General features: G+C 41.7%; 3 protein-coding genes and 1 pseudogene across 4 annotated transcripts; 1 reads left to right on the top strand and 3 right to left on the bottom strand.

The window, feature by feature from the left end:
* The first annotated feature begins 15,516 nt into the window (after positions 1-15,516).
* On the top strand, positions 15,517-60,073 carry HS6ST1 (heparan sulfate 6-O-sulfotransferase 1). Its single transcript, XM_047722758.1, has 2 exons — positions 15,517-16,350; positions 56,555-60,073. Exons 1-2 carry the CDS (start codon positions 15,824-15,826, stop codon positions 57,261-57,263), a joined length of 1,236 nt encoding a protein of 411 aa, XP_047578714.1. The 5' UTR covers positions 15,517-15,823; the 3' UTR covers positions 57,264-60,073.
* Positions 60,074-93,551: 33,478 nt separating this feature from the next.
* LOC125096089 (protein NDRG3-like) lies at positions 93,552-96,265 on the bottom strand. The gene is given in 2 exon segments (XM_047722757.1): positions 93,552-96,168; positions 96,238-96,265. A coding segment is annotated over 1 exon segment (1,128 nt). The 5' UTR covers positions 96,084-96,168; positions 96,238-96,265; the 3' UTR covers positions 93,552-94,955.
* A 30,551-nt stretch (positions 96,266-126,816) lies between these two features.
* UGGT1 (UDP-glucose glycoprotein glucosyltransferase 1) lies at positions 126,817-248,571 on the bottom strand. Of its 2 annotated transcripts, XM_047722755.1 has the most exons (41): positions 248,352-248,571; positions 242,722-242,857; positions 238,082-238,164; positions 234,853-234,983; positions 222,127-222,239; positions 218,843-219,017; positions 217,386-217,482; positions 216,140-216,218; positions 213,691-213,791; positions 212,843-212,942; positions 211,644-211,704; positions 206,589-206,680; positions 204,582-204,732; positions 202,531-202,650; positions 200,746-200,831; positions 196,215-196,350; positions 194,068-194,199; positions 187,343-187,507; positions 176,068-176,188; positions 173,103-173,201; positions 172,189-172,212; positions 171,576-171,670; positions 170,313-170,519; positions 169,419-169,550; positions 168,489-168,619; positions 166,240-166,335; positions 162,191-162,293; positions 161,132-161,211; positions 159,665-159,854; positions 156,077-156,235; positions 155,412-155,497; positions 152,594-152,678; positions 150,995-151,083; positions 150,312-150,416; positions 147,869-147,953; positions 147,071-147,253; positions 145,096-145,256; positions 143,546-143,660; positions 131,012-131,128; positions 130,353-130,521; positions 126,817-128,530 (listed from the first exon to the last, which is right to left on the bottom strand). In XM_047722755.1, the coding sequence occupies exons 1-41, from the start codon at positions 248,407-248,409 to the stop codon at positions 128,505-128,507; spliced, it is 4,674 nt and encodes a 1,557-aa protein (XP_047578711.1). In that variant the 5' UTR covers positions 248,410-248,571; the 3' UTR covers positions 126,817-128,504. The 2 variants fall into 2 exon arrangements, with proteins under 2 accessions (XP_047578711.1, XP_047578712.1); XM_047722756.1 differs by lacking the exon at positions 172,189-172,212.
* LOC125096510 (uncharacterized) lies at positions 135,167-135,337 on the bottom strand (annotated as a pseudogene).
* Positions 248,572-288,358: the final 39,787 nt, after the last annotated feature.

Genomic DNA, 288,358 nt, shown 5'->3' with positions numbered 1-288,358 from the left:
TGTTCTGTCCCACACATCCATTTGTCCATGTTCATGTTTCCATCTTGATTACTGTAGATTTATTGCAGTCTTAAAATCAGGTAGTACACCTCCTCCATTTTGCTCTTTTTCTAGAAAATGTTCTGGCTGTTCTATATTTTTTACTTTTCCACATAAATTTTAGAATCAGCTTTCTTCAAAAAGACTCCTGAAATTTTGTTTGGGATTGTGTTGAATCTACAAGCCAATTTGGAGAAAATCGACATTTTCTCAATACTGTGAACTCCAATCCATAAACATTGTATATCTCCCCATTAACTCGACTCTTATTTTATTTCTCTTAACAATGCTTGTGCAATTTCAGTATGGAAGTCTTGCTCATCTTTAATGTTATTTTTTAAAGTATTTTTAATATCATTTATGTAGGGTTTTGCATACCTCCTTTATAAGACTGGAGATACTCCCTTCTATTTCTGGATGAATTTTTTTTTTAATCATGAATATGTGTTGAATTTTATCAAATGCTTTTTCTGCACTTATTGAGATAATGAGATTTTTTTTCTCCTTGGTTTAGTTTTCTTTATTCCCTGCCTTATGGTGGTAAATTTCATTTTGGAATAGTAGATGAACTTTTCATCTCTGGGATAAATCCCACTTTGTATTATATATTATTCTGTGTGTTCTATGTACTACTGAATTCAACTGCTAATATTTTGTTAAGAAATTTTGCACATGTGGCTAGGAGGGTTATTAATCCCTAACTAGTTTATAATTTTCTTGTCACATTTTAGAATCAGGGCTGTGAGCTGGCCTCATAAAATGAGTTAAAAAGTATTCCCTCCTCCTCTGTTTTCTCAAAGAGTTTTGTCAAATTGGTATTAGTTCTTACTTAAATGTGTGATATATTTCCTGGAGAAGCCATTGGGCCTGGAGTTTTCTTTGTAGAAAGGCTTTTAATTGTAGGTTCAATATCTTTGATAGACATAGGGTGGTTTAGACTTTCTATTCTTGTGTGAGTTTTAGGAATTTGCAACTTTCAAGGAATTTTTCTATTTCATCTAAGTTTTGAGTTTACTGGCATGGGCTCATAATATCCCTCATTATCACTTTAATGTCTGTATGACCTGGAGTGGAAAGGTTTTTTTATTTTTGTGTTTGTTTTTATTGCAAGATTTATGTTTTTCCACTGTCATCTGCCCTCCATTGAAAAGTCAGAGTAAATTCTTTTCATTCCTTGTTCCTCTGTATAGAATGTCTTTCTTTCTCCTATTAAGGTTTAATTTTTTTTTAGATTTTATTTATTTATTTGTGAGAGACAGAGAGAGAGAGAGAACATGAGTGGTGGTGGGGAGAGGGAGAAGCAGGTTCCCCACTGAACAGGGATCCCAATGTGGGGTTTGATCCCAGGACCCTGGGATCAGGACCTGAGTTGAAGGCAGATGCTTAACCAACTGAGCTGCTAAGGCATCCCATTAAGGTTTAATCTTTATCTTGGGTTTCAGAAGCTTTCCTATGACATGTCAAAGTACGGCTTTATTTGTGTTTACACTGCTTGAGATTCATTGAGATTCTTTCATCACTGGGTTGATGACTTTCATCAATGTTGTTAAATTCTCTACTATCTATGCTAAATATTTCTTCTTCAATTTCTAGCATCTCTCCTTCTGATGCTCCACTTACATTTATACAAGTCTTGGATACTCTCTTCTGTTTTTTTTTATATTCCTTTCTCTTTGTATTTCAGTTTGAAGATTTTCTCTTAACCTTTTAACCTTAATCCTCAAGTTCACTGATTATTTTATTACTGTTCATAAGCTCAGCCAATAAATCTTGCACTTTTGATAAAGTAGCTTTTATTTCTAGAATTTCCATTTGGTTCTTCAATATTGTTCCAATACCTCTGTTGAAATTCCCCCTATATGTGCACAAACTGTCTATCTTTCCTGGTAGATATTTTATTAGATGTATCATAGCTATATTAAAATCCCTTTCTGATAATTCCAACATCTGGGCCATCTCTGGGTCTGTTTCTATTGATTGCTTCTTCTCTTGACTATGCATTGTTTCTCTGTATGCATCACCAGTTTTTTTGGTTTTTTTTGTTTGTTTGTTTTTGTTTTTTTTTTTTTTGCTTTGGTTTGGTTTGGATTTTGGTATACTAGACTTTGTAAAACAATCATTGAGATCAACATTAGTGATATTTACTTCCCAGTAAAGGAACTTCCCCTGCTGCCAGGTCACTATTGTGGAGGGTGGAGCTATAGTGGGGCTTCAGTGCAGCTTTAGTTGGTAAAAGGGTGCAGACTGCTATGATTGGATTTCTCAGGGTTCTAATCCACTCTGTCAGACCAAGTGATATTCTGTTTTTATCCCATATATTTGTCTTCTATTTTCTATTCATTGTTCTTTTCTGTTTCTATGTATCTGGCTATTTCCTTCTTACTCCTATTTAAAATGTTTCTCCCCACTTCCCTGCTGCACCAGGGATGGAAGTAGTTATAGGCTTCTTCCACTTTCTGAAACTTTTAAGAAACATTTAAGTTTCTTTATAACCTTAGTTCTCCAGTAGGTTCCTTTAAACTATAATTTTGTTCTGATCAACTTGTTCTCACTGTTAAGATGAATTACTCAAGAAAAATTATGGAGAAAATTGACACATACTTTTTTTAAATTATCTCTGACTCATATAGCACAATAATATAGATTCTAGATGGATTTAAAATTTAAATACTGAAAAGATATAATGAAAGTGCCAAAAGAATTTATTTAAGATGACTTTCATATATTCCAGTGGTGTGGAAAGATGATCTAAACACAATACCAAGATAAGAAAACATAAAGCAAAATGGATGGATTTGACTAAATAAGAAATTAGAACTTATATATAACAAAAAATCTGAATCAAGAGATAAAGGAAAATCTGTGAGAAATTATTTCTAAGATCTATGATATATAGGAGGTTAATACTATTAATATTTAAAGAACCAATAAAAACAAAATTGATAAAAACCTCAATAAAAAAATAAACTAAGGGGCGCCTGGGTGGCTCAGTGGGTTAAAGCCTCTGCCTTCGGCTCAGGTCATGATCTCAGGGTCCTGGGACCGAGCCCCACATCAGGCTCTCTGCTCAGCAGGGAGACAACTTCCCCCTCTCTCTCTGCCTGCCTCTCTGCCTACTTGTGATCTCTCTGCCTACTTGTGATCTCTCTCTGTGTCAAATAAATAAATAAAATCTTTTTAAAAAAAAAGGAAAAATAAGCTAAGGAAACAAAGGAGTTATTTGCAAAAGAAGAAAATAAATGGAAAAAAAAACCAATTCATTTTAATTAGTAATTGAATACATACAAATTGAAACAAGTGAAATACCATTTTTCTCCTACTGACTTACTATAATTTTAAAATAATATTTGTCCTTCATTCAATAAATATCTGTTCAACATTTTCTACATGCAGGATCTGTATACATCCCTGGGAGTCGGAATCCAGCAATGAATTGACAGTCTCTGCCCTTAGGACATTAAGAGCAACTGTGGGAAAGACAAGATAGTAAGTGTAAGGGAGGAAGAAGATAAAAGAAAGGGAGCTAGGAAATAATGGGGAAGAGGGGATGTCTCTTTTAGATAAGATGAACAGGGAAGGCAATTCTAACCAAATGTTATCTGAGCAGAGACCTAAAGAAAATGAAGGCCATTCGGATGTCTGGGAAAAATTATTTCAGGCAGACAGATCAACAAGTCAAAGGCTCCTGAGAGGAGAACATGCTAGGCATACTCAGGGTATCAATAGGGAAACTGTCCTGTCTGGAACAAGAAGGGGAGTCAGGGACCTATTACTAGAAACTAGTATTCTCATACAGTGCTACCAGACCTATTCATTGGTGAAAGTTTTTGAAGGACAACTTGACAATATTTAACAAAAGATTTGAACCACACATACGCTTTGATTCCAAAATTCAAAATTTCTGAATTTACCCTACTGCAATAATCAGATGAGCGCACAAAGATATACATACACGAATGTTTATCACAGTATTACTTAGAGTATAACCTAAATTTTCAACATTTTGGGTTATTTAAATTATGGCATCTTCACCCAATGAAATTCTGTATAGAGTAATGATACACTCGTCCATTTCTTGACCATGGAATTCTGTATAGAATAATGATATACTTGTCCATTTCTTGACAAGTAAATGTGTTCATAACATGTTTTAAAATGGAAAAAGTAGATAATAGGATGATATGTATTCTGTGATTCCTTTTAACTAAAATGTTTGTTCATATGCATTTATATACATAGGAAAAGATCTGGAAATACAAATATCAGAATATTAGTGATAGTGTCTTCTTGGTGTTGGAGTTGTAATAATTTTTTTAACTGGAAGTTTATATTTCTTAATCCCCTTTACCTATTTACCTATCCCCCCACTCCCCACCTATGCCAACCACCAGTTTGTTCTCTGTATTCATGAGTCTGTTTGTTTGGGGTTTTTTAGATTCCACATGTAAGTGAACCCATATGGTATTTGCCTTTCTCTGCCTGACTTATCTCACTTAGCATAATACCCAATATTCATGTGGCTGCAAATGGCAAGATCTCATTCTTCTTTTTGTGTGAGTAATATCCCATTGTATATTTATAACACTTCTTCATCCACTCACCAGTCAATGGACATTTGGACTGTTTCCATATCTCAGCTATTGTAAATAATGTGGCAATAAACATAAATGCACAAAAAAATAGTGCATATATCCTTTAAAATTAGTGTTTTTATTTTCTTTGGGTAATTACAGTAATGTAGAAGAATCACTATATCATATGGCATTTCTATTTTTAGTTTTTTGAGGAATCTCCATACTGTTTTCCATAGTGGTTGCACCAACTTACATTACCACCAATAGAGCACAAGCATTCCCTTTTCTACACATCCTCACCAACACTTTTTATTTCTTGTCTTTGTGATAGTAGCCATTCTGACAGATGTGAGGTGATATCTCATTATGGTTTGGTTTACATTTCCCTGATGACTAGTGATGTTGAGCATGTTTTTATGTGTCCATTGGCCATCTGTATGTCTGTATGGAATTGCAGTAATTTTTATCCTTTTTATTGAATAACATGCTTAATTTTCTTAGTCACCTTGTATTTACATAACTTAGAAATAATGTTTTTAAAATCAAGAGACCCACCAAAATGAGAACTTTTTATTAAGTTTTTTATTTTAATTTAGTATAGTTGACAGTGTAGTATTAGTTTCGGGTGTATGAGACAGTGATTCAACACTTCCATACTACATGCTGTGCTCATAACAAGTGCGCTCCTTAATCCCCATCAACTATTTCATCCATCTCCTCCAGACACCTCCCCTCTAGTAGCCATCAGTTCTGTTCTTAACTGTTCTTAACTGTTCTCTACAGTTAAGAATCTGTTTCTTGGTTTGTCTCTCTCTGATAAGGGGAAATGTTTTTAAAAGACAAATCTCAGAAAGAAGCAAAGGAAAAGAAGACAAGGTTGAAGACAAGATTCCCTTTGACTGCCATTAAGAAGTTTTTCTTTGTTGGGCACCTGGGTGGCTCAGTCAGTTAAGCATCTGTCTTTGGCTCAGTTCATGATCCCCAAGTCCTGGGATCAAGTCCCACATTGGGCTCTCTGCTCAGGGGGAGTCTCCTTCTCCTTCTGCCCTTCCCTCCATTCTCGTGCTCTCTCTCTCTCATGTGCTCTCAAATAAATAAATAAAATCTTTTTTTTTCCTAAAAGTTTTTCTTTGTCTTTCATTTTCACAAGTTTAATTATGATGTGTCACATAAATTTCTTTGGTATTATCATAATTTGGGTTCACTCAGTTTCTTGAATGTTTAGGTTTATGCATTTTGCCAAATACAGTATGTTTCACCCATTCTTTCTCCAAATACTCTTTCCGTTCTTCTCTCCAGCTGGACTCCAGTGTTACATGACACACACATTGGATCTTTTGTTATCATTCCAAAGGTCGCTGAGGCTTTGATTTTGATTTTGATTTTGTGTTTTTGTTTTTGTTTTCAGTCGATTTTTCTCCCTATGGTTCAGATTGGCTCGATTCTGTTGTCCTGCTGTGAAGTTCATGGATTTCCTATTCTCTGTTACCCCCACTCTTCTATTGAGCCCATTCAATGGGCTTTTTCAAATTTCCATTATTGTATTTTTCAGGTAAGGTTTTTATTATTTCTATTTGCTAAGATTTTCTATTTTTTAAATTTGTTTCAAGAGAATCTGTTATTACTTGTAGAAGCATTTTCATTATCACAACTTTAAAAACCTTGCCAGAGGAGTACATGTTGGGGGGCTAAGTAGGCTAAGCAACCAACCCTTGATTTCAGCTCAGGTCATAATCTCAGGGCCATGAGATCAAGCCCTGCATCAGACTCCGTGTTGAGCATGGAGTCTGCTTGAGATTTTCTCTCTCCCTCTCCCGCTGCCCCTCTCCTCTCCTCTCTGTCAAATAGATAAATCTTAAGAAATAAAAATAAAATAGAATAGAATAAATTAAATAATAAAACCCTTGACAGATAATTCCAACATCTGATTCATCTCTGTGTTGGCATTAATTAATTTTCTTCTCATATTCAAGTGGTAATCTTCCTGGTTCTTGCTATAATGCCTGATTTTCTATTGTATCCTTGACTATTATGTTTGGAGACATAGTGTTCAGTTAAACATTTAATTTTAGCAATCAGTTGCCAGTTTAGGTTCAGCATGCAGGTCCTGGCCTCCTTTTGTGGTCTGTGTTTCCAATGAGAATATAATTTTCAGAACTTACAGCACTATTTTTGTCTGCTTGGTTGGCCTAGTGCTGCTGGGATTCCCGCTGGTCCCTGCTGGTTCTTAAGGGACAGATGAGTTTGCCTCAGGCCCAGCCAACTGATACTTCTTGGTAGTGGAGGGATTCTCCATCCCATAGGGATGAAGGGACTTCCCAGGCTGGGCAGTAGTGGGGGTAGAGTACCCCTTGCTGGTACCACTGTTTCTGGGGCGAGAGGGGAGTGTTAGGCCCAGGAGGGACAGAGGGCTCTTCCCCTAGCCACTTATTATCATCAGACCTCCTGGCTGAGCTTTCTTGCTCACCTATTTTTGACATCACTGCCAGGGGAAGAGTGAACCTGCCAGGCCTCTCTACATTGCTAGCTTGGGGGCTGGGGAACACCAGGCTGGGGTGCCTTCTTCTGTCAGGAGGGTTCATGAGTAGCCCTGCCACAGTCTCAAACCAGCTTGCCTTCCTCCTCCAACTTCCAGAATCCTCCTTTGCTTTTCTCTTGTCCCATTTCCAAGGTCTGTAGCCGTACTCAGCAGGGAGGATCATGGAGAAATGCATCTCTACCACCTTGCCCAGTCAAGAAACAGAGACATTGTTTTTTATTTCTCCATTTGCTCTGGTTGGCCTGAGAGCACCATCCCAATGTGCAACAGACAAAACCTGATTTTGCCATCCAGTTACTCCCTTCCAATCTAATGACTGATAAGCCTTCATTTCTTAGCTTTTGTTTATGAAAAGTTCAAATGTACACAGGAGTAGAGAAAGTAGCACAACTAACCTGCACCTGCCCTTCCCAGCATCTATAGCTAGCAGCCCGTGCCCATCATGCCACATACACACCCCTTCACCTCTAAGGCACTTTTTAAAAGATTTTATTCATTTATTTGAGAGAAAGAGAGAGAGTGAGAACAAAGAAGGGGAGAGGGACAGAGGAAGATGGAGAAACAGATTCTCCACTGAGCAGGGAGCCGGATTCGGGACCCAGTCACAGGACCCTGGGATCATGACCTGAGTCAAAGTCAGACGATTAAATGACTGAGCCACCCAGGCACCTGCCATTAGGGCATTTTAAAGTAAATTCTTTAAGTACCTCAGTTTGTGTCTCTAACTAAGAGTGATCCTCAAACCCTCTCTTCAGACAGCCTCCTCTCTATTTGTATGGCTCAAGTAAACATTTGGTCTTTCAAAATTCAAAATTCTTCAAAAGACCCCAGAACAAGAGGGCAAGTGAGATTCGCAGGCTGCAAGCTAGCGGCTGGGCATGTCAGCCACCGACCAATGTGGGGAGGCTGGTCGAGCCTCCTGGGCAAGCATGGGCAGAGGCCTTGCTGCAGGCCCCATTCCTGGCCATTCCAGGAATAGCCTGCCCCCAGAGGCCCATGGGGAGCCACCCTGCTCAGCCCAGGTCTCAGTCAGTTTCCACATCGCCACTGGAGGCATCAGGATCCTCTAGGGCCTATCTCGGCCACAAAAACCCAAGGCTGCTTAGGAAAAGGAAAAGCCCATGCATCCTCCTGAGCACACAGCCCACCGTATTTTATCCTCCTTGGGCTTCCCCCTGTTGGCAGCCCTGCATAGCAGAATACACCCAGCAGTTCCGGAAGGAATAGGCCCCTGCAGACATCTCTACATTCAAGCATACCCACTCCCATCTTGAAAATGCTAAAAGATAAAAGATTTAGAAAATCCTTGTCTCTCAACAAAGTCTGCCTTTCAAGCCTACTGGCCAGGTGCAAACTCAGAAAGCTTCAATGTGGAATTCTGAAACTAATATTCACTCTTGCAAGCCCAAACGGCCCGAGGCAGAAAGGATAGCGCCAGCAGAAGAGGGAAAAGTCAGGACCAAGAGATGCAAATGAGATGCATGTATTAAAATATTTCAAGAACTGCTGTCCCCGTAAGGCAGCGATGAAGGCTGTGTGAGGGGAACCAGTGTCTTAGGGACACAAGCAGGAGGGTCCCAGGTAGGAACACAGAAGCCCAAACCCGGCCAGACCAAGGAGAGTCAGGCCAGCCTGGAAGAACCAGAGAGAACCTGGTTCTCAGGTCCCCAAGGGCTGAGCAGCCCAGAAGTGGGACAGGCAAGACTCTTGCCAGGCAGGGGACAGTGTAACCTTGGCCAAGCCTCTTATATCTGCTCAGCCTCAGCTTCCCCATCTGTGAAACGGGCGAATGATGCTAAGAGAACCAAATAAATGACAGTGCAGAGGAGACCAGCAGAAGGCCTGGCCCACTGGAGGATCTGCACAGCTGGTATTTAATACACTAATACACTAATACAGTGCTTACCACAGGTCAGCAATATCTTTAGGCCTTTATATATGTCAGCTCACTTGTCCTTACAACCCCAAAAAGTAGGTCCTATTCTTATCCTCCTTTTATGGATGAGGAATTCGAGGCTCAGAGAGGCTAAGTAATTTGCCCTGGACCACACAGCTGGGTAGACAGGGCTGGGGTGTGAACACAGTACCCCTTACTCCTAACAGCCCCCCTTGACTCTGTTTTTATACTTCTGAGGCCAAGATTCTCCTCCTTTGGGCCCCAGCCCAGGTGAGCCTCTAGCGATCAGCCAGCTGGGGGTGGGGGGGGCGAGGGGAGATGGGTCCCAATCCCCAGTGATCCCAAAGCCAAAGCCAGGAGCCACACACCTCCCAGAAGGCCCTCACTCAGTCCCGTGGGGACCAGGACATGGATGGCAGGCGCCACAGTGCAGGCCCTCTTCCCCAGTACCCCTCACCACAGGCGTAGCCTCTCCAGGCCTGGCAGGCCTCAGTGCTGGAGGAAGAGGCCTCTCTTCACCCTCCGTGCATGCCTCCTCTCACGGCTGGTTCTGTGACCTTAGAGAGTGACCTGACCAGAGCCTGGCTGGGCCTGTGTCTAATTCCCACAACAAGCTCCCAATTAAAGGAGAGTGGTAAAAAGAGGGAGAGAGAGAAATGAATGGCAGGAACACAAAGAAAGGTGGTCAGTGCACAGATGGGAGAAAGTGCCATGGCCAGCCAGATTCACAGCAGCTGGTGCCTGGGGACAGAGGGACAGCGCTGTCCAAGGCCCGGTTTCCAGGACAGACAGCCCCCTCCCCACAGTGCCACTGGGGCAGGTGGGCCACCCAAGTGGCCTCTCTGAAACCTGGGCCCTCTCCAGAAAGCTTCCAGTACCCCCTGCTTCTGTGCACAGGCTCAGGGCCCTGACCCCATCAAAGGCCATGTGGCTCTGCCCAGGAAAGCAGCTTCTGTCAGAGAAATCAACTGACTTGTCATGCTAACTTTCATCTATCAGGATGGCAAATCTTTTCTAACCGTCAACATGAATCGCGTTAAAAAAAGCCAAACCAGATAAGGAGAGGGCATGCTGCTATCTTCCAACAAGGGCCGCCCAGGCCAATAGGAAGAACACACAGGGTGAGTTTTGGAGAAGGGGGTGCTGGGGCAGGCCTCCTCAATGACGAGGTGCCCAGCAGAATGCAGGAGACAGAGAAAGAGGCACAGGCTATCCTTCACATAACATAAGGATGAAGCCGCCTGGAGGGTGCTGACTCCCCCCATCTCGGCCTTGCAAGGCATCAGGGCCTCTGCACAGATCTCCTTCACCCCATGTCCTGTCCCACATGGCTGTGGGGAGCGAGGGTGGAGGGCAGAGGCAGCGAGCACCCAGGGTCCTGGTGACTCCCATCAGCCTACACCATTTAACCCTCAAAGGGCCACTAACCCCCGGGGAATATTCCTAGCGGTACATCTTTCTAAAGTGCCCGTACCGCTCTCCCTGGTGGACCCACCACCCCAGCTGGGATGGGCAGAAAACACAGTTGCATAAATCAGGGATGCGGTCCCAGTGGGAGTTGGACCCTACACTGACACACCTCTCACTTCTCACCCCACCCCTCCCTGTGACACAGGCTTTGCCAGCCTTGACTTTGCTCTGGAATTTCTAAAGGTGTTTCCCTCTAAGAGATGTTCAAAGTGTTAGAATGAGGACAATGCCCTCAGGATAACATTATGCCTGTGCACACCTCACCGAGCTGGCAGAACCCACCTCTGCCTGGGTCAGGCATTGCCCTCTCAATAACCTCAATAGCAGGAATCCACCCAAGTAGGAAGGGGGGCCTCCCTGCTCCCTCTGTGATCCAGAGAGGGAGGGAGACCCAGAATAGAGCCTCCACTGCTGGACAAGGAGTCCCACACTAGGCAACAGGCCAAGCACAGCCCTGCATCACCACCCACCGACTGTCAGTCCCTCCTCATACAGGAGGCCTGGCATGAGTGAGCAGCCAGGGTAGACAGTCACCCCAGCCTGGCAGGGCAGGGGCTGTGGAAGGGCCACACCAGGGCCATAGCCAGGTCCCAAATCTCTGCTCTTGGGGGCAGGTGGAAGATCAGGGCTACATTGTTTCCATCTAAATTGCTCAGATTCTCCCTGATCTATGGATACCCCCACCTTCTTCCCAAAATGGTTTCAGGAGGCCTTCAAATCCTGCAGAAGAGAGTTCAAAGTGAGGAAGAGCTGGAAAGAAGGCACCTGCAGGATCCTGCTGGGGCAGCCTGTGCTCCACCTTCCCACCACTGCCCGCTGGCAAACTGGGCCACCCGGCTCAGGACAGCACGGAGAATCAGAGACAGCTTCTCTAGGGCACCCCTCCATGATGCCTGGTCTGCCCAGGCCCTTCTGAAGCTCAAGTGGAGACAGGGGCAGCAGGTCTCCCAATTGCCCTGGTGGCCTCTTCAAGCCTGAGTCCTTCAACTCACAAGACAGCTGCCCTGGAAGACAGGGGCAGTTCTCTGCGTAGGGCTGGGGTAGGGGGAACGGGGTACGTCGCAGAGCCTGAGGTGCTAGCCGGTGGTACTACAGGAGGACGGGCAGCTCGTCATAGGATAGGTCTGCCGTGAGAAGGAGGGGGGCCTCCTCCAGGAGGAGACCTTAGACAGGTGGTAGGACTCTCCAGGAGACCGGGGCAGCGGGTACAGCGTGGGGGGAAAGGCAGGAGGCACCAAGGGGCAAGCGTGGACACCCCAGGAAAAATGGGCTTCCACAGAGAAAGGCGCCCAAGTTAACCCAGAGCGGCCACGAGTCGCCTGGCTCAAAGCCCTGACGCACGCACGCCCCAGATCCCCCTGAATCGGCCACTGGGGTCAGCGCAGGCCTCTAGCGGCCCCACAGCCGGCCCCTCGGGCGTGTCTAATAACAAGCGACACAGTTCGCCGCGATCCAAAGTCCCCTTTAAAAGTTTGTCCCTAGACAAAACCCCTCTCTCCGCCTCGCCGTGGGAATCGGAGCCATCCCCGGAGGAGCCTCTGAGGACAAGCGCGGTTGCCCTCCTCCACCCCTTCGGAAACAACAATGGGCAGACCGGACGAAAGAGAACGAGGGAATCAAGTGTGGAAAATCCCCCAGTCTTGCAATGTCAGCCGCCGGTCGCAGGGCCCGCCAGGGGCCGCTGTGCTGCCCCCGCGCGCCCTTCCACAGGATTGCACGCCCGGGGGGGCGGGGGGAGGAGCGTTGAGGGTTGATCTCCTGGTTCTCAGATTCTAAGGGCGCGTGGCGCGTGGCGCGTAGGGAGGGAAAGCTTGCGTTTCAGTTCCGAGGCTATTTTAGATGAAAAGAAATTTCATTTCATTACCAAAACCGAAATCGTAGCGCGCCTTACACTTTCCCGGAGCAGAAGTAAAATGATTTGTTTTTATTTGATCATCGCATCCTACCACTAGCCGTGTTCTTTCCCTTTTCTTCAACATTAAGTCAGAGATCATACATTAAAGAATTTATGAAGAGGATATTCAGAGAACAAAGATAGTCACAGAGCAGAAGAGCTGCAATTGCTTTTCCCTGAACTCTGAGTATTCAGGGCTGGGCGCTGCCTCCAGCAAACAAATAGCCTTCCTATACCCACATGCAATCTTAGGAGGGTGGGAAAGAAACCTTGGCTACCCACAGGTCAAACAGTGAGAGAATGCAGACAGGAAGGGAAGAGGACCTACTGAAGTCCCCGCTGTGCTGGAACCTCACTTGGATCCACATCTCCCTTTCAATGTGTGTGTTTCTGCCAATTTGTCAGGGATGACACGGAGGACTCAACAACACACACAGAAGGTTGAGAAAACCCCCAGTCGGCAAGGGTTAGCCAGACAGTGTCTGCATTCCATCCTGTTCCCAAATGTCGACTGACTTTTAGGATCAGTGGCTCATCTGACTTGACTTTGAGAAAATCATCTACAGCCTTGGAGTCTCACAGTGCCAGTGCAGCACTTGAATCAAAGGGGAAAATTGAGTAAAATCCTGGAGGCAACTAGAACTTTCTTCCTCCTAAGAGAATTCTAGGAATAAAAGCTTTCCTGCCTAAATAAGTGGTTTCCTATCAGCTGTCCTGGCAAAGTACAAAGCTGGGTTAAACAGCTTCCCTGATGGAAGCACCTGGGCCTCAGTTTCCCCATTGGGACACTGAGATAGTCACAAGATGGGGCCCTAGGCCAAGCACAGATGGGTTCAGTGGCCTTTCAATAAAACTTCAGCTCTCTCTTGAACACTCTGCACCCACATCCCTATCTGGCAGCAGATAGTCACTGGGAGCTGAGGAGTGGCCTCTCATTGCCCCCAATCAGTCTTGGCATCTGGTCTGGGGGAGCTGAGAGGAGTACGGGGTGAATAAGGGCTGGACTCTGAAGCCAGACAGCCCAGGATCAGAATTTTGACTATCATAAGAGTGAGAGGAGCTTGGCCCACCCTGTGGCCTCCATGCTGGGCCCAGATACTCAGGCCTCAAGGGATGAGTGTGACCATGGGCAGGCTTTTGCTCAAGCTTTATCCACCCTGCTGTTGTGGGTCAAGCAGAGGTAGCACCTAGAGAAAGATGGTGACTGGTCACTACCAGTCAGCCATGTGACCTTCTGTTTACCCCTCTGAACCTCAGTTTTCTATTCTGTGAAATGGGCATTATAGTCTACTCCACAGGCTTGCCAATGGGATTGAGTGCCTAGTACTCAGTAGTTCTGGATAAAGAGCATCCTCAGTTATGATTTACTACTTGATAGAGGACTGTCATCTGGGTAAGGCTGCCTAATGGTTTGACCCAGGGTGGCCCTGCCCTCCATGTCTGGGCTGCTGCCTTCAGGCCCATGAAGGGAAACTCCCCAGGCCTCAGACCAAAAAAAAAAAAAAAAAAAAAAAAAAAAAAAAAAGGCGTCAAGTAACTGCAGGCAGAGGCCGGCACCTCCGGGCATAACACTGGGCCAGCCCCCACTCCTGGAAAAAGTGAATCATTGCTGGGGAAGCTGGGCCAAAATGCCCCCCGGCCTCTCCTGGCCAGGGTCAGTTTTAAAGCAGTTTCAGTGTTGGCAGGGGCTTTGGGGCCTGGGGTCACACCTGGACTCCCCACGTCACCCCCAGCAGTTCCATGTCACTCTGTCTTGTGTTCAGGGTGCTGCACAGGCCTGTCAAGAGCTGAAGTTCCTTCAGCCCCTTTGAAAACTAAATGATCCCTTCTTAGTCGGGTTTTGGGGTGTTAATTTTTGTGTTTCCAGTTCTCTGGGTTTGTTTCCAAGAGGGCTTTCTGATGTAGTTTTTTAGTTTATTGAAATATACTTGACACAAGAGGCCTGCATCAACCCTCCCCTCCCATCCCCCCTCCCAGGCATGCTCTCAGGACCAGCACAGAAGGAAGGAAACAGGGGGTGTTGGGAGCATTTGAACCCATCCCAGGTGCTATTCTGGCAGGTCATTTCACCTCTCCATGGAGGTGCCACAGCCTCCGACACAGTCAAGGGCCAGGGCCCTGACTTTGGGATGTGGCGTACCCAAAACCCAGGGGCCAGGTGGGGGGCCTTCTGCTGAGGAGCTGGGCACCTGGCCCAAACTGGAAGGCGTAAGCAAGCACTGCACGACAGGGCCAGGAAGCCCGAGGCACCCACGAGGGCGCCAGCGAAAACAGGCACAGGCCCAGGGCTGCCAGACCCTCTGACTGACATCCCAAAGACCGAATTGGAAAATTTTTTGTGGACTTTCACAATTTGAAATACTGGCTCAACTCTTTATAACTTTTTTCATTAGGTTTATAATAAACCTGGAGGGGAAAAAAAGCACACTAGCTGAAATTCTTTTCAAAGAAGACGACTGCGTGTAGCTGGGCCGAAGACCTCTTCGAGACACCTCATTATCTCTCCAAGGGGAGCTCCCGGTCATTGTCCCAAAGCCATGGGGCAGGGGCATACCGATCGCGGGCGCGCGCCCCGGGCTCTGCGCCCCCAGCCCTCCCTTATCTTCCCGTCGCCCGGGCCCCACTGCCCCCGGGTCCCACCAATCGCAGCCCGGTCCTTTCGCATTTGGAACTCCAGAGCGCCCAGCGTGCAAGGTCAGTGGGTTTCCTCCGGAGAAGCGCGGAAAGGGGTATTCCACCCGCAGCCGGGACTTCCGGGGGAAGGAGGACCCAGGTGCCAGGGGTGCCGGTTGCTGTGCGCCCCGCTCTAGCCCAGAAGGGCCGCCCGCACCCTTGTTCCCTAGTTCCCTAGTCGCTCCCCGAGACTCTCGGGCAGGAAACGGTTCCCAGTCGGCGGCTGCCCTCCTCGGAGCGTTCCGGCCACGGCCACAGACCCGGATCCCAGTGCCCAGCACCAGCCTGAAGCCCCGCGAGCTCCAGGAGGCGGAGCCGAGGATCGGCGCGGGCGACAACGGCAAGAGGCGCCGCGGGGGCGGGCCGGGGGCGGGCCGGGGCGGGGCGGCGGAGGACTGCGGAGACGCGGCGGCGCGCGGGGCGGCGCAGAGCGTTCTCGGCGCTGCGCGGAGCAGAGTGGCGGGCACCGGGCCGCAGGGGGCGCGGGCTGGGGCCGGGGCCGGGGCCTGAGCGGAGCCGGAACCGAGCCCAGGGTCGGGCCCAGGGAGCCGAAGCCGGGGCCGGGCGAAGAGCAGCCATGGCGCCGCGCAGGGCCGGGGCCCGTGCCGTTGCGGGCGGCCTGGGCGCCGAGTAACCGGGCCGGGCCGGAGCGCGGGCGGCGGCGGCGGCGAAGGCAGCTGCGCCCGCGCCCCCGCCCTCCCAGGCCCCGCGCCCCGCGCCGCCGGCGATGGTGACACATGCGGCGGCGGCGCGCCGGCGGCAGGACCATGGTTGAGCGCGCCAGCAAGTTCGTGCTGGTGGTGGCGGGTTCAGCGTGCTTCATGCTCATCCTGTACCAGTACGCGGGCCCGGGGTTGAGCCTGGGCGCGCCCGGCGGCCGCGCGCCGCCTGACGACCTGGACCTCTTCCCCACACCCGATCCGCACTACGAAAAGAAGTACTACTTCCCGGTGCGCGAGCTAGAGCGCTCGCTGCGGTTCGACATGAAGGGCGACGATGTGATTGTCTTCCTGCACATCCAGAAGACCGGTGGCACCACCTTCGGCCGCCACCTCGTGCAGAACGTGCGCCTCGAGGTGCCCTGCGACTGCCGGCCCGGCCAGAAGAAGTGCACCTGCTACCGACCCAACCGCCGCGAGACCTGGCTCTTCTCCCGCTTCTCTACGGGTTGGAGCTGCGGGCTGCACGCCGACTGGACGGAGCTCACCAACTGCGTGCCGGGCGTGCTGGACCGTCGCGACCCCGCCGCGTTGCGCACGCCCAGGTGAGCGCCGGGAGCGACGGGGTCCCAGCTGGCGGCGGCTGCCCCGGAACCGTGCCCCCGCTGGGCTGCCCTGGGCCCGCTCTACCTTCCTTGCTCTCCCTGCCCTCGTCTCCTTTTCTCTTGGGGCCCCCACTCGCCGCAGCCTCTCTGGACCCCCTCCCGACCTGCTGGGCGCCCGGAGCTTTCAGTTCATCTGCTGCGGCCCGTTTTCACCCTGCCCTTTATTTTCACCCTTTCCACCTCCTCGCCTTTCAACTTCTCTCCTCCACCACCCTCGCCCCCCAGGTTGTGCAGTGCCTGAGCTTCCCTCGGGTCACAGCCCATTATCCTGGGGCTGTCACTTGCCTTGTCCCATGGGCCAGTGTAAAAACTGGCCCGCCCCAGCTGTGGGTCCGGCTGGCCTGGTGTCGTCTGGCGGGAAAGTGGGTTCTTTTGCGTGTGTAGTCCACCTGGAATGTTCGCTTACCTTGGCGGCTTACGCACCCGGAGCGGAAGTGAGCGAAGTGAAGTGCCTCTCCCCCTGCACCTGTGAGCAAACACCCCCCCCACCCCCCACCCCCCGCCATCCTGCCTGGAGAGGGCAGGAGAAGAGCTGACAGGGAAAGGGGTGGGCTCTGCCTGCCGGCGTGTGCAGGTAGAACAAAGGCCTGAGTATGACTTGGGGCTGGGGGCAGGGAGGAGGCAGTGCTGCCTGCCCTCACCAGTTGGGCCAGAACCGGTTGCAAGCTCTCTCTGAATGAGGAGCAAAAGCAGACCGACTGCTAGATTGGGGGAGCTGAGTTGGTCAGAGGTAGCCATTCAATCACTTTCCTTGGCTGCCCCCCATTTCTGTGGAGGTTGGAGTTCCAGGCTGACCTGTGGGGGGGCAGCTCTCCTGGGAAGCACTTTGTAACCACAAACCTTCCTAACCACAACCAGAGGGCAGGCTGGGTTTCCAGAGCTTAAAATTTGGACTCTTTATTCCTATTCATATTGGTGCTTTGGGGCCTTCTCCCCATGATATCTGGGCTGGGAAGGGCCAGGAATGAGGTCTTCTTGCCTGTCTTTTGTTTATCTTCTCTATTTGTCTTAGGACTGCACTTACAGACAGGCTGGGGGTGGGGGAGGTTCTGTAAATCGAGTAGGTGTGTTTGTTGGCACTCTTCTGGGTCAAGACGGGGCAGGGTCTCTGGTGTGTTTGGGGGATAAAGGTTGAGGATCTGGCCAGTCCACAGTTAAGCGTGGTCCACGGCATTGCTGTCCTGCTCAGTTCTTCAGTCCTCCTGTGGTCTTCCCATACTGCCAGGAAATTAGGGCGCTGGAGCTAGGGTCAGAGGACATCTTACTTTCTCTTGGCTGCCCCACCCCCTGCCCCCACATGGCAGCTTCGAGCCTGTGAGGTGGTGTTACAGGTCTCTTAATTCTCCACTGGTAACAGATCTACCATCCCAAAGCCTTTAAAGTCTTGCTTCCTGTTTAGCATTTGGTCTACTCTGCATGAGTGCATTTTCCTGATGTAGTGCCCACCTCCCACCCCTTTGCCCCCGTGGTCAGCCACTCTATGCTGTACTGAGCCAGGGTCTGGGATTTGCAGCTGCTGGCCCACCAAGACTGTAGTCCCCCAGAACTGGGCACTAACCAACCCAAATAGGCCCAGGGGGGCACCTCCCTGCCTGCAGGAGTGGGGATGGGAGTAAGTACCATACTGTCTGCCAGAAGGAATTAGCCTGGGAGAATCCCAGAGGGAACAGTGTGCAGAACTTGTTCAGGGGGCTGCCAAGAGCAGGACACTCTTTCTGCGGTCTATCTCCTGAGGCTTTTTCCCTTTGTGTCACCAGAATGAAGGGCCCCTGACCTTCCTTTTCTGGAGTTTGTCCACCAGAGCAAGCGCCCAGCCACCCTTTCAGAGAAGAGTTGGGAGACCAAGTGCAGCAGACAGGGCCCCTCCGTCGCACGACGGAGGCCCAGCACCCGCTCCTCAGGGTGGGCGTGTGTAGCAAGAATAGAAAATGCCTGCCTAGTCAGCCGGATGCCTCTTTCTATGGTGGGCTGCCAGCCCCTCCGCCTGGACGTTGCTGAGCTCAGCAGCATGCAGGCCAGGTGGAGGCAGGGTTTCCAGGGTCCTCAAAAGGCCCTCTCCTGTGCCATGAGGCAGGTGACAGAGCTTCATCTGTGCTGTTCTCCCCCACTCCCTTCATTTCTGTTCCAGAGGCTAGGTAGATTGCTTTTTTGAAGAGCTTTGCTGACAGGCAGGGTCATCTAGGCTTTGTGTGTTTATAAGCCCATCTGACTAAGGTTCACCTGCTGAGTGTTCCTGTAGTCTGGGCCTGGACCAGGGTGCTTTTGAAGATAGGGATACAGTTCTCCCACCTGCCCCAGGGACCCCGCACCACTCTGGACAAGTATTGTCAGTGCCGAGATTCCATGGGATGCCTGGTTTCAGGAGCCCCAGATGTCACCCTCATCCTCCTCCCAGAAGACTATGGCTAGTTCTCCCTCATGGCCCTGTGAGTGCTGGAGTGACCACTTGACTGGGTAACTGAGGAGAGGATGGGCCTGGTTCTGAGAGCCACTCTGACAGGTCCCTGGGGATCTGGGCTTAGGGTGAAGACCTTTCCTTCCTCCCTGGTCCTCAGGGCCAGGCATGTCGCAGGGCATGAACGAATGCTCCCCTGCCATGAGGAGTGCTTCTAGAAACTGCATCAAGCCTCTTCCCAACTCCTGGTGCTAGTGTCTGTGGTACTGGGGGGCCTAGGAGAGGCAGGCCTTGTGACTCAATGGAGTGGGGCTTTCCATGGCTTCAGAACCTCCCCATCACACAGCATCACCCTTGGGGGTTCTAGCTCGGCAGGTGTTGTGGTGATGAACTTCAAGGTGGGGAGATGTACCTTCCTGGAATACAGTTTGCAACTTCTAGCAGTGTTTAGTACTTCCTAAGTTGAAAGAGAGAAAAAGGTGTATGAGCAACGCATCAGTAGGTCCCTGTTTTATGGCCTGTGTCCACTGAGGGGGCTGCCACACCTGCTCACATCAGCCAGTGTACTTGAAAGGCCTCCAAGAAGGACTGACTTTGCAGTAGTGAGGCTGCCCAGAGGCAGCTGGCAAGTGGCTGGCCAGCTGTTGTCAAGGACCACTTCAGTTAGTGTCTGCACCCCATGCTCTGTCTCATTTGGTAGAGTCAGAATGGTTCTCCTGACAGCCAGAATGTCTCTCCTTCTCCTCATCTGCCTAAAGGGGACGGAAGAGGAGACATGGTTGAGGTCTAGCCTGGGTGGCCCTGGAAATTCCTGAAATTGTGTAGGCTTCATCTGGAGCCACCAGGAGCATTTGGGTCCCCAGTATTGCTTCCGGGCCACTTCCATGGGGTGTTGGGCTTAGCCAGACCCTCTCGACAGCAGGGCCCCCCAGGAGCCCTTGGTGGGTTCCCAGCATCTGTGATACTGCTGTGTGGGAGCCCTAGAATCGATGGCTTGTGCCCTCTCAGTGCCCAGCCTCATTTCTGGTCATATACCCTCCACGAGGCTGAGTTCCTCTGTGTTCCAGAAATCTGCCAGTGCTCTCAGCTCAGCCTTTGCTACCTTCTGCCCCAGCATGCTGTCCTCTCCTCCCACTCCTCTGCTGGCTTCTCTCCACCCTTCAGCCTCTGCTTCCCCTTCCTCCAGGAAGACTTCCCTGGCAGCATCCTGTTGCCTTAGATGCCCTTGGCCATCCTGGCATGCCCACAGCATCTGGCACTGGCCAGATGCTGAGTGGGTACTGCCCACGTGTTGGCACCAACTAAAATGTTCTCTTCCTGGCCCCACACCCTCTCCAGGAGCTGTGCCCCTCCATGAGTCCTTTAGTCAATGAGATTTAGAGTCAGCCTTGAGTGCAGTGCTGGTCCCAGAGGGCCTCAGGGGCCCCTCAGTGGGCTCAGCCAGGTTGGGCAGACTTAAGATTCGGGCATTTTTGTAACAGTCCTTTCTGTGGCACTCAACAATTTCCAACTTGCCTTCACAGTTACTCTCTCATACGTGATCATGGGACAAGGCCTGCATTTGCCTACACTGGGGCAGATGTTACCTAGAGCACATGATTGGAACCCATGAATGGGGCCCAGCCACTTAAGGGACCTGGTTGGGTGTCACCATGGCCCGAACCATCCAGGGAAGCTTTGCATGGAGATGAGGGGAATGTGAGGTCAAGGTGTTCAGAATTAGATTTTCATTCATAGTCAAAACAAAACACATCTTTTTTTTAGGCAAATGCATGAGAAGGCAAACTTTCAAATAGCTTACTGACGATTATGTTAAATGGTGCTCTGGCTTGTGAGGTTATCTGTGTAACTCGTGTTTTCTTTAAAGCACTGAGGACTTGCAAGACCAGGGCTTCCTGTCCTTCTAGGCCCCTCACTTATAAAACCTGGAGCCATGCAGAGTGGGCTGGACCACTGTGCTATAGTGGGCTAGCTCTGATCTGCAGACTGTCTGCAGGTCAGAGAGCCTTTCCCAGGGGGCCCAGGTCCTACCCCTGGGGTCTGTGAGGCCCCTCGTCTTTTTCTTTCTCAGTTGGCAGTGTGAGAGATTCAGCTGCTGTACTTGGGGAGTGGCAGGCGGTCAGCGGAGGCCTGGCTTTGTCATCCTTAAGGGACTCTGAGTCTTTTTCTTTCACATCTCATTCTTTTGTTGTTGTTGTTGTTGTAATAATTATGTGATAATTGGGAGGAAAACATAAAAGAGAAAAGAAAACTGTGTTCCTCACACATACTTTTTTTTTATTATAATTGAAACCATAATGTAAATTCCCCATAAATGTTGTTTTTTCTTATTAAAAACTTAATATTTTAGTAGCTGCAGACTACCCACCTCTGGGTGCTTTGTTAGTTCTGCTGTGTTGTTGAACGTGCAGATTTCCCATTTCTGGCTCCTGTAAGTAATGCTGGAGTGAGTGTCCTTGTGTGTAAATGTTTTCCATAGCTCTGATTTCCTTTGTAAGCTCATAGGAGAGGGATTTCTCAGTTGAAAGGTCTGAAGGTTCAAATACTGTCAGTGTTGAGTGTGAAGTTGCTTTTGGGAAAGTCTGCACCTTACCATGTTGCCACATGTGGTATTTGGGTGCCCATTTGGTATTGAACAGTGTTGTGGGTTTGAAAAGAGTTTACTTTCTTAAATCAGCAAAATGTGTCTCTCTGTGGTTTTTATCCAGAAGTCCTGCTTGGTGCATGGACCCTTAGAGGTGGTCTAAACCTCAGGGGATTTGGAAGGAGCCATGCCCAGTCACCCCACATACCTGCTCATCTGCTTTTTGGCTCTGTGCAGAGCCAGGTGCAGCTCTGCCATTTGGGGCTGAAGGAGAGGGGTGCTGGGCTATGGGGGCCCAAATTTGGGGAGGCCAGGGTGCAGAAAGGAGGCTGGCTCTTGTTCCCCAAACACTCAGTGGGTACTTGGGATGGGTCATCTCATTTGGCCTCAACAATGCAGGCATATGACGATTGTCCCAATTTCCCACCTAAGGAAGTCTAGGCCCCGAAAATGTGGGTAACTTGCAGAGTCCCTCAGCCTGGAGAGTCAGGAGCTGACATTGAGATGTCTGTCCCGAAGCCTGTTCGCCCCACCAGCCCTCTGCTGCACCAGCCCCCCATCCCCAGCCAGGAAGACTGTCTGTGGGTGAGAACAATAGCCAACTGTTCAGACAGACCAGCCAGGTTCAGCACATGCAGCTTCCAAGACCCTGGGCAGACACGGGCAATTTCACACGCAGACCTGTGTCGTCGCTTTACTGGAAAACATCTGGTGGCCTTCGCCCAAGTAGCAGTGAGACAAGAATCAGGTACCATCCCCTTGGCTCTGGCAGGGTAGCACGGCGGTGCTGCTGGCAGCCGTCTGTGGGAGTGCACAGGGGCCTCCCTCACAGCCTGGCCAGTGCCCCCCGCTGCCCTCCCATGTGATCTGCTTGTCGCCAGGGGTCCTGAGGGCCTGCAGCCACCAGCCCGCCACCTGGCCCTGGTGGAGGGGTTGTGTGATTCCCGCCAGCACACAATTCAGCTGTGGAGGGTTTGAGAAATGGGGGGATGCTCAGGCTCTCTCCTGAGAAGATGGTTTCTGAGTACTTCTCAGCAATTATTTATAACCACGTGGACCCTTCTTATTGGCAACCCTGCTCTCCTTTTCCTTGAGGCCTATACGTTGGCCTTACTTGCCAGCACTCACAGATGAGGAGATGTGTTTGCAGGCAGGTTTCTGTCTCTCCAGACTCTTGTTCTTGCCTCTTCCAGAACTCCACTGGCTCTTTTTCTTCCTGTTAAGTTTTTGCTCTCTGTTCGGGTTACCAGGGCCCCTGGGGTGAGATGCTATCCCAGCTACAAAGATTCAGACAGAGGCCCAGGTGCTGGTGTCCAGGCCGCCCCTGAATGTAGGCCCATCACTTTCGGGCTGTGGGACCTGTAGTCCAATTTCTGTTTCCCCTGTGAGGCTCCTGAGTGGCTGTGTCCCAAGTCCCTAGCTTGCAGGGCTGGTTATTCTGGAAGTGTGGCGTATACATAGCCACACACCGGATAGTTAGCATGTTGATCCCAGGCTGCCCGCCATGAACACCACCTGTTAGAGGACATCAGGATCGGCTGGGAGGATGGTGGGCATAGGCTGTCCAGCCACTGAAGACCACACACGTGCTGCCCCACCCTGGGCCTGGGGCCTGTTTTCCTTGATGGGGGAGCAGAAACCAGCTGGGGCAGCCCTTCTCTCCCACAGCCACCCGCAGCCCCTGACCAGGCTCTGGCCAGCTCTGGGTGCTAGGAGCTCTGCTTGGGCAGCACAGCCCCTCAGGCCAGCCAGCAGCCCTTCCCTGCAGTGCTATCTGCTTCCACCTCTCTGGAGGCTTCCTCCAGAGCACATGGACCACTCTCAGGCCCCACCCCCACCGCAGCTGCTGGTCCTTCATTCACTTAGCCAACCATCCTGGGGCCTCTTTTCACCAGGGCTGTCTGTGGGGACTGACATCCCAAGTTCCACAGAAGCTCATAGTCCTCTCTTTGTAGACGGGGCTCTGAGGCCCCAGTGAGGACGGAGACAGGTGGGACTCACTTTGGGTTCCTTCCACAGGGTCCAGGCAGCAACTCGGGGCCTCCACAAGGAACCAGAGGAGGAGAGGGGAGCCCCCTAGGCAGCCTATTTCCCCATCTCAAAAATGGGGATATGGAGTTTGTCATTTGGTTCTCCAGAGGAACCAGTGACTTATTGTCCTTCACCTCCTTGACTGCCTAGTCCTTCCAGCCCCAGATTATGTTTGGGTCTTAAAGGAGCCCCTCTCTAACCCTCTAGAATTCTGCGATCCAAGTCGGCCAGGAGTGGGGCCCAGGCCCTGGAGCGAAGGCGGCTGTCAGTGGCTTGCCACAGCCCAGCATGAGGCTTCCTGTGGTGGCGGGGCGGGGGCTTCAGTGAGAGGCAGCCCCCAACAGCTGTGCATCTGGCCCAGCTCCGAGGGCCGCATGTGAGCAGCACAGCTGCCTCCGTGTGTTTACACGAGGAACATTTAAAAGGCCCAAATGCGGGGTAGAGGAGGGGTCACAGCAAATCAATAATTGTCTAGAAAGACAGTAACTAGAGAGATTAAAATCCTGCAGTTAATTATTTATAAAGCTGTGGAGTTGAAGGGGGTCAGTGGCCAGGCAGGAGCAGGGGACCCTGGGTCTCTGGAGACTGCTGCGATGCACCAGGGTGGACACCTGAACATCTGAGCCCTTGAGTCGCACCAGCCTGGGACCCAGGTATGTCTGGAACTCTCTGAGCCTTGTTGTCCTTGCCTGCCTGGGCGTAGCAGGAGGAGTCGGACAAACCAGACCCCAGCAGGTAGCCAGCTCCATAAGCTTCTCACTGCCCACCACAGCTTGGAAGGACAAAGGCCATCCATGGGCAGCCTGGCAGCAAAGAAGCCAGCAGGAGGAAACAGCTCAAAGCCAGTGGGAGAGCAGGAAGAGCAGGTGGGCAGGGTGGACAGCAGAGCAAGGATGGGGGCCCCGGGCTTGCAGCCAGACCAACTGGGTCAAATCCTGGTTCTACCACTCTCGAGCTCTGTGACCTCAGTTTTCCCATCTGTAAAATGGGCATAGTGACAGTGCCTGTCTCAGGGGAGTAGTTGGCATGTGCCTGGTGCTGGAGACTGTTTTACAAGAGGCTACAGTGCATCCCCTCTCTCAGAGGACAGGGAAGGGACCTTCAGGTCCAGGTGGCATTTGGAACCTGTGGTGGTCAGCTTGAGGGCCAGCAGGAGGCTTCCTTACAGCACTCGAAGTCTAGATAGCTAGCTAGGGTCCCATCATGTGGGACATCCACCAAGCATCACTGGCTTTCCAACATGACAACCTGAGATGCGAGACATGCTGTGCTTCAGCCATGGGGGTTTCCTGTTCACCCCGGGTTGTGGCACTGGGGACCCACCAAGGGTCCCATCAAGGGCTTTGCTGTGCTTCCTCCCTGGATATCAAGCAAGCCCTCAGGCTGTGCTCTCCTTCCAACGGGCACTGATGGGTATGCTGTGGCAGGCTCATGTCTTTACTTGGTGGTGGCCGTGACCTGGGGTGCCAGTCCCTCTGTCCTCACTGCAGGCTGAGGGTTTAAAACAGGGGCTCCAAGGCAGCCTACTGTGGCTCCCCTCTGCCCCTTTGGCCCCCCTCACCACTGTCTGTGTTTTGTGGTTGTCAGCACCCTTTTGTATATTTTTCCTGCAGACGTGTATCCCTTAAACAGCACCTAGCACTGTTTATGCACCTTTCAGAACCTGCATCAGACTGTACTTGACCTTGTGCAACTTGCTTTCTTCACTCAGCCTTGTTGTTGAGATTTATCCATGTTGGTCCATGACATGCATATTTAATTCATCGACTGCTGGATTTAACATCAAGTTTGTCTAGACGCATCTCTTTTTTTCCCGTACTTTGTTCCAAGAGCAGACAGGAGGAGTGTTTCACAAACGAGGTGGCAGTAGCCAGGCCTGGCCACCCCTCCTCGCATGTCCCTGGGAGTGGGCTGGAGGGCAGGTGGTCCAGGACGCCATGCCTGAGGTCTGTCCCCCACTCTGTGCCTGATGTGCCCCCACCATGTGGCCTGACAAAAGACATTGTCATCTTTGCCAGGCCAGCAGCTGTGAGATGGACCGCCATGGTCTTAGCGCCTGTCCCTGTGGCGGTTGAGACAAGCATCCTATTACAAGGTTGCTGCCACTTACCTGTTTGTGTCTCTGGGCTGTTTTCTGTCCTGAGGGGTCTCCTAGTACGAAGTTCTATGGGTTCTGTGCTCCCCACTGTCCTTCCATACTGCAAGTCACTGTGAGCATTTGGTTTACTGATTCCTGTGCTGGTGTGGGCCAGGCAAGCCAGCCAGGCCTCTGCCCTCCAGCCCATGGCACCGAGTACACGTGCAGAGGATGGAGGGGTGTGTACCTGCTGACCTTGGAACCCCTGTGGGACCCCCTATCATTGGAGCTCAGCCAGAGGCCTGGAAGACTGAGAAGATGGACAGATGGCTGACTAACCAGCCATCCTTCCTACAGTAGGGATACTCTGAGGGCCTTCCTTGGAAGCCCTCAGCAGCACCCAGGGCAGCCACTGCGTAAGCCGAACCCAGAAAGCCGAACAAGTACGGGGTCCTCCTGCCTCTCGTCTCATACCCATAGATCCTGGTTGTTGGGGTCCCTGTGAGATTGGATTGGGGAAAGATTCCTACAGTCGAAACCAGAGCCTGGAACCACTGCTCTGAAGTCACAAGAGCCTCCTTCCCATCCAGTGAAAACCAAGGCAGGGCTTCCCCAGAGCGAGGCCTAGCTCAGGAGCCAGACACCATTGCCTTGGCCTCCACTCTGGTGCCTGTCCCTGTCTGCTAAGGGCAGTCCCTGCACGGTCGTCCTCTGTGGACGAGGTTCCTACACCCTCCTCTAGTCATCCCCAGGCCTTAGAATGTACCCCAACCACCCTAAGCCCCACATGGCCCCAGCCTCATACGTGAAGCATTTGCTTCTAGACCACATCCCCAGCTGGCCTGGGAGGAGTGGCCCATGCATCATTGTCCATCTGAGAATTAGCTCCTGCCGCCCACAGGGCTCATGAACGAACATGGGCAGTGGGTAAGCATCTCCCTCTGAGTTAGGAGCTTGAGAGCCTCACGTGTAAATATTTTCTTTTCTGGAGCATTGGTGTCCTTGGGAAAAGAGGACCAGCAGACATCAAGTTTGGTGTCTGCATCGCAGCAGCAAGAGGCAGGATGGGGGTGTCGTCTTGGAATAGTCAGGCTGGGTGGCATTCTCTCTGAAATCCTCGTTCCCATTCCCTATGGGGGAAACTTTGCAGCCACAGATAGAGGTCCTCCGGCCGGACTGCAGGTAACGGAGATGGGCTTGTGTGAAGTGGAGTTGCTGTGCCATGTGCACCCTGCTTACGATGTATGTGTGCTGTGCTGGCTGGGGAGCAGGACAAGCAGGTGTCCTCACCTGAAGGGCGCAGGCCAGGAGCAAAGAGTGACTGTACTGATCTGCCACACTCACTCATTGACAGGCTGTGCTTGCTTATGCCTCATTCTCAGGGGCCCCACTTCACAGTTGAGGAAACCATGGCTCAGAGAGCCTGAATAATTTGTCAACTTGGCAGAGATGGGATTTGCACACAGACCTCTGGCTCCAGGGCTTCCTGTTGCCCCCTCCCCAGGGTCCCCACATGCAAAGGGGGAGCCAGGAATCTCCTGGGCACAGGGTTCAAGCCAGCACACTGCCTGCCATGGTGAAGGGTAACAGGGCTGTGTCAATGATGGGCTTTCCCTGGAGCCCAAGATGGTACCATGGGGATCAAAGGCAGGTGGAACAGAGGAAGGGCAGAGCAGATGGCCTCCCAGGGGAATTTGGAGGTTTCTAATGTCCCCTATAAAGAGAGGCCTTGCCCAGGCAGACACAAAGCCAGGGAGTAGTAGGTGAGCCACTGCTGAGCGTGCACCTCCTGCCCAGCTCCCTGCAGCCCTCCAGGGCCCCTCGTCCTAAGGAGGAGTGACCACAGCTCCAGGCACAGGCCCCTTTCACCTCTCCTCTGTTCCCTCATGGCCAGAAGGCAGGCGGGCAAGCAGTTCTGGGCAGCTTGCTCTACTCACACAAGTCCAGACAGAAGGCTGCTTGTCAGCCCACCATCTGAACCCTGGAAGTTCAGGGCCTCCCAAGTCCTCCTTTAACCCATTTGATGCAAACTGTCAGGAAGCCCAGTCATGTAAGGGGAAGTTGTGCCCAGCAGAAAACACCGTTTTTATCAAGTAAAGGTAGTCAGGTTTTAGCCAAGTGGATAAAAGGAGGATGGTGAGATTGATGTAGAGTTGTTCAGAGCAGGAGCAGACCCCTGTGCTTGAGCAGTTGAGTGGAAGGGGAACCCAGCGGGCATCAGGCAGGGCTTCACCCAGAGGCACAGAATGCACACCAGGCCAGCAGGCTCCCAGAATATGAGAGCTTTATTTAGAGGCCCTGGTGCCCTGATACGTTCTTCTGGCTTATGGGCCCTATTTGACCTCATGGAGTCCTCAATTTGCCTGTCAGATGCATAGAAGACCCGAGAAGCAGAAGCCAGCAGCCAGTGCCTTGGGTTCCCTCACATGCCGCCATGTCTGTCTGGAGGACAGGCGCTGTCCGTGAGGCCCAGTCTGAACTGCAGAGTGGTTCTGCATTTGGCAGGGACTCCCCACAGACAAAGAACCCCACCTGGCTGGGGAGATGGGCCTTGCTTGGCGGGGCAAGGTTGAGCAGGATCCTGTCAACCCTTTCACCACCCCCATTCTGTGCATGCTCCCTGGCCTGGGCCCTGCCATCTCTGGTACTGTGTCCATCTGCCCGCCAGGCCAGAGGAGCCTGTGGTAATGCTAGGCATGGAAGTCTGGTCCTATGGCTGCAGACAGGGTTGATTTCACGGCCCTTTCAGTATGCCACAAATGGGATGGCCAGGTTAGGAATGGCACTGCAGCCCAGCCGGTCTCCTGCAGAACAGTGCCCTGTCCATTTGCCATGTGAGCTATTCTGGGTCATTTCCAGAGGAAACCCTCCCTGGGAACATCAGTGGGTTACCAGAGAGGCTAGGGGTGGTGGCCTGCAGACATGTATGGCCTCCCCCAGGCTGCCTCAGCTCTGAGCCCTGGTCAGGCCACACAGCCAGCTGGCGTAGGAGCCTGACCCTTGTGGGCCAGCAGCTGTTGCCTGCTGAGGTAACAGGAAATCCCAGCCTTAGCCAGCCTGGGCTTTGTGTTTGGAGCCTTGTGAGTTGTTTTAATTTCTTCAGCAGGTTTTTCCTGAGCCCTCATCTGTGCAGTCTTGAAAGGGGTACCAACATCAAATTGTGGTCCCCATCTTTCCCCGCCAGGGCTGCCCAGCTGTGTCTGACAGACAGCCCAGATGCAGGAGGTCCCAGGGGTCATGGCAGTAGACACACCCCATGGCTTGCACTGTCTGCTCCCTCCAGTTAACAGGGGCAACATGAGGGCCTTGATTCCCTTGGGTGACGTTCCTGCTGTCCATCTGCCAGGCCAGATATGGGTTTTCTCCAAGTTACGGTCCTTTGACATCTTGCTCTGGCTTAATTTGGATGCACACTGGACCCCCACTCACCCGCTGGGGACTTGGCACTGGTCTGCAGGAACCAGTGGGTGGAGGGGCAGGCACTTTCCAGGTCACTGGTAGGTGGCTCCACTATTCTCCCATTACAGAGGCGGAAGCAGAGGCTCAGAGAGTCCAGGGAACTTGCCGAAGGTCACATGGCTTAGGTAGCAGACTCGGGACTTGAACTCGGGTGTCCTAGAGGCCCATCTGGGACCTAGCCACACCCATGGCTGCAGCTGCTTGGCAGTTGTCATTGTAGAGCCAGTCCTCAGAGAGGGAGAGATGGTCCAGGATGGGCTCAGGTCCTCTCCATAAGGTGCAGCCACTTACTGAGGGTAGACAGTCACAGGAACACACCCAGCCTCCGATGCGGGGGGGGGGGGGGTCAGAGGTCATCCATAGCCTGGTTCATCTCGCAAGCGGCAAAGAGGAAGCTCAAGGCTATGGAAAATTTTGTGGTAGACATGGAAGCCATGTTTTAAATATTTATCATCAGTGTTTTTTCTGGAGTACACAGTCAAGCTGGGGACCTGATCAGGGAGTCATGAGCCCGGGACTGGGCATTCTGCCATTGCTGTGCCCCCATGAGTCCATCTGAGGCAGCAGCACTAGCTGACAGCACAGGACCTGGGTGCAAGCATGCGGTGAGGGGTCAGGAGGGCCGGCAGCCTTCCGTGTTCCCAGCACCCAACAGGTTGCCAGGTGCCACCAGGTGTTCCTCAGGGACACGTTTGGCTTTGTGGCCCTGGCAAGAATGTTTTCTGATTGGGGCTTAACTTTAGCCACAGAGAGGACCCAGTGGGCACCAAGGAGAGCCTAGCCCTCGGCCCTTCCTTGCCCTCAGGCCAGCTGAGCCCCAAGTTCCATAAGTACCAGAGGGTCCCAGGAGGGCCAGGCTCCAGCAGGCAGGCCATCAGGCCTCATACCTGCCCATGTGTCCCTGAGGTCAGGAGAAGCTTATTCATCTCTCTCCTCTGCTCAGATTATACACACAAGTGGCAGCCGCTGGTCTGATGAGCACAGCATCTCCCCTGGGCTCCCAGCCCCCTCCCACCTCATTCCTGCCATGCACGTCACCCAGGAGAAGAGGTGACAGGCAAGCGCTACCACAGCAGGGGCCTTGGCCTTTCTTGGGCCAGCCACATGGCCTGGCCCCTTCTCCAGTTTGAAGACCTTTTTTTGTGGCCGGTACTGCATGGGCCATCCTCTACCTCACAGAGCAGTAGTCTCAGGCTGGGGCTACATTCGTGTGGGCCTGGGGGACAATGGCCACCTCCCCAGGAGGGAGGGAGGCTGACCACAGGCCGCGAAAGGCACCACACTCACACAGCCACACACAGCTGCACACCCACACTCACACACTCCTGGCAGTAGCTCGAGCTATGGAGCCAGCAGTGACTCAGAAATATTCTGGAACAAGAATTCCCTTTTTCCTTACAAGTGGTGGGCACTTTGGGATGTTTCCTCCCATTTGAAATTCCTTCCCGCTAGCCCCCTTTAAGAGCCAAGCAATTTTTCCACTGCGCAGCTGGTCCATCCCTTGTCACGCCCCCTCAGAGCAGGCCAGGACTATAAGGAAGTGTCTTTTCAAGGAAGGTTTGCTGCCATTGCAGAGGGGTGGAGGGGCAGACTGGACCAAGGCAGGCTGCCCCTCAGGTCCCTTGCCCCAGCAGAGAGGTGGGAGGGCTGGGCTGTGCAGGAGGTTCTGTCGAGGGTCAAAGACCACACTCCTCAGACAGCTGGACCTTGGGGATCCCTTCCTCCTTACTGCCCTCCCAGGAGAAGGGGTTCCAGCTAATGACCGTGACAGCCATCCTTGTTTCTTAAGCAGGTGTGATGGGCAGTGTACCGTGTGTGCTCTCTGTGGCTGCCATCACCCCTCCCTCACCACACCTGAGACAACCTGAGTGGTTGTGTCCACGGGCAAGGACCCCAGGCTGGGATGGAGTAAGAGACTGCTGCATTGGTGGGCTGAAGCTGGTGCTGCCTTGGCTGCCTGGGGCTCGTCCCTGGGGTGGCCTCCTGGAGTGACCGTGGGGGCCCCTGGCACTGAGGGGGACTGGGAGCACATATGTGACTGTGGGGCTGAGGACATGGATGACTGCTAGGTAGGAAGCCAGGCTCCAGTCATGGAGCCTACCCTGTGCATCTGCATCAGCCTTTCCTCCTCCTCCCCCTCCCCTCTCAGGTGTTTTGCAGGCTCGCTTGAAGAGATAAATACAAACAGGTAATTGGACAGATAGTTGTGTCTGGAGGCCCAGCTGCCTCTTCCTTCCCCCATTGGAAGAAGAGGACAGGGGTGACTAGGGACAGGCCTGGGGCAGGGACTGTAGACCTCCAGCCACAGTTGCTGCTCAGCTGCTGGACCAGAAGCCCCAGAAACCCCCCACACCACCAGTCCTCAAGGCACATGCCCAATACCCCCACATACAGCCCCCCAGGTAGACACCCCCGCTCCCCCCCCCAAACCAGTAGACCCATATGCACCACCGCACATCAGGTAGACCAGAGGTGCAGGGTCAGGAGAGTCGGCATCTCCAGGACACTATACCTCCTGCACATGGCATGCGGTCATGGGCAAGGCCCTGTAGTGAGGCCAGTGTGGAGAGGGTGAGTGGGCCTACCATCTACGCCAGTGTGTCCCATCCCTACCAGGTTCCAGCAGGGTGGTGGTCTTTGTCCTGGGCAACAGTCTCCACTTTATCAACCCCAGTGTCAGCCCAGGGAGCTAAGGAACTTAGGGGACTGCCAAGGTGGGTTGGGGACCAGGGTCCCAGCTTCCCAACCCAGGAGACTTACTGTGCAATCTTGCATACACCAGCCCCACCCTTGGTGCATGCCTTGAGTGTCTGTGACTCTGTGCAGAAATTTGGGGTTGAAATCTGTTGGGGGTCCCTGGAAAAGTCCCCCATTTTGCATAAGGTGCAGAAGGAGAGAGCCGAATGAGGTTGGTAGAGCGGGACTTAGCTCACCCAGACCAGGGCCTGACATCTCCCGCTGTCTCAGCCTGGGCCTTAAAAGAGAAACCTGATGTTCATTGGATGGATAGAAGGGACCAGTGGTCCCAGCCCCAAGATGTGGGGCAGCCTTCTGCCTGCTGAGGGCTGGTGTTTTTGCTGTTGTAGACCTTTTATCTCTGCCTGGCAGATGGACACTGTTTGCAGGATTAGGAGCCGGTGAGGGGCCATGAGCTGCTTTCCACCACAGCCCCCACCCTGCTGGCCTCTGTCCCACCAACAGCTGGAGTCCCTCAAAACAGGCTGGGCCACCATGAGTCATTTATGTGTCCTTACCTTTTGCTGAGGACCTCGCACAGATTAGGTCTTGATCTTCAGAGACAGAACACTTCTTAAGCCCGACTGTGCTCCTCACCAGTGTGAGACCTCAGGCAAGAGTGACCTGTCTGTGCATCTGTTTTCCTTATCTGTCAAATGGGGCAGGTATGGACAGTGCAGCCTGCTGGAGTGTCTGGAACCCAGAGGAAGGGTCCTGGGTAAGAGGGCTATTCATTCTGTTTACCTTAAGATGACAAGTTTGGGATAAGATTGAATTCACAGTTTTTGTGGTTGGTAGTGACTTCTTAAAGTTTGTTGAGAGCTGGCACAGAGGGCTGGTTCCTGCGGATGGTCCTGCAGCCAAGGGCCAAGCCAGAGCCTCCCGGAGCCTGCTCACTCCTGTCATTCATTCATAGGACAGGGGAGCAGAGCACCACCTCAGGGTTTTTAGGGGTGTGAGGCCCCCTCAACCAGTGGAGTTCGGGTCACCAGCATCACATGTGATAAGAGGTGTGGTATGGGGGCTGGAGAGGGGGCTATGTGCTCCCTTGCCCCCAAAGTGAGGGATGGATACTTGCTGAACCCCTGCTGTGTCCAGTTAAAGAACAGAAACAGGATTCTCAGATCACCCCTGGGTCCTGGGCTGGGTCTGCATGCATTTCTGCCCCATCCAAGGCCACACCTGGTGCTCTGGGTCTTCTCTTTGGTCCTGCAATTCCCCAGGAGAGCCAAGGAAGTACCCCCCCTTCCCAGACATACTCCCGCTGGGGCAGGTTTCACTGAGTGGACTCTCTTTGTCGCCCAGTCACTGAGGGTCCCTTGGGGAGACTGTACCCAGAGAAATGACTTCTCTCCTGAGGAGCCTGCCGTGGTTTTTTTCTTGAGGACTTGCCTGGCCCGGGGCTGGCTGCAGAGCCCCCATCACAAGAGAGCCTTTTTTTTTTAATTGTGTTCATATATGCATAACATAAGATTTACCATTCTAACCATTTTTTTTTAAAGTACACAGTTCAGTGATTTTAAGTCCATTCACATTGTTGTACAACTGTCACCACCATCCATCTCCAGAACTTTTCCATCTTCCCAGCTGAAACTGCCCATGAGACACTAACTTCCTAGTGTCCCCTCCTTCAGCCCCTGGCAACCACCATCTACTCTCTGTGTCTGTGAATTTGATGACTCTATAGACCTCACATAAGCGGATTCTGCAGTATTCGCCTTTTTATGGCTAGCTTACTTCACTTAGCATCACGTCGTTAGGATTTATGCATGCTGAAGCCCGTGTCAGCGCTTCCTTCCTCCAGCTGAGCACCGTGTGACTGTATGCTATGTCACATTGTACTTATTCACGCATTTGCAGACAGACTCAGCCTATCACTATTGTGGATCCTGCTGCTGTGAACACAGGTGCGCATTTCTGTTCAGGTCTCCACTTGCACTTCTTTTGGGTGTATAGCTGAAAGTGGAGTTGCTGGGTTATATGGTAATTTGATGTTTCCTTTCTTGAGGACCCACTGTACTATTTATATTCCCACCAGGAATGCTTCAGAGGTCTACTTCCTCCACCAGAGTGAGTAGGACAGTCCAGAGCACAGTGTGGATAATGCTGGGGTGGGAGTTACTACCTCAGAGAGCCCTGACTTGGAGTCTTGGAGAAGGAGTCAGACAAAGCCAGGGTCAGACTCTGGGCCCCGAAGTTGGGGAAGGCAGAGGCGGAGGACAGCTCTTAGGGTCTGGGCAGGTGCAGAGAGGACTGGGTAGGTCCCCACCCTTGGGAGGTGTGGAGCCTGAACCCACTGGCCACACGGCAGAGCTGAGGAACGGGGGCTGTCCCAGTTGGCTTGTCCCTGCAGTGGTCTCTGTGTGGACCCCACACTGGGCCCAGCCCCACCCCACTGCCACCGCCACCTGAGAGGTCCAACATGGCCAGTTCAGCTTCTCCCTGGCTCAGCATGGCCACAGACCCCTCCTCATGGAGCCCTCGCCTCCAGGTAGCCTCCCACCTCAGAGGATTGATTATTAATTCTCAGTGCCCATGGGCAGCCCTGAAACAGCCATGTCTATACTGAGGTGTATGAGACTCCTTCTTTCACCCATGGCCTAAGGCTGCACACATGTGGGCTCTGGGTGCCAGGCACCGCCGAGGTCCTCTCTGCCTTTCTGTCCCTGTAGACCCTATGCAGGCCAGCCCACAGGAGGCTGGGGGTGCATGCCAAGTTTTCACGGCCTCAGAAACCCCAGATTTTTTAGGGAGCCCTGCACAAGGTCATTTATGGCTCTGGAGGGTCCCGGGTCTTGGACTTGGTGCTTCCCTCCTGGGTGCGGGGGCTTCTGAGGACAGGCAGGATAGTTATGGCCCAGCTGGCGCCACTTGCCAGCCTGCAGCCTTTATGTTGCTCTGTTTCCTGATTCCCACAGAGGTTGGTGTCAGCTCAGGGACAGTACCTCTTTGCCTCTGGGGGTGCCGCTCAGCAAATGAGGCCCTGGATGACAGAGGGGAGACTTCTCAGCTGGCAGGAAGGGTGGAGGCTACCATCCTGTGGCTAGCCTTCTAGACACTATTCGAGCTTTGTGTTTATGCCCCCACTTTGAGAAGTTTTAGAAGTATGTAGGGGTATGTGTTCCCACTGCTGAGTCCCGCCTGGGCCTGGTGAGGCCATCCCTCTTGTGGACTTCACTACAGAGCCCCAGGAGGGCGTACAGTGGGGTCTTCATGCTGCTGTGCAGCGTGGACTGACTCATACCCCATCTCACTAGGCCTTCCTCTCCTGGGTTGCCTGGGTGCCGTGCCTGCCCAGGCCCACACACCCTAAAGCAGTGCCCTCAGCAAGCAGAGGATCCATCCCTAGGTCCCTTGGGGCCCATGGTTTGCTGCTGCTGCTGCTGCTGCTCCTTTAGCAGAGAGAGGCCCCCTCCTCTAGTGGGGGTCAGAGCTGTGGCTTCTGGGAAGTACGGAAGCTGCCCTGCTGATCTCCCCAGCTCTGTGCAAGGAGAATGACTGATAGGTGGGTGATGGCCACCAAAGCAGCCACCACTGCCTGCTTTTGGTCTTGGTTTTATGGAGCAAATGCATGCTGTCTTGTCAGTTTCAGTCCAAGACTCAAAAGCCCCGGCTTTTCTCTGAGTCTTGCTCTGTCCAGGCCCCACGTGGCCCTAGAAACAGTGGGAGATAGGCCAGGCCATATTGTTTGATATGCCCATGGCTGAGAGGTGGGCCAGGGCAGGAGTGTCTGAAGGGAGAGAAAAGGGGAGAAGGAGGTTCAGTGAAACAAGGCTGGGACAAACAGTGCTATTTCACAAGAAGCCGGGTGTGCAGGGGGACACTGGAAGGAGAGGAGAGCAGCTCCGCCAGGACCTGTGAAGACTGACACCACTGGCCTTGCACAGGTGGAGGGACTTGGAGCCACACAAAGGACCCCACACCTGGGCCTGAGCCAGCACCCAGCATGGCCTTGGGAGTTCATCTGCAGCAGGAGTGGGAACGGAGTTGGGAGGGTCAGGCATGGGGCCAGGCAGGTGGGTGTGGGGAACTCAGGGCCAGACAGGAGGAAGATACCTGAGGAGGGATGTCAGTCTGGACTCAGAGCCCTAAGGAGCTCCCCTCCCCTGGAGGCCTGGCAGGCAGAGGGAAACCATTGGCTACAGCTGTGTGGTCCCCCTTGATGTATTAGCCCTTGCTCCCAAGGGGGTGATATGGGGCTGAGTGGGCACCCATGGTACAGGCTGGGACCTTGGTCATGAAAGGGGTGTGTGTCTTCAGGTAACTCCTGGGACCCCTAGAGCCCCTCAGAAGTGGTAAGAGGGCCTGCATTCAGCTGCACGAGGCTCAGCAGCTGGAGGGGTGGCTCTCCCTGGACCCACCCTGAGCTCCCAGCCATGGGCTTTGCCCACTTGGAAGCTGAGGGAGACACACGTGTCCAGGTGGGAACCTTGATGGGAGTATGTGGCTGGGGGGAGGAGATAGTGGGCCCTCCCTCCAGTGCATGGCGACTTTGTGCTGCAGCCTCTTGGTCTTGTCTGTGGGCGTCCTGGGTTATGTGACTTTCCATGGTCAGGGCCCTACAGTGTCCTGCTCACTAGGTCCAGGCTGTGGCCCTCCATCGCCAGCTCCCACACGCTGGCACACTCCGTCTTTGAGCCTGGGTGGGAGGTCCCCATAGTTTGTGTGCTGCCAGCAACAGGGAGGCAGTGTGGGTATCGTGTGGGTGCTGGGGACCTGTCATTACCAGGGAGGAGGAGCACCAGTGACCAGGGATTTTTTGTGAACCCCACTGGGAGATGGCCTGTTTCAGAATCTCCTTTGCACACATTGCACACACCCTCCTGCGTGAGTCAAGCTATCTTTTCCAGCTGGAGCCCGTCAGCTGACAGCACCCCACCTGCCCTCTGAGCCTGCCCTCCACCATGTGCCCACTGAGTCACGGGTCCTCTTCCTTGAACCGCATGCCCTTGCCTTCAGCCCTTGGAGGGCCCTGAATCTTCTTCAGAAGCTGCTCCTTTTGCTTCAGTGTCTCCACCCACATGTTGGGCCCATTCCCTGCAAGGTGGCACAGGCTCAGTGCCCACAGCCAGAACTCTGGCCCTGCTGTGCTGCCACGGTCCTTTCCTGCAGGCATTTCCCTAACCCTGGACCCTCCGTCATCCTTCCCTGTCACCCCCATTACCATGCCCCAGCTCATGGGCACTTTCTGCCTGCTTCTCATGGGAAGCAAGGTCTCTGAGCTCCTGGGCACAGAACACACTTCCCCTCCAGTTCAAGACTTGAGGCCTGGCTCGTTTCTGTGTTCAGGCTGGTATGGGCTCTTTCTTTGTCTGCACAAGGTATGGGTGTCCCTGCCGCATGGGCTGCCAGGTTTCCTCAAATGCCAGGCCAGGACCTTGCCCTAGCCAGTGTCCTACTGGGCTTGGACTCCAAGAAAGGATTGGCAGGTGGGGTGCCTGAGTGGCTCAGTGGGCTAAGTGTCTGACTCTTGATTTTGACTCAGATCATGATCTCAGGGTTATGAGACTGAGCCCCACATCAGGCTCCATGCTTTAGCAGGGAGTCTGCTTGAGATTCTCTTCCTCTTCTTCTGCCCTGCCCCCACAGCCAGCTCTCATGAGTACACGGTCCTCCTCTCCTTCTGTCTCTCTTTCTCTCTCTCAAATAATTTTTAAAGGGGGGTGGGGGAATAGTCAGGGCCTCTGGAAATAATCCCTCTCAGGTCCCTTGTCTCACCCCGTTTACCCAAGCTGGTTCCTGTGCTAGTGCAGGGGTAGGGGGTCTGGCACTGAGGCTTATATGGCTCTGCCCCTGCTCTCCTCTCCTCTCCCCAGCTTCCTCCCCACCTGGCTCCCTCTACCCCAGACAAGGTCTGGCTCCCCCACCCCCACCCAGGAGTGCAGGGGTTATCTTCTGGACCCTCTCCCCCAAAGCTGCCCTGGGATCAAGGAGCTTGGCAGGGGTTCACCGGGTGGGCAGCAGAAGGAATGTGCATTTGGAGGACCCTGAGCGGTGAGAGAGTTGGACAGAGGAAAGGGAGGACCAAGAACCATGTTCAAGGAGATGAGGCTATGGGCCACTGGCTAACAGAGATAGAAGTGTGAGCAGGGCCCAGGCCATTTGTGCTCAGGGCCCTGGGGCAGAGCTGTTAGCACGTGTCCTTCCAGGGATGATCTTCCTGCAGATCTGTCCAGAGGCCTTTCTTGGGGTCCTGCTTGCCACCTGAGCATACCCACACCTCCCACAGATGGAGAAGGCTCCAGCTGATGTAAGGCAGCAAAGCCTGGTGCCGTGAAACAGGGAAACTGAGGCTTGGAGAGGCCCTGGTCCCATCCTGCCTACATGTGGACCCTCCTGATCTGCTTTGCTCCAGGCAAGGCATCGGCCCCTGGAGACCCCCAAGTCATGCAGCCAGGGGTTCCCCCTTGGGGCCAAGGCCAGCCTGCTAAGCTCACTCAGAAGCAGGTGCTCTGGCTGATGCACCTGCTTAGCTCCCCTGGTACCTGGGGCCCTTCCTGTCAGACACCTGGCCCTCAGGAGGCTGGGAGCGGGGAGGATGCCAGCTGATAAGGCCACTGCCTCTTGTCACTCCTCCCCAAACCTCTGGTTTGGTGTGGCCTCCCCAAACCTCCGGACCCTGCAGATCTCTGAGAACAAGCCAGACCTTTTCCTGTTAGGCACTCTGGGTCTCGGGACGAGGGCACTGAATAGCGGAAGTAGGTCTGTCCCACAGCTGGGATTCTGAGGGTGGAGCCCCCAGCCCGGTGCCCACATGTGGATGTTTAACAAAGATGAGATGGACAACAGGCTCCATCTTGCCATTTTATCGTGTGAGGTGAGACACCCCGTATAGAATGGGGCATGGGCGTTTTTACCCCATTCTCTTCTTAGAGGAAATGCATCTGACTCTTCCCTGAGGACTGTGTTGCTTCTAGCTTACTTTGTAAGCTCTATCAGCTTAAGAGAATTCTCATTCTCTTGCTGCTTTACTGAGAGTTTTATCAGGAATAGGTGTTTCATTTTATCAAACGTCTTATACATCCACCACAGTCTGTGATCTATTGGTATGATAAGTCTCATTTATGAATTTTCTCACAGTAACCTATCCTTGAATACCTTGGGTAATGTGACTTGGCCATAGTGAGGTATCTTCCATTTGTTTTGCTGTATAGGATTTGGTAAGATTTTTGTGTGGGTTTTTTTTACACGTGCAATGTGAATAAAAAGGGCTGTAATTTTCCTGTCTTCTCTTGTGTTTGTCTGATTTTGGTGCCGAGGTAATGTTGGCCTCGTAGAACAGGTTGGCGAGGTGGGCACCCTTCTTTCCCAGTGTCTAGAAGTGTTTGCATAAGGTTGGATAATCTGTTGTTTAAAATTTGGTAGAAGTAGCCTGGCATTTTCTTTGTAGGACTTCCCCCCACCACCACCTTTTTATTTTGAAAAATGAACCTACAAAGTAGTGAAGCTTTCAACCTTAACACCAGACACACTGATTGTCACTGCTTTGGCATTTGGGCAGGCTCACCCGTGCATATGAGCTCTTGCTCCACGTACCGGCATGTATCTGTGTATATACTTACTTACACGTACACGTGTAGGTGTACTTACATGTGTGTCTGCTCTTTTTTTTCTTTTTGGCAGAACAATTTCAAAGTAAGCCACAGACATTTCTCAGTACTTGACTACTCGTAGGAGGATTTTTAACTACTGTTTTGATTTTTTTTAAGGTGAAATAGGGTTACTTATGCTTTTTTATATTTGACGGATGGTTTTTCTCTCAGTCTCTTGCATGTTCTCCCGGTGCCCCCACTCACGGTTGGCGAGAACAGGTGAGTCCATTGTGGCTCTTCATGCTCTGGAGTCCTTTCTCTCCTTCCCTCATGGCTGGATCCAGGGGCCCTGGATTGGGTTACCTATTGGCCACACAGCCGCTAAGTGGCAGAGCCTTTGGCAGGTTGAAAGACCACAGACTCGGTACCCTGTGCCTTGTCCAGCTCATCTCAGAGACCCTGTGTCTGGGATTGCTCAGTGGTGTGGATGCCCCTGGTAGCTAGGAGACTTTGGCAGAGGAAGCACTCCTGAGCCTCAGTTTGCCCATCCACAGAGGGGATCTATTGTGGTACCTACCTAGAACTTATAGGAGCAAAGCTAGTGAGTGCCTGCTAGGTCCCACTCCTCACATAAGCATCACCCTCTTTTCTTCCACCTCCATAGAAGCATTTGATGGAGGGCTCCTTGGTTCTAGACAGGTTGGTGTCCCAAGCCCCCAGGATTAAGGGTCACTGCTGAGACGACCACTCTCCCAGCACATGAGCCGGAGGTAGTCACCCTCCCTGGGAGAGCAGAGCTGGGTCACAGGGACCACAGGGGGGAAGAAAGTGGGACACTGCAGTTAATTTGGGTATCGGATGACTCTGTCTAGAGTTGCCATTTAGGCTCAGAATGTCTGTGTCTGGGTAAAGATAGCGTTCCGAGAACACACAAAGCCATCATTCCCCAGCACACTGTGCTTGTGCAGGTGATGGGTGCACATGGAAGAGGGAGTATCTGCCCCCTCCTGTCCATTCAGAGGCTCTATGGGACCAGATGCCAGTTGTGGGATCAGCAAGTTGAGCCTAGAGGGAATCCCAGTGGTCCTCAGCCCAGTTCTGGCCCTCCTGACCCCCTGAAAAGCAGACAGCTGGTAGCCTCATGGCCTTGGAGACATTCTCGTAGCTGCTGGGGAGGCCCCCAGCTTCCCCCGCCTCTGACTCTGCATCTCCTATGAGAAAAAGCAGATGGTATCAAGTATATAAAGGCTTTTAATCTTGCTGTCTTGTTTGTTTCATAATACATGCCTGGTTATGTAAAATAGCAAAAACATGAGAAAAATGAAAAGGAGAAGAAAAAGTAGCCCAGGCCACCAGGCCCTGGGACCAGCCGCCTTTGCTTTTGGCCCATGTTACATTTCTGTCCCAGTTTTCATCTGTGCCCAGTTTAGTGTTTCCCAGAATGGCATCGAGTTGTAGCACGAGCTCTGATGTGGTGCTTTTGCTCATCTTGCACATGTATGCTCCCATGTCACTGCAGAGTCCCCAGAAGAGCTGCGTGTCCCGGTTGCCATGGAGTTGCTGGGCTTGGGTATCAAGCTGTGTGCCCCTGAGCTCGAGTTAAGCCCTGAGCTCTTTGTAGCCTGGCAGGAACCGTGTCCACCAAGCTGTATCGTGCTGCATGGACCGTCCATGCTCGGGCTTAGCTGCAGGATATATCTTGGCACAGAGTCCCAGAAGCTGCTATTGCCTGGTGAATGGCAGGAGCAGGTCCAGCCCACACATGGGCTGCACAGCCTGGCAGGGCCTCACACAGCCTCCTACCTCCCTCATGGGCCCCCACCTTGTCCTCCTTGGGTCCAGGCAGCTGTGGCAGGTCTGCAGGTCCAGACTGTGTGGATGTGGGAGAAAGAGCTCAGCAAAGGTCTGGAAGCCACAGGAGCAAGCTCATGAGCCCACAGCTGGGATTCAAGCTGATGACAAGCAGAGGCCACAGCTCTAGAGGCCAGGTCATGGGCTGAGTCAGCAACCACACGGCCCCACCCAGGGAAGGAGTAGGGCACAGTCACCTTACATTTAACCCGAGGTGAGTGTGTGTGTCCAGGCAAAAGTCTCACCTGCTGGGTGTCAGAATCCAGCAAGGGCCAGGTGGGCAGGCATGAGATAGGAATGGGCAGCCCCTGAGCACCATGAGCAGCCCAGTGGGGTCTGGAGGCCTGGTTGGGGTCACCTGCTGGACAGCCCCCACTCTGCTGGAGCAATGTCCAGGAGCAGCAGGCAGGAGCTTGGTAGAGTCTGAGAGTGAAAGGAGATGTGAGATGGTCCTCACTCCTGGAGCAGAGCAGCACTTATGCTCAGGCGAGAATCCAGGGCTAGGGTTGACCCAGCCATGGTTGGTCGGGGGACAGCAGGCATTCTCCCAGAATGCCATCAGCCAGTCCTTTGCTAATGGGAGAAGCCTTCTCCAGAAAGGACCATGCTTGGGTTGGCGGAGAGCAGTCCTAAGCCTCACCTCACTGGGAGGATGCGGCCCCCAGTGAGACCCTGGGTGGGGTTTCCAGAACCGCAAACAGCTACAGTCTTTCTGGTCACCTGCCAGGAGGAGCCCTTGTGGGCCTGGCATCCCAGCCATCACTGCCCAGCCTCTGGGCACCTCAGTGTCAGTGTTGTCAGGAAAACAGCTCCCCAGCAGGAGGCCTGCTGAAGCTCTCATGCACCCTCGACGTGTACTGTGGCATATAGCCCTGCCCATAGCTGGGAAGTGCATCTCCAGGGAATGCAGCCCTACCCAGACTTCCTTCGAAGGGCACCCCAGCCTGAGGTCCTAGATGTGTCCACTGAGGTGCTCTTACAGGGAAGATGGAGAGTGACTGACACATAGGCTGGAGCCGGGAGGGCCACTCACGGTACCCCAGCCCTGGCTTAGGACCTTCTCCCATCTGTGCCAGCACAGGCATGGCCTCCACAGCACCCCATAGAGCATGCAAACCTGATGGCTAAGTCCCCTCCTGCCCCACGGGTCTCCCAGGGGTTTTGTGAGGGGCCAGTTGGGATCACAAAGGTCAGGGGCCTTGGGGAAAAAAGCTTGGGCTTCCTCAAGCGTAGAGCCCCACTCCCTGGTCAGTTGCCCCAAGGAGGAAGGTGAGGGCATCAGGCTCCAGAAATGCGGTGCTTTTGGGGTCCAGCATGGGCCATGGTACCTGCCCAGCCAGCACCTCAGAGTTTCTGTGCCACGCCAGGGGGCTGAGGTCATCTGCTCTGCTCTCCTAAAACTTGGCTAACCTTGTTTGTAAATGGAATATTTTCATCTGCTACAGATGTTGTCGGTGGAGGAAGATAGGGCCTGTTAGAGGTGTTTCCTAAGCCTAAACTAATCGACTTATTTTTCTTCATGTTTTGTCAACAACTTGGAATTTTTAAAGAGACAGAAGTTTTCTTTTTCCCACTGTTTAATAACGATGTCCTTTCATGGCTAAAATCACGGGCTCCCCTCTGCATTTGTGCTCTGCCCTCCCCCATCCCACCTCCTCTTCCTCTGGAGACTTGTCAGGAATGCTCCTCCTCCAGGTGCTTCAGATATCAGCTCCAATGTCACACCTCAGAGGTCCTGTCAGACGCTGAGCTGGGATTAAGGCACCCACCCTTTCTGCTCCCGGCACTGGCCACTCTTTCACCGCTTCCAGGTACTAAGGAGGGTGGAGCTCTACATGTCCTGTATGCAGCAAGTGCCCCTTTGAAGGAGAAAAGAATAAGACCAAGGAGACTGTGGAGCCCAGGACGGGGTGCTAAGCCCTGAGGCAGAGAGGAGAGGTCACCAAGCTCCGACCTCCTGTACCTGCCTGGGCTCCATGCATCTGCCCAGGACTAGAGGCTCCTCTCCATCAGGGTTGTAATTCTCTTTTACAGACAGCCTTTCACCAGGCCTTTACAGGAGCCTGGGAGGTCCAGGAGGTGAGCCTGAGTAAGGCCCAGAGGGGTCCTCACTCTCCCCAGGCCTCATGGTAGGGGACAGCTGGCAGAGTCTGATCCTGGAGCGGCCCCGTCCATGAGGATGCTTCAGATGCAGAGAGCTCCATCTCTCCCCAGTCTCCCCTTTACATTCCCAGCTCCCGGAAGCCTACCTGGGAGCACACGATGAAGGGGTGGGGGCTCTCAGCTCCTAGTACCACTCCTGTGGGGTGCAGGGCCTTGGTCAGCCTGTGCCAGCAGCAGGCAAGAACTGGCAGCCAGGGTGCCTGTGTGGTAGAGGAGTTAATACATGAACCTGCAGGCAGGGGAGGCCTGGCCAGGGTCCTTCTGCTGTCAGGAGCTTGCTGGAAGGCCCCGTCTTCAGTTTCCATTGGTCTCTAGTCAGATAGCCTCCCTCACCCTGGCCTGCTGGAACCCCCATACAAGAACTCTACTTATAGGTCCTTTCATTCTGGCAACTCCTCCTAACAATAAGGGCCCAGCACCAGGCTGAGGTGTGCAAACCAGCTCCTGGTGCAGGTATGCCCAGCATGAGGAGCCCTACCACCACTCCCCTACACACCCTGCCTGTCTTCAAGACCTTGGATCCCAGAGTCCCTAGAAGTTGGTGGGGGCAAGATCAGAGAGGCCTTTCTGGACACATTTAGGGACTCTACAGGGGCCCTCTTCCTCCTTCGGATGGGGGCTCTTCGGAGCATGGGCTTCTCCCTGGGAGCTAGACTGTGTGATAGCAATGGGAAAGGGTGAGGACTCATGGCAGCCCTGCTCTCATGCCCACTGCTCCCTGCTTCTGCCCTGTGAGAGTCACACCCGCCACCCATGCATCCTGCAGCCCCATAGGAATGGGTCTTCACCCATCTGGTTTCCCAGCAGGGGACACTGTACGGTTAGGTCTCCACCCCAGCTCTGGGCCTGCAGCAGTATCAGCGACCATCTGCCCTCAGGCTGGGGGAGCTGGAGGCCTTGCATGACTGAAGGAGAGCCCATCCAGGAAGCCCTCTCAGGATGCCACAGCAACGTACTGCCCAGGCCAGGCCAAAGTCCAGGGCTTTGGCTCTGTTCCCCGTGACCAACATCCCAGGGAAACGGTATCAGGAGGATGGTCACAGTGTCCATGTGAAGTGTAGCCGCTCTGGAGACGGTGCATCCTAGCAGCTGATCTGGATAGGTTTTTTTCCTTTACGGAGACCACTGTTGACTCTTAATGAGCTCACTGAATGGATTGGAAATTGTGTTCATAGTTCTCTTTAAAAAATATCACAGCTCCTGGCTGTGGTTTGGTGAGTGGTCAGCAGGTGGCTAGTGGCCAGCCTTGCCACAGAGTGACATTTACATGCCTTCTGGGGGCTGGGGGGTGGGGGACAGTTGTCATCAGACACTTACGGTCTGGGTCCAGGTGGGCCTGGCCTCGAGCTCCAGCACCACCACCAGCCAGCTCAGTGGCTAGGTTTGCTATTTAACCTCTGTGGGCCCAGTTTTCTGATCTGTAAAGTGAGAATATTCCTTCCGTGGGATGCCTCTGAGTGTCCAGGATGACCAGGGTAAAGTACTGAGGTTCAACAAATTATTTCAGTCATTACTGAGCTCCTGATCCCCTGGGGCCCACCCCAGACAGGGCTGGCCCCACCCCAGGAGCTTACCCTCTGATCACACCAAGGTCGTTCCACTTTGGCCCTGAATAGGTAGGTTAGGTTCAGAGACCAGAATAGGGTAGCCATTTATTCCCCTCCCTTTGAAAAGGAGCCCAGGGGGTGCCTGGGTGGCTCAGTGGGTTGAGGCCTCTGCCTTCAGCTCGGGTCATGATCCCAGGTCCTGGGATTGAGCCCCGCATCGGGCTCTCTGCTCAGCAGGGAGCCTGCTTCCTCCCCTCTCTCTCTCTGCCTGCCTCTCTGCCTACTTGTGATCTCTCTCTCTCTCTCTCTGTCAAATAAATAAAATCTTTAAAAAAAAAAAAAAAGAAAGAAAAGAAAAGGAGCCCAGTGTAGGTAGGCCCAAGTGGTGGTGCAGCCACAGGAAGCACCAAGAGGCCAGGTTTTGTCAGTCCTGCCATCCAAAGAGTAGGGCTTCTGCCTCATGATCCCAAGTAACTGCTGGTGTTCTGCAGTCACATCCACACTCCAGCCAGCAGGAGAACAGGGGGGAGGACGGCATCTCTACACCCATGCTGATGGCCAGACTTAGTCACACAGCCACACCTGGCTACAGAACAGTTCCTGGGCTTCTTGCTCCTCAGGACTTCCCTGCTGTTTCCTAAGCCTGAGGAGTCATCTGAGGGCCCGCGTAAGTGTTGATCCCTGTAGCCAGACTCCTTCACTAGGTGAGCCAAGGAGGCCCTCCTCACTTTGCTGGAGGTGGGCACTACCGGCCAGTCCAGTGTGCGCCCCCTGCTGGACCGGCACGCCAGGACACGTGCGTGGAAGCCCTGCTGCTCAGTCCCTGCCCAAGCACAATTCAGCCTTCAGGGGCCAAGTGGTCTTGGGCCAGTCTTCTGTGTCTGCATAAGCCACGTCCTCCCCATCCTCTCCAACTCACAGGCCAATGCAGGGGCTCAATCAGACTTCACTCACCCCAGAGCTCATATTCTGGTGTTTCGCCAAGGACAATGTCAGCTGTTGGCTGTACCTGTACTAGGTAGAGGGTCAGGAACTGGCCTGCACTCACATAGCCCCTGATCACAGACCCGGGTATTTAGGGAAGCAGGATGAGTTGACCACAGATGTTCTGTGGACATGTTACCCTAGAAGGGATGGCCTTCCACAGGCATTTTGTACAGTGCATTTGGAGAGGGAGCTCCAGCCTGCCACCACCAGCTCAGCATCTGGTGATCTAGGTCTCCTGAAGTTACCAGGTGGGGGCTGCTCCCACAGTACTGGGTATGGTGCAGGAGGTCAGTCATGGCCAGAGCCCGGTGCTGGTTCCCTCTTGTACTGCCTAGAAATTGGTCCATCTCCTCCTGCCCATCCTCTCACTGCCCATGCCAGCACTGAAAGGGCCTCACCTCTCCCTCGCATTTGGCTCCCTCTCCCTTCGGCCAGCACTGCTCACCAGCCAGCTCTGTTAATGATGCACATGGGGATCCTGGGTCAGAGAGGAAGGGTGACCCAGCTGACAGCCAGCCAGGTGCTCCCCCTGGTGAGCTGCACCTGCAGCCCTCTTCCTGTTACAGCCCCACCTAGGGCAATTGAGGGGAATCAGAGCCAAAAATCAGACTTGCATTTTTGTAAGGTGGTAAAACCTCCATCTGGATTCTGTGCTGGGTCATTTTACTGCACGAGCTACATTCCCCAGAGCTGGCCTAGTGCACATGCAGCCCTTTCCAAGGCCCCCAAGAACAGTAGGACCGGGCTCCTGGGTGCTGTCAGGCATGGGTCCTGGGGCCGCTAGCACCTGGCCTAGAGTTGGCAGCAAGCTGTCCTGATGGGACTCCGCTCAGTAAGCTAACCACAGCAGGTCAGGCCATGGCTCCTGGCTCCGGCCACCCCTGAAGTTTGTCTTTTCCTTCCTGTAATGTAGACCCAGGCCTCGGTGACAGCCCTGGCTGCCCTGGCCTGCTGTGCCCACAGGCCCTGGGGTGAGACAGTAATCAGAGCAACACTTTGGGGAGGCAGGGCTCCTGGCACACCAGCCCCAGCCAGCCCATGAGTGAGGGCTGGAGTACTGTGGTCAGTTCCCACCCACCCAGCAAGTTATCCTGAGCCCTCCCTCTGAATTCCCAGATACTTCTCAGAGTAGATCCTAGCCTCATGGTGTGGCCTCTGTCCCCACGAAGGGGGATTTGTGGACCTGGGAGGCCAAAGTACACAACCGGGGTAGAAGGGGGCATGAGTACCCTACACAGAGCTTCCCTGACCAGTCTGGGACCACCCCCAAGATCACCCTTAGGAGGGAGAAAGGGGCTGGTCCTCCAAGGGCACTTCTTGTGACCCATGGCATCAATTTTCTTCCAGTGACTGTGTATCCAGGAGTAATACAGCGGTATGTCCTTTTTTTTTTTTAAAGACTTTATAATTCCGGCTGTAAATGACAGTGTCCTCACCCACAATTAGGGAGCTGCAGCTCTGTTGGCACTGGTTAGAAAAATCTGCCTTTATTTCAGGGTGTGAGTTAACAGACTGGTGGGTTGGACCCTCTTTCACAGAACCCCTGCCATGGGAGCCCACAGCCCAGGAAGTAGGTGAGCGGCAGTGAGCCTGCCACTCTGAGATGCCAGCCAGCTGGCATGTTGTCATAGAGGATGAACATCACAAACCTGGCCCTTTCATGTCGCTTCTGTGTACCCCAGCGCCCCATACCAAGCAGCAGAGATGTTTCTGTAATCCCCGTTCCTTTATTTCAGTTATTTCAACCGTGTGCACTCATTGTAGACAATGCAGAAATGTATAAAAATGTTAAAAGTAACCCATTTAGGCGAATGGGTGTTCCCCAGACTTTCAGCTTTGCTGTGAGTTTGAAAATGTTTATAATAAAATGCTAGAAAGAATCCGTAACCTCACCATTCTGAGGCAGCCCCTTAATTGTACACCTGCCTGCTGAGTAGCAGTCATGGAGTGCAGCTGGGGGGTTGGTGTGGGCTCTTCCACACATCTTCGCCTCCAAGAGGCTCTGCTTTGACACAGTCTGTAGTGGGCAGCTACGATCTCTTCCCTCCCTGGCTTCCATGTGTCCTGGGTAGCTAATGCGCAGCCAACATTCTGCAATGGCTTTGCCGCATCCCAGCCCTTCTTGTTAGGGCACAGAGCTAAAGCCCCACCGGCCTCTCACCCAGCCACAGGGACCTGTGCGTTCACCCAGCTCTGCCTGAGCCAGTTTCAAAGTCTGGTTTCTGGTCAGAGCCCTGGGCTGCCTGGGGAGGGTCGGGAGTGAGTGGGTTCAGGCATGGGGTTCAGATCAAACCCATACTCTCGGGGCAGAGAAAGGAAGATAAAGCCTCCTCTGGCCACTGGTGTCATCCTTGGGAGGGGCAAGGAGGCAGGGCTTTATTGCCAGCAAAACAGCAAAACTTTATTCCAGTGAAACAGGGCAGGTGTGGGCTCTGGCCTTCGACCATTCACCTCACCCCTGTGAGCCCAGCTGTCACATAACTGATAAAGTGAGCTATACAGAGATGGTTGTGGACTGACTGGCCTGATGCCCACGGGCAGGTGGCAGGAGGGGGAATGGCTTCTGAGGACAGTGAAAAGGTGCCATCACCCTGATCCAAAACCCCAGAGCAGAGCAGGACCTGAGCAGGAGCTGCCTCTCGGCTGTCACCCACTTGCCCCCCACCTCCTCCTCCAGGATGGTACTCAAAGCTCATTTGCTGGATCTTGCAGAATTTTCTGTGTGCTATGTTGTCAACAAAGCAGGGCTTCCAGACCAGGGGTAGAGCTGTCCTATAAAAACTCAGACTTAAAACTTTAGAGTCGGCCACTGCCTGACAGCAGTGTCTGGACCCAGGAACGAGAAACTCTCCTTGCCCACTAGGATCTTACATGATTGTGAGATGCACTAAACTGTGCACACGAAAATGGCAGAGTAGCTAAGTGCACAGAAAGCACTAACCCTAAGTCATCAAACACAAAAATGCATGGTACAGGCAGTAAATCCTGTGGGCTGTCAGGAGTGATTGCAGCCCATGCGGACTAGAATTACTTCACAGCATAAAATTTCTTTGAAGTCCTGCGTTTTATCTTTTGAAATCCATGTGCATGCTGCACTCCATGCCGTTACCCATTTGAGCTGGTTTTCCTGACAGATGAACGAGTCCCTTCTTGGTCTGGCCCTGCCTGCACCTTGAGCCTCCACTGTCCCCCTCCTCAAGTCACTCACCATCTCCAGGAAGCCCCCTGACCCTGCCCCGTTTGGGAGTAGTGCCCCTCCAAGTGCCCTCCACCCTCCCATTTGTCACCTCCCACTGTCCTTGTGGGTCCCACCCCACCCAGCCCAGAGCACTTGGACAGCGAATAACAGAGCCATACCCCGCTTCTAAGCCTGGAATTTGTCCTCTGTGAAAGAGGAGATGGGCCTGCCCCCTGGGCTGTGCCTGGCAGACTGTGAACCTCAGTAACCGTGGCAGCCGTTGCTGGTGTGAGGGACCTGGGGGCATTGCCAGTTTGTGTCCTTTGCTGTGCAGGGCACTGACTGGATGAGTGGCGGTGAGCACCCCCTGTGCTTCAGGCCTCAGAGGAGAAGATGTGGGCAGGGCTTCCTTGTCACCCCTCTAGTTCCAGTATGCGCTCTGTTTGGGGGTGATAGTGCTGTCAGCCCTGCTCCCTCGCCATAGGCAGGAGGGTCTGGGCAACTTCCCGGGCCTGTCCCAGGGCAGAGCAGGCAGTTGTGCTCTACAGAGACCTGTCCTGGAGGTCAGGGTACCATGGCCACCCACTTAGGCCAGCACATGGTTTAGGGCTGTGCCAGAAACTTGCCACCCCAAAAGAGCATAACTTGCCAGCCAAGTCACCAAACAAGGTCCCTGCATTGGGATTGACAGCACTGAAGGGGAGCCCCAAGAGTGGAGCTGACCCTGTTTGTACCCTAAGGCCCTCCTGGTCAGGAAGCCAGCCACCAACTGGATGCTCCAGCTTGGGAGAAGTTGTGGTTCCTTCCTAGAGAGGCCACAGAGCAGCCAGCCCACTGATGCATGGTTAGCTCACAAGCCAGAGGCAGCCCCTACTGGCCTGGAAAACTGGCCGCCCTCACCATCCCCAAAGTTGATGCCCACAGGGTACTCCAGGACCTCCCCCTATCCCCTACTCTCTGTGGCAGTGTTAACAGGTGGGCAGGGTGGGGGGGTGGGAATGCAGGCAGAGGGAGCATGGGAGCAAAGATAGAGGGGACTGGTACACTTTGGGGAACTGAGGCTCCTTCTTTGGCAGAAATGCTATTTCACCTGCAAAGCCAGCAAGGGAGAATCTTGGGTTTGTTTTGTTGAACTTTTTTAAACTGCTATCTTAGCACAGTGTTTTATAAACATACAAAGGAATTTGCATAGCGTTTGCAAGAAACAAAACATAAACCAAGCCCCCACACCCCAGTTGCCTGCCTTAAGAAGGACATAATCAGGGACGCCTGGGTGGCTCAGTTGGTTGGACAACTGCCTTCAGCTCAGGTCATGATCCTGGAGTCCCGGGATCGAGTCCCGCATCGGGCTCCCGGCTCCGCGGGGAGTCCGCTTCTCTCTCTGACCTTCTCCTCGCTCATGCTCTCTCTCACTGTCTCCCTCTCAAATAAATAAAATCTTTAAAAAAAAAAAAAAGAAGGACATAATCACTGCCCTGGAAGCTGCCACAAACTTAGCACCCCCCACCCCAGTACCCCTCCCAGCCCAGCACACACTGAGGCCGACTTCTGCCTTGAATTTTTGTGTGTATCACCTTATCACCTTTTTAAAAAATAATGTCAACCTCTATATGTGCATCATTAAATAGTACTTTCTTTGGCTGTGTTTATATTTGGAAACTATAAACAGTATCATACTCTTAAATTTTTTTAATTTGCCTTTTCTTTGCAACATCTTATTCGTCAGATTGACCAGAGTTGTTGTAAACAGTTCGCCCATTTGTATTGCTGGGCAGTATTCCACTGGAATATACCGCTGGTTCTGTACCCGGGCCACTGTGGCAGAGGTTAGGGGCTGTCGCCAATAGTGCAGCTAGGGACAGTCTTTCCCAGACCTTCCAGCATGCTGCGACAGGGTTTCCCTGAGTCATGTTCCTGTGAGAGGCATATTGGGTCACACATTGGTGTGCCTTCAGCTTCCAGTGAAAACACTCCATAACAGCTGTCCCCAATTCACATTGCATGAGCCAGTGTGGAAGGTAGCATTGCCCTGCTTCTGTTTTGCCTGTCTGGTGGGTATCACATTGGGGCTCAGTGTGCCCTTTTCTCAATGACTAATGAAGGGAAGCATTTTTCCATACACTTTTTGGCCAGTTTCCTCATTGCTACCTTTTTAATATTTTAGTTAAAATAGTCTACATACAGGCTTCAGGACAAATAGTTCCAAGAGGTTTATAGTAAAAACCAACAGATCTGCTTTTCCTTTCCATCCTCCCCAGATTATCACTTGATGCTCTATTTAGTATTCTTCACATACTTACTTCTGTATTTCTAAATAATTTATGGTGCTATTTCTTGATTTACTGATTTAAACATTATCTGTTTGCTTTATGTTTTGGTAGATGAAGATTAAATGTTCCTAAGCTTTTGCTCATCCTTCTCCATAGCCCACCCATACTCCAAGTAGAGTGAAAAGCTCGAGTTTTTATTAAATCAATAGTCACTGTTGACATTATGATGTCTCTAAAAGCATTACTTCCTTTGCTTAATTGAATGCTTTATTTTCTTTTTTATATTACTTCTTGTTTTTTCCTAGAATTAACGTTAGCCCAATTTCTTTTACTTGCTTTGTGTTTCATCTTCATAATTTTTTCCAAGTGAATTTTTTCCCACAAATGTTCCATTACAGCAGGTAATCTGTCCATGCCCCTTTTTCCTGGAACCCCTGCTCCTCTCCTGGGAGACCCAGTGGGGTGTACAATTTGACCTTCTCAATCTCTCTCCTGGGTTGGAGTGCCTGTCTCCCATGCTAAATTTTTTGTTGTTACTGTTTACTATATAAGATACCTAGTCCAATATCTTTCTAAAATAAGATTATAGAAAATTAATATCTCCAGTCTCCTCTCATATTTGCTTGATGGTTTGGTGGTGTCTGACATGTCACTGGTCATTTTCCCTCAGCATTTTGAAGCCATTATTTGTATTATTTGAAGCCACTGATTTGTCGCATATGGTATTGCCACAAAGTGGGTCCCTTTCTGACAACCAGTCCTCTTCATGTATTCTGTTTTTCTGTCCAGGTGCTGTATGGGTCATCTTTCTTTTAATCCTGGGTCTGGTCCCCACATTCACTTGCTGGGCACTTAGGGAGCCATTTCAGTCTAAGTGAATTATATACTCCAATTCTCATTATTTCCTCATCTCCTCCCCTCTGCCTCCATACTTCCCTTTTTCTGGAAACCTTGTCATTTGGCACTTGGACCACCTGAATGGACAGATCCTGCTGGAGAGTGATAGGCAGAAAGCCCCTGTTTGAGAGGGACCCCAGATGTCAGTGCAGGAAGAACTTTGCTCTGGGCAGGGTCTCGATTAGCCTGGTGGCAGCTGTCTGGACACGAGAAGGCAGATTCTGGAGATACCAGTGAGGGTGCACACTGTTGTTTGGCCCCTGACAAACACTCATATGCCTGAGTCATGAGCCCCTTGGCACCTTCACAGAATGTACATCAGGTCACATCTTGGGCAGGAAGCTGCCTGATCTGGGGTGTGGTCAGTCATCTGTTGGGGGCGGGGTCTTCTGCCGCACACTGCACTCTGTCTCTCTTCATTTCTGGACAGGGCCCCCATTCCCTCTTTCACCCAACAATAAACCAGAACATGAACAGCCAGTGTGTCCCATCAGAGAGCAGAGTGAGGGAGATGGGAGCAGGACTCCTGGGCAGAGGACGGCCAGGGTACAGGCCTGTAGCCAGAGTGCCTGCTGTGTCATGGCAGCAGCGAGAGTGAGGACCAGGGTGGACAAGGTGGAGGTGGGTAAGGAGGCTCGCTGAGGAGGCCAGCAGACTCTGGGTATGCGCCCCTGCAGGGGCTCCCACACTGTCCAGATAAGAGCTGGGGAGTGGTCGGGGCTGCTGGCCCCTTGAGCAGATACAGAATCTGCCTGAGCTGTTTTTCTCCACCACAGGCCATGTCTGGGGGGATAGAATGGAGGAAGGGGACACACTGCTCAGAGCATGGCAATGTCATGATGTCACAATCGTGTGGCACAGAGAAGGTGTCACATACTCCATCCTGATGCCCTTCTGAGTTATCCTAGCAGAGGTGAGCCTCTGTTCCTGCCCACCTGGGCCAGCACCCAGGGGTGCAGCAAGGAGAGAAGCGACTCCACTTCACACAGGCATGTGGTCCCCAGGGTGCCATGGGGTCAGCGTGAGCCTGAGGCTCAGGGGAAGTCAGCTTCTCCAGCTTCCCCAGACAGCGCAAACAGGAAGCCCCAAAGACTGGAAGACTCATGTGCATCTTCTGGAACCTCCAGATACACCAGCACCTACTGTACCCTTGGAGACCCCTCAGTGACCCCACCCATGGGGCCCTAAGCCCTCCACCACCCCGGCATCTCTGCTGGAATCAGCCCAGCTATCTCACCAGCCACAGGGCAGCTTGTACCACAGGCTTTGAAGAAGCAGCCTGAACTCGTCCTGCCTCATGACTTACTGTGTGACCCTGGGCAGGTCACACACCCTCTCGGGCTAGGAGCAGAGGAACTTGAAAAGCAGGTAGGCCTGCCTCCGTGGCCAGGATTCCCATCAGCTGTGGCTGTCCAGATGGTAGCTGTAGGTCACTGCATCGCCTTAGCTGTCTGGCCAAAGTCAGTACAACAGGAGAGACTCACAGGCAAGGGCTTCAGAGACGACCACACCTGGTTTCCCCAGGACCTGGAGGCACCAGCGGTGAGAGGACTGATGGCCCTGTTCCCATCACAGGGACCAGTGAGGGTGTAGGAGAAGCTAAGGCTCCACCAAGCCTGTCTCCATGGTAGGATGGAGGCCAGTGCTGACACAGGACCTCAGCCTGAAGACTGGGGGGCACACACTGGGAGGGGTGCCTGTGCTCTGTGCGCACAATGTGTTCTTGCCCTCGGAGGTCACCTTGGGGCCATGTTGAACTCCATCTGGCCTTGGGTGGCACCAAGTAGACAAGCCTCTCTGCAATGGACACCTCAAACTCTTGTCTGTATTCAGGAGGAACTACCAGGCTAGCCCATTTCCATGTGAGTGGTCAGGGCCCCACAGGAGTGGAGGAAGTCCAGGTAACCCTCAGCCTCCACGTGAGGCCTAAGGGCACATGCAGGACCCAACAGGGCAGGCCACGGACACCTGCATTTGGGGCTGCCTCTGTTCATAGGCATGTTTCCAGGTGCGTACCTGTGTGTCTAGGCCTCTTCAGAAGCACTTGACATGGTCAGGATTTATCAGTGTCTTCTACTGCATTTCTAGAAAGTTGACCCTTTAATGAACTGACCTTTCTTGTCCTGGCCACATTTGGGGGCTTTCTCACTGAGCCAGGGTCTGCAGAGGAGAGCCATGCGGGGGGAGGCCACCCACCTCCCCACCCCCGTGCTGAACCCCCTGGGGACCTAAACTCTCAGGCTTGGTGTCCTCCACAAGGGGCTGAGGTGCTGTGTGAGGTGACCTCCCTGAGGCGCCTTCTGTCCTGGCTCCTCAGACTGTTGCAGTCTTGACCCTGGGGAGTCATGTTGGCCCTGCTTAGCACACACACAGGAGCTGGCTTCCTTCCTGCCCACTCCTTCCCCTGAGGGAGGCTCTGGTCAAGGGAGCTGAGAGGTCAGTGTAAAGTTACCGCTGTGACAGAAGCCTGAAGGGGTGTCGTGTCTGCAGCATGAGGATCCCCTGGGAGGTGGCCCTGCCTGAGTTCTGAAGGGTGAGCCAGAGTCAGCTGATGAAGCAGAGAGGGAAGAGAACACAGCTTGTGCCAGGGCCCTGGAGTCTCTCCCCAGGAGCCAGCAAGAGGGTCAAAAGGAGGTCTGCCAGTCACTGAGGGCCTGGGAGGGTGCAGGTGGCCCGTTGCACATCTTCCAAGGGCAGCAAGAGGCAATGAGTGCGTTCCACAGGAGCTGGGGTCAGGTGTGGGACACAGGGCTCCCCGTACTGCAGGAGCTGGAACGTGAGCTGCCTGCAGAGGCCCGAAGCGAGTGGAACAGTCAGGTACGTGAGGGGGCTGGGGCACAGTATGTGGGGAAGGCACTTCAGAGTGAACCAGGGCCTGAGGCAGAGACCACAGAGTGGAACCCAGGCATCAGGGAGGAATTGGCAGTCAGGATCTCTACTCCCTACTGAGAAAGTGGCCCCGACCCCACTGTCCAGGTGCTCTCCACTGCCTTGCCCCCTTGCCCCACTGCCGGGGTGACACAGCCCCAGCCCCTGGAAGCCACAGGGAATGTCAGGTGGCCACCTGCTGCCCTGTCTCCTCAGCAGTCTGCATGGAAGGACCAGTCTTGCCCCCTGCCACCCCTCACCCCCGCCCCAAGCCTTTGACTGGTTTCCCCTCTGCCCAGGCTCTGCTTGGGGGATCCCAAGGCCCCTAAGGAAAGTGCTCCAGCGCTGCCTTCCTGCAGTTTCCTAGATGTTCCTCTCAGCCTGGGGTGGCCTGTAGTGGTACCCTACCACCGTTTGCCAGTCGCCATGCCTGTCCCCCAGGGTCCCCGGGGAGATGTGCAATCAGATCAGCACATTGCCAGCAGCCCTCAAGGAGCTTTGCATCCCTGGGGCTCTCCCAGGGGCGTGAAGGGTAGTAGATTAGTTGGGTGCTCTTGTTGGGCCTCAGTGAGGAGGGGGTGCTGTGGATGTGCTTTCACACTGCTGACCAGGGGTGGAGGGGGGCAGTTTCTTCCTGGAGCTTCCCCAGCCCTGGAGGAGAGGCTTCCAAAAATAACCTCTCTGGCATTGACCCACACCCACCAGGCCTGTCACAGGAACATCTGGCAGGTGCCCCACTGCCCACTGTGTCCTGGTGCCATCAGGCCAGTCATCCTGCTGGGCAGGGACATGAGTCATCTGGGTGCCTGTCATATAGAGAGTAATTTCTGCCATGGTACGGATGCCCCTTGCATACAGCAGGGAGAGTGGCATCTGGAGGGATCCCTGACTTCCTGGAGTGGAAGCAGTTACTGGAAGACAAGATAGTAATTGATGGGTCACCCGGTGGGGGAGCGGGGGTGGTCCCGGATTGGGTGGTCTACTGGCACCCCTCCCCCGCTGGAGCAGGAGGTGGCATGGGCCTCCTGGAGGCCCCAAACAGGCCTGCACGTGCAGCCTGGGACTGTGAGTGACTTCTGCTGAGTGGCCCCTTGAGCAGCACCTAGCTGGCCACTGTGAGAGCTCTTTAAACCACTGGTTCCAGATGGCATTGGCTCTGGGGCCCCGTACTCTGCAACCCCACAGGGCAAAGACAGGGTGTCCTTCCTGAGGAGTGAGCAGACAGGAGGGCACCCTTGGGGTTCAGGAGAAGACCCTGGGCCAGGGTTCAGGAGGCACTGAGGCCTGAGGAACAACACCATGACCGTCATGGCTGGCCAGCACAAGCGTGGCCATGTGCCCTTTGGAGGTTCAGTCACATCTCAGATCCTGGGTTTCTCATTCAGAAGTGGCTGTTAGGAGGACATAATGGTTGGTATGAGAGGTGCCTAGGATCCCCCCAGGATACACCCAAAGCAGTCCGCTTTGGGGATTCCAGCCTCCTCTGTCCTTCATCCCAATGGTCCCCAGGTACTCCACACAGTCCCCCTCTGTGTCCTTACCTTACCGCCTGTCCCCTTCTCATTCCAGGAAGTTCTACTACATCACCCTGCTGAGAGACCCCGTGTCCCGCTACCTGAGCGAGTGGCGGCACGTGCAGCGGGGGGCCACATGGAAGACGTCGCTGCACATGTGTGATGGGCGCACACCCACGCCTGAGGAGCTGCCACCCTGCTACGAGGGCACAGACTGGTCGGGCTGCACGCTGCAGGAGTTCATGGACTGCCCGTACAACCTGGCCAATAACCGCCAGGTGCGCATGCTGGCCGACTTGAGCCTGGTGGGCTGCTACAACCTGTCCTTCATCCCTGAGGGTAAGCGGGCCCAGCTGCTGCTGGAGAGCGCCAAGAAGAACCTGCGGGGCATGGCCTTCTTCGGCCTGACAGAGTTCCAGCGCAAGACGCAGTACCTGTTCGAGCGGACGTTCAACCTCAAGTTCATCCGGCCCTTCATGCAATACAACAGCACGCGGGCAGGTGGCGTGGAGGTGGATGAGGACACCATCCGGCGCATCGAGGAGCTGAACGATCTGGACATGCAGCTCTACGACTACGCCAAGGACCTCTTCCAGCAGCGCTATCAGTACAAGCGGCAGCTGGAGCGCAGGGAGCAGCGCCTCAAGAGCCGAGAGGAGCGTCTGCTGCACCGCGCCAAGGAGGCGCTGCCGCGGGAGGACGCCGAGGAGCCCGGCCGCGTGCCCACTGAGGACTACATGAGCCACATCATCGAGAAGTGGTAGTGGTGGCCAGCCGTGGGGGGTGGCCCCTTGGGGGCGGGGGGCGGGATGGGAAGCCCAAACCAGAGAACCCACGCAGAACTCTGCTGGGAAGAGGGTCCCAGGTGCGCTCACCAGAAGGCAGATGCGTGCTGAGCAAGGATGACGAGTGGGACAGGACGCGGGCGGGGCTAGTTTTCACTGCTCCTCCCAGACCACCGTGTGAGGAGTCAACCAGTGCAACCCTCCAGAAGGGGGCTGTGCTTGAGGGGCGCCCCAGGCAAGGGCTGCCCGCAGGTGGCGTCCGTGTTTTCCCGGCCTCCACTCACTCACAGTGGCCGAAGTTCTGAAGACAAGAAAAAGCAGAGTAGAGACAACACTCACCCTGCCAGGAGCATGTCCTACACCCACTGTGCACCCCTGCTTGCTCTCTCCCCACTGCAGGCCAGCAGCGGCCTGACACCAGCTCCAGATACCCTCCCAAACTCGGGCCACCCAGGCAGTCCCTTGGTCCCTGGGGCCCCTGGGCCAGAGTGAAGCCCGTCCCTGGGCACATAGGCAGCCCCTTGAGGTGTCCTCAGGAATGGAGCTCCTAGCTCACCCATCTTCAGTGGTCAGAGCCCACCTCGCCTAAAGCCGAGAAGACTATAGTCCTTCCCTCCTTGGGAAGCCCACTCTCTCTCTGGCCCAAGGTCAAAACACACAGTCTAGCTTTATGCTTTGGGTCAGGAGATCAAAGCACACCTCTGGAGCCCTTCCCCCCCATTTCCCACAGTCCTCAGGCTGAGGAGGGCTGCAGGGAGATGGGCCCACATGCACTGCCCCCCATTCTGAGGGCAGAGTGCATCCCAGGAGTAGGAAGTCTGTGTCCAAGGATGCTGCCACCTGTGTCCAAGCACCCCCCCCCCCTTGCCTTTGGGGATGGCCACCTAGCCAGACCAGCCAGACAGGAGGAGAATTTCCCCTGCCCCATATACCTTTCCGACCCTCTGAGATACGGTAGACTGTCCCTGGGCCCCGGGATCATACCCACTGTTCCCACAACCCCATGTGCAAAAGTACAATCGAGCCTCCACTGGCTAGAACACAGCAGACTGTACCTGCTGCTCATGAACCATATCTTGGGGTTGTGGTGGTTCTGTATGGCCAGGAGAGGGGCCTCAGACTTTCAGATTCTCAACTAGAGTTGGAAGAAATGCTCTCGGTGGCTTCCTAGTACCCAGATACACAGCCCTTCCCACCCCAGGCTCTCCCTACATTGCCCTTTGCCCACCCCCTGCCCACCAGCAGGTCAGGCCCTGTTCCTGGCAGCCCTACAGTTTGGAGAAGCCATGTTCCATATCCGTTGTAGACCCTTCCTCTGTGCCCTACCCCTCTTGTGCTCCAGGAAGTCAGGCCACTGTCTCCTGTGGGGGTGTTTTTCCCACATGAGGCCCAAAACCTAGATTCTGGGGAGCAGAGTGTGAGTCCCACACCCAAGGTGGTTGAGTGCCCTGTCTCTCCAGGAGAGGACCCACACGTGCCTGCAGGCACAAGGGTGGTGAGGGCCAGGGCTGGCATGTTGGAGGGCGGCAGCCTCACGGGCAGATTCTACCAGGGACCTTCCTCCCTGCCCCATTTTGTCTTCAGCCATCACAGCTGTCCCACCAGAGAGGTGTGGAAGCAAGGAACCTTCTGTAGCACAAGAAATGCTAATGTGTTGTCAAATGAGGTAGCCACCAGGAGGAAGCAGCCTCTGATCTTTGCCTGCCTGCAGTGGGATGGTGACCATACCTCCTGCTTCCTACAACGACCACTTCATCTTGTAGTCCCAGGGCAGTGGTCCGCAGCCTGGAATAGGCACCATGCTCACCCAGCCTGGGACCACTGCCAGAGTGGGTGCATCATGCTGAGCGGACGAGCATCCAGGAGATACAGTGGTTCTCTTGGGGTAGTGAAGGTCAGCATGGGGGATCCATTCTGATACTCATCCTTTGGGCATGCTCCAGGGAGGAGTGTGGGACACGTTCATGAGAACTCGGGGGTCTCGCACAAGCACATCAGGTGCTGGGGGCTTGCTGTGGCCTCCGTCGGGAGGTGGTCATTTTCAGGGCATACATGGAAAGCTCGGCCGTGTTCTGCCCCAGTCCCTGGTTACCTGGCCCTCCTCGAGGTGGGTTTCCTGTGTGTGTAGGCTTGGGTGTAGGATCTGTTCTGTACATACTGGAATGTTTTAACTTATGATCCGTTGTCCCAATTCACACGGAAACACGGGTCTCTCCTTGGTTTCTTTGCTGCATCTGGAAACCGGTCCCATCCGGGGCCAGCACTCAGGCCGAGGTGCCCAGAGACAGCAGCAGCTGCCAGTGCCCCTAGGCCCCTCGGGCCTCCAGTCCAGCACCTCCGCTCAGGCCACCTGCGTGGAGGTGAAGGTTCCTCGTGCCTGCAGCATCTCATCCGATGCTGTCACCTGCTGGGGCTACACAGAAGGGGCGCCCCACCCAGGGGCTCTGCCTAGGGCCACAAGGACAGAGGCAACACGCAGTGAGCAAACAGCCCACTCCCCACACAGACCTGCAACATACCCTCCCGGAGGAGGAACTAGGGACGGCAGAACTGTCCAAGCAATGAGTCTGTGACCTTGTTGGGAACTGGAAGTGTTTAACTTGAACCCAGGAGCGTTTAAAGCTTTATTTATTTATAGCTTCTTATTAAAAAAAAAAAAATGTTGAGAAGAAATCTTTTGGTTATTCATACAAGACAAGTTGGTGATGGAAAGCAAGTCATAATCATCTAATTGTTTTTGTCTAGGTCAAGAATGAATGTTAGCAGATGAAATAAACCCTTGACAAGGAGTGTGGGTGTGCTGTGGTCTGTGGTGATGGCCATCCGCCCAGCGCCGTGTGGCCAGACCTTCTGGGTTTGATTTTCAGAGGGAGCATCTGAGCAGAGGGATGGAGGCAGTGGCAGGGGCCTCCCTCAGGAGCAGGCAGCCCCCGAAGGAGGCATTCACGCATTTTCCCACTTACACAACGCTTTGTGAAAGGCAGATGTCCTCACCCCAAAGCGCAATTTGGTAGTAGTCCACGGCTGCACCTGAAAAGAGGACACCAGCTCAAAGTCAGGCTGAGGAACCAGACACCATGTGCTTCTCAGTGACCTCTTTGTCAACTTTTAATTCGGAAAGATCACAAATGACAAAGCGAAAGAACACCAACCCTGAGCCTAGATTTGCCTCAGTTAACATTCTGTCATTTTTCACTGTCCTGTACTCACACTTGCTCTGTGTACACATGTGCACACATGAGTCCACACAGACACACGTGTCCACACTCTCACATATACTCAGACGCACAGTTTTCTGAAATATTTGAAAATAAGTTGCAATCCTCAGAATACTTCTAACCATAGCAGACTATAGCTCCTAAGAAATGACATTCTGCTATAAAATTCAACCCATTATCATCTCCCCAAATTTAACATAAATTCACTGAAATCAGCTAATGTAATTTCTACAGTTCCCAATTGTCCCAACAATATCCTCAGGCTGGACTGCTGAGCCAAGGGCTGTGCCGCCCCGCTGTTCCCATCTCCTTTCCCCCAGCCCAGTCCCACCCCACACCACCCACTTCTTCCTTTTTTAGCGCCGACATTTTAACATAGACCAGTTGTCTCTTAATAAACATCTGCATAAGTCGGGTTGTTTTCTCATGATCAGATACTGTCAAACATTGGGGCACAAATGCCACATGGGGGAGATTGTTCTGGCCACTAACTGATGGATTTTAGTTCTCTGATGAGACAGGGAGGGCAAGCCCATGCTTAACTTCTGGGACTTGATGCGACTACAGGGCTGATAAAAGCAGCTCCGCTGCCTTTTCTTCAGGGAACTAGATCTGTTCTGCTCAGAGCAGGGAGCTAGCTGTCACTGGATGGTGCTAGGTCCAGGGGCTGGAGTGCACCAACTTTGCATTTCCACGAGGGTCTTGGAAGATCCAGCAGGCTGAGTCAGTTCCCAGTGACTTCACCTACAAGGCTCCAGGAAAGCCATGTTGGAGGTTGTCGTTCAAGGCCTTCCCCCTGCCTCCCAGATTCTGTATCTGGACATTCTTCCTCCATCCTGTCCAAGTAGAGGGAGGGACAAGGGAGAAGGGCAGGGTAGCTGAGGCTTCCTTGGCCCCAGAGAGGAGCCCCTGAGCAGCTGAGGCGTGGAACGGAAACCCAGGAGAAGAGGATCACCGCTGATTCCCACAGCAGTCCCAGGACACAAAGGTGGCCGCTGCCTCGTTGCTAGAAGTGTCCCATGTAGGGGAGAGGGTGAGGGACAGACACAGCTGAGCCTTAAAACCCCAACCTTCAGATCCAAACAGCGTTCTTGACCATCTGAATCTGTGGGGGAGCATCTCTTTAGTAACAGAGTCCTACAAGGGAGGCCTTCCATGTGGAACCCCAGTGTGGAAAGACTTGTGCTGCATGCCATACCCCCGTGCCCCCCACACCCCGTGGCCCCCACACCCTTGCCCCCAGCTTTGGCCTTTTCTGAACACTTCATCTGGAGCCTGCGGCTTGATTTGCCCATCAGGGAACACAGGATGGAAGTGACCTCCATTTCCTAGCGGTGCCACTGCGCTCCAGGACCAGGGTCCTGATGAGAGACAAAGACAGAGTCAGTCCCAAAAATACCTTCCCATGAATACAAGTTTTCATCTTCCTACTTCTGTTTACGTGAGAGGCCCCTTGGGGTGCCTGGGTGGCTCAATCGGTTAAGCATCCGACTTCTGATTTCGGCTCAGGTCATGATCTCAGGGTCGTGGGATCAAGGCCCTAGTGGGGCTCGCTTGGAGCCTGCTTAAGATCCTTTCTGTCCTCCTCTCCTTCTGCCCCTCTCCCTTCACCCCCCTAGCACTGCTTCCTCTCTCACTCTCTGAAAAAAAGAAAGAAAGAAAGAAAGAATACATAAAAATAAAGTTGGGAGACCCCTTTTAAGCCTTCCTGACCCTGAAGCTGGAGAGGCTCCTAGGTCCTGCCCAACCCCTTACCCCCTCCCTGTACACAGCAGTAGCCTCCCCTGTGTGACGCAGCAAGTAGACAGCATCCACCCACTGTCTACCCTGCCCCTCCCTCACTGAGGGCTCCTCTGATCTCTGGATTTGGACCAGCACCCCTCCTCCTCATGGCCAGTGGCCACCCAGCCCCATCCAGCCCACATCTGCTTTCCCTGCTGTCCCCTCTTCACTCCCAACACTCCTACAGGGACCAACAACTGCCACTTCCTGGGGCAGGCCTACTACTAACTTGCTTTCCCTGGATCCTCACTCCAAAAACCTTCTACCAGGCACTTGTCCTCACACGGTGCTCTGTGTGGCTCCAATTCTCTTCCTGGAGAAAAGTAGTCCCTACTCACCCCACCTGGGCATGGTCCCCTTTACAATGGCACAGGAAGGAGTCCGTCCTCCACCCCCCATGCTCCTCCCAGAATACACAGGCTCCCTGGGGGCCAAAGGCCAACACAACACCAAGGGAATGGCAGCCCACAGTCCCCTCCTGGGAGTACACACCTGGTCTCAGGGACCTCCAAGCCTAGGAGGCCTCCAGAGGAAGCCATGTGCATCGATGTCATGGGGACCCTTTGCCCTACATCCCCTTCTGGCTGACCAGCCCACCCCCCACCACAAGCTCTTACCCTAGTGCACTGGGGTGGGCACCCAGCCCTCTTGACAAGACCTAGCTAGAAGTGTTTCACTGCCATGGCCCAGGAGACCCCCTGCTACAAGGAGCTGGTCTTGGCTCTTCTCCCTGCTGTGGCAGCAGAGAAACCTACAGCCTGTTGTCAGATCAGGGTTTGGATTCCAGCTGGACCATTGACCTGCCGTCAGCCCCTCTCCGTGAAATGGGAAGGTTGCTTCCAGAGGAAGAGCCAGACTCAGGCAGGGCACATCTCAGACTGGGCCCTCATCTCCAGCTCCAGCTCTGACCCAGAACAAGCCACTGGGGAGGGTGCAGACTCCTAACTCTTCCCACCACCAGCTTGATCACACTCTCCATGCCACCCTCCATAGATCAAAGCCACAAGGCCCCAGCCTATAGGCACACCTAAGACCTGTTTTCTCCTTTCCCTTTTTTTTCCCCTCAAAGGACTGTGACAATTTTCCAGGTCCCTGCCTACCCACCCCATCCATCCCCACCTGGTCAGCTCCATCTTGTTTACCACTCCTAGAAGTTGGGTGGGTCCCCCAGACTGCCATCTCTCCCTGCCTTTCCAGGTTTCACACCTGCTGGACCTCTCCCTTCCCTCCATTTCCAGCACAGCCCACCCAGTCCTGGGGACTCCTCGGCTGTGGCTCTAGGCTCCAGGCAGGACCCAGTCTCCTAGGCAGGCCCAGGAGAGGAATTTACATGGCACTGCCCAGACGTGCCCCAAAACATGCTCTTTGTAAAGAAACTGTTCACATCCTGACTTCTTCAAGTCTCCATTCCCTCTAATATGGGTTTAATTTTTTTTTTTAATTTGTTCAAGTTGATGGTCTCTACTGGTTAGAAACGGTGTGTTAAGGTTCCCCCTGTCCTCTTCTACTTTCCCTCCTCTCTGGGTGACATCGGGGCCCAGGGGACACTCCTATGCCCCAGGGATGGGGACAGGGTACTCACACAGGTCCTCCCTCCTCCACTGACTCCCCAGCCACCTTGTCAAAAGGGCCATCAGCCTCTGTCCTCACCAGCATCACTGCAGGGTGTCCAGGACAGTGAGGACTCAGGGTCTAAGCTCATGTCGTGGGGGAGGCACAAAGATCCCCCCTGAGAGCCAGTCTGTCCCCTCTGATAATCTGCTGATGAGCCTCCACCTCAGCTCTCCTGGGGCTGCCGCCCCTCTCTCCACCCCCTCCCCATGCTGCAGGGATCCCCACCCTCACAGACAGACACAGGTTTTTAACCTCCCACCAGCCACAGGAGGCCTGCTTTCCATCCACGTTTGCCACACTGCCATTTCTATTCTGCTGCAAGCAGCCCCGTCCTATAACTGCACAGTGCTAAGGTCCCAAACATTCTGGGGATGGTCCCTCTTTCTGCCCCACTCTTGGCCCATCCATGTTGTTTCCAGTGCCTGGCCCTGGCCAAGGCCATGACACAGAGCCCAGAGCCCCATGGTGCCTTCCCCTTCCTCTCCTCCAGAGTCGTCCCCACCCCCAGGGCCCCCAGCAGCTTCCCACCCTCCCTTCTGATGGGCTTGTCCTCACCAGCCCCATCCTCCTGCCCTGCTCTGTAGCTCCTCAGAACCCTGGAGACTTCTCTGTGAAAGGAAGCCTAGGGAAAGAAGCCACTTTTCTTTCTCAAACATAAAGCCAAGCATTCAAGATGCATCCTCTCCAAGACTCGAGGGAGACAGCCTGGAGCCCTGCGGCTGGGGCTTGGCTGTGCTGTTTTGTTCTCCATGGTGCCCGCCCTTCCCCAGGAGCCACGAGGCCCGGATTTAGGGTCCCGGAAGCTCCGGACAGCATTGTTTGTGAGGAGCCCAACATTCTAGCTTAGCAGTTCCACACTGCCATCTCCAGGGAGTGGCAAGCCGAGTGACAAGGCTGCACACACAAGGGCTGCTCTGAGTGACTCTGGCAAAAAGGGCTTCCGGGGGAACAACGCTTCCAGAGTAACAGAGACCTGCCTGCCTCACATTGTTCTTGCCGAGCACATTGAGAGGTGTCACTAGGGAAGTGACCCGGAGTCCCTGCCTGTTTGCAGCTGGCACTTCATGAAGGAAGTGATTTGTCCACTTCAAAGGATTTTAAACTCGGGGCATCACAGGGGAGCCTGCCAGCTGTCCCTTGATACCTGTCCTCCCCTCTTTCCATAGCAATAGAACCTTCATGGATCAATGGGACCACAGCCAGCCAGGGGCTATGCTCCCCAACCCCTCCCAATGAGATGTGGCTACACCACTAAACTCTGGCCAACAGTGTACAAGAGATGACACTTGTAGCTTCAGGACACAGTCCTGAAAGAGGAACAGTGGACCTTTCTTCCTTCCTGACTCATACCTAATTGCTAGAATAAGGGTGTGATGGCTGGAGGTGAAGCAGTCATTTTGGACCATGAGGTAGAAGCCTCATGCTGAGGACGATTGAGCAACAGGATAGGTCCCTGATGATTGTGGAACCACCCTCCCAGCTTTGCCTACTTCAAGACATGTAAGAGAGAAATAAACATGTACCTTGCTTAAGGTGCTGCTTAGAGCTTCTGTCATTCTTAATAAACCTAATCCTAACAACAATGGGCTGCCTGGGATGGCCACTAAAGTTGGTATTTCTGCAAAGGCAACACAGCTGAAGGCTGCAGCCCAAGTGACAACACCTCCATTCCAGCAACTGCTGGGGATGTACTGCTTTAAGACTGTCCACCTGCAACTCTTGGCTTATACACATGCTGGGGGGATGGGGGAGGGCTCTTTCCTGGGTATCCTTTTGTACATTCTGAATTTTGAAAACATGAATAAACTACCTGATCAAAACACAGATGGACGAAGATTAAAACTAAAGCAAAATGGAAGATAAGAGGTAAATTCACGACAGTGATTTTCTCAGAGTTCACAGAACAAGGAGAGGGTGGAAGAATATGGGAACTTCAACTTCATCTAGAACATTTTACATATTTTAGGGTGAAAACAAGTCAGAGGAACAGCAACTGTCATTTCTGGGTACATGAGCGTTTGTCATGTTATGCTTTGTACTTTTCTGTACAGTTTTATGTTTTTCAATATGAAATGATGATGGTAAAAAGCCTGCATGTGAGGCAAAAGCAGACACTCGGACTACCACTCAGTCTCTAGGACCCTGAAACAGGAGGGGACACCTGCCAACAATCTGGGCCAGAGTCTCCCAGGCTGAGATGTAGAGCTCAGGAATGTGGGACTTTGCAAACACCTGTTTCATATCATTTTGCTGATTAATCAGAGAGTAGTCCTGACCACCCCATCCCACCCCCAGCGTAAGCAGGGGATAGCGGCAGAGGGAGAGGGAGAAGCAGACTCCCCACTGAGCAAGGATCCTGATGCAGGACTTGATCCCAGGACCCCCAGATCATGACCTGAGCTGAAGGCAGATGCTCAACTGAGCCACCCAGACCTCCCTACCAAGTCTTGATTTTCCCTTCATTCTTGAAAGATATTTTTGCAGGGTATAGGATTCCAAACAGACAGCTCTTTTCTCTTTGCACTTGAAAAATACTATAACACTTCCTCTGGGCCTCTATAGCTCCTGATGAGAAACTCACTGTCATTCAAACGGTTTCTTTCCCTATACATAATTTTTCTTTCTGGCTACTTTTAAGACTTTTTTTCCCTCTGTCTTTAGTTTTAAAAAATTTTAATGATGATGCCTCTTGGCATCAATTTCCTTGTGCTATCCTCTTGGACATTCACTCAGCTTCTGGAATCTGCAGATTTAGGTCCCTTGACAAATTTGCAAGGTTTTATAGCCATTATTTCTTCAAGTCTTCAGTGTGCCCCGTCTTCTTTCTTCTCTCCTTCCAGGACTCAAATGACATTAAAGTAAGATCCTCTGTTATAGTCCCTTACATCCTGAGCCTCTGTTCTTTTTTTTCCCCACCAGTGTGCTTTTTCTCTCTGTTGTTCAGATTGCATCATTTCTATTGTCTGTCTTCCTGTTCACTGATTCTTTCCTCTGTCTCTTCTATTCTGATACTGAGCCCACCCATTGAGCTCTGTATTTCAGTTATTGTATCTTCAATTCTGAATTTTCCACTTGGTTCTTCTTTATATCTTGTGTTCTTTGTCAAGACTTTGTTTTTTAATGTCTTTCAAGAATGTTCATAACTGTTCACTGGAGCGTTTTTGTCATAGTTGCTTAAAAAATTTTGTCAAGTAATTCTAATATCTCTGTCATCTTGGTGTTGCCATCTACTAATCATCTTTCTTCATGCAGCTTAAGACATGCCTGGTTCTTGGTTTGATGAGTGATTTTTCCAGTGAAAACTGGACATTTTTATATTATAAAATTCTGGACCTTATTTTAACTTTCTGTTTTAGCTGATTTTCATGAACACTGTGCTAGCAGGGAAATAAGGGGTGCTACCTTGTTACTGCCAGGTGTAGGTAGAAATTCAGTTTCCCCATTTGACCTCTCTTAACACCTGATTTGGGGGATCCTCATTACTGACACTCATGGGGGGCTTTTACCAGCCAATGGTGATAAAAGTCCGTACTTGGCCTTAACTGACCCCACTCTAGTAGGGATGTTGGGGCCTTGTTATAGTCTAGCATCCTCATTTGGCCTTTGCCATTAGAGGCAGACTTGGGGGCACAGATTTTCCTGTTGTGTTTGACTGGAGTAAGAGTGGCTAATGCCCGAGTTTTCTGTTTTTCTGGGCTGCTCCTTTACTGCTGGTCTTTTGGCTAAGAGACTTGTTGTCCATGCCCATTGGCCTTTCTGGATTGCTGGCTGTTTCTGACCCAATTCTGGGACACATGAGGCAAAAAGAAAACCTAGGGACTCACTACCTTTTCATTCCTTCAGTCTCAAGATCCCTAGTTGGTCCATCTTCTTTTCTCTGCTTTCAGGGTCTGGATATTATAGATAGAAGGAAGTGATTTGTCCACTTCAAAGGATTTTAAACAGACAGACAATAGGATATGCCTGGGTGCCTCTTGATTTTGGCTCGGGCCTGATCTCAAGGTCATGAGATCAAGCTTGGCATCAGGCTCCCCACTCAGCAGAGAGTCTGCTTGGGATTCTCTCTGTTCCTCTGCCCCAGGACCCTCCTAAACCTACTCATGCATTCTTTCTTTCTCTCTTTCTCTCTCTCCCTCAAATAATCTTTTTTTAAAAGTTTTTATTTATTTGACAGAGAGAGAGAGGAGCACAAGTAGGCAGAGTGGCAGTCAGAGGGAGAGGGAAAAGCAGGATCCTGCTGAGCAGGAAGCCTATGTGGGGCTCAATCCCAGGATCTTGGGATCATGACCTGAGCAGAAGGCAGCAGCTTAACTGACTGAGCCACAGAGGTGCCCCTAAATAAATCTTTTTTTTTAAAGATAGATGATGTAGATAGATAGATGATATAAATCATAGATAGATAGATATTCTATAAATAATATCTCTATCTCTATAAAATATTTAGGGTTTTTAATTCTACTTGGAAGGAGGAATGGGGAAAAGTATGTCTGCTCCATATTTCTGGAAACAGTAGTTTCCTATCCAGAAGTTTTATTTCAGCTAAGCTGTCTTTGGATGTGGTTCTTAATCTAGGAGTGGCATCAACATTTCCTTCAATCAACTTAAGGGAGGATCCGTGCAGATAGACCTCAGGCACAGTCATGGAGAAAGTCAGGGTGAGAACAAAACAGTGACCTTATCAAGCCCTTGCTGCTCCCCTCTGCCAACAAATGCCAACTCAACAGGACACCCACAGCAAGCATCAGCTGGAGCAGCCTGGCTTCTGGCTCTGTCCTCCAGACATGCTGTTTCTGACTCCCCCACCAGAGGGAGGACTGACAGTCCTCACAAGGCCAGCACCATCTGTCTGAGGACCTGACAAGAAGCCAAACCACCACTGTCATTGCCCCTGGTTCTTGTTTCAGCTCCTTTAAGGGACCTGCTCCTTGGAAGGCCACACTGTGAGCTATATGCAGCCAGCTTCTCCTTCGGGAGCTTGGCCTCCCTTCAGGGCTGGGCCACGGTGGGGCTGTAGGGCCTCATCAGACAGGATAGGGTGAGGGGAAGGCACTGAGTCAGGTCGTGGGGTTCTGAGGGCTCATGCCACAGTCTCACCTCTGCTCTCATCCAGATGGGATGCAGATCAGGAAGGAAGGGGCTCTGGGGGTGTGCCCCACTGCCCTCAGGCCATCCTACACATCCTCCTTTCATACTCACAGCTTCCTGGCCTAGTAACCAATGTAGAAATTGGATCTCCAGCTCCTCCACTTAGCAGCTTTGGGGCAAACTCTTATTTCAGTAAGCATGTGTTTCTGCTGTAAAAGGAGGGTCAGATTCGATTTCAGAAGTAAGGAGCCAGCAGCTGCTACTTGCCTGTGACATGGTGTCTATAGCTGGAGACAGAAAGGATAGATGTCGTGGGGTCCCAGGGGCAGAGACTTCCAAGTGCCCTCCTTCATTTCCCCATTCACTTACTGGAGTTTCCTGGGATCACCTCCTGGATCCATTGCTGGTAGTTGAATCACTGATCCAGGTCTGTTTCTGGGGAACACAAACCTTTATACCCTGATTCCAAGGCAGCCGCCAGAAACCCTCTTTCCTTGTTGCTTCTCCCTTGATGGGGCCCCAGCGGTTTGAAGGAGAGGAAAGCCAGCCCATCTCACTCACTTAGCCTGGGGGTCAGGCCTGCAGGGCAGCCAGAAGTCTGGTGCAGCCAACACTTACCTCCAGGTGATCATTTAGAAAGAGCCTGTGCAGCCATTCTGCTCATAGCTGCATTTCAAAAGATGCCTCTCTATCTCAGGTTATTCAGGCCGTATCTCAGGTGGAGGGTAACAGGCGGGGCAAAACAAGCCTGGTTCTGCCTGCTAGAAAAAGCTACTCTCCAGCCAGCCCATCCAGGGCAGAAGTCCCTCATGGAGGGACAAACCACAGTCACAGAGCTTATGCTATGCACGTTTCATGCTAGATCTGGTACATGTTTTATGTGTTATATGCTATGTGTTATGTGCTATGTACGTTACAGGCTGTGCATATGCTGTGCTGGGTGTTACATGCATACATGTTAGGTACAATGTACATTATGTGCTATAAATGTATGCATAGTATGCATCACATGCTATGTATGTTGTATGCTATGTGTATTATATAGGATGCGTGTTATATACTGTGTGTAGCATATAACATGTACCCTCTTATGTGTCGCTTGCTTTACATACTATATGCTCTGTTATACATTGTAATTGTGTATTACACATTGTAATTACACATTGTAATATTATTCACTGTTACATATTATACATGTGTACATGCTATGTGTTATGTGCTATGCATATTTTATACCGGATGTGTTACATGTTATGTATGTTGCGTGCTATACGTTATATGTCATATGTGTTACATGCAACTCTTTGCAGACTCTGGCCAGTTGAGTCCAGTCCCAGGAGGAGATGGTGCTGGCTATGGCAGGATGAGCCTTCTCTAGCTCTGAGCTCCCTCTACTCCCAACTACACCCACCAAGATGTTGCTACAAGATCCCAGGCCAGGCCCAGAGCCTTTGAGCTGTGCTAAAAGCTGGGCCTGATGACAGCATGGCCCACAGCAAAGGACTTTTGTTCTTTTTTATATCTGTGATACATGAACGTTCCATAACGTGTTTATCCACTCTCCTATTGTTGGACATTGGGCTGTCTCAAATTTGTAGCTGTTCATAAGATAGTTGTTATTAAATTGTCTATGTTTTAATTTCTCTTGGGTAAATACTAAAGAGTGGAGTTTCTGGGCCATATAAAAGTATACTTTAACTTTATAACAAATTTGCACTGTTTCGAAGTGTTTGAACTAATTCACCATCACAGGCAGTGGATGTCTGTTTCCCACCCCAGGCAAACTTTGTTCATCAATCTCTTCCATTTTAGTCGTTCTACTTGTTAAATAAGGGCATCTCAGCGGTTTTTAATTTTTATTACCCAGATAACTGATGATGTGAAGTATCCTTTCATATACTATGGCCATCTGGATATCTTCTTTTGTGAAATGTGTCTTTTGCTCATTTTTTAAAATTGGGTTATCTTTTTCTTATTAATTTATAAGACCTCTTTATATATTCTTGATAGAAATCCTTTGTCAGATGTATGTGTTATGAATGTCTTCTCCCAGTCTTTGGCTTGGCTGTTTATTCTCTGGATGAACTCTTTTGATGAAGAGACATTCTCAGTTTTAATTTCTATTAGTATTTTGGGTCTTTTGTCCAAATAAATGTAAGCATGAATGCTATGTAATACTTCCAGGAAGCTTCTTTAAAAGGGATAGGGCATGTTCTTCACCTTCCTTTCTCCTATCCTGCTGCCTGGAGGACATACGTAATGGTTGATGCACCAGCATCCATATTAGACAATGAGGTGGTCTTGGGAATGGAAGCCACATGATAACAGGAGCCTGAGACATCGTAAGGACACCATACTAGCCGTAAAATTGTCTACTTCCAGACTTTTTTTAAATGAGACAAAAATTCACTTCTATCTTGTAAAAGCCTCTATGCCTTAGGATTTTGTTCCTCATAACTGAACTTAATCATAACCGATATATAAAGAAAGATCAATTAGCAGACTCACTTATTATTCTTCTGTTTTCACTGTAGCTTCAAAATTTCTCTAAATCAGCAAGTCTTCATGCTCATCATCCATCACAGTCACATAGTAAGCTCATAAAAGCCCATGATTCAGTGTGGGCCTATCACTTCTCGGCCTTTTGGCTAAGATCATGTGATTCAGTGTGGGCCTGAGTGGGAGGCCCAGGTACCCTATTTTTCAAACAGGATGTAGTTTCCCCAGGGGTGTCTCCATGGGCTGTCAAGGTTGAGAATTGGTGCTTGAAATCCATACTTTATTCTTGGCTTGAAAGTGTAAGCATTATGATCTAGATAGCTGAGCTTTGGCTTCTGGTGAGAAATGGACCAATACTTCACAAGTTATATGAGGTAGAACTGAACCCATAAGTTCTAACATGTACCTTGAAATACAGGCAAAAATTCCCAGCTGGCCAAATGAAGTAGTTTATTTAGAGAGTATATGTAGTGGGGAGTGTTAGGGTCCGTGATCAAAGAACAAGACTGATTAAAGCAAAAATCAAACAAAGCTTTATTTCACGCCAAGCATCAAAAAATCTAACTGACCGGTCAGGGCTGTCTCTTACGAAAAGGTGACGACAAAGACCCCGGCAAGTCCGCTCCCAACGTGGCTGTTCCGGATAAGGCCTTTCTGTAGATGAGGCCACTCTGGACGAGGCCACTCCTCAGGGCTGCTCCCTGGAAAGGCTGCTCACAAAAAGAGGCCACTCTGGAAGAAGCCTCTTTCCTGACGATGCTGCCTCCCACAGGGCTGTTCACCGAGGAAGCCTCTTTCCAGATGAAGCCGCTCCCTGGAATGGCGCAGCTCCAGCGAGGCTGCGACTCAGGGTATCAAGGCCGCTCCTGGCAGTGAGGCCGTTCGCAGCGAGGTTGCTGGCGTCAGGCCGTTCCCTGCTGTATGTCAGCAGGGCTGCTGGCGTCGGGACCGCTGGCGTCAGGACCGCTGGCATCTCGGCTGCTGCTGAAGTGCTGGGACCGCTGGCGTCTGGGACAGCTGGAGTGCTGGGACTGCTGGCGTGCTGGGACCACTGGCGTCTGGGCTGCTGCTGGAGTGCTGGGACCGCTGGCGTCTGGGCTGCTGCTGGAGTGCTGGGACTGCTGGCGTGCTGGGACAGCTGGAGTGCTGGGACCGCTGGCGTCTGGGCTGCTGCTGGAGTGCTGGGACCGCTGGCGTCTGGACTGCTGCTGGAGTGCTAGGACCGCTGGCGTGCTGGGTCAGCTGGCGTCGGGACCGCTGGCGTCTCAGGTGCAATGGCAGGTCCGCTGCAGGTGGCTCTGCTGCTCCCTGCGGCGCCGCTGCTGAAGCCCCGGTGTGGGCGGGGCTGCAGGCATCGGAGCTGCCGGCTGCTCGGTCCGCCGGCAGCTCGTCTAGCTCTGACAAGAGCTGTCACAGTCTCACAGCTCTTACAAGAGCTGTTACAGCTCCTACAGCTCTTAACAGGAGTTGCTACAGCTCCTATAGCTCTTACAAGAGCTGTCACAGCTCTCTTTCTTCTGCTCCCACCTACTCTCCTTCTTTTGCTCCTGCCGACTCTTCTCTCTGCTGCTCCCGCCGCTCCCCTCTCTGCTGCTCCCACCGACTCTTCTCTGCTGCTCTTTCCTTCTTCTTCTTCTTCTGACAGCTCTCCTTCCCCCCCCCCCTCTCGCCAGCCTCACAGACCAACCTTTATGGGGGTCGTTGAGCCCTGCCCCTACACAGGTAGCCAATTGAATCCTAATTCACCCAGTGGATATACCCACGCCACACTGATTGGACGTCTTCACCCGGCCTGCCCCGCCCCTACTTCCGGGGTCCACAAGCTAGTTACTCTGGGAGGGGCAGGCCCTTACAGGGAGCAGTGGAGTACCCAGGTCAGGAACCAGAAGGTCTTGGCTCCCAGAGGAATGACTCTGGGCTGATTATGTGAACCTCAGTTTCCTCCTCTGAACTATGAGTCTGTTAGAAATAATATCTACCTGCTGGATACCCAGATTGTTGGAAGGACAAAATAAGATGGATGGTGGACTTCGAAGGGCCTTGTGTGTTACATACAGGCATGCTCCTGACATCTCTGTGCCGCAGGCAAGGAGGGATTCTGTTCAGCATACTGATGGACCCTGTGCACAGCCGTGCTCCCTTTAGAGCTTTGCGTGGTACCACCAGATCTAGGTCCGTCCCCCCTGGCACCTGGAGCAATGGTCTCTATCATTTTTTAGACTCAGAGAATCAAATGAAAGCTGTTCTCCCTGGAAAATGCAAAAGGCACAGACTTGTGTCCCCACAAATATGTGCACAACCTCAGGGCTCACTGTCACCAGGAAGCCAACTATGAACTTAAAATGAGAACACATGTTCTATCACGTCACCTCCATTCAGGACCAGAGAGAGAGAGTGACCACTCAAGGTGGTGGGACAACCTGTTAACAAGGGTGTGGCAGAAAATACTGAGTGGTGATTCCTCAGAATGGAATTGCTCATGGATACTCTGGGGCAGGTGTCTTCAAGTCTCACCTGTAACAGGAGGCAGCTCTCCACTGTTGGTGTCTGTTATAGACTGAATTATGTGCCCCCCAAATCCATGTGTTGAAACCTTAAATCTCAAGTGACTGTATTTGGAAATAGGCCTTCACAGAGGTAATTAAGTTTAAATGAGGTCATAAGGGTGGGGCCCTAATCCAGTAGGGCTAATGTCCTTGTAGAAAGAGAAGGTGATAGAGCTTGAAGTCCGGAATTGTGATGCCACCAACTTTGGCTTTCTTTTTCAATATTCCTTTGGCTATTCGAGGTCTTTTCTGATTCCATATGAATTTTAGGATTATTTGTTCCATTTCTTTGACAAAAATGGATGGTACTTTGATAGGAATTGCATTAAATGTGTAGATTGCTTTAGGTAGCATAGACATTTTCACAATATTTATTCTTCCAATCCAGGAGCATGGAACATTTTTCCATTTCTTTGTGTCTTCCTCAATTTCTTTCATGAGTACTTTATAGTTTTCTGTGTATAGATTCTTAGTCTCTTTGGTTAGGTTTATTCCTAGGTATCTTATAGTTTTGGGTGCAATTGTAAATGGGATGGACTCCTTAATTTCTCTTTCTTTTGTCTTGTTGTTGGTGTAGAGAAATGCAACTGATTTCTGTGCATTGATTTTATATCCTGACACTTTACTGTACAAGTTCTAGCAGTTTGGGAGTGGAGTCTTTTGGGTTTTCCACATATAGTATCATATCATCTGCAAAGAGTGATAGTTTGACTTCTTCTTGGCCGATTTGGATGCCTTTCATTTCCTTTTGTTGTCTGATTGCTGAGGCTAGGACTTCTAGTACTATGTTGAATAGCAGTGGTGATAACGGACATCCCTGCGTGTTCCTGACCTTAGTGGAAAAGCTTTCAGTTTTTCTCCATTGAGAATGATATTTGCGGTGGGTTTTTCATAGATGGCTTTGATAATATTGAGGTATGTGCCGTCTATCCCTACACTTTGAAGAGTTTTGATCAGGAAGGGATGCTGTACTTTGTCAAATGCTTTTTCAGCATCTATGGAGAGTATCATATGATTCTTGTTCTTTCTTTTATTAATGTGTTGTATCACATTGATTGATTTGCGGATGTTGAACCAACCTTGCAGCCCTGGAATAAATCCCACTTGGTCGTGGTGAATAATCCTTTTAATGTACTGTTGAATCCTATTGGCTAGTATTTTGGTGAGAATTTTTGCATCTGTGTTCATCAAGGATATTGGTCTGTAGTTCTCTTTTTTGATGGGATCTTTGTCTGGTTTTGGGATCAAGGTGATGCTGGCCTCATAAAATTAGTTTGGAAGTTTTCCTTCTATTTCCATTTTTTGGAACAGTTTCAGGAGAATAGGAATTAGTTCTTCTTTAAATGTTTGGTAGAATTCCCCCGGGAAGCCATCTGGCCCTGGGCTTTTGTTTGTTTGGAGATTTTTGATGATCTCCTTACTGGTTATGGGTCTGTTCAGGCTTTCCATTTCTTCCTGGTTCAGTTGTGGTAGTTTATATGTCTCTAGGAATGCATCCATTTCTTCCAGATTGTCAAATTTGTTGGCGTAGAGTTGCTCATTGTATGTTCTTATAATTGTCTGTATTTCTTTGGTGTTCATTGTGATCTCTCCTCTTTCATTCATGATTTTATTTATTTGGGTCCTTTCTCTTTTCTTTTTGATAAGTCTGGCCAGGGGTTTATCAATCTTATTAATTCTTTCAAAGAACCAGCTCCTAGTTTCATTGATTTGTTCTATTGTTTTTTTGGTTTCTATTTCATTGATTTCTGCTCTGATCTTTATGATTTCTCTTCTCCTGCTGGGTTTAGGGTTTCTTTCTTGTTCTTCCTCCAGGTCTTTTAGGTGTAGGGTTAGGTTGTGTACCTGAGACCTTTCTTGTTTCTTGAGAAAGGCTTGTACCGCTATATATTTTCCTCTCAGGACTGCCTTTGTTGTGTCCCACAGATTCTGAACTGTTATCAAGACAGCATGGTACTGGCACAAAAACAGACACATAGATCAATGGAACAGAATAGAGAGCCCAGAAATAGACCCTCAACTCTATGGTCAACTCATCTTCGACAAAGCAGGAAAGAATGTCCAATGGAAAAAAGACAGCCTCTTCAATAAATGGTGTTGGGAAAATTGGACAGCCACATGCAGAAAAATGAAATTGGATCATTTCCTTACACCACACACGAAAATAGACTCAAAATGGATGAAGGATCTCAATGTGAGAAAGGAATCCATCAAAATCCTTGAGGAGAACACAGGCAGCAACCTCTTCGACCTCAGCCGCAGCAACATCTTCCTAGGAACATCACCAAAGGCAAGGGAAGCAAGGGCAAAAATGAACTATTGGGATTTTATCAAGATCAAAAGCTTTTGCACAGCAAAGGAAACAGTGAACAAAACCAAAAGACAACTGACAGAATGGGAGAAGATATTTGCAAATGACATATCAGATAAAGGGCTAGTGTCCAAAATCTATAAAGAACTTAGCAAACTCAACACCCAAAGAACAAATAATCCAATCAAGAAATGAATGGGCAGAGGACATGAACAGACATTTCTGCAAAGAAGACATCCAGATGGCCAACAGACACATGAAAAAGTGCTCCATATCACTCGGCATCAGGGAAATACAAATCAAAACCACAATGAGATATCACCTCACACCAGTCAGAATGGCTAAAATTAACAAGTCAGGAAATGACAGATGCTGGCGAGGATGCGGAACCTCCTACACTGTTGGTGGGAATGCAAGTTGGTGCAACCACTCTGGAAAACAGCATGGAGGTTCCTCAAAATGTTGAAAATAGAACTACCCTATGACCCAGCAATTGCACTGCTGGGTATTTACCCTAAAGATACAAACGTAGTGATCCGAAGGGGCACGTGCACCCGAATGTTTATAGCAGCAATGTCTACAATAGCCAAACTATGGAAAGAACCTAGATGTCCATCAACAGACGAATGGACAAAGAAGATGTGGTATATATACACAATGGAATACTATGCTGCCATCAAAAGAAATGAAATCTTGCCATTTGCGACGACGTGGATGGAACTAGAGGGTATCATGCTTAGCGAAATAAGTCAATCGGAGAAAGACAACTATCATATGATCTCCCTGATATGAGGGAGAGGAGATGCAACATGGGGGGTTGAGGGGGTAGGAGAAGAGTAAATGAAACAAGATGGGATTGGGAGGGAGACAAACCATAAGTGACTCTTAATCTCACAAAACAAACTGAGGGTTGATGGGGGGAGGGGGGTTGGGAGGGGGGGTGGGGTTATGGATATTGGGGAGGGTATGTGCTATGGTGAGTGCTGTGAAGTGTGTAAACCTGGCGATTCGCAGACCTGTACCCCTGGGGATAAAAATATATGTTTATAAAAAATAAAATTAAAAAAAAAAAAGAAAGAAAGAGAAGGTGACACAGGTTGCCTGGGTGGCTTAGTTGGTTAAACATCTGACTCTTCATTTTGGCTCAGGCCATGATCTCAGGGTTCTGAGACTGAGCCCTGCATCGGTCTCTGTGCTGGACGTGGAGCCTGCTTAAGATTCTCTGTCTCTCTCTCCCTCTCTCTCTCTCTCTGCTCCTGCTGCCTCTCCCTATCTCAAACAGAAGAAGAAGACGAGAAAGGGGAGGAGGAAGGAGAGGAGGAGATGACACCAGGGATGTGTGACCACAGAGAAAAGACCAAATGGGAATACAGTCAGAAGGTGGCCATCTACAAACCAAGGAGAGAGGCCTCAGAAGAAACCCTGCCAACACTTGATCTTGGGTTTTCAGCCTCCAGAATGGAAGCAACAAATTTCTGTTGTTTAAGCTGCCTGGTCTGGGTATTTGTTCTGGTGGCCCGAGCAGATTGAGACAGTGCCCACAACAGCCTGGGGTTTGCTCTAGACATTGAGATGCGGCTGGAGCACAGGCAAATGAAGGGTCCACAGAGCTCAGCTTCACTGGCCCAGCAACTTCCAGCACTGCCAGCCCCAAACCATGCCCCTCTTCCCCCACTCCACTCATAACATCTGTTCATCCCCCAAGCCTCTTGGTCCAATTTGGGGACCATCATTTCTTCTCTGGTTTTATTTATTTTTTTTTAAGGTTTTATTTATTTGACAGAGAGAGAGTGAGCACAAGCAGGAGGAGGGGCAGGCAGAGGGAGAAGCAGGCATCCCGCTGAGCAAGGACCCCCCCCCCCCCCATGCAGGGCTCAATCTCAGGATCATGACCTGAGCCGAAGGCGACACTTAACCAAATGAGCCACCCAGGTGTCCCTTCTCTGGTTTTAGAAGGTAGATTCATGGGACACCTGGGTGGCTCAGGGGGTTAAGCCTCTGCCTTAAGTGGGTTAAGCCTCTTACCTCCTCATGACTTCAGTCATGATCTCAGAGTCCTGGGATTGAGCCCCACATCAGGCTCTCTGCTCAGTGGAGAACCTGCTTCCCCCTCTCTCTCTGCCTGCCTCTCTGCCTACTTGTCTTCTCTCTCTCTTTGTCAAATAAATAAATACAATCTTAAAAAAGAAGAAGAAGAAGAACAAGAAGAACAAGAAGAAGAAGGTAGATTTACTTAATAGTTTTCACCCAGAACGAAGTTGTAATCCCTTTGTGGAAATAAGCAAAGACCACCCAAATAACAGACAAAGGTGATTTACTCAGAGTTTGCTACGCAAGGGAGCCCGCCACCATCACACAACTTTTGGCAGAGACTCAAAGCCAGCCAGAGAAGGAAAGATTCATAGCAGAGCAAATGTCAGGTTTCCAGTGCACCCTGGGCGCAAAAGCTAAGTGTTGGATCTAGGTAGTGGGTGTATGGGTGTTAGTTTAACTATTTTTTGCACTTTTCTAACCTTATACACATGAGGACATTTTCAGAAGTTGGGGGAAAATGCTGGATCTGCAGTTTTACTGAAACAGAACACTGACCAAAAGTTGTAGAATGTGAGTCACCAGCTTGAATCTAAAAACCTACAACATTTTTACTTCCGTGTTTACATATTTGTTTTTACAGAGAAGTGCCCAAGGGTCAGGGAACGCCATCTGTGGCCTGTCGAAGTTAGAGAGCCCTCCCATCTCACTCCAGAGGGCCACCCTGCTTCCTGGCCCTTACATATTTCCACGCACTCAACGAAAAACCACAGGCAGCTTCCTGGGAGGCCAGCCCTCAGCGCTCAGGCCTGGACCCGGGGACCCACACACATACTTGGCCTCCCTTTTGGATAGAACTGGCCTCCATGCCTATGAAAGGCACTCACTCCATCTCCAGCCACGGCTGCCCCATCACTCCAAAGTGGTTAACGCAACCTTCACCCCACCCCCACTGCAGAGCTCCTTGACCCCAGGCTCAGGACAGCCACGCAGGGCCAAGGGCTAATGAAGCATCTTGATTGGTGTTTCTCTCTAAGTGAATCATTCAATCAATCAATCTGCATCTAGCTTAAAAGCCCATGTAATCCCTCTCAGCCCCTAGACCAGCACCCTTGTCCCCCAGGTCATGTCACCAGCCTCCTCCCTGGGCTCTGGCTACCCTCTTGGACCCTCCATGTGTCCTCCACACAACAGCCAGAGCAGCTCTGTCGAAACTGAGCCATGCCAGGTGATTTCTCGGCTCAGGACCCTCCAGGGGCTCTCGGAGGAAAAGCAAAGTATTAAGCAGGCCCTCAAGGCCATGTGTCAGCCAACTCTGGCCCAGGGGCCAAATCTGGCCCTCAGCCTGTTTTTGTAAACGCACTTCACTGGAATGCAGCCACACTCTTTCGCTTGCGATTATCTGTGGCTGCTTCCCTGCTACAGGAGTTCACCTGGGGCTGCCCTAGATGTTGCCAGAAAGACACTCAAGTAGTCCCACCAATGAGCCCACTTAGAAAGCAGCCAAAGCCCATAGCCAGCAGCCAGCACCACGCTGCCAGCCCTCTGTGTGCACCACCTCAGAATGTGCATGCTCCATCCACAAGCCCTCAGATGACCTGGGCCCCCACTGACATCAGATACCAAGTGGAAACTTCCCCGCTGAGCCCCTCCGGGGGCCTGACCCCACGGACTCGCTGAGCATAATACATGGTTGCTTTATGCCACTACATTTGCAACAGAACTGCTGTAATCCCATTCCTCCTTCTTCGTATGGTAAACACACCTTCCATTCTGTCAAAACATCTATCTTTCCTTGATAATAAGCATATATATGCATATTAATACAAATGTGTATTTATACATACGTGTACATAGTGGGTTTGGGTTAGTTGGCTTCACAAAATGGGATCTCGTTTCACACATTGTGCATCTTGATTTTCTCACTCAATATCTTCTACAAATCCCTCTGGAATCTTTGGCCCCAGCCTTCCTTCAGTCTCTTTCCTGGCTGCCTAACATTCCAGGCGTAGATGCCTATAATTTGTTCAGCCCTCCCTGGCCGGTAGGCAGTCACTTTGCTCCACTTTGGGGACAGCGGTGCCTTCCTGGTGCACCCAGCTTCATCCATGGCACTCTATTCTGTCACCATAGCTGAACCAGAAGGTCGATGGACTTTTAACTTAACACATGCTGCCTAGCTGCTTTCCAGGTAGCCTGATGTCCACCCTCTGGAAGACTGAGCTTTTTCTCACTGTGGACACTGGGACCCCAAATGTAGAGGGCTGTCATCAGCTACTAGAGTTGGTATTCTCCAGCTCTACACCTAGTCAGCACAGCTCTGTGCAAACCCTCAGACAAATCCACACACCAGGGTTTCTCAGACCCACCCAACCTTCCTCAGCTGATGGACACTGCTAGGTGTAGATAAAAATCACAACCCAGTTCCCCTGTGGAGAAGAAACACTGCCTGTCAGTGCCTGATGGACAAGAAACCTGTGGGCCTCCACATGAGTCTCCTACTCCCCCGCCCCAACCCTGTATCCAGGCCCCCTCGTGTCCTCTTGTGCAGAGGGAACTGCCAACCCACATACACCAGGGGCCATTCAGCTGGAGGGCCACCCTAGTTTTCAGAGGCAGAACCATGTAAACCAGAGGTTCCCAACTGTCTCGTGTCACACAACCCTTGGGGTCTCCAAAACTCTTAACAAGTATGTATATGCTACTAACTTAGTAGCCACTGGAAAGCCAAAGATAGAAGCTGAGACAGAACTACTTTATTTCAGCCGCTCACCCCTTCAACCCCACCTGTCAGCGGAACCAGGAGCCGCCTGCAAGAATCAGGAAAGCTCTCCAAGCAGTGGTAGGTCCGGGCCAGGGTGTCCCCTATCAAGGCAGGAGCCTGGCTTGGGTGATCACTAGCATAGAGCACGGGTCCCAGGGTTCATGCTCCCAGAACCCCATGGGCACATGGGAATGTTCCCAGATGCTGCATGGCCATCACCCCACAGGAAAGCCTGGGCAATGGCACCAGGAGGGCACCACGCAGAGGCAGGAAAGGGACCCCGGTGGTGGGACACAAGCTGGCAGCACTCCTGATGCCACCACTGGGGCCAGGCCCTGATGGATTGCGGGGACAATGTGCAACCCCATCCTGCACCACTTGACACAGAAACTAAGACCAGACTTCGTCCAGCAACAAGCCAGATGCGGTCCAACATGTGGTCCTCCACACACTGGGGCTGAACCAGGGTCTGTCCACAGCCTCTGCAGTCCCAGGAAGCCCTCCAGGGCTCGCTCTTGAACCCAACTGGGGGCACAGTAGATGCTCTGTATAATGACATTTACAAGAACAGACTACACAGAAAGAAGACAGGGGAAGAAGACATAAACAATATTCACACTATTTATTTTTGAAGCGAAACTTTTGAAATTTTGAGACATTTGAAAATATAGGCTATTTATTTTGTTTTCATGCATTTTTCAGATTTTCTAAACTATATAGGTATCATCAGGATAAACTTTTTAAAGCAATGGTTGACTCACAAAGCCCTGAATTCCTCTCCACCTAAGAGGGCTGAAGTCTGAAAAGGGGTATCTCAAACTCAAATGCCTCCAGGTGCCCGGCAAGTTGAGGAAATGAGAGCCGAGGTGGGCATGAGGCAATAGGGAGTGGTAGGGACTGCAGAAAACCAGCTGCGCTGAAAGAAGCAGTTCACTCCCATCTCCAGCTGTTGCCTCGATAATCTTAAAGCATCATAAAAGCTCTGAGGGCAGTCCTATTCTGCAGACAGAAACAGGAGGCAGAACCCAAGACGACACAGCAAGCAGCAGCTGCCAGTGGCCTGGGGGAGGATACAGAATATGCAGGAGCGCGGGGCCCGGGCGCCACCTGCCGGCCGCGAAGGCCCGTCCCACACTGGCCGCGCCAGCCCACGCCACACTGGACGTGGGCCTGAGCAGCAGCCCCGCGCGCGGGAGCCACCGAGAGGGATCCCCAGGGGCCTCCTTTCACCCGCTCAGCACAGTCGCTGCCCAGCCTCGCAGAGGCGTTGCCAGGGGATGCGGGAGCGGTGAAAGCCCTCCAGGGTCTGAAAATCTCCGCCCATCAATCTGGAAAGCAAGCCAGTAAAACTTAAATGGGCACACTCAGCCGAATCTTTACGACCGACCCTCTGGTAGGGGCAAAGATTGCTATTTAGAAATTGTCTTCATTAAAATTAAGAAGTTCTGGTCTTGTAAGGTACCATAAAGAAAATGAAAACAAATGGGGCTGGGGGAAGATACTTGTGCAATACACATACTTGAAAAATGATTTGCACTCAGAACACACACACACATACATATACATATACACATATATGTATGTGTATGTATGTGTACATATATACACATATATACATATGTGTATGTATGTGTAGATACGTGTATATGTATGTGTGTGGGTATATGTATATATAGATAGATAGATATAGATATAGATATAGATATCTCAACCAAAAAGAAAAAACACAACTGAATAGCTTAAAACCTAAACCTTGCTACTTCCTATAAAAAGAGCCAGGAAGGCCAGTAAATGTGGAAGAAAATGTCCAACTTTGTTTTCAAAGAAGCATCCATTAAAACTGATACGCAATTTCCCACTCAATAAATCAGCAAAAATTAAAATCTCTGTCGGTATAGAGTGTTAGGAAAGAGAAAAAAAAAGAACTTTCATATACAGCTAGTGGAAACCTCAAACGGAGCTATCACTGGAACCCCACTTGGCATCTAATAAGGGTGGAAATCTAACAGAGGGGCTCTCCTGTGGCACAGCACACTTGTCCTTCATGTATATGCTCAAGAGAAATGCAAACACAAGTGTACTGGGACCCATGTAAAGAATGTTTGTAATAGAAAAAAAAAAAAACTGAAAACCACCCACATGGTCATTTACTGGAGAGGGAAAGGGTAAGCCAACTGGCATGTTGGTTTACTAGTCCCATGTGGACTAGTAGACAGCAAGGAAAAGAAATGGCTGCACACGCATGCATGAACCCCCAAATCAAATGTCCACATACCTGACACATACGTAGGATTTACATAAAGCTCATTAACATAAAGTTCAAAAAATGGTAAAACTAAATAATGTTAAGACAGTGTTTCTCAACCTATATTTCATTATCACCTTCCAAAGGAGACTTTTTAGAGATTATTTTCTTTAAAATTCTAGCCTCCCATGAAATTTCAGTTCCACAGATACAGGATACATCTGTTCATATATTGTGACTCTTCAGGGCACCACAAATCACTGTGTTATCTAAGTGGTTTTTTTGCCTGTCCCTAACCAGCAACCAGTTTTCACCTCCATGAAATAATATTGCCTCCTTGAAAATGCATGGGTTAAATCATGTGAAATCATCTATATTCAGTTTCACATGGTTTGACTAATACATTGTTTAAAGTACATACACTAAGAGTAGTAAGTCAATCAGAGAAAGACAATTATCATATGATCTCACTCATCTGTGGAATTTAAGAAACAAAACAGAAGATCATAGGGGAAGGGAGGGAAAAATAAAATAAGATGAAATCAGAGAAGGAAGCAAACCATAAGAGAGGCTGAACTCCAGGAAACAAAGAGGGTTTTGCTGGAGGGAGGTGGGGGTTGCTGGGTTAACTGCATAATGGGCATTAAGGAGGGCACATGATGTCTTGAGCACTAGGTGTTATATACAACTGATGAATCACTGAACTCTACCTCTGAAACTAATAATACACTATATGTTAATTGAATTTAAATAAATAAAATTTTAAAAATAAAAATAAATTTAAAAAATAAAGTATATATGCAGGAGGGTAAACTATAAAGAAAAGCAAAGGGTTGATTAAAACAGATTTTAGAAATATGACAACCTCTAGTAGGGAGCAGCGGGGGGGCAGGATCAGGGAGGGGTACACAAGGAGGGGAGGGGTTGCTTCCAAAGTACTTGTAATGTTCTCCTTCTCAACCTAAGTGAGGTAGATATATTGTTTTATTATGAATATTTAGACTGCACAGATGTCTTTTATACACTCTTGTTTAAGACATAGTTCAGCATTTAAAATTTCAGAAGAGTGTAATTCAGATGTGTACTGCAGCACATTTTCTATGTGTTGGTCCATGTTTTTAGGCATATCCAGGTACCACAAATATCTGTTAAACACCCACCCCTTACCAGTTGTGTAATTGTGAGCAAGCTCCTTAACTTGGGTGTCTTGGCTTCCCCATCTGCCAAAATGGGGATAAAAATAGCATCTACCTAAATGGGGTACCAGGAAGCTTAAATGAATTAACCTGTGTAAGGTGCCTGGCACAATGCCTGCCAACTAAGCCGCCACAGTTGAGTCTCAGGAAGATGACTTCCCTGGGGAGTTTGCAGACCTCAGACCTGGGAAATCAGCCAAGGGTAAGCTCAGTGAATTGAGCCAAATTCAGCTGGGGATCACCAACCCCTTTCTAACTAGCAATCACTATGTAGATATATCAGAACCCATCTGAAGTTCAGGGCTGAGGATTATTCTATCAGTCTAAATTTCAACAGCCAACTTGTGAACTTTAGCCCCTGAAATACACCCATTTGTTCATTCTTTCATTCCTTCAACCATCTAGCATTTCCCTCATGACTATTGCTGTGTTAGGCTGGATGAGAAACTGGAAAGAATATTTAGAACCCAAACTTCATTCTCAAGAGGCATGCCTAGCTCTCTGGCTCTGGTTCTTTGGTAAATCCAGTCCCCACCAATATGACAAAAGATGTGCAAGACCCCTACACTATAAACCACAAAACACTGCTGGGATAAATGAAAGAAGACCTGCACAAATGGAGAATAAACTGTGTTCCTGGGTTGGAAGACTCAGTGCTGTTAAAGTGTCAGCTCTCCCCAAATTCATCAAAGATTAATGCATTCTTAATCAAAATCTCAGCAAGCTTTTTGGTAGCAATTGACAAGCTGATTCTAAAATTTTTGTGGTAATGCAAAGGACCTAAAATAGTCAAAATATCTCTGAAAAAGAACTAAAAGAATTTATACTACTTGATTTCAGAAAGCCAAGAAATTGACACTGTGATATGGATATGGAGACAGACACATAGAAAAATGGTACAAAACAGACCCACAAATGTACGGTCAACTAATTATCCACAAAGATGCCAAGGCAGTTCAATGGAAAAAAACATCATCTTTTTCAACAAGTAGCAATATGTAAGAAGAAGAAGGAATAGGAGGGTGGTGGGGAGGAGAGGTGAAGGAAAGGGGAGGGGAAGAGGGGAAAAAAGGGGAGGGAAGGAGAAAGGAAGGATCTCAATATTTACCTCTCACCATATACAAAAATTAACTTGGAACGGATCATAAGTATAAATTTAAGAGCTAGAAATGTATAAAATTTCTAGAAGGAAACAGGAATGTTCATGTTGGTTTTAAAGAGATGTTCACAAACTCTCTGATCTTCCTTCTTTCAAGATGTGGAGTTTAATCTTCTCTCCCCAAATGTGATACAGACTTAATCACTTCTAGCAAACAGAATACGGCGGAAGTGATAGAACATCATTTCCAAGATTAGGCTATTTAAAAGACTACAGTTTCTATCTTGGATTTTTCCCCCTCCCTACCTACCCACTTGCCCATCTCTGTCTCTGTCTCTGTATTCACTCTGGGGAAGCCAGCTGCCATGTCATGAGGTAGCCCTACGGAGAAGTCAGCACTCCTGCTATGAAGAGAGGCCCATGTGGTGGAGAACAGAGGGCCTGCCATCAATCACATGAGTGAGCTGAAAGTAGATATTGTTTTATTTATGTTATATAGATATGTATTTTAAATATCTTTAAGATATATATTTGTCTTTTATATAGATACTTATAGATATATAAAGATATAAAATCTTTAATAGAGATACTTATCTATTTTATATAGATATTTATTTCATCAAGCCTTAGGATGACTGCAGCCCTATGAGAGACTGAGCCAGAACTACCCAGCCAGAGTGGTCTCAAATTCCTGACCCATGTGAAAATAATTAAATGTTTGTTGTTTGAAGCTGCTAAGTTTGGGAGTTATTTATGCAGCAATAAATAACAAAGACAGTAATCCTGGATTTGGCAAAAAAAGCCTTAAATATGACACAAAGAGCATGAATTACAACCAGAAAAAAAAAAAACCATCAATCTGATTTGATAAAAATCAAAAACTTCTGCTCTCTCAAGGAAACTTCCACAGCATTTCTTCCAGTTCCTTCCACTAAGTACAACTAAAACCCTGGATGTAACACAGCTAAGACATCCCTCATAGAAGGGATGTCTCAGTCAAACCCAGACTGCCACAGAGTAGCACAGACTGGATAGCTTAAACAACAGACTTTTATTTCTCACAGTTCTGGAGGCTGGGAAATCCAAGATCAAAGTGTTGTCGGATTCAGTGTCTGCTAAGAGCCCTCTCCTTGAGTTGCAGACGGCTGCCTTCTTGACATATCCCTACATGGTCTTTCCTCAGTGCATGCTTATGAAGAGAAAGAGAGCTCTGGTGTCTCTTCTGAGTTGTACAAGGGTACTAATCCCATCATGGGACCTCCACCCTCAAGACCTCATCTAAACCTAATCACCTCCCAGAAGCCCCGCCTCAAAATACCATCACACTGAGAATTAGAACTTCAGCATGTGAATTTTGAAAAGATACAAACATTCAGTCTGAAACAAAGACTCTGAAAGATGGAAGGCAGATTGGTGATGCAATGGTAGCAGAGAGACCCGTCCAGTCTAGAGACAGCACTTTGCTACCTGTCAACATGCAGTCAGTGAAAAATGCATAGTCCTCCCCCTGCCCAGTAGTAGCTGGTGGCCCCTGCTTTCCTGCCCTCCAAGCATGGCATCAGCAGAGACTGAGTGGACTGTTACCCACCCCCCCACCAAGGGTAGCAGATAGCCTATGGCAGCACAGCAACAACAAATAATCTGGGGCATTTTCTACCCCCTGCCAACTGTTAAACAGCGGGGGCAGTCTGGACTTCCACCCACCACTCAACAGCAGCTGAAGCCTCAGAGATTCCTCCCCTGTGGATAGCATCAGTGGAAAACATGGAGGAAGTTTGGACCTCATAGTGGTAGGCAATGCCCCTCACTCTCCAAACTAGGAAATGGTGGGAGGGTTTTGGAGTGAACAAAACTAGGGAAAGGGATCCCCTAAACCTGTGTAGGATATTTTGGATAGACAGCTGATTGACCCAGGTTTTCAGAGCAGCCTTTGAATAACACACGTAAAAAGTAGACCAGAAAAGCACTGCAAGGACTCGGAAATGAAATTGTCATTGGAACAGTTCACAAAAGTAGGCCAAGACCAGCATACTAACCTAAATAGAATGACTGTTTGCTAAAATAGACTATTTCAGTAGGATCCAGAGTCTCGTAACATAATATCCACAATGTCCAGGATACAATAAAAAGTCACTCATCTTACCAAGAGCCAGGAAAATTACAACTGGAAGGGGAAAAGACAAACAACAAATGCCAACACCAACATGACCCAGATGTTAGAATTATCTGACAAAGATTTTGAAGCAATCATCATAAAAATGCTTCAATAAGCAATTATGAATACTTTTGAAACACATAAAATTAAAAATCTCAGTAAAGAAATAGAAGATATAAAAAGAACCAGAGGGTAGGGGCGCCTAGGTGACTCAGTGGGTTAAGCCGCTGCCTTCGGCTCAGGTCATGATCTCAGAGTCCTGGGATCGAGCCCCGCATCGGGCTCTCTGCTCAGCAGGGAGCCTGCTTCCTCTTCTCTCTGCCTGCCTCTCTGCCTGCTTGTGATCTCTCTGTCAAATAAATAAATAAAATCTTTAAAAAAAAAAAAAAAAAGAACCAGAGGGGAACTATAGAATTAAAGAATTAAATAATCAAAATTAAGAACTCACTGGATGGGCTCAATAATAGACCGGAGATGAGATATGAAAAATTACTGAAGACGGATCAATAGAAATTATTCAATCTAGGGGTGCCTGCATGACTCGGTTAAACAGCCAACTCTTGATTTTGGCTTAGGTCACAATCTCAAGGTCATGAGATCAAGCCCCACATCAGGTTCCACGCTCAGCAGGGACTCTCTCCCTCTCCCTATATCCCTCCCCCTGCTTGTGTTCTCTCCCTCTCTCTCTCTCTCTAAAATAAATAAATAAATCTTTTTTATTTGGTCTGACCAACAAAGAGAAAATAAATGGGAAAAAAATGAACAGAGAGCCTCAAAGACGTATAGGACAATAACAAAAATCTAACATTTGTTTTATTGAAGTCCCAAGAAAAGAAGAGAAAGTGTGGAGCAAAAAACATATATATTTGGAGGCATAGTGGTTAAATATTTCTAATATTTGGTGAAAAGCATAAATCTAATCATCCAAGAAGTTAATAAATCACAAAAAGGGAAAACCTGAATAAATCCACCCAGGACATATCATAATCAAACTTCTGAAAAATAAAGATAAGAAAAAATCCTGAAAGTGGCTAGAAATAAATAATTCATTGCATATAGAAAAACATTTCAAATGACAGCAAATTTCTTATCTGAATCCAAGGAGACCAAAGGAAGTGACACAACATTTTTCAAGTGCTGAAAGAAAAGAACTGTCAATGCCAAACTACATGAAGGTAATATATCCCTTAAAAAGGAGTAAGAAGGGCACCTGGGTGACTCTGTGGGTTAAAGCCTCTGTCTTCAGCTCAGGTCATGATCCCAGGGTCCTGGGATAGAGCCCCTGGGATTGAGCCTCGCATTGGGTCTCTGCTCAGCAGGGAGACTGCTTCCTCCTCTCTCTCTGCCTACTTGTGATCTCTGTCTCTCAAATAAATAAATAAAAATGAGTAAGAATTAAGTCACTCTTAGGCAGAGAAACACTTAGAATTTGTTACCAGTAGATCTACTTCTAAAAACTGGCTAAGGTCAATCTCCAAATAGAAAGGAAATGGTAACAGAAGGAATCTTGGAACATCAAAAACAAAACAAAACAAAAAAAGAAAAAAGAAAGAACAATGAAATGGGTTAAAAAAAATTCAAGTAGGGGTAAATATAATGTTATCCTTCTCCTTATAAATTTTTAAAATTATTTGATAGTTGAAGTAAAAATTATAGCATGATCTGATGTGATGCTCAATATATGTAGAGGAAATACAACAACTATATTTTAAAGGTGAGGAAGGAAAAAGTACAGAAATGGAAGTAAGTTTTCTATACTTTCTTTGCAACCTTAAAATCTCAGTACTAGGGGGGCGCCTGGGTGGCTCAGTGGGTTAAGCCGCTGCCTTCGGCTCAGGTCATGATCCCAGGTCCTGGGTTCGAGCCCCGCATTGGGCTTTCTGCTCGGCAGGAAGCCTGCTTCCTCCTCTCTCTCTCTGCCTGCTTCTCTGCCTACTTGTGATTTCTCTCTGTCAAATAAATAATAAATAAAATCTTTAAAAAAAAAAAATCTCAGTACTAGTAGTCTATGATAAGTTGTGTACATATACGTCAGCCTTGGAGGAAACCACTAAAATAAAAATATAGAGAGACATACTCAAAAAAACTACAGAGAAATCATAACTTAAGTCCCCCAGAATGTTCAAGCAACCCAGAGGCAAGCATGAGAAAAGGAACAGAGAGGAACAGGAAACAGAAGGAACAAACAGAAAAATATAAGAAATACTGAAATTTGGAAACATTGATGATCCCTAAAACTCTAATTTGGATATGTGCATAACAGTCACCACTTTTGAGGCTCCTTACCTGAACTAAGCTTTAAAATGATACTTATATAAGTAAATCAAGGTGGAATCCTAAAAATAAATGCTCAGGTAACCCACAGAAAAGCAAGAAAAGAGTAGCAAAGGAATGAAAAACAAAGGAAACAAACACAAAACAAATAACATGGAAGACTTAAGCCCTAACATAGCAGCAATTACTGCAAACATAAATGGTTTAAACATACCAATTGAAAGACAGACTGGCAAATAAAAAAAAACACAACCCAGGGGCGCCTGGGTGGCTCAGTGGGTTAAGCCGCTGCCTTTGACTCAGGTCATGATCCCAGGGTCCTGGGATCGAGCCCCGCATCGGGCTCTCTGCTCAGCAGGGAACCTGCTTCCTCCTCTCTCTCTGCCTGCCTCTCTGCCTACTTGTGATCTCTCTCTGTCAGATAAATAAATAAAATCTTTAAAAAAAAAAAAAACACAACCCAACTATATGTTACATAAGACACTTATTTCAAAAAAAAAAAAAAAAAAAAGACACTTATTTCAAATTTATCCATAGGTAGGTTGAAAGTTAGTGGATGGAAAAAGATACATCTTGAAAATATTATTTTTTTAAAAAACAGGAGTGGCTACATATTAATATCATGTAGAATAAACTTCAAAGAAAAAAAATGCTAGTGACAAAGAGGAATATTATGAGATAAAAGAGTTGATCCACTGGAAAGATACCATGATCCAAAATATGTGTGCACCAAACAGCAGAGCCACAAAATACATGAAGCTGAAAGAAGTAGACAAATCCACAACCATAGCTGGGGACTCAAGCATCCTGTCTCAGCAATTGATAGAACTAGACAGGAAACTAGTAAAAACATGGAAGAACTGAGCAATAGGATTTAACTGACACTCATATAACACTCAAGCCAACAACAGCAGAATACACATGATTTCCAAGTGTCCATGGAATATTCACCAAGACAGACCACTTCCTGAGTCATAGAGCAAACCGTAACAAATATTTAAAAATTGAAATCATGTAGAGTATATTCCCTGATCATAATGGAATTAAAATAGAAATAAATAACAGGAAAATCTTCAAACACTTGGTAACTAAACTACACAGTTCTAAATCATCCACAAGTCAAAGCAGAAGCCTCAAATGAAATTTAAAAACATAAAAATGAATAAAAATGAAAACACAATGTATCAAAATTGGTGGGTTGCATCTAAAGCATCACTGAGAGGGGAATATTAGAAATGCTTACGTTAGAAAAGAGGAAGTATTCATATCAATAATTTAAGTTCCCACCTCAAGAAACTGGGAAAAGAAGAGCAAATACACCCAAAGCAAGAAGGAAGGAAATAACAAAAATAACAACAAAAATCAATGAAACTGAAAATAGGGGGAAAATAGACAAGATAAAATAAAAAGCAGCATTTGAAAAGATCAATACAATTTATAAATATTGAATAAAATTGATAAAAGGAGAAAGAGAAAAGACACAGTTACCAATATCAGGAATGAAAAGGGAGATATCAATACAGATGCTGCAGCCATTAGAAGCATAAAAAGGGAATATTATGAAAACTACCCACATAAATTCAACAACTTGGAAGAAAGCACCTGTTCCTTAGAGAGTCACAAACTACCTAAATATACCCAGAATGAAATAGATAACCCGAATAAATCCTATGTTTGTTAAAGAAGTTGAATCTATAAATACTTCCAAAAAAGAAATTTCCATGTCCTGATAGTTTCCCTGGAGACATTGGTCAAACATTTAAAGAATTAACACCAGTTCTATACAATACAATCTCTTCCAGAAAAGAGAAGAGAGGGGAACACTTCCAAACTCATTTTATGAGGACCTGAAACCAAAATCAGACAAAGACCATATTTTAGAAGAAGAAAACTATAGACAAGTACCTCCCATGAACTTAAATATAAAATTCCTCAACAAAGTATTAGCAAAGTAAATTGAGCAATATTTAAATATAATTATGCTCCATGCCCAATTTATTCAAGGCATACAAGGCTGGTTCAATACTTGAAAAGTGATCAATATAATCCACAGTGTCAGTAGGTTAAAAAAAGAAAACTTGTAATCATATCAATAGACGTAGAAAAAGAATTTTATAAAATTCAATATCCACTCATAATAAAAACTCTCAGAAAACTAGAAATAAAGAGGAACTTCTTTAACTTCTTTTGTAGAAAAAGAAATCCTACACCTAATATCAATAGTTAGCAGTAAAAGACTGAATATTTTCCCCTTAAGATCAGGAACATGGCTCTCACAAATGTTATGCAACATAGCACTGGAAGTCTTGGCCAGAACAATAAAGCAAGAAATGCAATAAAATATGCACAAATGAGAAAGGAAGAAATAAAACTGTCCTGATTTGCAGACAACATGATTATCTACATTGAAAATCCTAAGGCATCTATTAAAAACAAAGTTCCTGGATTGGGGTGCCTGGGAGGCTCTGTCATTAAGCATCTGCCTTCAGTTCAGGTCGTGAGCCCAGGGTCCTGGATTGGACCCCACATTGGGCTCCCTGCTCAGCAGGAAGCCTGCTTCTCCCTCTCCCTCTCCCACTCCCTCTGCTTGTGTTCCCTCACTCACTGTTTCTCTGTCAAATAAATAAATAAAATCTTTTAAATAGTAAAATAAAATAAAATTATAAAATTCCCAGAATAAGTGAGTTTAGCAAGGTTGCAAGATAAAAGATTAACAAACAAAAAGCAATTGTGTTTCTATGTACCAGCAACAAAAAGTGAAAATATGGGTTAAAAACAAAAAACCATTTACAATCTATTCAAAAGTTAAACATCTAACTATAACATAACAAAACATACATAGAATGTGTAGGCTGGAAATGACAAAACACTGATGATAGACGTCAAAGAAACTTTAAATAAATGAAAAGACATTTTATGTTTGTGGATTGGAACACTCACATATTAAAGATGTCAATTCTCCCCAAATTGATAAACTCCATCTATCAAAATGGGTTAAAGTCTGTGAAAATGCCAGAAAAACTTCTTTGTAGATATAGAGATTGTTTTTAAATTTAAAACCCTATCAAAAAAGAAAAATTAAGAGGAACCACCTAACTGGGGTTAAAACTAACTCATAGCTACAGTAAGCCAAGACTGTGTGCTACTGAAAGGGAGGCAGACAAAAAAAAAAAAAAAGAACAAACAAACAGTGGAACAGAATAGACTACTCCAGAAATCAGGAACCCCAGATAGAGTCACACAAATTCACCCTAGTGATTTTTTACAAGGGTACAAATTAGTTCAATGGAAAAAATATAGGCTTTTCAACAAATAATACCAGGACAATTGCACATCCATTAGCAAAAACGTGAACCTCTACCTAAGTCCCATGCCTTATTAAAAAGTAATTCTAAGTGGACAATGGATTTAAATAAAAAATATAAAACTATTTAAAGTTTTTTTTTTTAACAATGAGACATATACAGCTTTATTTAATAATCTGTAAAAAGTTGTACTCTGGCAGAGTACAGTATTCCCTATCTCGGCTGAAAGCAAACATTATGTCTGAAAAGCCCCCTCCTAAGATCCGGAACTGTGTAACCCTGAGCTTATATCTGATGCCCTCAAGAGCTGGGCCCTTGCTGTGTGGCAGCTGGTTTCATCCTCCTCCCAGCAATACTCTGGCTGGCTGCAGCCCCTCGCACAGCAGTCCGCTAAGCACAACTGTAGCTGCACAGGCTGCCCTTACACACCGGCCCCTTCCCTCTCTTCTTTAAGAATTGTCAAGAATCTTTCTGAGAAATAGGTTCTGTACCAACTTCACTTCGCTTCCACTATGTCAGCTGAAGTCAAGGGTGTGCCTGAGACACATGATATTCCGCTGAGGTCTGTGCCTCTTCGCCCAGCTGGTTCTCACCATCTGCATAATTTTCAGGCCACACCTCTCCTTTTTCAGAGGACTGAAGGGTAGAGAAACACTCTTCATCACAGACCCAGGAGGCACTTCTTGGGGCTATCTTGTAAGTGATATCAGACACTGTGGCGACAGCAGCTCTGCTCTGGCACAGCAGAGGCCTGGTATTTTGTTTTCCATCTTCCTGTGCTAAGAGAGGGCAGTAATGATGCCACACTCACTTCTTAAGAAAAACTCCATGTTGCATCAGAACTTCATCATTCATGGGCTTCTAAAAGAATATGTCCCTCCCTTTTATTTACAGAATAACATATATGAATGCATTTGGACAGGAGGTGACTGGCCACCCTGCCTGCCTCTCTATGTTAACAGGCTCCCTTCTATTGGTCACAGTCAATGTAAACACGATCTTCCACATTTCTCAGAGCTCCTGAAGTCACTGCAAATCGTGTTGACCAATCTGGAACCAAAAGAGAATGCAGTGGCCTGCCCAACCTAGAAACCTGTTCTGTATATTTCCCTTAAAAACACCATTGAAAATGAAAAAGAAAAAAGGTCCCCTTTTTTTGCAGAAGCTCTACAAGAAAGCGTATCTAAAATCACAGAACTATGCACACACAGACACAGACACGCGGGCTCACACACATACATCAGAATCAAAGAATCTTGTCAGATATGTAGTTGGGAAAGCACAAGGAAAGGCTGACAAGAGAAGATATGGAAATTCGATCGGCTAAAGATGCTGGAATGTTACAGTGATGGCAAGGAAGTGGTTCTTGGTACATACAAAAAGGAGGGCGGGCAGGCAGAGAGAATGATAAATCCAGGATACCAGAGACTGTCAGTTGGCCATGCAGGAGTTAAAGATAGATGCCAGTTTGCTGGATGAAATGTTATATTATGGAGTGGTTGTCTGAAGGAGGGTGGACTTGCATGGTCCAGGGGAGGAGTATCTGCTTAGCAGGACACCTCCATGGTCTGGTGTCTGTCCACAACATCAGGGGATTCAGAGGATTCTTGAGTTCCATCTGACTGATTGCTGGTGACAGATCGGCTGAAGGCACTTTCTCCAGAGCCGATGCTACTCGAGGTTGAGTGGGTTCGTGATCGGGCGAGCCGGGTCATGCTGGCAGATGGTATGTAGCCCATTCCCTGCAAAAAGTACTTGAAGGCCTTGGTGAGCTTTCCAGGCTATACTACTTGGGGCAGTCCACCACAGTCTGCCATCTTTAGCAAAGTTGTGTTTATAGGGTTCAGGCGAGAGTTGCATTCAACCACAGCCTCAACTGCAGGTGAACTGTCCCCTATCACCAATAGAGTAGAACACTTTAATGTCTTCGATTTGTTATCGTTTTGGCCCAGCAAGGGTCTTTCAATCTCTAGGTCTCTGCGTCCGTTATAAGAACCCAGGAAGAGCTGTAGGTTTTCTTGATTGATATCTTGGGCAATATGCAGCCTGTAGGTTTGAATCAGGTCCAAGTTGGCCTGCAACTCTTCCTGACCAAAGTGATGAGCCAAAATAATGTCCACAACATTGGTGGTCAAGCCTGAGAGTTTGGAAGCTGCCCAGTCAATCCAGCCTTTAGCACAAGGGTCAACGTTAATGAGCACAAGGCCTTCCACGAGCTCTGGATGATTGAGTGCAAATTTGCTGAGGATGTAAGCTCCAGCTCCGACTCCAATCCCAATGATGCTTTTCAGACTTAAGTGGGTAAGAACAGGAGGCAGCATTTCAGCCAACTCATCCATTGTGGGGTACTGGTACCCTGTTGGGAAAGAGGGTGCACCTTCCTGCTGGCCTGGGGCATCCACGTGACAGACAGCAAAGTGCTGGGTGATCTCTTGCATATCTTCAAAGTTAAAGAATGCATTGAAACAGGATTTATGATTGAGGCCAATGTCATGGTATGTCAGAATAACTGGTCTGTTTCCCTTTGGTAGGCCTCTGATGGTGACATGGACCACACCATGAGTTGTTTCTATGTCATGTTCCTGACAGTCAAAGTCCTGGAAGTTTCGTGTACCAGTCTTATCATTTAGAAGTGGTTTGATCTCTGTGAGTTGAACATCCTGAAGTTCATCCATGAGGACAGATGAGAGCAGAGGATTCTCAAGAATAAATCAGTAACTCTGAGGCGCAAGCAACCGCCAGCAGTGCAGCAGCGGCGGCGGCGGCGGCGGCGGTGGCGGCGGCGGTGGCGGCGGCGGCAGCGGCGGCAGCGGCAGCGGCAGCGGCAGCAGCAGCAGCAGCAGCAGCGACGGCAGCTGTGAGAGGGGCGGGGAAGGCTCTGAAAACTATTTAAAGTTTTTAAGAAGAAACAAAAGACAATATCTTCAGGACATAGAGCTAAGCTAAGTGTCCTAAGACATAAAGCTAAAAGCACAGAGAAAACTGGATAAATTGAACATCAAAATTAACATGTTTGCTCCATGAAATAAGCTAAGAGGATGATATCCACAATGAGCTATCAACACACATCTATTAAAATGGCTAAAATTTTAAATAGTGACAAAACCAAATGCTGAGAATGCAAAGAAAGAATCTCTCATACATTTCTGATGGGAATATAAAATGATACAGTCAGTCCAGAAAACAGTCTGATGGTTTTTCAATGAGCCTAAACATGTGCTTACAAAATAACCTAGTAGTTGCACTGTTGGACATTTAGCCACCCAAAAATGAAAACTTACATTTACACAAGAACCTATACACAAATGCTCACCACCACTTTTTCATAATAGCCCAAACCTGAAAACAATCAAAATTTCCTTCAATGGGTGAATGCTTGAAAAGAAAATCTCCGGTGCATCCACCAGTGAAATAGTATTCAGCAATAAAAAGTAACCATTAATACACACAACGTAGATGGTTCTCAAGGAAATTATCCTTAGTGGGAAAACATCAATATCAAAAGTTTGCATGCTGGGCACCTGAGTGGCTCAGTCAGTTAAACATCTAATTTTGGCTCAGGTCATGATCCTAGGGTCCTGGGATTGAGTCCCACCTCAGGCTTCCTACTTTCAGCGGAGTCTGCTTCTCCCCCGTCCCTTCTCCCCTGACTCCTTTCAATATCTGTCTCTCTCTCTCTCAAATAAATTACTAAAATCTTAAAAAAAAAACAAACAGGTGCATATGGTATGATTCTATATTCTGTATGGCACCATATGACATCTTGGAAATGACGAAACTCTAGAAATGAAGGACAGTTAATGGTTCCTAAAAGACAGGGTCATGGGAAATTTTCACGGTAATGGAACAGTTCCATATCTGATCATAGTGCTACATAAAAATATATATAAGATCTAATTGCATAGAACTACGCACATACACACACAAATGAGTGCATATAAAAACTGCTGAAAATGGAATGAGGTCCATAGTCTAAATAACAGAACTGTATCATGTCAGTTTCCTGAGTTCAATATTGTACTGCAATTACATAACATGGCCCCATTAGTGGAAGGTGGGGGAAGGGTAAATGAGACTCTCCCTACTATTTTTGCAACTTTCTGTGAGTCTATAGTTATTTTCAAATTAAAAGGCTTTTAAAAGCTAAAAAAAGTTAAAAAATGAAAACGCAATCCACACATGAGAACAAAATATCTGCAAAAACCTATATTTGACAAAGGACTTATGTCATTAATCCATAAATTAATCTTAGGACTTAAGAAAAATACAACTAGCCCAATTTAAAAAAGAAAAAGGACAAAATATTTGAACTTGCTGTGTCCTCACATGGCCTATTCTCCTCTTCTTGTAAGGACACCAGTCACACTGTTTAGAGTCCACTCATTTAACCTTAATTACCTCTTTAAGCCCCTATCTCCAAATGCAGTCACATGGCAGGTTAGGGTTTCAACATAACATAACATAACATAACATAGCATAATGGCTACTGTACTTAATGATGTATGAGGGGAAGTGGGCAGGCAGATGTTACTACAGAAGAGCTAAATCCTTAATCACCATGAGTATCAAGAAATAACACTATAGGGGAGGAGTAAGATGGTGGAGGAGGAGGAGACCGAAATATCATCCGGACTCAGGACTCCAGCTAGATAGTTACCAAACCATTCTGAACACCTACAAACTCAACAGGAGATATTAGAGAAGAAGAGCAGCAATTCTAGGAACAGAACCACTTTACAGAAGGTAGACCGTGTGGAGAAATGAACCTGAAGTGATGCAAAGAAAGACCACGAGGGGTAGGGGCTGGCTCCCAGCCAGTGGTAGAGCAGCACAGCACAAAATCAGAACTTTTAGAAGTCTGCTCCAATGAGGGACATTGCTCCAGAGGCTAAGGGGTGGGGGTGGGGGGGGTCCTCACAGGAAGTTTGGTCTCAGGACCTGTGGAGCCACAGAAAGACCAGGGGTGCCTGAGTGCAACAGAGCTCCCAGGTATTGGAGTAGGGAAGCCAGCTGCAGAGACAGAGCCAAGGAGTGTACTCTCAGCTAAGTGTTACCTTAAACTGTGATCTGAGGCACAGTTGGACCACTACTCTTCGAGCAGAGTCCACACAAGTGGCAGATCTGGAGAGACCCCCACCTTCTTCCTTTGGTGTGGGAGTGAGCTGCAGGAATCTGCTGGGTTTGGAAACTCCAAATGGGGCTGTGTGCCAGAGATAGAAATGCTCGGTCACAGGCTAGGTAAGCACAGAGTGCAGCTAGAGATCAGGGAGACAGGAGGACAGGTGGGCAGGAGGGCAGGAGGACAGAAGGACTTTTCTTTGAGGGCACACCAAAGAGTGGGGCCCTCAGCTCTCAGCTCTGATAGGCCAGAGATTGGGAGGCTGCCATCTTCATTCTCTGCCCCCAAACCTGAAAGGAAAGTGTTCAGGGAACAAAAGCTCCCAAGAGCAAACCCGAGCAGATTACTTAGACTGGCCCCTGGCAAGGGTGGTGCAATTCCACCTCGGGCAAACACACTTGAGAATCACTGCAACAGACCCCTCCCCCAGAAGACAAGAAAGAACATTCAGCCAAGACCAAGTTCAATAATCAGTGAGAACTGCAGAACTCCAAAGCTAGGGGAAAGCAATACATAGAATTCATGGCTTTTTTCCCATGATATTTTAGTCTTTCAAAAATAGATTTTTTTAATTTTATTTTTTCTTATGCTATTTTTTTTTAAGATTTTATTTATTTATTTGACAGAGATCACAAGTAGACGGAGAGGAAGGCAGAGAGAGAGAGAGGGGGAAGCAGGCTTCTCGCTGAGCAGAGAGCCCGATGCGGGACTCGATCCCAGGACCCTGAGATCATGACCCGAGCTGAAGGCAGCGGCTTAACCCACTGAGCCACCCAGGCACCCCTCTTATGCTATTTTTTAATGTTTCCTCTTTCCTCTTTCAACTTTTTTTTAAACTAGTTTATCTTATCAATTCCTTTTTATTTCTTTAAAGATTTTATTTATTTATTTGACAGACAGAGATCACAAATAGGCGGAGAGGCAGGCAAGGAGAGGGGGGAAGCAGGTGCCCTGCTGAGCAGAGAGCCCAATGTGGGGCTCAATCCCAGAACCCTGAGATCATGACCTGAGCTAAAGGCAGAGACTTTAACCCACTGAGCCACCCAGGCACCCCTTATCAACAGCTTTTTAAAAATCTTTTTAAATTTTCATTGTTATAGTCATATGTTAACCCTCCATTGTATTTAACCTTATTTTTTGCATACATGTAGGTATTTTTTACTTTTAAAATTTTGAGATACAATTTCTTCTAATAGAACAAAATATACCCTAAATCTAGCACGTGGCTTTGTTCTTGTCTCCAGCCTAATCACATTCTTTACTTTTTTTTTTCTTTTTTCAACATCTTCTTATCTTATCAATTCCATTTTTAGAATCTTTTTTAACTTTCATCTTTACAGTCATATTTCATCCCTTCATTGTGTTTACCCTTATTTTTGTATATATATGTGTGTTTCTTTCTTTAAAATTTTGGGAGGTAGTTTCTTCTAACAGAATAAAATATATCCAGAATCAAGTGTGTGGCTCTTTTCTATTCACCAGTATATATATATATATATATATATATATATATATATATATATAGTTTGCTTGTTTGTTTCTTTTTTCCCCCTTTCTTCTCCCCCCAGTTTTGGGTCTCTTCTGATTTTGTTAGTGTATATTTTTCTGGGTTTGTTTCTACCCTTTTAGTATTTTGCTTGCTCATTCACCTATTTTCATCTGGATAAAATGACAAGATGGAAAAACTCACCACAAAAAAAAAAAAAAAAAAAAAAAAAAAAAAAAAAAAAAAAAAAGGACAAGAGGCAGTACTGATGGCCAGGGACCTAATCAATACGGACACTGGTAATATGTCAGATCTAGAGTTCAGAATGATGATTATCAAAGTGCTGGCTGGGCTTGAAAAAGGCATGGAGGATATTAGAGAATCCCTTTCTGGAGAAATAAAAGAACTAAAATCTAATCAAGTTGAAATAAAAAAAAGCTATTAATGAGGTGCGATCAAAAATGGAGGCTCTTACTGCTAGAATAAATGAGGCAGAAGAGAGAATTAGTGATATATAAGACCAAATGATGGAGAATAAAGAAGCTAAGCAAAAGAAAGACAAAAAATTACTGGACCATGAGGGGAGAATTCGAGAGATAAATGATACCATAAGACAAAATAATATTAGAATAATTGAAATTGCAGAAGAAGAAGAAAGAAAGAGGGGGGCAGAAGGTATATTGGAGCAAATTGTGGTACAGAATATCCCTAATTTGGCGAGGGGAACAAGAATCAAAATCCAGGAGGCACAGAGAATGCCCTCCTTAAAATCAATAAAAATTGGTCCATATCCTATCATCTATAGTAAAGCTTACAAGTCTTAATGACAGAGAGAAACCCCTGAAAGCACCTTGGGACAAGAGGTCTATAACATACAATAGTAGAAATATTAGATTCATAGCAGACCTACAACAGAGACCTGGCAGGACAGAAAGGACTGGCATGATATATTCAGAGCACTAAATGAGAAAAAATATGCAGCCAAAAATACTATATCCAGCTAGGCTGTCATTGAAAACAGAAAGAGAGATAAAAACCTTCCAGGACAAACAAAAATTAAAAGAATTTGCAAACACCAAACCAGCCCTACAGAAAATATTGAAAGGGGTCCTCTAAGCAAAGAGACAGCCTAAAAGTAACAGACTGGAAGGGAAAAGAGAAAATATACAGCAACAGTCACCTCACAGGCAATACAATGGCACCATATTCATATCTTTCAATAGTTACTGTGAATGTAAATGGGCTAAATGCCTCAATCAAAAGGACACAGGGTATCAGAATGGATAAAAAACCAAGACCTGTCAATATACTGTCTACAAGAAACTCATTTAGACCCAAAGACACCTCCAGATTTAAAGCGAGGGGGTGGAAAACAATTTACCATGCTAATGGACATCAAAAGAAAGATTATATATATATATATATATATATATATATATATATATATATGCCATATATCAGATTAAATTATATTTTAAGCCAAAGACTATAGTAAGAAATGAGGAAGGACACGATATCATACTTAAAGGGTCTATCCAACAAGAAGATCTAACAATTTTAAATATCTATGCCCCTAATGTGGGAGCAGCCAGTTACATAAACCAATTAATAACAAAATCAGAAACACATCCACAATAACACAATAATAGTCAGGGACTTTAACACCCCCTTATTGAAATGGAAAGATCATCTAAGAAAAAGATCAAGGAAATGAAGGCTTTAAATGACACACTGGACCAGATGGACATCACAGATATATTTAGAAAATTCCATCCCCAAACAACAGAATACACATTCTTCTCTAGTGTGCATGGAAGATTCTCCAAATAGATCCTATCCTGGTTAACAAATAAGGTCTCAACTGGTACCAAAAGATTGAGATCATTCCCTGCATATTTTTGTCTCACACTGCTCTGAAAATAGAACTCAACCATAAGAGGAAAGTTGGAAAGAACTCAAATACATGGAGACTAAAGTCCATCCTACTAAAGAATGAATGGGTCAACCAGGAAATTAAAGAAGAATTGAAAAAATTCATAGAAACAAATGAAAATGAAAACACAACTATTCAAAATCTTTAGGACACAACAAAGGCAGTCCTGAGAGGAAAGTATATAGCAATACAAGCCTTTCTCAAGAAACAAGAAAGTTCTCAAATACACAACCTAACCCTATAGCTAAAGGAGTTGGAGAGAGAACAGCAAAGAAAGCCTAAACCCAGCAGGAGAAGAGAAGTCATAAAGATCAGAGCAGAAATCAATGAAATAGAAACCAAAAGAACAGTAGAACAAATCAACGAAACTAGGAGCTGGTTCTTTGAAAGAATTAATAAGATTGATAAACACCTGGAGAGACTTATCAAAAAGAAAAGAGAAAGGACCCAAATTAATAAAATCATGAATGAAAGGGAGAGATCACAACCAACACCAAAGAAATACAAACAATTATAAGAACATATTATGAGCAATTTTATGCCAGCAAATTAGACAATCTGGAAGAAATGGATGCATTCCTAGAGACACATAAACTACCAAAACTGAACCAGGAAGAAATAGAAAACCTGAACAGACCCATAACCAGTAAGGAGATTGAAACAGTCATCAAAAATCTCACAACAAACAAGAGCCCAGCGCCAGATGACTTCCCAGGGAAATTCTACTAAGCACTTAAAGAAGAATTAATTCCTATTTTCCTGAAACTGTTCCAAAAAATAGAACTGGATGGAAAACTTCCAAACTCATTTTATGAGGCCAGCACTACTTTGATCCCAAAACCAGACAAAGATCCCATCAAAAAAGAGAATTACAGACCAATATCCTTGATGAACACTGGTGCAAAAATACTCACCAACATACTAGCCAATAGGATTCAACAGTCCATTAAAAAGATTATTCACCCACAACCAAGTAGGATTTATTCTTGGACTGTAAGTTCAGTTCAACATCCACAAATCAATCAATGTGATACAAGACATTAATAAAAGAAAGAACAAGAACCATATGATACTCTCAATAGATGCTGAAATTTGACAAAGTATTTTGTCATACATACATACATACATACATACATATATATTTGACAAAGTATAGCATCCTTTCTTGATCAAAACTCTCCACAGTGTAGGCATAGAGGGTACATACCTCTATATCATCAAAGCCATCTGTGAAAAACCCACAACAAATATCATCCTCAATGGGGAAAAGCTGAGAGCTTTTCCCCTAAGGTCAGGAACTTGGCAGGCATGTCCTCTATCATCACAGCTATTCAACATAGTACCAGAAGTCCTAACCTCAGCAATCAGACAACAAAAAGAAATAAAAGGCATCTGAATTGGTAAAGAAGAAGTCAACCTCTCACTCTTTACAGATGATATGATACTTTATGTGGAAAGCCCAAAAGACTCCACTCCAATGCTGCTCATATAGAAATTCAGTAAAGTGTCAGGATTTAAAATCAGTGTACAGAAATCAGTTGCAACAAGACAAAAGAAAGAGAAATTAAGGAGTCAATCCCATTTACAATTGCATCCCAAGCCATAAGATACCTAGGAATAAACCTAACCAAAGAGGCAAAGAATCTGTACTCAGAAAAGTACTCAGAAAAGAAATTGAGGAAGACACAAAGAAATAAAAAAATGTTCCATGCTCATGGACTTAAAGAACAAATATTGTGAAAATGTCTATGCTACCTAAAGCAATCTACACATTTAACCCAATCCCTATAAAAATACCACCAATTTTTTTCAAAGAAATGGAACAAATAATCCTAAAATTTATGTGGAACAAGAAAAGACCCCAAATAACCAGAGGAATGTTGAAAAAGGAGACCAAAGTTGGTGCCACCACAATTCCAGACTTCAAGCTCTATTACAAAGCTGTCATCATCAAGACAATAATGGTACTGGCACAAAAACAGACACATAGATCAATGCAACAAAATAGAGAGCCCAGAAATAGACCCTTAACTCTATGGTCAACTAATCTTCAACAAAGCAAGAAAGAATGCCCAATGGAAAAAAGACAGTCTCTTCAACAAATGATGTTGGGAAAATTGGACAACCACATGCAGAAGAATGAAAGTGGCCATTTCCTTATACCACACACAAAAATGGGCTCCAAGTGGATTAAAGACTTCAATGTGAGACAGGAATCCAACAAAATCCTTGAGGAGAACACAGGCTACAACCTCTTCAACCTCAGCTGCAGCAACTTCTTCCTAGAAACATCACCAAAGACAAGAGAAGTGAGGGCAAAATGAACTATTGGGACTTCATCAAGATCAAAGGATTTTGCACAGCAAAGGATACAGTCAACAAAACCAAAAGACAACCAACAGAATGGGAGAAGATATTAGCAAATGACATATCAGATAAAGGACTAGTATCCAGTCTATAAAGAACTTATCAAATTCAACACCCAAAGAACAAATAATCCAATCAAGAAATGGGCAGAAGACATGAACAGACATTTCTTCAAAGAAGACATCCAAATGGTCAACAGACACATGAAAAAGTGCTCAACATCGCTCGCCATCAAGGAAATACAAATCAAAACCACAGTGAGATACCACCTCATACCAGTTAGAAAGGCTAAAATTAACAAGTCAGGAAATGACAGATGTTGGTGAGGATGCGGAGAAAGAGGAACCCTCCTACACTGTTGGTGGGAATGCAGTATGGAGAGTCCTCAAAAAGTTGAAAATAGAGCTACCCTATGACCCAGCAATTGCACTACTGGGTTTTTACCCTAAAGATACAAATCAAGTGATCTGAAGGGGCATGGAGACCTGAATGATGTTTATAGCAGCAATGTCCACAATAGCCAGACTATGGAAAGAACCTTGATGTCCATCAACAGATGAATGGACAAAGAAGATGTGGTATACGTACACACACACACACACACACACACACACACACACACACACACAATGAAATAGTATGCAGCCATCAAAAGAAATAAAATCTTGCCATTTGCAACGATGTGGATGGAACTAGAGGGTATTATGGTATGTGAAATAAGTCAATCAGAGAAAGACATTATCATATGATTTCTCTGGTATGAGGAATTTGAAAGGCAGGATGGAGGGTGATGGTGGGTAGGGAGGGAAAAATCAAACAAGATGGGATCCAGAGGGAAACAAACTATAAGAGACTCTTAATCTTGGGAAACAAACTCAGCACTTCTTGGGGTGGTGGTGGTAGGTATAGGGTGGCTGGGTTATGGACATTGGGGAGGATATGTGCTATGGTGAGTGCTGTGAAATGTGTAAGCTTGATGATTCACAGACCTGTACCCCTGGGGCAAATAGTACATTATATGTTAATTTAAAAAAAAAAAAAAAGAAAACACTACGTAAGTATATTTTTGTGAAATCTGGAGAGGAATACGAGAAAAAAATAGCCTAAAGAATTGGAACATATTTGCCTCCAGATGGAGGAGAATGGGTCAACAACATGCTGATCTTTCATATACATTTTTTAGGATCTTATTTATTTATTTAACAGAGAGAGAGAGAGAGAGCACACACAAGCAGGGGTAACAGCTGGCAGAGCAGGAAAAGGGAGAAGCAGGCTTCCCGCCAAGTGAGGAGCTCAATGTGGGACTCAATCCCAGGACCCTAGATCATGTCCTGAGCTGAAGGCAGCCACTTAACTAACTGAGCCACCCAGGCATCCCCTATATACATTTTTAAGTACTATTTGATTTTTTTCAATTTTCACGATGGACACTGTGATGGACTTGCCAATAGCCACTACCACTTTGCCCATTCCCCCCTGGAAAGGAAGTTGGGGAATTGACTCAGCTTAAGGGGTGGGCTTGACTGATACCCAGTAGCTGGCTCCAGAAGAGAAGAACCTTGTCCAGTCTTCTGGAAAAGTCCCAGTAGGAAAGATTCATTTGTCACTAGGAAGCAAAGTTCTCCACCATGTGGATAAGCAAACAGGCAGCACCAAATGCTCCAGGGGACTATCTTAATACAAAGTTGATGCTGTGGCTCACAGGACTGAGAGATGAGAAGACCTAGGACTTGAATATATCTTTGAGCACCTGAATCACTTAGCTGGGAGACTGTCCTCACTCTGATTTCTGACGTGTAAGCTAATATGTTTTCTTATTATTTACATCGGCCCAAGGAAGATTTTCTCTTATATGTACCATAAAGCCTACAAACAGGGGGCCCCTGGGTATCTCAGTCAGTTAAGCATCTGCCTTCAGCTCAGGTTATGGTCCTGGGTCCTGCTCAGTGGGGAGTCTGCTTCTCCCTCTCCCTCTGACCCCAATCGTGTTTGCTTTCTCTCTCTCTCTCTCTAGTGCTCTTTCTCTCAAATAAATAAATAAAATCTTTTTTGAAAAAGCGTACAAAGAGGTATTACAATATTCATGTATAAAATTACTTAAAGTAAATCTACTTTTTCCTTTTTTTAATTTTATTTCAGTGTTCCAAGATTCACTGTTTATGTACCCCACCCAGTGCTCCATGCAATATATGCCCTCCTCAATACCCATCACCAGGCTCACCCAACCCCCCCACACTGCTCCCCTCCAAAACCCTCAGTTTGTTTCTCAGAGTCCACAGTCTCTCATGGTTGGTCTCCCCCTCCAATTTGCCCCAACTCACTTCCCCTCTCCAACTCCCAATGTCCTCCATGTTATTCCTTATGCTCCACAAGTAAGTGAAACCATATGATAATTGACTCTCTCCGCTTGACTTATTTCATTCAGCATAATCTCCTCCAGTCCCATCCATGTTGATACAAAAGTTGGATATTCATCTTTTCTGATGGAGGCATAATACTCCATTGTATATATGGACCATATCTTCTTTACCCATTCATCTGTTGAAGGGCATCTTGGCTCTTTCCACAGTTTGGTGACTGTGGCCATTTCTGCTATGAACATTGGGGTACAGATGTCTCTACTTTTCACTACATCTGTATCTTTGGAGTAAATACCCAGTAGTGCAATTGCAGAGTCATAGGGTAGCTCTATTTTTCATTTCTTAAGGAATCTCCACACTGTTTTCCAAAGTGCCTGCACCAACTTGCATTCCCATCAACAGTGTAAGAGGGTTGCCCTTTCTCCACATCCTCTCCAGCACTTGTTGTTTACTATCTTGTTAATTTTGGCCATTCTAACTGGTGTAAGGTGGTATCTCAATGTGGTTTTGATTTGAATCTCCCTGATCATTAGTGATATGAACATTTTTTCATGTGTCTGTTAGCCACTTGTATGTCTTCTTTGGAGACGTGTCTGTTCATGTCTTCTGCCCATTTTTTGACGTGATTATTTGTTTTGTGTGTGTTTAGCTTGAGGAGTTCTTTATAGATCTTGGATATCAGCCCTTTGTAGCATCATTTGTGAATATTTTCTCCCATTCAGTGGGTTGTCTCTTTGCTTTGTTGACTGTTTCCTTTGCTGTACAAAGCTTTTGATCTTGATGAAGTCCCCAAGCTACTAAAACTTATATAGCAATTCAGTAATGTGGCAGGATACAAAATCAATGTACAGAAATCAGTTGCTTTCTTATACTCTAACAGTGAAAATATAGAAAGCGAAATTAGAGAATCTATTCCATTTACTATAGCACTAAAAACCATATGATACCTGGGGGAATAAACCTAACCAAAGAGGTAAAGGATCTACACTCGAGGAACTACAGAACAATCATGAAAGAAATTGAAGACACAAAAGGATGGAAAAGCATTCCATGCTCATGGATTGGAAGAATAAACATTGCTAAACTGTCTATACTGCCTAGAGCAATCTATACTTTCAATGCCATCCCGATCAAAATTCCACCATCATTTTTCAAAGAGCTGGAACAAACAATCCTAAAATTTGTATGGAACCAGAAGAGACCCCGAATTGCTAAGGAAATGTTGAAAAAGAGAAACAAAACTAGGGCCATCATGTTGCCTGATTTCAAGTTTTACTACAAAGCTGTGATCACCAAGACAGCATGGTACTGGCACAAAAACAGACATATAGACCAGTGGAACAGAGTAGAGAGCCCAGATATGGACCCGCAACTAACTCTGTGGTCAACTAATCTTCGACAAAGCAGGAAAAAATATCCAGTGGGGGGCGGGGGAGAAAACAGTCTCTTCAATAAATGGTGCTGGGGAAATTGGACAGCTATGTGTAGAAGAATGAAACTCGACCATTCTTTTACACCATACGCAAAGATAAACTTGAAATGGATAAAAGACCTCAACGTGAGGCAGGAATCTATCAAAATCCTAGAGGAGAACATAAGCAGTAACCTCTTCAACATCAGCCACAGCAACTTCTTTCAAGACATGTCTACAAAGGCAAAGGAAACAAAAGTGAAAATGAACTTTTGGGACTTCATCAAGATAAAACGGTATTTTAAAAAACAGTACTTACAATATGGCCTACTTTTGATATATATGTATATGTGAATTTATTTGCAAACATGTTAAAATGTTAATAGTAGTAATTTCTGGTAATACAAATATTTTTATTTTTCTTGCACCCATCATGTTTTATATAGTAACAAATATTACTTGTGTGAGTGGGTAATGGTATCACATTCTTCCCTTGCTTTCCTGATTATCAATCTTATATTGTTTTTAGTTTTATTAAAAACATATTTCAGTAGTGTCTGTGTGGCTTAGTTGATTGGGCAGCTGACTGGATTTTGGCAGAGGTCATGATCCCAGGGTCCTGGGATTGAGCCCCATGGTAGGCTCTGTGCTCATTTGGGTGTCTGCTTGAGGATTCTCTCTCTCCAAAATTTAGTTGATAGATGAATGGATAAAACACTTTATATACATAAAAAGGAATATTATGCAGCCTTAAGAAGGAATTAAATTCTCATATATGCTATGCTGTGGACTGAATTCTGTTCCCACCCCAAAATTTCATATATTGAAGCCCTAACCCCCAATGTGATGTTATTTGGAGATAGGGCCTTTGGGAGATAATTAGCTTAGGTGATGTCATGAGGGTGGGGACCTGTCCTTATAAGAAGAGAAAGGGACCCAGGAGCTCACTCTACCTCTGTCATCTGAGGACACAGCAAGAAGATAGCCATCTGCAGGGCAGGAAGAAACCCATCACCAGAACCTGACCATGCTAGTACTGTGATCTCAGACTTTCAGTCTCCACAACTGTGAGCAATTAATTTCTGTTATTTAAACCACTCAGTCTATGGTATTTAGTTATGTAACTTGAGATGACTAAGACATACCACAACATAGATAAATATTGAAGACATTATGTTAAATGGAATAAGTCAGACACAAAAGGTTATTGTGTAATTCCACTTATATGAGGTACCTAAAAGAGTGAAATTCATAAAGACAGAATGTGGAATAAAGGTGATGGGGGGTGTTGGGGACAGGAGACAATGGTGAGTTGTTAATGGGCATAGTTTTGGTATGTGATGATGAAAAGTTCTGGAGATGGATAATGGTGACAGATGCACATTATGAATGTACTTAATGCCATTAAACTTTTCACTTAAAACTTGTTAAAATGGTAAATTTTATATATATATACACACACATATATATACACATTTTTAAACTACAATAAAAATAAATAAAATTAAATTAAAAAATTAAAAATAAAATAAATATAAATAAATAAAATATAAATAAAGTAAAAATTTAAAAATGCAACAAAAATACATGGGATGATAATTGACAGAACTGAAAGTAGATACAGATAGATTACTACATAATTATGGGTGGAGATTTTTTTTTTTTTAAGATTTTATTCATTCATTTGACAGAGACAGCAAGAGAGGGAATACAAGAAGGGGGAGTGGGAGAGGGAGAAGCATGTAATCATGATCTGAGCCAAAGGCAGACAACTAACAACTGAGCCACACAGGCATCTGGGTTAGACTTTTAAATTGAGGTTTTGATTTGCATTTTCCTAATGATTAATTAAGATATTTGAGGATATTTTCATGTGCTTATTGGCAACTTGTATATCTTCTTTGGAGAAATACTTATATTTTGCCAATTTTATAATTGAGTGGGTCTTTGCTCCTTTTCCTATTGAATTGTACAAGTCTTTGTGTGCTCTGGATATTAATCCCTTATCAGATATATAATTTATAAATATTATTTCTGTTCTGTGGTTTGCCTTTTCACTCTCTTGATGCACAAACTTTAAAAATTTTGATGAAGTCCAATTTATTTTTTTTCTTTCGTTATCTGCACTTTTGGTATCACAATTAAGAAACAATCACCAACTTGGTAGAGTTGAACTTCATTCTTTTGCATGTGGCTGTGTTGTTGTCTCAGCACCATTTTTTAAAATACTGCCTTTACCCCCTTAAATTATCTTGGCAATCTTCTCAAAAATCAATTCATCTGCTAGTGATCTCTCTTTCTTTCTAACAAATAAACTTTAAAAAAAGTCCATCATAAATGTGAGGCTTTATTTCTAGGATCTCATTCTATTCCTTCAATCTATATATCTATTCTTATTCAAGTGCCACCCTATTTTGACTACTGTGGTTTTGCAGTAAGTTTCAAGTTTAGAAAACGTGAGTCCTCCAACTTTGTTCTTCTTTATTGCTTTGGCCATTCAGAGTCCCTTGAAATTCCATATGTATTTTAGGATGATTCCTTTGATTTCTGCAGAAAATGCCAGTGGAATTTTGATAAAGATTGCTTTAAATCTGTAGATAAATTTGGGAAGTACTGTCATTTTAACAATAATAAGTCATCCAATCCACAAACGTGATATGTTGTTCCATTTATTTAGGTCTTCTTTCATTCCTTTTAGCAATGTCTTCCAGCTTTCAGTATACAGTATTTCTCCCCCTTGGTAAGTTAATTCCTGAGAATTTTATTATTTTGGTGTTATGTAAATGGAATGGTTTTCTTAATTTCCTTTTCAGATTGTTTATTCCTAGAATATAGAAATACAACTGATTTTTGTGTGTCAACTTTGTGCCTTACAACATTGCTAAATTCAACCTTTTATGTGGATTCCTTAGAGGTCTTCTACATATCTTGTTGTCTGCAAACAAAGATAAGTACCTCCTCTTTTCCAATTTGGTAACTGTTATTTTTTCTTTCCTAATTGCTCTGGCAGCACTATAGTGAATAGTGACTAAGTGGACACCCTCATCTTTCTCTTGATCTTAGGAGAAAAGCTTTCAGACTTTCACCAGTGAGTATGATATTAGCTGTGGGTTTTTCACATACAGTCTTTATCAAAGAAAGAGCATTTCCATCTATTCCTAGTTGAGTGTTTTTATTATGAAAGGGAGTTGGATTTTTCTCAAATTTTTTTTGCATCAGTTGAGATCATGTGGGATTTTTCCTTTATGTTGTATATTACAATGAATAACTTTCATACATTGAACATTATCCCCCCTGGGGATAAATCCCACTTGCTCATGGTGTATAATCCTTTATATACTGGAATTCCATTGATAGTATTTTGAGGGAATGTTTGCATCTATATTCATAAAGGATATTGGCCTTTTGTTTCCTTGTGTTCTCTTTGTCTCACCTTGGTTTCAGGACAATGCTAGCCTCATAGAATGAGATAGGAAGGGTATCCCCTCCACATGTCACTTTTTGGGAAAGAGTTGAGAAGGATTGATTTCGCACACTATAGTAAAGCCATCTGGTCCTAGGTTTTTATTTGTTGGGAGATTGATGGTCACTGATTCAATCTCTTGTTGTATATCTAGTCTAGTTTTCTATATTTTCTTCAGTAGTTTTGGTAATTTGTACTTTTACTTAAAAAGTTCCTTTTAAATTTGATATTCAACTTCTGGCATACAATTATTCATAGTATTTTCTTATAATCTACTTTATTTGTTTTTATTTTTATTTTTTTTAGATTATTTACTTATTTGAGAGAAAGAGAGAGTAAGCAAGAGCAGGGTGAGGGGTGGAGGGACAGAGGGAAAGGGAAAGGCAGGCTCCCTACTGAGCAGGGTGTCTGATGCAGGGCTGGATACCGGGACCCTGATATCATGACCTGAGCTGAAGGCAGACACTTAAGTGACTGAGCCACCCACGTACCCAGGCTCTCCTCCACTTTGTTATGTCAGTAGTAATGTCCCCACTTCATTTCTGATTTTGATTCAGTCTCCCTCTCCCTCCTTCCCTCTCTCCCTCTTTCCTCTCCTCCCTCCCTCCTGTCACCCTCCCTCTCCCTCTTCTTCTCTCTCTTTCTCTCCTTCTCCCTCTATCTACTTCATTTCTGATTTTGATTAAGTCTCTCTCTCTCTCCCTCTCCCTTTCTCTCTCCCTCTCTTGCCCCCTCCCTTTTTTTCCCACCCTCCCTCTCAATCCAAGGTTTGTCAAATTTGTAAATATCAAATAACAAACTTTTGGCATCATTGACTTTCTCTACTGTTTTTCTACTCTCTAACTCATATATCTCCACTCTAATCCTTATTTATTTCCTTTCTTTTTTAAAAAAGATTTTATATATTTATTGGACAGAAAGAGCACAAGAGTACAAGCAGGGGGAGCGCATAGAGAAAGTGAGAAGCACGCTCTTCACTGAGCAGGGAGCCCAACACAGAGTTCAAACCCAGGACCCCAGAATCATGACCTGAGCTTAAGGCAGATGTTTAACCAACTGAGCCACCCCCAGGTGCCCCTTATTTATTTTCTTTCTTCTGCTTCTTTGAGTTTAGTTTGCTCTTCTTTTTTCTAGTTCTCTAAGATTTACAGTTAAGTTGTTAAGATATGCTTCCTTTCTAATGTAGGTATTTACTGCTAAAAATTTCCCTCTTAGCTCTGCATCCCATAAATTTTGGAATGTTGTATTTTCATTTTATCCATCTCAAGGTTTTAAAAACTTTCTCATGTGATTTTCTGACCCAATGGTTGCTTAAGAATGTGTTAAATTTTGTGAATTTTATTATTGTGAAATTTCCAGTTTCCTTTGATTATTGACATCTAGTTTTATTCCAGACCACCCCCAAGTCTGAACTTTTAGAAGTCTGCTACAATGGGGGATATGCCTGGCTTAAAGGTGCCCAGGTATCAAAGAGAGGAGGAGTCCCAGGAGTGACAGGGTGGTCTGAGGATTCCCTTGGTTGCAAGAAGAATGGGTGTTGCCAATGTGCTGTATTAGTCTCAGGCACAGGAGTGGAGAAACTGGCTAAGAACAACGGGTTTTGGTGCTGGCTTTCTGCTCTGTTTTGCCATAAACTTTGAACTGCTATATGGTCATGTTACTGCTTTCCTGGGATCAGCCAGCAAAGAGCAAAAACACAGTGAGACCTCTCCCCCAGAGGAACACCACAGTCTGTGCCAAGAGTCCCTAAAATTTGAAGTTCTAAAACTCAGTCACATGCCTGAGTTTTAAAAGGTTGGACACAGACAGGGTGAATGCAAGTTTCAGATGGAAACCAGGGACACAAGAAAGGTGATTGCTCTTCCATGGAGGTTCTCTGAAGAGTGGGGGCTGTGAACTTTCAGCTCTTGGGCTAAAGAGTGGGGTGAGGCCACATTCATCACACCCATCAGTGCTGAAAGTCTTCAGAACCAAAAGAGCTCCACCTAGTGGAGGCCAGTGCACTTGCACCAAGCCCTGACCCCCTGCATGCTCTAGGAACATTTCCACTGAAAGAAGTCAGCCTTAGAATCAGCCTGCGAATCAGCACAGCAGGCCCCTTCTCCAGAAGACCAGCACAAACAACTCCCATGCAGAAAGTCTACTGATCATAGAACGCTGCAAAGCTCCAGCTCTAGGGAAAATATGATCTAGCTTTCTTTTTATGTCTATTCATTATTTTTATATTGATTTTTCATTTATTTTCTTATTTTTTCAATTCCTTGTTTTATTTTTAATTTTTAATTCTTAATTTTTATTTCTATTAATTTGTTAATTTTTATTTTTACATATGTTTTTATATAATTTCTTATTTTTCTGTTTATTTTCATTTTATTTTATTTATTTTGTAGGGTTTTTTTTTTTTCTTTTTTTTCCTTTTGGGAGCTAGATTCTTTTAACAAGCAGACCAAAACAAAACACACCCAGGATCTAGTTCTTTTGGTTTTGGGGGGCAGGGGTGTTCTTTATTTTTTTGGTTTTTACTATTTGTTTTCTTTTTCTTTATTCTTTTATGGACAAAATGATGAGATGTAGAAATTCACCCCAAAAGAAAGAACAGAAAGAAGAACTCATGGCCAGGGACTTAATCAATACAGATATAAGTAAGATGTCTGAACTAGAATTTAAAACGATGATTATAAGGATACTAGCTGGGCTTGAAAAAGCATAGAAGACACTTAATGCAGAATCCCTTAATTTAAGAGAATCCCTTAATGCAGAGATAAAAGAACTAAAATTCAGTCAGGCTGAAATTAAAAATGCCGTAATTGAGATGCAAACAGAAATGGAGGCCATAAAAATGAGGGTGGATGAAGTAGAAGAATGAATCAATGACATAGAACATAAAATTATGAAAAATAATGAAGCTGAAAAGAAAAGGGAAAGAAGAATAATTGATCATGAAGGTAGACTTAGGGAACTTAGTGACTTATTAAAATGTAATAACATTTCTATCAAAGGAGTCCCAGAAAATGAAAAGAGAGAAAAGGGGGCAGAAGGCTTATTTTAAGAAATTATAGCTGAAAATTTCCCTAATTTGGGAAAAGACACAGACATCAAAATTCAGGAAGCACAGAGAACTTCCATTAAATTCAACAAAATTATCAATTAATTAAATATCAACAAAATGCCTGTCAAGGCATATCACAAATTAACATATTACACATAGAAGGAAAGAATCCTGAAAGCAGCAAGGGGGGTGGGAGTCCTTAACCTAAAGGGGAAGAGAAATCAGATTCGCAGAAGACCTGTCCACAGAAACTTGGCAGGCCAAAAGAAAGTGCCAGGAAATACTCAATGTACTGCATTGGAAAAATATGCAAACAAGAATTATTTATCCAGCAAGACTGATATTCAGAATAGAAAGAGAGATTGAGAGTTTCCCAGAGAAACAAAAACTAAAGGAGTTCATGACCACTAAATCAGACTTGCAAGGAATTTTAAGGGGAGCTCTTTGAGTGTGGCGGCGGGGGGGAAGCAAAAAAGACTAGAAAGGATCAGAGAACATCATCAGAAATACCAACTCTACTGTTAACACAATGGCACTAAATTCATATTTTTCAATGATCACTCTGAATGTAAGTGGAATAAATGCTCCAATCAAAAGACACAGAGTATCAGAATGGATTAAAAAAAAAGATTCATCTAATATGTTACCTACAAAAGACTCAATTTAGATCCAAAGACACCTACAGATTGAAAGTGAGGGAGGTCAAGAACCCATCTATCATGCTAATGGACATCAAAAGAAATCTGGAAAAGCCAGACTTATCAAAAAAGAAAAAAGAAAGGACCCAAACAGATAAAATCATGAATGAAAGAGGAGCAATCACAACTAACACCACAGAAAGACAAATAATATGATAAAATTGTATGTCAACAAACTGGGCAACCTGGAAGAAATGGGCAAATTCCTAGAAACCTACAAACTACCAAAACTGAAACAGGAAGAAATAGAAAACTTGAACAGACCCATAACCAGCAAAGAAATTGACTCAGTAACCAAAAATCTCCCAATAAACAAAAGTCCAGGGCCAGATTGCTTCCCTGGGGAATTCTACCGGACACTTAAAGAAGAGCTAATATCTATTCTTCTCAAGCTGTTCCAAAAAGTAGAAGTGGAAAGAAAACTTCCAAACTCCTTTCACGATGCCAGCATTACCTTGATTCCAAAACCAAATACCCCACTAAAATAGAATATAGGCAATATACCTGATGAACATGGATGCAAAATTCTCAATAAAATACTAGCAAGTCAAATTCAGCAGTACATTAAAAGAATTATTCACCGCAATCAAGTGGGATTTATTCCTGGGTTGCAGGGGTGGTTCAACATTCACAAATCAATGTGACACAGCACATTAATAAAAGAAAGAATAAGAAAAGGATAAGAACCATATGATCCTGACAATAGATGCAGAAAAACAATTTGACGATATAGAACATCCTTTCTTGATAAAAACCCTCAACAAAGTAGTGATAATGGAAAATACCTCAACATCATAAAGGTCATATACAAAAGACCCATAGCTAACACCATCCTTAATGGGGATAAAGGTGGAGAGTTTCTACCCTATGGCTAGGAAAAAGACAAGGATCTCCACTCTCACCATTACAATTTTACACAGTTACTGGAAGTCTTAGCCTAAGGAATCAGAACAACAAAAAGAAATAAAAGACATCCAAATGAAAGGAAGAAGTCAAACTTTCACTATTTTCAGACAATGTGATACACTATGTAGAAAATCAGAAATACTCCACCAAAAAATTGCTAGAATACATAAATTTGGCAAAGTTGCAGGATATAAAATCTATATGCAGAAATCTGTTCCATTTCTATAAGCCAAAAACAAAGCAACAGAAAAAGAAATCAAGGACTCAAACCCATTTGCAATTGCACCAAAAACAATACGATACATAAGAATAAACCTAACTAAAGAGGTAAAAGATCTGTACTCCAAAAAATGTAATACACTTATGAAAGAAATTGAAGAGGACACAAATGTAAAAGCCTTCCATGCTCATTATTGGAAAAACATTGTTAAAATGTCTATACAACCCAAAGCAATTTACACATTCAATGCAATCCCTATCAAAATACCACCAGCATTTTTCACAGAGCTAGAACAAACAATCCTAAAATTTGTATGGAACCACAAAAGACCCCAAATAGCCAAAACAATTCTGAAAAACAAAAATAAAACAGGAGGTATTACCATTCCAGACTTCAAGCTCTATTACAAACCTGTAATCATCAAGACAGTGTGGTTCTGGCACAAAAACAGATGCAGATATCAATAGGACAGAATAGAATAGAAAACCCAGAAATGGGCCCACAACTGTATGGTCAACTAATCTTCACCAAAGCAGGAAAGAATATCCAATGGAAAAAAGATAGTTTTTTCAACAAACGGTGTTAGGAAAACTGGCCAGCAACATGCTGTGTACATAGTGTACACATACATACATACATACATACATGCTGTATGCATATACCATACACAAAAACAAATTCAGAATGGAGGAAAGACTTAAAGGTGAGACAGGAATCCATCAAAATCCTAGAAGATAACACAGTCAGCAATCTCTTTGACCTTGGCTGTAGCAACTTCTTATTAGACATGCAGCCAGAGTCAAGAGAAACAAAAGCAAAAATGAACTATTGAGACTTTGTCAAGATAAAAACCTTCTCCACCGCAAAGGAAACAGTTAACAGAACTAAAAGCAGTCTACAGAATAGAAGATACTTGCAAATGACCTATCTGATAGAGTTAGTATCCAAAATCTATAAAGAAGTTATCAAACTCAACACCCCCCAAAAAAACAAATAATCCAGTTAAAAAATGAGCAGAAGACATGAATAAACACTTCCCAAAGAAGACATCCAAATGCCTAACAGACACATGAAAATATGCTCAACATCACTCATCATCAGGGAAATACAAATCAAAATGATGATGAGATACCACCTCACACCTGTAAGAATGGCTAGAATTAATGACACAAGAAACAACAGATGTTAGTAGGGATGCAGAAAAAGGGGAACCCTCTGGTGCAGCTACTCTGGAGAACAAGGTAGAGGTTCCTCAAAGAGTTAAAAATGATCCATTTTTACCATGATCCAGCAATTGCACTACTAGATATTTACCCAAAGGATACAAAAATTCAGATTCAAAGGGGTACCTGCATCCCAATGTTTATAGCAGCATTATCAACAATACCTAACTATGGAGAGAGCCCGAATCTCCATCAACTAATGAATGGACAAAGAAGATATGGTACATATGTACAATGAAATATTACTCAGACATAAAAAAAAATGAAATCTTGCCATTTGAACCACATGGATTGAGCTAGAATGTTGTATGCTAAGCAAAATAAGTCTGTCAGAGAAAGACAAATACCATATGATCTCACTCATATGTGGAATTTAAGAAGGAAAACAGATGTACGTACAGGATGCGGGGAAAAAGGAGTGAGGGAATCAAACCATAAGAGACTCTTAAGGATAGAGAACAAAGGGCTGATGAAGGGAGGTGGGGGTGGTGGGCTAGATGGGTGATGGGTATTAAACAGGGCACTTGTTGTGATGTGATGAGCAGGTGTTGTACGTAAGTGATGAATCACTGAATTCTACTCCAGAAATCAATCGCACTGTATGTTAACTAAACTTTAAATTTAAAAAATTAAAAAATTTTCTTAGTAGTTATGTTGGTATTACAATTAATATCTTAAACTTATATATCAACTTAGTTTGGTAAAAACATGTTTCAATAGAATATATTCTGTCCTTCCCCTATTATTTTGTCAGTTATATCCTTATATAATTTATGCTCATTAATATAAATTTTCCACTATTGTTTTATGTATTTGCCTTCTTAATCATATAGAGGGAAAATGAGCTATAAAGTAAAAGTAAATGTTGCTGTTTTTCATATTTATGTATGTAGTTACATTTACCAATTTTTCTTATGGCCTTGAGCTACTGTCTAGTGTCTTTGTTTCAGCCTGAAATATTACCATTAGCATTTCTGGTAAGGCAGGTCTACTATTAATGAACTCTCACAGATTTTGTTCATCTAGAAGTATCTTAATTTCTCCTTCATTCTTCAAATATACCTTTATCAGATATAGAATCCTTGGTTGAGAATTTTGTGTTTTTTTAAGGACAATAAATGTCATCTCTCTGCCTTCTGGTTTCCACGGTTTCTGGCAAGAATTTGGCTGCTAATCTAAAATTGTACTTGATTCATTGTTTCTCTCTTGCTGCTTTCAAAATTCTGTCTTTTGTTTCAACAATTTGACTATATATGTTGGTGTGGATCTCTGAATTTATCTTGCTTTGAGTTTGTTTTTTTTTTTTTTGGATGTGTAGATTCATGTCCTTCAACAGATGAGTAGATTCATGTCCTTCAACAGATTTGGGAAGTTTGGGGCCATCATTTCCTCAAATACTTTCTCTGCCCTTTCTTCTCTTTCTAGGATCCTATGATGCATATACTGATACACTTGAGAGTGACCTATTGGTCCCTAAGATTCATTTTTCTTTCTGCTCCCAGATTGAATAATTTCAACTCTCTTAGTCTTTAATTCTCTGATCCCTTTTTTCTGCCTGCTTATATCTGCCTTTGAATTCTTTCAGTGAATGTTTCATATCATTTTGTGTACTTTTGAGCTCCAGGATTTAGTTCCTTTTTATGTTTTCTATCTTTTTAAAATATATTTTTATTTTGTTCTTATGTCATTTTCCTAATTTCCATTAGTTCTCTGTCCATGGCTTCATTTAGTTCATTGAGAATAATAAATCCATTGATTCAATGTTTTTAATAAGTCTAACATCTGGGCTTTTTCAAGGAGAGTTTCTGTCAATTTTTCCCCCTATGATTTGCCATATTTTCCTATTTCTTTGTATATATTTAAATTTTCTTTTTAAAGAAATGGACATTCTGGGCATTATAATATGCCTACTTTGGAAATCTGATTCCCCTAGTCCTCAAGGATCAGTGATTTTTGCTTATTGAGTGTGAAGCCATCTGTTTGTGACTTTCCCAAAATATTTTTTGCAAAGTATTGTTGTGTGTGATCTCTGAAGTTTCTGGCCCATTATCTACGTAGTCAAGCAGTGACAGAGAACAATTTCCTTAAATGTCTATCTCTGACAAGGAAAAAAAGAGGGGACTGTCTCTAAATTTTCTGATAGGTGACACCAGGATAAGCCACTGCTGAGGGATGAAACCAATGTGAGTATCTGTGCCAGTTCCTCCGGCATCACTAGACCAGCTCAAATGTACAAATCCAAACATTTTGAGGAAAGATAGCTTCTCTCCACCCTGGCACCAGCCAACTGCTCCAAGAACACAGGCTGCTGTTCCCATAGCCAAAGTTGTGCCCAAAAGTGGAGAATCATAGTTAGTTCATGCATGCCATGCACAAAAGTTCAGAAGCCTCTCCATGAAGCACTTCTCTGGTTGTTCTAAGTGCCCAAATGTGTTCCAAAGTTCCAAAACACTTTATTTCAATAGCTTTTTCCAGTTTAGTCATTGAATTAGTGGGGTGACTGACTCGACCTCAAATACATTTTAAAAGAATGTTATTAGGTGCATACATATTTAGGATTGTTAATGTCTTCTTGATTGATTTTTATCATTATAGAATGTCCTTTCTTATCCTCCAGTAATATTCATTGTCTTGAAGTCCACCTTGTCTTGTATTAACATAACCACACTGGTTTTCTTATATTTGTGTGATGTATTTCTTAATTTCAACCTGTTTCTATTTATTTTTTATCCCCTATAAATCATTTTTTAAAACACAATTCAAAAATCTCTTCAAGTCTGAATTTTAAAAAAAATCTCAGCCTTTTAGAGTAGTTAAGACTATTAATATATAATGCAAATCTTGATTTTTTTTTTCAGTTTAAAGTCTGCTATTTGGCTATTTGTTTAGTATGTATGTCCTCTGTACTTGTTCCTTTGTTCCTCTTTTCCTGCTTCTATTGGGTTGATTGATTTTCACATTTGTTTGGTTTTCTTTAATTAAAGAAGTTTAAGCATTGCATTCTGTCTCCATCGGTGGGGGGTGGGTCTGCTATAACTGTGTTTGTTTGTTTTTTAATGTATTCTAGGGAAAATAGTATGCTCACTCAGCTTATCAGTTTATCTTGCATTACTATCATACCAATTCACATGCAAGTAAGAATCTTACAACTCCCATCTTTTGTAAAGTGATCATATATTTTACTTCTATATATATGTATATATTATTATTGTAGGTATCATTTTTGCTTTAAGCAATCAACAGTCTCTTAAAGAAAAAAAATAGTATATTAACCCACACATTTACTATTTCCAGTGTTGTTCTTCTTTCCTGTGGATCTGCATTCTATCTGGCATCATTTCCCTTTTAGTCTGAGTAACCTTTACCATTTTCTTACAGTTCAGATCAATTGGGAATGAATTCTTTTATCATTCAGTTACTCCAAAATGATTATATTTTGCTTTCATTTTCAAAGAATATTTCTCCCACACATAGAATGTTAAAACAGCTTTTCCTTCTTTTAGCACTTTAAAAATGTTATTTCACTGTCATCTGGTTGTTTTTTTTTTTTTTTCCTGTTGAAAAGTCAGCTATCATTCTTATTATTGTTCATATGTATCATGTGTCTTGTTTTCCTGGTTACTTTTAAAAGATTTTCCTTATCTCTGTTTTTTAGCATTTGACTATCATGTGCCTAAAGTGTGGACTTTATATTTATCCTGCTTTTGGGGGGATGACATATAGTTAGAAACTTGAAGAATGTCACAGTTTTGCGATTTTCACATTTCACACCATGAAGGATTGCTCAGGGGAGACACTAAGGTTGGCCTTGAGTAGAAAGACAAGGTAAGACCTGTGGGCAAGAATCTTTATTGTGGTTTCCCCAGGGATGAATGGACAAGGAAGGGAAAGAAGGATGAGGACTAGTTAATTTGAAGAATTCCAGTGGGCTCTAGAGCAAAGGCCCTGTCACTGGCTGTCTGGTACCTGGCCTTAGGTTATTAGTGTGGGTGGATAGTGGCCCAGAGTGTGCATATCCAACCAGTAAAGTGGTTGAGGGTGTGAACTTAATTTGATGCTTAAGCTAGCTCACTGGACCCTAGCTAGCCAGGACCTCAAATCTAGGTATAGAGAATTTTTAAGAAACTACATTATCCTGTCACCAAGTTTCTTAGATCCATGAGTTGATATTTTTAATCACATTTTGAAAAAGTTTTGCCAATATTTCTCCCAAATTTCTTCCATGTTTTTTTCCCCTCTGAGCATTTCTCTTATTCATCTAGGACTCCACTTAGTATATTTGTTATATTATGTACTAGTGCCTCACAGGTTATTACATCTGTGTTCATTTTTCTTTTTTTTTTTTTTTCCCCTCTTTGCTCTTCAATTTGCATACTTCCTATTAACCTGTTTTCAAGTTCACTGATCCTTTCTTTTGCAGTGTTTAATTGTTAACAGACTTTTGAGGGGGCAGAATGAGAGGGAGAGAATCTTAAGCAGGCTCCATCCCCAGCACAGAGGCTACCATAGGGCTCAATCTCACAACCCTGAGATTGTGACCTGAGCCAAAATCAAGTCAGACACAACTGATTGAGCCATACAGGCGCCCCTGCAGTGTTTAATCATTTAAGCCTTTCCATGAAATTAATTTTTTTAAATTGTATGTCTCTTCTAAAATTCCCCACATCTTGATCCTTTGTATTTATCACTTTCTATAGCTCCTTTAAGGTATTTTTTTTCTTATTCAATAACGTTAATATCTTGCTTATTTGTGGGTCTGTTTTTGTTTTCTTGGTTATTTTTCAATCATTCCTGTTTCTTCTTCTGTCTTATGATTTGTAATTGTATCCTGGACATTCTGGATAATATGTTGTAGAGATCCTGAATTACGGAGTTTGGTTTAGTAGGCAGTTAAGTCACTAGCAGATCACCTTCTTTGAAGACTTGATTTTAGGCTCTATTAGAATGGGTCTGTTTTAGTTCTGCCCTTAGGCCTAGGGCCTAGACCTGAGTTCTGAGCGTGGTTCTCAACCTAGGGCATGACCTACTAGGTTTTCAATGAAAAGCCTTCAATATTTACTACATCTCCTAACTTGGTGAGACATAAATTCCAAACTTTCCCTCCACAGCACAAGACATCTGTTGAAATCTCAGCTGAGTCTCTCCAGCATTCCAGTCATTGCTTTCTGTTAGATTCCCTGGAATTCTACCCAGTTCATGTGTAATTTAGGAGTCAGCAAAGTATTTGAGGGGAGTGTCAGGCAAACTCAAGGGTCTGTTGTTTCCTTTCTGGGATTTCCCCCTCCAATTTCCAAGCTGCTCCAACAGCCCTGAATTCTAACTTGGCTCCTCAACCTCATGGGACTGCCACTTTTTGTTTTATTCCCTGTTGGCCACATGAGGAATAGTCACTTTAATGTGGATCTTATCCAACGTGTTAACTCTTCTTTCGATGGATAGAGTCTCCTCTAGTTTTTGCCTGTCTTGGTCACTTTCCTCACTTTCCAGTGCATTTCAAAAATGTGTATAATTATCAATAGGAGGGCTTGTCTGATACAAGACACGCTTGCCATTACAGGAAGCCAGATGGTAGTAAGATGTTTAAATGTTATTTAAAATAAAATCCAACTTTCTCTTACTTATCTCAGTAATGGTTACACAAGTCTTCACCTTCAAAATCCATCAAGATGTGTTTGTGTCCTTGGGTCCTTATGTGCTGTTTGCCAATAAAAAGTTCATTACAAGAAAAAGCCAATTTTATGTTGGTACCCAGTTAAAAACCACTTGGGTTTTCTTGTGGTCTTTGGGTCAAACTCAGATCCCTGCCTCAGAACTTCTCTCCCAGATACAACTCTAGTTTCACTTACAGCTCCTTAAATGAGACACACTAGCTCCTGCTCCTCCCTTTCTATCCCTGCCTCCCACATCCTACATGGATAACTCCTACTTATTCCTCAGGCTTCAATTTAAGTGTCATTTGTAGAAGCTTTTCCCGACTGCCAAATAAACCCGTCCTCTCTTCCAACTTAGGTGCCCTCTGTTGCGTGTCACAGCCACTAGGTCCCACTCCCTGACCTCCACCTCAGCAAGATCACTCATTACACTAGCTTGCAGTGTCCAATGAGCATCTGAATGTCAAGAACCATATCTTCAAGTATAGCCCAAGTAGGAGTTCAAAGAATGTGCAAAATGTTCAAATTCTATGCCATCCTTCTTGTTACAGTTAGCCTTCCTAGGGCAGCTTGCCTTCAATACCCCCCTGCGGCAGTTCCCCAAGGTTGGAGACCTTGAAGAGGCATAGGTTTTATTGTGAGAATCCAGAGAATTGACAGCAACTGGACCCAGCTCCAACACCAGAGGAGACATTCAGGTAAAGCTCTCATTCCTGTCTAAGCCTGCTTCTTCTGTCACATGAAAGGGTGGAACTTTGAGTTCTAATGATTATGTCCTTCCTAAACATAAAAGCTGAATGACTAACCAGATGGTATTAAAGAAGACAAGGAAAAGTTTATTGTGTTGAGCAGACCTTATTTTCATTACAGTACCAGGAAATTCATTCTCAGTTTACTTCAGGTGCAGAGGGCTCTGCAGACATTTAGAGCCCCAGTGCTTGTTCCCAAGCAAGGGGCAGCACCTGGACCTATGTTGCATTTGATGGAACAGGATTACAGTAAAACAAAATAGTTATAAAGGTTTTCTAATACATAACTTTCTTTAAAAACTCTAACATTTTTTTTTCTAGGTTTACCTTGTTATTACCAAGTATAACTGGTGGGAAAATATGATACTTGATAATCTTTTTCTCAAATTGTTGACTTAGATTTTGCTACTTTTATTTTGAAGAGAAATTATGCCCCGTCTCTGGAAATCTAAATGGGGACAAGTAAGGCAATGCATAAATTACAGGTGGGATAGTCTTAGCTCACAACCTAACTTGTTTCCTCTTAAATCTTCCACATTTGGCCTCTGTGTTGCTAGGTAATTTAAGACTCAGGAGATAGCCTCTTGCTTGGAAAATCATTATCAGGGAGTTTAAACTTAATGCACTACTTTTGGGGAGCATGCAGCTGCTTGAAGCTGATTTTGTGGTTTCTTTTTATAAACTGTCAGCACTCGATGGCACCCTGAAGAGATCTACTACTCTATGCAGTAACTCACAGCTACCCAGAAGGGTTATTTCTGTATTAGATCAAGAGATCAAATACCAAATGAAAGAAAACTGGTATCCTCCAGAGAGTTTGAAATATCAATCACAACCTGAGTTAATGAAGTCTAATTAGCTTGAATTCAATCAGGTAATTACCAAAGTCATGACTGAGATCTTCCCCCACTACATCAAGCAGGGAAAACATGAATTGAAGTAAAAAAATGTCATCCCACCAAACTAGACACGATAGCTATTTTTAACTCATCATCCCAAAAAAATATCCCCATAAAATCAAATACTTAAAAAATTATTAAAATTACACACTGGAATAGATATTTAAATAATTTTGCACACAATCCACCTTCCATTTGTTGTTGCCAACAGTTTCCATTAGGTGACTTTACCAAAACATTTCCATTTCCATGAAATTTGATGCCATAGCACTAACATTATATTTTTAAAATGCACTAGAAATTCCCTTGTAACTCGAGTTGAATTCTTTTAATCACTCATGACAATTTTAGAAAAGGACTGCTTTTAAGTACCCAAATTTACTCCTAGGGTAGATGTGGGTAAGGAGAATAATTTTACTTGTTGCAAGGAGAGCGGTGTCTGACTTATTGCAAATTATGATGTCCTTCTAGTATAACTCCCAGCTAAAGGAAACTAGGATTTCCTTCCTATTACTTGGCCAGTCTCTTCTGAAAACTGCAATGCCATCCCTAGCTTTCAGCCCTTCATTCGGGGACTGAGTCCCTGCAACCAGGCAAAGGTTGTTCATTCAAGCAGAGCCTCAACGTGGTTCATATGAGGACTTGAGGACAGCAAAGTTCATTAAGCTCCATTCCTGGAAATGATTTCTATTAATAATCTTTGCTCTCCCAGGAGCTGAGTTCACACAACACACGGGCCTACCATGAGGCATATGTGTGTAGTAGATAGGCAAATATCTGTATGTTTCCATTTGAAATGCCACATTTTGAGATTCTACACTTTACCAACCTTATGGAAAACCAATGTGTCATCATTCTGAGTGTGATAAGTATTGAGTACAATTTTAAAAAAAAACACAGTCATGTCCCTACAGCTCCAGCAGCAGGTTGTGTGCATGGGTTTTGATCTCAAATACCACTGTTCATAGAACATAAAAATTCACACTGCTGCATGTCACTCTGACATGTCACATTATTTTACATTACTCTGGCACTGATTCAGAAAGAAAATTTTCTATTATGGCATGATGAGACCAAAAAAAAACTCCATTACATATAAATAAATGATGGTTAAAAACAATGCACTGTGAATAGTTTCCAGAAGCTTGAGTGTTTCAGTGCAATCAGCTCTTGCTTCTTGGAAAAAAAACAAAAAAACAAAAAACTATCTTTTCAGTCACAATTTGCTTTCACATAGTAGAGATACAGACAAAGCTGACCAAGACTAAATTTTAGTGGTATTATTATTTCCTAGGGTATTAGAGGTTCATCCTGACAGATGCTAATGACACAGGAACCAAGAGAAGGAAGGCCCTAGACTACTTAAAAAGCAAATGGGTCTTACATAGATCCAGCTATTGGTAAGACTTATGTTTAGGGTGGTGATGGGTAAGGGCAGTGAGGACACACATACTACACAGAGAACAGATTTCACACTGTACCTTCCTCACATGGAATATGCATAAAACACTTGGTGGAAAGACATGAAGAAAGGTGTCCTGTTCCATGTCCCACGGGAATCAGCATTTAAAAAGCATACCTGAATGCCTTCAGTATTTCTTGTTCAATCTCCCAGAAAATAAACTCAGAAAATGCACAATTCCTTTTATAGTTGTAAACCAAAGCTACGGCAGCAGAAGCCTCTCTGAAGGCATACTTAAATCTAAGATGAAGCTGAGCAAATGTTTTTTGCTCTCATTGAGTCTATCCCTTCAGTTGCTCTGACCAGGTGAGCAGCAGGGCAAGGAAAACTCAAGCTACAGACTTGTCAACAGCAATGATTCTGAGGGAATTTTTAGACTTGGATAAATTTATCTAAAAATCTTTTGAGTTCCCCTCTTCCCAATTTTTAATTTAATTACAAAAGCAAACTGAAAAGCTCCTTCAGACTGACTCCTAAGCTAACTTTTGCTTATGTGAATATGGAAAAAATTAATGATTTAATATTTGTCATAAGACTTTGATTTTTAAAAAAGACTGCAAATCATTGTTCCCTGATGTGGAAGGGTGAGGATTCAGCTATTCATCTGTAGTCCTTCCTCACATTTTTAAAAAGGAGGCAAAATATTAGAGACGAAAGCAGTTTACACTGGAAGGAGGTGCAGTCCATGGGAGTGCTCTTGCTGCCACACCTTGCAGCCTGAGCAGATGCAGGGAAGGACCTAGAGCCTTACGCCCATGCAGGCCAACAAAACACCAGAAGACTCCCTGTGGGTGCCTCCCTGCATTGCCTACTCACCAGGAGAGGCTACTCCAGAAGGGCTATTCTGGGCTGCTAAAGTAAAAACACTAAAAGCAGTGACTAAAGGGCTAATGTTGAAATGTGATTATGCGCAGTCAGAACAGGTGGTACATGGGCAATTTTGGCAAACCAAAGGCAACCCACAGTACTAAACTAAAAAGATAGAATACAGACCAGTGTACAGAGAAGCACAAATTACACAGTCAACACCCCTCCTCTTCTCAGCTCTGGGAGTCCTTCACAGAGAAAAGTCAAACCCAACTTTGCCTAGGTCTGAGAGAGGAACCCCCCCTTCTTCCCCAGGAATGGAGGGATGGATGATGCGATGACCTTCCTGAGGGAGCCTGAGCCCTGCAAGATGGATCGCCAGAAGGGCTCACTATGGCTATATCCATTAAGGAAATCAATAACACACTTTTTTTTTTTAGAAAGTGGGAAGAAAAAGCAAAGACATTCACAAATACAAAAATTGTTTACAAAACAATTACCTAAAAAGTTTACTGGGGTTGGGTGGGGAATAAGAATCATGTTTTCATTTCAAATTAGTCACATGGTACTAATGGTTTATAAAAGAGAATGGCCAATTTCTGTCTTCCTCACCTCCCCCACGAACACCTTAGAGTCCTCCTATTCCTGATATTTTCCCTACCCTCACCCCAACCCACCCCATCCCATCCCCAAATTAATCTGCAACGAGCCAACCCCAAAGACACATGATTGTTGGTTGGGTTCCAATTTGACAATGAACCTAACGCTGGGGAAGAGAACAAAAGGACAAAGGAGCGGCACTGGCAAAAACCTCAAGGTGTGTGGACCCTGGATGAGACTTCTGCCACACAGCTTCTGCCACCACAGCACTGAGCTGCAGACTGAGCTCCGCTGCCAGTAAACTGAGGTAAGGAAGAACATGGCGGCTCTGCCTGGATGGCTTCCTGTGGCGGTGCAGCATGTGTGTGCTCTTGGGTGTGGGCACCACAGGACTCATTTTCTCCCAGTTGCCTTTGCCATTTTCCCTCTGGTTAGAAGATCGCTCTTTACAGAGTCTCAAAAGATCAGCCACTTGTCTTCCTCTGAGGTACAAATCCAACAGAGTCTTAATTCCAAAGATCCAGAGCCCACTGGTGTGCAGAAGTCAAAATCAAATGCTCAGAATCAAAAGGTGTGGCACACCTGCCCAGCCAGTTTATCAGCAGTTGTAAAGACAGATCAGAAAAAAACTAGCATTTAATATAAAAAGTGTTTTTCAAATGGTGTAATTTCCTATCCTCCTGTGAATGAAGATCATAACTCTTCTCGTTTCTGAGGTCCTATGGGAAAAGAGAATAATTAAAAATAAAATGGTTTATCCTCAAGTTACAAAAATACAGACTGGATTTTTTTTTCCAATACTATAACTTATTAATTATGGTCCCACCTCCCTTTTATCTCTCTTTTTAAATTTTAGGAGCTTTGGTTTGGTGTGCTTGTATTATATTTTGAAAACAAAAACAAAATTTAAAAGGCCTTTTTGTTTTTAAAAACTACCCGCATACGCCCACTCCAGCAGAACTGTTTTCACAAATAAAATATTTACTTCTGGTAAAAATGCATGTATTTTTAGTCAGGATTTTTCTTTTTTCACTTAATAACATATAAACATTTTCCTAAATAAAAGTGAAGCTCATTTACCATTCTCTATTCTTGGATGTTTAAACTGTTTTTAATAAATTTATAAATAACAAATTTTTCCATGTATATGACTTTTTCCTTATATGGACTTACTTCTTTAAGGTAAATTCTCAAGAAAGGAATTACTGAGGGAATAAACATGTTAATGGTTCCTGACAGCTGATTTATTGCCCTTTTTTTTTTTTTTTTTTTTTAAGAGAGAGGGCAAGAGAGAGTGGGAGGGAGCATGAAGAAAGGGAGAGAATCTTAAGCAGGCTCCACACCACACCCAGCAGAGCCTGACAGCCAGACTTGCTCTTATAACTTTAGCATCACGACCTGAGCCAAAATCAAGAGTCAGACACTTAGCCAACTAAGCCACCCAGGCACCCCAATTTATTGCTTTTTAACAAGGATTGTTCTAATGCACAAAGCTTCAGCAAGGCAGACCCAGAGCAGTTTCTTCACCGTCTCCCCAACAAATGGCATCATCAGTATTAATAAGCATATTTTCTCAATGGAGTATATATTAATGACAGATTCCTTTAATGTGATTATTATTTCCTCAACTCCACTTATTATTTGTGTTCTCCTCTTATTTGAACAGTATGTCTACATTCTTTACCCATGTATCTTCAGCTTTCACTAGTGAATTTCCATTATTTTTATGCTGAATATTCAATCTCTTGGCCATGATACATCATGGTATAGTCTTCAAGATAATTAGGTGAATCACTCAAGATCCATGTTCTATAATTCCTTTTTTAGAATTACTTTTGAGCTGAATATATGTTAAAAATCCAGATCTCAGCTTATTAATAGTTTTAAAAAGGTCATTTTTGTATTCTAATGATTTTTGTCAACTGTATACCATTTGAGATGTACAAAGAGTAGAGAAAACATTACATGAAGATTTAGTCCCTTCTACTCTTAGCCTAAATTAAATACAAACACTCCATTCTCCACCCCAATATGCTTCTTTGAAAAAACACTTTTTTCAAATCAGTACCTACTTTGTCTTGATCCTAAATGTGTTCATTTACTAGTGCCTGGAGAGATTTAATTTAAAAAAAAAAAAAAGGAATCTGACAAGAGATCCTCAAAATAGTATCAGGCTTGTTAGATGAAGGTAAGAACCTAGAGCCTCATATCCAAGCAGGCTACAGAAGACTCCCTGCTTGTCTTATATCACAAAACTCACAAGACTAAATAACAATAATCTCAATTAAAGCATCTTTTCTCAAAAAAAAAAAAAAAAAAGAAAGAAAGATAGAAGAAAGAAAAAAGGCAAAGCAAAGAGGACGGGAAGTGTATTAATACATACCATTTAGGACAACTAAAAAAGAAAAAGAAAAATATACACTGGTTGATGTCAAGACAGAAGGGCTGAGATTCCTTTTATTCATTATTCTATTGTTTTTGCAATAAACACAAATCAGAAACTCAAATAAGTACTTCCCTAAAACCAAAGGTTGGACCTACCTTCCCAGCCCGACTCTTGTATTGTCTTCTCCTTATAAAGCATTCCCATCTCTTTCTCCCTCTGGAAGCGGGTCTGTAGCTGCTTGATCTCCTGGTCGTAGTCCTGCCACTCTGGGACAATTCGAACAGCTGCTTCTAGCTTGGGCTCTTTGGTCATTGGATTATTACACTGTGGAAACCCAAATCGCATACTTCAACCAAGCTGAAGACACGGAACATTATACAGAATTCAAAGGTGTGCCTGTTCTTAGGTTATAAATCCCAACTGAACAAAAAGAATAACACTGAGGAATCAGATGACAGATTAGTAGAAGCAATGTGGTAGTAGGTCACATAAAGCTTCTATGAAGTTTTGGGGAGTGACAGGAAAGCAGGAAAAGAAAGTTCCTATGGTAAAATCACAAGGCACAGAGATAATCCCATAAGACAACAAGTAGTAACTTTACTGATTTTAAGTAGTGAAAACAGCCCCATTAGACACTAGGGGACTTGGCTGCCTGCTGTAAGCAGCAGAGATCCATGGATGTTAATGTAAGGCATGCTGCAGTCCCCAACCTGCACAACTACGAAGAAGACTAAATAAGACTCTATATGTTAATAATGATCTAGTTGTAAATTACACTGGACTAAATTGCAGACAAGAACCACAGACAACTTACCAAATCTATTGTTTTTGCCCTTTTCTTAGAGGCATCATCACACCACGTTTCACACCAAAGCCATTCTTGAGGGAGTGATTTAATTGGCACCTGATGGATCATGTTATTGGGCAAATCCTGTTTGGTAAAAAGAAAATAAAATACAACAATCTAAGGTTCTGGGGGAAATTTATATGAATGCACAGCAAATTAGTGATGGTAGCTACTCATTACATATCACATACCAATCACAAATTTTTAGAACTGAAAGGGTCTATTAAAAACCTTAGAGAAGATAAAATATTTATTTGTGACTTTTTTTTTAACATTTATCATCCCTTCTTTTGCAAGCGGTTTAAGCTTCCTACCTTTTTTTTGTTTGTTTTATCTGTTTTTTTTGTTTTTTTTGTTTTTTTGTTTTTTAAAGAGTTTATTTATTTATTTGACAGAGAGAAATCACAAGTAGGCAGAGAGGCAGGCAGAGAGAAGAGGAGGAGGCTCCCACTGAGCAAAGAGCCTGATGTGGGGCTCGATCCCAGGACCCTGGGATCATGACCTGAGCAAAAGGCAGAGGCTTTAACCCACTGAGCCGCCCAGGCGCCCCTGTTTTTTTGTTTTTTATTTCTTTTCAGTGTAACAGAATTCATTGTTTTTGCACCACACCCAGTGCTCCATGCAATACGTGCCCTCCTTAATACCCACCACCTGGCTCCCTCAACCTCCCACCCCCCGCCCCTTCAAAACCCTCAGGTTGTTTTTCAGAGTCCATAGTCTCTCATGGTTCACCTCCCCTTCCAACTTCTGCACAGCAAAGGAAACAGTCAACAAAACAAAGAGGCAACCCACGGAATGGGAGAAGATATTTGCAAATGACAGTACAGACAAAAGGTTGATATCCAGGATCTATAAAGAACTCCTCAAACTCAACACACACAAAACAGATAATCATATCAAAAAATGGGCAGAAGATATGAACAGACACTTCTCCAATGAAGACATACAAATGGCTATCAGACACATGAACAAATGTTCATCAACACTAGCCATCAGGGAAATTCAAATTAAAACCACATTGAGATACCACCTTACACCAGTTAGAATGGCCAAAATTAGCAAAACAGGAAACAACGTGTGTTGGAGAGGATGTGGAGAAAGGGGAACCCTCTTCCACTGTTGGTGGGAATGCAAGCTGGTGCAGCCACTTTGGAGAACAGTGTGGAGATTCCTCAAGAAATTAAAAATAGAGCTTCCCTATGACCCTGCAATTGCACTACTGGGTATTTACCCCAAAGATACAGATGTAGTGAAAAGAAAGGCCATCTATACCCCAATGATTATAGCAGCAATGGCCACGGTCGCCAAACTGTGGAAAGAACCAAGATGCCCTTCAATGGACAAATGGATAAGGAAGATGTGGTCCATATATACTATGGAGTATTGTGCCTCCATCAGAAAGGATGAATACCCAACGTTTATAGCAACATGGACAGGACTGGAAGAGATTATTTGTGATATTTTTTAAAACCACAAAGTTTAGAAGACTCAAAACATCCACCTATGACAAGCACTTGAAAAATTTTGCCTTAAAACTCACAAATAACCTGCACCTAGACTTCCCTCCATAAGGGTAATTCTAAGAAAAAAATTGCTACTGCCGCTTGAAAGTTAACTAAGCGTAGAGTGTGGTTTTTATACTTCACAGTTTTGCATAAAAGAAGCTCTGAATCCACCTTGTCAACCTGGGCTTGATCCCAAGTGGATTTAGCTCTCATGTTTTTGAGCCAACTATATGCTTTGAAGCTTTTTTTCCTCAGCAACTCTTTTGAGTTTGACACAATAAAATGTCCCACTGTCTTAAGACACAAATAACCAATATGATCCAGAAACTCTACCTCTGAGTATATGCACAAAAGAAATGAAGCAGGGACTTAAACAGATACTTGTATACCAATGTTCACAGAGGCATTATTCACAATAGTCAAAAGTTGGAAATAAGCCAAATGTCCATCAACAGATGAATGCATACACAAAATATGGTGTGTGTGTGTATATATATATATACACACACACACAATGGAATATTCTTCCATCTTAACAGGAAGGAAATTCTAATAGATGCTATGACATGGATGAAACTTGAAAACATTATACAAAGTTAAATAAGCCAGTTGCAAAAAGGAAAATTATTGTCTGATTCTGAAAGTATCTAGAATAGGCCAATTCATACAGATAGAAAATAGAATAGAGGTTGCCAGGGGCTCGGAAGAGGAAAGAAGGGAGAACTATTGTTTAATGGGTACAGAGTTTCAGTTTGGGATGATAAAAAAGTTCTGGAGATGGACAGCTGCACAACACTGTGAATGTACTTAATACCACTGAACTGTATACTTAAAAATGGTTAAAATGGCAAATTTTATGTTACATGAATTATACTTAATTATGAAGGTAAAATAAAAACACTCACAGACAAGAAAAACTGAAAAAAAAATTGTTACTAGTAAACTTATACTAAGGAAAACTAAACGATATTCTTTAGGCAGATGGTAAATGATCCTATATGGAAATCCAGAAATGCAGGAAGAATGCAAGGCCACCATATAAGCCAATCTAAATCTTATAAATAGATAATGCTTGTATTGTAGGAGAATACTTCTGGGGTTTAAAATATAGAGAAATCTAAAATACAAGGCAATAGCCATTAAGGCTGGATGAGGATAAATGGAGTCAGTGAGTTCTAAGGCCAGTATTACTCAAACCTGGTATGCAGACTACAGCAAGGAGCTTGCAAGGAATGCAGGTTCACGTACCAGACCATATACCTACTGAATCCGGCTGTGAGGATGGGACCCAAGAATTAATGGTTCAACAAATTCTCCAAGTGAATCTGGTATATATGCTAAAATTTGAGAAGCACTGGGCTAATGTTTTTGCACTCTCTCGTAGGTGGGTAAAATATACCAATTAATATTAGCCTTTGCAATTCAGAAATGCATATTATAATCTCTAAAATAATCATTTAAAAAACTATTAAAAAAAAAAGTATATAGTTTAAGGGGCACCCAGCTGGCTCAGTTGGTGGAGCATGCAACTCTTGATCCTGGGGTTGTTGAGTCTGAGCCCTATGTTGGGTGTAGAGATTATAAAATTCAAAAATCTTAAAAAAAAGAAAAAAATATATGTATAGTTTAAGCTAATCTGAAAGAAAGTTACTAAGGAGAAAAAAGAAACAGAACACATGGAATAAGCAGAAATACTAGAAAAGCCAATCTTACCAGTGAATATATTAATTATAAATGGACTAAATGTTCAAATTAAATGATTGTTATACCAAACATAAAAACCGACAGATATAAGCTATTTATAAGAAATAGAACTAAAACATAAGGATAGAGAAAAACTGAAAACAGAAGGATAAGAACAATATACCACATAACAGTAACTGAAAAGAAAACTGGAATAGATGCACTAATATTAGGTGAAGCACATTTTAAGACCCCAGGACCCCCCAAAATTATTAAAGGTTCATTTGTATGATATATATGACTTATTAGTTTTTCAGATACCTAATGATATAGTCTAAAAATACATAAAGCAAAATCTGACAAAACCAGAGATGAGGAAGATACCACAATATAGAAAAATCTTTTAAACAGAATTTTCTCTCAGTAACTAATAGAAAAACAAACAATTAAAAAAAAAAACCCGAAAACCATAATTTGACCTAATGGCCTATATCTAATATCTACAGGATATAAAACCAAATGAAATGTTTACCAAAACCAATCACATTTGGGTCAACAAACTTCATATACCTGAAGTCACACAGAAGAACTCCTCAAACCATAAAGCACCTGAGCTAGAAAATAATAACAATATATCTAGAAAATTCCCATGTATTTGGAATAGTTCCTACATAACTCATGAATCAAAGAAGAAATCACATTGGAAACTAGAAATATGCTGTACTAAATGACAAGGAAAATACTACATATAAAATGTATGGAATGCAGCCAAACCTTTGCTGAGACAGAATCTGATTATTTTCAAATGCATATACTAGAAAAGACTAAGAATTACGAACTAAACACCTATCTCAAGAAATTAGAAAAAAAAAATCAACAAATTGAAGAAAGTAAGAAGTAAGAAAAAGAACAAATTAGTGAAATAGAAAAGAAACATATTGATAGGATGAAAAACATTAAAAGATGCTTCTTTAATTCCTGGTAGGTGATAAAGGAAAAAAAGGCACAATAAGTGATGTCAGGAATTTTTAAGAGAGTTTTCAATTAGCAATAATCGTGCCTCGGATAAACCTCATTGGCTATGATACTGCCACTGCGCAAAGCTTGGGAATTTTTAAGAGAGAAAGAGAGAGAAGATACCAGTATAGATGCTATGGGACTTTAAACAGACAACTGGACTAATGAAAGCACTGTGGTTCTTCAGACACATTTTCTTTTTCTTTTTCTTTTTGATACACATTTTCTAAAACTGATTATACAGTGCACTTACAATCTGAGCATGGCATTATATGTAAGTTATATGCAGTTTTTAAAAATCAGAGGATAGTAGAGGCAACTTCATGATGCTATGTTAAGAAATTTAGAGACAGCTTAACAAAAGCACTGATAAAAGAAGTAATAAAAAATGTCAACAGACTCATAACTATTAAAGAAACTGAAATCATAATTTAAGCACAAAGAAATTAGAGGATTCACTAGTGATTCCACCAAACATTTAAGAAAGAAATAAAGCCAATCTTATAAAAACCAACTATCGGTAAATGAAAAAAAAAAAAAACAACAAACCAACCCACAACCCAACTCATTTAATTAAGCTTCAATACCAAAATCTGACAGAGATACTATACGCCAGTATCACATAACAACATAAATGCAAAATTCTTCAACAAATATTCACCCCAAAAATCCAGGACTATCTAAAAAAATAATAAATCATGATCAGTTGGATTACAGAATTCAGAAATTATACTTAGGTATAAAATTTACTATATTTACAGTTATAAAAGAGAAAAATCATATTATTTTAGCAGATGTCAAAAATTTACAAAATTTAATGCAAGAGATCTTTTAAGTAGTACATAAGGACTAAAAGGAACTTCCTTAATGTGAATAAGAGATATCTACAAAACAGCTACAACAAACATCATACTTAAGTGATGAAATGCTGAATACTTTCAGCATTTTTGAGTCAAGAATGTCCACTATTAATATTTCTATTCAACATTATGGAAGTCGCAGTAAATAGTGAAAGCAAGAAAAAAAAATTTTTTTTAATTTTTATTTGAGAGAGAGAGAGAGAGAGAACAAGAGCAAGCACAAGCAGGTAGAAGAGCAGAGGGAGAGGGAGAAGCAGACTTCCTTCTGACCAGGGAACCCAACATAGGGTTCAATCCCAAGACCCTGGGATCACGACCTGAGCCAAAGGTGGATGGTTAACTAACTGAACCACCCAAGCACTCCCCCAAAATTTTTTTAATGTAAGACTGGAAAAGAAAAAGTAAAACTGCCATTATTTGTAGATATATGCTTACATATCTAGAAAAGCAAAAGTATATACAGAGTAGCAGGGTACCTGAATACAATAATGAACAAAAATCAATTGCAATTCTAGATACCAGCAGTAAACAGAAACAAAAGCTTTTTTTTTTTAGTTTTTTTTTTTTTTTAATTTGACAGACAGAGATCACAAGTAAGCAGAGAGGCAGGCAGAAAAAGAGGAGGAAGCAGGCCCCCCCCCAAGCAGAGAGCCCGATGCGGGGCTCGATCCCAGGACCCTGGGATCATGACCTGAGCCGAAGGCAGAGGCTTTAACCCACTGAGCCACCCAGACGCCCCAGAAACAAAAGCTTTTAAAAATAACTCTTAATGAAGATGTACAAGATATCTATGAGGAAAACAATCTACATTGAGAGAAATTAAACACAACCCAAATATAAAGCCCTAGCAAGTGTTTTTTTTTTCCTCCTGAACAAGCTCATTCTAAAATGTATATGAGAAAATAAAGGAAAAAGAACACTCTAAGACATTCTTGAAGAATGAGGTGGGAGGATTTAATTTACTGAGTATCACGACTTATTATAAAACTGTAGTAACCAAGATATTTGTAGTATGGATGTGAAGACAGACAAATAGACCAATCAAAAACTAGAAGGCCCAGAAATGGATGCATACATACATGAAGACTTCTTATCTGACAAAGATGGTACTGTAGAGCAGTGCATTTCATTAAAAAAAGAACTTATATAACTGTGTATGTACATAAAAAATGAAAGTTGAACTCTATCTCAAAAACAAATTCCTACTGGAATACAGATTTGCATATGAAAGAAAAAAAACCAATAAAGCACATATTAAAAAAGTATCTTTGTGGCTTTAATAGGGGTCAAAAAGCATTAATCATAACAGAAAATACTGACCAGTCTGATTACAAAAGATACCATTAAGAGAGTTGAAGTGGGAAATTTTGCAACATATATTAACAAAGGATACACTATCAGTATAAAGAATGCACGTAAATCAAGAAAAAATCCCGTGAGAGACTATGGACTCTGAAAAACAACCTGAGGATTTTGAAGGGGCGGGAGGGCGGGAGGTTGGTGGAGCCAGGTGGTGGGTATTAAGGAGGGCATGTATTGCATGCAGCACTGGGTGTGGTGCAAAAACAATGAATACTGTTACGCTTAAAAGAAATTTAAAAAAAAATCCCAAACAATCCAAATACTTAAATAAATAAGCATATCACAAAAGAGAATACCTAAATGGGCATAAACACACTAAATGGCACTCAACTTCATTATATTAATAATGGAAATGCAAAAAATAAAGCCACAATGAGGAACAACATCAGCAAAAATGGTAGAGTAAGGAGCTCTGAAAATACACCTCTCCAAAAAAGCAGCCAAAAACATGACAAAAACAGAATCAACTTTTTTCAGAACTCTGAAAATTAACCAAAGGTTTGCAGCAACCTAAGGAGTAACTAAAAGTCAACAAAAAAATGCTTGGATGTTGATAACCGTGAATTTTGAGGCATCTGAACTTACTCTATTCCTATTCTCCCTGGTCTCCATCAGCCTCAAAAAATAAAAGCCTGCACTCCCTTACTGGCAGAAGGAGAACAGGCTGAAGATCTTTCAAGCATCATTCCCAAAGCAGAGCCATTATTTGAAGACTGTACTATATAGGCCCGTTTCTATTCAGTCTCAATTGAACTTAACCCAGTGATAAAAAGCTTCTCCTTTGCAGCATCTAAGGATTGTGTTAAGCTTTCTGAGGCTATATGAAGTGAAGCAAAGAATATACTAAACAAAATTCTTTTTTTTTTTCAACAATTTTATTTATTTACTTGTCAGAGAAAAAGAGAGCAAAAGAGCAGGGGGGTATGGCAGGCAGATGGAGGGAGAAGCACACTCCCCACTGAAGAAGGACTCTGATGGGGAGCTTGATCCCAGGACCTTGGGATCATGACCTGAGGTGAAGGCAGGTGCTTAAATGACTGAGCCACCCAGGAGTCCCAGTAAGCAAAATTCTTAAGAGGAGAAACAAAAGAATGAGATATCCATAGGAGGCTTTGAAAAGAAAAGATATATTCCTGGGAAAAGAGAAGGCCATGCACATGTATAAGGCTCTGAGCATGCTTAGTGGTGTGTGCATAAGGAAGAAAAACCTAATAAAGCCATAAGCTCTCATCTCCAGTTGATCTACGGCTCTATGCAACAAAGAAGATAGAGTTGTAATCTGCCTGGCTGACTGTTGAAAATGGTTCCAACATGCACCCAGAGGCCATGGGCAAAGAATGGAAGTCTTAGTGGTTCTGAATACTTAAGGAAATTTCCGTCCACTTTTCGCTGACCACTAAGCTAATCAGGCAGATCAAAAATGTAGACTTCACAGAACTGATTTAAGAAGTTCAAAGACGGGACGCCTGGGTGGCTCAGTTGGTTGGACGACTGCCTTCGGCTCGGGTCGTGATCCCGGAGTCCCGGGATCGAGTCCCGCATCGGGCTCCCAGCTCCATGGGGAGTCTGCTTCTCCCTCTGACCTTCTCCTCGCTCATGCTCTCTCTCACTGTCTCTCTCTCAAATAAATAAATAAAATCTTTAAAAAAAAAAAAAAAAAAAAGAAGTTCAAAGACATGGGCAGAAGGCATGAACAGATACTTCTCCAAAGAAGACATACAAGTGGCTAACAGACACATGAAAAAATGTTCATCATCATTAGCCATCAGGGAAATTCAAAACCACATTGAGATACCACCTTACACCAGTTAGAATGGCCAAAATTAACAAGATAGTAAAACAACAAGTGCTGGAGAGGATGTGGAGAAAGGGCAACCCTCTTACACTGTTGATGGGAATGCAAGTTGGTGCAGCCACTTTGGAAAACAGTGTGACGATTCCTTAAGAAATGAAAAATAGAGCTACCCTATGACTCTGCAATTGCACTACTGGGTATTTACTTCAACGATACAGATGTAGTGAAAAGTAGAGACATCTGTACCCCAATGTTCATAGCAGAAATGGCCACAGTCACCAAACTGTGGAAAGAGCCAAGATGCCCTTCAAAAGACGAATGGGTAAAGAAAATATGGTCCATATATACAATGGAGTATTACGCCTCCATCAGAAAAGATGAATACCCAACTTTTGTATCAGCATGGATGGGACTGGAGGAGATTATGATGAGTGAAATAAGCCAAGCAGAGTCAATTATCATATGGTTTCACTTACTTGTGGAGCATAAGGAATAACACGGAGGACATTGGGAGCTGGAGAAGGGAAGTGAGTTGGGGGAAATTGGAGGGGGAGACCAACCATGAGAGACTGTGGACTCTGAAAAACAAACTGAAGGTTTTGGAGGGGAGGGAGATGGGGGTGAACCTGGTGGTGGGTATTGAGGAGGTCACGTATTGCATGGAGCACTGGGTGTAGTGCATAAACGATGAATTTTGGAACACTGAAAAAAAATTAAATTAAATTAAAAAAAAAAAAGTTCAAAAACAAACAACTACTACTGCAATAAGCAGCAACAATAAACCCTGGGGAGGGGAGAAAGTCTGATATCCAGAATTGCCACACTATATTACTTGAAATTTCAATTTTCAACAAAAATGAAGAGACATACAAAATACCAAATATACAAAATCCATACACAGGGGTAAAAAGTAATCAATAGAAACTATACTTTTGGAGGCCTAGACATTGGATTTACAACACAAGGACTTAATAGCAGGTATCTTAAATATGTTCAAATAGGAACAAAGGAAACCAAGTCTAACAGAACTAAAGGAAAGGATGAGAATGATGTTTCAAAAAGTAGAGAATAAAGAGATACACACTATATAAAAGAACCAAACAAAATCTACTGTTGAAAAACACAATAATTTAAATGAAAATTCACTAGATGGGTTTAACCACAGATTTGAGCAGCAGAAAAGATAATCAGGTCAACTGAAGATAAATCAACTGAGATCTCCCAGTCTTAAGATTTTCCAAGAGCAGAAAGAAGAATGAAGAAAAATAAAAAGAGCTCAGAGAACTCTAGGAAATCATCAAATATATGAACACATTCAACAGGAGTCTGAAAAGGAGAGAAAAAGAGGCAAGAATAAAACTTAAAGAAATAAAACTTCCCAAATTTGGTGAAAAACATAAATCTACACATTCAAGAAGTTTAATGAACTCCAAGTAGGATTAATTCAAAAGAGACCCAACCTAACTACCTCATAACCAAAGTATCAAAAGAAAAGACTGGAGATAGTGACTTGTCAGGTAAGGGATTCTCAAGATTAACAGCTAATTTCTCATCACAAAACATGGAGTCTAACAGTCTATGGGACAATATAATCAAAGAAAAATATGAGAAGGGAAAAAAATGTCAAGCAAGAATTTTATATCCAGCAAAACTACCCAACAAAAACCACCAAAGGAGAAAATTATACATTTCCGAAGAGTCTGTAGCTCCAGAGCCATCCTATTAAGAAATACTAAAGGGAGTCCAATGACTGAAATGAAAAGGACATTAGACAGAACTCAAATCTACATGAAGAAATAAAAAGCACCAGTAAAGGTATGTAGGTAAATATATAAGATAATATCAGTGTATTTGTTATTTAGAACTCCTTTTTCCTCTGGTTTGAAAACAATTACAAACAGCAGTAATTATAAATCTGTGTTGCTGGGTATATAATGTATTATACAGTGCATACACAATGTATCACACAAACTGTATTATAGTAAAAGTATGGGAAGAAGGAGAACACAGCTATATAGGAACAAAGTTTTTGTATGCTTCTGAAATTAAGTTCTTAGTAAACCCAAACCAAACTGTAATAAGTTAGAGTGTTTTAATGCTAATCATCAGGACAACCACTGAGAAAATAACTCAAAAATATATAGTAGGGAAAACAAGGGAATTAAAATGGCAGTTGAAAATCCTACTTCATTAATAATTATATAAAATGTAGGGACACTTGGGTGGCTCAGTCAGTTAAATGTGTGCCTTAGGCTCAAGTCATGATCCCAGAGTCATAGGATCGAGTCCCTCATGGGGCTCTCTGCTCAGTGGGGAGCCTGCTTCTCCCTCTGCCTGCTGTTCCCTCTTCTTGTGCTCTCTCTCTGAAAAATAAATAAAATATTAGAAAATATAAAATAAAATGTAAATGTAGTAACTCTCTAAATGAAAGCCACATAGGATGGGTAGTTCCCATATACCAAATTAACAGACTGACAATAAGTACTGGTCAAAACACAGAGCAACAGGAATTCTTTTTTTTTTTTTTTAAGATTTTATTTATTTATTTGACAGACAGAGACCACAAGTAGGCAGGGAGGCAGGCAGAGAGAGAAAGGAGGAAGCAGGCTCCCTGCTGAGCAGAGAGCCCTATGCGGGGCTCGATCCCAGGACTCTGGGATCATGACCTGAGCTGAAGGCAGAGGCTTTAACCCACTGAGCCACCCAGGCGCCCCGAGCAACAGGAATTCTTACATGGATGGTGGGAGTATAAATTAGAACTACTTTGGAAAACTGTTTGAAAATCTAATAAAGAAAAATATACAAATCTGATGACTTGGTAATTCCACAAGTAGTTGTACACACAACTGAAATACGTGTACATGTGCATCAAGACAGTTGCATGAATGATCACAGCACCATTATCCATGGAAAACAACCCAAATATAAAAGTTTCACTACACACAACAAAATGGATGGACTGCACAAACATAATGTTGAGCAAAAGAAATTAGACGCAAGAGTACAGCTTTTAGATACAACTGAGGTAGGGAGAAAAAAAAAAAAACAGGCAAAACTAAACTACAGTATTTAAGGATACATGTTACAGTAGTAATTCTATAAAGAAAAGCACTGAGATGATTACCACCAAAGTTAGAATACAGGATACTTCTGTTAGAGAAGAAAGATGGCTGCTGGGATGCTGGTAATGTTCTATTTCTTAGAACCAGATGGTGGTGTACAGGCATTTGCTTTGTGGTAATTCACTGATGCATATGAATACGTATATATTGGTATATTTTGTTTTGTATGCTTTCCTTTATGGGTGCTATATATCACAATAACTGTTTTAAAACGTTTAAGGCAGGGGCACCTGGGGTGACTCAATTGGTTAAGTGACTGCCTTTGGCTCAGGTTATGGTCCCAGGGTCCTGGGATCAAATCCCACATCAGGCTTCACCTGCTCTGTGGGGAGTCTGCTTCTCCCTCCCCTTCTGTCTGCTACTCCCCCTGCTTATACTCTCTCGCTGTCAAATAAATAAATAAAATCTCTAAAACAAAATTTTTAAGGCATACTTAAGCAAAACAAAATATGTAAAACTAGGTATCTAATCTAAAACAAACTATAATCTCACCTCTGAAAAATATTTAGCATTAATAAATTGATTTGGCTAAACTTAAAAAATGCCATGGCTTCTGACAGAAAAAAAAGGGAGGGACGCCTGGGTCACTCAGTCAGTTAAGCATCTGCCTTCGGCTGAGGTCATGATCCCAAAGTCCTAGGATTGAGTCTCTATCAGGCTCCTTCCTCAGTGGAGAGTGTGCTTCTCCTTCCCTCTGCCTGCCACCCCCACTGCTTGTGCACTCACACTCTCTCTCTGACAAATAAATAAATAAAAATCTTTTAAAAAGGGGGGGGGGGGAATTGGGAGATGATCTACTGTGAATCTTTGCTAATTAGTTCCTAAAGAGAAACAAATCACTCCTAGCAGGCAGAGAAACAAATTTATCAAGATATTGTGGGTGCAAAATTAAAAGATATGGTAATGGTTTGAAGAGGCAGCATCCTCCCTCTATCTCCCTTCCAAACTAACATCATTTTTCTCTACTATGTCTCCTCTTGAGGATAGATAAAAATGTGACACACACACACACACAAACACTGCACAATTCCCTTCCATGAAGAAACAAAACACTGTCCCAATGGAGGAAAGAAGTGAGAGGAAAGTAATAATCCAATTCCTGACACAATATTGCATACCCATCACTGAAAGTGTTAACCAAAAAAATAGCCACTTACTTGATCAAGATTTGAAAGGCTGTTAGGATCCTGACTCAGACCTTGGTACTGTCCCCTGAGTCTGTCACCAGCAGCTATTTTCCTAAACTTCTTCAGATCCACAACATACAGTGCACTGGATAGAAAAGAAATACTTGTTATAACCATGGATTGTAGCAGAAAAAGTAACCTCACTGAATAATGGTCACCAAATAAACATCCTGCTCTCTCTTTGAAAAAGTAAGCAGTGGCATTATAGTGGAGCTCAGGGTCAGTATGTGCTCCTTCAAAGATGGCTCATGCAAAACCCATATTCTTCCACCAAGCTCACTTTGTCACTCTTCCTTATTCAACTGCCTTACTTATTTAGCTACCTTAAATCTCTGACAAAAGAATACTTCTACCAAATGTCAGCAGATCAGGTAATAAAAGCTAACCATCAGTCAAAGATATCCTGATGATGTCTTAAACATCACAGGGGAAAAAAACCCAGTGTTACAGATCTTCTGGACCAAGAACATTAACTAATGATAAAGAAATCACCAAACCCCAACATTTATCTCTGTAAATGCTGCTACCTTCCAGATCTTCCAAACCACACTCGGCCCAGAGCAGATAATGTAATGTTACAGTCTATTTTAGGAATTCTACTTCTAGAAATTTGTCCTACAGATATATTTGAAATACACTAAATGATGTATTTAATTATTCACTGCAATGCAGTATGTCACAACAAAATACCATAAGTAACACAAATACTGGAATAATATGTAGATGTAAAAAGGAAGGTCTCTCTCTCAACACACTGATTTAAGATCTACTACAGAAATTAAATAAAGCAAGCACCAAATTGTAAATATGATGGCATATTTTGTGTATAAAAAGAAATTTGGTTGTTAATGTAAGATCAAGAAACTCTGGAAGGACATAAATTAATAAAGGAGGTTATCTGTTGTAGAAGTGAGAACTGGGTAGAGGACAGAAAAGACTGGGAAGATTATTTTTTGTAATAATCTGGGCATATCTTTTGTAATTTTTATTTTTGAACCATATTAATTTATTGCCTATTCACAATTTCAAATATGCAAAATAATTTTTTATAAAGATTTTATTTATTTATTTGACGGACAGAGACCACAGGTAGGCAGAGAGGCAGGCAGAGAGAGAGAGGAAGAAGCAGGCTCCCTGCTGAGCAGAGAGCCCGATGTGGGCCTCAATCCCAGGACCCTGGGATCATGACCTGAGCCGAAAGCAGAGGCTTTAACCCACTAAGCCACCCAGGCGCCCGCAAAATAAATTTTTTAAGAAAAGAAAATCAAACAGCATTAAGAATATTCCTTTTCGGGGCACCTGGGTGGCTCAGTGGATTAAAGCCTCTGCCTTCAGCTCAGGTCATGATCCCAGGGTCCTGGGATCGAGCCCCACATCGGGCTCTCTGCTCAGCGGGGAGCCTGCTTCCTCCCCTCTCTCTCTCTGCCTGCCTCTCTGCCTACTTGTGATCTCTGTCAAATAAATAAATAAATCTTAAAAAAAAAATCATTAAAAAAAAAAAGAATATTCCTTTTCAATACCTGATATGATATTTCCGCCCAGCCAAATGACTGGCCCAGTACCCCGATTTCCAGAACCTGTAGCCATCCATTTCTTTTCGGCTATCACAGAAAGGAGTATAACCATAAGGAGCACCATCCAAATTGAAATCTCTTAACTCTTTCAGATCCGTTCGTACAATCTGAAGAAAAGAAAATCACAAGTCATTTGTATTGCTTTGTTTGTTTTAGAGGGAGAGAGAGCAGGAAGGGAGTACAGGAGGGAGGCATAGATTAGAGGAAGAGAGAGAATCTTAAACAGGCTTCATGCCCAGTGCAGAGCCTGACACAGGGCTCCATCTCACGACCTTGAGATCATGACCTGAGCCAAAATCAAGAGTCAGACACTTAACCTACTGAGCCACCCAGACAACCCACAAGTCATCTGTTAAACTGCTAAGAGCAGTTTCCTTAAAATCCAGAGTGCCTCACTGAGACATTGCAGAGGGCAGCTCTGAGGTTAATGGCACAGTCTCCAGCTGTAGACCCAGTCTGAGCCCAGATTCTTACACTGATTAGCTGACTGCTTTCACTAACATGTAAGACACTTTGCCTAGAGCTTGGCACATAGTATTCTAGTATTCAAAAAGGTAGAAATAAAACAAATTTATACTACTTAGCCTCTCTGTGACTGAGTTTCCTCATGTGTAAAATGGATACTTCACAGGATTACCTGAATCAGTACACGGACAGCTGTGAAAAGATACCTGACACACAAGTACTCAACAAAGAGTAAGTGTGCTTATATTAGAATCCAGAAAGCATGCTTTAGGTCAAGTCAGTTGTGATACAGTGAGTCCTATGAGGCAGGTAATTCCAAAGAGGTGGATGAAGCCTGTGGCCGCATGCACATATGACATATCACTTCCATTCAGATGATTACCTCAGGTTTCAGCCAGCTCAGGGGATGGGGGAAGGTTAAAGGAGAACTATATTCACACTTTTTTATTTTGTATGGTCCAAAACCACAGTATATTCCTTTTAGGTCAAATCTTGACAGGAGGAAGACTAACTGAAGAGTTCCAAATTATCAAAGCCAGGCATCTATCTACTAGAGCTTCCTCCCTCTTAACCATGTCAATAAGCCTAGCTTTTGGGTAAATAACTGGAGATAATGGCAAGCACTGTTAAACCTCAATCTTTTAGTTTCTAGTTTGTATGTTAAATGAATTAAGTATGTAATCATGTACTGCATAAATGATGTAAATGCAACTGTGTAAAAGAGGCATAGAAAAAAGATGAAAAAGAAATACATCAAATGCAAATTTTAAAAAGTGATCACGTGTTGGTATAACTTTCCATATATTCTATTTTTTTATTACATTGTATTAGTCACCATGTAGTACATCATTAGTTTTTGATGTAGTGTTCCATGATTCATGCGTGCATATTCATATTCATATGTGTGCATATTCCATATATTATAACATAAACATGTATTTTTCTGTAACTAGAAAAATAAAATCACTTAAAAAGGAGAAGGAAGTCTAATGCCTTTAATACGAACTGTTTATTTTTTTAAGATTTTATTTATCTGACAAAGAGAGAGACAGTGAGAGGGAACACAAGCAGGGGGAGTGGGATAGGGAGAACCAGGCCTCCCGCTGAGCAGGGAGGCTGATGTAGGGCTTGAACCCAGGAACCCGGGACCATGACGTGAGCAAAGGTACTGAGGCACCCAGGTGCCCCAATATGAACTGTTTAAATCTGGCTTGTGAGAGCTTACTTGGGGTGCCTGGGTCGCTCATTGGGTTAAAGCCTCTGCCTTCAGCTCAGGTCATGATCCCAGGGTCCTGGGATCGAGCCCCTGGGATTGAGCCCCGAATCAGGTCTCTGCTCAACAGGGAGCCTGCTTCCCCCTCTCTCTCTCTGCCTGCCTCTCTGCCTACTTGTGATCTCTATCTGTCAAAAAAATAAATAAAATCTTCAAAAAAAAAAAAAAAAAAAAAGAGCTTACCTGATCAGCATCTACAAACAGGAATTTGTCAACAACCAATGGGAAGAGCACATCCAAGAAGAGGATCTTGTAACCCCAGATGATGCGCTGCTTCTCAGTTTGCTGATGAAGCCACCGAGGCCATTTGTACTGAACAAGTTCATACTGGAAATTGTATTCATTTGCCATATAAGGTATGAACTCCTATATTTGGACATAGGAAACAACAAACAACCATTTACTTTGATGAAGAAAATCAACTCTGTAAGTCAGCGATCGTGATTATGGCACAAGTAAAACACATTTACCATAACAGTGGTCTAATACAGAAATCTAACCCTGACTCACCTGTAACTACATAAAAGAATACAGAGTAACCTGTACTACATTTTAATTAAACTATAAATACATGCTCAGTGGAAGAGAATGTATTTTATTAAAACAAAAGATACAGATTTTCTTCTAATGTTATCCAAGCTTCAAACAGGTCAAAATTTTGTGTTTGGTTTTATAAGGACTACCCTTCCAAAATAATCCAGTCTGGAACAAACATAGAAATATGCAACCAGGGGTTCCTGGCTGGGTTTTAGTCGGAAGAGCACGCGACTCTTGATCTTGGGGTCATCAGTTCGAGCCCCACACTGGGTGTAGAGATTACTTAAACTAAATAAACAAAAAAAATATATACAACTGAAGAAGGGAAACCTAATTAAAAGGAATATTTTTAAATCATACAAGTAAGACTGAAGCAGTAAAAACTCTATTATACCATACATATCTCCTTAATAAGAATCCTTTGCTTTCTCCTGAGGAACAAACCTTAAATGTGGGAGACAAATAATTCTTCAAGAACCAGAATTTCACAGGAGTCTTGGTATTCTTCAGTACTGACAGCATCATTATACTGTCAAACAAAAGCAAACAATAATCAATAATAATCTTCCAATGCTTTTTAATCTCAGAGAAATCAAGTAGAGTCAATCACGAGACTGCTAAATGTTCTTCATGGCAGAGCAAATTGATGGCAAAGAGAGACGCTTACTAATGGAAATGGAAAACTACACTTATTATACAAAGTTATCACTGAATGGAAAAGAAAGAGTATTTCTCACCCATAAAAATATACCTGATAAAGGCCAATGTTGTTTTTTTTTTTTAAAGATTTTATTTATTTATTTGACAGAGAGATCACAAGCAGGCAGAGAGGCAGGCAGAGAGAGAGGAGGAAGCAGGCTCCCCGCTGAGCAGAGAGCCCGATGCGGGGCTCGATCCCAAGACTCTGAGATCATGACCTGAGCCGAAGGCAGCGGCTTAACCCACTGAGCCACCCAGGCGCCCCAAAGGCCAATGTTTTAATCATGTTACATCTTTTAATAAACTGCTTCATGAACTGCTATCTTAATTATGGTACAAAGGAATAATGAAGCTTGTGGTTAACTGACTACAGGACTCTGAAAAGAAAACCTGTAAGCCACAATAGCTGTGTGTAGCTGTACTGCCCCCCAGAGCCTCAACTGAAGACCCTGCCAGGGAGAAGAGCAGGGAGAGGTCAGGGGATATAGCAAATGGCTACGGCATCAGGATTTCCTACTTTGAAAACAGACAAAAACAAACTGAGTCAAGGACTTTAATTAAATTGAGTTATAACCAACATTTAACATTAGCTATTTTATTTTAGGTCAGTTATTTTTTGGAAATGGGAGGGCTGAACCTGAGTAAAATGACAGTTTAATTATTTGCCACACTAGATTTGTCATGGAAAATTAAAAGTAAAATGAACCCTGGCATTAGGAAAGTCACTCTCAAGCAAAGGAGTATATTCACAGCCAAACCTTTCCCTGGGGAGCACTGCCTCAACCAGCCTAAGGCTGTGACCTTTCCTTGGCCCTGACTGTGCGACCTCAGGCAAATTCCTTCACCCTCTGAATCTGTCTATAAACAGAGGTGTTCTATACACAAAACAGATAATCATGTCAAAAAATGGGCAGAAGATATGAACAGACACTTCTCCAATGAAGACATACAAATGGCTATCAGACACATGAAAAAATGTTCATCATCATTAGCCATCAGGGAGATTCAAATTAAAACCACATTGAGATACCACCTTACACCAGTTAGAATGGCCAAAATTAGCAAGACAGGAAACAACATGTGTTGGAGGGGATGTGGAGAAAGGGGAACCCTCTTCCACTGTTGGTGGGAATGCAAGCTGGTGCAGCCACTTTGGAAAACAGTGTGGAGATTCCTCAAGAAATTAAAAATAGAGCTTCCCTATGACCCTGCAATTGCACTACTGGGTATTTACCCCCAAGATACAGATGTAGTGAAAAGAAGGGCCATCTGTACCCTAATGTTTTTAGCAGCAATGGCCACGGTCGCCAAACTGTGGAAAGAACCAAGATGCCATTCAACGAATGGATAAGGAAGATGTGGTCCATATACACTATGGAGTATTATGCCTCCATCAAAAAGGATGAATACCCAACTTTTGTAGCAACATGGATGGGACTGGAAGAGATTATGCTGAGTGAAGTAAGTCAAACAGAGAGAGTCAATTATCATATGGTTTCACTTATTTGTGGAGCATAACAAATAGCATGGAGAACAAGGGGAGATGGAGAGGAGAAGGGAGTTGAGGGAAATTGGAAGGGGAGGTGAACCATGAGAGACTATGGACTCTGAAAAACAATCTGAGGGTTTTGAAGGGGTGGGGGGTGGGAGGTTGGGGGAACCAGGTGGTGTGTATTAGAGAGGGCACAGATCGCATGGAGCACTGGGAGCGGAGCAAAAACAATGAATACTGTTACGCTGAAAAGAAATAAAAAATTAAAAAAACAAAAAATGAAAAAAAACAGAGGTGTTCTTCTGTGAGAACCAAGATCACTCCTCGCTCTAAACTATGAGTCTTTGGAAGGCAGGTCCATGGCCCTATTCCACTTCTATTCTCTGTGCTGACCTCCTAATTTCTGGTTTAAGCAATGACTTGCTTAAGTCATTGGCCAATTAAACACCACTATTTATATTGTGCATGCAGTGCTATTAAAGGTTTATAGCCTTGTAATATCCACACAGATGCATTTAAGATACAGCCAGACTTTATGAGACTGACAGAGCAAAACAAATACAATTATATATTCACAATCCTCAGAGTGCTTCAGATACAAAAAAGCATAATGGACAGAATCCCATAAAAGATTTACTAAGTAAGAATACTGTGACAAACTCATTCATATATACTAAAATAATCAACACAACTAACCGAAGAAATCTTTCATAGAGATGACCAGATGCCACGGAGAAAATATTAATTATGTCATCTTTATCCTGTTTCACTTCCTCAGTCTTCTGTCCTCCCGTAAAGCCCCTATAATAATAAAGATAAAAACAAGAACATTTGAAATGCTGGTACAGATACATAGCCCTTTAAGAGGAGAGCTACAGAGATGGTGTTTCCCATTCCCATTCCTTCCCTAGAGGGTAATGCAGGAGGAGCCAGTGAAACATCCTCTGGGACCCCAAGAGGGCACAAGGCAACCAAGCCAGCACAGGGTAAAGAGAAGGATGCTGCCTATAGGGTACCACATAGCTCCACAAACAGACTGAACACAGGTGATTCCACAGAATGTGATCTGCTCAATGGGAAGTAAACTGAACTCTCCAAAAGGCAGGCACAACCCAATGAGAGTCAAGAAGTAACTTCCCCACAAGGGGATGTTAACCTCCTTCACTTAAGTCAGTGGAAAACACTCATCTACTCTAAATAGAAAGTGCAAGATGTGGTGGCAGAGTGCAGACTCTGAAAGGCCCAAATAGGATTCTTATACTCAAAAGAAGGGAGAGATGGTGCTTACATCTCACCCTTTCCTTAAAAGATATATATATGTATGTATGTGTGTGTGTGTGTATATATATATATATTTTTTTTTAATGGTACCAATTTACCATTTGAAGGAGTCCCAAAATCCAGATTCATTTTCATTAGTTCCATCACTCAGCAAGTCTTCATTTACCATATCTGCCTTCTTCTGAACCTGCAACCATATGTGAGGAGTGCTGTCAACAATAGGAAATGAATTCTCCAATAAGCATGACAACCAACCCAGAGTCTAGATGAATTCAATAGAATGATCATCAACATACCACATTAAAACGGCAGGTGATGAGACAGCAACCTCTCTTAATTAGATAATAACTTTTTTACTTTGAAAAATGGTCAAAGAACCTCAAATTCAACTGTGTAGGAAACATAGTCAAAGCAAAACTAGAAACCTAATCCACCAAGCTGACAGCTGGTTTTCCAGGGGTAGAGTACAGCCCACATGAGCGCTGACAGGAAGTCACTTTAGATCACAGCCTGTTTTTAGGATTTACCAGAAAAAAGATAGGTTGAATCTTCTCACCAGCACAGAGACCAGTTTTCTGCTCAACTGTGTGGGCTGCTTTAGATTCTACTGTGTGTAATGATTATGTATTCTATAATACCTATTATTTGTGTTTAAGGCATTAAGAATTTCAAAATTCTGAGAAGTGAAAAGAAATGAAATAGGGATACCAATTATTATTGTTGTTGGAATTTTCATAGGCATCCTTCCCAATTTTCTGAGAACAGTCATCAATAATAATATTAATGATGGCTATGTAAGCAAAATAGTATCTTGTGAAAACACTTTATGTAAAATGAGACTATTATTGCTCACAGAGATTACTCAAAAGGTGCATTCTCTCAGTTGAAGAAAGCCACAACTGTATATTTACAAAAGACATCTTACATTTAAAGTATTCTGGAGGGGCGCCTGGGTGGCTCAGTGGATTAAAGCCTCTGCCTTCGGCTCAGGTCATGATCCCAGGGACCTGGGATCGAGCCCCACATTGGGCTCTCTGCTCAGTGGGGAGCCTGCTTCCCTTCCTCTCTCTCTGCCTGCCTCTCTGCCTGCTTGTGATCTCTGTCTGTTAAATAAATAAAATCTTTTAAAAAAATAAATAAATAAATAAATAAATAATAAAGTATTCTGGGGCCCCTGGGTGGCTCAGCTGGCTAGTGTCTGACTCTTGATTTCGGCTCAGGTCATGATCTTAGGGTGGTGAGAATGAGCCCCACATTGGTCTCTGTGCTGGGCATGGAGCCTGCTTAGGATTCTCTTCTTTCTCTTTCTCTCTCTCTCCCCCGTACCCCCCGCATAGTCTCCCTGCCCCCCGCCCCTGCATGCTCTCTCTCTCTCAAAAAAAAAAAAAAAAAAAAAAAAAGCATTCCAATAAACACTAAAATTCCAAAGGTGAATTAAAGTCTTAAGCAGGTTTTTCTTCCCATCAGCTTTACTGAGATATAATTACTGACAAACATTATAAAAATTGAAGGTGCACAATGTGATGATTTGATTTGATCTGCATATATTATTTGCATATATATTGTAAAATGATGACCATAGTGACAGCATTATCAGTTAACACATCCACATTATCGATATAAGAGCTACTGAATGCCAGAATCTGCTACTTTTACCCACTATAAAATAATGTCTGTCTTAGGATTACCAAACTCACCTTCACTTTAATAATTTTGCTCTTGAAGTTGTTGAGGACAACAACAACTTCATCAGCATCAGGAGGAGAATCTGTGCCATCGTGGCTTAGAAAGAAAAGAAAGGGAAAGGACAAGACAGACATTACAAATCACAATTCTCAAAATGCAGTAAGTGATCTGACATCAATCTGCCATATTTGTTATCATAAAGGAGTTTTCCAGAACAAATTAATTTCTCACAACCTGCAGGAAGTCCCTTCAAGCTACACGGAAGCACTTGTCAGAATCTCTATCCTTCAAACATTGAACATTCCAGTCACAACCCAAACTTCCTTCTTGAGTCTCCTCTTTAAATTACTTTTCACAGGGGCACCTGGGTGGCTCAGTGGGTTAAAGCCTCTGCCTTCGGCTCAGGTCATGATCCCAGGGTCCTGGGATGGAGCCCTGCATAGGGCTCTCTGCTCATCAGGGAGCCTGCTCCCTACTCTCTCTCTGCCTGCCTCTCTGCCTACTTGTGATCTCTGTCAAATAAATAAATAAAATCTTTAAATTACCTTTCACAGAGAAAAAAGCTCCCAGTGCTGGCGAGCGCATAATGAGCACTTAATCAACACCTGTATTAACAAAGTCTGAGCCAAGTTCAGCACCAGCAATAAAGGGCTGCCCAGGGGCATAAGCCACTCTGCACCATCATCAGAAACACATCACTTCTACTCTTTCACAGACAAGTAACAAAGCATGACTCTACTTCAGAGTTCCGTAAAGGTATCACTCTATCCTTCTGCCTGGAGGCACACAATCAGCCAATTCTAGTCTCAACTCAACCTGGTGCACATATTCTGAAGAAAGAACTATAACAAGCTCTATTTGCAGGGAGGGCTAGGGCAGAATTGGAAACTTTAAAATTAAAAATAAGATATCCCCAATCAACTAATTCCTAAAATTTCCAGGCATCAATTTTCAAGGTGTTAAGTGCACGATAAGGTGTTAAGCCACGATAAAATATGAATTCACCGCATTCATTCAATATCATTCAGCAGAGAGCAGAGTTCTCAGGCAAGGAAAGATTCTGATGTGGAGCATGAAACACCACAGAATCTGGGAATATCCAAGATGAAGGGAACCCTAGACAGTAAGAATAGAGGAGGACTCCACACTCCTAGGGTAGGGGGAAGAGTAGCCAAGGAAAGGGCATATGGAAGGGATGGTGTTTAGAAGAAGAACAAGTAAATTTCTCATGATGGGATTAAATTCTGCAAAACTATATTTAAGAAAACGTTATTAGGAAGAAAACCTAGTATTTACAATGAATGTTATTATAATACAGCTTCAAGAATCCATGCTGCTCTATAGAACTAAAATCACACGAGAGGGTGTTTTAAATACACTGTAATGGAAATCCCTCCCTAAAAATTGACACAAACTCTCTTCACGTAGCTTAAAACTAACTTAAATTGTGTTAAACAGAATTTAGCTTACACCTTTTAAAAGGCAGTATAATTTTTTTGTTTCCCCTTTTAATTCTTTTTTAATATTCAATTGAGCAACATATAGTACATCATTAGTTTTTGAATGTAGTGTTCAATGATTCATTAGTTGCACATAAAACCCAGTGCTCATCACCACACATGCCTTCCTTAATATCCATTACCTGGTTACCCCATTTCCCCAACCCCCTCCCTTCTGTAATCCTCTGTTTGTTTCCCACAGTCCAGAGTCTCTCATGGTTTGTCTCCCTCTCTGGTTTCTTTCCATTTAGTTTTCCCTCCCTTCCCCTATGGTCCCCTGTGCTTTTCCTTATGTTCCATATATGAGTGAAACCATGCTCATGGATTGGAAGAATAAACATTGTTAAAATATCTATGCTGCCAAGAGCAATCTATACTTTCAATGTAATCCCTATCAAAATACCATCGAAATTTTTCACAGAGCTGCAACAAACAATCCTAAAATTTGTATGGAACCAGAAAAGACTCCAAATCACCAGGGGAATTATGAAAAAGAAAACCAAAGCGGGGGACACACAATGACTGAGTTAAAGCTGTATTACAAAGCTGTGAACATCAAGACAGCACGGTATGGGCACAAAAACAGACACATAGATCAATGGAACAAAACAGAGACCCCAGAAACAGACCCTCAACTCTATGGTCAACAAATCTTCAACAAAGCAGGAAACAGTATCTAATGGAAAAAAGACAGTTTCTTCAGTAAATGGTGCTGGGAAAATCAGACAGTCATATGCAGAAGAATGAAACTAGACCACACTTACACCATACACAAAGATAATCTCAAAATGTCACTATAATTTTTTAAGCTAACAGGCAGCCACTGCAAACCTGAAGGCAAAAACCTGGTGACTGACAAAATGCTCTGGAAATACTGCCATACTACCCTAGACCAGGAAAGCCAATGCTAGCACCAAGATTTCATGGCCAAAGTTTATACATTCTGTGTATCTGCAATTCACCCAGGGTCAAGAAATATACTACCTAGGCAGAAAAGACTGACTGTTATTCATTTCTTTTCTCCTTTCTTGAAATAACTCAATTTCTCATCTGCCTATGGTTTTCATCACAGTGAGAGAATGACCTGATTCTAAGATGCTGTTAGCACAAAGGAAAGACTAAAGAGTGAAACCTGACATACTTACTACTATTCATACCACTTATTGTCCAATCACACCCTGACAGTTCTTCCATACTCAATTTCCTGGAAAAGCACTGTTTCATCACACATAAATTCTTATTCCCAGTTAACTGCCAGTGTAGTACTCAATTCAAGCTGATTCTCTGTAAAATATTCTGGAAAAGAAGCACCTACATCACTTAATCTTACCTGTAAATTCTATAAATATCTTCAGACCGACCCTTCCTTAGTCTGAGAATCCAAGCTCCTGGGTTGGCTTTTAACTGAAAGTAGCCCTAAGGTAAGAAGAAAGACAAATTTTAGTTTTCTTTGAAACATCAAAATGCTGTTTCTGAGGGACAGTTATTTCGTTTTCTGAAATATCATTCATATTTTAAATAATACAGTTATAATTTCAGTGCTATTCTTTAAAAGAAAGAGAGAGAAATAATAAATAAATAAATAAATAAATAAATAAATAAATAAATAAATCTACCCATTAGAAACACTAGCAAAATACAGGCCAGTGAAGCCAAGAAGGGGGCTCTTGATCTGTAAGTGAATGAAAGATCAATGTGCCATGTATGAATAAGCTACAAACCTCCAAAGCCAAGAAAAATGCTGTCAGCTCTTAAGCAATGCATCTGCAGGCACCAATTTGATTAGAACAGAATATTCAGAATAGTCTAGCATTTTTTTAAGGCTAATATGTTATTCCAACCTATAAGTTTAACTTAGATTTTTATACTGATCAAATTTATTCAATCATGAATTTTAATTTCACTCATATTCAAAATCCAAACTGCTTTATCCATAAACTCTAGTGCCCAAATTAACATGACTCAATACTACCACCTGATGTACTGATTATTTACCAGATTGGCCATAACAATGGTATCCACAATGACTGGGTTGGCCGAAGTTCCTAATGTAAACTGCAGTCCTCGTGGGGGCTGGCCTGTGGTGATGTCATAGCAGTGACCTTCTAGCAAGAGGTACTCCAGCTCATACTCAGCAGCCACCACACTATCCACCTGCAATAGCAGAATTAAATCACTTGAAAATTACTCAGCAATAAAAAGAAACAAATTGTTGAGCCATGCAACAGCATGGATTTCAAATGCATTGTACAAACTGAACAAAGACAGACATAAAGGGCTGCATACTGTACAGTCATATTTCTAAGAAATTTAAGAAAAGGCAAAAACTATAGTGACAGAAAGGGGAAGGGACTGCCTGCAAAGGGGCACAAGAGAACTCTCTGGAGGTTTAGAAATGCTCAGCATCTTGATTGTGCAAGGAGATTTCATACAGCTTTACAGAGAGGATAAGACTCTCATCTAGGAAGTAGTATCAGGGAAACCCTGTAAAATACACTGCCAAAAGAATGAACTGATCTAAAAGCTAAAGAATAAAGAAGGTAACAAAGAAACAATGAGAAACAGCAGGAAACAAATTCACCTACAGGATATAGCTGTAAATACTACTGCTGTTCTAAAGGCAAATATCCAAAATGCATTTGATGCCTCCATAATGGCACAAAACCATTCATGTTCTACATCAACTGCCTAAATTATTACTGATTTCTTGAAGAAAATATGATGTAATTGCAAGGCATTGGGGCAGCTTGGCTTTAGTTAATTAAAGGGTTTTTATTCCAGTCTGGTTCACATTTGGCTCTGTAATCCTATCTAATGCTAATAACACACTATTTGGAGCTTAATATGTTACTGAACACTAAATTCCAAAACCATAATAATGAACGCTAAGGGCTAAACCTCCACACGGTCACCAAGTCCCAGGCTCTGATTTTAGCCAATACAGAGAAAGCCTAGGAAAGAGCAGAAAAAACTCTAAGGACATGGAAGAGAGCTGCTCTGCTTCTGTGCCCCCTTTCATTGCTCTTTAGTGCCTTCTGTGGCCATCTTACAATCTCCGCAGCAAAAGTTGGTTCTTCAAGGGCAAAGACGGCATTTCCTGTTTGTTACAAACATGGTAGACAAGTATGAGGTGGGAATACGGTAAGTGTGTTCACACACTCTCCCTAACTTAGCACCTGAGGGATTCTTCTTTACCCTAGTGAAAAGAAGGCTGAGAAGTCCTTTAATAACTATCTTCAAGTTCCTGGTTTCCCAATTCCCAAGAAGAACCAGGAAACAGGCTTCAACTGCAGGAAGAGATATTTAGGACAGACACAGAAACAGTTGTCTTAGAAAGGAAGGAGGCTCTGAGATGCTATAAGCTCCTTATAAGTAAAGAACATGTGTTTTAATTCTTTCGTTAATACACGCTGAGCGAGGTACAGAGTGAGGGCTGTGAAGAGACATCACTGAAACTACACTTGTGAGCTCCCAATCATTCTTAAGGGGAAAGGATCACTTACCTTAGATACTCAAAATAGCTATATGAACATAAATGAAATAAAGAAGAGAAAAATCAATGAAGCCAAAAGCTGGTTCTTCGAAAATTTCAACAAACTGGCAAACTTTTAGTTGGACTGATCACAAAATAAAAGACAGAAGAGCCAACTCATTGACATCGCAAGGGAAAAGGAGACATCACTCCAAAACCAAATTTAAAAGACTGTAAGAAATGCTATGACTAACTATAGGCCAACAAATTATAATGTAGATAAAATGGATAAACACCTGAAACACAAGCTCCAGAAAATGACTTAAGATGAGACAGAAAATCCAAACAAATCCATAACAAGAGACTGAATTGTAATTTAAAAATTTCCCAATTAGGCAAGAAAATTAAATAAAAGACATCCAGTATGGAAAGGAAAAAATAAAACTACCTCTATTTGCAGATGACATGATCTTTTATAGGCCTGTATACTAAGACCTATAAAACATTGTTGAAAGAAATCAAAGACCCAAAAATAAATGGAAAGACATCCCATATTCATGGGTCAGATACTTAAGACACCAACTCTTCAAAATGATTTAGGTATTTAAAGTAATCTCTATCAAAATCCCAGCAGCCTTTTCTACAGATATTAACAAGTGGATTCCAAGATGCAAAGAACCCAAAATAGCCAAATCTACCTTTAAAAGTAAGAACACAATTGGCAAACTAACTTACCAATTTCAAAACTGACAACAAAACTAGAGTAAGACAATTGTGGTCAAACGATAGACACACAGATCAAGGGAAGAGATCTGAGAGTCTAGAATTAAATTCATTCAGGGCTAATAGATCTTTAACAAAGGCACCAAGACCATACATTGGGGAAAGAATAGTCTTTTCAACAAATGGTGCTGTGATAAATGGATATTCACACTCAAAGAACAAATCTGTAACTCTACCTCACATCATATACAAAAATGAACTCAAAATGAATAAAAGACCTAAAATGTAAGAGTTTAAAACTTTCAAAGTCTTATAAGAAAACATAGGAATAAATCTTCATGACCTGGAATTAAACACTGATTTCTCAGGTATACTATCAAAAGCACAAGAAACAAAAGGGAAAAAACAGATTTCATCAAGATTTGAAACATCTGTACTTTAAAGGACATTATCCAGAAAGTGAAAGACAGCTAACAGAATGGAACAAATTATTTATCAATCATATATTTGATAACAGACTTGTATACAGAATATACAAAGAACTCTTACAATTCCACAATAAAAAAAAAAAGGCAAATTTTTTAAAATAGGCAAAGTATTCAAACAGATGTTTCTCCCCAAAGATGACATACAAACAGCCAATAAACACATGTAAAATGCTCAATATCACAGGCAGGAATGGAAAATGGTGCAGTCACCCTGGAAAACAGTCTAGCAATCCCTCAGGTGATTAAACATAGAATTTCTGTATGATCCACCAATTCCAAGAGGAAAAAAAACACCTCTATAAAAATTTGGACATGAATGTTCACAGCAGCATTATTTATAATAGCCAAAAAGTAGAAACAACCCAAATGTCTATCAATGAGTGGATAAACAGAATGTGTTATATCTAAACAATAAAATATTTTCTGGCAATAAAAAAAGAATTAAATACTAATACATGCTACAACACGGATGAACCTTAAAAATAACAATTTAAGTGAAAGGAGCCAGTCACAAAAATATATGATTCTCTATAGGTCAAACATCAGAACAGGAAAATCCATAGAGACAGAATATAGATTAGTGGTTGCCAGGGGGTCCTGGGGAGTGACAGCTAATGGGTATCAAGTTTCTGTCTAGTGGTGATGGCTGCACAATTCTGTGGATATACTAAAACTACTGAACTATATTCCATATACTTTAAAAAGGTAAATTTTATGGTATGTGAAATAAATCTCAATGAAGCTATTATTTTTTAAAAATACAATTATATATGAACATGGACATCTCAGAGACCTGCCTGAACTGTAATCCAGTCTGTTCAATCAGAAAATACTACCAACCACTCCATCTTAAACAGGTTTTACCCAAGATTACATATGTAGAAGCAATGATACTCTTACCTCTTCTAAATAAATATTATCAAGATCATATGGCGTTCTGACAGACTCCACCATCCAACTCTCAGGTGTGTTCAAATTCAGGGTGAACAGAGGAGATTGTGGCATATCCAAAAATTTTGCTATTGGACCCTTAGCAAAGCTATTGTCTGGAGTGAAAGAAATCTCTGGCTCTAAGACATAACGGTAAAAGCTGAAATTAAAAAATAAAATAAAAGATCAGTCTTTTTAATACACCCATAGTCCTTAAGTTCACAGCCATCCACACAGGTAACTAACTGGCTTAAAATAAAACAAACTAGATTGGGAAAGTGTTTCCAAAACCATCTCTTGCCCTAGTTTATGCCTCCTGTAGTTGTTGCAGATGGAAGGGAAGAGCAGGAGGGACAGAAGTGAGAGGAGTGGTCATTCTTTCTGATACTACTAAGGATGGATATTGTTGGAGTCACAAGATTTCCTGAGCACATGCTTCCCTTTAGTGAGGAAAAAGTTATTTTTCTCTTAAACACAAAGTCCTCAATGGTGACTGGGTTCTCAGGTGAGCCCTGAAAACACTATACACAGTAGTTTAAACATTTCTCCTATTCAAGGACAATGTAGAAGCTGAGAACCATTTCAAACAGTATTTGAATTCACTTAGAATCTAACTTATAAAACACAGCACATTTTTTACATCAGGAACTTCCAAGACCCAACAGATGTTAACCCTATCACTATTAACTGCTTTTTAACTTTCTTCATAAATGACCATTCCAAGGGTCAGACAACCTATAGCTAAGCCTGCCCTCCTTCTCAAGATACATGCAAATGTGCCTCAGCAAGCTTCCTCTAACAAATATACTTCAACTTGAAATAACTGTTCCACTTTTAAGATAAAAAGGACAAATTTCTTTCTGTACCACAGCACATTTTTTAAAACTAGGTAAATTTAATAGCTATATTGATCTAAATGCTCTAAAATTAAAGAAATACGTAATTCTGATGGAGGGAATGGAGAGAGAGAGGGAGGGAGGGCACGAGGGAGGAAGGCAAGCAGGCAGGCACAAGTAACTTGAGGTAATGCCACCTAAAAGCTTCCATACTTGGGGCGCCTGGGTGGCTCAGTGGGTTAAGCCGCTGCCTTCGGCTCAGGTCATGATCTCAGGGTCCTGGGATCGAGTCCCACATCGGGCTTTCTGCTCAGCAGGGAGCCTGCTTCCCTTCCTCTCTCTCTGCCTGCCTCTCTGCCTACTTGTGATCTCTGTCAAATAAATAAATAAAATCTTAAAAAAAAAAAAAAAAAAAAAAAAGCTTCCATACTCACACTAAATTCTTAGAACTTCTGATTAAAGCAGAAATTTAGCAAAACTGAACAAAAGTAAATGATCTTTTCAAACATGAAGTCCACATATAAACCCATTTGATCCTTCAATACCAGCTTTCAGATTTAATACCACGTTTTCAATTGATCTCTTAAATAGCTTGTTTTACCTTTTTAAAGGCATGTCAGAAAGTTTAGATTGGCAGTTCATAAACACTCTTAGATTCATGTTGATCAGCTGGGTTAAAACCTAAAAGAGCAAACCAAGAGATAAAATATAAAATTTTCCTATAGAGAAAGTGACTGATATTTGAGACAAAATATTTGTATTTTCTCTTCAGAAACTTATCACTCTGACACTGAGTTGAGAGAACATCTCTTAATATCTCAAGGAAGACAGAAAGATAATAAAAGCCATAAAATCTGGACTGGAGAGATTTCTTGATATCTCAAATCTGGCACACAATCTAAATCACACAAACACATCACTTGGCAAAAACATGGCAAGTGGGCTACTACAGATCACTTCTCCCCCTCATATGAAGTAACTGATGGGATAATGGAGATCTGTCTATACAAGGAAAATTTTAAAGGTTCATCACTGCGGTTTATATACTATAATAGGAAGAAAGCATGTATATATATATATATATATATATATATATATATACACACACACACACACACACACACACACACAACCACAAAAATGTTAGCTGATTGCACACCAATAAAAGTTCACCTTAAAAAAGAAATACAACTCAAAAAAGAAAGTTGAGGCAATTGTCTTTTTGGCAAAGCTCTTAAATTTTCTTAAAATTGTAATATCTTATACAAATCTAAAAGACGTGCTACAATTTTAAAAATGCTAGTTTTAGAAAAAGAAATAAAACAAAATTATTTTACCTTTTTAAACTCTCATTCATTATAAATCAAAATACAGCATAAATCAATTTAATTAAAAGACATCTTTTTCGAAATAGAACATTTTTTTTTTAATTACACGAGGAAACCAACCAAACTTGTACCAACTTTCTAAGGTTATGAGGCTGTTTCCAGATCCATTACAAATCTTTACGAAGACATTTATTTGCTCTGCCAAGATGCCCTGTAGCTTTTTTCAAAGCCCTCTGAAGATAAGTAGGCGAACAATGACACTTTTAGAGAGTCACAGCACCTGTGACCACTTCCAATAAAGAGATGCCAACTGCCTCTTAGGCTATGCCTACCAAGAGCAATGGAGCAAGTCTCTGTGCTTCTCTGGTGACAGGGTCAATAACAGCCACAACATCAAAGTATGTCTCCCCTTCCTTTGGCCTCATTTTAATTGCACTACAAAGATTAAAAAAAAAAAAAAAAAAGACAAAACGTTAATCTGGTGTAAAAATAGGAAACAAAGTTAACCTTTTTTTTTTCTTTTTTCAAAGACAAACATAACCTATCAGCTCTCTCAGCATTCCCAAAAACACTTCAGATCTAGAACAAGGCTACGTGGTGGTTAACCATGTAATTATGTCTACCTCAAAGTTTGCAAAACCTGCTAATGACTCAAGTTCACTCAAAATAAACAAAAGATGAAAACCAGCTAAAAATTCTATTTAACCAAAACCTACTAAAAGCTGACGTTTGTTTTTGACAATTACGAACATTATGCCAACTTTTATTTCCTAGCAAGAAGGGTATGAAAAGAGAAGAAGTAAATGGGTTTTTAAAAATACGAAGAACATTACAGAAAACTTGTGAGAGAAAAAGGAAATAATCATAAAATCTTGCCATCCAAAACCAACCCCTGCAGACCTTCTCAAATGCTTCTATAAAGAGCAGCTATACCAATATAAACACTATCCATATTGTTATAGGTCAAATATCTGGAATAAAAAATAATCTTCTATTTACCAAGTGAATCTGCCATGTCTACTTAAGCTATTCCTTATTGTTGGGCCTTTAGAAGACTAGCAGCCTGTAAATAACTTCAGACATACAGCTTTCTTCAGAGTTGGAAATTTCTTTCAAGTTGACAAAGTCCTACACATGAGATTACAGAGTCACAGGATACAAATATTTTTGTGGATATTATCTACTGTCAACCACATTACCAAAAGAACTGAGTCAATTTATGAAGACACTAAATTATACATATTTTGTCTTCTTAGTAAGTGAAAAACAGCTGTTTAGGTTTCAGGTTGCCCCTCTAGGATTACTGAGAACATACATTTTTTCATCTGTGGGTTCCAGCTGCACAGCCTCTCTCTAAAGTCATATTGACTTAGATGACTTAAGAAGGGCAGGAGCCTCCAATATATTTTGAAAAGGAATAAACTTGAAAGGATTTTAAAATATATCCAATTTTCCAAAATATCAATTAGTCAAATCAATGCCTATCTTTATTTGCTCTGAACAATGTTTTAATGTAGTACTGTTCTGGGCAAGAACATTTATCCAGTGGGAGGAAAACAAAAGTACAAAGTAAAATATAACTAACAAAACTAGGTAACTATAGTTTAAATGGTGATGAAGGTTATTTCAAATCTTAACTGCTTTGGAAACAGCCATCAAAATAGCTTTGTGCCTGTTATCAAAGCAGATGTTTTTAATTTTTTATAAAATTAACAATTCCAACTGTCAATAATTACTCCAAAATAACATTTTCTGGTTTTTTTTGTTTTTGTTTTTGTTTTTTACTCTAATACAGCATTTTCAAAGAGTGGCTCTAGAGCAGCAGTATCAGCTCCATCTGGAAATTTGTTAGAAACAAACTGTCAGCCACAACCCAGACTTCCTGAATCAGAAACTCAGGGGGTAGGTAAGGCAATCTGCACTTTTAACAAACTCTCTAGGTAAAAGCCAAAGTATGAGAGCCACTGCCCTCAGATAACCTGGACTTCTGTGCTTCTCTAGAATTCCAGAAGGAAAAAGCTCACTGGAGAATAGCATTATGTAAATTCTCACAAAGGGAAGAAGAAAAGAAGTCCCAAAGAGTCCTCCAGGGTACAGCATCTGAGTCAGGCATGCCCAGGCCAAAACCTGTGAACCTGGCAGGTCTGGGTAGAGTTCTGTGTGACATGTTAATGTTCTGACCAGTGTTCTAAGTGATCCGCAAGAGGCATAACCAACAACTGACCCCGTGTGGCCTTTAAACACCCCACATTTCTATAACAAAAAAAGAGTAAAACAAAAGCCAAGATGAAAGAAACAGTGGTATGGAAATGGAGAACAGTATAAACTAACAATATCATGTTGAAACATACTTGCTATATTAAAGAAAAGACCAGGGTAAGGCCGAAAGTGACAGACACAGGAACAAGTTATGGGGGTCATACACATTTTCATTAAGTGAGTAGAGCAAACATCAAATACAATGCCTCCCCAATCTTAAGGTATACAAGAGTGACCTGGGGGGATCCTGTTACAGTGTAGACCTGACTTAGGAGGTCTGGGTCTGCATTTCCAACAAGCTCCCTGCATCAGGAGGTCAGATATTCTGCATCTCCAACAAGCTCCCAGATGATGTCCTGCTGCTGTTCTGTGAGCCACACTTTTAGGGAAGGATATACATAACCAATAATTCAGACCTTTTTATTTTTCACATAAATAAGAAACTTCTGATTTAAATAAAACACTCCTTTAACTAACACAACCCCCAATAAGAAGAATTTCTCTAATTATAATTTGACTCATAAAAGAATTTGTAATTATAGCATTTTAATTAAATAAGACTCATGGAGAAAATGATGTTCTAAAAAGGGAAGAGATTCTTGCTCAGGACTCACTATCTTGGCCATGAAAAGCAAACAGGAGAGTATGCCAATTAGGAAATATGTTTCCTGTGGTAATAACCAGATGGATTACTTCCTGAAAGTACAGTGATGAGAAGATGGGTGCTAATGGGCAAAATCCAACTAGGATTAGCAAAGAGCCACAGAAGTTGTCACCCACTGGTGATCTAAGAAGTTAGGACACACAGCCAGTGAGAAAAGAGAGGGTCTCCATTCTAGCCTGGATCATCAAACAGTATGGTAAATCTGATCCCCATAAGAACTGGCTGTAAGAAAGCAAAGATCAATGAAACCAAAGTCCAATCTACCCCAGACTAATTAAATCAGAATCATAAAGGAGCAGGATGCAGACTTCAATATCTAAAGTCTCTAAGGAATAATCAAAATATATAAACTTGCCTGGCTCCAGACATCCAATGTAGGGGTTCTTCCTATGGACAATTTAATCTTAAGTCTAATCATGAGGAAACAACCCAGACTATGGGACATTCTAAAGATAACTGGTCTGGACTCTTAAAAAAGTCAGTGTCATAAAAGGCCCCCCAAAAAACCCCCAAGGAATAAAAAACAAATGCAGGGAACTGCTCCGGATTTAAGGAGACTAGACGAGACACACAACAAAGAACTGCAACATGTGATCTGGACCAAATCAAAGAACAAAACAGTTGTCAGAGGTCATTAATGGGGCCTTGGATAAAGAGAATTATGGACTGTGTACTACTTAATGTCACTGTATCAAGGCTAAATCTCTGAGGTATGTCGACAGTGGAGCTATTTCTAGCGCTCAGGAGATACACGCTGAGGAATTCAGGCATGACATGTAATGCTGTCCGCAATGGACCTTCAAATGGTTCAAAAAATATGTAAGTACGTGTAAGTTTGTACACAAACATAAATATACATTATATGTACTATACATATTATATATGTATAGTACATATATATATATACACACACACACACACACACACACATACACAGAGATGACATATAAATGTGGCATAATGTTAACAACTGGTGAACCCAGGTTAAAGATATTTGGATGTTCACTTTAATAATCTTTCAAGTATTCTTGAGCTTTGAAACTTTTCAAATAAAAAACTCAAAACCAAAAGGCAAAGACTTTTTCATAATGGTAAACTTTTTTTATTTTATTGAAAACAAAACCGTTTTCAATAAAAGATGAATACAAGTGCTCTAACAACCTGTTTATTTTTGAGTATCAGAAAACTACAACTGTTTCATTAAATGCTTTCTGTTTTCTAAAAGGGTACAGTCAGAACTATTTCAGATTTATTTAGAAATAAATGTCAAATTTTATGCAACTGAGATCTGTATATGAGTTCAGCACATGAAAATGAGTATATATGAAAACTGCACACCAGACAAATTACCCATTCCATTAAGAACACACTTCATATGGAAAAATAAAGAAGATGAGGTAAAGGCAACCTTAAGATTTTTATCCAAGAATATGCATAAATTCAATATTAATTCTGTACCTATGTCTGTCTTCAAAAAACTGGTACTCAATTCTTGCATCTCCTTTTGGTTGAGCTGACAGGAGAGCATCCACCTTCATTACCAAGTCACTTGCCCTGAAAAATATAGTTGGTGAAATTTAGCATCTCTTTAACTGAAGGTTTTTCCAATTATCGCTGAACATAATATAATCAGCCTAAGTACTAAGTGCCAACAAGATGGTTTGAAGAACATATGAACTTTATACCAATAGGCAAGAGAAAAACTGGTAATTATATAGTCCACAAAGATTCCACACAGAGGGAGTGATCCAAGGGCACACCACACCAAGCCTTTGCCCATGATATGATGGTTTCAAGTCATGGGAACACTTCTTGGCCTGATAAGGGAAGTGTTTCATATGCCAGAACAAAGGGCATCACTAAAAAGCCACTGAGGTAGGAGGAAACTTCTTTATCTATAGCCTCATCATTGGTCGAGATGAAAAAAGATTCCTTCCTCTATCACACAGGACTTGGCAAAGAAACTATATTGCCAGCTATCCAAGTCAATACATCACTAAGATATGTATCTTAAACCCTGCGGAATGAGGGTATATGAAAGGGATGAAGAAAAAAAACAGAACTTTTAAATTTTATATCCTCCAACTTATTCACCAAAGAATACTATCAAAGAATGGAAATGCAACCCATGGAAGGGAAGAAAATATTTGCATATCATCTATCTGTAAGAGATTGATAACCAGAGTATTTAAATTTTTACATGGAACTCCTATAATTCAATAATTTAAAAAAAATTTAAATGTGCAAAGTAGGGGCAACTGGCTGGCTCAGTCGGTAGAGCATGCAACTCTTGATCTTGGGGTTATGAGTTCCAGCCCCACTCTGGGCGAAGTGGTTACTTTAAAAAAAAAACATGCAGGGCACCTGTGTGGCTCAGTCGGTTGGGCAGCTGCCTTTGGCTCAGGTCAAGATCCTGGAGTTCTAGGATCAAGTACCACATGGGGCTCCCTGCTCAGTGAGGAGTCGCTTCTCCCTTTGACTTCTCCCCTCTTGTGCTCATTCTCTCTCTCTCTCAAATAAATAAATATTTTTTTTAAATGTGCAAAGCACTGGGAAAGTATTTTCCCAAAGATATACAAATGACTAATAAGCACATAAAAAGGTGTCAACATCACTAATCATTAGGGAAGTGCAAATCAAACCACAAAGAAATACCACTTCATACCCACTAGAGTGGATTATTACACACACACAAAAAAACAAAAACAAAAAACCACCCAGAAAATAACAAGTACTGATAAAGATGTGGATAAATTGAAACGCTTATGCATTACCAATGAGAAATAAAATGGCACGCTCTCTATGGAAAAACATATGATGGTTCCTCAAAAAATTAAACATAAAAATACACCTTTCAACTATATTCATTTGATATTTAATACAGAAACCATGTGTATATGACCTATAGGCTCTTAGTTACTTAGAAGGTATATGGACCAGTTAAATGATTCATTTTTTTCCACTGGGAAATAACTCTTTGAAATACATTAGCAAGGGGCGCCAGGGTGGCTCAGTTGGTTAAGCACCTGCCTTTGGCTCAGGTCATGATCAATCATGGTCAATCACTGACTCAGGTCAATCGTGGGGTTAAGCCCTGCACTGGGCTCCCTGCTCAGTGAAGAGTCTGTTTCTCCCTTTCTCTCTGCTGCTCCCCCTGCTTTTGTGCTCCCTCCCTCTCTCTCTCTCTCTTTCTCTATCAAATAAATAAATAAAATCTTGAAAAAAATACACTAGCTAATAATAACAGAAAGAATTAAAATAAAAATTAAAAACCAACAATATCCAAATCATCACCTTTGGAGGATGAAAGAGAAATAAGTCAACATTCTATACTAGTAAATAAAGGAAAATATGCATTTAACATGATTTTCCTTTCCTGAACAAAATAAAACATATAAGGGAAAGTATCTCTTCACAAAAGTATCCCAAGATTTAAAAACAAAAACAAAACAAAACAACCTCACTCCTCGATTTTGCATATGTTTGAAATTTTTCACAACCAAAAAAACAAAATGGAAAGACCTAATTCAGTTCTTTAAACAAATTAACTTGTTTCAACAGAAGCATAAATAAACACCTGAACTGAAAAGCATTACTATATGTTCAAAGTGGAAATAAAACACCATGAAATAGGTAGCATAAAGGAAGTTCAATTAATACATTCCCTATGACATGCACAAATTAATTTCTTCCATGGCAAAACTTACACATCTTCTTCCACCTGAAGCTGCTGAATATGGGATTTGATTTTCTGTCCTGAAGTTTTTAAGATGATATTTTCTAGGAGGTGGAAATCATCTTGATTAAAGAGTTCACTGTCCTCCAGTGGCCCAATGATCTGTGAAGAAGAGCAGAGTGTTCGGTACTAGAATCACAACTGGAAAGAAGCCCTCTGTTATCCTCAGGCTATCTTATAAACCTAACTACTTTAAAGACCCAAGACATGTATACATCTAATAAAATCAATAAAAAGGTAAAAATAAAATGCAAATAAACTCATCCAGTTATTTATTTACTTATCAATTCCTCAACTACAGAGGGTAGACTTGTATACTTCACAATATTTTTATAGTAAGCAACTCTGAAATAAAACAAAATAGCAACATAGTTTCATTAATTCTCGCTGAGTATTAAGAAAACAGAGCCAAACCAGAGATGTTATGTAGTGAGTGAGAGATAGCAGAGATTTCACCCTCAGTGCTAAGAGTTTAAAGTTTGGTAGATCCCCCACAGTCTCATGTCCCTGGCAGCAGATATGTATGAAATAGTCTAAGCCTGCGCCAGTGAAGTTGACAGAGACCACGCAGCTATGAACACAGTCCCCACAGAGGATGAATACTTCATGTATCAAAGCTTTATCAACCTACTCTCTGAGAGACACCACACTCTCACTGCCACCGTACATGTGGCAGGACACAATTACAAAGCAAGAAGGTTCTATACAAGGATGCTTGTATCAAAAACAAACCTCCTTTGAAATAAGGGTGCAGAAATTATCATCGGCACTGCATATGCCCCAATCCCCTTTGGAAAGAGTGGCTCTGTTTGAAGAGTTTACTAGCTTTGGAGGAGAACACTGCCAACACTGTTCACTGATCTAATTTGAGATCAAGTTTGTCTCAGGACAAAATCCTCACCCTTCCATTGCTGATAACTGCCCTCTGTCCCTTCTTCAGCTTCAGAACATCCCTGCAGTACATGGCATGAGACAAAATGAAATCCATTTTGGAAGACTCAAAGACCTCTTTAAAAAGACTGAAATCCATGCCCTAGGAAAGTAATTGTTATTAAGGAAAAGTAATTGTTACTAAGCAAGCCATAAAAATAAATAGTCATAATGAATAAATCATAAAATGCTCTTTTAATGGAAAGTCAGAACTAATTTTAAGAATTAACATTATGATGTCTCAATTCTCCATCCTCCCATTCTCTCCCACCCTCCCACACATCAAGTAATGCTAATGTCCTGCTCCTATTCTTTTCTGTGATTGCTCAGTTGGTAAATTATTCTTCACTATAACTTTATTCTGCATTTTAAAATCTTGCTAATTTCAAGGGCCTTTTTTCTAACTGAAACATCAAGTATACTTATCATTTTTAAGAATATTAAATCTACAAAACAGTCCAAAAGGTTATAACTCAGATAATGAATACATGTGGGCTTATATCAGAACACATCAAGAACACATAAGCCTCTTACTCGTAAGAAACCTCAACCACAGTTTTTTTTCCTCGATAAACAAATCAAATATTGCCTTTTAAAACCTATACAACACAAATGGCTTTGTGCTTAAAACATAAACTTAGATGAGTCATATCTCAAAACTTTATTTAAAGGTACTAAAAGTGGTAAAGGGAATATGGCAGAATTGTTATTTCTGGGAAAAAATCTTCCAAACTAAGAAAATCCTCTGAAACTCGGTACTAAAATCACAAATTCCAATCATGAACAAGACACATCAGACCATGGGAATGAACTTCTGTGGAAAGTAACAGAACAAGGCAACCCCATGCAACACACAGACACTTACCCCGACAGAGAACCCCCCAATGTCAACTCCTGCAGCCAGGGCCTCTGCAGTCTCCTCCTTGGCCATTTTTGTGATGAAATTCTTAGCAGAGTTGGAGGTCTGTGTTTGGAGAGCTGCCCAGATTGCTCTGGAGATCTGAGTGTTCTCATAACTTATATCTTCACTAGGATTATTGATCATACTTATTCTAACATTGTTACTGGATTTCTATTTACAAAATGGGAAATAAGAGTAGAAATAAGTGGTAGATGTTTTGAACTTAAAAAGTACAATTAACATTGTCATATTCCATTAAGTAGTAAATACAACCTCTCTTCAAAGTCTTCTCTTCTGTATACAGAATAAAATTAAAATGCTATAGCCAGGCTTTCAAACCCCCAGATGAACTAGTTGCCAGTCTACGTTGCCGACTTCATTTCTCACCATCCATGTATATATAGCTCCATTACAAACCATCAGACCCTGTATTCCCCAACACATTTTGTATTATTATAACACACTCCATGCTTCATGTTGGCATGCAAACCCCAAGTCCATCCCATTTTTCCTCCTCTCAGTCTCAACCAATCTTCAGACTCTATTCAAATACTTCATTGTTCAAATGGCCTTTCCAGATTCCTTGCAAAAAATTAGTTTCTCCCTACGATGCCTGGGTGACTCAGTCAGTTAAGCATCTATCTGCCTTTGGCTCAAGTCATGATCCCAGAGTCCTGGGATCAAGTCCCACCTCGGGCTCCTTGCTCAGCAGGGAGCCTGCTTCTCTCTCTGCCTGCTGCTCCCCCTGCTTGCGCATGCACTCTCTCTCTCTCACACACACAAATAAGGTCTTTTTTTTTTTTATTATTAATCTCTCCCTGAGTAAAAAGATAAGAATCCATGTTGGAAAAGTTATCTGGGACCCATAAAACTTTATGTCATGAACATAGGCAACAAAATTTCATACTAATGTGTATCTAAGGATGCCTACAAGAATAGTGATAGCAGCATTCTTCAGAATAGCCCCCAACTAGAAAAAAACACCACTGTCAATCAAAAAGAGTAAACAAAGTTTTATAACTTTGGGGTACAGCCATACAATACAGTGCAGCACAATGAAAAAGAACTACCTACCACTACTTGTAATATCATGGATAAATCTCACTAGTGGGCAGACTTTCCTCAAAGAAACAATGGTCGTTTCCCTCAAGTACTAAAAAAGCAGGACTCCCACTTCCCACACAGAACAGAAACATTAGCACACAAAATGGAGGTGTAGATACTTGCCTGATGTTTAATAGCATCATACAGTAACTGTCTTCCAGAAGGGCTATCAAAATCCCCAACAATCCAAAATGTTACAGGCCTAATGAAAGAATCATCTGTAGACAAACAAAAATAATACACTGAGTCAGAGGGGAAAAAAACCACATTTATGTTTCAATATTGTTATTAAGCCAAATAATTTCTGAAAAACATGCAAAAAATAAGAAAATGACAAGTTTAATAAAGATACAAAGCAAAAGTAGTAAAACTTCTATACTAGAATGAAAGCAGGGTAACCTTCCATATGGCTTAATTACAAACTAGGAACATGCAGTTATCAATTCTACTATGGTTTAGGCAACTGTTAGCTTATACAATGAAAAAGAGCCTTTGAACATGTGGGTAACATATCAGTTTTTAATCATATTAATTTGTAACTTTCTGAAATAGAATTCTTTGCAAACATTTATACAATTTATACAAATTTTACCTGCATTTGACAAATTATCTACTGTTACCCACAGGCTCCAGAAATGTTACAATAAAGTGTCAATAAATTCTGAGTCACAACATTGCCTGAAACCACATAAGATAATTAAGAAAAGAATCAGAACATTGTGAAGTTTAAAGTTACCATAGATTTCCTTGGAGGACATTCCTAGACAGAGGTAAAGGAAAAAGAGTAGAAGAAAATGTCATTGCTATAACTGATGCCTACCATAAGAGTCAAAATTTAAAAAAATAATGCCTAATATGATCAATCTTCTTTCTGCTCTGTAGTCCCCTTACTGCTATAGCACTGTTTCAGGGCCCCTCAAAACCAATTTCTTTGAGGAACCAAATGGAGCAATTGCTTTTATTTACATAGATCTGGGGACTTTTTCCTTCCTCCCCCCCCCCCCCCCCGGAAGCCAGAAATTCTCCCTAGGATAAGACTACGGTGTGGATAAAAATAGCTGCCTTAAATGACAGTCAGTGCTTTGAAAGGATAAGTAAGTGTGACCAGAGGGGGAAAGCATCTGTCTGCCATTAAATGTAGTGATATCTGCCTGATATTATTTCACACAATATTAGCCTAAATAACTGACTCCATAAAAATCGGTTTTAAAATGTGCACAAGGATTCCTAGAACCAAGTTTATGTTATAAACCCTAAAAAAATTAACTCAATGTTGTCACTGAAGAGGAAAGTCAAACCAATTTTCAATCCATTAACCTATGTTTACATCATAAACGTTTTCACATTTTGAATCAAGAAAAAATTTTTCATTTCACCTTAATATCTAATATATATCTATAAAAACAACATTTGAATTTTCAAAAACTCCACTTTTTGGAGTTTCAAAAACTCCACTTCATAAAGAAGTGAATTTTAAACAGGTATTTTTGAGGTTCAAATCATTTAAGAAATAACTAATAAAAGAAATGATGAAATCTCTTTCTAGCAGACATGGAGGACTGAATTATTTCTACAAATACTAAAAAAAAAAAAAAAAAAAAAAAAAAGAAAAGAAAATGTTGAATCCAAGATAAACCTAAAATGGATTACCTTTCTTGGTCAGATAGTTCATACTATTGGCTATAGCAGCAGTCTTGCCTTGGGAATCCAAAACAGTAAATCTAGCATAGTCATCCACAAAAAAGCTATCTGGAAGAGAAAATTTGAATAGATTTATAATTAACATGCCTGAATTCAATGTAATGTTAATATTCAACTGAATATCTGATTGGTCCATAATATGGGATTTATAAAAATGGATCTATAAAATCTATTGTTTCAGTTTTATTGAACAATTAGTGCCCTCAGGCAATGCTCTTATCATTCATTTCCCCTTGAGTTACTTTCACTAGAAATCCCATAATTTCTTCCTACCTATAAAATGGTCTCCATCCTCTATCAGAACCCCTCTATCTCCAAGAATCTCCCCAATCTTATGCATTATTGTACTCCAACACAAATGCCACACTTCTATCACCATCCTCCAAGCATAGATGGTTTACCCAACCCTCCCTCTATGTCTGCCCACCCACTCACCCATCTATCCTTTCACTCAACAGACCATACCAAGGACCTACTATCTTTTCAGTCCATATTCCAGTAAAAGGAAAGAAATGGTAAGTAAGAGAGACACAGCTCATGACATCATGTAGAGGAGGGGAGAAAGCACCAAGAGTATTAAAGCCTTAAAACAGTATTCTTTCAAGAAGGTCCCAGGACAATGAAGGCCAAGAGCATTGCCAGTACAATGGAACTATGACCCCTGAGTGAGAAGGATGCCACCTGCTCAGGCAAACTGCATTTTTGCCACTGTGAACAAGCATCATTTCACAGGTGATCACTTCAACATTCAGTGGAGAAAGATATCCAAAAACACAGAACTATTGTGCTTATTCATGAATACTCTGAAGAGAACTCTTCACAGTTTAATTTAAAATGATGGGGGCACCTGGGTGGCTCAGTCGGTTAAGTGTCTGCCTTCAGCTCAGGTCATGATCCCAGGGTCCTGGGATCCAGCCCCATGTTGGGCTCCCTGCTCAGTGGGGAGTCTGCTTATCCCTCTCCCTCTGCCCGCCACTCTACCTGCTTATGCTCTCTCTATGTCAAATAAATAAATAAACTAAATAAAATTTAAAAGAAAATAAAATGATGGAAACAACATAAACTTAGGACAAAAACTCCTAATACTGCTTGACTTGCTCTATTAAAACTACTAGTAAAAAACTAAAACCTAACTATGAAGAAACAGTTATGTCACTTTCTGACTACTTCCTTTTTCAAATATAGTCAGAGATATACATCTTCCTCTGCCTAAAAGAACATGAATTCAGTTCCAAGTAGATTAGAGACAGGTGCCATAAAGTAACAACCACACCTAGAGCTGTGTGTGCATCACACCCCACCACAACAGCAAATGCCCTTGGCTCTTACTTTATCTTTTCTCACCCAGTAGGCCTTCTGCAAGTGACCACCTTATTTCCAGCTATTTGCTGAAATGGACTTCAGAGCAGCAAGGAAAGGCATATGGAAGAAATTGCATCTGAGCTTCAAACAACTACCCCTGAAAAGGTATTCTTGTGAAAACAACGTAAACATCCAACAACTGAGGATTAGGTAAACCTAGTGTGGACTATTCATACAAGAAAATATTAATCAGCCATAAAAAGGCAAAAAAGTACTGTGATATGTTACAACATGGATAAAACTTAAAAATATTACTCTCAGTAAAAGAAGCCAGTCACAGAAAACTCCTAGTTATACAAAATACCCAAAAGAAAACTCCCTTAGAAATAGAAACTAAATCAGTAGTTGTGGAAGGCATAGGAAAAGGGGAAATGGAGAGTGGCTACCATGGGTACCCAGTTTCTTTTTGGGGGGATAAACAGTGATAATTAGACAACTTTGAGAATACACTAAAAACTGTGCACTTTAAAATGTGTAAGGCTTCGGGGCGCCTGGGTGGCTCAGTGGGTTAAGCCTCTGTCTTCGGCTCAGGTCATGTTCTCAGGGTCCTAGGATTGAACCCCGCATCAGGCTCTCTGCTCAGCAGGGAGCCTGCTTCCCCCTCTCCATCTGCCTGCCTCTCTGCCTACTTGTGACCGCTCTGTCAAATAAGTATATAAAATCTTTAAAAAAAAAATAAAAAATAAAAAATAAAATGCGTAAGACTTCAAAAGACTGAGTTTATTGGCCTGTACACTTTATCTCAATGAAGGTTTAAATTTAGATAGGCATTCCTAGCCTCTCAGAGTAAAGCCACCTAAGGTGTTTGTTCATTATCACTGCTAGCTGATTCCAAAACAAGGATGAAGAAAAGACCACTGCTTAACAGCTTTATGACTGTAAGAAAGTCAACAATACAGATTTAGTCTCAACACCTAAGGCCTAAACAGGTGGCACTTAAAAGACAATGGAGGGGGGCACCTGGGTGGCTCAGTGGGTTAAAGCCTCTGTCTTCGGCTCAGCACATGATCCCAGGGTCCTGGGATCGAGCCCCACATAGGGCTCTCTGCTCAGCAGGGAGCCTGCTTCCTCCTCTCTCTCTCTCTCTGCCTGTCTCTCTGCCTACTTGTGATCTCTGTCTGTCAAATAAATAAAAATAATAAATAAATAAATAAATAAATAAATAAGACAATGGAGGGGTCCCTGGGTGGCTCAATCAGTTAAATGTCCTATTTCAGTTCAGGTCATGATCTCAAGGTTGTGAGAGGTCCTGCCCCGGATGTGGAGCCTGCTTAAGAGTCCCTCCACCCCTCCCAACTTCCCTCTCTTAAAAAAAAAAAGACAATGGATATTTTTCAACGTTTACAAGGATTTACACAAGAAGAATTTCTCTCTTTTTGGAGAAAACTTTTGTGAATTTAGAGGCTCATGTTAAGAACTAAAGGTGAAATAAATTAAAACAAGACTGGGTCACAATCTTGAGTTATCTTCTAAACACTGCAATCCAATAGATGTAGAGATTCTGAAACACAAATGAAAGAAAGCCCAAAGTTATTCCTGAAATGCTCCTTACTGGTTGCTGTTAAATCCAGATATTCTCGCTCAGATGTCAAAATCCTAGAATTGATTCGTGGAACAACATTTGGCTGATTCATGATATATTCTACCACGTCCTGATCATGGGACAGTTCACCCTACAAGAAAAAAAATTAACAGGGTGGGGGTGGGATGAGAGTTAAACAAATAAGAACAATAATAATTTATTAGGAACTAAAAAGTCATTAACTTTACAATCAATAGCTTCTTATGTATTGATTAACACTTAAAAACAGATGTTTCCATTGTAAGGGCCTATTCAGCCAGAGCAGCCCCACCCCGGTTGAACTGCCATTTTGTTAAAAAACTTAAATTGACCTTGCCCCCACCCCAGGGGAACTTACTTAAAAGCAAGTCTGGGAAACCAGTCCGAGGTAACAAAGTCCAAATACAAGGGTGGGTCAGGCCAGGTGGAGGTATTCAGTGGGGGTGCATACGGTCTCCTAGCTACCAAGGAGTATGGGCCTGCCCTTTGGGCACCTTTTGGGCTCCAATTCTTAACTAGGTGATAGGCTGTTTCAAATGTCCACTAGGGTCAATTGTAATTCAATTGGTCACCTAGCATCTCTGTGGAGTTTCCTGTGTGTGTTACAATCTCATTGGCCACCTGTGTGTGGCCAGGCCCAACCACATGGCCTTTGCTCTTTAAAAGTTAGTCTGGAAAGCAAGGAGGGGTCGTCCTCTCTGTAGGGGGGGGCCCAACCGGTCTGTTTGACGATTGGTCTGATTGCTGATGCTTGGCTCGAAATAAAGCTTTGCTTGACCTTCGCTTTGTATCAGTCTCGCTCCTTTAATCACGGACCCATTATTGGGGTACCCAATTTTGGGGGGACCCAACACCATGTTATAGGTCCCTATCATTGCCAAGCACAGCTTGACATGTTATGTACATATATTTAACTCTTTAAACAACTTGAGACAAATGTTGACATCTGTTTTAAAGATGAAAGCTGAGGTACAGAAAGGTTACATAACTTACTCAAAGTTACGTAACTTACTCAAAGTTACAAGGTAAGGAGATTTGAGTATAAAATGCAAAGCCAAGTTTACGTGGTCTCTCCACACACTACTGTGCTTTCCCAGAAATAAGCAAGCTCTACAAATTAGGTAAGAATTACCATAACCAAATATCCATCCTGAGAGCTGCTCATAGTTAGCCTCTCTTTAAAGGAAAAAGCCAAATGCCTTCTCTCAAGCACTTAATGTATTTTATAATAAAAATCATTCCAAGGGCATCTGGGTGTCACAGTCGGTTGAGCATCTGACTCTTGGTTTTAGCTCAACTCATGATCTCAGGGTAGTGAGATCTAGCCCTGCATCAGGCTACATGCTCAGCACTGAGTCTGCTTAAGACTCTCTCTTCCTCTGTTCCCTCCCCTCCTACATACTCTCTCTTTCAAATAAATAAATACATCTTAAGAAACAAAAATCACCCTAAGCTTTTTTCAATCTCAGGCATTTCCAGAGTCAAAATTATATTTCAGGGAGAAGAAATCCTTTCTCATTTTTTCTTCCCTTTCATACCTCTCAGATATATAGAAATACTTGTACTTCATGAAGGCAATCTCAAAACCAAGTGTAAATGGCTATGGAAATTTGCAAATTCTTCACACTCAAAATATTTCATATAAAACCCTTTTTTACAGCAACTTTCAAGGGAGAGATAGATGTAAATCAAATATACACCGTCAAGTCTAAAAAACTCCAATTAGGCATCTTCTGTGGCTATTTAGCCCCGGAGATAGGGAACTCGTATGCAAATTCTCAAACTATAAACTAATAATGAGCATATGAACCAATCATACAACTCGAAAGACTACAAGTTACTAGCTGACTTAGTATAGATATACATCCATGTATACAACTTTATAAATCTGAATTGATTCCACTTAGAAGCCTAACTAGCTCAGAGAGGGCAATTTGGCAACATCTACCAAAATTTTAAATGTACATACCTTTTAATGCAGCCCATCTATACACAAACACAAACACACACACACACACACACACACACACACACACACACACACACACAGTGGTTGTTTCTAGAAAAAGAAGATGAGTAGCAGGGGAACAGGACTGAATGGGTGAAAGTTTCTCTTCATTTATGCTTCTATACACATTTGAATTTCACATCATCTGCATATCATACCTTTTTACAGTGACTCTAGTTCAAAAGTTTAAATGTACATTACCCTTTGACAAAATACTTCCAATAATTGGTATTTCTCAAAAAGAAAAAGCACGAAGATATACATATAAGACTATTCATTATGACACTATTTATAACAGTGAAATTCTATAAGCAATGTCCAACATTAGGAGATAAAATAAATGATTGTTCATTCTTTAAAAACTAGGGGCACCTGGGTGGCTCAGTTGGTTAAGCAACTGCCTTCAACTGGGGTCATGATCCCAAGATCCTGGCATTGAGCCCTAAGTCTGGCTCTTGCCCAATCAAAAGTCTGCTTCTGTTTCTCCCTCTCCCTCTTCTTCTCCCCCTGTTTGTGCTCTCTCTCTTAAATAAAAAGAAAAAACTATGCAGCAATCTAAAAGTACTGACGAGTTACATGTTCAGAAACACAAAGATACATTCAATTAGAAAGGTAAGCTAAAAAAATACATATGTAAATATATATTTCTATATACAATGGGGGCACAAAGAGCTATTTCTCTAGGGGTCCTTATGAAAGGAAGAACTTTCAGTTTTACTCTAGACACTTTAATATTCTCCCAGTTTAGTATTTTTTTATTTTAGTATTTTAGTATTTTTAGTATTTTTAGTATTTAGTATTTTAGTATTTTTAAATATATATAGGAGCACAGATAACTTTTGTCATAATATTTCAAATAAAGCTTTCTTTAGCTAAACCAAACCAAATTTCTCACTGGCAATATAAGTAGAAACAGAGGAAAACTAGCTTTCAAAGGGGGAATATTTGAAAATGATAATTCTTTTAAACAACAGATATCTGAAAAACAGAAAAACTCTGCTGAATTTTTATACCCAACAATGTTGAAAAAGAAATGCTTTAAATGGATGCTGGAAAACCAAAATGTTTTAATTATCTTTCATCTTTTCATTAATATCACTTGAACAAAGAAAATAATTATCATTTCTTCTAGACTATTCTTAACTTTGGAAAATAAGCTACACTCATTCAAATAAAAATTGTTTCCACATTTTATTCCAGTAGCTTCATGAAGAACAAATTCCTTAACAAAACTACCTTATTCATGAGGGAGCTGGCAATATTTAGCCAACACATTTTCTGTTTTGGGGTTTTGTTTTTTGGTTGTTTTGTTATGTTTTGTTTTTGTATAAATGTATTAACAATCAGCATGAAAAGTAGCTTTTTAAAAAAAATGGGGGGTCTTTTCAACAAGTGGTGCTCAGAAAACTTGATATCATGCAAAAGAATGAAGTGCAACCCTTATAGACTCACGCCACACACAAAACTTTACTCAAAATAGATCAAAGACATAAATATAAGAGCTACAACTATAAAATTCTTCAAAGAAAACACTGGGGAAAATCTTCATGACACTGGATTTGATGACAATTTCTCAGATAGGACACCAAAATCAGAGTCAATAAAAGAAAACACAGAGAATCTGGACTTCGTCAAAATTCGAAAGTTCTGTGCATCAAAGGACGCTAACAAAAAAGTGAAAGACAACCAACAGAATGGGAAAAAATATTTCCAAATCATGTGTGATAAGGTATAAATATCCAAAATTCATAAGGAACTCTATACTTCAATAACAAAAAAGAGCCTAATTCAAAAAGGAGTAAAGGACTTAAAAAGACATTTCTCCAAAGATAAACAAATGGCCAATAATTACATGAAAAGATGCTCAGTCTCTTTAGTCCTCAGGGAAATGCAAATAAAAACCAGAATGTATACAGAAGACATGGTAGTTATATGTGCAATGGAATATTATATAGCCATCAAAAATGAAATCTTGCCTTTTGCAATGATATGGATGGAACTAGAGGGTATTATGCTAAGCGAAATAAGTCAATTAGAGAAAGACAATTATCACATGATCTCACTGATATGTGGAATTTAAGAAACAAGGCAGAGGATCATAGGGGAAGAGAGGAAAAAAATGAAACAAGAGGAAACCAGAGAGGGAGACAAACCATTAGAGATTCTTAATCATAGGAAACAAACTAAGGGTTGCTGGAGAAGAGGGTGTAGGGGCGAGGGGGTAACTGGATGCTTGACATTGGAGAGGTCATGTGTTGTAATGAGCACTGGGTATTATATAAGACTGATGAATCAGAGACCTGTACTCCTGAAACAAATAACACACTATATGTTAATTAAAAAAAACACACACACACAATGGGATACCATTTCACACCAACTAGAATGGTCATCATCAAAATAATAGAAACTAAACAACTATTAATGAGGATATGGAGAAATGAAATTTTTAAATATTTGGTGCTAAGAATGTAAAAAGGTATGGCTGCTTTTAAAAAAAATCTGGTAGTTCCTCAAAATGTTAAAGACAGAATTACCATACAATCCAGCAATTCCACCAGGTATATATCCAAAAGAACTGAAAGCAAAGGCTTGAACAGATATTTGTACACCAATGTTCACAGCAGCATTATTCACAATAACCAAAGGATAGAAACAACCCAAATATCCAACATATCAATGGATAAATAAAATGTGGTATATACATTTAATTCAATTTTAATAGGAAGGGAATTCTGATACATGCTCCAACACATATGAAACTTAAAACAAGCAAGACACAAAAATGACAAAGTACAATGCCATCTAGAATAAGTAAACTCATAAGCACAAAAGCCCAAGAGTGGTTACCAGCGGCTGATGAGAGCCAACAATGAAATGTTACTGTTTAGTGGGTAAACAGTTGCTGTGTGGGATGATAAAAAATATTCTAGAGATAGCAGTAAAAGTTGCACAACACTGTATATACTTAATGTCTCTATGCATAACTTAAAATGGTTACAGTGGTAAAATTTTGTTTTATATATTTTACTACAATAAAAATACTGTAGTTGAGAGTGACATTCAGCAGAAATGATTGAGTTAAGATCTCTGAAAAGCCTCTCCTCAAAAAAAGAAACAAACAAAAAAACACACCAAGGACAGTAGGAAAAAATCATCAAATTTTTTCAAACTCTGGAAATTAACCAAAGGCTTACAAAATTCCAAATGACTTTTATTCAAAAAAACAAAACAAAACAAAACAAAAACCTTGGTAGGAAAAATAATTTTTGTGACACTTTAACTTGCCCTATTACTATCTACCTCTCCCCAGCTATACAGGAGTCTTGAAAACCAACAGCTCTGAAATAAATGTAAAAATCAGTAGACTAGGAATATTATCAGGTGCCTTCTCTAGTTGAACTGAATTAGACCATACTCAGTGACAACAGCTTTTTCCTGGGTATTTCTGTCAAAAAGAATCAGGAGCAATTGTTTAATGTCCTAGTTGCCTAAAGTGGGATAATAGTTGGGCTAACATGAAGTGGCAAAAGCATAAAAGAAAAAGCTAGGGAATGAAATGTCCATAAGGGGTTTTTTGTTTGTTTGTTTGTTTTTTAATTTTTTTTTTTAATTTATTTATTTGACAGACAGAGATCACAAGTAGGCAGAGAGGCAGGCAGAGAGAGAGGAGGAGGCAGGCTCCCCGCTGAGCAGAGAGTCTGATGTAGGACTGCATCCCAGGGTCCTGGGATCACGACCTGAGCCAAAGGCAGAGGCTTTAACCCACTGAGCCACCCAGGTGCCCCTCCATAAGGGGTTTTGAAAAGCTCTCACATATGCCTCAGAACCTCAAAAGCCACATACACAGTCCCCAGGTTTGGGTGCACGCCCAAAAAAATCTTAGAAGGTCCTAAATGCTCTCGTTTCTGACTAACCTGACACTCTGTTCAAGTAAGAACTGAAGGCTATGGCAAAACTGTAAATTGCCAGGTGAGTGCTGAAGGCATGCCCCAAAATGTACATAAACATTCTTAAGAAAAAATGGGAGACTTTTTTGGATTCAAACATTTAACAAAATCTCTGTTTATTCATTAGATGACCAATAAGCTAACAAGCAGAGACTTAAGAGGCTACACAGGACAAAGAATACAGACTTTAAAGAATTAGCACTGGAAAGTCACTAAACAAACAACCACTACAACAAACCCTGGTAGGGCTAAGACTCTAATTTCTACAAGTCTCACATTATATTAGCCAAATGTTCAGTCATCAACAAAAATTTTACAAACATCAAAAAAAAAAAAAAATGTATGGCCCATACTAAGGAAAAGAACACTTAACTAATATCATTCTTAAAATAGCCCAAGCAGTGGACTTACTCCACAAAGACTTTAAATCAGCTCTTTTAAATATATTCAAAACGCTAAAAGGAAACCCTGCCTGGCAAACTAAAGGAAACTTTGAGACTTAGGTATCACCACATACACTGTAAAGAGAAAGAAATTATGGAAAGGAAACAAATAGAAAAAGCAGTTAAAAATACAATAACTGAAATTAAATATTCGCTAGGAGGACTCATAGCAGATTTTAGCTATTAGCTAATACTAGCTAGTATTAAGTTAACTAGTAAATAGCTAATTTACTGCTATTAGCAGCAAAAAAAAAAAACAAATCAAAACAAACAAACAAACAAACAAAAAAAAACAGTGAACTTAAAGATATGTCAACTGAGGTTATCTAATCTAAGGAACAGAAAGAGAATTTGGGGATACTACAGAGTATAAATATATGCACCTACCCAGAAGGAGAGGAAAGAAAGAGAAACAATATAATAAAGAATTTGGCTAGCATCCTCATGAAGGTAATCTCTTAATCCTGGAGTTTCCTGAGAGATAGGGGAAGCAGCTTTGTTATTCATGGTGGGCCCCATTTATCAGATCACATCTGATAAAGTTTATACTAATTAGGGGACTCAGGGTGGGCCTTTAGACAGTTTATGTTAATGAGGCAACTCAAAGAAGGCTGTCCAAGCCAGAAAGACCAACCACATGGTTAGAGGGTTGGTTTTGAGCAGCACAGTATTGATCTAATCTCTGGAAACAGGAAGAGGGGCTACAGACTGAATTCAATCACATAGTGAATGATTCTATCAATCATGGCTATATATGAAGCCCCAGTAAAAATTCTGGACACCAAAACTTGGCTGAGCTTCCTTGGTTGGCAATACCCCATGTGCCATCACATACTAGTAATCAGGAAGGCCAATGAATGTATCCTTACTTCACGGGGAGGAGATAACAGAATCTTTATATTTGGAACCTTCCCAAACCTTGCCCTATGCACCTCACTCTTTGGCTGGTTCACATTTGCATTATTTTATTATCATAACAATAATTATAAACATAGCACTATCCGGAACTCTGTAAGCTATTCTACCGAATTACCAACACTGAGGAGTGTTAAGTGCCCCTGCATTTTTAGCCAGTTCATGCTAAGTGAGGGTGATCTGGGGACCCCCAAACTTGTGGCTAGTGTCTGAAATGAGGGCAACCTTGTAGTAAATTGTGTCTGTAAACTGCCACATTTGGCCTAACTCTGAGTAGTTTGGTATCAGAAGTCATTATAGGCAGAAGGACTTATAGAAAAAAGTGATTGGAAGGAAAGCTCCAAATTTTGATATTTAAGAAATGTAATGTACTCTATGTAGAAAAACTCATAGTTCCACAACTAATCAAATTAATGAAATGTCCAAAATAAAATACAAATAAAGGACCTTGAAAACAGGAACAAGAAGAGATTCCTAACACAGACTGGATCCGCAATAAGATTAACAGCTGGTTTCTCAAGAGATCCCATAGAGATCAAATGGCAATGGAATGACCTATTCAAAGGGCTAAAAGGAAAAGATAATCAACCAAGAATTCCATATCCAAGCATACCATCACTCAAAAGTGAAGGGTAAATGAACACATTCCCAGAAAAACAAAAATAGAGAGAATTTTTCACTGGCAGATCCAACCCAAAATAAACACTAAGAAGATTTCCTCAGATTAAAATGAAAGGACACAAGACACTAACTTGAATCCCCACAAAAAAATTAAGAGCACAAGTAAAGGTAACTATATAGGTAAATATAAAAGGGGTCTTAATATATTTTTTGTTTATAACTCTTTTTCTATTTCACTTATGAGACAACTATAAAAGGCAACACTTATAAACTGGTGCTGATGGGCATGTAATATAGAAAACTACAATTTGTAGGACCTTAACAACATAACAAGGGGAACAGATAGAGCTATATAAGAGCAAAGATTTGGTATACTAGTGAAATTAAGTTGATATAAAAAATAAGTTATATAAACATTACATAAAAAATCACATAATATTAACAAATAAAGGAAAAAAAAAACACATGATCATCTCTACAGACACAGAAAGAGAATTTGACAAAATCCAACATGTTAATGATAAAAAAAAAATTCAGTAAATAGAAGAAAACTTCCATAAACTAACAAAGGAATCTGCAAAAACCCTGTAGCTAATATACTTATAGGTGAAAGACTAAAGTTTTTCCCCCTAAGATTGAAACAAAACAAGGGTGTTTATTCACATTACTTCTATTCAGCATGGTACTAGGAAGTTCTAGACAGGCAATGAGACAAGAAAAGAAAAAATAAAAAAGAGATAAAGACATCCAGATTGAAAAGGAAGAATCAAAACGATCTCTCATTATAGATGACATGCTTTTGTCATCTGTAAGATGACAATATTTTCTATATAGAATTTTTTTTAAAAAGCTTTAGAATAAAACAAGTTCAACAAGTTGCAGCATATAAGATCAATATACAAAAATCAACTGTATTTCTATTCACTATTAATGAACTATCCAAAAATTAAATTAAGGAAATAATTCCATTATTTCCTTAGCATCAAAAAGAACAAAATACTAACAAATAAATTTAATGAAAGAAGTGTAAGACTCCTTCACAGGAAACTATAAAACATCACTAAAAGAATAACAAGACCTAAATAAATGGAAACAGATACTGGTTTCATGGGTTAGAAAATTCAATATTGCTAAGATATCAATACTCCCCAAATTAATCTATAGATTGAGTGCAATTTCTACTGAAACCCAGTTGCCCTTTTTTGCAGATACTGACAAACTAATCTTAAAATTCATATGAAAATGAAGGGGACAAAGATCAGCCACACAATCTTTAAAAAAAGAAAAAAGAAAAAGAAAAATCCAAAGTCGGAAAACTCACACAATAACAATAGTAATCAAGACTGTGAGGTATGTACATAAGAATAAATATATAGGCAAAAGGAAAACAACGGGCAGTCCAAAAATAAACCTATACATTAATGGTCAACTTATTTTTTACAGGCGTGTCATGATGCTTTAATGGGAGAAGAGCATTCTTTTCAATAAATAGTACTGGGACAACTGAATATCACAAAAGACATTCAGTGGCATGCCAAACTGGTATGAGAAAAAAAATGTGGACTCCTACCATACATGATATACAAAAACTAACTGAAAATACATCAAAGAACTAAATGTTAAAGAGAAAAAACTATAAAATGCTCAGAAGAAAACATAGGTATAATCCTTCATAACCTAGAATTAAACAATAATTTTGTACATATGGTACAAATACCACAAGCAACAAAAGAAAAAAAGTAAATTGGACTTAATCAAAATATAAAGCATCTGTCCTTTAAAAGACTGACCACCAAGAAAGTAAAAAAGACAAACCATGAAGTCAGAAAAATACTGACAAATCCTACAAATAAGGGATTAGTACCCAGAATACGTAGGAGAACTCACAATAACCAAACAAGTAACCCAATTAAACACAGGCAAATAATTTTAATAGACAATTCTCAAAAACAGATATAAATGGTCAATAAGCACAGGAAACAATGCTCAACATTATTCATGTTTGAGTAATGCAGGTCAAAACCACAATGAGATACTACTTCATACCTAGGTTATAATCAAAGAGATAGACAATATCAAGTGTTGGCTAGAACGTGGAGAAAGTAGAACCTGCATACGTTACAAGTAGCAATGTATAATGGTACAGCCACTTTGGAAAACAGCCTGTTAAAAATAGAATTATTGAACAGGCAAGAGTATCCTTCCTAGGTATACACACAAGACAAAGGAGAACACATGTCTGCACAAAAACTTGTACATGATTGTTTATAGCAGCATTACTCATAGCAGCCACAAAGTAGAAACCTAAATTTGCATCAACTGATGAATGGATTTTAAAAATGTGGTATATCCATTCAAGGAACTATTATTTGGCCATTAAAAGAAATGAAGTACTGGGGTGCCTGGGTGGCTCAGTGGGTTAAGCCTCAGCCTTCAGCTCAGGTCATGATCCCAGTGGTCCTGGGATCAAGCCCCACATCAGGCTCTCTGCTCAGCAAGGAACCTGGTTCGCCCTCTCTCTCTCTGCCTGTCTCTCTGCCTACTTGTGATCTCTCTCTCTCTCTCTGTTAAATAAATAAATAAAATCTTTACCAAAAAAAAAAAAGAAGAAGAAGAAGAAAGAAATGAAGTACTGACACATGCTCCTACAAGAATAACCTTGAAAACATTACACTAAGTGAAAGAAATCAGATACATAAGACCACATATTGTATATTAAGTGTCCTAAATAGGCAAATCCATAGATAAAGAATATAGATTTGTAGTCCCAGGATCTAGGGTAGAAGTAAATGCAGAGTGAATGCTACAGGGCGTTGAATTTTAGGGGAGATGATAATGTTCTAACTTTAGACAGAAGTTATACTTGCATAAACTTTGTGTATACACTAAATACACTGAACTGTCCACTTTAAAAGGCTGAGTTTTACAGCATGTGAATTATGTCTCAACAGTAACTATATATATATATATATATATATATATATATATATATATATATATGAAATATTTGTATAAAATATTAGAGTCTTCCCTAAGTCAAAATTCCTTGTAAGTAGAAATGTCTCTTACAAATGCTAAATCCTTTAGAATTTTTTAAATAAACATTTAAACATTTAATCTTGACAATAAACTAAGCTATTTCAAATACAATGCACAGAAATTCTTACGAATATTTTCATTATTAGCACAACTTGCTGAGAATCTGCAAGCCAATTACAAGTGGTGTCTAAAAAACAGTAATACTTAAAGAATATTATTGCTTCCTACAAAGCCTACAAAAACATAAGCAAACCATTCTCCTTCAAAATCACTCTTGAAATACTACTCACCAAGTACACTGCTCTTTGGAAGAAGGTTGTGGTCTCCAGGATTTTATGCATTGTGATGGTTTCTAATTCATCGGGATCTAACTGTTCCTTTTCAAAGGGCATTCCGTTGAACAGAATAACAGGCAGTGGACCAACCCCAGTCTGCTCATAGTAGCCTCTTGCTTCCTGAAACACAAGGGACCACAAACATTTTTTAATCCTTCATGAGACAAATGGAACAAAGCATATTTTTCATATATACATGTGCTAACAAGAAAAGTAAAATTAACAAAATACAGTCATCAAGAAATAAGTAAAGAAATGCCTTTAAAGAAATATCAGAAGAGATATAGTTAATATCCTACTGGGTAATTTGAAACTAATTACTGAGTTTTTGTAAAAACAGAAAAACATTGGGGCGCCTGGGTGGCTCAGTGGGTTAAGCCTCTGCCTTCGGCTCAGGTCATGATCTCAGGGTCGTGGGCTCTAGCCCCACATCGGGCTCTCTGCTCAGCAGGGAGCCTGCTTCCCCCTCTCTTTCTGCCTGCCTCTCTGCCTACTTGTGATCTCTCTATCAAATAAATAAATAAAATATATTAAAAAAAAAAAAGAAAAACCTTGAAAATTAGGAACAGATTTGGGGATGAGGGTAATTTTAAGCTGCCCAGGCTACCAAACTTTAATTACATATAACAGACCTTTCAACAAATACGGAGATATTCTATCTTGCTATCCAATGCAGCAGCCACTAACCACATGTAACTACTGAGCACTTGAAATTAATTAATTTTCATTTTAAAAGCCACATGTGGCTAGAGGCTACAATAATGGGCAGCAAAATGATAGACTGCCATCAATTATGTGTGCTCCTGAGATGAAATATTTACACCCCAATCTAATTTAAAAAGGTCCCTATCACTAACATAGAAATTACACTTTTAGAAAACAAAACAAGGCTGGTGGTAAAACAGTGCTTCAAAATTGCTCTATAATATACTAAACCCCACCTTTTTCCTTCTCCAAGACAAAAAAGGTTCCTTAGCAGGGAACTGCCAGGAGAACCTAAAGGTAAATATAGCTAAGATGAATACTCTTCTCTGATGGTCAGTATAGAGGTACATTGCCCCAGACATCAACCACAAACCAAGACTAATTTGTCAAAGTAAAACCTACATTACTACCCAAGATGTAAAAAGGATTCCTTAAAACATTCTTGTTGGACATCTTTTAACTAATACTTTCTGAAAATACCAGAATTATATATATTTATATATATATAAATAGAAAAGTAGTTCAATTGGGTAACTGACAATCATCAACAGCAACAGACTACTTAGTTTCTAATCCAATCTAGCCCCACAGGTAACTAATGGTACAAACTTAAACCAGATGGACAATAACATGGCACAGGCAGAAAGGCCTTCTATGTTGATTTCATAGTTTACACTTTTAAAATTTACACTTCTAAAATTCTTACCATGTTAATTTTGTTCTTTGATGTTTTAACTATTTCAAAGACATTCATTAAAAACTCAATTTTAATATACTTGAGTTTTAAAAATTATCCTCCCCAACAAAACAATACAAAACCCACATTGTAACTCCTAAGTGACAGTAAGAAATAAAACTGGTTTTCTCTGGAAATGGCAACTGAGTGAAAATGAGGAGTGGGAGGGAGATATTTTGATTATACTTTCCTTTCTTACAAACTGTAAATAACTTACCAGACCAATTAACAGAATGCAGCCTAATTACCAAAAAGCTAAACTTAAAAATTACATGAGAATTTCTTCAATGATAACTAAAAATGTTAGCTGTAAGCAAATTAAAAACCTTAAGAATTACAGGCAAGGTCTTATGAATGACCTACTCACATATGATAACTGAAATTAATAAGGACACAAGAGTTAACATGTCAAAAGCAAAATGTCTATGTGTGTAAGTTAGGACTTCTCTTAAATATCATTATCACACTAGCTTGAAAAATATAAATATACACCTATCAGACTACATTGTCTTCAGTTTAAAAATTCTACTTTAATTGTACAGCCTAGTACAAATAATTACAACTTTCAAATATCATACAGAGGATATCATAGCTTCAGATTTATAAATAAAAGATTTATTTATTTATTTATTTATTTATAAATAAAAGATACAGAATTCTGCTCACTGTAAAGCCTGTTTCTCCCTCTCCCTCTACCATTACCTCAGCTTGTGCTCTCTGGCTCTATCTCTTCTGTCAGATAAAATAAATAAAAATCTTTAAAAAAAAAAAAGTTTGGGTCAACCGGGAAATCAAAGAAGAACTTAACGATTCATGGAAACCACTGAGAACAAAAACACATCGGTCCAAAACCTACGGGATATGGCAAAAGCAGTCCTAAGAGGGAAATACATAGCCACCCAAGCCTCATTCAAAAAAATTGAAAAATACCAAATATACAAACTCTCTTTACATCTTAAAGAACTGGACAATCAACAACGGATTAAGCCTACCCCACGCACAAGAAGGGAAATAATTAGAGTAGAGATAAATGAATTAGAAACCAGAGATACAGTAGAACACATCAATGAAACTAGAAGCTGGTTCTTTGCAAGAATTAATAAGATTGATAAACTACTGTCTAGACTAATCCAAAAGAAAAGAGAAAGGAACCAAATTAATAAACTTATGAATGAGGGGTGTCTGGGTGGCTCAGTGGATTAAAGCCTCTGCTCAGGTCATGATCCCAGGGTCCTGGGATCGAGCCCCACATCAGGCTCCCTGCTTGGTGAGGAGCCTGCCTCTCCCCCTCTCTCTGCCTGCCTCTCTGCCTACTTGTGACCTCTCTCTGTCAAATAAATAAATAAAATTTTTTAAAAATAAATAAATAAGTAAAATTATGAATGAAAGGGGAGAGATCACAACTAACATCAAGGAAATAGAAACAATCATCAGAAATTATCATCAACAGCTATATGTCAGTAAATTAACCAACCTAGAAGAAATGAATGCATTCCTGGAAATCTATAAACTTCGAAGACTGAAATAAGAAGAAACTGACAACCTGAATAGACCAGTAACTAGTAACGAGATTGAAGCAGTGATCAAAAACCTCTCAAAAAACAAGAGTTCAGGACCTGACGGATTCCCTGGGGAATTCTACCAAACATTCAAAGAAGAATTAATACCTTTCTCCTGAAGCTGTTTCAAAAAACAGAAACAGAAGGGAAACTTCCAGGCTCTTTCTATGAGGCTAGCTTCACCTTGATCCCTAAACCAGGCAAAGACCCCATCAAAAAGGGGATTTCAGACCAATATCCCTGATGAATATGGATGCCAAGATTCTCAACAAGATCCTAGCTAACAGGATCTAACAGTACATTAAAAAGATTATCTGTAATAATCAGGTGGGATTTATCTCTGGGATGCCAGGGTGGTTCAACATTCACAAATCATTCAATGTGATAGAACACACAAATAAAAGAAGAGACAAGAACGATATGATCCTCTCAACTGATGCAGAAAAAGCATTTGACAAAATACAGCATCTTTCCTGATTAATACTCTTCAGAGTGTAGGGATAGAGGGAACATTCCTCAATTTCACCTTACCAAAAGCCATCTATGAAAAGCCCACAGTGAATATCATTCTCAATGGGGAAAAGCTCAGAGCCTTTCCCTTAAGATCAGGAACACGACAAGGATGCATGCCAACTCTCCCCACTATTGTTCAACATAGTACTAGAAGTCCTAGCAACACCAATCAGACAAAAGGAAATAAAAGGTATTCGAATTGGCAAAGAAGACGTCAAACTTTCTCTTTTCACAGGTGACATGATACTTTATGTGGAAAACCCAAAAGACTCCACTCCCAAATTACTAAAACTCATACAGCAATTCAGTAATATGGCAGGATACAAAATTAAAGCATAGAAATCAGTTGCCTTCTTATACACTAGCAATGAAACTGTAGAAAGGGATATTAGAGAATTGATTCCATTTACTATAGCATCAAAAACTGTAAGATCCTTTGGAATAAACCTAACCAAAGAGGTAAAGGATCTATACTTAAGGAACTACAAAACACTCATGAAAGAAACTGAAGAAGACACAAAAAGATCGAAAAACGTTCCATGTTCATGGATCAGAAGAATAAACATCGTTAAAATGTCTATGCTGCCCAAAGCAATCTATACTTTCAACACCATCCTGATCAAAATACCATCAGCATTTTTCAAAGTGCTGGACCAAACAATCCTAAAATTTGTATGAAACCCCAATTTGCCAAGAATGTTGAAAAAGAAAAACAAAGCTGGGGGCATCACGTTGCTGGATTTCAAGCTTTATTACAAAGCTGTAATCACCAATCACAGTACTGGCATAAAAACAGACACACAGACCAGTGGAACAGAGCCCAGATATGGACCTTCAACTCTATGGTCAAATAATCTTCGACAAAGTAGGAAAAAATATCCAATGGAAAAAAGACAGTCTCTTCAATAAATGGTGCTGGGAAAATTGGGACAGCTATATACAGAAGAATGAAACTCAACCATTCTCTTACATCATACACAAAGATAAACTCAAAATGGATTAAAGACCTCAATGTGAGACAGGAATCCATCAAAATCCTAGAGAACATAGGCAGTAACCTCTTCGACATCTGCCACAGCAACTTCTTTAAAGACACATCTCCAAAGGCAAAGGAAATGAAAGTGAAAAAGAACTTTTGGGACTTCATCAAGATTAAAAGCTTCTGCACAGCAAAGAAAACAGTCAACAAAATGAAGAGGCAACCCATGAAATGGGAGAAGATATTTGCAAATGACATTAGAGATAAAGGGCTAATATCCAAGATCTATAAAGAACTTCTCAAACTCAATACCCAAAAAACAAATAATTGAGTCAAAAAATGGGCATAAGACATGAGCAGACATTTCTCCAAAGAAGACAAACAAATGGCTAACAGACAATGAAAAAGTGTTCATCATTAGCCATCATGGAAGTTCAAATAAAAAAATACCACCTTACACCAGTTAGAATAGCCAAAATTAACAAGACAAGAAATAACAAGTGTTGGAGAGGATGTGGAGAAACCCTCTTACACTGTTGGTGGGAATGCAAGTTGGTGCAGCCACTTTGGAAAACAGTGTGGATGTTCCTCAAAAAATTAAAAATAGAGCTACCCTATCACCCAGTGATTGCACTACTGGGTATTTACTGCAAAGATAGAGATGTAGTGAAAAGAAGGGCCATATGCACCCCAGTGTTCATAGCAGCAATGTCCACAATAGTCACATGGTGGAAAGAGCTGAGATGCCCTTCAACAGACAAATGGATAAAGAATATGTGGTCCATATATACAATGGAATATTACTCAGCCATCAGAAAGGATGAATACCCAACTTTTGCATCAGCATGGATAGGACTGAAGGAGATTATGCTGACTGAAAGAAGTCAAGCAGAGAAAGTCAATTATCACATAGTTTCACTTACTTGTGGAACATAAGGAATAGCATAGAGGACATTAGGAGAAGGAAGGGGAGGATGAAAGAGGGGAAATCAAAGGGGGAACCGAACTATGAGAGACTGTGGACTCTGAGAAACAAACTAGAGTTTTAGAGTGGAGGGGCATGGGGGGATGGGTTAGCCCGGTAATGGGTATTAAGCAGGGCACGTATTGCATGAACCACTGAGTGTTATGCGTAAACACTGAATCTTGGAACACTACATCAAAAACTATGATGTACTGTATGGTGACTAACATAACATAACAAAAAATTTAAAAATAAAAAAATTTTAAAAACAGGAGACATTACAACTGACACCACAGAAATGCAAAAGATCATGAGACTTCTATGAACAATGAACAATTTATACACCAAAAAATGGGTAACCGAGAAGAAATGGATACATTTCTAAAAACATACAACCTAACAAGACTGAACAATGAAGAAACATTTCCTTCACTTAAAAGTAAAAAAAAAAATCATAAATATTCTTTGTTTTAAATTAAAATGTCTCAGAAATGTATTTAGATTCCTTGCCTGACCATTTATATTCAAATGACTACCTTGCTCCTGCTTATAAAAGATAAAGGTCCTTTTACTGTATTTAATAGTATTATCTTTAAATAAAAATTGCAAGTATTTCCCTACATCCTTACTACCACACTTTGCCATTCTGCTTATTACATTTCTTACTGTATTTTTTTTTTTAGGTTTTTATTTATTTATTTGACAGAGATTACAAGTCAGCAGAGAGGCAGGCAGAGAGAGAGAGAAGGAAGCAGGCTCCCCGCTGAGCAGAGAGCCCAATGCGGGGCTCGATCCCAGAACCCTGGGATCACGACCTGAGCCCAGGGCAGAGGCTTTAACCCACTGAGCCACCCAGGCGCACCTTACTGTATTTTTTTCTTTAGCCTAAACAACTTTAGTATGGCAAGTCATATCCTGGCAAGCATACACCACACACTTCTAATGGTTTTTATGTGGAACATACATCACACAAGTACAACCACTGCACTGTGTAGAAGAAATTTGTTTTTCAATTTAATAGTTAATATGCCAGCTAAAAATCAGTAATATCATCACAAAATTGAAATATAAACTGCATTCACAAACACAGAAAAGTAACCTGGTTTTTAAATTGTTAAATGCTATGTACCTAAATACTTTAACTACCACTACCCTTACTCATCAACTCCCCAAAAAAGGGAGGTAAGGAAAGCATAGCATTGCGGTCCAATGAGAATTTCTTACCTTCCGATTCTGATCATAAGCAGAGTCAATCCCCAAAATGCTATTCACTTCAACATATGGATACTTCTTCTCTAGGACACTGACCACATGCTCAACTTTTACTTTTTCTCCAGTCCTTACTTTGTTATATATCTGAAGAAAGAAAAATCAGGCAACCAAACACACTTTTAAATCCAGATTTCAGAATGTTTATTACAAAAGATTTCTGAATGTAGAGGGAAAACATGGCTATTTTTCTTGAAAGGTGAAATGGAACATGTTAGAAATTCTCCCTTTTTCATATAATTCCATAAGACACTTTCTTATATGAGAAACTACATATTCTTAAAATGACCCAATCAATTCATACTCACATTAAGTCCCAAATGCAAAAATGTGTCAATTTTTTAAAAATCTGAATACCTTTACATACTCCTTGAAATTAGAACTCATGGCCATGATATTTAGGGGGCAGAAAGTTATAAAATATGTACAGCAAAATCATTGTTTTTTAAAAAGCAGATATAGGGGCACCTGGGTGCTGAGCATCTGCCTTCAGCTCAGGTCATGATCCTAGGGTTCTGGGATCGAGCCCCACATCTGGCTCCCTGCTCAGCAGGAAGCCTGCTTCTCCCTCTCCCACTCCCCCTGCTTGTATTCCATCTCTCACTCTCTCTGTCAAATAAATAAAAGAAAAAGAAAAAGAAATAAATAAAAAGCAGATATAAAACAAGTAACAACACAACTGTGTCTATATATAGCTAAATACCTAGAAGGTTATAAGACAACCTTCTATTAGTGGCTGCCTTTAAGAAGCAGGATTAGTTAAGGGAAAGAGAGAAATTTTAAATCCATACACTTTAATATTATTTTTAAAGATTTTTACAATGAACAACGTTTTTGCTATCACAAAAAGAAGTTTGAAAAAATGAAAACTCATATACATATATATGAGTATGTGTATATTCATATACACAGCTGTGGGGGTGGGGGAACAACTTTAAAAAATAGACTTTAAAATACATCCTCAGCATCTTTTCCTGAACTTCTTTCTCTATAGCCCTATTGCTAACCATCTTTCACCATCATCTCTCACAGAGATCCCAGCAACAGCTCAGCAACCACTAACCCTGACACTGTCTTTACCCTCCATCAGACCTGTCTGCATACATCCATCAGAATAATGGATAAGCATAAAAACATCAGAATGATGTTTTTAACTGGAGTTTAACCTCTGCAAACTGGACACTCACTGCCTGGACAGACGGCCTCAATAACTACGTTCCCCTCTCAGCTCTGCTCAAGCACATGGACAAAGGGAATTACTACTTCTGATTTGCAGCAATTGTTCAAATGACTCCTATTTTTCCTTCTACACTCAGCTGGGATAACATCCCACTCCACAATTATGGAGTGAGGTCCTAGTGCTGCCACAGTTGACTCTGCTTCCCACATTGCATTAACCATCTGCATGCATGGACATGTCCCCCACTAGACTGTAAGGTCTTTGGGGACTGGGGTGAAGTCTTACTCTTCTTTGTATCCTTTGCAGTTAGTACCAGGTCTGGCAAATGTTAAGTCTTTAATAGCTGTTAGCCAAATAAATGAACATTTTAACTTTTAAAATGCCCCCATTTTAATAAGCAAAAGAGCCGTTATTTACAAATTTTTTATATTCAAAAATAGAAAAAAGAAAACAAGAGAGTTCCCTGTTTGAACTTGAGAAAGTATCTTAAGTATATATAAAACTCAGGGAATTTCAATTCCCAAGGTAAAAATATGGGGAAAATAGTAAGAATTTATGATTTGAATATTAATTAAATGAAAATATCATACAGACCTTAAAAGGAAAAAAAGCAAACTTTTTTTAAACAAGCAGAGAACATCACATTTACAAAAAAAAAATTAATTTGTGATTTCAAGTCATCAAAAGGGAGAAGGCTAAGGTACATTAGTAGGACTAAGAAATCGTAGCTGAAATCACAGCAATTTACTAATAACATCAGTAAATCAGTAAAAGCAACTCTTTAAATATAAAACATAAAGGTTAAGAGAATAATTCATCAAGCTTTTTCTCTTTACAGAAATATAAAATCCTCTTAACTCATACTGTTTCTTAGAGTAAGTTAAATTAAGAAAATTATTCGCCATTTTGATTGAAAACATACATGTATCAGAGTTTGGAAGGCATGATAATCATCCACTTCTTGGGCAACATAATTATATGCTCTCAGAATAGCCACTCCAGCATCTTGCATCCCATCAACATCTTCAGAGTCATTAACCACAAAGATTAAACCAATTCTAGGGGAGAGAGGGAAGGGTAAAAAGAAGAAAAAGAAACTTTTCTCAAAAAATGCAACTGGTTAAAAAGAATGGCACCCCTGTATCCCAATCACATATTGTAACTTCCTCTACTGAAAAGCACAGTTCACACCCTACTCTAACACAGTTGGCAAAGGCATTCATCACTTACAGAATAGAAAAACAGGTTCCCAAAAGTGGCTTAGACTTTTCAACTGTTAAAGCACACTGTTTCCACATGGTGAAAGGCCTTTATTGACATGAAGGGTTTTGCTATAGTTTTAGATGAAGATTTTGTTGTTTTTAAGCAAAAATTGGGGGAAGCAAACATTTTCAGAATGTGGAAATATATAAAAAGGGGAGAGTAGATTTTGAAATTAACAAAGGCAAGATAAAAATCACTGGTAAATGGAAAACCTAAAAATGTTTACTATTATCTGTTGGCAAAAAGCTACAACCAAGGTTAATGTTTATTGCACTTAAAAATTTAAATTAAATTAAAAGAACGAACCACAAAAAGATACCATTACACATCTACAAATTGGGCAAAAAAAGGGGGGGTAGGAGGGACAAATAACTTGCACTGGCCAATACAGAAGTCACTAGCCTACATATTGGAGGAAAACCAATTCAAGTGAGAATGGACAGTCTTTTTAACAAATGGTGACGACACTGGATATCCACAACGTAAAAAAACAAATCTAGGCAGAGACCTTATACCTCTCACAGAAAATTAACTCAAAATGGATCATAAACATGAATGTAAAACACAGAACTATAAAATTCCTAGGAAAGAAAACAGAAATTTTAGGTGATCTTGGGTTGGGCAGTGACTTACTAGATCTAACAAGCAAAAATATGATCCACGACCAAAAAAAAGAAAAAGGATGAGCTAAACTTCACTGAAATTGGGACTTTTGGTCTGTGAAAGACACCATTAAGAGAATGACAACAAGCCACAGACTGGCAGAAAACCTGTGAAAAACTGAGAAACACATACATGATAAAGACAGATATCCAAAATATACAAAGAACTCTTAAAACTCAACAATGGGCAAAAGATCTGAACTGGTACCTCAGTAACCAAGGCACAGAGTTGGCAAATAAGCCCAAAAAAAAAAAAAAAAAAAATTTTTTTTTAAAAGATGCTTAACATCTTTTAATTAGGGAATTTCAAATTAAAACCACTACACAACTATTAGAATGGCTAAAATCCAAAACACTGACAACACCAAGTTCTGGAGAGAACGTGGAGCAACAGGAACTCATACTTATTGCTCATAAGAATCCAAAATACTAGAACCACTTGGAAGACAGTATGGCAATTTCTTACAAAACAAAACACTTACACCATAAGCTAAAGCAATCGTGCCCCTTGGTATATACCCAAATGAGCTGAAAACTTACGTCCATACAAAAATCTACACACAGATGTTTACACTAACTTTATTTATAATTGCCCAAACTTGGAAGCAACTAAGATATTTACCAATAGGTGACTGGATTTAAAAACAACAACAACAACAACAAATACTAAAGTACATCTATATTATGGAATATTATTTGGTGATGAAATGGCCTATCAAGCCATAAAAAGACATAAAGTTTTAAAAGCCTACTGCTAAATGAAAAAAAAAAAGACAATCTAATAAAGATATATATATCACGAGTCTGGAAAGGGCAAAACAATGGAGACAGTAAGGAAACCAGTGGTTGCTAGCAGTTGAAAGGGAAGGACACACAGGTGGGGGGCGTGGAGGACAGTGAAATGATCCTGTAGGATTGTGTGATGGTGGAAACATGTCATTACATATTTGTCAAAACCCACAGACTATACAATGCAAACAATGAACCCTAATGTAAACTATGAACTTTAGTTAATAATAATGCATCAATAGGGGTGAATTAATAGTGCTCTAAAAAATACAAAGTCTACTTAGGGGCGCCTGGGTGGCTCAGTGGGTTGAGCCGCTGCCTTCGGCTCAGGTCATGATCTCAGGGTCCTGGGATCGAGCTCCGCATCCGGCTCTCTGCTCAGCAGGGAGCCTGCTTCCTCCTCTCTCTCTGCCTGCCTCTCTGCCTGCTTGTGATCTCTCTCTGTCAAATAAATAAATAAAATCTTTTAAAAAAAAAGAGAGAAAAAAAATACAAAGTCTATTAATTAAAAAAATTAAAAGGTAAAGCCTAAAAACAGAAGAAAATATAAAAAGATACATATTAAACATCATGCTCTCCTGAGGTATGTAGAAAGTATGTTATATGTAGATGTGGTAGCAAGAAGATTTGTTTATGGATTAAAAGTTGTGTTTTTTAAAATCACACATAATAGAAATCATATGAGTAGGTTCCAGGCAGAAATGACCTGAGTGTTATTCTTATGAAGACAAAAATAAGAGCTAAGTATCTCCTCACAAAGGAATTCCCCTTTCCACATTTCCAGTTTCTAGAAAAGGCATCAGAGTTTTTCTGTTAGCTAAGCCCCTTCAGACTTCTGTTTCTCTCAGGCCCAGTCTCTCACAAAGTACCACTAGGGAGTCTCCCAGATTTGTTCCCTCCTTTCTTCAGCCCCTGTAAACACCCTAGTGTACCATATCAAGCGAAAGAAAGACAAAAACAATAGCCAGTCTGCCTTGGGTCTCTCCACCAACTAGGTATGCCAACATGCCTCTCAATTGTTTATGAGTTAAATGTCTTCTCACCTACCTTCACAATGTGAAAACCGTATTTTCTCTTCTTGTCCCTCAATGAAATTCAAAAAATATTTCCTTACTGCCCATCCTGAAACATGGACCAACTTCTTCTGTGTTATTTCCCCTTTCATCAAAATACAGCCCTGGCTGCAATCCAGTAGATTAGTCCTCCATCAAACTAGGGGATATTCATGTTTTACATGAAAAATTTCACTAAACAAAATCTCTACTTTTCCATCAAAAAAATCCTCTATTTTCTTCAAAGCTTAACTAATACCCAACTGTTCCATGAAACCTTTGTCCCTCCCAAATATGTTAGTTCATAATCTTTTGCTTTCCTGAAATTCTAAAGCACTATGACTAGGACATAACCTAGCATCGGATCAAATATTTTCCTTAAAATGTCTGAAAGTATGCACAGTATTTTCTCCAAGAAGGTAGAAGTACAGCTTTAATACTAACCACAGCATTTAGCTCAGTGCTGGGTACAGAACACACAACACTTGTTAGCTAGACTTCTTTTCTATTTTCATGTTTTCTAGGAATTCAAATTTTGATGAACATTATTCAGAATATAAGTGAAAAAGGGCACCTGGTTAGCTCAGTGGGTTAAGTGTCTGCCTTCAGCTCAGGTCATGATCTCAGGATTCTGGGATCAAGTTCCACATTAGGCTCCCTGCTCAGCAGGGAGTCTACTTCTCCTTCTACCCTTCTCCCTTGCTCGTGATCTCTCTCACTCACTCTCTCAGATAAACAAATAAAATCTTTTTTTTTTTTTTTAAAGATTTTATTTATTTGTCAGAGAGAGAGGAGAGCGAGCGAGCACAGGCAGACAGAATGGCAGGCAGAGGCAGAGGGAGAAGCAGGCTCCCCGCCAAGCAAGGAGCCCGATGTGGGACTCGATCCCAGGACGCTGGGATCATGACCTGAGCCGAAGGCAGCTGCTTAACCAACTGAGCCACCCAGGCGTCCCAAATAAAATCTTTTTTAAAGTAAGTGAAAATATCTTAGCATGTATTTGTAAAGCATTAAAACATTGTTCTTAAAAAAAACACAATGAAAAACCCAGCCGTTCAAGTACGGTGTTGGTAGATTTGGCAATGCAAACAAGACAAAGAGTTCCTGTGACTACAAAAAGCTGCATGTAGGGGTGCCTGGGTGGCTCAGTGGGTTAAGCCTCTGCCTTTGGCTCAGGTCATGATCTCAAGGTCCTGGGATTGACCCCCACATTGGGCTCTCTGCTCAGCGGGGAGCCTGCTTCCCCCTCTCTCTCTGCCTGCCTCTCTGCCTACTTGTGATTTCTCTGTCAAATAAATAAAAATCTTAAAAAAAAAAAAAAGCTGCATGTACATTTACTCCTTGACAGTCTAAAAAAGCTGTTGGCAAAGCTCTTTATCTCCAGTGAAAGAGGAAATGGGATTTGTGATGTGGACACTTACCTAGGAAAAGTCCCTTTTACCGGGAAGCAAGCTGAGACCACAAACTATTTTTACATGGCTATTTATTAATAATTCAATGGTGGTAAGCTTTTATTCATTGAGAATTAAATTTTCTACCCCAAAAGACACTGCTTCATACTTAAACAAAAGATAAAACTGCCATTAATGATCCAACTATTAATTATCCAGTAGTACCAGACTTGCATTTAAAAATGACAAAACCTCAGCTAATTAGATATATATCATTCAATCAATACCAGTGTTACCTTAGTGGTATATGATTACTGAGGAACATCTCAGCTGTGTTAATCAACTCTGCTGTGGTCTCATGAGCAGGATCAACTATGAAAACCTGTAAAGGGGAAAGGGGAAGGGAACACATAAAATGAAATTTATTCAAACATCACAGGTCCAATAAAAATGCTACTACTCTTAGTACTTGAAGGTAATCTTTTTCTAGCAACTTTTTTTTTTTTAAGATTTTATTTACTTGACAGAGGGAAACACAGCTAGAGAGGGAACACAAGCAGGGGGAATGGGAGAGGAAGAAGCAGGCTTTCCACCAAGCAGGGAACCCAACACAGGGCTCGATCCTAGGACCCCGGGATCATGACCTGAGCCAAAGGCAGGCACTTTAAAACTGAGCCGCCAAGGCTCCCCTCTAGCAACTCCTGAACCCCCCAAAGAAGAGTTATGCAAACAGCAGTTTCCCTCCTTAATGTTCAAAAGAACGCGGTACTAAAAGGTGAAGTGATTTCCTCATGATGTTCTGCTAATAACATGGGAACTGTGTTCCAGATTATTAACACCAATAGGTTTACTACACCTAAAAAAATCCAAGTTTTATGAACTCTTCTACCTTAGAAAACAGAGATTATCTTTTCTGTGTATTCATTTCTAAACATCTCCAAATTAAGACTTCATTTAGAACTCAATTTTTAGATCACAATAATAGCTATCATGTATTAAGGTCTCATGGTGTGCTTTAATTACGTACATAATCCCATTTAATAAAGTTCAGATATATAGTAAGAAAAAAAGAATGAGGGGTGCCTGGATGTCTCAGTTGGTTAAGTCTGTACCTTCAGCTCAGGTCATGATCCCACGGTTCTAGGATCAAGCCCTGGATCAGGCTCCCTGATCTGCGGAGCCTGCTTCTCCCTCTCCCTCTGCCTGCTGCTCTGCCTACTTGTGTGCTCCATCTCTCTGTCAAATAAATAAATAAGTAAAATCTTAAAAAAAAAAAATGAAATTTTGGCTGTAAAGGAAAAAAGTGGTTTCAAGAGTGTGGTGAGTTCAGAGGACAGTTTCCCTTGCATGTTCTGGAGAAGAGACTGGCCCCCAATCCCTTTAAGAGCAAATGGTAGAAAAGGAAGAAATGAGAGGGAAAAAAAAAAGAGGGCCAACTAAAGCAATGAAATAAGAAGTAACAAGTAGGAGCTCACAGAAAGATTTATTTATATTTTAGAGATTAAGATATTAAAGGAAAAGAGTAGCAGCATATTCATCTTCTGAGTAAAACTATGTTAAAACTAAAATAAGGGGTACCTGGGTTGTGCAATCGGTTAAGTGTCTGACTCTTGGTTTCAGCCCAGGTTGTGATTTCAGGGTCATAAGATCAAGCCCCATATCAAGCTGCATGCTCAGTGCAGAGTCAGCTCAAGATTGTCTCTCCCTCCTTCTCCCTCTGCCCCTCCCCCCACTCTTGCCTGCATGCTCATTCACTGGCAAGCTCTCTCTCTAAAATAAACAAATCTTAAAAAACTAAAACAACACAGTCTAAACTTTCAGGTTAAGGATAAGGAACATTTCTTTACAAGCTGATGGAGACATTATTGCTACTGTGACATCTCACAGTCTTACACATGATCAAGACATTTAAAAGCCCTTCAGTTTGAATATGGAAGTAGAAGAACATATTTAGTAGTCATAGTGGTGGGAGAAGCAGCTAGTACAGGAGAAAAATGAATGGTCTAGATATCGCTGAAAGGTAGAGGAGAAGGCAAGGGAGAAACAGAGCTCATCACCAGACAATAAGTAGTTTTACGCACCATGTTATGCAAGTTTTTCCTAATCTGCCGGATAACACCAGGAAAGGTGGGTCGAAGCAATTCTTGTAGACTAGAAGGCCATGAATTATATCTGCTGTCAACCTCCAAGTTGTTGATCCACTAGGAAAAGAATAGCACAACATGATGCATATACTTTAGTCACTATTAGTGAAATTACCAGAAATAACAGTAAGACTTGAAATGATTTTAAGAATAATCACAAGGGAAAGACCATTTTCAAAAATACAAAGATAAGATGAGTGACTAAAACACAAGCCACAGAAGATATTTGCAACCTACAAAATCAATAAAGGACTAGTAGCAAGGCTATGTATAGAAATCTAACATATCAATTAAAAAAGGTTTACAACATATGAGAAATGAAAATAAGCTATGGATATGAAGAAATTTACAGAGGAAATTCAACAGGGCAATTAACACATGAAAGATGTACTACATCTTCACTAGTAATCGGAGAATTAGAAACTAACACCATGGTGAAACTTCACACTCATTAAACTGAAAAAAATTTTAAAGTTTGTCAATATCCGAGAATAGGCAAGGGTATAGAGCAATTAGAACTCACCCAAAGTGCCTAGAACAGGCACTTTAGAGGAGAAAACAGTCACTTTAGAAAAGTACTCTAGTTCTTGGTATCCACCCCAAATGAATTCTCACATGTATGCAAAAAGAGAGAGGTAGAAAAAGATACAGTACTGCAGTACTGCTTATGTCAGCAAAAAATTGGATACAACTTAATTCCATAAAGGGAACAGTAAGTAAACAGTATGTAACATTCCTACAAAAAGGGCAAGGTGGCAAAGTATGTGGATATTACCTTTTTCCTATAAGCAGAGTATTTCCTATAAGCAGAGTATAAGATACACAAGTAATTAATAGTGCCTGTTACTTTAGGGAGAAAAACTGGTGATGACATATGGGTATGATGACATAACCTTTTGTATGTCCTGACTTTTAAACTGTGATTGTACAAAAGATCTCTTTTTTTTTAAATAAGCAAAATTAAAACATGACAGGATAAAATAGATCTGTATGGGTCAAACTATGTGAGTCCTGACAAAATTGCTGAGTAACAAGGAAACTGACAAAGGACAAAGATATGGCATTTTTCAAATTTTCAAAACTATAATAGGAAATAAAGTAATAAAGTAAGGGACAGGAGGAACGCACCCCAACTTCCAAAGAGGAATCATCTGCAGAGAGGAAAGGGGTGGAAGTGAAAGAGGACTTCGACAGAAACAAGAGTTTTCTTCCAAGAAAACAAGATCTGACACAAAATGATTAAATGTTAACATGTACTAAGTATGGTGATATGCTATACTGATATTAATTATACTAATCTCTTTACTCTTTGTAATTTTACTTTTATAATTAAAGATGTTTTTAATAAGAAAAGAAATGACAGAATATCAAAATAACAACTACATTACCTAGGGAGAACTCAAATAATGATCATCTACCTTCTATATAATTTTCTTTTGAAAAAAATTCCCTACAATAAATGCAGTACAGTAACCAAGAAAAAAAGGACAGGAGGGCCAAGGGTGTGCCAGGCACACCTGTAACACCAATCTTGCTTTGACCACACAAGGAGATAGAGGCTCAGAGATATCAACACAGCAGATATTAATTATATAAATTCTTTACATATAAAATAACCAACATTCTTTTAAAAAAGGATACTGGCCAAAAAACATACACAAAAATCACATAGAACTTGTACACAACAGAGAAAATACAAACTTAGCACTCTTTTTCCCAAGAAAATCCTTTTTCCCAAGCCAAATCCTACAGGGATACAAAACTGGAAAAATCATTATCTTAATCACATTAGACACAGTAATTCAAGTTTTTGGAGGATTTAAGAGACTACTTTATTATATATACAGAGTCCCAAATAAGCAGCTGTTGTAAATCACTTTATGATGCCAATATAAGGGACAGCAGAAATAACTTACCTCTCACAAATGAGAAAACCATATAAAATGCCTGGCCAGAATGCCCCTTGGACACTCCAACAGAATACCTACTGAAATAGCAGGACTCCGGATGTCTACAGCATAGTCGGCCTCAGAGGGCTGGATGTTCAATTTCAAAACATTATGCAGAGAAAGGCCTTCTATTCCCAGTCTATGCAGACCCTCCATTACATGAGCTTCATTCCTCAATACATCAAACAGACTGGGGGGAAAAAATGGTATTTAGTAGAAAAAGTTTAAAAAAAAACAAAAAACTCACCATGAAAAAAATTCATCAGTTCAAACTCAATGCCCTGTTCAAACTAGCAGAGAAATCAAAAAAGGGAGGTCTTGCCCTTGTTTCATCTTGTCAAAATATATAGAATGAAGTAGGTAGGACTTTCTTCTTATATATATTTATCAATGTATCTATCAGGTATAAAATTATCTCTAAATATTAACACACAATTTGAGGATGAATAATCCTCAGTGTTTTTTACATTGCCTGTTTTAAAAAACACTATGGTAACATCTCTGTATTATTTCTATATAAATCTACAATTATCTCATAATTAAAAATTTATTTTAAAAAATAACATTATATAGATTTAACATAGGTTACAACATCAGTGTCAATCTACAAGTAAGGGACAGGAGGAACATGTTTGCTTATATATACAAACACAAAAAAGGTCTGGAAGAATTTATACCCAATGTAAAGGTTTGCTACGAAAGGTAGAAAAGATGAGGAGGAAAAAGAAATAAGAAATAAGAAAATAAGAAATAAGAAGCCAGGATGAAGATTTTACTTTTCTTAATATTTTTATCTGTGTATCACTTAAAACTGTTTAAATAATCAATTTGTAAACTCTGAAAAATTAAAGAGATATGAGTATATTTTTTACTTAAGGAAAATTACAAATCTGGGCAATCTTTTTAAAGTATCCACATCAGGGGCGCCTGGGTGGCTCAGTGGGTTATTAAGCCGCTGCCTTCGGCTCAGGTCATGATCTCAGGGTCCTGGGATTGAGCCCCACATCGCATCGGGCTCTCTGCTCAGCGGGGAGCCTGCTTCCTCCTCTCTCTCTGCCTGCCTCTCTGCCTGCTTGTGATCTCTCTCTGTCAAATAAATAAATAAAATCTTTAAAAAAATAAATAAATAAAAAAAAATAAAGTATCCACATCAATTTTACAAACTTTTTACCAGCTCTGAAAAGCAGTAAGAGCTCAATTAAAATAATTAATGTGAAAAATATCTTATTGTGGAAATAATATTGTGGAATATCTTCTAAAGCATCAGCAGTAGCTTTTGTTTTTACTATTACGAAGCCACAGTGTCAACTGTGTCAATCTTAATTCCAAGGACAAAATCTGAATTCTACCTATCCACCCACCCTCAAAATTCATAGGACCAATTTAGAGCAAGTTAGTCCTGAACCACATTTTAGCAACACAAAAGGGTAGATACTTTTTTTTTTTTTTTTTTTTTTGGTTAAGATTTATTATCTATTTGAAAGAGAAAGGAGAGAGTAAGCAAGGGAGGGACAAAGGGAGAAGTGAAACACAAGCTGATTCCATGTGGGGCTCAGTCTCATAACCCTGAAACTACAACTGAGATCATGACCTGAGCAGAAACCAATAGTCAGCCACCTAGCCAACTGTGTCACCCAGGTGTCCCTAGATATTTAAATAATATATGTAAGATGGAACACTTTCTGAGACACGGGATGCAGAGGCAACATTTTGGATAAACTTACTTCACACAGTTTCCAGAAGTAAAAGAACCTGTTCACACTCTCTCTTTTTTTATGGATAAGTAGAAAACTATAGCTCTAAAAGGGCATCCTCAAAAGACACTTAGACCTTCAATGTCCAAGGCCTTGAATACACATTATGATAACAAATGACAGTATTATCATCTTCATCCCTGTCATCCACTCATGACTCAGGATTCATTATTCACTGCACCTGGTAAGCCATTAGGCTTTGCAACATGCCACTTCAAGTAGGACAATCTGAACATACTATAAGGAGCTAACATTATATAACCTTTCCGAGACTAAAAAATATTATCCATACCTGAATATATCCTGTGTATCTAAATCAATATGAAGTCCATTGATGAACAGTGCAGAATCTCCAGGCTGTAATCCTAAAGTTCCCTTGAAATACTAAAATATTTAAAAAAAAAAAAAAAAAAAAAGTGTTATGGAACAAGGAGAATGTTTAACCAAAATTTCCATGTTTCTGACTCTTTTATATGTACAGATGTTGCATCCTCTTATTTATTATAGGAAACCCTAAGGCTGGGTTAAGATTTCCTTTTATGTACTCCCATAGACCGTTCTCAGTATTTACTGCATTGTAATGAAACTGCTAGTTCATATGAAATATACCTCTCCTCCCTTCCTCCTTCCAACTACGATTAATATAACTGTTTCCTATAATATCAGGGGAAGGAGAAAGAGGGAGATTGGTTGAATAAGCCAAGTGCTGAGAGTCACTTTTCATAAAAAAGGACTTCTATTACTATTTTCTGTTTGTGATGCCAACCAAGGTGGTGATCAGCAGTCACTAACAGCTGTGCCTTCTCAATGAACTCCAGGGATCTAATCTAAAAGGGTTTCAAAACCCCACACCTCCCTTGAACCTTCAAACTAATGCACACTAGGAAATTGATTAATTGTCCCTGAGGACAGCTCCCACGTGCAACCTAGCTGTCCAAGACCTGGTTTCCAAGAGCCCTTCAACTGCTGCTCCCTGAAACGGTGACTCCCTGACACACAGGAGACTGTGCAGTCCCTGCAGCCCTTCAGACTTGTCTGACCCATCAGACACACTGCTTCGATGCTATGCTGTAGCTTCTGTTGACTTCTATCTTTCCATTTAATTATTCTTTCCTCCCAAGGAAACTGGGACTACTACTCATATTTCACACCACAGGGAGCTAATCCACACAGCAGAGGGAAGAAACTACTCAGATACTAGCAACAGAACTTAAACCCTTAGTTCTCACAGGGCTGGGAGAAGAAGGACAGGGACTACTGAGCTCCCTTCATTTACCAATAGTCAGCAGACTAAGAGAAGTAAACTTTAAGGTCCAGTATTGCATGGGTAAAGCATAAAACAATGAGGAAGACACAGCTTTTACTTCTTTGCCCTGCAAGGATTAAATTGCAAGTAAAATAAGGGAAAAATGGAGAGTTGCATCAATTCAGAATTGGAATTTCTTACATGAGAAAGAAAAAACTCCATGTCCATCCCCTGACCATAAGAAACATTAATTCTGAGCTGCTAAACTCTACTATTCATACCTATTTAAAGATCTGGGTGCTGGTAACAGAGTAAAGTTCACTCTGTGAAAATTCATCACACTAAAGATTGAGGGTTTGTACACACTTTTGCTTGGGTTGTATACTTTTGTATTTTATACTTGAACAAAATTATTTAATAAAAAACAAAACAAAAAAAAAAGAATCCAGGAAGTACTACAGTCTATATAATTTAATGTTTTATTCTCTAGCGAGAGAAAGAAGCCATAAAAATCAGATAATATTGGTATTGTTATTGTGGAAATAAAAAACAGGGTAAATAAAAACTATTAATAAGGTATCTTCAAATTAGTAAATACTTGAGAGAAATTTGGTTTACTTATTCCTCAGACCTATTTAATTAATTAATATCTCATATGTAAAGGTTTAAAAAATCTGGGGTAAAGACAGTAGACTGAACTTAAGTTTCCCTCGTGAAACTCTACTGAAATGTCAGTTTTCTAAAAAGGGACTGTAATAAATCCACAACAACAAAGAGAACAAAAAAGTAAAAGGAAAATTAATTTTGAGATTGTAGAAAGGAAATGCCTGAGTAGCAACTGTCATAGTAACCCCAAGAAAGCTGAATGCCAGACCAACAGTGGGAAAAGCCAACAGAAACCACAAGTTATCCTGTGAAACTCAAAATGCTCAAGAATTGACAGCACAAAGAACACACGTGTGAGGGGGCAATCACTAGGCTAAAAAATTATTTCTGATGGACAGCTTTTTAAAGATAAGAGCCCTCAGACTCCCTTGCTGATTTCACACAATAAGGTGACTACTGTCATGACTCCCTCTACTCCAGAAAAATGAAGTCTCATTCCCTGGAAAGAGTGAAAGAAAGAATCTGGGAACGTGGGAAAATGAAGCACAACTGAGGGCAGGGATCCCATACTGAAAACTGGGAACGGAGCAAAAATATCCCAAATGTTCTTCCTACCGGGCTTCTACCAGGCAGGCAGCCAGACTTCACCCTCCAGGCAGAAGATTTGAAGATCTTTTTCTGGAGACTTAACAGCGCAAGAGGAAAGGTAAGGATACTGACACTGGGATGAATTAGGAAATGGCCATACCAGGAGAGCCTATAGTCAAAAAGCCTCATCTTAAGCCTTCCCATCAGCTCTTTACTGCCTCATTCTCTTCAATAAGAGCAGTGGATCACAAAGCATGTAAGGAAAGCCTCTAACATTAAGGACAAGAGACCAAAAAGAAAAGTCAACTTAAGAGGACAAAAAGAAAGTTAACTTAAGAGAAAACAGATGATGCAAGAGAGAAGAAAACATACACATGCATCATTGACAGCTTTAGAAAGATTTAAGAACACCACAAAAAGAAGAATCTAGAAACAATAACCTTTGTTAATTAAAAATTTAAAAGATAAAGGAAAAATACACAAAGGAGTTGAAAATCTTTCCCAGGAAGTTTAAAAATAAAACATAAAAGAATTAGAAAATAGGAAATAATATGTATTTTTTAATTAGAACAAACTAGTGGAGGAGGTGCAATACCTTAAAAATGAAGAAGTCCAGGGAAACAAAAGAGAGAAAGCAGAGGGAATGAAGCAAAGAAATAATTCAAGCAAATTTCGCAAAACTAAAGGAAATTATTTTCCAGATTTGGAGGGGCCACCATCCACCCAATAGTACAGAGATTTTCTTAAAAGGTACAGCACTGTGAAATATCAGATTACAGGGACAAAGAAAAGATCCTGAATGATTCTGGAAAGAAAAAACAGATCTCATACCAAGGGCTCAGATTTCTCAATAACCACAATAGAAACCAAAATTCCAAGAACCAATTGCCTTCAAACTGTCTCCCTTGACCTGCTGAACTCAGGAATGACATACTGAACTCGGAAACTCCTAAAAGGTTCTGTCAATTTCATCTTTTAGAAACTAAAAAATTGCTGGAACAGAAAAAGAAACATTTGAGGATAATGGATGGTAACTGTGCAGATGAATCAGAGAGTGCTCTACATCCTCAGGTGCATTACAATGCTAAAGTCCCTGGTTTGGGGAGTATTCATCACAAACCCTAATAAAAGGAGACAACTTATCCCTATTGGAACAGTCACAGTTTTCTAAATTATTTCCCATGATCTCCCTATTTATACAAATAAAGATCACCTCTGGAGGCAACTCCACCTGGTATGGTCTCTGTCTATAACTCACCAAAGAGCAGACCCACTTTGGTCCAGTAACAAAACTTCTAAATGACTTCCAATCTAGAATTCTATACCCAGCAAAGTTAGCAATAAAAAACAGAAATGGAGGAGTGCCTGGGCAGCTCAGTCGGTTAAGCATCTGCCTTCGGCTCAGGTCATAATCCCAGGGTCCTGGTATCAAACCCTGCATCAGACTCCATGCTTAGTGGGGAGTCTGCTTCTCCCTCTCCCTCTGCCCACCTCCCTGCTTGTGTTCTCTCTCTCACAAATAAATTAATTAATCTTTAAAAAAAAAAAAAGAATGGGAAATTGATTTCTCAGAGTTTGAAATTTACCTTGCATGCAACTTTTCTCATGAAGAATGATGTGCTGCATCAAAATAAGGGAGTAAAACAAAACAAAAAAAAGAAGCCCTGGTATCCAAGAATAGAAGATCCAACAAAAGAGATTAAAGCAAGGTCCCAGGATAACTGGAATGTCCTAGACATAAAGAACCACTAGACCACAGTGGAGCAGAACAAAAATTGATAAAATCACAACATAAATACACACAAATTGGAGAGTACCAATATGGAGTAATGGCAGACATCAGGGTGAGGGGCAGTGAAAGAAAGTTAAACTTCATCCTTGTAATGAAGGCCAAGATACAAAGTTTGAAACTGGAAAATACTGTACCAACTCAAACTTGCTAGAAATATGGGGATAAATATCAAAACAATTAGCTAAGTGATCAAAGCACATACTTCTGGTAAGGGGGACAAAATAGGAAGTAAGTCATATTAGGAGGATACTGTTTATCTAAACAAAGTGGTGGCACCATCTGATTTTTTTTTTAAGATTTTTATTTATCTATTTGACAGAGATCACAAGTAGCAGAGAGGCAGACAGAGAGAGGAGGAAGCCAACTCCCTGCCAAGCAGAGAGCCCAATGTGGAGCTCGATCCCAGGACCCTGGGATCATGACCTAAGCTAAAGGCAGAGGCTTTAACCCACTGAGCCACCCAGGCGCCCTACCATCTGATTTTTTAAAGATTTCATTTATCTATTTGAGAGAGGAGAGAGAGAGACAGACAGTACCCATGAACAAGCAAGAGTGAGTGGGGAGAGGAGCACAGGAAGAGGGAGGGACAAGTAGACTCCACATTGAGTGCAGAGCCTGACACGGGGCTTGATCCCAGGACCACTAAATCATGACCTGAGCTGAAATCAAGAGTCAGACATCTAACCAACTGAGCTACCCAGGCATCCCTGATGTTTGAATTGTATTCATATTCAACTTTGATTAAAAATTAAAAATATTTTAGGGGTGCCTGGGTGGCTCAGTAGGTTAAAGCCTCTGCCTTCGGCTCAGGTCATGATCCCAGAATCCTGGGATCGAGCCCCACACTGGGCTCTCTGCTCGGCAGGAAGCCTGCTTCCTCCTCTCTCTCTGCCTGCCTCTCTGCCTATTTGTGATTTCTGTCTGTCAAGTAAATAAACAAAATCTTAAAAAAAAAAATTAAAAATATTTTAAAAGATTACAGAAATAAAACACCACCACCTTTACTAAAAGGAGAGTACAACTATTAAATGTCATTGATGTAACTCAGATTTCCTCATCTTTAAAGATGCAATACAAAACAGAAAGGAAAATAGTAATTTTCCACTGGGTAATACCTTCTGATTTTCTTCCACTTCAGTTCTAAGTTCCGAATTCACTGCTGTTTTTGTTATTGCTCTAAAGAAATAAAAATGTTATTAGTGTTTAGTTAAACATTTGATATAAATGTCTTTAATTTCCCTATAATTACATATGAAATAACACATTGCTCAAAACATGAAAAAAAGTAAATAGGAAAAAAACCTTCACCTTCACAAATAATTAAATGCATTTCTCCATACAGGTGTATGTACATTTTCATTATTACAAGATATGATACCACAGAAAAGTAGCAGTAGTAACAGCATTTTAAAATGCAGTTATCCCCAGGATCTTAAGTTAAATATATGTAACTCTATTCCTATATATGATCTTTACTGTGCACAGGCTAAAGGCCAATGTTAAATTAAGATGACAGACTGCTCATCCTATTTGAGCACTTTTGGTGGAGGGGTAATCCTAAATGTATATCTTCAATAGCATGCTGAACTAAATGAGAATGTATTATATGATTTTTAAGTCCTGTCTAAGAAATATTTTCCAAGACTAATAAGCAACCTTATTTATAAAATATCTCACATCAGAAACCAAACACCTTTGTTCAGTTACTCGAGAAAAACACTAGCAACCATTTAAGTCATTAGTCTCTAAAGATTTGGATTTTTAAAATCATTTATTTAGAAGATATGGAGGACGATTATACAACTGAAAGCAATATCAAAAAAAGCTGCATTCAAAGTCTTATTGTGTCATCATGAACAAATCAGCCTCTAGAACTCGTTTTCCTCATCACGTTTGAATAAGATGATGTCTATGAAATTCTTCAGGAACAAAAACATTATAGTCCATGCCAGACCCTAGATTAGTTATAACTGCATACACGAGATTTTGTTAACTCATTCAATCCTGACAGGTAGGTATCATTATTTCAATTTTACTGCTGAGGAAGTAAGGTAAAGAGAGGTCACTGATTTGCAAACATCATGCAACTAGCAAGTGGCAGAGCCAAGGACACAAGCTAGATGGGTCTCTCCAACCACACAACATCTTTGCCATCTTCCCAAAAAGACAGCATCATTAGCAATATGGTACTGGTAGTAAAACACTAATTTTCTAAGCATTTTCATATTTTACTTGCCTCGTTTTTCATGGAAACATGAAGATAATTAGGTATATGTCAAAGAGAAGAAAGTGTCAGAGCCTTACTCTTTATTACCTGGCTTTGGTGGGAAAATTTTGACTAAGATCCTTCATAACTACCAAAGCTAATTCAACAGGAGCAGCCAAGATTCGGGCAGCAGTCTGGAAACTGAGATCTGCAACAAGGTCAGATACAATTTAAAGTGCATTAATCTAATGCAAACAGAAATAAGAAAAAAACATATTCTTTTCTCACAATTTTCTTGGTAACTGAGAATGCTTGAGAATGCAACCATTTCAGAGAATGCCTATGGTGTAATTTCAGGTTTTATTCACTTCATAGTCCCCAGAATATTTACTGTTGTCATTCCTTGCTATATTTGCATAGAACACAAGCATATACTAAAACATTTACATTTAGCACAGGAGAAATCCATCTCGAATCCTTTTCTTTTTTCTGAATTTACAATATACCACAAAATATAGCAAAAGACTTCAGTAAATTATGTTTAAAATTAAAAAAAAAAATAATGTGATAACTAGATCTTTGGACCAGAAAAGCAAAAATATATCCTGCTATGTTAATATGTCTTTAACATTCGACAGATACACTGTTCAAGAAATGTATACATAAAGAAACATACAGACTAAGACAAACATGTATGTACTATTACAAACATACAAATCTGTTTACACAGATAAAGATATGGTACTTATTTTTATATCTACTTCTGAATAGTGTTATCTGTCTCCCAAAGGACTTCCTCTCTTTTCTGATTAATCATAATTAATCACTCTATCTTGAAAATCTGTGGCACCCTCAAAATCTGGTGAATAAGTAACATTAGTTTCAAATTCTACATTTTTTAATATCATAAAATGTAGTCAAAAAGTAAGCCAGTGATTCCTCTTCATGTTTATTACCTTGCAATTGCCAAACTTTTAAAGGCGCCATTTCATTGGTGCTTTCTATAAGATGTTTTCTGAGTTCTTTCAACTGCCCCTTCAGGTCAGGGTGCAGGTCTCTGAAACATAAAATCAGTCTTATTAATGTCCCTTCCCTTTCTCAAAGCACAATTAGCTGTTGGCTCCAATTTTTCACCTTAGCAATAAGAAAATTCCTACAATATAGGAAAAATTTAAAGCACAATTATTTTTCTTAAAAATAAGCTAATATAGGGGCACCTGGGTGGCTCAGTCACTTAAGTGTCTGCATTCAGTTCAGGTCATGATCTCAGGATCCTGGGATCGAGCCCTGGATCTGAGCTCTACATCGGGCTCCCTGCACAATGGGAAGTCTACTCCCTCTGCTCCTCGCCCTACTCATGTTCTCTCTCTCAAATAAATAAAATCGTAAGAAAAAAAGAAAGCTAACAGAAAATTACAATTTTAAAAACCACAAAATTTACAGATTAAAAAAAATGAATCACTACAACAGTGATTCTCTGTGTTGGGGATGGGGATTAGGACTGAGAGTGGGGACAAAGGGGACCCCAACTATACCTGTAGAAAGTAAAAGAAGGTGTATGTTGGAAAAAATCTTGATAAATAGTTCTTTGGAACCGAAAAGAAAATATGATTAAAACCATCAATTCTGGGTGTTAAGTACATGGGTATGTTCTATTATTTTCCATACTTTACTGATCTTTCTAGCTTCTCAAAATAAAACTGGAAATATATCACTGTCAGTCCCAAAATGGATTTCTTTCAGCTACATGCTCATAAATCCTCTAATCACATGAATAATACAACTTAAGCTAACCAAGATTATTGGGTTTCCATCAGTTTTATCTTGAAATATAGTACATTCTATTTAAAACTAGTAAAACAGAAGACATGGATATTATCATTTAGATCAGACAACAGATGGCTGGTAGAGTAATTCTGTTCCTCTAAATGCCAGAAACTCAATATTTCTTAAATGCCACCTACAGAAAGTAAAATATTTACTCAGATTCTTCACCTTCCAACCAATCCATTTCCAATCAGTTACTACAAACTCTTCATGTTAAAAATATCAGAAAATGGTCCCATTACTTTAGATAGCTAAATAACTATTCTAAATGGTCACAAAAGAAAATGTCTTCAAGGGCGCCTGGGTGGCTCAGTGGGTTAAGCCGCTGCCTTCGGCTCAGGTCATGATCTCAGGGTCCTGGGATCGAGGCCCGCATGGGGCTCTCTGCTCAGCAGGGAGCCTGCTTCCCTCTCTCTCTCTCTCTCTGCCTGCCTCTCCGTCTACTTGTGATCTCTCTCCGTCAAATAAATAAATAAAATCTTTAAAAAAAAAAAAAAGAAAAGAAAATGTCTTCAATACTCTACATACCAACTTTGTGCTCTAAATACATATGATCATAATGCTATCCAAAAAGCAAACATAAAAAACATGAATATGAAGAGATTATGGATATCAGGAATCAATAAAAATGAAATCTGACTGCATACTAATGAGGCCCAAACTGATGTTAAACACAAAGAAACACGCATATGCATAGGATGAAGTGAACATGTACACAGAAATTCAACATGAACTGAGTCATCTCTGCTAAACTATCGTCTGATTAAATCATTTCACCAGACCAAATGTTAAAGCTCAACTACATGAAACTGGGCCTATACATATTACTTCAGGATCCATTCTTTTACCAAAAAAAAAAAAAAAGCCCGAATGAACAAAAACCAAAAAAACCTCACTGTAGCTATCCTAATTAAGATAGCCAGATAAACCAGAATTCAGGGCTCTAAACAATTTTCAAGGTGTAACAGAAATAATTATTCCAGACTGTAAACAATTACCAAGGCATAATAGAAATAATTACAACATTTAAAATAACAACTAAGAAGAATTTTCAGCTATAAATTTCTATGATACTTTCATAAAATGGCTACCAATTTTTTTTAAGAAAACATCTTTTATCCTCTTTCACATAAAGGAAAGTCTAATATATTTCAACTGTATGTACCTTTTTTGCATTGTTTCAGGCTATGCTTAGCTTAAACAGCTAGGATCTCTCTCACTTAAAATATTTCTTATTTTCTTGGGAAAAATTGAGTGAAACAATTATGTTCACAAGAACATAGGTCAATCAAAAACTGGCGTGTAACTTTATGTCATCAACTGCAAGGCCCAGAAAAGGAGATCAACTAAAGCCATAGGCAGGCCACCTTAATATCATTTAATAATAATGTGCTTCGGATGCCTGGAGATCATAAACTATACAGTAAGTGAAGTGGTAACTGCTTCATATCAGATTACATATATAAAGTACTAATGAGAGATGTGTAATCGGACAGTAATGAGAAAGATGATGCTTATAAGGGGAGGAAGCCTGGAGCTTTAAGAGAATAAAGGCATTCCCAAAATAATATGCCATACCTTAATTTTCCAAAGAGGAATCCCTGAACTTCATCAATGGGATCATTTTCACCAATTACTGTGGTGTTTACCTCAGTTCCTAAAAAGCACAAGCAAATACATATCTAACTGTTTAGAAGGGAAATTAAAATGTTATTAACCTCATAAACTTTGAATACTGTAAAGCAAATTAGAAACACCCCTGAAATTATAATACCATTTAAAATACTGAATACCTCAATGAATATTTTACACGGTTTTTTTCAAACAAACAAACAGAATGTGTTTTTCAATGTATCTTGTGTTCTGGATAAAGTAAAAATGGATTTCCTCCTTACCTTTTGGAAAATTTTGTATGTTAAGAAGCTCAAAATTAATACCTTTAAAATACCTTTAAAAACAGTGGATTTTTCAGCATCAAAATTCTAAGGAATTTGCAATTAGGCAACATAATCCTAAATATAATTATTGAGAGCAGAATGATGAAGTACTAGACTATCCTCCATTTACTCAAACCAATCATTTTTATCTTTAAAATGAGTGCAAAAGGAAGAAATACACTACACATAAAACTTGTGGTTCAGGGCACCTGAGTGGCTCAGTCAATTATCTGTCTTTGGATCAGGTCATGATCCCAGGGTCCTGGGATAGAGCCCCATGTCTAACTCCCTGTTTGGTGAGGAGTCTGCTTCTTCCTCTCTGCCCCTTCCTCTGCTCATATTCTCTCTCTCTCTCTTTCTCAAATAAAATCTTTAAAAAAAAAAAAAAACTTGTGGTTGAAATAATGAAATCACAACTCTAGAGTGGCACAACAGGAAATATATTCCAAAAAAAAAAAAAAAAAATCAACTATTCCAAATGCAGAAAATAATAAAAAACACAAAACTGCTCATTAAGTATAAGAGAGTTTTAAGATTTTTACATTGGGTCACAAATCAATGGCTATTTGTGAAATATATATATATATTATCAATAACAACTGCTACAATTATTGAACTTCCTGTGCAAAAACACTGAGCTACCTTCTTATACATCTTATTTTCTCCTCACAAATACTTTAGGAAGCATATAACATTATCTACACTTTACAAAGAAAAAATTTAGGACCTATAGAATTCACTTAACATCACTCAACTCAGAGGTAACAGAACCAGAACTCAAACATAGTGTTCATCACACTCCTAAATCTATTATTTTACATTAAGGAAATAAATTCCCTTTCACTCACATTTAAAAAAAACACATTGGTCTTAATTTACAAATTCACCTTTCACCTGAGTATCATCCTTGGCCTTGTACTCAGTGCTCTTAATTGCCAACTCCACACCATAGCCAGAGAGGTAAACAGGCTCCTTCCTGGGATTCTGCAAGCAGAGTAAGTATTCCACCATTACTATCTGATTCTTTATACATGTCACAGTGTACAAGACATGAGGATATTAATGTCACATAGCCACCATCTAGGATTATACACTCAAAATATACTTAAACTTCCACGGGAATTTCACCCTCCTTTAGATTGTGTATCCTACCACAAGTAGGGTAAGTATCCTTGTATCCTACCACAAGTAGGGGAATGGGAATTCCAAAACCAGATGAGGGGACAGCTGACAGGGCAAAAGTAGCAAAACCATGTGAAGAAATGGAGAAAAAGAAAAGGAAGTTCCAGAACCTACACACACAGCAGGGTTGAAAACTGATGAGGTTTCAAAGCCAAAAGTACTTTGTTGGAACCATGTGTGTTATGTGTTCATTTTTAATTGAATTTAAATGTCTTCAGGTAGGGTTTGGGCTGACAACCGCCACAGGCTTACTACCATCCTGAATGAGGTTGGTGCTTTAGATATTTTAATCTTAAGTAACAGCAATAAAGCCTAGAAAGCAGAGGAGGAAGGAGAGCAGTTGCCAAAAACTGGATATTAAAAAAAAAAAAAATCTGTTTCTGTTCATACACATTTTCATTTAAAAATTTTATTTTACATGTATGGACTTATCTCAATTTTACTGAGCTTATTATGACACAGAAACTTTAAAGGCTGATATGTTTACATATATATCTTAAATGTTAAATGTTACAGAAGATTTTAAAAACAATTTTAAGGGACGCCTGAGTGGCTCAGTTGGTTAAGCGGCTGCCTTCAGCTCAGGTCATGATCCCAGCATCCTGGGATCGAGTCCCACATCGGGCTCCTTGCTCGGCAGGGAGCCTGCTTCTCCCTCTGCCTCTGCCTGCCACTCTGTCTGCCTGTGCTTTCTCTCTCACTTTCTCTCTCTCTCTCTCTGACAAATAAATAAATAAAATCTTTAAAAAAGAAAAAAATTTTAAATCAATTCCGCTTCCTTTTATTTCTTTAGAAATCTTTCCTTTTCCATCAAATGAAAACATTCCAAAAAAAAAAAAAAGGTTTGAGAGGAAGAGTATTCAAGAATCAGTTTCAAAAAAATAAGAAATCAGTTTCACAGTATCCTGATTACATTAAATCTAGAATATATAATTTACACGGTTCATTTTTAAGTAGGATGCAAACTTTAAGCCATTTTTTAAGCATAATTGTTTTATATTTCTTCAGAAAGGCAAGCAAAATACCTCCTGTGTACAAATAACAGATATGATGAAAAGCAGTTCAAATAATTTTATAAAGGGAGGATATTGTTAGCTTATGTGCTAAGGTCATGCTGGGCAAATTAACATTTATAAAAATTCTAAAATAAATCAATACTCACAAGTATATAATGTCTGAATACATAATTGATTTTGCCTGCATTGCTTTTTGACACAAGCTGGAGGTGGAAATTATAAAATTCCTCATAACCAATTTCAGAGTAGAAAATCACCACTGGGCTTTCAGGATTAGATGAGGGGTATCTGTGATCTCCTTTGAACAATAAAGGTTTGGGCCTGAAAATAAATATTAAAAGCTTACATTTTTTTTTCAGCTTTTATTTCAATTCCACTTAGTTAACATACAGTGTTATATTAGTTTGAGGTATACAATATAGTGATTCAACACATCCATACAACAACTGGTGCTCATCCCAAGTTCACCCACCCTCTTACCCCCCCTTAAAATTTCAAACTTAAAAACGTTCTTAAACATGGGGCGCCTGAGTGGCTCTGTCAGTTAAGCAGCTGCCTTAGGCTCAGGTCATGATCCCAGGGTCCTGGGATCAAGCCCCGTGTCAGGGTCCCTGCTCAGCAGGGGAGTCTGCTTCTCCCTCTCCCTCTGCCCTGCTTGTGCTCTGTCTCTCTCAAATAAATAAATAAAATCTTTAAAAAAAAAAAAAAGTTCTTAAACATTAAAAACAGTACATGATGTAGCTATAGCAGCAATAATTTAAGTAAAGATTTTAAGCATCTTAATACAAAGAATATCAAAATCTGAAACAGTTTGCAGTTAGTAAGAATACTGTCAGATATGAATCTTACTTATTCATGACTAAAAATAATAAAAGTACATTATATAAGCACCAACTATAAAACTGCAGATTTTGATTAATAATTGTTACCAATTCTTAAAGAAAGATGAAAGCCAAAAAGAGGAAACCTATCCACATCTCACAACATTAAGACTTTAGTAAGTTTTTCTCCTATATAAATAAATTATCCTTTTTAAAAACCAAAAAAAAAAAAAAAGAAAAGAAAAAAAAAAGATTTTTATCTATTTTCGAAAGAGAAAGAGAATGTGAGCAGGGAGAGGGACAGAGAGAGAGGGAGAAAGCATCTCAAGCAGACCCCACACTGAGCACAGTGCCCGACACAGAGCTCAATCCCAGAACCCTGAGATCAGGACCCGAACTTAAATCAAGAGTCAGAGGCTTAAGTGATGCCACCCAGGCACCCCTAAATAGATTATCCTTTCACCTGGAAACATAAGTACAAATAATGTGAAAAGATAGGATGACTTTAAGCATATAACTTGTCAACCACAGAAACTCCCTCCTCTATTATTTTTACTACTATGATCTTCCTACTAAATGATTTAACATTTAAGTTTTCCTCCTGAATTTTAAAACTTCACCCTCAAAAAAAATTCCCTAATAATGCCATCAAGATACTAATAGATCTTGAGGGCCTCAGTGGCTCGGTCAGTTGGGTGTTAAACTCTTGGTTTCTGCTCAGGTTGTGATCTCGGGGTTATAAGATTAAGCCCCACATTGAACATGGAGCCTGCTGGGGGTTTTCTCTCTCCCTCTGTCCTTCCCAACTTGCTCACACTCTCAAAAAACAAAAACAACAAAAAAAAAACCTATGGGACATTCTTACATAGTTATCTTGCATGTGATAAAAATAATGAGGTACACCTACATAGACTAATGGGAAGAAACCTCCTATAAAAATAAACTTACATACCTGTATAAATTTATAACCACAGGGAAAAAAGTCTAAAACAATATGACAAACAATTAAAAATAGTTACCATCTCAGAAGAGGAGACACCATCGCTCTTTTCTTTATGAAGGCCTACAGTATTGTTTTAACAAGTTAAGTAAAGAGGGTTTTTTGTTTTGTTTTGTTTTTTGTTTTTTTGGAAAAAAAAAATTTTTTAAAGATTTTATTTATTTATTTGAGAGACAGAGATCACAAGCAGGCAGAGAGGCAGGCAGAGAGAGAGGGAGAAGCAGGCTCTCCGCAGAGCAGAGAACCCGATGCGGGGCTCGTCCCCAGGACCCTGAGATCATGACCTGAGCCAAAGGCAGAGGCTCAACCCACTGAGCCACCTAGGCACCCCTGGAAAAAGTTTTTTTAATCCACTAATTATGTTTACCCCAAGGGAACAGCACTTTACCATACAAGCCATTTTCAAATATCCATTTCTGAACCTGGAGATAGCTGGAACACATACCCTATTTTCTGGTTGTCATTCTGAGTAAAAGGCTCTCATGCCATTTAGTGAGCAGAGAACAAGTGCTGGGCAGATAACCTTACTAAAAAAAGAACTACCCCGCCTAAAATGCTCTCTGGTACAGCAGAGCAACACCACAGAGAGATCACTGTTATCCTATTTATAATGGCCTTAGAGAGAAGGTACAATGCAGTTACTGCCACAGCCAGACAGCAACAGGCACCTGTTATTAGCTGTCTACCACAGGAAACCTACCATTAAGTAAACAAGCCAGCCCATTAATTACCAAATTAATAGTCAAATTAAGCTTGCAATTATTTTTTAAATAGCCTTTTTCTGAAACTGATAGTACTCTGAGAGATCATTATCATCACTATCATTACTTCAGACACTGGCTTTAATACACAGGTATTCTTCCCCCTTCCCACAGGTATTCTTTATTAAGCTAATGACAAAGGCTCTCAGTCATTACTAAAGAGTAACAGTAATATTTAGTACTCTTATTATCTCCATTTCAAAATGAGACAGGGAAAGAAAGGTTAAGTAATTTGCCTAAGTTTACAAAACTATTTTAAGTAATGGAGCTGGGGGCGCCTGGGTGGCTCAGTGGGTTAAGCCGCTGCCTTCGGCTCAGGTCATGATCTCAGGGTCCTGGGATCGAGTCCCACATCGGGCTCTCTGCTCAGCAAGAAGCCTGCTTCCCTCTCTCTCTCTGCCTGCCTCTCCATCTACTTGTGATCTCTCTCTGTCAAATAAATAAATAAAATCTTTAAAAAAAAAAAAAAAAAGTAATGGAGCTGGGATTCAGCTAGTCAGTCTGGCTCCAGAATCCATACTCTAAGCAACTGTACCTACATACTACAAAACCTGTAAGAAAAATCCGATGATGGATTTGATATAGAAGAAAGCGTAATGGGGTGCTTGGGTGGCTCAGTGGGTTAAAACCTCTGCCTTCGGCTCAGGTCGTGATCCCAAGGTCCTGAGATCAAACCTCACATCAGGCTCTCTGCTCAGTAGGGAGCCTGCTTCCTCCTCTCTCTCTGCCTGCTTCTCTGCCTACTTGTGATCTCTGTCTGTCAAATGAATAAATAAAATCTTAAAAAAAAAAAAGAAGAAAGCATAATGCAATACATGATATTTAACACGAAGAAACACACAATCTACCTTTCAGATGCTGTGAGGAGAAGAGTCTCAAGGGTGTCAAAATCACAGGTCTTCTTTCCATGCACAGAAAAAAATGAATTACATCCTTCTGGTGGAGGCTCATCAGCTGCTATCTGCCATTTAAGACACAAGACATTCTTGTAATGATCTCTAACTAAAGAGTAAGGACATGAATATTCCAAGTAGGTAATTAGATGGCAATGAAGTCACATCAATAAAAGCAAAAATTAACATCTACTGAACCCCCATGATGTGACAGGATGTCAGAGTTTTTATGTGTCACTGTTTCTTATGTATTATTTCATCTAGCTCCTCCCAATATCACCCCAAGACGTACGTGTTACCATCATCGCCAAAACAGAACTTTAAGATCTATCTCAGAAAAATAACAAAAGATGTCCAGGGTATACAGTATGTATCTTGAAGAAAACTAAGCTTACACAGTCCCTATTAAGTATATTAAGTCCATATAATAAAATAATTGCAAATTAACCTGAAACCCCTCTCTGACATAGGAAGAATGACATGGCATCTAAAAGAGTAACTGGACCTAAAAAGGATTATAGATGGAAGATAAAATTATCTATGGAGCATAGTAAGACATTCCAGGGAAAGGCTGAATGAGACATGAGTTTATGTTTAAAGTGAAATGCATAAATGCCAACGCATAATGAGACAAGTCAAGCTGCAACTTTAATGAGGCACATTGAGAAGAGTGAGTACAATGAGATGAGAAAAGAAAGAATATAATGACAAGTACTGCAGTGTGCACTGTCATTTATGTAATGCATTAATAGTAAGATGTCCTTTTCTACAAACGTAAGAGAAATAATTCAGATATGGAAAAATGGAAAGCTTGCCATGAAAAACTGACAGGAAAACTTTTCATTACATTCTTCATTTTTCTGTGAATTATTATAAAACTTACAAAGAAAAGAAAGAATAATATGATAAAGTCCCATGTACCCATGACCCAGCTTCAATATTTTCACCTCATGGCCAATCTTATTTCATTCACCTTCCTGCCACACTCCAATGGATCATTCTGACACAAATCCCAAATAGTATCTCATTTGTAATATTTCAGTTTGTCTCAATAAAAGATCAGAGGTTTTTTTTTTAAATACCTATTACCACCCTTTTAAAATGTAATAAAATTCTGCATAGATGGCAACTAGCAATATGGTTTTTCAATCTTTCCAAGTTCCCTCATTAAAACATGAGGATTAAGGGCGCCTGGGTGGCTCAGTTGGTTAAGCGACTGCCTTCGGCTCAGGTCATGATCCTGGAGTCCCGGGATCGAGTCCCGCATCGGGCTCCCAGCTCCACGGGGAGTCTGCTTCTCCCTCTGACCTTCTCCTCGCTCATGCTCTCTCTCACTGTCTCTCTCTCTCTCTCTCTCTCAAATAAATAAATAAAATATTTAAAAAAAAAACATGAGGATTAAAACTGGATAGCAAATGGATCATGTTATGACAAACTGAATGGGAAAAAATATCCCTATGACATAAGACCTGCAGGTATCAGATGCCATTGAGAAGGAAGGAAAGGGATGTTTAATAACAGAGATTCTGATGATCCTGACAAAGAAAACCAAAGAGCCAACAGGTTTTCACCGTAAAGTATGGTGGGCCAATGCATTTGTCCCATCTAGTACCAGGTGAGCACAAGGAGGCCCATGAAAAGGTTAAAGGCTTAGGTTAGTTTAGCTGCTCCGTACTCTCAAAATTCACCAGCTAGTAGTACTTGCAAGGACAGGGCCCCACGGTAAGGAGAAACTACTGAGGGTGCAATGAAACTTGGGAGAGCACAGGGATATAGAGACAACTAAAGAGAAAGTCCAATGAAAGTGCAGGAGGGGAAAAAAGGAAATCCCAAAAACCATGCCACCATTTTTTTAAACCACCATACTTCTTTTTTTTTCTTTTAAGGTTTTATTTAGTCATTTAACAGAGAGGGAGAGTACAAGCAGGGAGAGCAGCCAGCAGAATGGGAGGGAGAAGCAAGCTCTCTACTGAGACAGGAGCCAGATGTGGGACTTGATCCCAGGACCCTGGAATCACGACCTGAGCCAAAAGCAGCCACTTAACGAACTGAGCTACCCAGGCGTCCCCACCATACTTCTTTTTAACACTACCTAAAATCAAAAGAAGAGGGAGCCATGCCAACCTTTAAAAGATAAGGAAAACCAATTTCACATCAAAAGGAGCAGAAAAGTCTCAACATCAAATCCTACACAAAGCTAAGAAAAGAGAAGGGGGTCAGAATAGAATAACATCCTTATTTTTTTTTAAGATTTTATTTATTTATTTGGCAGACAAAGAACACAAGTAGGCAGAGAAGCAGGAAGAGATGGAGGAAGGAGGCTCCCTGCTGAGCAGAGAGCCCGATGCGGGGCTCGATCCCAAGACCCTGGGATCATGACCTGAGCCGAAGGCAGAGGCTTTAATCCACTGAGCCACCCAGGCACCCTAACATCTTTATTTTTATAGATGAGGGCTGTACAAGAGAAATTTCAGCAACAACGGAAATCTTCTACATCTGCACTGTCCAATGAGGTAACCACTTACTACCAGTAACCATCAAACACTTGAAATTTGGCTGATGCAAATGAAGAGCTAAATTTTTTACTTCATTTAATCTAAGCTTATTTAAATTTAAACAGTCACACATAGCTACTGGCTACCATATTGGACGGCATAGCTAATAAAGCCATGTCAGAAAAACATAGACCAAAAACAGATGGAAATGTGAACTACTATTTTAAACAAGTTAAAATATATTAAGAAAATTGTATTAGACATAACAAAGAACCTAAGGCAGAATTAGAAAAACTAAGAAGTGAGGTGAAAGACTCAAGAGAAAAGAATCTAAAAAAGAAAAATCACTGCAAGGGATGCCTGGGTGACTTAGTCATTAAGCGTCTGCCTTAGGTTCAGGTTGTGATCCCAGGGTCCTGGGATCAAGTCCTGCACCAGGCTCCCTGCTCAATGGGAAGCCTGCTTCTCCCTCTCCCACTCTCCCTGCCTGTGTTCCCTCTATCACCGTCTCTCTCTGTGTCAAATAAATAAAATCTTTAAAAAAAAAAAAAGAAGAAGAAGAAGAAAGAAAAATCATTGCAGAAATTGAGACTAAACTAGAAGGGGCACAAAAACAAACATGAGAAGTAATGACTTAAAGAAACAGAAGATAGAAGGAGGAAATATTTAAAAATCAAAAAGAAATAAAGAGAAAGCAATTCAGAGAAAGTGACAATGAAGCTAGGCAAAGAAAGTGCAACATGCAGGGAGAGATTATATGAATTCCAAAACAAGGGACTAGAAAAAACTGTAAGTTTTAAGAAACCATTCTTGAAATAAAAAATGATCTGAAACTCTATATTAGTAAGTACATATTGGGTATCTGAGAATACTGACCCAGGACAATCACTCTCCAATTTTTTCAACATCATAATTCATTAGAATATAGCGTAAGCCACGTTAAAGAAAAATTAATAATCCTTCAGGGGTCTAGACAAAAGGACCAAGAGACTTTAAGAGAAAGAAAACAAGATTATCATCCAACTTTCTCCAAGAAGACTTTATGCTAAAAGAAAAAGAAATATTTTCAAGCGTAGGAAAGAAGATATAAAACAAGGACTTTATATCTAACATATATAAACACGCAAAACTGAGAAAATATTGTTCCCATGAGCCCCTCTTGAAGAATCTACCAGTAACCAAGAGTCAGAAAAGCCAACTAACTAAAGACATGTGGCAAAAGGACTGCTGGTGACACCCCGTCATCTAACAGTAAAATTTACAAGTCTTAGTGACAAAGAGAAAATCTTGAAAGCAGCCCAGGACAAGAAGTCTGTTACATACAATGGTAAAAATATTAGATTGGCAGCAGACTTATCCACAGACACCTGGCAGGCCAGAAAGAACTGGCATGATATACTCAGAGCACTAAATGAGAAAATCATGCAGCCAAGAATACTATATCCAGTAGACTATCATTGAAAATAGAAGGAGAGATGAAAAGCTTCCAAGACAAACAAAAACTAAAAAAATTTGTAAACACCAAACCAGCCCTATAGGAAATACTGAAAGGGGTCCTTTAAGCAAAGAGAGAGCCTAAAAGTAGTAGACCAGAAATGAACAGAGACAATATACAGTTAACAGTCACCTTACAGGCAATACAATGGCACTAAATTCATATCTCTCAATAGTTCCCCTGAATGTAAATGGGCTAAATGATCCAATCAAAAGACACAGGGTATCAGAACGGATAAAAAAAAAAAATCAATATACTGCCTACAAGAAACTCATTTTACACCCAAAGACACGTCCAGATTTAAAGTCAGGGGGTGAAAAACAATTTACTATGCTAATGACCATCAAAAGAAATCTCGGGGGGCACCTGGGTGGCTCAGTGGGTTGAAGCCTCTGCCTTCAGCTCAGGTCATGATCCCAGGGTCCTGGGATCGATCCCCGCATCGGGCTCTCTGCTCAGCAGGGAGCCTGCTTCCCTTCCTCTCTCTCTGCCTGCCTCTCTGCCTACTTGTGATATCTGTCTGTTAAATAAATAAATTAAAAAAAAAAAAAGAAAGAAAGAAAGCTGGGGTAGCAATCCTTATATCAGATAAATTAGATTTTAAGCCAAAAACTATAATAAGAGATGAGGAAGGGTACTATATTATACTCAAAGGGTCTGTCCAACAAGAAGACCTAACAATTTTAAATATCTATGCCCCTAACGTGGGAGCAGCCAACTATATAAACCAATTAATAACAAAATCAAAGAAACGCATTGACAATAACACAATAATAGTAGGGGACTTTAACACCCTCCCCTCACTGAAATGGACAGATCATCCAAGCAAATGATCAACAAGGAAATAAAGGCCTTAAATGACACACTGGATCAGACGGACATCACAGATATATTCAGAACATTCCATCCCAAAACAACAGAATACACATTCTTCTCTGTGAACATGGAACATTCTCCAGAACAGATCATATCCTGGGTCACAAATCAGGTCTTAACCAGTACCAAAAGACTAGGATCATTCCCTGCATATTTTCACACCACAATGCTCTGAAGATAGAACTCAATCACAAGAGGAAAGTTGGAAAGAACTCAAATATATGGAGCCTAAAGAGCATACTACTAAAGAATGAATGGGTCAACCAGGAAATTAAAGAAGAATTGAAAAAAATTGATGGAAAAATATGATAATGAAAGCACAACTGTTCAAAATCTGTGGGACACAGCAAAGGCAGTCCTGAGAGGAAAATATATAGAGAAACAAGCCTTTCTCAAGAAACAAGAAAGGTCTCAAATACACAACCTAATCCTACACCTAGAGGAGCTGGAGAAAGAAGAGCAAAGAAAGCCTAAACCCAGCAGGAGAAGAGAAATCATAAAGGTCAGAGCAAAAATCAATGAAAAATAAACCAAAAGAACAGTAGAACAAATCAACGAAACTAGGAGTTGGTTCTTCGAAAGAATCAATAAGATTGATAAACCCCTGGCCAGACTTATCAAAAAGAAAAGAGAAAAGACCCAAATAAATAAAATCATGTATGAAAGAGGAGAGGTCACAACCAACACCAAAGAAATATAAACAATTATAAGAAACATATTATGAGCAACTATATGCCAGCAAATTTGACAATCTGGAAGAAATGGATGCATTCCAAGAGATGTATAAACTACCAAAACTGAACCATGAAGAAATAGAAAACCTGAAAAGACCCATAACCAGTAAGGATATTGAAGCAGTCATCAAAAATCTCCCAACAAACAAGAGCCCAGAGCCAGACAGCTTCCCAGAGGAATTCTACCAAGTTGTTTTTTTTTTTTTTTAAGATTTTATTTATTTATTTGACAGAGAGAGAGAGATCACAAGTAGGCAGAGAGGCAAGCAGAGAGAGAGGGGGAAGCAGGCTCCCCACTGAGCAGAGAGCCCAATGCGGGGCTCGATCCCAGGACCCTGAGATCAAGACCCAAGCCAAAGGCAGAGGCCCAACCCACTGAGCCACCCAGGCGCCCTCTACCAAGCTTTTAAAGAAGTATTAATTCCTATTCTCCTGAAATTGTTCCAAAAAATAGAAATGGAAGGAAAACTTCCAAATTCATTTTATGAGACCAGCATTACCTTGATCCCAAAACCCAACAAAAACTCCATCAAAAAAGAGAATTACAGACCACTATCTTTGATGAACACTGATACAAAAATACTCACCAACTTACTAGCCAACAGGATACAAAAGTATATTAAATGGATTATTTACCATGACCAAGTGGGATTTATTCCAAGGCTGCAAGGTTGATTCAACATCCGCAAATCAATCAATGTGATACAATACATTATAAAAAGAAAGAACAAGAACCATATGATACTCTCAACAGATGCTGAAAAAGCATTTGACAAAGTATAGCACCCTTTCTTGATCTCAAAACTCTTCAAAGTGTAGGGATAGAGGGTCCATGCCTCAATATTATCAAAGCCATCTATGAAAAACCCACAGCGAATATCATTCTCAATAGAGAAAAACTGAGAGCTTTTCCACTAAGGTCAGGAACATGGCAGGGATGTCCATTATCACCACTGCTATTCAACACAGTCCTAGAAGTCCTAGCCTCAGCAATCAGACAACAAAAAGAAATTAAAGGCATCGGAATCAGCGAAGAAGTCAAACTCTCACTCTTTGCAGATGATATGATACTTCATGTGGAAAACCCAAAAGACTCCACTCCAAATCTGCTAGAACTCATACAAGAATTCAGTAAAGTCTCAGGATATAAAATCAATGCACAGAAATCAGCTGCATTTCTATACACCAACAACAAGACAGAAGAAAGAGAAATTAAGGAGTCAATCCCATTTACAATTGCACCCAAAACCATAAGATACCTAGGAATAAACCTAACCAAAGAGGCAAAGAATCTGTACTCAGAAAACTATAAAGTACTCATGAAAGAAATTGAGGAAGACAAAGAAATGGAAAAATGTTCCATGCTCATAGATTGGAAGAACAAATATTGTGAAAATGTCTATGCTACCTAAAGCAATCTATACGTTAATGCAATCCCTATCAAAATACCATCCATTTTTTTCAAAGAAATGGAACAAATAATCCTAAAATTTATTTGGAACCAGTAAAGACCTCGAATAGCCAGAGGAATGGTGAAAAAGAAAGCCAAAGTTGGTGGCATCACAATTCCACACTTCAAGCTTTATTACAAAGCTGTCTTCATCAAGACAGTATGGTACTGGCACAAAAACAGACACATAGATCAATGCAACAGAATAGAGAGCCCAGAAATGGACCCTCAGCTCTATGGTCAACTAATCTTTGACAAAGCAGGAAAGAATGTCCAATGGAAAAAAGAGTCTCTTCAACAAAAATGATGTCAGGAAAATTGGACAGCCACATGCAGAAAAATGAAACTGGACCATTTCCTTACACCACACACAAAAATAGGCTCCAAATGGATGAAAGACCTCAATGTGAGAAAGGAACCCATCAAAATCCTTGAGGAGAACACAGGCAGCAACCTCTTCAACATCAGCCACAGCTACTTCTGCCTAGGGGAACAACGGCAAAAAGGAACTATTGGGACTTCATAAAGATCAAAAGCTTTTGCACAGCAAAAGAAGCAGTCAACAAAACCAAAAGACAACTGACAGAATGGGAGAAGATATTTGCAAACGACATATCAGATAAAGGGCAAGTATCCAAAATCTGTAAAGAACTTATCAAACTCAACGCCCAAAGAACAAGTAATCCAATCAAGAAATGGGCAGAGGACATGAACAGACATTTCTGCAAAGAAGACATCCAGATGGCCAACAGACACATGAAAAAGTGCTCCACATCACTCGGCACCAGGGAAACACAAATCAAAACCACAATGAGACACCACCTCACGCCAGTCAGAATGGCTAAAATTAACAAGTCAGGGAATGACAGATGCTGGCGAGGATGTAGAGAAAGGGGAACCCTCCTACACTGTTGGTGGGAATGCAAGCTGGTGCAACCACTCTGGAAAACAGCATGGAGTTTCCTCCAAAAGCTGAAAATGGAGCTACCCTCTATGACCCAGCAATCGCACTACTGGGTATTTACCCTAAAGATACAAATGTAGTGATCCAAAGGGGCACATGCACCCAAATGTTTAGAACAGCAATGTCCACAATAGCCAAACTATGGAAAGGACCTAGATGTCCATCAACAGATGAATGGATAAAGAAGATGTGATATATATACACATACACACACACACACACACACACACACACACACACAATGGAATACTATGAAGCCATCAAAAGAAATGAAATCTTGCCATTGCAACGATGTGGATGTAACTTGAGGGTATTATGCTGAGCGAAATAAGTCAATCAGAGAAAGACAATTATCAAATGATGTCCCTGATATGAGGAATTTGAGGGGCAAAGTGGGGGGTTTGAGGGGAAGGAAAGGAAAAAATGAAACAAGATGGGATTGGGAGGGAGACAAACCATAAGAGACTCTTAATCTCACAAAACAAACGGAGGGTTGCAGGGGGGAGAGGGGTAGGGAAAGGACGGATGGGTTATGGACACTGGTGAGGTTATGTGCAATGGTGAGTGCTGTGAAGTGTGTAAGCCTGACGGTTCACAGACCTGTACCCCTGGGGCTAATAATACATTATATGTTAATTAAAATATAAAATTAAATCATGCAAGTAAAAAAAAAAAAAAAAGGACTGGTGGTGAGCATTAAAGATATAATTTATAGAACTTAGACGAAATGAGGGTTCAAGGAGGGAGTATAATATGAAACATCTATGCTCTAGGTTAGAATATATTCATTTTTAAAAATGGGGGAAGGGAAAATGGGGATCACTAAGCCAAAAGAAAAATTTTTAATTGTTTATAAAAATGTAACTGTGGAGGCACCTGGGTGGCTCAGTCAGTATGACTCTTGATCTCAGCTCAGGTCTTGACCTCAATTCAAGCCCCACACTAGGCTCTGCACTAGGCATGGGGCTTACTTAAAAAAAGGAAGAAAAGAAAAGAAGGAAGGAAGGAAGAAAGAAAGAAAGAAAGAATGTAATTGTGGAAATGATAGGACTACTGTTATTAAGGTTACTATGTATGTAACATGGATAAAACAAACAAGTAAACTACAAGATAGTCTAATTCTACCATCCCTTATAACCTTGAGAACCAATATTTTTAGTGTGGAAGAAAAGACCTATAGATGTAACAAAGTAGTCCTTAATTTGAATTGGAAATATCAGTATGAACGCATGAAGTATTTCATCTTTACATAGCTCTATCTATTTTGCCTTTAGATATACAAGTAGTCACTTCCCACCTCTACCCATTTAAAAGTCCTAAATACAATGACCAACCCATTGCACTGCGTATCCCTAGTGCCTAGATTGTGCTCTTAAAATACCATTCCTACCAAAAGAAAACAACAAGCAAACAAAAAATTTTAATGAGCCTCCTAGAGAAATAGTGGACCTCAAATCTATGGCCAGAGACATACAAGATAAATCTGAAACTACTTACCATACCCAGAGAGCAAGGAAGCAATCAAAGACTACCAGCATTACATCAAAAGAACTCAGTAGAATACTCACTTTGTTTTCCAAAGTTAGTACAAAGCTCAGTGATCAAAACAGTATAGTACTTTCACAAGTAAAGACATATCAACCAGTGGAGTAAAAAGCCCAGAAGTACACCCTCATACATACACTCAACTGATTTTCAACAAGGGTGCCAAGACTAATCAATAGAAAAAGGACAGTCCCTCAATAAATGATGCTGGGAAAACTAGGTATCTACAGGCAAAAGAATGAAGATGGATTCTTACTCTATAGCATATACAAAAATAAATTCCAAATGGATCAAAGACCTAACTTGAGAGCTAATATGTAACCATAGAACTCTTAGAAGAAAACATAGGGGTAAAGTTTCATGACACTGGATTTGGTTATGACTTCTTGGATACGACACCAAAAGCACAGGCAACAAAAGCAAAAATAAGATAAAACAGCTTCATCAAAATTTAAAAATTTTGTGCATCAATGGACACTATCAACAGTGAAAAGGCAACCCACAGAACATGAGAAAATATTTGACAAGTATATATTTGATAAATGATTAAAAGCCAGAGTATATAAAAAACTCCTACAACAGGGGCGCCTGGGTGGCTCAGCGGGTTAAAGCCTCTGCCTTCGGCTCAGGTCATGATCCCAGGGTCCTGGGATCGAGCCCCACATCGGGCTCTCTGCTTGGCAGAGAGCCTGCTTCCCTTCCTCTCTCTCTGCCTGCCTCTCTGCCTACTTGTGATCTCTGTCTGTCGAATAAATAAATTTAAAAATCTTAAAAAAAAAAAAACAACTCCTACGACAACAACAAAAATCAATCCACCTTAAAAATGGGTAACAACAAATAAAGGACAAATCTCCAAAGAAGAAACACAGATGGCCAATAAACACATGACAAGATGCTCCACATTGCTGGTCATTAAGGAAATGAAAATCAAAACCACAAGACACCACTTCCCACCCATAAGGACAGCCATTATCAAAAACCAGAAAATAACCCGAGTGCTGGGAAGTATGTGGAAAAAGTGAAATCCTGATACATTACTGGTGGGAATGTAAAATGGTGCAGCTGCTATGGAAACAGTTTGGTAATTCCTTAAAATGTTAAGAACAGAATTGCCATAAGATCCATGAATTACACTCTTCTGTATACACCCAAAAGAAATGAAAACAGAGACTCAATCAGACAGTCATAAACCAATGTTCCAAGCAGCATTATTCACAATAGCCAATGGAAGAAACAATCCAAATGCCCAATAACAGATGAATGGAGAAATCAAATGTGTTATATACATCCAATGGAATATCATTCAGTTATAAAAAGAAATTAAATTCTGATACATGGTACAACATGGATGAACTTTAAAAACATTATGCTATGAGAAATAAGCCAGACACAAAAGGACAAACACTGTACGATTCCACTTAAATGAGGTATCTAAAATGGACAAACTCAGAGATAGAAAATAGAATGGTGGTTACCAGCCAAGGGGGAGAGGGTAAGGGGGGGATGGAAAGTTATTATTTGAGGAGTATAAAGTTTTAGTTTTGCAAGATGAAAGGAGTTCTGAAGATGAATGGTGGTGACACTTGCATAACAATAAGAATGTCCTAAATACCATCATACTGCACACTTAAATTAATGCCCAAGATGATAAATCTTACTTTACCTACATTTTCCCACCAAAAAAAAAGTTGAAACAAAAAAACTAAATGGTTAAAGTAAAAGGCTGCTAGTGAACCAAACTCATTCAAAAACCTGGCAAATAGCAGGAAAGACTCAAGCATGTATTCTGCCTTCCCCACATGAACAGCACCAGGTGAGGGTATGTACAACAAAAAAAGAATGAGAGTCACCACTTTACATCCCACAAAGAATTAATGGATTAAGCACAGAGCAGGACTGACTGCTAAATCAAAAAGAGAAGAACAACATTGGTATCTCCTAATGAAACAGAACACTACCTATGCACTTGCCAAAAGGATGAAACACAATTCTCATTGAGCCTCTGGATCAGCTGTCAACGTGCCAGAACAGAGGACAGAGAAAAAGTTGAACTGCATCGTGAGTACCAACATGTGATCAACAAAATACAGACTGCAAAAAAAATTATTCAAAGAAAAGAAAGGAATAGAAGAAGAACCTGTAAATTCAACGCCCCCCCACCAAAAAAAAAATTATCAAAATTTTTAAAACTCAGCAAAACTAAACTATTGTGTGGAGATGCACTCTTAGGCAATATAATGATAAAGAAGTGCAGCAAGTCATTTCAACGGAGGTTGATAAAGTAGATCCTGTTGGAGGGTAAAAGGTAGCTGTGATAAGAGCAGAGCACAAGAAGGACAGGCTGCCAGAGGGCCTGGCTAAGTTCTACTTCTCGACCTGGGGGAAAATTACGAGTACTCGCTTCGCAAAAATTCATTATACTACATATCTCTTGTGAGTGGTTTTCTATGCCTCCTTTATTTTATAATAAGACAGTGGTTTTAAAATTAACATTTCTTTTACATCAAATATATGATCAGTGTATGCTCATCTTCGATTCTTTTTTTTTTTTTACAATGGCAGTCTGTTCAACTCAAAATCCAGTAAGATCCACACACTGCATTAAGATGACACATATTTTAAGTCTCTCTTGAAGTTCTTCCTTCCCTCCTTTCTTTCCTTATAACATTTGTTGAAGAAATCAGATCATTTAACTACAAATTTTCCTACATTCCAGATATTCTTATTACCCCTGTGATATTGCTTTGTATTTCCCATCCCCTGAATTTCCTGAGAACTGCTTTTAGATCTACGGCTGTGATCTGATTCATGGTCAATTGGTTTAATAAGACTGTATCTCCTATGCTGTGCTATATAAAAAGTCTGGTAGTTTCATTTATGTGTGGATATTCTTCTTTTCTTTTTAAATGAAAATAGTGCAAATTATGTTTTTTTACAAAAAAAAAAACCTGTGATCTGAAGATATAATGCCAGCTTTGCTTTCTATTTATAAACAAATCCTCAGAAATTTCAATCAGAAAAGTTATAGCTCTGTAACACAATGCCAGCACAACCACAATATATCCAATCATCATGCTATACCAGTCATAAAAAATACTCTTATCTCTAAGCACTGAATTTACCTGCTGGAAGGCTTGAATTGTAGCTGAATACGAATGAAGGGACAAACAAAATTTCAACAAATTCTGCTGTAGAGGTGACAGAAACTGAAATGCAGCTTCTAATATTGTGTGATAATAGGAATAATCAGTACCTGTCAAAGAAGAACATTATCCAAAATAATTACATATGACTAGATATATGCAAATAAGATAGTTCATAAAGTATAAAGCTATGTGTTACAGAGGTATACAGTGGCAAAATTTTACCACTCTCCTTTCTTGAATTGTTGTCAAATGCTTAGAATTCCCTAGAATACAGGAAGTAATTGGACTCTTCCTCTCTTCTTCCCTTTGTTCACATTATTCCCTCTACCTGGACTGCATCCATCCCACTTACCTGGATAACTAACTCCTACATACCTCCACAAGAATTCAGCTGTGACATCACCTACTCTGCAAAATCACTCCCAATCCCTACCCCATGCCTCACTGGACCAAGTACATCTTTTCTTTGATCCTATAATATTTCTCTGCTTACCTCTTTCAATTACCACATCATTTACGAAATTATTTATTCACTACCTACCTCTCTCCAAATAGTTTTTGAGCCCCCACAGGCAGAAGGTTTATTGTATTTATCTTTGTATCCCCAGTGCCTATTATATGTTTGTTATTCACTCAAATAACCCAACAAAACTGAGCAGTGTGATGAGGAAGTACAGAGTGTAAAAGGATATTAACAAAACTGTAGTTTGGGAAGAAGCATTTAAACAACTGGAACAAACTATCTGAGGTGGAAAAAAAAAATACATGTACCAGTATGAAAAAATCCCCAGAATATATTGTTAAAGTACAAGGTACAAAGCAATATACAGTTGAACCTTGAACAACACAGGGTTTAGGGGCATCAACTGCCCCATCAGTCAAAAATCCACATATAGGGGTGCTCAGTGGGCTAAGCCTCTGCCTTAGGCTCAGGTCATGATCTCAGGTCCTGGGATCGAGCCCCACACTGGGCTCTCTGCCCAGCGGGAAGCCTGCTTCCCCCTCTCTCTGCCTGCCTCTCTGCCTACTTGTGATCTCTGTCAAATAAATTAATAAAATCTTTAAAAAAAAAATCCACATATAACTTTGACTCCCCCAAAACTACTAATAGCCTATAGGTGACAGGAAGCTATACCGATAACATAAAAGTAAATTAACACACATCTTGTATGTTATATGCAATTTTATGCTGTAATCTCATAATAAAGCTAAAGAAAATGTATTAAGAAATCATAAAGAGAGAGTGGGTGCCTGGGTGGCTCAGTCAGTTAAGCGGCTGCCTTCATCTCAAGGTTCTGATCCCGGGATCCTGGAATCGAGTCCTGCATTGGGCTCCCGGCTCAGCAGAGAGCCTGCTTCTCCCTCTCCCTCTGCCTGCCACTCTGCCTATTTGTGCTCTCTATCTCTCTGTCAAATAAATAAACAAAATCTTAAAAAAAAAAAAAAAAAAGAATCATAAAGAGAAAATACATTTAAGTACTATACTGTATTCACAGAAAAAAAATCTGAGTATAAGTCAACCCATGCAGTTCAAACCCATGTTATTCAGGGGTCAACTGTACATAGTGAGCTATCTTTTTTACTGTTAAGAAAGAATGAGAAATAAGAATACATATGATGTATTTGTTGTTAAAAAAAAAAAAACACTGAAGGCTAAACAAAATAATTTAAACAATTATAAAAAGCAAGGGAGAAACAGGAGGGGGACAGGGAAAGAAAAAGATTTTTCTTTATAAGCCTTTTAAAAGTTTGACTATTGGGACGCCTGGGTGGCTCAGTTGGTTAAGCAGCTGCCTTCGGCTCAGGTCATGATCCCAGCATCCTGGGATCGAGTCCCACATCGGGCTCCTTGCTTGGCAGGGAGCCTGCTTCTCCCTCTGCCTCTGCCTGCCATTCTGTCCGCCTGTGCTCGCTCTCTCTCCCGCTCTCTGACAAATAAATAAAATCTTAAAAAAAAAAAAAAAAAAAAAAAAAAAGCTTGACTATTAAATCATATATTATGTATCAAAAAGTATTTTTGAGGAATATAACTAACATTTTAAAAAGTAAAATATAAAAGGTTCTATATGGCATTAGCATCTCCTAAGCAGAAAAAGACACCAGAAAGAAATACTTAAAATGTTGCCAGAATGTTAATGGTCAATACCTTTGGGTGGTGGGACAATGGATAATATTTCAAATAAAATATTTAACACACTTTTATGATCACTTCCAAGAATTCATACTACCCCAACTTTAACCAAGAACACATTATCATTTATATTAAGGAAATTTCATTTTAAACATCAGAGTTCAAATTTCATTATAAAACCCACTTCAATAAATTTGTTTTATGAAATTGTAAACTAAAAGTAAAATGATTTTTTTTGGTAACACAAACAATTCCAGTTGACTCTAAATTATGTAACTCAAACTACAGATGCTTGCTCAAACCTTTATGTACTAATATCACAAAAAAGAAATTCAGACTTGGCTTTTAAAATTTGTATTATTTTAACTAAAAATCAAAAAGTTAAAATCAATTCAGTTAAATATTAATAGCAATCACTTTGTTTTCACACATTTGCTCTACAACAAGGCCTGTCAACGTAACATTCAAGGTTTTAGCTACCCAAGTTATCTGCAGCTTTAACTAGTAATGTTTATACTACAAACATCCATAAAGCTTATATTGAACTAGAAAGTGTGAATGCACATCATAAACTGTAAACAAGTGATACAGTTGACAATGGCATTCATCTGATACCTCAACACTCAAGCTATGGGTGGCGGGCAGGCATAACAGGAAACATTTTGGATGGCACTAACTTAATGATAACGAACCTAACAGAGAACAGATCAGTTGTGCAATTAGTTCATAAAAAAAGAAAAAGGGAATCAAATCAATGGTAATTAAGTTAATACTAAATGATTTTAAATGAATTTGACTTCTATAAAATATTCATATAGCACTTCTAATAAAACAATACAAAAGAACAAAAACAAGCAGGGAGAAAGAAATCAAAGGTAGTACTTATAGACAAAGCGATAAACTGCTTCAAAAGCATTAGTTTGTGTTGGCTCTGCTGACTACCATCACAACTCTAGTCATTAAGATAAAAACATTTTCCTTTAATTGCTAAGCCATAAATACTGTGAAAGAGACCATTTTTTCCTAATATTTTCCCAGATACCAAAGTCAAAGAAGCATTTGCTTCAATTTTACCGTGATGATCGGATGATCCAATATTTTGACTGGCTTCTACAAAATTCCAAAATTTCTCTTGACTGTCTTCTGCTAAAAACTCACTGGGAGAAAAGGGGGGAAATATCAGAAATAAAACAACTTAATAAAATCTTCTAATGTAAGCTACATTACTAAAGAAAGTAAAAATAGGTTTTTAAGTTTCCAAATATCCAGAGTTTGGCTTTTATAATATACATTATACACAAGCATGTATAATATATATTCTAATGATAAGCAAGTCTTATTAGCTTATTGACTATTGATAACTAATTAGCTTAGTAGCTTACTCACTTATTCATATTAATAGCCTAATAGGTATTCCATAAGAAACCTGGAACAACTATGTAACAACAGGAAAGTTCCAATATAAATAAAGCTTATGAAACCCTATTTTGTTGAAAACGCTGTTGGTAATAGCAGAATTACAAACTGACAATTCTAGTACTAGTTCTGTTCATTTATTCTCTGAAAGACCTTACAAATTACAAAAAAAAAGGTGTTTTGCCTAAGGTTCTCCCAAGGAAACCATGAACCCTAGAGAAATTTCTAGGAGACTAAAGGCAGCATGTTGTTATCTTTTAATATCCATAAATCCAAATTTTCAAGATCACCAAATTTCAGTTCAATAAAATAAGTTCTTAGAACTTAATGCCACCTTAATTTTTTCTTGACTTTACTCTACAGACCTAAATAATGGCCATTCTAAATTTCCCTTCATTCCAGAGTCTAAAATCACTAAAAGAAAATGTGTGTACTGATCAAATGATTCATGTAAATTAGTCATCTTCTCCTCTGAAACGGAATACTAATGTAGTGATGATCTTTCACTGTCTTAAAGCAAACTACAGATCTGGATCTCAGCTTACCTAGCCAAAGGAAGACTTTCCCATTACTTGTCAACACTGGGGTGTACAACTCTCACTCTACTCCACAGCTAGACACAGAAATATGGGAAAAATAAGAAACATTTCCTGGTAACACACAGCCTCTCTAAAAATAGGTTTCTGAAAATACCCATTATCATGATTTATTAAATTATTTAGTACCTCCTTGAATGTGGGATTTTTCTAAGCTTTCTAGGCTTATGGTCTAAGAAAACAAGATATTAAGACAAATAGATTATGATATGCAAATAAACACTAAATTCACAAATTAAAGCTGCATTCACAAGATAGGCTTGTGGAAAAGGGGGGAAGGATAATACACTCAAAGGTTATAATGGTGAGAACAAGGATTCACTGAAGCTAAGACCCTCCTGTAAAGGCCAACTGCAACTAAATATACGCTCCTCATATAATTACAGGAAAACTTGAAATATATATTCTCCCTCAACCCACTGCATAAATAAGTCTTATGACACCTAAGTTTCAAACAGTCCTAAGAAAATTAATTACTAGATTCACTGAACTAATCCAAGGAGGGTAAGAACAATACAAGATAATATTAAAAGGAATGCTGCCATTTGTTTACAGTATAATTCAGTTTGCTTTTCATTTTAAATTCTTGTTTCACTTCTTATTCTTATTCCACTGAGTAAAACAGCTACAGTTTTTCAGATGAAATTATATGATATCTAGGATTTGTTTTAAAATAGTCCAGGGGGATAAGGGAGGAGGGTGGTGTCAGTTATGGATTAATTGACTTGAGTTGATAAGAGCTAAAACTGGGTGACAGGTAGAGGGAGAGCACATTATATGTACCATTCCACTTACAAATGTTTTGAAAGATCACAATAAAAAGTTTTTAATCAATGACAAAAGGAAAAAAAAAAAGCCATAAACAACCTGAATGTCCACCAGATAGCAAAAATCTGGTAACTTGTTTTCTAGATTTCCAAAGTTACAGTTGGAGATAAGAAATGGTCTTTCTTCCATAAAGAAGTAGAAAGGGAAGGGAAATGAATATTTAAGGAGGGCTTACTATGTGATGGGCACTATGCTTGGCCTATTCACTCATGTCCTTAAATCCTCACAGCCACCCTGATTTAGAATCATTTTTAGAATAAAGAAACTAGGGGCACCTGGGTGGCTCAGTGGGTTAAAGCCTCTGCCTTCAGCTCAGGTCATGATCCCAGGGTCCTGGGATCGAGCCCCACATCGTGCTCTCTGCTCAGCAGGGAGCCTGCTTCCTCCTCTCTCTGACTGTCTCTCTGCCTGCTTGTAATCTCTGTCTGTCAAATAAATAAATAAAATCTTAAAAAAAAAAAAGAATAAAGAAACTATAACTCAAGAGAGGTTATTGATTTGCTTAAGGGCATAGAATTAGCAAATCAAAAATCTGGAATGCAAACTCAAATCTATTTGATCTCTATCATGCTGAATTCTTGGGCCATTATACTATCTAGTACTCAACAAATGATTACTGGTTTCTATTTTAATAATAGTACTTTACTTATACAATATTTCTGTCAGTACTTATGGCTGTTCAAAACATACTTAGTGTCCTACTTCAATTAAATATGTATCACTTCATGAACAACCAGAAAGCTACAACTGCTTCATTAGGATCAGGCTTAACCTAAAAATAACATGGGAATATTTTTAGTCCCTAAGGACTATATGCAGGGAAGGCAAAATATCTGTGGTAGTTGCATGCCTCAATGTGTAGAGATACATTCTGTCCCCTCTCCCTCATTCAGATGGACAATGCTATGATCTGCCATCAATGTCCTCCATGGACCTGGGAGGGAAGAATGGTGGCTTCAGCTACTTCTAGAGGCAAATATCAAGGATTTCTAATAATGCTCAACTTATTTCTGAGTTGCCTAGATGTCCCATTACCTTGCCAAAATGTCTGCAAACAGCCAAAGAAGAGGACTAAAAATAATCAACCAAAACGGCAAATGGTCAGGAAATCATGAAAAGGGGCAATGTTTGTAAAAGGAAAAGTTGGTGGAGGAAATGATATACATTATTCACTTCACAGAGATCAACGAAACTGAAAAAAATGAGTTAATTAAGATGACAGTTTAACATACTTTCTCAAAAATCCAATAAGTATATGCCACAAAAATCTTCTGAAACAATGTACAAAACCAAAAAAAAATATTCTATGTGAGAGTAACTGAGTGGAACTCAATAAAGAATGCCAAGCAAAGTACTATAAAACATGTTACAGTTAATTGCACAAAATTATTTAGAAAGTGATAGTAAATCCTAAACACTTAGATTTACACCAGACAAATCATCCAAAATAAGACTGGAGGGGAAAAAGGTCAACTATTAGAGTCTGCTCAGGCAGTTTAGATCTCAACCAACCTCCGGTCACTTTACTTATAAGTGCCCTCTCTATCTAATAAAGTTCTGACAATGGAAGAGTTCAATCCATTTATCAACTCGTAACACTGCTGTGAAATAAATGCAGTAGTAATTTTTTCTTTTGGCCATTTTATTGTTGAGAGAAGGGAGGCACAGAGGAGTGATACAAGCTTAAGTCTGATCAGCAGAAAATCCATGAGGCTCCTCAGCAAGCCAAAATCAGGTCCTAAAAGTCCCACTTTCCCACTGGTCCTCTTTTATCAATTCCAAATGAAGCTGTTTCCTTAGGAGATGTCACTATTCATAAACACAACACAACAAAAATTCTTCATTCACATTTTTCTAGGGATGAAGGAGGAAATGTTAGAAGATGAAATTCTAAAGTTGAAGAGTACAAAGATAGACCAAAGTTAACTGAAGTAATACAACAGTTCAAATTTCTAGCACTATCAAATTCTGAGATTTACCAACTGCTTGCCATTCAATCTACCTAAATTTATGCTTTAGAATGATTCTCTGTAAGTCCTAGATATATATTTCAGATACAATAAAGATAAGTTTCCCTCTAAAAACAAAACACTGACTTTTTAAAAGAGAGGTAACTAGTTATTTATACTATAAACACTAACTAAAAAATACACTTGGAATACAAAATCTCCCAAGAAATCATTGACTATTGTATTTTATTTGATTTTGTATTTTATTGTATTGTATTTCTTTATTGTATTGTATTGATTTTAAGACACTGTCAGTTTTAAGACATACCGCTTTTATCAAACACTAAAAAGGAAAATGTTTCCAATTTTAATGTAAAATAACATCTTGATTTCATTAAAATGCTCCTTAATTTTGGAGATGTTAAAATGTGGAACAAGTAAAATCTTAGATAAAATCTAGCCCTGTCCTCAGCCTCCCTTCTGTGCTCTCATATCTCAAGGTCTTCTACCAACTTCTTAGAAGGAGCAGGCCCTCTCTCCCCCAATCTTGACAAACTCTCTTCTTTCTCTTTTATTAAACACCTCTTAAAACCTTTTTCAAATAAATAGAAAAATTCCTTTAAGTATAACTCTCTCTTCCTTTATTACCACATGTACACCTTTCTTGGAAGATGATTTAACCAATTCAATAAATTTGTCCAAAGAAGTCCCTAAGTATCTCTATGAATCAATATTACCATATCCTACTGACAGATTCTGTGTTCTAACAGCCTCTGACTAGCACACAGCACAATGCACACTGAAAGAGGCACTGACTAAATGCATGTGATGATAATCTCACTGCCTAAAAAAGCTCCTGAATACTCACTGGCAGATCCTACATTTTTACTCAAACACATGAAAGGAAAAAAAGATGTCTTCTTACCTGACTTCTAACAACAATGGAGTGGAAAACCATTTTGTCGTAAGAGAGGTTGTAATGGCTTTTGAATCTGCCTTTACTGAGGAAAACAGCCATAGTCCAGTGAATATAATCATAAGTCCCATTTTATAGCAAACCCCTAAAAAGAAAAAAAAAAAAAGGTTTTGCTACAAAGAAATGTTTAAACCTGAATCTTAATACTTAGAGACACAAAGTAACATGAAAATTACAGAAATGGAAATGCTTCTGAAATTTAACAGCACCTAATATCTCCATGGTTTCAACTTGCTGAGTGACTGATACATAACTAAAGGTGTAGATCATATACTCTTTCCTATAAAGACTCCATCTCATCGTGGGGTGCCTAAACTATACACAGGTCTAAGTCAGTTGGTGGCACAGCAGGGAGCACACAGTCATACTTTATGAACCATAAGAGTAAACAAAGCTGAGGCAGATGAAAATGTAAATGATGGGTATTAAATAGTGTCCTTCCAAAAGTCCTAACCCAGCACCTTGAAATACAAACTTATTTGGAAATGGTCTTAACAGAGGAAATCCAGTTAAAATGAGGTCATTAGGGTGGGCCCTAATCCAATCAGACTAGTGTTACAAAAAAATGGAAAACGTGGACAGAGAGACAGACATGCAGTGGGAACACCATGTGAACAGACACAGGGAGAATGCCAGAGAAGACAGGCAAACACTGGAACTATATTGCAAACCACAGAACACCTAGGGCTAGCAAATGCCGGAAGAGGCAACGAAAGACCCTCCCCTACAGATTTCAGAGGGAATATGGTCCTGTGACACCTTGATTTAGAATCTCTGGCCTCCAAAACTGGAAGACAAGGAAATGTCATTGCTCTTAGCCACACAGTTTGGTACTTTGTCACAGCAGCCCCAGGGGGCTAACAGATGGGTCTTGAGTGTAAATGCAAATACCGTTCTGAACAAAGAATATTAGAACTCAATCATGGGTCCCTATCTACAAAATAAGGAAGCTGGAATCACTGGTAAATTGGCACAGCCATCGAACGCAGGCCTCCTAACTCCCAGCAGCAACCTCCTCAAGCACACTGAGGTGTCAATATCATTTCAGAAAAAGACTCCAGCTCTAGGCATCTTTGGCCTGATTTTTCATCTCAGAGGTCAGCCTCACTGAACCCTAATCAGACTTCCTCCCAGGCCGTATAAGTCAGCATCTAAGTTCCACCCATTTGAATGGGAATCCAAAGAAGACATGAATATGTGAGAAACACCAAACCAAAGTTGTGCTTCTGCATGCTAGTGTTGAGTAGGTAAGGCTCACACCAGACTCACCCCAATTCCTTGAGATACTGATTACAAAAGCTACTGCTTGGAGGATCAGTCAGTACCCTCTTTTTACAAAAAACATTAACAGTTATGCCAACAGCCTGCTTCACATAACACACAGTATCTCTAAAGAACAAATGGTCAAAATCAAAATAAACCAAATAAAAAAGTTACTTTTAAGAGTTTTTAGTTCAGACACTGTCAGCTTAATTGATTTAATTGACTAATTAATATCCCATTTATAAATAAGCACCAATAAATAAATAAATAAATAAATAGCCAACATTCATAAAGACTAGGGCTAGCCACCTAGACCCCGACACTGAAACTTGTTAGATTTCTGGCTGGGGTGAGGGTTAGGGGTGCGGAGGTAGCCCTTTCAGAGTGCAGCAAAAGTTACTGACATTTCCTACAGAGGGACAAGCAAGAACCAAAAATTTTACATACAACTTCAGACTACTCAAGAACTCTCAGTTCTTGCCTCCTAAGTTCCTCCCTTACAAAGGTCTCTGAACTACAGCCTCAGAAACCTCCTCTGCATGACAGAAAAACTTGGCTAGGGAAAAGAAAGAACCTTTCAGAGTCAGGGACTTCTGATAAATTACTGAGTTTGCTACTTACTAGCAGTTTAACCACAAGGAAGTTCCCTAGTAACTTCTCTGGCCCTTGGTCTCCCAGACTCTGAAATAGGAATATCAGTATCTGCCACACCAGGACACTCTGAGAATGAAAAAGCAACATGAAAATTACTCTCTCAAGTGCCAAGTACTATACCAGAATTAATTGTTCTAATAAAAGATGTTCTTATAAAAAACCACTTTCTAAATTACAGAATAATAAATCGTTATTACATGGGCTCAAAAAAAAAATGTCTTGGAAATACATTTTCTGTGGTTAGGGGAAAAAAATCCCCCCCCCCAAATTCACAAAACTTCTAAACTGGAGACAGAATATATGAACTATGTTAGCATTACTATACTATAGTTCTGTTTACAATTTACCCCCAAGGGGCCTAGATGTGTAGTCCCAAAAGTAGTAATTCTGGACTAGAAACTGGACACCACTGCCCGTAACCACAGGCAGGCTGCATGCATAGAGTGATGAGGGAAGAGGGGGTGATAAAAGGTCCTCCAGGAAGCATTAAGATTATTGAGCCATTGCTCTGGGCCCAGCACAGTATCAGGTGCTTTGCATATACCATGATATCTAGTCCCTCCACACAACTACCCAGGAGACTATAGTTCCTAAAGGGTGGCAGCCATGACTACTTTGTTCACCACAGCAAATAGCACAGTGCCTGGCAAACAGGAGATACCTATAGCCTTGCTGCATAATGGATGAAACGTTATCATTCCCAGCCTCAGTGAAGCTGAGGAACTTGACTAATATTAATAAACAACAATGCTTGGAACCCACGTCTGCCTGTTTTTAAGTTCTATAATACCATGCTATCTCTGGTTTTGGAAGGTAAGAATTCATACTGTGCAGACCCTGACTGAGCAAAGAGCTTTCTTGAGAGAATCAACACAAGTCCAAGGACTTTCTAGGGACAGAGTCCTTGGGATATAGGTGGCTGAGAAAGACAAAATTTCAACCTGAAACCAAGCATGCCAGCCTGAAGTTGGGACCAAAGCAAACTGACCAACTAGCCTGACAGGCTTGCTTCAGGGACAGAATGTGAGCTCCACAAGAGCAGGGAGCTTCATCTGTAAGGGCCACATGCTTAGCATAATGCCAGGAACACAAGAGGTGCTCAAAATGAAATAAACACAGGTCATCATTCGTTAAAGGAAGAATGAAAGCAAATAGAAAGGAGTGTGACAACAAGAGGAAAGATGCTACAAAAAGCTTAAGACTTAAGAAGGGTTAAAATGAAAACTCTATGCACCAAGACTCACCCAGAGATCCCCTTAAACTATTTTTTTAAGATTTTTTTATTTATTTATTTGACAGACAGAGATCACAAGTAGGCAGAGAGGCAGGCAGAGAGGCAGGCAGAGAGAGAGAGAATGGAGGAAGCAGGCTCCCCGCTGAGCAGAGAGCCCGATGTGGGGCTCGATCCCAGGACCCTGGGATGATGACCTGCACCGAAGGCAGAGGCTTTAACCCACTGAGCCTCCCAGGCGCCCCCCCTTAAACTATTTTTAAAAGAGACAGAGTTCTTGGGGCAAGGTATAGCACCATTAAGATGACAGATAAAAGTGGACCTTAAAGAAAAGCTCTCCCACCCAGACCCCACATCCTCGATGCCACAGGTCAAACTACAGGAAAAAAGACTGTTTCAGAGAAGCAGAAATAAGAACTTCACTGAAGTGCCTTTTGTTTGAGAATGCCTTCATTTTATGAGAATCATATCACTCTGATCCTAGTGGTCCTTAAATGTTGCTAGTAAACATGAATAATGTGAGAAATAATAGCTGTCAGAATCTACAATGTGGCATTTCATGATCATAGGCATAGTGCTTGTGGCATGGTGGGCAAATTAAAAACATTCTTTAATAAGTCCTAGGCCCAGGGCACCTGGGTGGCTCAGATAAGTTAAGCTTCTGCCTTCAGCTCAGGTCAGTATCCCAGGGTCTCAGAATCGAGTCCCATATTGGGCTCCCTGCTCAGCGGGGAGACTGTTCCTCCCTCTCCCTCTGCCTGCTGCTCCCCCTGCTTGTGCTCTCTGACAAATAAATAAATAAAATCTTAAAAAAAAATAAATAAGTCCTAGGTCCAAATGTACTATCTTTAAGATCCAGTCTGTGGCCCATTCTAATTGGTTTAAATTCATGACTATCTCTTACTCATTGATCTACAGTAGGATATTAGAAATATTAATAAAAACTGTATTATGGCAAACACTTTTCACTTTCTGGAAAATAGAGGAGGCATAAAATTCTAAATCACCAACTTCTTCTTCCATTTCTAAACTGAAGATAACAGCTGACAAACTTTAAAAAAAACAACATGCATGATGCAAGCTTACAGACAGCCACCTGAGCTTCAACATACATGATTAACAGTGAGGAAAAATATTAGGAAGGACTCTTCTAGAGAACTAAATTTACTTTCCAAATAATTAAACTTAATATGCACTTATACCTATTAGCAAGACCGTTTGCTGTGAACCCCATAAATCTATTTTTTTTTTAAGTAGTTACTACTCATCTGATATGAAAATGATCACTGGTAACTGCAGAGAAGATCTAACAGAATTTTCTGCATAGTTCAATCGCTCCCTCTTAAGCTAAACGTGCACTATAAAGGTGCCATCCTACTGTAGGAAGCAATGTTTATTTCCTTTAATAAAAATGAGTGTCGGGGCATCTAGGTAGTTCAATTCAGTCTGTTAGGCTCAGACTCTTGATTTCCCCTCAGGTCATGAGTTCAGGGTCCAGAGATCAAGGCTTCCCCTTCAGGCTCAGCACAGAGCCTGCTTGAGATTCTCTCTTTCCCTCTCCCTCCGCCCCTCCCCCTGCTCTCTCTCTCTCTCTCTCTCTCTGTAAAAATCAATAAAATCTTAAAAAAAAAAAAGTGTCAGGTTTGTCAAAAGCAAGCCAAGTGGAAAGGCTACAATCATCCCAAATTTTGTGTGTTAAGTAACTATTTTAAGTGTTTCAAACATCACACTAAAACTGGCCAGCAAGTGCACGATGAATGTTTCTAAGATAGTGTCGCACAGTAAGGTATAAGACCTCCGGACTTCAAATGAACAAAATATGCTAGTTCTCAAATCTGGCAAGAAATGCAAAACAATCTGGAGATTTGGCCAACGAAGAACAGTTGACATCCATAACTTATTGGCGACGTACGCAGATCTTATTCTTCTGACAGGTCCCACAAAAAGTGAAACCGGATCATCCAATCTCCAGCCAACAGATCCTCGTATTTAAATGAAAACGGCAACCAATATGCATCACTTTAATTCATTTTAGGGAAAACAGAAATCTATAAAAAGATGAAGTCGTTCCCCAATCAGAGTCCTGCAAACTGCTGGTTCTCAACCTACTTGGGGTCAGGGTTGATCTAAATTCAGGTTAGGGCACTTCCCCCACCTCCTTCTGCATTTGGGCACACTGGTCTCAAAGCTTTTCACTGAAGACTCAAAACCTCTGAAGAGAGTCAGTGGCCACTCCCGCAGAATTGATACCTTGCCCAGAGACCGCTGAGGGCAACTCGGGGGACGCGCAAATAAGGACAGGACTGGGGCACGGAAGGAGAAACTGAGTCAGGAAAGAAGCGGAAGCTCAAGGTAACCGGGGCACGGGGTCGCCTCGCGTCCCAGACCCTCTCCCCGTCCACGAGACCTCCCCACGCCAAGCCAGGGGTACCTGTCACCGGCCGCGCAGCCGCGGCACACGCTCCGCTCGCGTCCCCCTTCCTGCCCATGCTGGGCCCGCGCTTCGTCCGCGACGATGCCAGCGACAACGCCGGGGCGGGGCGGTGACAGCGGAGGCAGCGGCTGCGCCAGTGAGCGGCCGACACGCGCCTTTCCCGCGGCTCCCCTCAAGCGGGTCTCGCAGAGCAATAGCCCAGCTGCCTGCCACTTTTTACTTCCGCTTCCTAATGGCGAGAGCCGGAGGACTTCCGGCTACCGAGCCCCGGCTGAGGCAGCCTAGAGCGTCGCGTGGTCACCATCTTGTATCCGAGAAAGCACCACCTCCCTCTTTGCTCGCCTCTGTACAGGTAGCGCCGTTAGGGAGGACAGCACCTTGAAGATCTCGGGAATGGGACTAGGAGTGATCGCTGAGACCCAAAAACCGTATCAGGTGATGAAGCCGGATACCAGTTTAAGCCTCTTTTCCGACTTGGACTGTAGGACGCTTCAGAGTCTACTGCCTTAAACCCTTATATTAAAAGAACTGCTGCACAATAAGGGAACAAAATTGCTTAAGGTTTCTGAGCAACTTGGACTTTATCTTAACCTCTAAATCTTGGTAACTACCGTTACTGGGGGCGTGGGGAAAGGAAGACTTTTTTAAATTTTGTGAGCCGATTTAGCTTATACCGGCAGCGACAATTTCTGTGCAAGGACTATTTTGTCCTTTGATTGGTGGGGGGGGAGCGCAAATGAATCACTGCAAAATTGTTTTAGAATATGTGACACAGGGCAAATCAATTTACCCTCCCACAAATGAATACCTCTTTGGAGTATATAGTTTTAACTAAGTCAAAGTGGATTAAGCCTCTTCTTGCGGCTCAGGTCATGATCCCAGGGTTCTGGAATCAAGCCCCGCGGTGGGCTCTCTGCTGGGCAGGGATCCTGCTTTCTCCTCTCTGCCTGCCTCTTCCTCTCTCTCTGCCTGCCTCTCTGCCTACTTGTGATCTCTGTCTGTCAAATAAATAAAAATCTTTAAAAAAAAATACATTAAAAGTACATAAAAAGTGTGAAAGTTTGACTGACTTTTGATTTTATGACAAACACAGTTCTTCCTCTGAGAATGCCAGAACAAGAACTAAAAACACTTCTAAACCTAATAGCTTAATGTCTGTATTGTGCTGGAGATTCCTAGCTTTTAGGTCTTCTGTTCTTCACTGGAACATAAGGAGTTAAAATAATTTTATGGAATGAAAACAAGCGTTTTAAAATGCATTTCTTGAGGGAGCTTTTGTGTTACTAGCATTCCATTGTGTGTTTTCTACTCTTCAAATCACTTCAGGTGATGCTTCTGTAAAAAGAATTGTTTTTTAATTCACCACATTATGGAGTTGGGTTTTCACTTTTTTTGTTTTAACTTGGTCTTCTGCTATGAGCAACATTGTTTGCTTAGTGAACCATGTGCTACTGCAAAGCTTCTAAGAAAGTTGGGTTTCTCTTCCCAAGCTTTCTCAGAAATTTCAGTATTTTATTTGGAAAATAAAACAGTTTTTTTAATTTTTTTTAAATAAGTACAGAATCACAAGAGTTGCAGAGATAGTGCCGTGAGGTCCCATTTACCCTTTGCCCAGGTTCCCCCAATGATTATATCTTAAACATATCACAATATCAAAACCCGAAAATTGATATGCGTACAAGCTGTATGTATAGTTCTGTCCTTTTATCACATGTAAATATGCGTAATCACCAAAATCAAGATACAGAACTATTCCACAAATATGTCCCTTGGGTTAAGGAGAAGGAGGGATCAATTGGTGGCTGTTAGGGTAGTGAAATTATTCTGTATGATATTCTGTGGGTGAATACATGTAATTATACATTTGTCAAACCTGTAGAATGTACAATACCAGGAGTGAACTATGGATTTTGAGTGATAAGAATGTGTCAGTTTAAGTATATCAATTATAACAAATGTATCACTATGGATATTGATGGTGGGGGAAGTTGTGCTTCTGTGGGTACAGGAGGTATACTGGAACTCTACTTTCTGCTCTGTTTTGCTGTGAATCTAAAACTGCTTCAAAAAATAAAGTATATTTAGAAGGGGAAAATCATAAATGTTAAAGATGGAAAAAATATAAGAAGTAATCTACTCACTCCTCATTATAAAATGAGAAAAGTGAGACTCAGACTTTCAAAAATAATAAACTTTATTGTTAGTACGATTTTAATTCTACAGAATAATTAAGCAGATAGTTCATATAGTTCCATATACCCATCATAACCCAGCACCCAATAACTGACAGGGAATTTGTTCTATCGTTAACATCTTGTATTAGTGTAATACATTAGGATTATAGCCCTACAATGGAATATTGGGAATCATTCCAAACCACATATCTGACAAAGCATTTGTATATAAAATATATAAAGGACTCTCAAAACTCAAATCATGAAAATAATATTGATAAGTTGTTATTAAAGTCCATAATTTACATCAAGTTTCACTCTTAGCATTGCACAGTTTTACGGGTTTTCACAAATGCATAAAAGCATGTATCTACCCTCTCGGTTTCATACAGAATAATTTTACTGCTCAAATAATTCCCTATGCTTCACCTCTATATTTCTCCCCCAAAACCGTGGCAACCACTGAACTTTTCACCATCTGCTATATACTGAATATTTGTGTCCTCCCAAAATTCATATATTAAAACCTAACCCTCAGCATGATAGTATTTAGAGGTGGGGATTTGGGGGGGGTGATTAGGTCATGAGAGTGGAGCCCTCGTGAATGGGATTAGTGCCCCAATCTCCCAGAGGAGAGCTCCTCTGCCGCTATATCTTGTGAGGACACAGAGAGAAGCTCTTGTGTATTGTCCACTCGTTCCATTAGAGCCCTTAACTCGTTAAAGTTACTTTAAAGATCCCACTGTCATAATTCCAAAATCTCTGCCTTTATGCCTGTAAATTTTGCTTAAAACCCATAATTATGTACTGGGTAAAACGCACTGAGGTAATTAGGCCTCAGTGTGAAGTTTTGTGTTTTTTCTGGCCACCAGGTATGCTGTGTTTACTTTTTGCCATAGCTGTACATGTCAGAGATGTCCATTTCCTCTAATGTCCTTGTTTTTGTCTCCCCTGTTATATTTGTGTTTCCTTAGAAACTGCTTCTTAAATAGAGCCTGATCATTATAGTTCTGTCGGCTATAATCTACATTATTATACAGGAACCCTGCTGATATGGTGGTAAGGTCCATAGGAGGGCAAGCATTCTCTAATCCATTCTGCAATACTATTATGAGGTCTTGGTCCTTTAGCAGGCCTGTGCCCCTGGGCTGTGGCAACAGGGACACCTGGTGCCATCCGATTTATACAGTGTTCCCTTCACTGAATCATGCCTCCCTATTGCAATGTGATTTTGCCATTCCTTCCATCAAGAGGTAGAGTCTATCCCCTCACCCCTTAAATCTGGACTGTCCTCGTGACTTGCTCTGACCTAAAGTGTGCTGTGGACATGTTGGCCTGGGACTTCTAAGCCCAAACCTTAAGAGGCCTGGCAGTTTCTGCTTTTGCTTTCACTCTCAGGATCCAAACTCCCCACAGAGAAGCCCAAACTATCCTGTTGGAGGAGGAGGCTGCTTTTTTTTTCCTTTTTACAGCTTTTTTCTTAATTGAAGTATAGTTGACACACATTGTTACATGAGACCACATTTTCTGAAAGCAAGTTGTAAATGTACCACCACAGGATAGGAGGAAAACTGTCATTCTATATACTTTTATATCACTCTTACACTCTTTAAATTTTAAAACTTGTTACATTACTTGTCTAAAACAAGTAAATAAACTTATTCTCAAAACATATTTTAAATATGTAGGCAAATAAAGTAGAGGAAAAGGAGAAGAGACAAAAGAATATGCAGATGAAGATCCAAAAGGCAACACCCAAAATGTGTCCCCACTTGTGAGCCTGGAGCAATGACTTGATTGGTTTGCAGGTCAGTTGCTCGTGGGTAGTGAGGTCCACATGTACCGACAAGGTTTACTTTCTCCCCCAAATAAAACCTAATTCCACAGACTGACTTGCCATGGCCCCCTCAGGCCTAAAGAGAAGGCTGATCTTTGCGGTAATCATGGCTCTGGGATGAGTAGGCTGTACCATCTCTCAGGACTCAGGGATCAGCCCCGGTGCTCACCAGCTCTGTAAGATGCATGTCATGCTCCTGGTCCTGAGTGAGAAAACCCTCCAGACGCAGAACTGATTTTCTTCATCGCCACTCCCTCCCCACTCCTCTTGGGAGAAGCTCAGCTGAACCCTCCCCAAACTGAAAAAACACTAATAGTTCCCTGGGAGACTTTAACTGCCCCTGATCCATCTTAGCCAGACCACCTCTATCATCTGGATGTACCAGAGGAACAGCATGTACAACAGTCAGGGGTCATCACTTGGTGTGTTTTCACGCAGCAGGTGGAGGTAAAATTTCCAATTATCATCACTCAGACCTTTGGCATGGGGAGGTTTCCAAGTTTTGGTTTTCTCTAAGCATTTCTCTGCCTTAGGATTTTCAATAAGGTATCCATGTCATAATGATTTCTTACTGTTCTTTTAATATAGGTTCAATTCAATATCCATTCATCCTCTTACTCCTGGGCTGACTTCAATTATATTCTTGCAGAAACTTGAATAATCTCCTCTTGGTAACTATAATTTAGGTCTTTATTCTGCTAAAATAAAGTAAAATAGTCCACTCTGTATATCAGATTGCTTCAGGAGGTTGTGAGGAGGTTTGGAAATGAGCTTCAAAGCTTCTTGCCTACTGGTACTCACATCCTGTGTGGTCCCCTCCCACAATGAACATGGATGACCTGCACTAGCAGGAGGATAGTGTGGAAATTACGGAGTATAACTTTGGAGGTTAAATCATGAAAGACATTGCAATTTCCAACTTGCTTTCTCCTGCATCACTCACCCTGGGATAAGTCAACTGCCACATTGGTGTTGAGACTCAAGCAGCCCCAAAGGAGACATCTCCGTGAGCAGGAAATGAGGCCTACAACCAACAGCCAGAATCAGCTTTGCACCTTCTTGGAATTGGGTCCTCCTATTGTCAAGTGACTGCAATCCTTGTCCATACCTTAACTCTGACCTGGGGAAGGATCCTAAGCCAGAATCACCCCCTTAAACCACTTTCTAATTCCTGACTTACAGAAACTATGTAAGACAATGTTTCTTTTCTTCTTTTTTTTTTAATGGCTTGTGTTTTGGTGTAATTTGTTACACAGCCCAAGGCCACATGCCAGTGTGGCCCCATGCCAGTACACACAGTGTGGCCCTGAGGACACCACCCCAGACTGACCTGAAGTTGGATGGGCAAGGGATCCCCTTGCTGGGGTTAAAGAGCAGCTCGAAATTGTATCCTTATTCCTCTGATCAGAAATAGAGGTTCGGAGGGGAGAAGTTCCATGATTGTTTTATGTGGTTTCTGAGGAATCTCTACCCCACATGCTAGCCTGCGGCCTGTATCTCAAGGACACCTTGAAAACAAACCCTCTACTCACTGGGAATTCTTTTTTTCTTAAAATTTTGTCTTTCTAAGCAGTCTTGTAACAACAACAACAAAAAAAAAATCCCAACACCACAGATTGTTCAATCATGATATAAGGTTTATCCATAGCAACTGCATTCTAATGAACCAATCCAGAACAATGTTTAGACTGCAACACACAGTAGCACATTTCACATCCTGACCTAGCGCTGATAAGCATATCTACAAAAGTGGAAAATAGTTCGTGAAACAAAACTTTATACTTGCACATTCAATCATATAAAACCATTACAAAGTTCATATCAAGTATTATTCTATTCATATGTATATACAACACTGGTTGGGGAGGGGGAAAGTCAACAATACAAAAACTAAAAATTAAGAATAACTTTGTTTAATGGCTGTTCACAAATTCATTCCATCCATTCCATCCCAGAACCCTCAAGGACAAAGTTACTATGTTTGGTTGAAACTTACATGAATGTTCATAAATTAGCTCAGTGGGAAATCTCATACTTACTAACTCCAGGTAAAATTCTCCTGCATGTCACAGCTATAAATTACAATAAAATTAAAATTAAACTCTACAAATCCACCTCCTCCATTTTGATAATGGTAAAAAGGATTGTCATTTACTACTGAATCAAGTGACATCAGTAAAACAAGAGCTAGAAACATGATTTGTAGCCCATGTACTTCATCCCTTATACTGTCTCTCTTCCTCACTAATTTGTCACAATTGGTGTCAATATTTTTCACAATGGGTACAGTTTTGGGTAATGATCTGTGAAATGCACTGTGATATTTTCTGTTCTTTTTCTTTTTTTACCGAGACATAATAAAGACACCTCAAAAAATCTGATACTTGTTAAGCCCACAGATTAATGGGTTGTGGTCCACAGATTAGAAAACACTGGTTCAGAAAGCTTTCACTTTTTAAGTAGATGCAGTGTATGATTTCTTATTTGTATCAGTTTTCTAGAACAAACTTCCACAAACTTAAAGCAACATAAATTTATTATCTAACAGTTCTATGGATCAGAAATCCAACATGGATCTTGCTGGCTAAAACCAAGGTGCAGGGAGAGCTGAATTCCTCTCTGGAGGCTCAGGGAAACATCTACCCACTTCGTTGCTCATTCAGGCTTTGGCAGAATTCAATTCCCTGGGGCTGTTGGACTCAGGTCCCCATTTCCTTGCTGGCTGTCACCTCAGGCTGCGCCTAGCCACTAGAGGTTTCTCTCTGGTCCATGCAGGTTGCCCCCTACAGTTCAGGCCATTAACAGGGCACCGAATCCTCCCCATTCTCTGACTCTTCTATTGCTGTGTCTCTCCCACTGCAGTTGGAAAGGTTTGCCACTTTTAAGGACTCATGTGATTAGATCATACTCATTTGGATAATCTCCCTGTCTCAAGGTCCGTACCCTTAATCACATCTGCAAAGTCACTTTGCCCTTTAACATTTACAGATTCCATGGATTACAGCATGAACAACTCTGGGGACCGTTATTCTGCTCACCACACCAACACACAGATGTATGCTTACACATGTACATTTTATCAAGAGCAAAGACTAGGATTGCTGAATGATTTTTTTTTTAATCATACTTAAGGATGTTTTAGATGCAGGGCTTTTGAGAGCAAGAGCCTTATAAGCTTCCATCTGGTGCCTTCCCCATAGACTTCAAAAAGCCATTTGCTTTTCCAGATAGTGTTTTAGCATTTCTACATAAATCTGGGTACCCACAATAGCACACAGGACTCAGGTGTAAACTCAGAAGAGTACTAAAGATAAGAAAGAATCAGATCCCTGTCAGTCTTGTTATCTGTTAGATATGAAAAGGAAAACCTAAAGGTGACACACAGCAAATCTGTAGTGCAGATCTGGATCCAGCTGCAGTTTCGCCAGGTAACTGTCGCTGAGCTCTGTGCAGTGCTGGTGATGAGCAGCTTGCACGTCTCCTGTGATGGAGCAAAGCTCTGGCCACACAGCATTAAAATAATGCAGCAGCATGTTGGCCACAGGGCCTTGGAAGGGCCTCCTACCTCTTGAGTTATTTTCCATTCCAGGCCAGCTCTTCCATTCCCTATTCTTCCCCTGCAGAACTCGCACTATCTTCCTTAGCATGGACCCAGCTTGTACCGTAGGGGCATCAGCCTGGGCTGAACTTCCTCTGTGCCCCTGCTTCAGCACAGTTTGGGCCCTGGTATCCCAAATGGGAAAGGTAGTTCTTTATGTAGAATCTTCCCTTAGGCCTCAGGCCATCTTGTATTAGCTTTGTAGGAACCCTCCATAACTTATTTGAGACTTTCTTCTTAATGCTTTAAATATCCCTTTAACTTTAACTTTAGCTATGTTCCACAAATTTTGATACTTCGCATTCTTAGTTTCATTCAGTTCTAAATGATCTCTAAATTCCCTTATTTCCTTTTTGACAATGGGCTATTTATAAATATGTTCTTTAATTTCTAAATATTTTAAAGACTACCTAAATGGCTTTCTGTTTAACTCCATTGTGCCTTGAAAACATAATTTGTGTAATTTCAATCATTTTAAATTTTTTAGAGTTTGCATTATGGCCCACAATATGATCTAGAGTAGTAAATGTTAATGTGCCATTGAAAATAATGTGTGTTCTGTGTATTCTGTTCTTGCTGGATGGAGTATTCTATAAATCCCAGTTATGTCAGTTTGGTTGATGGTGTCCTTCAAGACTTCTATATGCTTATAGATTTTCTGCGTACTTTTCCTATCAATACCTGGGAATATGTATTCCAACTATAATAGTGAATTTATCTGTTTCTCCTTTTAGTTCTTTCACTATTTGCTACATGTGTTTTAAAACTCCATTGCTAGGTGCAGATATCTTAACATTGGTATGTCTTCTTTTTTTTTTAAGATTTTATTTTATTTATTTGACAGACAGAGATCACAAGTAGACAGAGAGGCAGGCAGAGAGAGAGGAAGGGAAGCAGGTCCCTGCTTCACAGAGAGCCCGATGTGGGGCTCCATCCCAGGACCCTGGGATCATGACCTGAGCCGAAGGCAGAGGCTTTAACCCGCTGAGCCACCCAGGCGCCCCACATTGGTATGTCTTCTTAACGAGTTGACCACTTTACCATAACATAATATCCCTCTTTATCTTTGCTAATATTCCTTGTTCTGAAACATTTTTTATATTAATGATGCCAATACAGCTGAGGTTTTTGTTTATCATTTGTTTTTAGTGTTTGCATTGTATATCTTTTTTGATCATTTACTTTTAATGTACCCACTTTGATTTTATCTGTAGAGTAGGTTTCTTATAGACAGCACATATGATCTGTCTCCACCCACTCTCTCCAAGAATTTAAACTCCCTAAGAGCAGATATTCCATTTGTTTTGTTTGTAACTGTAAATTCCCTATGCCTAGAACACTGTGGGGCTTGAAGTACATATGATTAAATCTTTACTGAATGCATAAACCAGTTTAAATATGTTTCACTGGGAAAGTTTCTTTATTTGGAGGTATAATTTGCTTCTTATTTTCATCCCTTTAGTATTTATGTTGAGAGTCCACATTTTTCTTTCTCTCCAATACAATAAATGCAGTATCTTCACTGATTGGGGAGGGGGGAGTGTTTTGTCATCTGTTTTTCCTTATTAGATTAACTTCTCAATTGAAAACTTCTTTTTTTGACATTTTTTGTCAAGGTGATAGTTGTATACTTCAACTGAATGTCCCTTTTATTTTTCTCTCTCCTGGACTGTCCTAAAGTGGTGGTCTAATTTATTGTACTCCAGTGTAATAAGAATCTTTATCTATTAAAATTTTATTTTTTTATTTTTTTATTAAAGATTTTTATTTATTTATTTGACAGGTAGAGATCACAAGTAGGCAGAGAGGCAGGCAGAGACAGAGAGGAGGAAGCAGGCTCCCCGCTGAGCAGAGAGCCTGATGTGGGGCTCGATCCCAGGACCCTGGGATCATGACCTGAGCCGAAGACAGAGGCTTTAACCCACTGAGCCACCCAGGCGCCCCTAAAATTTTATTTTAACATTAAAAAAAAATAAAAAGGAATATCAGGCCTAGCCAGGGGTTCCCTAGAATTGTCAAGTAGAAGACAGTACACACGCTTCATGGCATTTTTAATATTAAGAAGTTTCATTAATATTAGATACTATCAACTTCTACTTCATTGGCTGTTATAAGAGGTTGTCACACACTGTTTCCAAATATCCTCTCTCTCTATTGCACTTACTCCACAGCAAGAGCAAAAACTGTGGGCATGTCCCCATAAAGACACCATCAAGCCCTCAGCATGCTATCCTGGCATTCGTGCCCCTATTTCTCAGGTCCTGTGGGGACCCACCAGCAGCTGTGTCAGTTGTTAACTGGCCTTAGCTGTGTGCTGGCTCCTCACAGCCCTGAAACACTTGTAGGTTTACTAGGAATAAGATAGAACATTGTCCCTACCTTTGCAGTCATTATCATTTTCTCCACATTTTTTTATTGTGATAAAATACAGACATCATGAATTTACCAGGTCCTGGCTCAAGATAGCAACTTAAGAGGATCCTAAACTCACCTGCTCCCAGGAACACACCGAATCTACAACTACATATTAAAGAACTTCTTCTGGGGGGAAAAACAATTAAAAGTGACTGAGTGACTCTTACATGTAGGGCCAATAAGAGAAGGCCCATATCAAAGCAGGTAGGAGAGGCTGGGGCACAATCTCACGATAAACCCCCATCCCTGGCACAGTGACCAGGGAGAGAACTCAACTGGGAAGGATTCAGAAGGAAACTCAAAACCTGGAGCTTCTCCCCAAGAAGCAAAGGACTTGAACCTCACATTGAGTATCCCAATTTTTATGACCTAATCCTGAGAGACAAGCCCCCAATACATCTAGTTCTGAAAACCAATGAGGCTTGTGACCATAAAACTCACAAGGCTAGACAAAACTAAGAAATGTCTCTTCGCAAACCCCAGGCTCAGCACAGAGACAGTTGATCAAGAGGCACCCAGGCTCTCTGTGAGTGAGGCTCATATGCTAACTTCAGTGTGTCAGCCTGAAAGACAGGCATATGATTTAGCACGTATCTAGCAGCCGGCTCTCTGGCGGACACCATCCTTTTCCTCTCTCTCTGCCTCCAGCCAGCAGATGCCATCTTCACTGTCTCTCTGCCACACTCCAGAGCCCAGGAGCTCCCCAACTGGAACTTTTACATGAGCCTCGTGCCCTGGCTTTTGCAGCTACTGCCTAGTAGACACCTCTTGATCACCTCACTCTGGAAGCCAGAGGGGGTTTCTGGTCCCAGGTGCCATAGGACTGTAACAATCAGAGTTTTTGGCAGACTACTACTCCAAGGGCACTGCACACACAGCAGACTGAAACACAGCCCCTGTCTTTCTGTGAAAGGCCTATTTGCTCATCCTGGAGCTCCAGCCTGATGGGCAGGCTTCTGGATTAGCAAACAACCAGGGACCTACTAAGGTGCTGGCAGGGAATGGAAGCTGGTGGACACAGTTTTGATGCATTTCCTCTTCCTTGCTCCAGCTCCCCAGTATCTCCCAGAAGGAAACTTATACTCTCCTCTAACACCCTGATTTTTGCAGCTGCTGCCAAGGGGACACCTCTATATCACCTGACTCTAATGGCCAATGAGGCTTACACTCTTGGATCCCACAGGACTGCACCAAAGGAGACGGAGTTCTTTATTCGCCCCCTCCCCCCCCCCATTTATTCCCTCTGGCAATCACCAATATGTTCTCTGTAACTATGAGCTTGGATTTCTGTTTGGGTTATTTATTTATTTATTTAAATTGTAGATTTTCTTTATTTTTTCTTTTCTTTTTTTTTTTAAAGATTTTATTTATTTATTTGACAGACAGAGATCACAAGTAGGCAGAGAGGCAGGCAAAGAGAGAGGAAGGGAAGCAGGCTCCCTGCCGAGCAGAGAGCCCGATGTGGGGCTCCATCCCAGGACCCAGGGATCATGACCCAAGCCGAAGGCAGAGGCCTCAACCCACTGAGCCACCCAGGCGCCCGATTTTCTTTATTTTTTCAATTGAAGTATAGTTCACATACAATATTATATTAGTTTCAGGTGTACAACGTAGTGATCCAATAATTCTATACATTATAAAATCCTCACCATAACTGTAGTTACCATCAATCATCATATAAAGTTATTACATTGTTTTCTATACTCCTTATGTTATACTTTTCATCCCAGTGAATTATTTATTTTATAACTGGAGGTTTGTAACTCTTTTTTTTTTCTTTAAGGATTTTATTTATTTATTTGACAGACAGGATCACAAGTAGGCAGAGAGGCAGGCAGATAGAGAGGAGGAAGCAGGCTCCCCCCCCGAGCAGAGAGCCCGATGCGGGGCTCTATTCCAGGACCCTGGGATCATGACCTGAGCCAAAGGCAGGCTTTAACCCACTGAGCCACCCAGGCGCCCCAGGTTTGTAACTCTTAATCCCCTTCACCTATTTCACCATCCTCCCACCCCGCACCCCACTTCCTTCTGGCAACCATCATGTTCTCTGTATTTATGAACCTGTTTCTGGTTGTTCATTTTGTTTGTTTTGCTTTTTAGATTCTGCATATAAGTGAAATCATAAGGTACTTATCTTTCTCTGTTTGACTTATTTCACTTATTTTACTCAGCATAATACATTCTAGTTCCTTCCATGCTATTAGCAAGATGTCATTCTTTTTTATGGCTGAGTACTATCCCTTTATATATATACACCACATCTTCCTTATCCACTCATCTATCAGTGGACACTTAGGTTGTTCCATAACGTGGCTACTATAAACAATGGTGCAATAAACATAGGGATGGATATATCTTTTGAATTAATGTTTTTGTTTTCTTCAAAAAATACCCAAAAGTGAAATTACTGAGTCATATGGTATTCCTATATATAATCTTTCTGTGCAACTCAATACTGTTTTTCATAGTAGCTAAACCAGTTTACATTCCCACCAAGAGTGTAGATGGGTCCCCTTTACTCCACATCCTCACCAACAATTGTTATAGTGTTACATACTTTCAGATAGTAGCCATTCTGACTAGTGTGAGGCCATGGTTTTGAATTGTTTCCCTGATGATTAGTGTGACGTCAAGCATGTGTCTGTTGGTGATCTGTGTGTCTTCTTTGCAAAAGTGTCTATTCAGGTCCTCTGCCCACTTTTTAATCAGATTGGGGTTTTTTGGTATTGCTTTATATGAGTTCTTAAATATTTTGGATCTTAAGCCCTCACCAGATATATCAGTTGCAAATATCCTCTTCCACTCTGTGGGTTGCCTTTTCATTTTGTTGATGGTTTCCTCTGTTGTGCAAAAGCTTTTTAATTTGAGATAGTCCCCATTGTTTATTTTGCCTTTGTTTCCTTTGCTTGAGAAGATAGACCCAGATAAATATTGCTAAAGCCAATGTCCAAGAGTTTACTGCCTATGTTTTCTTTTAGGAGTTTTATGATTTCAAGTCTTACATTTAGGTCTTTCATCCATTTTGAGTTTATTTCTGTATGTGGTATAAGAAAGTAGTCCAGTTTCATTTTTCCACATGTAGCTACTCTGTTTTCCCAATACCATTCATTGAATGGACTATCTTTTCCCCAATGTATACAATCCTTGCCTCCTTTGTCATGGACTAACTGACCACATAAGTGTGGGTTTATTTGGGTTCTCTATTCTGTTGTGTTAATTTATGTGCCCTTTTTTGTGCCAGTACCATACTGTGTTGATTACTATAGCTTTGTAGTATACTTTGAAATCTGGGATTGTGATACCTCCAGCTCTGCCCTTCTTTCTCAAGATCACTTTGGTTATTCAAGATCTTTTTTAGTTCCATACAAATTTTAGAAGTATTTGCTCTAGTTCTGTGAAAAATACTTCAGGTATCTTGATAGGGATTACACTGAATCTGTAGATAGCTTTTGGTACTATGGACATTTTAACACTATTAATTCTTCCAATTTATGAGCATGGAATACCTGTCCATTTGTTTGTCTCATCTTTAATTTCCTTGAGTTCTTGTGTCCCACAGGATTATAACAGTCAGAGAGACAGTCTTGGCAAGGTACCACAACCAGGACAGGGCACAGACAGCAGACTGAAATGCAATTCCAGTCTTTCTGTGAAAGAGGCCTATTTATTAGTCCAGGGCTTCAGCCTGAGGGAGAGGTTTCAGGTCTGGCACACATCTAGAGGCTACAAAGTTGCTCTTGAGGAACTAGGCCAGTGGAGGTGATCTTTGTGCTCTCCCTTTGCCTCACTACAGCTCACTGGTATCTCTAAAAAAGGAACTTAAAGGGGTGCCTGGGAGGCTCAGTCAGTTAAGCGTCCAGCTCTTGATTTCAGCTCAGGTCATGATCTTGGGGTCATGGGATCAAGCCCCATCTTGGGCTTTGGGCTCTGCAGAGTCTGCTTGGGGTTCTTTCTCTCCCTCTCTCCCTCTCTCACTGCCCCCCCCAAATAAATAAATAAATAAAATCTTCAAAAAGAAGAACTCACAGTCATCTCCAGGGCCCCAATTTTGGCAACTACCAACAAGGAAATATCTCTAGATCACCTGGATTGGTGGTCTGCAGGAATTACGCTTGTGGCCCCACAGGACTGTATATATTTGCATATATATTTTTTAACATTTATTTCCTGAGGGTTGAGCTTCCAAATATCCTGAATCTAGGAGCTAGATAGGATCCTTCTCTTTGGGACACTGACTGGTCCCTCGGCAATGGGAAGCTATTAAAAATAAGACAGGGGGTGCCTGGGTGGCTCAGTTGATTAAGCATCCAACTCTTGATTTCAGCTCAGGTCATTATCTCAGAATCATGAGATCAAGCCCTGCATTGGGCCCCATGCTCAATAGGGAGTCTGCATGCAATTGTCTCTCTTCCTCTGCTGCTTGCATCCACTCTCTCTCTCTCTCTTTCTCTCTCTGCAATAAATAAATAAGTCTTTTATTTTTTTTAAAAAAGGCTTTTGGAAAAATTACAAAAGTTTCAGAGACAACCAAGAGTTAGGGCAATATTGAATGATAAGATTCATCTGTTACACAAAGTCACTCCTTCAAGATTGGGAGACATGGCTGTTTCATCTAATGCATAGAAACCAACACAGAAAGTCAATCAAAATATACTCAAATATACTCAAAGAGGAATATACTCAAAATGAAAGAACAAGTTAAACCCTCAGAAAGAAACTTCAATAAAACAGTGATAAGTAACATACAATTTACCATCTTAACCATTTATTTATTTATCTTTTTAAGGATTTTATTCACCCGTTTGACAGGGAGAGAGATCACAAGTAGGCAGAGAGGCGGGCAGAGAGACAGAAGAGGAAGTAGACTTCCCCCTGATCAGAGAGCCCAATGTGAGACTCAATCCCAGGACCCTGAGATCATGACCTGAGCCGAAGGCAGAGGCTTAATCCACTGAGCCACCCAGGTTCCCCCATCCTAACTGTTTATAAGTGTGTAGTTCAGTTGCATTGAATATGTTCATAATGTTCTGGAACCACCACCACCATCCATCCCTAGAGCTCCTTTCATTTTGTAAAACTGAAACTCTACCTAAACCATAACTTAAACCATAATTTCCCATTTCCCACTCCACCTAGCCCTGGAAACCACCATTCTACTTTCAGTCTCTAGGATTTTGAAGACTTAAGTATTTCACTCAAGTGGAATCATACAGTATTTGTTTTTTTGTGTCTAGCTTATTTGACTTAGCACCAAGTACTCTTTCATCCATGCTATCACATATATCAGAATTGCCCTCCTATTTAAGGCTGAATAGTATTCTACTGTATGTATATATGACATTTTGTTTATTCATTCATCCATTGGTGTACACTTAGGTTGCCCTATTTTGAATCATGTTGCCCTAAACATGGGTGTACAAATATCTCTTTGAGAATCTGCTATCAGTCATTTTGGGCATACCCAGAAGTTGAATTACTGGATCATATATTTTTTAATTTTTTTAATTTTTTGAGGAAATGCTGTACTGTTTTAGACAATGACTGCACCACTTTACTTTCCTACCAATATTGGACAAAGGTTCCTATTTCTCCACATCCTCTAACACTTATGATTGATTGGGTTTTGCTTCTTCTTTAGACAGTAATTATCCAAATGAGTGGCAGGTAGTGGTGGTTTTGATTTGCTTTGCCCTAATTATTAGTGATATTGAGCGTCTTTTCATATGCTTATTGGCCATCTGTCTTCTTTGAAGAAACATCTACTGAAGGCCTTTGTTCATTTTCTTAATCAGGTTCTTTGGTTTTATTGTTGTTGAGTTTTAAAGTTACCTAGACATCCTGGATATTAATCTCTTGTCAATATATGATTTGTAAATACTTTCTCCCATTCTGTGGATTGCCTTTTGTCCTGTATATACAGTCTTTTGATGCACAACATTTTAAATTTTTGTGAAGTCTGATCTGTTTTTGTTGTTGCTGACTGTGCCTTTGGTGTCCTATCCAAGAAATCATGCCAGATCCAATGTCATTAAGTTTTGCTCTATGCTCTCACAGTTTTAGGTCTGATACTTAAGTCTTTGGTACATCTTGAATTAATTTTTGTATATGGTGTTAGGTAAGGATCCAACTTCATTCTTCTGAAAGTGGATATCCAGTTTTCCCAGCACCATTTGTTTTTATTTCAAAAATTTAATTACATTCTAGTTTGTTAATGCACAGTGCAATATTGGTTTCAAAAGTAGAATTCAGTGGTTCATCACTCAACATAAAACACCAGTGTTCATCATAGCAAGTGCCCTCCTTAATACTATTCCTTATATAATCCATCCCCCATTCACCTCCCTCCATCAACCCTCAATTTGTTCTCTATTGTTAAGAGTCTCTTATGGTTTATTTCTCTCTCTCTCTCTCTCTCTCTCCTTTTTCCCCTTCCTGTGTGTTTGTTTGTTTTGTTTCTTATATTCCACATATGAGTGAAGTCATATATAGTATTTGTCTTTCTCTGAGTGGCTTATTACACTTAGCATAGTATATTCTAGCTCAATCCATGTCATTGCAAATGACAAGATTTTGTTCTTTTTGATGGCTGAGTAATATTCGTGTGTGTGAGTGTGTGTGTGTGTGTATGTGTGTGTGTTTATGTATGTATACCACATCTTCTTTATCCATTCATCAGTCAATGAGCATTTGGGCTCTCTCCATAGTTTAGCTCTTGTAGATTATGCTGCTGTAAACATCAGTGTGTTTATACCCCCTTTGAATCTGTATTTTGGGTAAATACCTAGTGGTGCAATTGCTGGATCAGAGGGTAGTTCTATTTTTAACTTTTTGAAGAACCTCCATACTGTTCTCCAGAGTGGCTACACCAGTTTTCCTTCCCACCAACAGTGCAAGAGTGTTCCCCTTCCCCTACACCCTCACCAACAACTCTTCACCAACACCATCAATCTTGTGTTGTTAATTTTAACTGTTCTGACAGGTGTGAGATGGTATCTCATGATTTTGATTTGTATTTCTCTGATGATGAATGATGTTAAGCATCTTTTCATGTGTCTATTAGCTTCTGGATGTCTTCTTTGGAAAAGTGTCTATTCATGTCTTCTTGACCATTTTTTAACTGGATTATATGTTTTGGGGGTATTCAGTTTGATAAGTTCCTTACAGATTTGGGATACTAACACTTTATCAGATATTTCATTTACAAATATCTTCTCCTGTAGGCTGCTTTTAGTTTTGTTGACTGTTTCCTTTGCTGTGCAGAAGATTTTTATCTTGATGAAGTCCCAATAGTTCATTTTTGCTTTTGTTTCCCTTGCCTCCAGCAGTGTGTCTAGCAAAAAGTTGCTATAGCCAAGGTCAAAGAGATTGTTGTCTGTGTTCTTCTCTAGGATTTTTATGGTTTCCTGTCTCAAATTTAGGTTTTTCATCCATTTTGAATTTATTTTTGTGTATGGTGTAAGAAAGTGGTACAGTTTCATTCTTCTGTATGTTGCTGTCCAGTTTTCCCAATACCAGTTGTTGAAAAGACTGCCATTTTTCCCATTGGATATTCTTTCCTGTTTTGTCAGAGATTAGTTGACCATCCAGCAACATTTCTTGAAAAGACCTTTTTGTATACTTTTTTTCTTTACTTTTCAGATTAGGTGTCATGCCTTCTTCTCACCTTATTATCAGTAAATGTGTGTGAATAGGGTGAGGAAGTAAAACCCAGCCTCCCTTGAAAACATTAATCTTCCATACATACTTATACTAGAAGTTATAGGATAAGAATTCCTCTGATGTGCCTTCTGCTCATAGTGTCTGCTGTTGCAATGGGCCTCTAACACCTCTTAGAGTTGAAGAATCTCAGAGATGGAGGGCATGTCCAAACAGCCTGGTGTTCTGGGAAAGATTATTTGGATGCATGAAGATGGAAGCTACAGGTTTTATGATCTTCACAGCTTTGATTAGTCCAGACAGCAGTTGGCTAGTTCACAGAAGGGATATAGATATAATCCTGACAAGATGGCTGGTCAACCAGGACACCATCAATAAAAGAGAAGCTACTCTAGATGGACCAAGAAAAAAATTAGAGGTTTACACAACCGTGCTGGAACACTGTAAAATGGTCTCACTGATCCCCCACTTCTGTTGTTCACACCCACACATGATTTCCTTCACATAAATATGGACTGATCTAACAACTTGCTTCTAACCAATAGAATGCAAGAGTTGCTTGTCATATGTTAAGGACATCAGAGGAGGTCACTTTGGTGAATAGGTTATATGAGACTGTGACATCATCCTGCTAGCAGACTCTCTCTCCTGCCTTCTCTGTTTGGTGAAACAAGCAGCCATGTTGGAAAGGTTCACATAACACAGTACTGATGTTGGCCTCCAGCCAGCAGTCAGCTGAGAACTGAGGCCCTCCTCTGTTGGACCACAAGGAACTGAATTCAGCCATCATCCACTTGAGCCTGGAAGTGGACCCTTCCCAAGTCAATCCTCAGATGAAACTCTGGCCCTGAGCAGCACCTTGATTTCAGCTTTGTGAGAGATTCTGATGCAGAAGGTCCGGTTAAGCCTTGACAAGCTCCTGATCCAAAGAAACTGTGAAATAAGAAATGTGATTTGTTTTAAGTTCTAAGTTTGTGGTGATTTGTGATGTAGTGATAGAGAGCTAATACAACAATTACTGGAAGGCTGAGAGAATGAACATCCAGGAGGCTGTTACTGACTCTTTTAGCTGCCAACATCACCAGAGTGATTTAGAATTCATCATCAGTCCTGTATCTGCCTGAAATTGCCACCATAGATTCTCTTCTGCCTTCAAAATCTTATACAAGGGAAAATATAGGATGAATTTGGAATATATTATGATGTGATAAAATAACGAAGTGGGGGTTTGGGAATTTTTTAAATTTATTTATGAGAGACAGAGAGAATGAGCAGGGGGAGGGGCAGAGGGGAAGGACAAGCAGACTTCCTGCTGAGCAGGGAGGCCCATTTGGGGCTTGATCCCAGGACCCTAGGATCATGACCTGAGTCAAGAAGGCTGATGCTTAACTGACTGAGCCATCCACGTGCCTCAGGAAGTGTTTCAATTAATTTGAAGGAATGTCAATAGGACACAGAGCCAACAGAAGGAATTATCAATGGTCAAAGCTGAGGCAATATGGGAAATAAACTAAAAAATGAGTACTAGATAATAACTCATAAAATAAATAAATATCCATGATTCCATACTAATACTAATTAATGTGAGAGAAGGGACAACTCTTCCTCATGGAAGAATACCAATTATATATACCAAATACAGAAGGAATAAAAAAATTTTACATACCTTTTAGGCAAACACCATAGCAAATGGAAGCAAGTTTCACCATGGGATACTAAAATCAGCAGGCAAAACAGGATGTTAGCATAATCTCAGAGTTATTGACCCCAAGCATTTAATAATTACACAGGGAAAAATTAGTAATTTTACATTGGAGAAACCCAGCAGATACCATCTTAACCAAGTGATCAAGATTTACTTCCTGATATGATGCACTGGGAAGGACAAAACATTCCATGCATAACCTTGATCTAATCATGAGGAAACATCAAACAAATCTAAACCAGAAGATATTCTATGAAGTGCCTGACCAACACTCATGGAAACTGTCAACATTATGAAAGACAAGGAAATGAATTGTGGTAAAATAAGGAAACAAATTGGAGGAGACAAGGGTATTTTTACACTGAATGCAAATGTGGTATTTTGGACTGGTTCCTGGACCGTTGAAAGGACACTGGGAGAAAACTGCTGGGATTTTAAGGTCAGTGGTTTAGTTAATAGTATTGCACCATTGTTAATTTCTTGGTTTTGATCATTGTTCTATGATTTTATAGTTGTTAATACTAGGGGCAGATAAGTGAAGAGTATATGTGAACTCTATACTATATTCACAAATTTCTGTGAGTTTAAACTTTATCAAAATAAAAACTTGACATGCACGATTACCCTTCCACTCATATTTAAAATGCCAACAATAATAACCCATTAGCCTGGTTCTGATACACACCCTGCCACCTCATACCATCAGAGATGTTCCTGTGTTCTCCTTAGGAAAGTAAGACCTTGAGTCCTTATAAGTCATTGTATCTCTTTCTAAGTGATGTTCACTTCCTTTTCAAGATCAATTACAATTGACTTTTGATGCACTGCAAAGTCTAAATTGTAAGGTTAATATTAACAAATATACTTTAACAGGGTGTCTCAGTTGATAGAGTACACAACTCTTGATCTCAAGAGTTTTAAGTTTAAGCCCCACATCAGATGCAGAGATTGCTTTAAAAATAAACAAAAATGGGGTTCCTGGGTGGTGCAGTCAGTTAGTGTCCAACTCCGGTTTCAGCTCAAGTAGTAATCTCAGGGTCATGAGATCAAGCCCCTTGTCCAATTCCATGATCAATGAGGGGTCTGCTTAAGATTCTCCTTCTGCCCCTGCCCTCCTATCTCCCTCTCCCTCTTTCTCTCTCTAAGTCTTTTTTTTTTTTTTTTTTAATAAAAGTATGGGACACCTTGTTGGCTCAGTCAGTTAAGCATCTGCCTTCAGCTCAGGTCATGATCCCAGGGTCCTGGGATGGAGTCCCACATCAGGGTCCCTGCTCAGTGGGGAGCCTGCTTCTTCCTCTGCCTGCTTCTCCCTCTGCCTGTGCATTCTCTCTCTCTCTCTGATAAATATATAAATAAATCTTTTTAAAAATAGATAAAATAAAATATACCATCCAAATTTTTTTTAAATTTAAAAAAACACCTTAAGATTAGTACTAGCAAATCATGCAGAACTGTCCCTAAATCAATCCTGAGAAAGAAATTAGTCTTGCTCAGTCAGTTGGTCATAGGAAACTCCCCATGAAGCCATAATATGGGTTAAGAGAAAAATATCAGTACAGCAGGAGTAACTGCCATGCAAATCCAAGCCATTTGCTCACACAGTTTACTCCTTAGGGACATGTTCATGCACAATCTCCTATATACTGTTCCACTTGATGTTGAATTATCAATATGCATGACCAACTTTTTGGCTTCATAGATCCAATAACAGCCAGATCAGGATAAGCAACTTAGGTCAGATGATAAGTGTGTTTTCCTTTGGTTTCTATCGTGGCTAAGAAGTAAATCAGGAGCTATTTCTCAGAAAGGGAGTAACTGTCTTCACAAAATGGCACTGCTTTGTTCCAAAATCCCAGAAATCTGAGCTGAGATCCTCTACAGGGATTTTCCAGAAGCTCCATCATATCCATCAAAATACCAGAAATACTTTGGGAACTGCTGAATCTGCAGGGTGGTTAGGCTCAAGTGGCAGAGCAGCTTGCAATAAAGTTGAATCAACTCTAGCTCTGAATTTTTGTCTCAAAACTTAAAGATTATGTGTTACTCTATAATCAGGTCAGACAACACACTCAAATGTATGTGTTCCCTCTAGAATCAATCCAAAGTGGACCACCAAAATGCTACACCTCTTATTAGTGCAAGGTGCAATAACTTATGTTTCATTTGGGACTTAAACTCACTACTATATTTGCGTCATAAAAAGAATGAGCAACAACAGCACCACTCCCTGAAGGCGAAACCCAAAAAATGAAAAACTAAACAACTAAAATTACAAATTGAAAAGGTTTATCAAGTTCCTTTGAAGAAGTTTACAGCAATAGTAGAGAAATTCAAGGACATTCTAATAGCCAATATTCCTGTCTTAGACTTTCCTTCTCCACAGCTTCCTACTCCTACAATTCTCAGAAGATGGTTTAATGGATGTTCCACATTTACATAGAGGACCATAATAGAGTAGGTAAGACAATCAATACAGACAAAAAGGGAAAACACCAAGCCAGTGATGATACAGGGGAAGCACCCCCTACCATAATATTCTAAGCGAAGAGATCTATCTGGGATTTAGGAAATGGTCTTTTTGTTTTATTAACAAAAACGAAGTCTGATTTGTGACTCATGCTAACTTAGACTAGGTAGACATTAAGATCTAGAAGGTTCAATTTCTCAGGAAAAAAAATTGGCTTCTGGAAATAACTTTTCTCAAGAAACTATTATTTTTATTTTCTTAACTTTAGGATTATAAAGTAAAAGACTGCCTACATGTAATAATCTATGATGTCATAAAGTATAATGCAAAACTTAAATGATATCAAAGGTTAAGAGCTACCCTGGATTTAAAATATTCTTTCCGTCATTCAGTGAAAATGTGTGCCCTTTGGCACGAATATTTTTTTTAAGATTTTATTTATTCATTTGACAGAGAGAGACACAGCAAGAGAGGGAACACAAGCAGGGGGAGTGGGAGAGGGAGAAGCAGGCTTCCCTCTAAACAAGAAACCCGATGAAGAACCCTGCACCCTGGGATCAGGAGACCTAAGCCAAAGGCAGCCGCTTAATGACTGAGCCTCCCAGGCACCCAGGCACAAATATTTTACTCAAACATCTAAGATAAATAAGTTACACACTCTTAAATAGCTTTATTGTAATATATTTCACATAGACTACAATTCACACTTAACTGTATAATTCTGTGGTTTTTAGTATATCCACAGAGCTGTGCAACCATCACCCACAATCAATTTTAGAATATTTTATCACCCTAAAAGCAACCCTGTACCCATTAGCAGTCACTTCCCATTTCTCACCAACTCTCCACCCCATGCCCACTTTCTGTCTCCATGGATTTGCCTCATTTTGACATCTCATGTAAATGAAATCATAAAACATGTGGTCTTTTGTGAATGGCTTCTTTCATTTAGAATAATGTTTTTAAAGTTTTTCCATTTGTAGCACTTCATTGCATTAAATGTAGTGTTTCATTGCTTTTTATAACTGAAAAAATATTTCACTGTATCACTATACCACATTGGATTTACCCATTTATCAGCTAATGGACATTTTAATTGTTTCCACTTTGGGGCTATTATGAATAATACTGCAAGTTCATGTACAAGTTTCCCAGGGACACATATTTTCATGTCTCCAGGGTACGCGTATGAGTGGAATTTCTGTTCATATGATAACTCTGTGTTTCAGAAAATGACAATCTTTTTACAAAATGTCTGCATCACTTTACATTGCCACCAGCAGTGTATGAGGGTTCCAAGTATACCATATCCTCACCAACATTAGTTATTTTCCCTTTTACTATACCCGTCGCAGTGGATGCAATTCTTTCGAATTGTATTTCTTTAATTTGATCACTGTGCTTTTGATTTGTATTTCCCTAATTACTAATGATGTTGAATACCTTTTCACATGCATATCTTCTTTAGAGTAATGTCTGTTCATATCCTTTGCCTATGTTTTATTGGGCTATCTTTTTATTATTGAAATATAAGATTCTTTACATATTTTGGATATAAGTTCCTTATCAGATATGTGATTTAAAAATACTTTGTTCCACTTTGTGGATGGTCTTTTACTTTTTTTAAAAAAGATTTTATTTATTTATTAGTCAGAGAGAGAGAGTGCACCAGCAGGGAGAGTGGCAGGCAGAGGGAGAAGCAGGCTCCCCGCTGAGCAAGGAGTCCACCGCTAAACTCAATCCCAGGACCCCAGGATCACAACACAAGCCGAAGGCAGGTGCTTAACCAGCTGAGCCTCTAGGCATCCCTATTTTTTTTTAAGTAGGCTCTACACCCAACATGGGGCTCAAACTCATGACCCTGAGATCAGGTTGCATGCTTTACCAACTGAGTCAGCTAGGCATCCCTGTCTTTTCACTTTTCTGTCAGACACCTAACAAGACTTTGCCTACCTTAAAGTTATGAAGACATATTTCTGTGTTTCTCAGACCCCTACATTTAAGAGTTTTATAGTTTTATACGATCAATTGGGAATTAATTTTTGTGTGTGATATAAGGAAAGGATCCAACTTCATTCTTTAGCATGTGGGTATCCAGTGTCCCACCACCACTTGTTAAAATACTGTTCTTTCTCCCATTGGATTATCTTGGCAACCTTTTAGGGAATCAACTGACCACAATGTAAGGGGTTACTTTTAGATTCTCAGTTCTACTCCATTGATCTATATACCTATTCTATGTCAGTACCACGCTGAATACCATATCTTTGTACCAAGTCTTGAAATAGGGAAATGCAAGTCTTGTAGCTTTGTTAAGATTGCTTTGGATATTGTGAATCCCTTGTATTTCCATATAAATTTTGGCTTGTCACTTTCTAAGAAAAAGCCTGGCAGGATTTTGACAGAGATTGTGTTGAATCTGTAAGTTACACCTTTTTCTAGACAGAACTAGATGCCATGCTCTTTACTTCTTATAACAGAAGGAACATCTGAAGAGTACTAAGAAAACAGTTAAATTTCCCTTTTATATAAAAGGAAAGAAATCAAATAGTTTGTTCTGTTTTTTTTTATTTTAAATGATCAGTTTACAGGATAAATTAGCATGAATCAAATTCATTGACTTTGAATCTCATTTTGCCATTTTGTCTTGGGAATAACTTAATTTAACTAGTATTGGACAAACCATTGCAATTCTCCCTGTACTCCACCTACACAGATATATAACTTCTAAGTAACATTCAGTTGAGATGTTACCATATCTTTCTTTAATTATATAAACTTCATGATTGTTTTAAAATATAGGTTTAAATATTATTCAAACATAGTGAGGCCAACAGCCCAGGAAATTGTTGCCATTTGAAAGACAGGTTTTTTCCTCCCTTGCTGCTTAAAGCTTGGCTACCATCATCAGTAACTATCCAGACCAGGAATTCATGATCAATGGACTACTTCAGCAGAAACAGATGGTCACTGATGCTCTTCACCCTGGAAAGGCAACAGACGTTCAGGAGAAACAGCAAAAATGCACAAGACCATACCAGATGTCGTCTTTGTATTTGGATTCAGAACCCATTTTGGTGGTGGCAAGACTGCTAGTTTTGGCATGATTTATGATTCTTTGGATTATGCAAAGAATAACAGACCCAAACATAGACTTGCAAGACATGGCCTATATATGAAGAAAAAAGATGTTGAGAAAACAGCAAAAGGAACCAAGAGCTGAATGAAGAAATACAGGGAGACTACAAAAGCCAACATTGGTGCTAGCAAAAAGAAGTGAGCTGAAGATCGGACAACAGAAGGCGTAAAGATTCTGCAGTGACTTTATCTGTCGTGATTGTGTACATTTTTCATGAGAGGATTAATAAACTAAGAACTCAAAAAAAAAAAGGAAAGAAAAGATGTTACTAGTAGTTTCTAAGAGGAAGGGGCATGATATGCCATCCAGGGCCATGCGGGAAGCACCAGGTCAGTCAAGGGACGAAAAGAGTAATAGGAAAACCTGAGCAAGAGCTATTATTGTGGTTTCCAGGCGAAGGAATGAGCAAGGCAGAGTAGGCAGGATAAGGATTTAGGATTTGCAAATATAAATTATTTCAGCAAGCTCCAAAATATAGGAGCTGTCTACTACTTCTATATGTTAAGTTACATATTAGAAAGGAGTACTTCATATGGTATATGTCATGCTTGGAACATACAGTTTCAGGACTGTATTAGTTAGGGTTATGTTTGGTACCAGATAGGATTGTCTTTCATATTAGATGGAGTTTGGATTTTGGATTTCTGTTGATGGAGCTTGGCAGGAGTCTCTGTGGAAACCAGTTCGTAAGAATGGAGGTTCCCTGAGCAAACACCACTTCCGGTGGTGTTTATATATGTGTAACTGTTTAGAAGCTTGAGTACCACAGAGCACTTTGAATTTAGGTATCAGTTTCAAATATAGGATTGTGCTTATCTTTTAGTTATAAATTTTTAAAGTTATTTTTTAAGTTTTTATTTATTTATTTGAGAGGGAGAGAGAAAGAGAGAGAGCTAGAGCACAAGAGCAGGGGGAGGGAGAAGCAGCCTCCCCACTGAGCAGGAAGCCCAATGCAGGGCTCAGTCCCAGGATCCCGGGATCATGACCCAAGCTGAAGGCAGATGCTTAACCAACTGAACCACCCAGTGCCTCATATTTTTAAGGTTATTGATAAACATAAGTGCAGAGCAGTGTTTATAATGTGCTATCATTTCTGTAGTGAAAGGGAGCCATCGATAATCCATGTATTTGCTTATAAACATATAAGCAATCTGAGGAATGGCTTGCAAGAAGCTAATAAGATGGGTTTCCTTCAGGGAGGGGCACGAAAGGGCTGAGACAGGAGTGGCGGGGATATGGGGGGTATTGCATTATTCACCCTTTGACAACACGTGAATGTATTTCCTACTCAAAAGAATAACATTTAGGGGCACCTGGGTGGCTCAGTCAGTTAAGCGTCTGCCTTCAGCTCAGGTCATGATCCTGGAGTCCTGGGATCGAGCTCCCCATCAAGCTCCCTGCTCAGCAGGAAGCCCGCTTCTCGCTCTCCCACTCTCCTTGTTCATGCGCTCTCTCTCTCTCTCTTTCTCTCAAATAAATAAATAAAATGTTTAAAAAACATAAAATAGAAGAAAATAAATAGAAAAAAAACTCATAAAATAGAAGAAGGGTGGGTTTTTTGTGCCTGGGAAGCCCAGACCCGAGTGTCTGGCTTCTTAATGAGAATGAGGACTAGATCCAGGAGAACAATAAAAGGCGGGCCGAGTGGCTGGCCCCTGGGAGCAGCCAGAGGCTACAGCCTGGCATCTGGTGCCCACCAATGTTGATACACCTGCTGAGAAAACCAGTCTCCCAACCAAATAACAGAAGGCCTACATTCTTCGGGGATATGGAGCACATCAGAGCAACTTTAATGCTTTGAAAATTTTGTAGGAGACAGTTCTTAGAAGATGCATAATGAAGTATTTTAGGATGAAGCATCTCGATGTCTGAACTTAGCTTCCAGTGGTCCATGGGGAAGGAAGTGGGCATATATACAAATAAACACAATTCCACACACACAAACAAGGAGATGGGTGAGGGTGCAAAGAGAGCAGAATGTTAAAAACTGTCATGCAGAATTTTAAAAATTATTAAATTTAAGTGGATGAAATATAGCTGTTCATTATGTGACTCTTTCAACTCTTCTGTGTGTTTAAAGTATTTTTGAATAAAAAGGTGAGAAAAGAAACATAATGTATTGCAACGCTTCTAACAATCAGTGTAGAGGGAAAACAAAACTGAACATGATACAGAGCATTGTTTATTCCTAGCTAGAAGCCCAGATGAGATTAGAGGTATATATTTGTCACTGACTGGTTGCTTTCTAGATACACCCATTGCACCTGTTGGCCACAATTTGGAGCCTCCATTGAGGGAGTCCTTTAGTACTAAGTACTTGGATACTTAGGCCAGGCTGAGCCTAAGCAGTCAAGAATCTATTTGCATAGTGACCCCCACAGGGATAAATGTTGACAGTGGGCAGAGGCTACTGGGAGGACAGATTAGACAGGATACATCAGGTAAGTGCCCAAAGAACACTAAAGGACAGCAGTGAATTTAGGATATGTGGCCAAGACATGAGACCCATTCTTCAGGACAGCTAGTGATTAAAGATTCCAGATTCCTGCCCCCAGAAGGCTCAGAACTGCTTCTCCTCCTCTCCCTTATTCATGGGGATCCCTCTAGAGGCCAGAGTGTGCCACTGACACCTGGGTGGTGAGAAGCTGAATTGCTCCTCCTTCTCTTTAGGATAATCTCTCCCACAAAGAGCGGGTGGTTGGTACCACTGGAAGTTATCACTCTGTTCTTGGTGCAGTGTGGAATTCCCCACAGTGTTGACCAGGTGGGCAAAACAGAATGGGATTGCCGTATGCAAGGGGAAACCCCAGTGGGTGAAGATCCAAATTACTGTGAACTGGCAGACAGGCTGTGAAAGGACACACTTTGGGAGGTGCAAATGAGCCATGGAAATGCAGACATCTAGAATCTAGAGGGCTTTGGATGGGGCTACACATTCAGGTCATGAGCTGGGGTAGGGGGTCTAAATATGAAATGATATGAATGCGGAAACCACAAAAGTAAGCCAAACATCCTTAGTCCATAGGGTCTGGAACAGAATGGTTCCCATTTGTGCTGTGGACTATATAAGCTGTTTTTCAAATGGCCATCAGCTCTTTGCATGGCCTTGTGGCCACAGGCCTAAGGCACCTTCTTCTGGCGGGTGCTCAGCAATCCTGAGGGTCCGTTTCCTGGCCCTGTTACCAGGGCAGGACACCATCCTTGGCCAGTGGGTACTGCAAGAGGTGGCAGATGAAGAGGCAGCCTCTGGGAACAGGTCAAGTCAAAGTCAGAACCAAAGAAATCCCCAGTTAAAAGAAATTGGTCAGGAAAGTCCTGGTAATAATCAAAAGGGTAGAAGCTGAGAGACAGGTAAGAAAAAAATCAGGTGAAGGATAGCAGAGGGAAGTTGTGAGGCTATCAATATAAAGCTGTAGAGAGGATTTTTTTTTAAGATTTAATTTATTTATTTCACAGAGAGAGATCACAAGTAGGCAGAGAGGCAGGCAGAGAGAGAGATAGAGGAGGAAGCAGGTTCTCCGCTGAGCAGAGAGCCCGATGCGGGACTCGATCCCAGGATCCTGGGATCATGACCTGAGCCGAAGACAGAGGCTTAACCCACTGAGCCACCCAGGTGCCTGTAGAGAGGATTTTCTTAGCCATTTATCTGCCACAGATCCCCTTTGACAATCTCATGAAGCCTATAAGCCACTCTCAGAAAAATGTTCTTAAATGCCTAAGACAAAATACATAGGGCCCCAAAGGGAGCAAACTATGTATAAACATAGTTATTATCAAAATATTTGGGGGCGGGGGCGGCTGGGCGGCTCAGTCAGTTAAGTGTCCAGCTCTTGATTTCAGCTCATGTTATGATCTCAGGGTTGTGAGATCAAGCCCTGTGTTGGGCTCCACACTGGGCATGGAGCCTGCTTAGGATTCTCTCTCTTCTTCTCTTGCTCTTTCTCTTAAAAATATATATATACATATATATATATTCAAAATCTGTGCATAATAAATGTTTCTTTACTAATATATTAAATAACGAGTTCAATCAGCAAATCTAATAACCAATATACTTTTTTATTTTTTTTTTAAGATTTTATTTATTTATTTGACAGACAGAGATCACAAGTAGGCAGAGAGGCGGCAGAGAGAGGGAGGAGGAAGCAGGCTCCCCTCTGAGCAGAGAGCCCGATGTGGGACTCGATCCCAGGACCCAGGGACCATGACCTGAGCCAAAGGCAGAGGCTTTAACCCACTGAGCCACCCAGGCGCCCCCAAATATACTTTTTTAAAATATTTTACTTATTTATTTGACAGAGAGGGAGAGAGAGTGAGCAAAAGAGAACAGAAGCAGGGGGAGGGGCAGAAGGAGAAGCAGGCTCCGTGCTGAGCAGGGAGTCCCACGTGAGGCTCAATCCCAAGACACTAGAACCATGACTCGAGCTGAAGGCCAATGCTTAATCAACTGACCCACCCAGGCACCCTACCAATATACTTTTGATATATTGATGGCTGTAACTTGTCTATTAAGTTACAGTTTGTATGACGTAATATGAAAAGATGTCTGACTTCTACTGGTGACAAAGTTACAGGTACTCCTAATATTACTGAAATCTGTTGCTTCCATTTATAGTTGATAGAAAAGCTTATATTCTATACACATTAGTAAAAATAAATATGTTTTCTCCATCCAAGTTCACAGACCTTGTGCTTTCTATCCCCAAACTCCACCCTAGAGCACTATTCTAGAGTTATTTTCACAAGGAGCACAAAGCCTAGGCAAAGCCATTTCTTTTCCTTAGCCTCTCCCCGTGAAAGGTGGGGCCAGTGTTTCTCCAGATTTGCCTAGTGCAAGTATGTAGTTCAACTGGCTTGTGTCAATGTTGGAAGGCAAAATCCTTCACTTCTTCTAATTCAATGTTTTTCAAATATTTAGACCTATAACCCATAATAAGAAATGCATCTTGCATTGAGACTTAGGACCCATACACACAACTGAAACTAAAATTTCACAAAACAATACTCTTGTCAACTTATTATGTATATATCATATATAGTTTGCTAAGGCTACCAAACAAAATATCACTGACTGCATGGCTTAAACAGCAGAAATTTATTGTCTCTCAGTTTGGGAGGCTGAAAGTCCAAGATCAAAGTATCAGCAGATTTAGTTTCTCCTGAGGGCTCTCCGCTTGGTTTAAGGGTGGCTGCCTTCACACTGTGTCCCTATATGACTTTCCTCAGTGCACCTAAACCCTTGACGTCTCTCTGTTCTAATCTCCTCTTCTCATAAGGAAACCAATCAGACTGGATTAGGAAACCACCCTAACCATACAGTCACATTCTGAATGACTAGGAGTTTAGACCACAAGATATGAATTTGTGGGGATACAATTCAGCCTATAACATATAGTAAAGTAAAATCATAACCACACTTACATAAGATCTTATTTATTAATATTTAAATGTAAGAAATAAATCCCATCCCAAAATTAATATTGCAATGTGTGAGCGTGCTAATTGGTAGGTTTAATGTGACTTGAAATACATGGGCAATGCAATGTGCACAGCTGATGGACTATCAAGTCTGTCTTTTGATTTTCTTACGTCAGCATTGAAAATTATAGTTCACATTAATAACAGTGACTACAAAAACAATAAACAATATGATCTTTTTCCTTGACAAATGAATTTTTTTCATTTTAACATCTTAGAGTCATCCTTCAAGATAAGTATGAAACCAGCTCATTTTTCAAGCTCAAAATTTAATTAAATTATCAGCAAATGGGTATTTTATCTAACTACATTTCCTTAATGTTTCAATTTTTGTAGAAAATAATGAACAAAAGTTTGAGACATATAATGTGAAATATAACAATATCTCCAATCGTATTTGTTCAAACTATCTTCATTGTAACATACTCTTCATATTGTAGCTAGGGCAATCACTTTTTTTTACTTGCTCTAACAATAATGTCTTTTGAACTGTTAAATATCCTTAATGTGTTGAAATCATGCTTCTCCTATGGTTTCAAATTTAGTTTATTAAGAATGCCCAAAAAATTAATTAAATACACCAATTTTGTTCCCCAAATCATACTTTTAAAATATTTTCCAAATGAAGACCAAATATTGTGAAAATGTCTATGCTACCTAAAGCAATCTATACGTTAATGCAATCCCTATCAAAATACCATCCATTTTTTTCAAAGAAATGGAACAAATAATCCTAAAATTTATTTGGAACCAGTAAAGACCTCGAATAGCCAGAGGAATGGTGAAAAAGAAAGCCAAAGTTGGTGGCATCACAATTCCACACTTCAAGCTTTATTACAAAGCTGTCTTCATCAAGACAGTATGGTACTGGCACAAAAACAGACACATAGATCAATGCAACAGAATAGAGAGCCCAGAAATGGACCCTCAGCTCTATGGTCAACTAATCTTTGACAAAGCAGGAAAGAATGTCCAATGGAAAAAAGAGTCTCTTCAACAAAAATGATGTCAGGAAAATTGGACAGCCACATGCAGAAAAATGAAACTGGACCATTTCCTTACACCACACACAAAAATAGGCTCCAAATGGATGAAAGACCTCAATGTGAGAAAGGAACCCATCAAAATCCTTGAGGAGAACACAGGCAGCAACCTCTTCAACATCAGCCACAGCTACTTCTGCCTAGGGGAACAACGGCAAAAAGGAACTATTGGGACTTCATAAAGATCAAAAGCTTTTGCACAGCAAAAGAAGCAGTCAACAAAACCAAAAGACAACTGACAGAATGGGAGAAGATATTTGCAAACGACATATCAGATAAAGGGCAAGTATCCAAAATCTGTAAAGAACTTATCAAACTCAACGCCCAAAGAACAAGTAATCCAATCAAGAAATGGGCAGAGGACATGAACAGACATTTCTGCAAAGAAGACATCCAGATGGCCAACAGACACATGAAAAAGTGCTCCACATCACTCGGCACCAGGGAAACACAAATCAAAACCACAATGAGACACCACCTCACGCCAGTCAGAATGGCTAAAATTAACAAGTCAGGGAATGACAGATGCTGGCGAGGATGTAGAGAAAGGGGAACCCTCCTACACTGTTGGTGGGAATGCAAGCTGGTGCAACCACTCTGGAAAACAGCATGGAGTTTCCTCCAAAAGCTGAAAATGGAGCTACCCCCTATGACCCAGCAATCTCACTACTGGGTATTTACCCTAAAGATACAAATGTAGTGATCCGAAGGGGCACATGCACCCAAATGTTTAGAACAGCAATGTCCACAATAGCCAAACTATGGAAAAGACCTAGATGCCCATCAACAGATGAATGGATAAAGAAGATGTGGTATATATATACTATGGAATACTATGCAGCCATCAAAAGAAATGAAATCTTACCATTTGTGACCATGTGGATGGAACAAGAAGATATTATGCTGAGCGAAATAAGTCAATCAGAGAAAGACAATTATCATATGATGTCCCTGATATGAGGAAGTTGAGGGGCATCAAGGGAGGTTTGGGGGGTAGGAAAAGAATAAATGAAACAAGATGGGATCGGGAGAGAGACAAACCATAAGAGACTCTTAATCTCACAAAACAAACTGAGGGTTGCCGGGGGGAGGGGTGGAGGGAGAGGGTGGTTGAGTTATGGACATTAGGGTAGGTATGTGCTATGGTGAGTGCTGTGAAGTGTGTAAACCTGGCGATTCACAGACCTGTACCCCTGGGTCTAATAATACATTATATGTTAATATAAAATAAAAAATTTAAAAAATTATTTTCCAAATGAGATTGCTTTTCAAATAGAAAAAAATGAAACTCACATGCTTGCACTTTTGTACTTGTACTTGTGGAGAAGAGTGCTTTTAGGATGTGTTCAAATTTAAACAACCATCAGCTTAATAGAGACTGCTATATATATAGGATGCCATATATGGGCCTCCCAGCAACCATGAACCAAAAATCTATAATAGATACACAAAATAAATAAATAAATAGAAAGAAAGGAATCCAACCACAGCACTAAAAAAAAAAAAAAGTCATCAGATCACAAAAGAAGAGAGCAAGAGAAGAAAGGAACAAAGAAGAACTACAAAACAACAAGAGAAGAGTTAACAAAATGTCAATAAGCACATTCCTATCAATAATTACTTCAGGGGCACCTGGTGGCTCAGTAGGTTAAGGATCTGCCTTCAGCTCAGGTCATGGTCCCAGGGTCTTGGGATGGAGCCTTCCATCGGGCTCTCTGCTCAGTGGAGAGTCTGCTTCTCCCTCCTTCACCCTGCCTGCTGCTCTGCCTGCTTGTGTTCTCTCTCTGTATGCTAAATAAATAAATAAAATCTTTAAAATAATAGTAAAATAGCAAAATAATTACTTCAAATATAAATGGTCTAAAAGATCCAATCAAAAACCATAAGGTGGCTGAATAGATTTTTTTTTAAAAAAAGACCCATCTATATGCTGTCTACAAGACACTCACTTCAGATCTAAAGACACATACAGACTCAAAGAGAAGGGATGGAAAAAATATTCTATGCAAATGGAAGTGACAAAATGCTGGGGTAGCTAAACTTATATTTGATGAAATGAACTTTAAAACAAGGCTATGGGTGCCTGGGTGGCTCAGTGGGTTAAAGCCTCTGCCTTCAGCTCAGGTCATGTTCTTAGGGTCCTGGGATGGAGCCCCGCATCAGGATCTCTGCTCAGCAGGGAGCCTGCTTCCCCCTCTCTCTCTCTGCCTGCTTCTCTGCCTACTTGTGATCTCTCTCTGTCAAAAATAAATAAATAAAATCTTAAAAAATTAAAAATTAAAAATTTAGCCTCTATGTGTTTGTGTTCTTTTTCAGGTTTTCTTCTTGCAACTGATTCTAGTTTGAATCTGTTATGGTCACAAAGATGCTTGATATGATTTCAATCTTTTTATTGACTGGTTCTGTGGCTAACATGTGATGTTAGCCTATCCTGGAGAATACTCCATGTATGCTTTAAAAGAATGTGTGTTCTGCTGGTTTTTTTTTTTTTTTTTGGATGGAATATTCTGTATGTACCTGTTAAATCAATCTGGTCTATTCAAACCACTCTTTTCTTACTGAATTTCAGCCTGGATGATATATACATTGATATAAGTAAAGTGTTGAAGTCTCTGATTATTATTGTATTATTGTCAAATTCTCCCTTTATGTCTGTTAATAGTTGCTTTATATATCTAGGTGCTCCTATTTGGGTGCATAGATATTTACAATTATTATGTATTCTTATTGGATTGATTCTTTTACCATTATGTAAATGCCCTGCTTTGTCTATTATTAGCCTTTGTTTTTTTTTATTTTTTAATTTTTTAAGATTTTATTTATTTATTTGACAGAGAGAGATCACAAGTAGGCAGAGAGGCAGGCAGAGAGAGAGAGGGGGAAGCAGGCTCCCTGCTGAGCAGAGAGCCTGATGCAGGGCTCGATCCCAGGACCCTGAGATCATGCTATTAAACAACCAATAGGTCAATGAAGAAGGCAAGGAGGAAATAAAATAATACCTAGACAAATGAAAATGGAAACACATGGTTCAAAACTTTGGGATGCAGCAAAAGCAATTCTAAGAGGGAAATTTGTAGGGACATAAGCCTACTTCAAGAAACGAGAAAAATCTCAAGCAAAAATCTAAACTCACACCTAAAAGAACTAGAAAAATCTCAAGCAAAAATCTAAACTCACACCTAAAAGAACTAGAAGAACTAGAACTAAAAGAACAAAAAACACTGAAAGTTAACAGAGGAAGAAAATATTGAAAATCAGAGTGGAAATAAATTAAACAGAGACTTTAAAAAAAGAAAGAATGAAAGGTCACTAAAATTAAGAAATGGTTCTTCAAAATACAAACAAAATTGATAAGCTGTTAGAAAGATTCATTAGAGAGAAGGAGAATTGAAATGAATGAAACCAGTAATGGAAGAGGAGAAGTTACAACTCGCAACACAGAAATACAGTTTTATCAGATACTACTAGGAAAAATTATATGTCAACAAACTGGACAACCTAGAAGAAATGGATACCTTCCTAGAAGCACATAAACTTCCGAGATTGAATCAGGAAGAAATCTAAAAACTGAACCAACAAATTACTACTGACAAAATTGAATCAGTAATCAAAAAATTCCCAATGAACAAAAGTTCAGGGCCAGATGGCTTCACAGCTGAATTCTACTAAAATTTAAAGAATAGTTAATACCTAGCCTTCTGAAACTATTCCATAAAATAGAAAAGGAAGGGAAACTTCCAAATTCATTCTAGGAGGCCAGCATTATTTTGATACCAAAATGAGACAAAGACACTACCAAAACAAAAAATAAAAACAAACAAACAAAAAAAAAAAAAAAACCACAAAAACTACAAGCCAACGTCCCTGATGAACTCAGAGGCAAAAATCCTCAACAAAATATTAGCAAACCAAATTCAACAATATATTTTAAAGAAATCATCTACTACAGTAAAGTGGGATCTATTCCAGAGATGCAAGGATTGTTCAGTTTCAGCAAATCAACCAACATGAGACACCTCATTAACCAAATGAAGGATAGAAATCATATAATCATCTCAATAGATACAGAAAAAACATTTGACAAAATTCAACATCTGTTCATGAAAAAAAATCTCTCAACAAATTGCATTTGTGGGGGACATACTTCAGTATAATAAAGACCATATATAACAAACCCACAGTTAACATCAGTGAAAAATCGGAAGGTTCCTTCAAAGGTCAGGAATAAAACAAGGATGTCCACTCTCATCATTTTTATTTAACAGAGTCCTGGAAGTCCTAGCCATAGCCATAAGACAAGAAAAAGAAATAATACATCCAATTTGGTAAGGAAGAAATAAAACTATCACTACTTGAATTTGGCATGCTTGTACAGGTAGAAAACCCTAAAGACTACACCAAAAAATTATTAGAACTAATAAATGAATTCAGTAAAGTTGTAGGATACAAAATTAACCTACAGAAATCAGTTGAATTTCTATATCCTAATAACAAAGTTGCAGAAAGGGAAATTAAGAAAAAATTCCTTATCAGCCAAATTGGAGAAGAAGATGGTAACAGAGTTAGGAGGACTCTAGGCTTACCTCAACCCATGAATATAACTAGATAACTATGAAATCATTCTAAATACCCTAGAAATCAACCTGAAGACTGACAGAACAAACTCCCAAACTAAAGGGAGAGAACAGGCCAGATTGAAGAAGGTAGAAAGTATAGAGGAGAAATAGATCCTGACTGCTGAGGAGGGAAGGGAGCTATAGTCACGGAGAATGACAAGCGGTGATGGGGAAAAAGAAGAGCACATAGGGGAATTCATAAGGAGAATGTTTTCCTATAGTTATTGGCTTGGAAAGCAAGAGGGGTTGAATTTTGTGAGTTCTTGCTACCAGTGAGGCTTAAAGCCTGGAGTTTTAAAGGTTAGTGGACTTGGATGGGATAAAACCCTGAGGGTAATGTGGTGCTCTTAGAGAGAAGGAAGGCAAACAAACTAGGGGGCTTACAGCATGGAAACAGTGATCTGAAGAGCACCTAGGGCACACAGAAGGGCGATTATTCACTCTTCTTGGAGCATATCCCTGAAAGGCAGTATATAGCATATAGACCTACCTAAAGAAGCAAGAAAAATCTCAAATAACCAAACTTAATACCTAAAGGAGCTAGAAAACGAGTAATAAATGAAGCCTAAAGGCAACAGAAGGAAGAAAATAATAAAGATTAGAGTAGAGAGTGCCTGTGTGGTTCAGTTGGTTAAGTATCTGCCTTCGGCTCGGGTCTTGATCCTAGGGTCCTGGGATTGAGCCCCCAAATCAGACTTCCTGATTAGCAGGGAGTCTGCTTCTCCCACTCCCTCTGTGCCTTCCCTCTGATAGTGTTTGCTCTCTCTCCCGTTCTCTCTCTCTCTCAAAATATATAAATAAAATCTTAAAAAAAAAAGATTAAAGCAGGGGGAAAAATGACATAGAAACTAAAAAAAAACAACAGATCGATGAAACCAGGTGCTGGTTCTTTGAAAAAATTAGTAAAGTTGATAAACCTCTAGTCAAACTTATCAAAAAATTTTAAAAAGACCAAATAAAATCACAAATGAGAGAAGAGAAATGACAATCAACACCGCTGAAATAGGGGTACTTTGGTGGCTCAGTTGTTAGGCATCTGCCTTCGGCTCAAGTTGTGACCCAAGGGTCCTGGGATCGAGCCCCACATTGGGCTTCCTGTTCAGCAGGAGGCCTGCTTTTCTCCCTCTCCCACTCCCTCTGCTTGTGTTTCCTCTCTGGCTGTCTCTCTCTGTCAAATAAATAAATAAAATCCTTTTTTTAAAAAAACACAGAAATGAAAACGATTATAAGAGAATACTATAAAAAACCATAAGTCAACAAATTGGACAACCTAGCAGAAGTGGATAAATTTCTAGAAGCATATAACCTCCCAAAACTGAAACAGAAAGAAATAGAAAATTTGAATAGACCAATAACCAGCAAAGAAATTGTATCAGTAATCAAAAAATTCCCAACAAGGAAAGACCAGGACTAGTTGGCTTCACAGCTGAATTCTACCGAACATTTAAAGAAAAGTTAACACCTGTTTTTCTCAAATGATACCAAAAAATAGAAAAGTAAGGAAAACTGCCAAATTCATTCTATGAGGCCAGCATTGCCCTGATACCAAAACCAAATAGACACCCAAAAAAGAGAACTACAAGCCAATACCCTTAATGAACACAGATGCAAATGTCCTCAACAAAATTCTAGCAAACTAAATCCAACAATACACTAAAATAAAAAAAAAATTTAAAAAAACTATTCACCACAATCAAGTGGGATTTATTCCAGGGTTGCAAGGGTGGTTCAATCTTTGCAAAGCAATCAACATGATACATCACATTAATGAAAGAATAAGAACCATATTGTCATTTTATAGATGCAGATAAAGCATTTTACAAAGCACATTAATTCGTGATTTAAAAAAAAACTCAACATTGTAGGCTTAGAGGGAACATATCTCAATATAATAAAGGCCATATATGAAAAACCCACAGCTAATATCATCCTAAATGGAGAAAAACTGAGAGCTTTTCCCCTACAGTCAGGAACAGAACAGGGATAGCCACTCTCACCACCTACTCAACTAGTACTGGAGGTCCAAGCAACAGCAGTGAGACAATGAAAAGAAATCAAAGGCAACCAAATCAGGAAGGAAGATGTAAAACCTTCACTATTTGCAGATAACATGATACTCTATGTTTAAAAAAAAAAAAAAAACCTGGAAAACTTGCCAAAAAGCTGCTAGAATTGATCAACAAATTCAGTAAATAAACAGGATACAAGGTCAATGTAAGAAATCTGTCACATTTCTATACACTAATAATGAAGTAGAAGAAAGAGAATTAAGGAATCAATCCCATTTACAATTGCACCAAAAATAATAAGAAACCTAGGAATAAAGGATGTGAAAGACCTGTATTCTGAAACTATAAAGTACTGATGAAAGAAATTGAAATGACACAAAGAAATGGAAAGACACTCCATGCTCATGGATTGGGAGAACAAATATTGTTAATATGTCTATGCTGCCCGGAGAAATCTACATATTCAACGCAATCCCTATCAAATACCAACAGCACTTTTCACAGAACTAGAACAAACAATCCTAAAATTATATAGAACCACAAAAGACCCCACAGAGCCAAAGCAATCTTGAAAAAGAAAAGCAAAGCCAGAGGTATCACAATTCCAGACTTCAAGTCAAATTACAAAACTGTAATAATCAAAGCAGTATGGCACTGACACAAAAATAGTCATATAGATCAATAGAGCGTAACAGAAAGTCAAGAAATGAACCCATAATATATGGTCAATTAATTTTTGACAAAGCAGGAAAAAATATCCAATGGGAAAAGACTGTCTCTTTAAAAAAGGTTTTTTTGGGGGGGGGGGCGCCTGGGTGGCTCAGTGGGTTAAAGCCGCTGCCTTCGGCTCAGGTCATGGTCCCAGGGTCCTGGGATCGAGCCCCACGTCGGGCTCTCTGCTCACCAGGGAGCCTGCTTCCTCCTCTCTCTCTCTGCCTGCCTCTCTGCCTACTTGTGATCTCTGTCTGTAAAATGAATAAATAAAATCTTTAAAAAAAAATTTTTTTTTTACAACATACACAAAAGTAAACTCAACATACATACACAAAAGTGAACTCAAAATGGGTTAAAGACCTAAATGGGAGACCTGAAAACATAAAAAAATCCTAGAGGAGAACAAAAGCAGTAACCTCTTCGACATTGGTCATAGCAACTTTTTTCTAGATAAGTCTCCTGAAGCAAGGGAAAGAAAAGCAAAATAAACTATTGGGACTACATCAAAATAAAAATCTTCTGCACAGTGAAGGAAACCAACAAAACTAAGAAGCAAGCTACAAAATGGAAGAAGATAGTTGCAAATGACATATCCAATAGTTAGTACCCAAAATATACTAAAAACATAAACTCAACACTCAAAAAACAAATAATCCAATTAAAAATGGGCAGAAGACATGAAGAGACGTTTCTTCAAAGACATCCTGATGGCCATCAGATATGCAAAAAGACACATATCATCAGGAAAATGCAAATCAAAACCACAATGAGATATCACTTCACATCTGTCAGAATGGCTGAAATTAAAAACACAAGAAACAACAAGTGTTGATGAGGATGTGGAAAAAAAGGAACCCTCATGCACTGTTGGTGAGAATGCAAACTGGTGCAGCCACCGTGGAAGACAGTGTGGAGGTTCCTCAAAAAGTTAAAACAAAGAACTACCTTGTGATCCAGTAATTTAACTACTAGGTACTCATCCAAAGAATACAAAAACACTAATTCAAAGGGATACATGCACCCCTATGTTTATTGCAGCATAATTTATGATAGTCAGATTATAGGAGCAACCTAAGTGTCCAGTGATAGATGAATGGGTAAAGAAGATGTGGTTTTTATATACAATGGAATATGATTCAGACATCAAAGAGAA

Source organism: Lutra lutra, chromosome 3 (assembly GCF_902655055.1).
Source record: "Lutra lutra chromosome 3, mLutLut1.2, whole genome shotgun sequence".
In the NCBI taxonomy this organism is placed as follows: Eukaryota; Metazoa; Chordata; class Mammalia; order Carnivora; family Mustelidae; genus Lutra; species Lutra lutra.
This window is presented reverse-complemented; position numbering and strand designations above follow the sequence as displayed.

Excerpts from the sequence above, each read along its gene's own strand:
- HS6ST1 (XM_047722758.1), top strand. The coding sequence starts at position 15,824 with ATGCGGCGGCGGCGCGCCGGCGGCAGGACCATGGTTGAGCGCGCCAGC. Across the intron at positions 16,351-56,554 it reads GCCGCGTTGCGCACGCCCAG|GAAGTTCTACTACATCACCC; the intron begins GTGAGCGCCGGG and ends TTCTCATTCCAG.
- UGGT1 (XM_047722755.1), bottom strand. The coding sequence starts at position 248,409 with ATGGGCAGGAAGGGGGACGCGAGCGGAGCGTGTGCCGCGGCTGCGCGG. Across the intron at positions 173,202-176,067 it reads TCTGGATTTAACAGCAACCA|ATAGCTTTTTTGTGGATGAC; the intron begins GTAAGGAGCATT and ends TTTCTCTTCCAG. Across the intron at positions 152,679-155,411 it reads GATATTTATAGAATTTACAG|CCACGATGGCACAGATTCTC; the intron begins GTAAGATTAAGT and ends TTTCTTTCTAAG.